This window comes from Lytechinus variegatus, chromosome 7, assembly GCF_018143015.1.
Source record: "Lytechinus variegatus isolate NC3 chromosome 7, Lvar_3.0, whole genome shotgun sequence".
Lineage (NCBI taxonomy): Eukaryota > Metazoa > Echinodermata > Echinoidea > Temnopleuroida > Toxopneustidae > Lytechinus > Lytechinus variegatus.
This window is the reverse complement of record NC_054746.1, coordinates 22,075,250-22,313,079: the sequence shown is the minus strand read 5'-3', so window position 1 is coordinate 22,313,079 and position 237,830 is coordinate 22,075,250. Positions and strand designations below refer to the sequence as shown.

Sequence of the window (237,830 nt, the reverse complement as noted above, 5' to 3'; positions counted from 1 at the left end):
CAACTATGATCAAACATACATGTACACCTTCGGAAGAACACAAAACTCATTCAATTAACAACTTACACATTCTCTGTGCAAACAACGAATGAACATAAATAATTTGTCAATAAATAATTATTTCTATCTATATGAATAACATGTACACCAAATACTAACAACGAACAAAACACTGATAAATATTCAAATGCAAGAAAATTTAGACAAAAAATAGTTACCTTTAATATATGTAATATGACCATCTCCTCCCCAATGACCCAATACTATGGCATTTTGTCACTTTTTACAGAGATCAGAAAAAAGGGCACAGTCCAAGACATACTTTACAATCAATAATCACAAATAATCATATCATGAACATAGTTTGCTCTGGACTTGCAGTTACAATTGTACAATCATTTAATACATCGGCGGATCCAGGGGGGGTGCGCAGGGTGCGCGCGCCCCCCCTAATATTTGAGGCGCCGCTCAAAATAAAGAAAATTTAAAAAAAGTAAAAGAAAGAAAAGGCACCGCTTGAAAAATTAAAAATAAAGGAAAGAAAGGGAAAAGGCGCTGCTTAAAAAAAAATTATACACTGATATAACATTAGCAACAGTAAAGGAAAGACTATCCCCAGCAAAACGTAATCATATCATCTTCCTTATTTTTTCTTTTAACTACCCTTTTCCCAACAACTTCGCCGGTAGCAGTGCGCTGCCTGCATATAACTGGCGCCAATCAAGAATAATCAGCGCCACCTTAATCTAAATCGGCGCCGGACAAGAATAATCAGCGCTATTTAGTTATAAATCGGCGCCAGTCAAGAAAAATCGGCACTGCCAGAGTCTTAACCGGCGCCGATCAAGGATAATTAGCGCCACCTAAATCTAAATCGACGCTGGACAAGAATAATCAGCACCACCTGGTTAAAAATCGGCGCCAGTCAAGAATAATCGGCGCCTCCTGGTTCTAGATCGGCGCCAGTCGATTATGGATTGCCGCTGCCTGAATCTTACGTAACGTCGGTAAAAATAATCAGTACTACTTGTTTAAATCGGCGCCGGTCAAGACAAATCGGCGCTGCCTTTGTCTTAACCGGCGCCACCTAAATTTAAATCGGCGCCGGTCAAGAATGATCAGCGTCCCCTGATTTCAATAAATAAGCGCCGGTAGAATAATGAAGAAGGGCCTATTGCTAACCAAATCTAGATCGGCGCCGCGGTCAAGAATGATCGTTTTGCCCTCCCCCAATAATTCCGCATGTGCAAAAACAATAAGATGGTAATGTTACACAGAAATCAGCAAACGAGATTGAGCTACACAACTCGTTCTTTATTAAAAATCGTGCTCAAATTATCAGATTGGAACATAAAAATTTTCAGCTCGCGCTTCGCGCTCGCATCATTTCTGTAGCAAAACCCCATACTTTTCATGATTAAATATAGGTGAATAGAATGTCCCGTTCTTAGTTCTGAACCTCAAAAGAACTCCCGCTTCGATTTGCAATAATCTTTTGTTGGATATAATCTTGTTCTTTATTAAAACGAACATTAAACTGTAATGTTTTCAGATCGAAATATCAAAATTTTAAGCTCGCGCTTCGCGCTCGCATTTTTTTAGATACCCATCTTAATCATTAGTACCAAGAATGCTTAGAATATCAAGCTTTCGATCTGGTCAGAATATAAGTAAATTTCAGCTCGCCCTCGGCACTCGCATTATCTGTGTAGTGAGATATGTATCCTCCTCATGAGTTACTACAAACAGTCCTAAACAGGCACCTTTTTCCTGTTTTCAGGTCAGTATACTTTAAAAATTTCAGCTCGCGCTTCGCGCTCGCATTAATTTGTCGGTGAAATATGTGTCTCTATCTCATGAGTCATGTATATCTATATGATATGAGTCATATATATATATATATATATATATGCATGTGTGTGTGTGTGCCGCTGTGCGTGTTTTGACAGGGTCAGGCATTACCTCTTTTTCTTTTTCAACATTTTCTTTTATGGCGCCGGTGAAGTGCAAAAATATGTGCGCCGCTCGGCAGTGCGCCCCCCCCCTTTCGCCAAAAGCTGGATCCGCCTATGTAATAGACAGTCATCAATTAACGTGAGCCTTCATTTGATGCAATGACGGTCAGTGCTTTCTGATGTGCATCTAGATGAGAACATTCAGGTGTTTTGACAATAGCGACTACCCACTTACAAAGGACTTAAGCCAGCATCTCTCCTCATCCGCCCTACTACTCAAGCTGTTTTTCAACTCATCAATCTCTTCTGGTTTACAGTCCTTTTCAGGACTACATTAAAGAAAGAATACTCTACTCTCAATCTCAACTTTCTCACCTATCCATTCCTTTTTCTCCTTCTATCCACTGTTTCTATAACACTCCACATGGTGTACCGTAAACCACATCAGCGATTATGAAGAGAATATTATTAATGGAAATCACGTATTAGTGAACTCATTAGCTAACGGATGAATGTCCATCTCTTTGTAGGTCCATGGTTAAATCACAGGGATCAATGTAATTGTCTTGGCAGCCCACCCGAACTGCCTTGCTCTCCTTGAGTGTCTGCTAATATCGGCAATGGTTCTAGGGAGATCTTTTCAACCATTCCCCTGCCCTCCTGATGTGGGCTTCTTGCCAAGGCTGCCAAAGAAGGCTACAACATGAATTTTGCTGCGATTAATTTCTACTTGCACTTGGATCAAAATGTCAATTCTTACAAACTGCATTTCAACTTTCATTTAAGGTACAGAACCCCCCCAAAAAAAAAAGTACCGGTAGGCAGGATCTTTGCTCTCGGTGAATAAGCTTGGCAAATGATTTGATGCAGCCATTCCATTGATTCATCCAATTCAGCTTGACCAACAGTTTGATTCAACTTCATTTCTTTATCCAGAAAATTACACTTCTTTCGAGTTATCGTCATGTTTTCTGCTTCCCCTTTCTTGCAGCTTGCCGCGCGGCTTGCCGCGAATGTCCAGACATCCCACGATCAAGGTCATGCAGACGAGGAGTCCTGCTGCTCCGTGTTGTAACCTTTGACCCAAGGTCATCCAACAAACTCTTGACCTCGTATCCCTTTTTGGATGAACGGGTACGCTTACGAACATGGCCATCACGTTTACCAGAGCTGAGAGACTTCTTTTGTCTTCTTTTGCCATTGTCCGTGGTGGGAATTGGAGATTCCATACAGGTTCTGAAAGCATAAAATATGTTACATACATAAGTCTATGAAAACCAACATGCACATATTATACATTTATTTTATAATGGTAATGAACATCCAGTCTTAAATGCTAAGACTCTTGAAATATCTTCCACTTATTAAACTAGCAACATGTGCTTAGGTGACTATAAAGGTCATTTCAAATGGAAATTGTTTAATGTATGAATAACAAAATACAGTGTGTCCCACAAAAAGGGAAACCAATTTCAGGGATAGATTTCACAATTATTACACATTTTTAATTTATATTTTTGGTAGAGTGGAATCTCGCATTTAATTTGAGACCAAAGGTTGAGCAAATCGTAATGTGTGGCAGAGTACAAACAATTAATATTCAGGCATATCAGAAACAATTAGCGCAGAAATTCAGAGTGATTCTGAATCCACTCCAATTTCAGAGATAAGTGACAGCAACCAATTTTTCTACGCAACCCAATTTCAACATTTAAATTTCAAATTTCATTAATGTGTGAAGTATTTGTCTCATATTTGTTATCAAAGTATAGAGAGGAATAACTGAACTTTATAATGTAAATGAAATATAATTTGATTGAATTTAAAGGAGAAAGACATGGGAATCCTAGTTTACTTTTTCTGGGATGCAATTCATATTCGAGCTTTTTATTAATTGCACGTTTGTAGACAACATATTGAATGATCTAAAAAAAATTATTATTTTATTTCAGGACATATCAGTGATTTTAGGAACCGGCTCAAACCCTATTTTCAGTCAAATTTTCAAAAAAAATTAATTTTGCATATTCTGAAAGCCTGTGATTCACTCTTATTGAAATTTCAGATCAATATTTGTAATATTTAAAGGATAAAAGCACATCTAAATTTCTTACGAACCGGCTCGTACCACTCCTCTGATTTTACGAAGCAGCCTAAACCATTCTTTGTGTACTATAAAAGATATTGCATGTACAGTATGTGGTTTGTGCTGCTAGAAAAACATGCGCACAGCATTTGAATGATTTTACCAACCAGCTCAAACCATGGTTTGTGTCACTAAAAAACAATTCGCAGGGTACGCATATTACGAAGTGACGGAAACCCTGTATTTTGGGTAAAAATAATCTTTCTGAAATGCATACCAGCACTTCATTTCAAATATTGAAAAACTTAATATTTTGGAGACCAGCCGAGGTTTGAGCTGGTTCTTAAAAATCACTGACATACAAAACGCAAAATTTAAGCTGCTTTCCATTGATGTATTATGCTTATGTAAGGGCCTATGAGCTGGTGAACAATAAAAACTTAATTGTATTTTTCACACAACTTTGGGAGGGACCCCCCATTCAAAGTATTTTCCATTAGGGTTGGATAAATTGTTGATTTACACATACCTCTGGTGATCAAGAAGCTCCCTTATCCACATCTCATCTCCGCATCTCTCACATTTCCGTACTCCCAATGCCCTTTGGATTTCAATCGAGTCTTCAGGAATCACAGGACTAAAAACAAAAACCAACAAAAAAAATCAAACCTACCCCACGAGACACTCCTTTATTGATAAGCTTCTTGTTATAGGACTTTACCAAATGAAATCACTACAGGTAAATGAAATCACTACAGGACATGGCAGCTATATTTGAAACAAGAATGCCACTGGTTTTAGATGGTCGGTTATTTTTATTCATCTTAACACTGTAATGAGTTGGTGCTGCATATCATTCACCAATACATTACCATATGATCCCTGCGGTTACACTTTGTAATTCCGAAGGTTCTTTATTCCGAAGGTTTGTAATTCCGAAACACGTAAATTGCCTATACCTCGATGTTCGTTAATCCGAAAACATAAAAAGGTTCGTTAATCCGATCATTTGTGGCGTTATTCCGAAGGTTCGATAATCCGAAAACGAAATAAGGTTCGATGTTCCGAAGGTTCGTTAATCCGAAAATGAAATAAGGTTCGTTGTTCCGAAGGTTCGTTAATCCGAAAATGAAATAAAGTTCGTTATTCAGAAGGTTAGTTAGATCGAAATCGGAATAACGTTAATCATTTAGTTTTTGGATTAACGAACCTTCGGAATTACGAACCCCACTTCGTTTTCAGACTAACGAACCTCCGGAATTACGAACCTTCGGAATAACAAACCTTCGGAATAACGAAGCTTCAGAATTACAAATGTATGCAATCCCTGCTACAGGGTATTCTTAAAAAAGTGGATTTAGGAACGTAGCTTGCCTTTATTCAGTGAGGATCAACAAAAACAATAACATTACTGGCATATGTGTGATTTTTTTATAAAGGCATTGTGGATACAAGAAATAGAATAGATACAGCTAAACCAGAGGCTACAACACAGCTCTTGTGTGAGGATAGTAACCTTCAAAATAAGTCAGTGAGCTTAGAGAAGACACTTCTTTTTCCATAATAATTGAAACAGAATTTTTCAGTGATGCAGTTCACACTCAAGAGATGACAGTTTTTTTGCATCCCCCTACCTTCTGGAGTTTTTTATTCTAATTATAGATTAGATGGATTTGCTTACCGGACATTTGGAAACGCAGAATCTTGTTGACAAGATGGACATTTTTTCATTCCCTCCCTTCTTGTTTCCTTGCTGTCATACATGCATCTTACACAGAATCTATGCTGGCATTTCCCAGTCACCATCTCCAGGCGTGGCTGCAAGCAGATGCCACATTCAATCCTGTAGATTTGAAAAAAAAAAGTAAGAGACAAACTTTGTCCTTACTTTCTTGAATTGTGGGACAATTTCAAAATATTAATAAAATATCATCATGGACTCCTCAAGGCTAATGCCCACTGCTTTTTCAATATCGCTATCTGGAACGGCTGCCTGAAGTCTAGTCTAATCTATTTTGGCTTTGATGATCTCAACGCAATTGTTCAAATTCTCAGTCAGATTAAAGTCATTCCACTGACACTGACATGCTTCATCTCCATGGACGGCATGCCATTACACTACACGTACCGTCATTTTTCCCATGATTAAGGTTCATCGAAATCACACACTTTATTTAGGGTTTTGAGCCCAAACTTATGTAAATTGGCTACAACTTAATTGCCCCATTTGGAAGTAATGAACTATTTTTTACACGAAAATCAATATATAAAAAATAAGAGAACTCAAAAAAGATGAGCAATTACTCAAAATACTGTTGCAATCTTGCCGTCTGTTCAATACAGCAGCAGTGCTGACTTTGAAAACTACTATAACTTGCACAAGATGTTCAGTGATACTTGGTTATTCTTATGTCTACGTAATATGAACTGGACCAATATACTTACATAGATATGATGGTAATTCAACAAATACCCCCAACATGGCCAAAGTTAATTGACCTTAATCATGTGACCTAAAATGCGCACAGGATGTTCAGTGATACATGTACTTGATTACTATTATGTGCAAGTTTCATGAATCAGATCCATTAACTTTCAAAGTTATGATGGTAATTCAACAGATACCCCCAATTCGGCCAAAGTTCATTGACCCTAAATGACCTTTTACCTTGGTCATGTGATGTGAAAATCATGCAGGATGTTCAGTGATACTTGGTTAACCTTATGTTCAAGTTTCATGAACTAGGTCCATACATTTTTTAAAGTTATGACATTTCAAAAACTTAACATTAAGTTAAGATTTTGATGTTGATTCCCCCAACATGGTCTAAGTTCATTGACCCTAAATGACCTTTGCCCTTGGTCATGTGACATGAAAGTCAGGTAGGATGTTCAGTAATACTTGATTAACCTTATGGCCACGTTTCATGAACTAGGTCCATATACTTTCTAAGTTATGCTGTCATTTCAAAAACTTAATCTTCGGTTAAGATTTGGTGTTGACGCTGCCGCCGGAAAAGCGGCGCCTATAGTCTCACACTGCTATGCAGGTGAGACAAAAATACTTGTATCAGCCGATAAATATCATGAATCTCACCTCAAAGCTGAATCCCGCTTCAAATGGTCTAGCATGCAGGGGCGGTATTCTGAACATTGTGTTTTCTCCATATTTTATCTTACCTCAGAGACATGACAAAATCGGTATTCTGGTGGATGTCATAACTTTTGTCACAAAATTTGTCATAAATTTTGTCTCTTCTCTTTAGCGCGCAGCAAAAATACGCGGCTTTCAATGCGCGTAATCCTTTTATACAAGCAAAAGATATGACAAAAGTTATGCCAGGGGGGTAGCAGTCATAAATTTTGTCATATCTTTTAGTACCAAATATCCCGATACCCTGCCGACTGAATGTCAAGCAAACAATTAAATTATTTTGATTGGATTGTGGTATTAGTTTCAACTCATCTTCCATGACAATTTTCAAAATTATTTTTTCATGCTCCAATTAGTTAGGCCCTACATATTTATTCCTCCCTTTGTTCTGTTTTCCTTACTTTTATACTTCTCCTCTAAAATTCTTCACAGCTCCATCTCTCTTTGTAATTAAGCGCATCAATATACGCGTACCGGTAGTTGCGCGAAGCCAGCAACTGTTTTGGGGATACGCCCTACTTGCCACGGGGCTTTCCTATTGGCTAGAAGGGCTCCAACTGGGAACTAACGATGATTTTGATTGGTTTGCTTCCGAAAAGATGGGTGGGAACTTTGAGAGATATGACAGGGAAAAGACAATGTTCAGAATACCGATTTGTGACAATCATAGCGGTGTCACATCTCGAAAAGAAATGACAAAATTTATGACAAAAGTTATGACAGAGTTACAGAATACCACCTCAGGATATTTTAGCACTGGGGTGAGATTCATGTTATTTATAGGGCAATGCAATTGCGATACGGACGCTTGTGTCGCGTAACGTGGGTGAAGAACAATAGAAAAGAAGATGGCGGCGTAAACATCGGGCAAGTCTCTTCCGTCTTTTCATATTTTTCTCATTTTTTTGATGAATTCTTGTCTAAAAATAAAATCCATAGCGTAGAAATGTTGGAAATGAAGTTGTATCCCATGTACATGATTTAGGGCTAGATCTTTTTTTTTTTAGAAAGAAAGTAGAAATCTCGGGGGGGGGGAGAAAGTTTCAGGTTTTTGGTGGTACACACAAATGTATAGAAAGGAAGACCTGGCTTCGTATGAGAGTAACCTTATATTAGTAAATGATTTTTACTCTCTAGAAGCCTCCTGGCTAGACCAAAAGCTTCGTTCTCTGTTATGTTGGTTGTTCCGCTGAACTCCGTTGGCTTCACTCACCAAATACAGAGACCGAAGTTCTAGCGCGATCTGTACAGGGGACTCAATGGCCATATGTTTATGTACTTAAGATCGGATAAAACGGGAAAGTGAATTTGCGCGACAGCCGAGGCCGAGGTAAGTCACTGTTTTTGTTCCTTTTAACTTGATTTTTCTCTGTTTTTTGGCAATTAATGCCAAGAGGCAATATTGATTTGCAATTTGATAGTGTTAATTTTCATAATTTTTATTCATTAAAGACAAAAACTGAAGAGCCCCGACGGGGGGATTTTGCAATGCAAGTCCCCTAATGGTGGCTGCACGATAGCGAGCCGTCTGTGTATGAGGAGAAATTAAAAAAAAAAATGTTTAAAAACTCCTCGAAACAGAGGGCTGCCAGCTGTCTACCTCCTGGCTAGCCATGCCCAAGGGGAAATTTGATCTAGCTAACATAGCTAACAACTTATTATTATTAAGTTAACTGTCTGTCCGCAGGTGTGAAACTGCATAGCGCCCATCCCTAGAAATAGTGTCTTTTAGAGTTTTAGTGATCCCATAGACCTTATTGCAAATAGATTCACGCAAAGGATCATGGGATCGCAAAGGGGGCAATAGCGCCGCTATTGTCCGGATGCGACCATGCGACCGCAAGCAGCAGACAATATAGTGTACGATTTCCATAGTGAATCAAAATACGATCGACGCCCGCAGCCAACATTTTGCTAACTTCCAGTAAACGCATCGTCATACATGTATTTGTTCCAGAGTCTAACATCACTTTTCTTCTTAATCATGGGTGACAGAGATAGATGTGCTGTCTATAGCTGCAAGAATTACCACAGACTTTAGGAAAACAAGTGCAATTTTGTTTCATTTTCGCGCACTGTCTGTGCGTATTTTGAGCTGTGCAGCTGTGCAAAGTGAGCTTGTATGCACGGACAGCGGGCACTCGTCCCAGGGACAGTGACGTCGGCAAGGTAGTGGAGGAAACTGGTCCCGGAATTCGATCCAAATAATAAAATGAGGATCAATAAAACAAACTCTGCAGTAGATTTGATTACTTTATTCTAGTTTTATATTTTTGTAATATCGATCGATAGTCAAGAATACATGTTTCATAAATAATTATCTCAATCATGATTTTATTTAGAGTAGGCCTACAAACCGAGCTGCGTTTCTTTCTCTCCACAGATAGGCTACATTATTATTGCATATATTAATTCAGGATCATGGTTGGACATTCTGAAGTTTTATTAGTGGCATGCTTAGACAGGCCTGGCTTAGACAAAATAATGAATTAAATAGAACAAAAATGAGAATAGATGAAAGTATGTTGAGAGAAAAATAAGTAAAAAAAAAAAAAAGAAAAAAGAAATGAGGAAGGTGATCTGAGAGAAGTGACTAAATGCGATGAAATTAATTGAAGATGTAAATGTTAAAATAAGATTTTTTAATCAAAAGAATGAATATATATCATTTATATGAATTAAATATCCATCATCTGCGAAGTTTCAGACAAAATAAAATTACAGAGAGGTTGGAGGAATATAGGGCCTATACGGGATCACTAAAATGTTTTAAATTCAGGGATTTATTTAATCTTTATCCTGCATGCCATAGGCCTATTATTTTATGTCCTTTATATATATATGTACATATATATATACACACACACACACTAGCTTGTTTTTAATATACTTTATATTTGTCTCACCCCAACCCCCCTTAACAGAGCTTGTATGATCGAACTCAAAAGCCTGGGTTGCAAAAAAGGACTATATTATATTTCCCCCAAAATAACCCGGGGGGGGGGGGGCACTCGACCAAAAAAGTGGTAGGGGTGTGCCGCGGGCGAGACAAAAAACGGGGGCCTTGGAGCGGGCTTATTGTAAAAAGGAGGGTCCTCGGAACGGGCTTCTGAACTACAATTTTGTGAAAACGGGGGTCCTTGGAACGGATCGTCAGCGTGTGAGTACGCGTGCGTATGCACCCCTATGGAACGGGCATGCGTGCATGATGCAGCTAGCGCGGCCTCCGCCGGGTGCGCTCGGGCAGAGACGATGGTCGGACAGCGCTCGGCGACCGCTTTTCACCAAAATTGCAGCAGATCAATGCAACCGGAACGGCGTAACGAAAAATATGCGAAGCTTAGGAGCGGATTTCTTTCTTCTTTTTTCTCGATAACAAAATGCTTTGCCTTGGAGCGGCTTTGTTTGTTTTTTTTTCTCAAAAAGACAAAAATGCTATGCCTTGGAACGGAAATTTGGGTGTAAAAATGGGGGTCCCCTATATGCATTATATATACTGAGTGCCCCCCCGGGCAAAATAATAAAAACTAGCTCAATTTATATGGAGATAAAATGGTCTACATTATGATTCTCATGAATATTCTTTTATGGAAAAATATGCTTTCTAATTCGGATCACCGACGTGCTCTTCTCTAAAGTCGATTGGCATTGACCCGCAATCACCGTCTCACTTTTCTCACAAAATCTTCCCAAGTTTAGCCCAAGAAAACTTCAAAAATACGAAACTTTCACTGGGCAATCATGAGACATGATACAAAGATTGTTCTATAAATCCACATTCATTTCAGTAGACTATCCCAAATAATTTAAATGCGAAGAAATCAGACTTAAAATAAAACCTGGATTTTGAGTGACACTACACAAAACATATGGCGTTGTATGGCTTCCCGTAGGCCGATTCCGCGTTTGCCCCCTTTCGCATGCCCGTGATCCTCTGCGATGACAGACGCCCTCACACGACAAACGCTATTTGCGATAAGGTCTATGGTTTGGCTTTTGCCTCCTGACATCAACTTGCTCAGCTCTGACTAGGCTTTAGGACTTGGATACTATACTACAGAGTAGGTAGTAGTAGTACTAGTAGTAGTAGTACTAGTACTAGCTGCGCGCCCCAGCCCAAGCAACCAGAACACGTCGACACTGCCAAGAACGTCGCGACCGGCGGCCCAGGCTGGGCTGCCACAGTGAGGGTGCAGCTGGCTCTTTAAATTTTAAATGGCCAGGCGGTCGGCATTACCTCCCAGCAAGACCAAACTCTCAATAATAGCATCGCCAACGTCACTTACCTGCTCTCAAAATGCTGTTGATCCTGCTCAAACATTTCTTCAGATGAAGATCTCTGGTCTTTTTGGCCAAAAACACGAGAAACTTGCTCGGAAATGAAGCAGAGGCTTGCCTCCAGAAGTCGAGACATGTGTGTAAGTAACACAACAAATACTGCACGCACAACATACACAGAATTGAAATGTACACAAAAAATGAAGATTTCGCGCGCTACACGAATCTGGCGCGCCAGTTGAAGGGTACCACGTGACGTCTGGTTGTCTGTCTCATTGGTGAATCAAATCTAGTCTGCAGACGCAGGCACAATACATTTCCCCCCTCAACAAGTGGATCTTCTGGGTCGTATGCATAGAGATGTATACTAATTATCTCTATGGTCGTATGCCGGTCGTATGCATCGAGGGGGTATTCCATCTGTCATAAGTTATCTTCTTTCTATGGTAGGGACCGCGGAAAGGGGGTGGGGATGGGGGCTCTCCCCACTTTTTCCCAAAACCGTGTACAAAAACGTAAAAAAATATGATTGTGATTTTTTCCACGGTCAGCCCCCCCCCCCCCACTTTGAAAACCGTTCCGCGGCCCCTGCAGTATGTAAACGTAATTTCAGCTCGCACAACAACAAGCTTTTGGGTCGGGAAATTTACCGCTCTCGGTGGAAAAAAATAAAGAGAATGCATCTTGATTATTTTTTTTATTATAGGCCTTTATCAGCACAAAGAGAGGGACACTCACGGAAATGGAAGAAACTCCTGTTAAAGAGGCTTCTATCCCAAGAAAAAAGGTTTATTTGAATAAAAAGAGGCAAATGAGACAAATATAATCCATCACTGAAAATTCCATCAAAATCGCATGTTGGTCTATAGCATTTTAAATTAGTCAATTTCGCTTATTTTCAGAAAACAGACGGTGGGCACATATCCTTTATAGGCCTATGTAATTATTATGGGAGCCGATGGTGACTCTCATAGAGCATATTTCAAAATAATGAATTAAAAAGAAAATTATATAGATTTGTTGGTAAACAGGGTCTCCATCTGTTCACAGTAAAACACTTGATATATATATTTTTCATTTTAACTGTTTTTTTTTTGGGGGGGGGATAAGAAATCAAACCAAGTTCAAGTTAAGGGTATAGGGTATACATAGTAGGCCTATAAAAATGTGTAATGACGGTATGAGCATGTAATATTTACGTTAATTAATTGTAAATAAGCAGTTAACTTTGAAGTTAATTCATATTAATACTGTCAGTCCTTAGTTTGAAATATCGGGTTCGTGTATATTGCGAGTCATTAAAAATTCAAATGTCTTTCGAGCATTTCAAATACCCCCGCGTTCCCCTTTCATAACATTTAATTTTTATATGTAACTACAAAACAAGCAAGGGACTGAGCGGATTCCAACATCAACAAAAATGCAGAATTTACCTGCTTTTAGGCACGCGTCGTCGTGGAGGGGTGGGAGGGTGGGGTATATAGGAGAGGCAGGCAAGAATCAATGATTCCATCAGAACTGCATGATGTTCAAAGATGTATATTACAATAAAAGGTCTATCCTCTTGTGCCCCAGATCCATTTCCCCCTCCTTTTTTGTTTTGTTGTTGTTTTTAGTATTATTTTTGTTGGCCATTGTCAATATTTTGTTTGAGGAATAAAATGTGACCTATCTCAGTCATTACATTTTCCACTTTTTTTTATTCATATTCCATCAAAAACAAATTCATTTTATATTTCAGTTTAGAGTTGTCCTTGGGGATCTTATTGCAACTTGACAAAGGAAAGGGGAACGACTTTCGGGGGAGGAGGTGGTGAAAGGATCGTTCATTCTTTTTCTGAAGTTTAATTACTTTTCTTTCATTCTCCATGCAGGAGTCTCCACCATTTTACTTTTACCCACACCCCCATCTCACACCTTCCATTCTTCTTCTCTCTCTCTCTTAAATGTTCTTATCTGTCTCCTCTTTCGTCTTCACAGTCTCTATTTAATTTCACCCCCTTTTCTACCCTTCCTCCATTTTTCTATTTCCTTCTTTTTCTCCTCTTTTCTAATTTATCTTTTCAAATTCTTCTGTCCCCGCTCCTTTTCTTCATCTGTGCTTATCAGTCTGTCTGTCTTTCTTTCTTTCCCTCCCTCTCTTCTCTCTCTCTCTCTCTCCCTCTCTCGTTCCTTCGCGCCCTCAAATCAGAATAATCAGAAGTAAAACTCGACCAACAGGCAAACTACAAAATTGTATTTACAAGAGTTTCAACTGAACCGAGGTTCCCAATCCACACAAATCTTTATTATTTACGAGATGTTTTAGACACTCGACATAAATATAGTACCAAATTATCAGATTATAGACCTATATTCGCATTTTTGAAATTGCATTTTATTCCAAGAAAATAGGAGATGGTGTCTGTTTTACAAGTTTATTGATTTAAGTTTAAGTTTACAAGTTTATTGATTTAATTCTACTCAACTATACATCGACTCTAATTGTTAAACAGAAAACAAGATAGAAACAATGCGAATTAATATCCAATACATTCAATTATGTAAATACATCATTGTAAATACTCATTTTACATTTACACACAAGAAAACGCACAACAAATCACACAAACCTTCGATCTATGATATTATTTTTGTGCTTGCAAAGTATTACGACGTTTCAAAGCTATTTAGCACTCACATGTCGCAATCGTTTTCGAAAAAAGGCGATAATGGTAAAAGCTCATTAAACGTCAAGTCCACCCCAGGAAAATGCTGACTTGAATAAATAGAGAAAAATCAAACTAGCATAGTGCTGAAAATTTCATCAAAATCGGATGTAAAAAGAGAAAGTTATGACATTATAAAGTTTGGCTATTTTTCACAAAACAGTGATATGCACAACAGTGTAGGTAGTGGATGATGTCCATCACACACTATTTCTTTTCTTTTTTACTGTTTGAATAATACAATATTGCATTTTACAGTTGACAGTAATAAAGTAAGGACCAACTTTACTGAACCATAATAATTCTACATGTTCAGGGGGGAATTAATCATTGTATCACTTGACAATGAGGAGAAAAATAGAATATTTCATGTAATAAAATACAAAAGAAATAGTGACGTCGTGGATGACGTTATACTCTCCTCATTTGCATACCAGCCAGGATGTGCACTGTTTTGTGAAATTAAGCAAAAGTTTAAAATGTCATAACTTTCTTATTTTACATCCGATTTTGATGATTTTTTTTTTAGTGTTATGCTTGTTGGGTTTTTTTTCTTTTTTTATTCAAATCATCTTCTTGATGGGGTGTGCTTGTCCTTTAACCATTGACAGATTTAGGAAAAACCATTTTATAAGGTCTCAAGAAAACAAACCTCAAGAATGATTACGAGTTGAATATTAGACAATGGGAGAAGGGAGGGCACCGTGGTACTATGACCCTGCATGTAAAGGGGCATTTTTCTCTATGAAAGACTATATATGGGTATTATCTATAGGGGAGGGGATCTTCGACAGTCTTCTTTTTGTTTGTCTTCCTTCTTCAATCACCCCTCTCATTTCGTTCTTTCGTTCTCTTGTAATTGTTTATGATCTCTGTCTTGAAGGAAAGAAACATGAGAGCGACTGCCCCAGCATGCATGCCCCAATGACATTTCCCCCTTGTAAATTTATATACAGGAATGATTTACGAGTAGACGATAAAACTATTAATACATAGTTTCTGAAACAGCTTCAACACCAGAATCCTCATCACCAAGATAAGCTTCATTATCATGGATATTGTCACTCTCTTGAAGATCATTTTGTGTCCTTTCTCTTGACTTTTTCTTTTTCTTACTAGCAGCGAGATAAACACTGCAAAATGCCTTGTGGATATATCGTCTGAAGCTTCTGCTGCTGATGATGTAGATGTAAGGACAGACCGCATGGCTACAGTAGGACAAGAAAGCGACAACGACTACGACGATTGATGGGATCGCGATGTTGTATGTCTCGAAAAATTTGACGACGAGATAAGGAATCCAGCAGATGCTGAAGGCCAGGAGTATAAGAGCTGCTGTCTTGACCAACGCCATCTCGTTCGGTCGATATCGATACGCTCGTTTCTTCCGTTTGGCATCCTTGTAACGGCGATGAGTTGCGCTTTCGTTTTCAGATGAGGAGGAGGACGAAGAAGAAGATGATGACGATGACGAAGATGATGACGATGATGAAGAAGAATCATCCTCTCTCCCACGCTTTGCCCTTTTCTTTCTCTTTTTGATTCGTTTCTTTTGTCTCTTTCTAAGTTTCTTCACCCTCTCCTCGGTCAAGGTCGGGTTCTTGATCGTTCTTGCTAGTGTCTTTTCACGGCGTTTCAGTTGGTATCCATACGACACTGGAACTGCTACTTCCTCCTTGAAGATATCCTCGTCGTCTTTCAAGCTCTTCAGTGCTCCTTTCACTGTCCTTGCAAACAAGGGAATCGACAGGGCCAACGGAAGGATGATTCCCAATACAAAGGTGAAGTAAAGATGGGAAACATTCTTCTGGTAGCCGTCGACAGAGTGTGCGCATTGTCCTTCTGTGGTGAGATAGCCATACTCTCCCCAGTTGATCAGCGGTAACATGGACAGAATGGCGTCGAAAAACCATAGTGCACTTAGAAGAATCAACGTCGGAATCACCCTAAATATTTCCTTGTGCTTGAGCGGCATCATGATCCTCACATATCTTTCCACAAAGATTATTCCAACCGTATGCCATATTTGATAGAAAGTAAATTGCGTGATAAAAGCTGAAGCAATACAGAACTCAGTACTCAACGTCCACGACCCTGACCAAGTAGCGATGATGTTGGGAATGAGTGAGAAGATGACAGCGACGACATTAGATCCGGCAATATTGGTGAAGAAATACCAAGGTCCGATTCGAACACGGATTCGTGGGGTTCGAGATAATGTTACCACGTAGATGATATGTCCGACAATGGAGAGCAAAACGATGACGATCAATCCAACCGTCTTTCCAATCCTCTCGACATCGACAGAAGACGTCGAATTAGAAACGTTATTAGACGACATATTCAATGACATACTCAAATACAAGACAACATATTCATAACTGCATACAGTCAATTGCGCAGGAACAAGGAAGTCGACCTAGTGAATTATCAAGCAAAGTACATTGTAGGCAAGGTTTTCAAGGTGTCCCAACCTCAGTTGCTAGGCATTCTTCTTGATGCCATCTAACGGTGATCAAGTTATGTAACTTGATCTTCATGGGTTAATGATTATCTCAGGGATTAAAGACTCAGAATTATTAATCTCAGTCGGCTCTGATACAATTACAAAGACTGTATACCGTACATTGAAGACCATACCTGTTTCAACTTACGGACGTCGTTTTGTTGTGCCTCGTTACGATTGTGACGTTTTGTTCGGGCAGCAATCGATCAACTCTTTACAAGTAAATCCATCAAGCGTTGCAAGAGATTGTAAAGGAGTTTGCAGTGGTAATTTGAATTTGAATAAGGCAAGGGGATGAACAAATAGACCGACCAAAATAGCATCAGGTATTACGGTCACACCGATGATTAGCCCCGGTGATTAGCTCGACCCCAAACGACACGACCTCAGTCGCTAAAAATGTAATCGATAATATTTTGGCCTGTTGGTGTGACGTACACTATTAAAAAATACTGATTTCACAGAAAAAACACAAGGTTTTGCAAAAAGCAATTAGAGAATCATTCTGTAAATAAAAAAACATGAATTTGTCTACGACTTAACAGAACAGGTCTGTTTAAAAAGTAGAAAATGGTGTTTTATTTCTAATGAAATTTGTAAGGTTCCAAACACCAAATACCAATTTCCTGTACTTTTACATGATATAATGTAATATTACGCAATCTGGTAATATTACAGGTGTTCTCGAGACTCTGCTGCAGGAACTTCTTTTAATTTAAGGATAAATTTTCTAACAGTGTACGTTGTACATCATTGTACTTTACCTTAATGAGCAGTGAAAACAAACAAAAATCATCTGTCATTTCGTAACTAGCTCTATACAGTATCAAAAATCAAAAATATCAAAAAAGTTTACACTTAGATAAAATCCTGTAAAATTATATATTTGTAATATCCTAACGATTTTTCCACATTTCAGCATTGGTACAGATCCATTTAAGCAAATGACGATATAACTGTCGAAAAATATTTCCGCTTGAGTGAGCACCACTTACTTTTGAAAAGTTGGTGAAAAAATATTTGCGCAGAACTTTGAAATAGTTATGCGAATAAAAGTAGACCTTAATCATGAAGAACACGTGGAAATTAGTTAGTAAAATTGATTTGAAGATACCGTTATACCCTTTTAAACTTGTTTCCTTGCCCAAACACTTCGAAGAGTGCATTGCGCCCCACCCCACTCCCCCACACACCGAGTCCATCGTGACGATATTTGCTTTACACTGAGCTGTGATTTACATGAAATGGCTTAGGCTTGATAATCATTGCCAAGCTTGGGAAAAGTGTGGAGAAACAAATATAAAATGAAAAATGAAATGTAAACCAACTTTAAATGATAAAAACTTAGTGAAAAATGCTGGAGATGTCTGATATAAACTTTTGTTCAGATTCAGTTATGTCCTCAGATCCAGCTGGCACAAAAAGGGTAAAGGTTGTGCTTACTAAGTGTTGAAATTTCAAATTGGGGCGGCAAAATTGTTACAAAATGCTTGAATGTATATCCCTTTTATGTCAATTGGCTAAAAGTGATAGGGAAATTTATGAGAAACGCTTCGCAGGGTATAAGTTTGATTTCGCCCTTTCCCCTTGACACAGCGTGAAAACAAGCATTTCTGCGCAAACAGATTTCTGCGAGCTTGACAAAAATGGACAGCGCTCACTCAAGTGTAACATTCTGTCAAAATTTTTTACTTTTATTGGATAGATGAGACCCAAACCCATAATTATTAGTGAAAAAATTACCCACATGTTGTATATTTGTTAATTCCCATGGCTTTTTCAAAGTGTAAACTTTTTTTATACGCACTGTATAGACCACAAATTTCGGGGTGTTAAATATGATGTCGATGCTTATCAGAGTTCAATTTTTTCAATGTTTAATTTTCTCTATAGCTATGGGTAAGATTATCTGACATAATTATGTTTTGAGAGAAATATTTAGTACATTAAAATGACGGATGAGTGCACTGGACTCTCCCTGATCAACACACTTTCCTCAAAATAACGCTCAAAAAACCACCAAAGGAAAGCAAAATCCTATAATTTTTTAAAAATACTTTCTTGGTTTGTTTTACAGTAAATTGCAATATGTACCAGTAGATTGTCATAGTCAATGATTACCCACCGCCCCCAAAAAAGAAGAAAATCATAGGAGGGTATAGACCAAGCAGGAGGGCAGACAAACCCATCTATTAACATTTTTTAGATTATCTATCAATATTTTAAAGGGGAATCCAACCGAAATAAATACTTGTTTTTAGAGGAAAAGGAAAAATCAGACAAGTTGATAGGTGAAATATATCGAACAAACAGTAAGAAAGCTATGAATTTATTAAATATTGGTAATCACTTTACCCACGAAGACTTCAAATTTGCCGCATACGTGACCCTCTCATGTACTCCAATACATTAAATGGTTAGGCCTAAAATGTCATTTTTTCCCTCTAAAGTTTTACTTCAAATAATGTTTTGTTTTCATGAGGACATAAAACAATATACTACCTGGGTTATATAGATTACTGCCTCATTGAAATCTACATAGTCTTAGTGATATCAATTTTGAAGCAGCCAGAACTTTCTTATTGCTTGTCTGATTTCTTTTATATTTTCACCATTCCGTATTTTTTTCGTATTTCCTTTCCAACACAACATTTTATGACCAAGGCTGGATTCTCATTTACACCTAGTTACGCAAACATGTCCTTTGAATGTATTTTTGTCATCATATTTATTATCATTTTCTCGAATAATCAGTGTCTTCGCTTTAATACATCTCTTTCATATATTAACAAATAGATAAGTGATTCCTATTCTAATCACTATGCTTTTATTTTAAAAAATAATTATTTTTTGAAGATCCTTTCATGTCCAGTCGCGCAACTTTTTTACCGTCCACACTTTTATGTCAAGTCTATATCGTCTAACGATGTTGGCTTTGAATTCAATTCGAGCATACCCAATACCCTCTATCAAAGTCTAGATATAGTCTTTATTTCTATAAAACAGCTGAATCACGGAATAATAGAGTCAAACAGCGGTATCACTTTATAATGAGACATATACGACATGGCAATTGATGGGCATTCCACTAATTTGGTATAGCGCCATCTATAAGTAGTGTTTGGATCATGCAAAAATAAAACAGTATACACGACTTGGTGCACGTACGCTCAGGCAACTTCTTTGTAAGCATTTTTGGCATTGCCATTCAGGTTCTTTCACTCTGCCATTTATTTTTGCAAGTGATTGAAGTTTGTACAAAAACGGAGAAAAAAAAAACTGGAAGGGAAATGATTACGATATACAACATAACGTCATCCATATTACTGTCAAATAAAATAAAACAAACCAAAACAAACGAAAGCACAACGGAGGACAGAATATTGTATAGAACTGACCTATTAATTATTTTTTTTCAATTCAATTCAATTCTTTTATTTCATTTCCATTCAAAACATAATACAAAGTAATATAAAACAATACAAATCAAGTACAATTTTACAGAAGGGCATTCTTACTACGTAAAAAAAACAACAGTATAATATAGAGCATAAATGGAAATGAGGGGGATCCACTAAAAAGCAAAGCTTGTAAAATTGTGGATTATTCGTATGATATATCAAATCTTTAATTACCTTTTATTCCATTTCGATCGAAATGGAGACTATTGATAATCAAAATGAAACATGGAAAGATCGACCTCTCCAACATCCCAATAAAAGCTGATCAGTACTGTTGATATACCGATTGGGGGCCTATATTGTAATAGTTACCACCACCTTACAGACTTTTAAAAAACTCTTTGAGGTAACGGGATGCATGAATGTCCAATCATCATCAACATGCCCATGCAGCGTCGAGGCAATTCCTTTATTCATGGAGCTACCATGGTTTATTCATGTTGATGGGGTTTTTTTTGTTTGCTCATGTTGGATGAATTCAATCGGGCACTGTTGAAAATTAATTTCATGAGACCAGATTAAAACATGGCTGACATATATAGTCAGTATGAGTATAGAAGTTACATTTTGCTTTGAGCAAACAAAACATGTTATGCTCTCCTACTAAATGGATTTACATCCATGTTGTCAGTGACTGGATTTATTTTTTAAAGAAATTTGTCTTTTACTTCAAAGTATTTTATATACATAAAAATGCCATTACAATAATTGTAAATGACGTTACTGAAAGTGTCAAAGTTTCTTATGAAAATAATCTTGTAAACGATTCAATGGAAAAAAAAGTTATATTTTGATAATCCGGTAATTAGATTAACCATGTTAACGAGACGCTTGTTACGATCAACTAGTGCCGACATACACGTATATTTGGTGTATCCTCCACTCCCTGGGGAATGTTTCTTCCTCATATGATCACAACGGTCTATATTATGACAGCTCTTCTAATTAATCAAAGGCTAATATCATGTCGTTATAAAGGTAACAGTGGAATATCAAAACGTATTTATAATGCTCTTCAATAATTATTATGTATTCATCACAATGATATTCCAAATATTGATTTAATTGAAAATGAGTATGTGCAAAGTTCCGAAACTGATACTGTGAGGTCCTGAAGCTTATGTCGTACGGATATCATAATGACTCAATTTTGAATAGCATTCAAAATATATTTATTTGTTTGAAAAGTTCGATTTAATGAGTTTCACGACAGGAAAATGGATTTTTATGCAATTCATAAGAGATGGATGAGATCAAGGAAGAATCTGAAAAGGAAGTAGAAGAAGAAAAAAGGAAAAGAAAAGAAGAAGAAGAAGAAGTAGAAAATGAAGAATTGGAGGATGAAAAGGAAAAAGGAGATGAAGAAGAAGGAGGAGGAGGATAAGAAGAGTAATAATATAATAGTAATAATAATATAATTATTTTTATAAGAATAGGAGGATGAAAAGGTAAAAGGAGGTGAAGATGAAGAAGAAGGAGGAGAAGAAAAAAAAGAAAAAGAGAAGGAGGAGTAGGAGGAGAAGAAGGAGGAGGATAAGAAGAGTAATAATATAATAGTAATAATAATATAATTATTTTTATAAGAATAGGAGGATGAAAAGGTAAAAGGAGGTAAAGAAGAAGAAGAAGGAGGAGAAGAAGAAAAAGAAAAAGAAAAAGAGTATGAGGAGAAGAAGGAGGAGGAGGAGAAGAAGGCGAAGTACAAGGAAGAAAAAGACTAATAAAGAAGAAAATGGCAAAACTGAAATGAAGAAAAAAAATGAAGACGATGATTATGGATTATTACGAGTAAATGTAGATTAAGTAGTAGTAGTAGTATATAGTAGTAGTAGTAGTAGTAGTAGAAGTAGTAGTAGTAGTAGTAGAAGTAGTAGTAGAAGTAGTAGTATAGTAGAAGTAGTAGTAGTAGTAGAATAAGTAGTAGTAGAAATAGATTCAGTAGTAATATTAGTAGTAGAAGAAGTAGTAGTAGTAGTAGCAGCAGCAGCAGCAGCAGCAGCAGTAGTAGTAGTAGTAGTAGTATAGTAGTAGTAGTATAGAAGAAGTAGTAGTAGTAGTAGTAGAGGTAGTGGTAGTAGTAGTAGTAGTAGAAGTAGTAGTATAGTAGTAGTAATAGCAGCAGCAGCAGCAGCAGTAGTAGTAGTAGCAGTAGTAGATTTATTAGTAGTATTGGTAGTAGTAGTAGTAGTAGTATAGTAGCAGTATAGTAGTATAGTAGTAAAGTAGTAATAGTAGTAGAAGTAGAAGTAGTAGAAGTAGTAGTAGTATATAGTAGTAGTAGTAGTAGTAGTAGTAGTAGTAGTAGTAGTATAGTAGTAGCAGTAGTTGTAACAACAACAGCAGCAGCAGTAGTAGTAACAGTATAGTAGTAGTAGTAGTAGTAGTATTAGTAGTAGTAGTATTAGTAGTAGTAGTAGTAGTAGTAGTAGTAGAGGTAGTGGTAGTAGTAGTAGAAGTAGTAGTAGTAGTAGTAGTAGTGGTAGAAGTATAGTGGTAGTAGTAGTAGTATTAATAGTAGTAGTAGTAGTAGTAGTAGTAGTAGTAGTAGTAGCAGTAGTAGTAGTAGTAGTAGTAGTAGTAGTAGTAGTAGTAGTAGTAGTATAGTAGCAGTATAGTAGTAGCAGTAGTTGTAACAACAGCAGCAGCAGCAGCAGTAGTAGCAGTAGTTGTAGCAACACAAGCAGCAGCAGCAACAGCAGCAGCAGCAGTAGCAGTAGTAGTAGTAGTAGCAGCAGTAGTAGCAGTTGTAGTAGAAGTAGTAGTATAGTAGTAGTAGTAGTAGTAGTAGTAGTAGTACTAATAGTAGTAGTAGAGTAGTAGTAGTACTAATAGTAGTAGTAGTAGAGTAGTAGTAGTAGTAGTAGTAGTAGTAGTAGTAGTAGTAGTAGTAGTAGTAGTAGTAGTAGTAGTAGTAGTAGTAGTAGTAGTAGTAGTATAGTAGAAGAAATAGCAGTAGCAGTAGTAGTAGTAGAAGTATAGTTGAAAATTTTGCAGAGGATCAGCAATTCAGGTAATAATATTTGAAATTCTATTATTCCAATCTTTATTTATTGTACCGTTGTTAATCCATTTCTATGATAATAGGTTTATTGCTTTAACCCTTGCCTTCAATAGAGGTTCATTCGAAAACAGTTCGTATATTTTTAGCTTATTTGCTTTAGATTTATTTATTCAGTTATTAAATTTATCAAAAAAATCTGTAATAATTTTTTTTTAATCAATATCTTTCACACAGCATGCATGATTGTATTATCTTTTACCATGTTTATTTCCCCCATTAGTGACAGTGAATTCAAACTAGAAGAAATTTGAAACAAATCTGTTCATATACAAAAAAAACTTAATTAAGAAAATATTACATTTAGGGTCAATGATGACTGCTTTTCGGGTCAATAATCTATTTAGGAAAGGGGAGGGGTCAATATTACGTCATCGCTGAAGTTTAGTGAAAGAGAAAGGAAGTCACGTTCATGCTTTAATTGTGAAATTAATATTTTAATTTGAGTTCTTTTTCCTTTTTTGGCAGAAATACTTTGATGCGGAATATTAAGCATCAGGAACTATACAATAAAGAAACACAACGATAGGAAGTTGAACAGGTGAATCTCTTGAAATGACATTGAAAGTGGAAATAGCCTGGTTGTTGTTCTTTGTCAACTTCCACTTTGGTATAATAAATGTCGTAATACGGAATGACACTCGGATATCATTTTCACTTCCACGCGGATATTTCCGCTCCTTTTTCAAATATTTCCAGGAAAACTGCTCTTTTGTACTGTTAGTGGGACCAAACATGTAACTCGATAAAAAAGTAAGGTACACAGGAAACGGTTTCATTATTAATTACTAACCTAATTCATGAAATTTGCTAAAACCTGACAAAATGCTTGTCGCCTGACCTCGTCAATAATGCCAAAAAAGAATATACGCCAACGCTGTGACTCAGCGTTTCGTTTTCCTGAAATGCTTTGTAATTTTACTTTTGTCTTTAATTTCGCGTATCAATCACCTAATATCAAACATTTAAAAGAACATAACTTATCGAAAGGTAAATATTAAAGATGAGATTGAAAAGGGCTAGTTGAAACCTAATGATTGTATCGAACTCAATAATAGCTTTGCAGAATAAAAAGGAACGCGTTCGCGAGCTATTGTGACGTCACAGATACATGTATCTCTTCCGATCCGCCCATCGGGTCGTGTGCAAAGAATTACCTTGCCGTTCCTTGAGTTATGAATGGCGTTTAAAAGGGCACGCATGTTCGATGCCTCTCTTCTTCTCCTTCTTTCTTTCTTTCTTTCTTTCTTTCTCCCTTTTTTTTTCTTTCTTTCTTTCTTAACCGATTTCCATGGAGGCATGCAGATTATGTATATAAGAACCTGTCTGTATTAATAGCAGCCACCTGTCTACAAAGGCTGCATTTTTTTTACTTTCCCTTGGATGACCACTGTAGACAGATTTCACCCTATTTCTTTTTATGTTGTTTTTGTTTTTTCCTCTTTTCCAGTATCCCTTTCCCTCATCATCTCCATTTACTGCACCCTCTTCCTTGTTCTCCCTCTCTTTCTCTCTCCCTCTCTCGGCTCTCTTTTTTTTCTTTCTCTCTATCTTTCTTTTTTTTTCTTTCTTTCTTTCGTTCTTTCTTTCATTCTTTCTTTTTTGCTTTCTTTTTTTTTCTTTCCTTCCTTCCTTCCTTTCTTTCTTTCTTTCTTTCTTTCCTTCCTTCCTTCCTTCCTTCCTTCCTTCCTTTCTTTCTTTCCTTTTTTCTTTACTTCCTTCCTTCCTTCTTTCCTTTCTTTCTTTCTTTCTTTCTTTCCTTTCTTTCCTTCGTTTTTTTCCACAGCTCCTTGTCACATTCGTTATTTTTGTCTAAATTTCATATAAGTCTGTGTGTGGGGAGGGGGTGTCTTTATACATAAACAACCGCAATCTGATATAAAATGATTTTTTTTTGTCTTTGTTATTAATATTATATAGTTTCTTTGTTATACGATGAACAGATAAAACACATGTTATCACTAGGTTGGAAACGGAGAGAATAAACGAATTGAAAGGGGGGGGGTCTAATGTCCTACATCGAAGTGTTGATGAAAGTAACATTTTGGGCCTATTTTCTGAGACTATTTAAAGATCAATATTTTCAAAAGTCTTTTTTTTTCAAGACATTGCATCTTTAAAAGCCGCATTTTCATCTGATCTTAGTCCTAAAAAGCATGCATATATATAGTGTTGACTGTTAGGGCAAAAAGTACATCCTTTATATAATATTTTAGCCTTTTTACTGTCGCAAATTTGACCCGTGGCTTTCCTAGCGAAAAAGATACCATTTCTTTCATTATTTTAGTGTTTTGACACGTACGTAGCGTGAATTATCCTGAAAAGACATAATTTTTACGTGGTCGCGCGTGGTATCCACTCGTCATTGTAAGTGCACCCCGGGCATCCCCCACTCAACTATATATTCCCAGCACGGACTTTCTAATCTCCCCCCCCCCCCCCTCTTCCGTCTCCCCTTAATTTCTCGAAACTAATTGAAATTCCTTGTTTAAATTTGTATCATTCATATATATTCCACCCTTCCCTTCTCATTTCAAACTATTCCAGAACATAATATAAATATAAACCAAATAGCTCGACATATCGAGGGGTATAACGACATCTCTGCTTGTCCCCATAGCAGAGGAGAGGATATTCTTTCTTTTTCATTCTTTAAGAATGCAGGAAAGAATCGATTGGGTCCACTATATGGGTATCACTGATCCGGACATTACCTTAATCACTTCAATTTTAAATCTTCCTTTCTCTTTAACACAACTTCCACAGGTATATTGACATGACCTTGCATGTGGGCATCAAACTGGTGGGCACGTAAACGAACACACACACCGTAGTGAGCAGCGATACATGTCATTTTATTTAGTCACGTGACTTTACTTCCGGTGGAAGAACGCGACCTATCTACATGATCTATGTGCATACATTTTTTTATGGCGGAAAAAGAATTACATAATTCACTAAGAATATTTCATGAGTAACCAACCATTGCACCATACCCATGCACGGACCCACCCTAAATACGATATCAATAAAGAATTCGAAATAGTGTAATACTATTATTATATTGAAGAATTGGAAGTGGAAAGAACCTACATTATGAAACGAAACTATTCAAGAGTTTTTCCTGGAATATGACTTATCCCTCCCAACGTTTTCCTCTGCATTCCTTACCCGTGGAGAGCATGGAGTTTCGGGAATCTGGCTTATTCCTTTCAGGCCGATAAGAAGTTTTCTACTTTCTGTATCTTCTTTAGCAGAAATCAGTTTGGAAATTATTTTTATCATCGAAGTGTGATTATTAAATTTGTGAATTCTTGCTGGAACATCTTTGAGGACTCTGGGATTGAATTGCTTGCACTTTGAACAGAAAACCAAGGCAAGTTATTATAATTTATGATTTTTTTTGTATTCTACTGTTTTTTCTTGTTTTTTTTTCAACGTTTAAATCCACTCAATAATTAACCGGAAGTGCATTATAGTCTTACATGTAAAATATCATTAACCGACAGTTACGTCTTTGTATCTTCAACAACACTGTTGCAATAAACTTGCGATCAATAATATTGCAAATATATTTTTGGTACCCAAATCAATCATATCTCTTGCAATTAATTGTAAATTTCTGGTTGATTGCTAATCTGCTTCTTGAAAAAAGGGGTGAAATCTGATTTGCTACAGTTAAAATTGATATATCAATTGTAAAACTGTAACAGAATATTTAGAATTATTATTCTCTCCCCATCTCTCCCTCTCTGACCCCACCCCACCAACTGACTCTCTCTCATATTCCCTTCGGGGGGGGGGGGGGTGGTTCCAATCTCGTAGGCCCCAACGAGTTTAAGGTTATCATTTTATACCTGGGAATAGGCGAAACATATTCGGGGTTTGGGAACATGAATGAGGAAAATATACTAAAAGTAAAACCATGCATATTTTGGGGATTTTCAACAAAAGACGCATTTCTTATAAAACCTCTTCATTTTATGAAATTATTGAAATTCAAGCCTAATTTCAGATAAACAGAAATATGCTATTTGTTGATCATCTTCTGTGTTTAAGATATCAAATTAAAGAACAGATATTGAACATTAAAAAAATGCCTGTTTTGTTTTGAAACTCAGATACAGCCCGCCAAGTGACTTTCTGGTATCGTTTCTTCGAATTGTTTTTGCTCACTCATGCGTGAATCTTTTACGCTGTATCCAGATGAAAGGGAAGGCTCCAAGCTTTACAATAATAGGTCATTTGTCTATTTTATTTGCGATTAAGCTATGATATATCATCGCTAAATCTCGATTTCGTTTTTTTCTGGGACGCACCGTATAAAAAAGAAATGAGTAATATAAAAAAACTTTGTGAAATAAATTAAATGATACAATATGAAAAAACTGATTCGAATAAATTAAATAAGAACTAATAAAATATAATTAGATGGAAACAATATCACACCACTGCAGGAGATAGATGGATGGATGGATGGATGGATGGGTGGGTGGGTGGGTGGATGGATGGATGGATAGATAGATAGATAGACAGACAGATAGATAGACAGATAGAGGTTAAGGTAAATGGATGCATGCATGTGGAATTAAATGCATCGGCCTATAATGAGAAAACGAACGTAACGAAATAAAAATGAAATGGCAAAACGTGAGGGAATTTTTAGCATAGGAATCAGTAAAAAAAACTAGATGGTATTGGATTATGGCAAACAACAACGACAACCAAGTGAACTAATATCATTGTAAATTCCGATGTTGTGAATAATTATGAAATTAATACTTCCGAATCATCACTTCGGTATTTTGTTTTCTTTTGATGTAATTATTGGCAATATTTCTCAACGACGTGCTATAACAATATAGCATCATCACCCATAAAACGAGAAATGTCTCACACTTACGCCATGGTCCATGCTTACGCAATATTTTATGAATATCGAAACACCAGTTGATACCAGTCACTTTTCTCTCCACTTTCTTTGATTGGTTCTCTGCCTGGTTTAAACTAGTTCGGTGCGTTATTATTTACTATATCCACCCCTCCGATCGCGATCGTCTAGTCTATCAAGTCAGACTGTATGACTTCACTGCAAAAACTCGGGTGTTGATTTAACACCAGCCCGGAATCTATGTTCACACCAGAGAAGTGTTGATACACCACCAGTTTGGAATCAAACCGATGGTGTTTAATACTAATTGGTGTTGTATAAACTCCTATCTGGCGTTAGACCAAAACTAAACTGGTGTTGTTTAATACTTCTCTGGTGTGGACATATAATAGATTCCGGGTAGGTGTTAAATCAACACCGGTGTTTTTGCAGTGTTTGCTTTTGGTTGATTTCAATCATATTTATATCATATCATATCATATTCCAGCTTATCATACATCAAAATATTCGTAAGGTTAATTCAAACAAAATGAAAAAATAAATCATCCACGATCTTTGGCATTTGCAAGCCTATATATTAAATGATTAAGCCAAGCTGGGTATTCATTTTGAGATTTGAATCGGTGTTTTTAAGATTTTCTCGAATTAAAGAAAAAACAACAATTTTGTTTCGGCATTTCGCACCTTCAAGCTCACAGAATGAATTTCGATTGACACAAATTACTACTGTAATCTTAAAGGGGAAGTTCGCTGAAGAAAATTTTGTTGTAATTTAATAACAGAAAAAAAAATGATAAAGAAATATTCGTGAAGGTTTGAGGAAAATCCATTAAAGATTAAGGAAGCTATTAGAATTTCTAATTTTGGATTTTTGACGTCATAAACGAGCAACTGCTCCTATTATGTTATGTAATTTTAAATGCATTAACTTCAATATTTTAATGGTTCGTGAGGACTTATTTTTATTTTTCCTTTTAGTTGATGTGGAATGAATTGTCTATTGATATACTGAAGGCACAGTAAGAACTATTCATAATTTTCTGAGAAAATAACATTTTATAATATTGCCTACCATACGATATGTAGGAAAGCTGCGCTTATATTATGACGTCACAAATCAAATGATTAAAATTCGTATAGCTTTTTTATTCCTTGATGGATTTTTCTCAAACCTTCGGCAATATTTATTTTTTTCTGTTATTTTTACAATACACTTTTTTTTTGGTCAGGATGAACTTCCCTTTTAAAGGAAAAAATGAGGTTGTCAAACATTGCACAAGGAAGAAACGCTTTCCTTTATGGACAAAATTAATGCATAATGTGTAAAACATTATTTACCAATAATGATTACGGTTAGTTACAAAATTAGACTTACAGCAAAAAATTATCTTACTCAGTAAATCAATGTCAAATCATGTTTTTGAATTCTTAGGGCAAAAACTTTGAATGAAAATGATTTTATATAAGTAAAATACAAAAGAATGAGTACGAAGACATTATCATCTCTCTCATTGAACTCTGCACCGAAACAATGAAAAACTTGAAAATGTCTTATTTTCCATCCGTTGATCTATATCTGTTGAAATCCTGATTTTATTAGTGTTAGCCATGCAGTGCATGCACACCTCATAATTTTTGCACCCTAAATGAAACTCTGGTAGCATCTAATTTTGCACCTTAAATGAAAAAAAGCATATATTACACTCATTAGACATCCTTGTGGTAGACGAGGCTCAAAGTTGAAGCCATATTTCCTCATGTGTACCCCTCTAAAGATTCTTCCCCCAAAATCGCTAAATGAGTAGGTTTTGACAATAATTTTTTCGACCGGGGGAGGGGTGCACTTCACCTGCAAAACCGGCGTAAGCATAATTCCGTGTTGTAAATTCATTCTATCATACAATAAAAGAAAAAGAAGTATAGGGTCATGTAAAGAGTCTCGTGTTCGTTTTCGTTTTGCGATGCGGTTTCGTTTCAACGACTAACGAAGTCAAAACGAGAGCGAACTTTGGACCATTTACAATTGTGTTGCGCTGAGGCGTAATATCATTGTGTAAATAATGCAGGGTGTTAGATCAGATAAGCACTGCCCCCCCCCCCCCTCCTCACTTTTCTACGTCATGTTCTAAACTACAAAAATTATATCAGGCCCGATTGTGTGATTATTCAACAATGGAAATTTTATCATCGATAATGATGTATTTTGTATCATGACGTATGGATGTGAATATCATTGCCTCATGTGTATAACCATAATCTCACCCTTAACCCAGCACTTTTTAACATTTCCGAAATAATAACTGTTATTTAAATACTCTCACAATCATGATAAAAAGGTTTACAAAATTTTTTATTACGTTAACAATATTTATATATTTTCAGACTATTTACAACCTTACTATAAATCATGAATAGACGAGACGGTATTCTATGTGATCATGGGAATGGACGCGTCTCGTGTTTTCAGCATCAATTAACACTTTAGACTATAGAGACCTTTTCAGTTTCAGAGTAAAATTCCATCCTGCATGATATCACGACAGTTTCAGTAAGATTACATTTTAGGCTTATTAAAAACTTGAAACATTACGTTATCAATTAAATATTCATCTATCTATCTATATATCTACTTGTATGTTCGTTTGTTGATTATTTATTTGTTTATTAGGGGTAAACATTTTATAATTTTTAAAAATTATTTTAATTATCATCGAAGCCTGGCCGATTTGACTTTTTTGATTCCCGAATCTACTAATCTGCATTTATGTATCATAATCGTGTAAAAATCAACTCAATACCGTAAAAATATATTCGAATAACCGTGAGTATTATACGCCTTCCCTGATATTTACTTTTCCAGTAATTTCTCTCTATTTTTATCAAATTGGTAAGTGAGAGGAGAAAAATAAAGAGAGTATAAGATAAGAAAAAGAATTAGAAAAAAGATGAGGGGGGAATAATAATAATCTTTCATGTCACAATACAAATTATTTTGCTCGCGCTTCGCGCTCGCAATGTCTCTTAGGCGATTTTATATATCTTGTTCAGTATGGAGCTTAAAATATCAAGTTTTGAGATAAATATACAAAACATATTTCAGCTCAGAAACTAAATGTTCAATACTTTGTTTGCTTTACAAATTATTTTTAAAGAGTGCTCTGTAAAAATGACAGCTTTGAGGTCTGAACTGCTAAATATCAATATTTGATTTATCAGGTAATTTTTATTATCGTGTATTCCATAAAGTTATCAAAATATCCCTTTTAGGTCTGATAATCAAAACGTATTAGCTAGCACACAACGCTCGCAATTTGATTGACGAGATATATTATCTCAATATAAATTCATGACAGTTTATCAAAAATTGCGCTCGCAATAAAAAATTGTTAAAAATATATTGAATAATGATTGAATAATGCATCCTATTCATTATTACAAAAGTGCTTGAAATGTCCAGTTTTCTCTCATGTGGCTTATTAGATTAATGAATAAGATACCGTATTAATCTAATAATCAAATTTTCCATTTATTCAGAATGGAATATCGTTCAGTTTCATCTTGCGCTTAGGAAGAGGAACAGGAAGATAGTCATCATGTTCATATGATGTCCTTAGAATGTCCCATTCTTATGTCAAAACTGAAAGTAATAATCATGAATATTATCAGCTCTTTATTAAGTGCGATCCATATCCACCTCACAATTTTCCTACAAAGTGCTTGAAATATAGAGCTTAAATATTATATTGACCCTTTTTAGATCGGAAAATCAAATATTTTAAGCTCGCGATTCGCGCTCGCTTTATTGATTGAAATTGAAACACACGCGCATGTTTATTCAGATAAGCTGCTTGTTCTATACTAAAACATCCAGTTCCAGATTGGAATATAAAAAAAATTCTGCTCGCGTTATCAATATAGGAAGATCTCCAATTACTCATCCTTTCCATGATTTACAAAACATGAAAAGAGTGTCTAAATCTTGAATATTTTCGCTTGCGCTCGCATCCATTGTTTAGTTATATACTCATCCTGTTCACGATTACAAAAACTGCTTAGAATTTCTATTCTTTAGTATCGAAATGTAAAAAAATTTCAGCTCGCGCTTCGCACTGGCATTATTTTATTGTTGAAATATGTAACGTCGTCATGGCTAACTGCACGCAGTCCATTAATAGACATACCTACGTTTTCGATTAGTTCAATACGTATATTGAAAATTTCTTTTCGCACTTCGCGCTCGCAGTTATTATTTCGTTGCATACAAAATATCTTGTTCAGGATCACAAAATTGACCAGGATGTTCAAATTTTTAGGACAACATACATAAAATGAAAATATATTAGCTCGCGATTCGCGCTCGCACTATTCAAATAAGGATAATGAGATTATATATTATGTTTATAAGAATAAAGCTAAGAAGTGACTATTAGCATACTCCTTCGAGCGGCCGATCGGGGAAGATATGGCTGAAAAATATTTCCGGGCCCCCCTATTGGCGAAGGCTGGAGCCGTGCCTGGAGGTGGTAATGTGGAGGGAAAGAGTGAGAGAGAGTGAGGGGGGGGGGGGGGGAGTAAACGGGGGTGTCAGAAGACAGTGAAAAACAGAAGGAGAGATAGGATTGTAACTGTTGCATAGCAACTTGTGTCTACCGTAATGACATGGCTAGACTCTAGCCCCATCCGCAACTATAATGAAATAAGGGTGATTCAATTGTCTGATTACCTGCATTCGAATAAAGTTTATTAAGTTTGTTCAGTCAATTACACTTCATCTCTTTTCGGCTTTCTTGCCAAGAATCTGACACCTAGAATGGTTTTTTAGATTGGAGCAACCATGAAGTCCCTCGGAAAATTGTTGGTTTGTGATCCAAAATAACGAACTGACTAATTTGCGCAGGCACGGATTCTATCATGATAGAAATTGTTTGTATCCAGTATGGCAAAGTGAGATCTTTACGGAGTGGGTATGATTGGGTTATTAACATGCGCAAAATAATTGAATTAAAGAAAACGCGATTGGCGTCTTTACTGATTAGATTGAATTTTGAATGTAATACGACAGAGCCCAAATAAATACAGCTCTGGGTAATCGGCATTACTTTTCTGACCCTGCCTTTTAACCCCCTCAACTAATCCCCCCCCACAAAAAAAATACCCTATGTCTGAGATCGTTAAATTTAATTGTAATGCTAAAAAATACGATACCGTAGAGTAGAAATGCAGCTTGATCGCTTCGCTTTCTCGCTTTACTATTGTTTTTACATTATGGACAGTTCGCAACCCGATGTTTGCCCCTTACGAATAATCGTTTGTACTGTGCGTCGTTTGCACAATGAACTCTATAATCATTTCAAAGTAATGATCGTGTGTGTGAGGGTGTGGGTGTGTGTGGACGGGTGTGTGCGTGTGTGAGGAAGGAATGCACACATGAATATTAAAAAGTGAATTTTAACAGGTGATGCATGATGAGTGTACTATTATTCTGAAATGATTAAATAAAGGAACGGATGGGAATAGAGTATGAATAACCAATAACATCTTACCCCTCCTCATTACCAAGTTTATAGTGTCTTAACACCCCTCTCCCCTTTCTTACATTTCAAGTCTATTTATTTATTTATTTTTCTGTTTTTAGGGAGATAACATTACTTTGGAACGTACATCATTTCCCCCTCTCTTTCACGTCAAAGAAAGGGTCTGTTCTGCTTTTATGTAAAGAAATTGATTTTAGGAAAAGAGAAATTCCCAAGAATTCAAAGCTTGTGATTTCTCCACCCCCACTCAACCGCGTAGCCAGGATTTCATTTTGGAGGGGGCGGTAAATGCACGCGAAGCGTGCCAACACTTACAGAGCGCGCTCCCTAGGGGGTGGGTGCAGGGAGGGGGAGTTTCCCCTCCCGCGCGAAGCGCGAAGCTTTTAGTGTTTCATAAATTAAAATGAAAAGGAGCCGTTTCTCTTGTCTCTAGTACCTCCAATTCGGTTGACTATATTGCGATTTTGAACCTTGTTTTCAAAAGTGATTGTGAACGCACAAAAGAGGTATACAATGGAGGAAATTAAAATGATGATAACTCCGCACGAAGCGCGGAAGCTAAAGTGTTTTATCAATTTTTCTTGCCATAAAAAGGGTCCCGAGAAAAGGGTATTCTCAAAGATATATTGAAACTTTCTTTGGAAAGATCAGATTTGATTACAAACAATTTAGCATCAGTGCATATTTTTAACTCGCAAAACAGAGGAGAAGATTGGTAGAGGAAGATATTCCTCCCCGCACAGAGCAATGAAACTCTGAAATTTCAAAGGGCGGACGTTTCATCAAATGTAGATATCTCTAATACCCAATCGTCTCTAATTCAATTGATTTTCTAAGATTATTGAAATTTATTACAAAGAAAATAGTGCGCATAAAGTTGAAACTTCTGTGATTTATTGAAACTATCTATCTATATAATACAGGATGATTAATTTTTTTGACTTATCCTGAAGCGCTTCATTTTGAATATAAAGAAACTTAAGTGTCATTCAAAATTTCAAACTGAGGGCGCAGGACAGGAGATGAATGTATACAGGGAAATGACATGAAGTTTAATACAATTTGATAAAAAAATATTGTACTTTTTTATTTAATACGACACGAATTCCATACCTTCCTCTTTTAAAATTAGGAACCTGTTTGCCCCCAAATTATGGTTGTTTATAGTAATGACCTGAAAAGCGGGAGAAGCTTACTTTATGGAGGTGACGGCAGAAACTGATATAAAGATTTTACCCGCTTGGAGCCGACCAGACCAGAAGTTGCGCGATCAATTGAAAAAAAAAAACTTCATATATTTACTTCGGCCTAACCTTACTCAAATTCATGCCCTAATGTATACAATTTTAACTTTTACTGGCAAGAAGCACATAGCTGAGGTGGAAAAACAGGGTTAGAGAAAAGGTGGGGGAACAATGGAGAACTTCAGTATTGTCATTTGACCGCGCGCAGCGCGGAAGCAAAATTCATATATGAATTTAGAGCAAGAAGAGTGAAGGAGTTTCTCTTTTGAGAAAAAAATAAAGAATAAAAAGAAAAAAAAAACACAAAGCTACCTTTCTTCCCTTTCCTCCCTTCCCTTTTCCTTTTCTCCTCTCTTTTTTCCCTTCTTTTTTTTTCTTTTTGGGGACGTTTTGGGGGGGGCCCCCCCCTGGCTACGCGCCTGCCCCCACTCCTTCTTTCTTTCTTTCTTTCTTTCTTTCTCACTCTCTCACTTTCTTTCTTTCTCACTCTCTCCCTTTCTCTCTTCCTTTCTCTTCCTCTTCACGTTGTTGTCTTCCTTTCTCCTCCCCCTCTGATAAAGCTCCACGCAGCGCAAATCTTGGCTCTCATTCTTAAAGTTTACAATTTCGTTGTAGGGAAAATGGAGACTTTAGTCTAGACTTGAATGTCATCTGGAGTAGGCATTTATCCCTCTCCATTATCTTTTTTATATATAACGGCGCCAATCTAAATGAATTAACGTTACTTTAACACATTTTATTCGGGACACGTTAATGATTATTTTGGAAGTTTTTCAAGTTGAGTGTACTATTGTTTAAACACATTTCGTTCCCTGCAAAATGTTGACCCTAATGAAATCATGGAAAACCTGTATTATTATGATGGAGTTTCTTTTACTTTTCTCTATATTTCTTATTTCTTTATATTTCATTTTCATTTCTCTTCATATGATGGATACATGTATGACATCAAGACTGGTTATTTGTAATTATAACTCAATATACACCTTAAGAAATTATTGTCATTATTATTCCAACGCGGAAATTCCAAAGATTTTTCACCACTAACAATGATTATATCCTATCAACCATCAATCATAATAGGCGTAAAATGCGTAGATCATTTTCAGGTATTCGGAATATGTTTTAAAATGTAAATTAATAAATCTTTATAAACCTTCTTTTATAATCAAGACAGACATTCGTAATTCCAAGCTTTCATCCTTTTTACCGATATACATGAAAATGAAATGAAAATAATAACAAGTAAGTTTCTTTAAAAAAAATGAAATAAATCGAACGACCTGCCATATAGCTGTAGAAATACGATAAAATCTGGATTAAACATGACTGAAATTTAATGTAATATAACAAATAGAAAAAAATCCAAATTGTTTTTTTTTAATGCATGACAGCAATAACGGCTCATAATGATCGTAAAATGATTAAATCGAGAATTTCTTTACCATCAAATGTATAAAAGATACAATATTTCATAAATATCATTTTAATGAAAATACAAGTGAAATATAGGCGCCATAAATAAGTTACTCTCTCGTTTGCAACATAAAGCGAAACTTTAAAATATCACGACTTTCAAAATTAATTTTTGCAAAAACCATTTTGCAATTGATTTAGCGGTCTTATTTTCCTTATACTGCAATCAGTTTTTTATTGATTTATTTCAAACTTATCCAACATAAATCATTATTTTCCCATGGATTCACGCAAATCAAACATTCCGAGGGGGGGGGGGGCTAGTGGTTGTTCAAGACGATCGAGCGGAGCGACCGAACGGATACCAGAGCGTATTTTATAATGTTTTAATTGAAATAGAAGGATACTTTGGGTACAGATCGAGGAACAATTGCAAGATTTTTTTTAAAAAATCAGTAGGGGCAAGAGCCCCCCTCCCCTCTACTGTGTATGATTGCCTACGACCATGGAGCTATCTGTTAATAGCTCTATGCGACGACCATGTGTAGCCCTGCATGGATTGAGCATCGAGCTATTACTCTATTATGTTAATAGCTCTATGGATTGAGCGTGTCGACCGGAAGTGTTAAAAACGTCAATGGCTTAGAACCTCAAAGTTAACCGTAAAACTACTTCCTTTACTCAGTTCCCCAATCTATAATCGACCCATCGCAACCCTTTTATCCTTATTTGGTATACATTTTGATCAATGAAAGGGATGTTACCTATGGGAAGAAGGTAAGTCTTACCAGGGTCTTACCCAAACTGATCATCCTGCTTGCATGGGCAAACTTCATCACTATCATAATGATCATGAGAATACCCCTGTATGCAATTCTTATAGTTTAACAACAAACAAATCTAATTTTGATTCAGTTGAATGTGCTATTGAATGACGAAGAACAAAATACACCTCTCATCATTTTATTTCAATAAAAGCACACTTGGACTTTAAGCTCTTAACATTTTATTGCTGCAATTTAAATGTTTATTTTATTACGAATTATTATTGTTGTTATATAAGATTATTTGTCCAGTGGCAAAAAACAAAACATGCTCACAAATTATTGTATCGATTCATTAAACTGTTTTTAAAGTAATATTCATTCCAGCAGCTCAATGCCAGACACCACAACAGAGACAAAACTATAATGAGAATTATTTCATTACAAAAGTGAAGATAACGAAACAATGGGTTCTGTCAGATCGGAGTAAAGAATGTCATTGTTCGAAAATATATTAGTCAATGAATAATGAAATACGTCACAATGAAATAATACTTTAAACAAAATTAACACAACCAAACAAAATAAATGAATCTATTACCAAAAAGGGTGGACATAAAATTTATTGTCCTTATAAGAATATTTTTACTTCCGTTCCATACGTCATTGATTATTCTAACCACCCTCTGAAAGAATATAATGAAGACAATTTATGCAAATATTTTACATGAATTATTATCATATTTGTATTGTGACGTACCCTGACGTAGAACAAAACTTCGAAAGACATAAAAAAGCCCTATACACAGCACCGCGACAAAATACAAACATCAGGCTTTGACGTCAAGCTATTCAAGCGAGAGATCCAGGCCTTCGAAATATCCAATTGTTTGCTATTTGTGCGATTTTGTCCTTTGTGTCTGTCTGTTATGTATCCAGGGTACTGGATTTATATCAATACAAAGTTCCCTATTCTGGTATGCTCGCGTTGCCAAGAGAATAAACGATATTTTTGGACTTTATTTAATGGCTGAATTTAGACATTTCATAATGATTTTGCTGCGAACTTTGCATGGTTCGGGTAAAGGAAATTGGGGTAAAAAATGTTAGCCTATGTCAATGTTGGGTTTAATCATGGCATGAAGCTCTTCCGGCCATTTTGAGGGATCAGTATGTTATGTTACCCCAAAAAAAGGAAAAAAAAGTGGAAATTAAATAACAAAGCCCCAATAACTTTATGCAAGGGTTTGTTTAGGGACAAGAGAAATTCATAAAAGCTCAAGAATATTGTGTAAGCGAACGGGTTGATCACTCAGGAAGATTTTTTTTAGTTTGTTTTACATCATGGTACAGAACTTCAAAGGAGTGGGCACACTGTTAGCGGATTTTCATGAAAATTGGCAATGTAAATGTTCATAAATTCCTGGCGAAATATAATCTCCGTCTTTGCCCCCCCCCCCCCACCTCCCCACCCTGCTTCATAATGGTTACGTCAATGATCATTATTTTGGTAGCACTATGTTCACATTATTTTGAATGATATCAAGTGGTATATACCGGAAGCTACGTTTTTCCTCTTCCTCTTTCCAACCAGGCAAGCACCAGCATGTGCATCATGGAAGTACATTGATGTAGTTGTTATGACCCGGGGGGCAGCTCCAAGAGAATTTATCCGGGAAGATGAAAAATATAACGGGAAAAGGGAAAGGGAGAAAAAAGAAAGAAAAAAAAAGAAAAAAAGAGAAAGTAAAAAGAAAGCCAAGAAAGAAAGAAAGGAAGGAAGAAAGAAAGAAACTCGAAAACAAGAAAGAGAGAGAAAGAAAGAAATGAAAGAAAGACAGAAAGAAAGAAAGAAAGAAAGAAAGAAGAAGAAAGAAAGAAAGAAAGGAAAAAAGAAAGAGAGAGAGAAAAAAAAAGAAAGAAAGAAAAAAGAAAGATAGGAAAAAGAAAGAGAAAGAGAGAGAGAGGGAGAACAAGGAAGAGGGTGCAATAAATGGAGATGATGAGGGAAAGGGATACTGGAAAAGAGGAAAAAACAAAAACAACATAAAAAGAAATAGGGTGAAACCTGTCTACAGTGGTCATCCAAGGGAAGTAAAAAATGCAGCCTTTCTAGACAGGTGGCTGCTATACAGCAAAAGAGAGGAGATCACTAACACAGGTTTGACTGTAAAAAGTAGAATGAATAGCAGACAAAATATTTATAAAAAAATATTGGTGATCTTTTAAGGAAAGTCCATGATGATTTAAAAAAAAAGTAATTATGTTATTACAATTTAAATGCTTTGATTTGTGACGTCATGTGCGAGTAGATTCCCCAATATTGTAGTAACAATGAAATTTAATTTTCTCAATAAGTTGAAAATGGTTTTCATTGTACCTTCATTATATCAACAGACAAATCAATCCACCCAACTCCATTGATACTTAACAATAAAAAAATTGAAATGTATGCATTTTTTCTGTTACGTGACATATGGGGAGCTGCTCGTATTATGACGTCACAAACAAACAAAACTGAAAATTGTAATGAATACGTATTAATGGATTTTCCTCAAATCTTCACCATTGTTTTTTATGCATGGCATTTATACAAAATAATTTCTTCAGGGTTAACTTCCCCTTTAATCTTGCCATTACTTTCCAAAAGTAATTTGTTCTTTGCGACGGGGTGGGGGGTTGGGGGGTATAGGGGAAAGAGAGGAGTGGTGAAATTAACCCGCCCATTTTATGATCCTGCATTCCAGTTTACTTTGCCTCATTATGGCCTTATTGTTGTAACAGGAGGCCTATGCGTTTAGGACCGAGACCGAAAATACGAATTTTATTCTGTAAATTACTGTTTCCGCTTGTTTTACTTCCTTTGCACAGTATGCACATAAAAACACACATTTTAGTTAAATAATTATTCCGGGTTGATATTGAACTTTGTATCGGAAGACACAGTACCCGGTTGAACACCGTGCCGAATCATTTAGTTTCGATGATTATAAATATTGAAAGTATGAGAAGTTTGGTGGTCATAATTAATACTCAAGCATTGCAGACACAGGGAGATTACTTCCAACGAATCCGCGTTCTGGTGAGTTAAAATCTGATGGGGGGGGAATACTTTTTTTGATAATTCAGACTATAATCATACTTGTAATAATTTGCATACCACTTTATGAAATGTACATAGCATTCATCTTGGAGTATTTTCATTTTTTCTTCAGGAATTAAAAAAAAATCAGAATATTCCCTATAATCATCTCGAGATGATTATAGAGAACTGTGCGCCCGATATGTTTTTTTTACGTGGTCATTATAAAGAGTCATCTTATTGTCTATTTGCGTATACTGTATGAGTGGGGGAAAGCAAATACATCCGCATAAGGAACTAAAGGAAGCCCTGCTTGTATACACGAGTCAATCTAGAATACTATTAGTATTACACTGAAATATTTTGGCATCCCGAGGTTGATAACTCATTCCTTATATTGTTCCGTATCACTGGCGTACAGGGGGGGGTGGCAATAAGAGCGCCCACCCGAGGAAAAAATGAGAAAAGGACAGAGACAAGGGTGAAATATTAAATTATTTTCTGAATATTCGTCAAAATCTATCACAAAATATATTTTTGAATTACAAATTTCGATTTTTTTTTTGCTCGCTTGCTTCCCTCACTCGCAACTTTTTATTTTATGCGATTTGCCATTATCTAGCTCCCTCAATTTCTCTATTTTTTTGCTCATTACGCCAATTTTTATTATCCACTGTTCTAATTTCCTTGTTTTGTTTTTTTACAATATTTAATATTTACAATAGATTATCATGATCATGAATCCAAGGTGTCATAATTATGGGCACGCCTTTACCCCCACCCTTTTAACAATGACCAACAATAATTCTGCATGCACGCATATCAATGTAATAACTCATTACGGTTATTAATCACGCAAAACACGTGGGACGACACCCACTCTCAAATGCGAAGAATGCGATGAATGGCTCATTGGGGTATCCCTCACGTTTACTGTAACATGAGTCATGAGGGGGTATGACCACGCCCATCCTTCGCTGGTGGTAGGGGAATCACCAAAGGACAATCAGAGGGTATCGACCGATGGCTCTCCTTCGTGGTTTCTCAGAAAGTCCGCCTGAATGGTTTGTTTGATAACAGCAACGTATAGTAAATCAGCATGCCGGCGCTTTCATCACCTCCCACGTACACACGCCATGCTATCAATAAGAATTTCGCCGAAAACATGTCCCCCAACGATTTCATCGAGTGGCATAATACTATGACGGGTGATACAAGGTGGAACGAACTAATCCTATCGCGTTTTGTTCTTCAGAAATGGTAATCCCATAGCAGGATTTCCTTTAGCTAGTTTTGTTTCGAAATTTCAGATCTTGCCAGCGTGAAGTGTCCAAAACATCTTGGCAAGTCAACACCAGTATTAAACGAGGATGCCTACCAGCAACAGTGCTGATTTATTTTATCTCTGTCCTCCACGTCAAACTGCAATATAGTAACTTTTGGAATATAATAATTTTGGATATACACGTTTCTGCGTGCAGTGGAATTACTTTTGGACCTTTCATAAGGTAGGCCTATATAATTATGTTAGAATGGTGTGGGGATTTATTGTTCCAAAGAATATTACAAAAAATTAGAACAGAACATCAAATTGTCACGAAAAAATAAGATAATAACGGGTTTGGGTCTAATTATGAATTATTTAATATCAGTATTCAATTCAATTAGGCCCGTGTCTTTCTTTTTTTAACTTTCTTATCAATATCGTCAGTATATATATATATATATATATATATATATATATATATATATATATATATATATATATATATATATATATATATATATATATATATATATATATATATATATATACATATATATATATATATATATATATATATACATATAAAATATATCATTATCATCGTTATCATGATTTCAGTTGATATCATTACGCTCCGTATATAATCATCATGTTTCTTATTCATATCATTCTATTATACAATTAATCATCACCATTTTTTCAAATTCTCACAATAATGTTACATTTTGATTGGTCAACGCAGGCATCTATCAAATGCAATACGCTACATAGATTTTTTTTCTTTTTTTTTCATGGAAACAATATAAATCGAAAACAAAGTACTAATTGGTAGTATAGAATCAATTAACAGTTACAAACGATGTATGGTTTTATTCATATTCTATACTCAACCCATCTCAGATAGGCGCAATGTTATTTTAATCAATTCAAATCAAATGCATTTTAAACAATTATAAAAAAAGAATGGGATAGAAAAGAAAACCGGAAGCGGTCATTCCTCTTGACCTATTATAATATTGGTCCAAATTCTTCCTATGAAATTCTTGGTAATAGGCCTTATCATCACCTCAGAGAAAACGTTGTTTTGAATAGTGAAAAAATCATAACAAAGCTAGTATACACGTGTTTTCCAATACCACTAGGTTTCTGTTATGGAAACGGCGAGTAAACAAAGTAAACCTGCAACGTCACAATCGCGAGCCACTCGCTGATTGGTCGACGGTAAGGTCACGATAAATAATGCGTACTGTGACGTCGGCCGTTGAATACCGTTCGTCATGAATATTCATGAGCTGGAATGTTCCATTTGACTCTCGATTCAGGTCTTATTTTCATAATTTATTAATTACGAATACATCCATTTACCCCGTTCTTTCGACCACCGATTGGTCGAACACGATATATTCATGAGGTCGAAGCAGCGTGTAGTGTGCAGGACTCACTCATATATTATCGACGTCGGATTTAGTGCTTGAAGTCAGCTCCTATATCAAGCACGGAGTCCTGCGAGTGTGTCCAACTCCGTGTATTTCGTATGTGTCTAAAAATAGCTCACTGCAGTCGAGAATACGCTCGCCAAGCATATAACGTGCACGACTATCGGGAACACCCCATAGATCGCTTGTACGCTCAAACTTGTGACTCATCTACTAGTCATCGCTCGATCTCGGAGAAAAAAGAGAGACCACAATTCGCAGCCGCGGAAGTTATTCGTCACTAAGGAAGTTCACTTTCGATATCTCATTCAATTCGCAGTTCTACTGATACACGAACCCGGGACTTTTGGGCTTAAGAAGACCCGAGAATTTCAAGAGAAAGATCCGAATCTGTGATGTACCCAACAGTCACCATGCCAGCCGATGATGGTTTTTTGTTGACTACTGGTACTATGGCGTCTGGTTGCATGCCCGCTACATCGGAGGTTAGTTCAGTTGTACAGTGCCATGGTGTGCATGAGGTGGTTGAAGTAGGGTGGGATGGGGGATGCGGTCAGTTAGAGAAGGAGGAGGATGGTGATGATGGCGGATGTCGCTTCCCCCTTCCCATCATGCTCTATCAATCAAGATGCGTATGTTTTGCGATTCGTGATGCTCATGGTGTCACTTTACTTCACGGTTTTACCAATTGCTATTATTTTCAGATTGTATGTGAACAGCTTGTTATTGGTCTTTATGTAGAATACATCCCGATCTTTATCTCACATGTCCGTGCATTACCGAACTTGTATCAGGTTCTTCAATAAATTATCATCTCCGCAGGGGTTATATATGTCACCAGGCTTTAAAGATACGCCTTCATGTAAAAATTAAATCGATTGGAAGCATTGAATCTTGTGATACAAATATTCTTTACTTTCTGTTAGGGTGGAAGAATAGTGGATTTTTTTCTTCATTTCATTTATTGCATTCATGATTTTAGCATAGACATGTTTTTGCATTTTCAGCTTTATTTAATTTTTTTTTTTTGGGGGGGGGTGGTGTCCGGATATTACATCTCTAATCTGTAGGAAAATGTTTATGTTTATTTATGTTTAAATGAAAAAAAATGACAGGGCATATTACTATTTCGAGAAATACCGTTGTCAGACATGCGAAGTTTGCTACTTGGCCGGTTTCCCAGGGACGTATTGCACACTGAGGTATGCAGTGCTATCCAAATCCTGTCGCGTCTGATCCCCAACAGGCCGACAGCCCGTTGTGTATGTGCAGCATAACAGGTGCATTATTAGAACGACCTCGAATTCGCCATTTTCCTTCAATACAGCGTGACCTATCTACAATGCTCTGTGAACCCTATTCAACGAAAATCTCTTTCTCAGCCATTTGTATGCACACAGTGAGCTCAGCTATGCAGCAAAGTTACACAATGGAACAAATTTACAGCGAAATAAAAGTAGGGCCACTCAGGCGTCCATAAAAGGGACTTAAGTAAACTATAATGTATCAAGGGTTTATGCCCGGGCTTTATATTTATTATTGGATTTTTCTGTTTTAAGCTAAAATATATTGGATGACAATAGCTTGAACAGATAGTCTTGTGCTATCTGTAAAACTGTAATTTAAAAATCAGTCAGGACTTACAATCACATGGATTTGGGTTTCGTAGTTGTACACGTTACAACGTACATTAGCAATGGGAAGGGAAATAAATAAATACTAAACAAACTTGTTATATCGGAAAGAATGAGTAAGAGTTTCAATGTTTTCTGCCTCGTTCCTGGCGTCACCCGTTGCAGACTCTTGGCCCCGTCACTGTCATGAACTTCCGTTCAGTTTCCTTCTCGTGAGGGGGCATCTTAACAGTCTTAAATCTACAGACCCTTTCATTTTCTTACCAAACTCGAACAATCCACCTCTCAAATAAATGCATCATTCAAAAATTGGAAAGGCATGTTTGCGATGAATCTCGAAGAGTTCTGGCAAATGCTCAACTTTACACCAATCTCTTGTAAAGCGATATGCTTGTCCCTGATGTGACTTCCGCTTGTAGAGTCTGTGTTGCTATTCTACTAACACTGACTTGGAATTCACCAAAAATCCTGAGCTTGCGGCTCACATGGTTAGTTCAGCCAACGCTCTCGAACAGGTCGTTCCTCCCCCTCGCCGGTGTGAGAGGGTACTGAGCAGGACACATCCCCAAACCGCATTGCCTTATTTTCTCCGTATTCATTTACTTCGGGATTATTTTAGAGGAATTTAAAGGATTTATACTTCCATTGTCTTTTGATTATTACTCGTTCTTCTACATTTTGGACGGATTTTCTTTGTCAGCTGAAGGCTTTTGGGCTTTGGATTAGGTGAGCTAACATGTATCACCGGGCTATTATGTACCCATCGGCCAAGCTCGTCAAGGTGGAAGCAGTGAGTGTTAAGAAACAAAACCCTGTCTCCTATCCATTCTCCAGGCTATCTTCAATATTCGAGTCTTTGTTACAATGTTCTTTCTCACAATAATATTTTATTTCAAGTGTGAAATTTTTGCCACCATCACCAAAACACCATTTGCTAATGTTGGTCTGTTTATTTTACAGGATTATACCGCCTCTGAAGACATCATGGATATCTCAAGCTATGCACCAACTATGAGCAACCAAGTCACCTCCCTGCCTAATGCCATCCCGACTTCAGTCATCACCCCAACCACCTCACTGACTGGAGGATCTTGGCTAGAACATCCCAACAACATCCACGGAGGTAGCTTCGTGCCCCCTTCTGTATCATCCCACAACGGTTACCACACCCCTGCTGTGGTGCGAGGAGGAGGTGGTATAGGGGGTCAACATCCCCACCATCCCCACCAGAGGATCGCCAGGGAGAGGGGCGATATGGACATGTACAGGATGTCCCCTTCCTCAGGCCCCCGCAGAAGGATAAGAGATGACGATGTAAGTAGGAATGTAAGTCATGCAAACCCTTTTTTATTTCTTTACCAGTACTATAACATACAATGTAAGATGATTAGATCCGGTGAGTTTTGGATTCAAATCGGTTATAATGGGATGATCTTGAGAAGGGCACTCCTTTCATGCAATATCATGGTAAATTATATTGAATCGTCTGTGTTAATGTAGAGCTATGAATACAGGGCGCAATTTGTATTGTAGGACATATACTGTGAAGCTGTGTTGTATATGGCTTAGGGGCTTAGATCTACTCTATTTCATTTGAAAAGAAACTGAAGTTTAGTCTCGCAACATGAAATTCGTTTCCTCATACTTCACTGCACCAACGTCCGCCCCCACCTAAAGAAACCTTTGTTCTCGTTTTGGTATTTCACGTCCTTTTCAAAGTATTCTCGTTAAGAGTTAGACCGACCTCTAAGCCCCATAAACTGAAACGTTTCTCGATTCAATTATACCACAATGCAAATTTATCTCTGTACTGGTTGTTTAACAACGCACTTCAAAGGAAACTCCAAAGAAGGGGGAAACCGAGAAAAGAAACATGTAATTGTGACAATATTGTGGACCCTTGTTTGAAGAGCTGTTAAAGGTTGCCGATTAATCAGCTTTTAGCAGTTATCCGACAATTAAGTGTTTGCTTACATTCGGTATGATACCCTTAATGAAATACGAGTTTTAGTGATCTAGACAAGGTGTCTCAGTCTATCTTTCTCTTTCATATTTGATAAGATTTTCGAGAGGAAAAGCCTCCTAAATAAACACGAAAATGTAAACAAGGCATGAAAAATCTTTAAAATACTTGAAGAAACCAGTCGTGAATTCATCATCATTTTGTGGTGTGAACACACGATCTATAGAAACTTCGATTTCACTTTAAGTGCAGCTGGAAATAAAAGTGTTAACTTTCTCCCTCTTCACTCATTAAATCTCAATTTCCACACTTGTAAACAACGATTAATTCTGGATAAAATGATACTTTTTCGTCATGAATATTGACTGAGGAAACTCTCCTAATTCGACTATCGTGGTTTAATTCCCCAGATCTCTCGCTTCATGCCTTTCCCCCTCAAATTTGACAAACTTCCGCAAGTTTTAATCACGAAAGAGAATGGTTGAATGAGTCATGGATTTTTTTTCTTCTTTTTTACCAGGGTAGTTGATATAGGATAGATGGAGGGGGGCAAGCCCAGACCGCGTGGCGCTATGACTCCTATATGCCTGACTCTTTGGCTAATTGAACAATTCTTATGTTAACTCACAGGTGTCTAAATCATAGTTTCCTGTGAGTACGACAGTGTTCTCTCGTTGTACAAGTGATTACAAGTATAGACCCAGTCACTGTCAATTCTACATACAATGCTCAGGGCTTGGGAAAAGTAATGCAAAGACTAAGACCCCTGTTACATCTGAAAGTTTCCTACCCGAGACCCGACCGAGTCCACTTGCAACCTTGACTGGATTATTGGTGGATTAGCTTCGCGAACGGACCGAGTCCGAAATGTGGTCTGTTTACATCACAGTGTTCATTCCCTCCCCTTTCGCCCTATCCGTACTGTTTCGAGCGGCATCCGATTGCTGACACCTTTAAAAGGCGCTCTCGATCTAGGCTCCGAATAATTCGCGCGCTAATTGAAGTTACCCGAGATTCTGAAAGAATGCTGATGATCCTAGCAGTCGTTGAAGATATGATCGACTTGAAAATGATACGTTTAAAATGCTTCTTTTCACTCAAATCAAAGACTTTATCAATCACAATTCACGTGTCGCATGCCTCAAAAACATTCGAAGAACGACGGGGCTCTGGGGAGGGGATAGCGTGCGCTATGACGTAATTTGACAGCTGGCGAACGGACCGAGATAGGTTCGAAAGCTTGTGTGCGTTTACATCTACGAATCGGTGGACTGGGGCCGGCCCGATACCTACCCGAGACTACCTCTGGATGTGGTCTCGGGTAGGTTCGCTAAAAGGTGGCCCGAGGTAGGTTTGGGATGTTTACATCTGATTTCTTTCCGACCCGAGGTAGGCCCCGGGCCGGCCCGAGGTAGGGAATCTCTCAGATGTAACAGGGGTCTAACGCAAGAATGTAAGGGTGAACGGGGAGGGTGAAGGGCACAAGGGATGTAACTCATCAATAACGTTTAGAGGAATATAGGAAGGAAAAGTGTTTCTCTCTTGCAAATTTCATTGATGTATCCCGTATGTGCGTTGGCTCATCTCCAGCAACATCACACGCGAATTCAAGCGTGTGTTTTTCGTGAATTCATCTAAAACAACTTAATGTACTTACGACGTGATTTGGATTTGAAATCATTCGCAAAGCGATTTGCTCGATGTTTATGCCAATCATTTCATATTCATCCAGATTGTTCTCTTATCCAAACAATCGGGCTCTATAGTGGAATATATCCCTGACACGATCCAGTGAACGGTGCCAAGGTCTTTCGTGATTTCAAAAACACAATGAATGTTTGCTTTGAATCCAAACAACAACTATCAAATATTTACACGCATGAAATATAAAAACAACTAACTAATCTGCGAAAGGAATCAATTGTAATACTCTCTTGAATATTTGCAAGGATAATTGTTTTATTAAAAACAAAAAGTCTTTTTTTCAAATTACCTTTTTAATAGTTTAATCTCTTATCATGCTGAGTGATATCACAACAAGGAATGTTTACAAAGGTGATAAGCATATCAATCATTAACTTGTCAAGACAGGAATACAATAGGAGTCTCGACGTCAAAGGCTCATGCATGTACATGCAAATCAACTCGGTATACACGATCCAAGTACGTCAGAATCGTAGACCTTCACGTACTGGATGTTACAGAAAAAACCCATTTTAGTTGTTGTTTATTTGCCATTCCTTGATTTATGAAACCGTGATTAAAACATGGAACGAATGAATAATCATATATCGTATTTTGTATCGTTTATAATTCAGTTAACTCCCGATGAACGTGAAAAGAGAAGGGTTCGCCGAGAGAGGAACAAACTAGCTGCTGCCAAGTGTAGACAGCGACGGGTCGATCATACCAACACATTAATCAATGTAAGTATTCCTCATCATAGCCCCCATGAAATAAAAAGCGCCATACAAAGCAACCCAAAACATTGTAATGATCAAGGATGTGTAAGGGAAACACAAATAGCAATGGTCAGAGTAATATCATTCTGACACCCATCTGTCAAATTTACTTTCCGCATGGAATGAATCGGGTTGTAAACACACTTTCAGGGGTTTAGCTGGACTATTGATGGATCGAAACATTACCTTAATAAACTGACATTTTGATGTGTGATTTAAATTTGGCAGACAATGTGATATTGATAGGGGCACTGGTCAGCCGGAAGAAGTCATTGAGAAATGTATGTGAGTGGACCGAAGAGAATAGTGAATTGTTCCACTAAAAGAGTCCATTGTCTCTTGAAAGAATGTGATATTCTTAAGCCAGGAAGTACCACTTTTGAAAAGGTTTTCACGCATGCTAAGCGGTTAATTACAACGTTCCTCTTTTTTGTTGCAACAGGAAACTGAGGACTGGGAAGAAAAGAACGCCACTCTAGAACAAGAGATCTCCAAGCTTCAGCAGCAGAAAGAACAACTGGAGTTCATCCTGGAGGCCCATAAGGCTATGTGCCGTAAGAACAAGGTTAACAAGGAGACAGCTACTACAGCCTCTTGTACCACCACTACCACCTGTCGCGCCAATACTGTGGCAAGCCTGGATACGCCCACTACCGAAGTTGTGACACCTACTAGACTCTTCAACTTCGCTGGCTTGTCCGAGGGGGTCATGGACGGCACCAATCACTCTTCATCTGGTTCGTCTTCGTGTGGACGTGAAGCCATGTCAATCAAATCAGAAAACAGCAGCAGTGGTAGTGATATGTCCAGTCCCGAGTCCGCCCGCCGAACCCTTATTCAACTCTAATAGTGTGCTATTATCATGAACTTGACGCTAATGTTTAAAAAAATAATCCATGAAGAGGAATTGATAAAATGTTAATCAGTCAGTTTCTCATTCATAACAAATTTTAATTGTAAGTTTGTTTAACAAAATCACGTAAAACGAAAAACTTCAAGATAATTATGTTTCAATTTATCATTGTCATTTGGTTGAAACTACATAGCAAAAAATACTGTTATTTCATATTATACTTATTAAACTACGTGGATGAATGAAATACATAACCCTTTTCTTTTGCAAATGATAATTATTACATGAATGTGTCACTAAAATTACTTTTACATGTTTCTCGATATTGCCGGCTGTCACCTGATTTTTGTTTGAGATCGTGTGAAAAGAAATGTAATAGGAGAGAACGTACATATTCATGAATACATGTATGTGTTTTTTGAAGTGTTACAAAAACTTTCATTCAATGCTTCCATTTTTTTACTCTTTTATTATCTCTTTTACAATAAAATTATTGGCTCAATTGTATTCATCTTGAAAGAAAAGAAAAACGAGAAAAATATAAAGTTTTCAAAACTTTTCATAATAAGTTATGAATCAGGTTTTCTTTTTTATAACGTTTGTATTCCTAGTCTATATGATGATTTGATGTAAAAAGATGGACATTTCTTGTTTTTTAGAACATGAACTTGTAGATATGTAATGCTGCCTCGTTTTAGAATGATGACATATGTTTTCCTCTACGTTACATTCTTGTCAACAATATTGAAGTATTTATATTCGCGTGCAATATAGTAGTGTTATCTTATATACCTGTTAGTTGATAACTAAACAAACGTCTGGCAATACAGTTAACGAATAGATTGGGGAGTTTCACGTGATATAATTGAACAAAAGAAAAAGCAAAATTAAAATCAATCTGGGATGTAGAATATGCTTTGTATCGTTCCTTTGAATGTGCTCTGTATAGCCTGCGAAATGAAGAAGCTGATTTTATTTTCTTATCATATTACGGAGCAAAGGGATGTCACTGTCTATATTTAGGCGGGAAAACATGAGTCACAAATTACTCATCTTCTATGCACTGCCTACGCAACTTTCTGACTTCGTTCTACATAATACCAAACATGTATTTCAATCTGATATTGAAGATAGTGAAACTTCCATAATCAAAATCAAATTCTGCGTAGAAGTTCAAATCTCTTGACTTTTCAAATTAACTTATTCAAAGTGTTAATTAAGAACTTTTTCCCGGTCAATTGTTTTTAAAATAATACATTGACCTCCATTGTGATGTTCGCCTGACGAATAATATATTACCAACTGTAATCATTTCATCATTGTTTACTCTGGACTTGCCAAACTAAAATAATAGCATTTTCGAATCTGAATTATTTTGTACATTTTCGTTTCCATGTGTAGCCACTTGACTGGTTATTTCTTCTAACAGTGATAATTAAGATCGCTTGTAAGTATTTATTTTCAGAGATATTTATTTATTTATGATTTCGAGAGAATACGGATTCTGAAAGGCTGTTATATTGTATACAGTATTCCATTATTGTTGGATATACGAAGGACTTTAAGTGAATGTTTGGAGTATGAACATACATGTATTGCAATAAGTTGATTAAGATTTATGTACAGTCGTTACGATTAATAGCTCAAATAGTATTCAAAATGATTTATTTTATTCTATTGTGAGATGTTTCAGTTCGGGTATAAGATTTACTTGGTAATGTTACACGATAGATGGTATTTCAACTTGTGATTAAGATGTAAATATGGAAAGAAATGTTGAAAATAATTGAGGAGGAAAAGAAAGAGAAAGCCAGGGAAGTAGCTGAGAATTCTGCTTGTGTGTGAGAGATGAGATATAAGCACTGCCATTTTGAAATATGTAATGATGACTATAAACACGCTATTTGTTTATTTGTGTCTAATATGAAAGGTTCTAAGATTGTAAATTAATTGTCATTTTACATACTCGTTTGCCTAGAGCGCCTACTCAAACGCATGAGAGTTCAAAAGCTTACTGAAATCGCCTTTTCGGTGTTAACTTTTTGTAAACTGTGAATTATTGACCGTTTTCTGTAAGTTCGAACAGTTGTATAAAAAGAATTGTCTGTAATTGTAGTTTGTACTCCTGTATACAGATTTGTGACGGTTTCAAGGTGTAGTAGTGTACAAATATAAAGTGCTACTGTGTGTATTTTAAATTTCCTTCGATGACTTTCTAGAATGTTATCATTTCAGTACGCAATCTTCCACCTTTTATTTAATTCCTGCATTTTTTGGTGGGCGTCACTAGAAACAATGAAGGTTTGTAGTTGATTCTTTTTTTAATTAGAAGATCCCATTTAATTGATTGGATCTAGATTTTTCTTGAGGAAAAGATGCATGTTTAACTGTCAATGTCATGGTCAACGATTTTGTAATTGAAAAATTTTGCTCTCAATAAAATCATTTTGTGCATGGTACAAATGAAAAAAAATCTCCCTGTACTTTTGTTATTTTTCGGAATGTTTGTTTCACATTAATGGGCCACCACTTCACATGTCAAGTACGTGTTTTCTGAAAAAACGCACACATTTTTCTGTTTTCCTATTAATACGTATAATATTGGGGGGTGTCTCTTGAATACGGCAGGCATAAGTTTTAATTATTTGACAGATGAATAATTACAACACGAGTAAAGTACAAAGTTTTTTTCTTTCGTTTTTTTTTATTTGGGGGATTGCGATTTTAAAGTAGTTATATCACAATGCCCTGAAAAAAATGCGTACCTGCATACAACTCTGGTTTCGAACATGATGCAAGCGGAATTGCCGAATTAAAATGAACAACCTTTCAGATTTGGAATTTCCCAGCTGTTTACATACTTTCTACAATAAGGTAAAGTTTGGTAAACACAAGTTAACCTCAGCACGAGTTTCCTTGTAACTTGCCCTGCTCACAAGACCCCACCTCTGATAATATTTGTTCGCACTAAAATGAGATATCAGCCATCAAATACATGCATTATGGCAATGTATCAAGTACGTATAAGAAAGGCAAATGTGTCCAATGTGTGTGCCAAATTCGATAGACATTGATTGAAATAAGAGGAAATGTTCTACTTGACCAGTAATATTTTGTAAAAGACCTATACTATAGTCTGCCCCTCGTGCCGAAGAAAACAACAACGTCAATTCCTATGCTGATCCTCCACGACAAATGTTTGGGGGTGGAGGCAAAAGTCGATTATTTTTGTTTATAACTTCTTAAGGAGTCTTTGTCGATCCATTTTACCCCCTCGGTCAACCATTTGTCGACGAGAATCAATTTTTCTTCATGGTTCACCCACTCGCAAAAATACAGTCTATTATAACGCCATCGAACTTCGGGGGTACAACAACTACTACTAATACGTTGCGATTTTGATACAATCCGGGGGGGGGGGGACTTACATTGACGAGTGGATACCATGCGCGACCCCCCAAAAAATCACGTAAAGAGCATGCATGTCTTTTTCAAGAAAGGGTACGTTACGTACGTAACGTAATAAGGGTGTCAAAAACACTAAAATAATGAAAAAGGGGTATCTATTTCGCTAGGAAAGCTACGTGTTTAGGGTCAAATTTGCGAGGGTATAAAAAACTAAAATGTTTTATAAAGGATATACTTTTTGCCCCAACAGTCAACACAAAAGGGTTTAGAGTACGATTTGCGTGAGGTATGTGAGGTGGGGCTGTACTAAACCCAATGATGTAGGTAAAGATAAAACCGACGTTCGTGACAATTAACAGTTAAAATATCGCTGTACTTGTTTAGGGGTTCATTTCAGGGAATATTTGCCAAGGGTATCGTTTTGTTTCCAATACTTGTTAAGGGTAGGGTTTCACACGCCAATATTTGTTAAGGGGTACATTTTCAGAATATGGAAAATAATTGTTTAGGGTGCTTTTCGAGACCCCATGGTCGCGCATGGTATCCACTCGTCATTGGAAGTGCCCCCCCCCCCGATGATACAATGCATCATCAATAAACATGATAAACTATACTGGGTAACTTTAACGATAACAATAATGAGCATGCGCACTATAAGTATCTCGAGGGGTGCATGAAGCGGATACACTTTATTTGTGAGAGTAGTCTGAATGGCGACATGAGGCTTTTTTCAGAGGGGAATTATTCGTTATATCCCCTTTCTTGTATATATTGCCATTGTTATAAGAAATAAGGAAGTTTGTCTTTAGGATACCCGATTAATTCATTGTTTAACGATTGATGTGGTTGCACAGCATGATACTACTTCAGCTGAGCATTCAAATATACTGTCAGCTCCTTGAATTGGTATATCTTTTGCAGAATAAAGTTTCAGCTGTAGATGTTTTCAAACTTTTTTTATTATTCGCTCGTACTTCTCTGTTTTAAAATGAATTTGCCCGGTTCCCCTTTTTGAGAACTATGGAATAAAATATATACACTTAAATCTATACTGAGTGTTTTAACATTTCATAAAAGTGATACATTAATCATCTTTTTCACCTCCGTCATCATCATCATAAAAATTACCTTCTAATAAAAAAGCCCAATTTTGTCATAGATTTTTGACATGATATTTGAGAAAATTTCATAGTTTACCCTTTTTTTTGTTTCCCTTTTCTTTCTTTTCTCCCCTCTTGATCGGAGTCGTTGTTATTATGGACCCATGACCCTCAAGTCCAACATCTATACACCAGTGTGCATGGGAGATAGTCCTTGAGATTGAAGTTTTTTAGGCATTACGTTAGTTTTTTTTACAATGGTACTAGGCACTTCGTCAGGACTACATCAATAATGCAAACGCGAAGCGCGAGCTTAATTTTTTGCCAAAATTACCCGAAAATAAGTCACTTTAGGGACTCTTCTCAGGTTTCAAGGTTATTTCCCTCTTATAAACCCTTTTAAATTTTAATTATCGTTTCTCGTTTCATTTAAAAGCAATAAACATGGGATAATGCAACAAAATAAATGATGGTCAATGTCATCATGCATACGACAATGAACACTACCATCAGCTTGTTCACCATCCTTATCATCATAATCAAACTTATCATTATGATTCATCATAAATACTATATAATGTTCGATCGTAAATTATTGGGGGACTCTCGCACGGGATATCCCCCACATGCCGGGGTACATGTTTTATGGGTATATATTTTTTCTGGAATTATCGGGTATAAGATTACGTCCTCACAAGTGGAACGCAAACAGGATGTTGCTGAACCACAGATCCTACTAATCACGTGACTATCAATAAAAAATATTTTACCTATCCCCCGAAAAAGAACTCTACGATTTTCTCTGAATATCATCTAAATTCCAGCTTATCAAATATTAGAAACTTCTATGGATAATACAAAAATTGGACTGTTTGAACAGTAAAGGTCAAATAGAATAATCACAGGATTCAATTTGTTTGACTCGATCAGTGTGACCCTTTCTCACCATGCTGTCACACAAATGTCATGAGCAACTATACATCAGTCATGATATCACCAAATTATAAATAGATCTGTGGTGTGATGAAAATTATAATGCACCTTTCTTGTAGTGACAGGGCCTGCTGATGGGAACGATTTTTTCCAGTAGGGATGCTGACATCAGCTGAAATCTCTCCTGAAGGTTGGGGGGGGGCACAAATGAGTATCTATTGCTCCTTTAAACATACACACACATGGAAGAGCACCCCCACACGCACACACACACGTACATATAAATAAATATATATAGGATTTGTTTTTTGATATTATTTTTATTATTATTATTATTATTTTCATTATTATTATTATTATCATCATCATCATCACCATCATCATCATTTTATTATTATCATTATGAAGAGCTGTGAGTGAATAAAGTACCGAAGTGATGAAGTCACATTTTTTTCTTTTGCATTTCAGCGTTTTTATATACCATATTTTGGGTAGAACATGATGAAAAGCACCCTTTCCAAAATTTGGTGGGAATCGGTATTTGAGGGCCTAAGATATCACTTTAGTATTATGAGCCCCATTGAAATGGCCTGGTGGGTGTTTCATAAAGATGTTCGTAAGTTAAGAGCGACTTTAAGAACGACTGGTGATCCTTTCTTGTGGTAAATGATATTCACCATTAATATTTATTGGTGATTATCTAGCGCGTAAGAAAGGTTCACCAGTCGTTCTTAAAGTCGCTCTTAACTTAAGAACAGCTTTATGAAACGGCCCCCTGGTTTCTAACATTGAAATGGCCATAGAACCAGGCCAATAACACATTGCTTTCAATGGGGCTAATTACCGGTTTATTTCCAATTCGTCTGATGCCAATTTGTCCGGTCTACTACCATTTGGTCTATCACCAGTTCGTCTACTCACCACATGGTCTACTTTCATTTAGTATAATGCAATTCCGTCTAATAACCAGTTGGTCCAATAGCCATTTAGTCCATGTACCATTTGGTCTAATTAAACTTAAGTGTTGATTGTGCAAAATGAATGAAAAAAAAATAGGTATTAGACCAACTGGTCATTGGACGAAATGGTAATAGCCGAAAGGTGATTATTCGAAGTCATGAATGGACCAAATGGTTATTGTACCAAATGGTTATTAGACAAAATGTTGATGACGGAATGGCGTTAGACTAAATGAAGGTAGACCATGTGGTGAGTGAACGAGTTGGCAGTGGACGAATTGGCAATTTACCATTGTACCAATTCCCACCAATTGGGGTTGTGGATGTACTTCATTATGTTCCACCAAATCATATGGTGTCAAAAGTACTGACATAATTTATGCAAAAATGAAAATTGATGACGTGTGTGTGTGTGTGTATTTGAGTTTTGTCAGACGTGTATCAATCAGATATGATTATTTACGTCTGGGACCGACCTTTAACGTCACCATCCGAATGACGTGACCAGGGCTCGAACCTCTGCATCAATTTGTAACTTCCCCACAGCTTGGATTACAGGCGGACGCCACAACGCCCGCCATGACGTCACGCGTCAGAAATGTAACAATAGATGGCGACATTTCACAAAACGATACTACACTGATAAATCAGACGTATACTCAATTATGTTGAAGTAAAGTGCTACAATTCGTTATCGGAATCTGTTGTGTCCCAAGCAAAACGTGCAAAGCAAGCGAAGCGAGTGGAACCTCATAGCATGACATGGGGCCAGGGGACCTGGTTAAGGGCCCCTGAAAGGGTCAAAGGGATGGAGCCCCGAAACCTCTGAAAAGTTCTCTCTTTTTTGTTTGGGGGGGGGGAAATTTTGATATAATCTTTGTATAAATGATATTCAAATTCAACACAAATTAATGACTTTATAAAATTACCTTTATATCGGCTTGCATGTGCCACAAGTGCCTCTCGAATCACTCATATTATAGTAAATCCCTATATGATAAAACCTCCCCATAATTCTTTTATAACAGTGGAAGTGAAAAAAAAAGCCCAGAGATATGGATCCCGTAGTAAAGATTTAGGGTGCCATTAGGGTGTACATCGGTTGAGTTCAACACATATGTTTAATAAAAATAAAAACCAAATTAAGGGATAAACATTATTACAATGCAGGTGCGTACGCAAGGGGGGGGGGTTCGGGGTTCAATCCCCCCTTTTCGTTTCCTTTTTTTTTCTTTTTTGCCAAAAGGTCGGTCTGGTCAAGGAGTTATCGGGCAAGAGCCTGATAACTCCTTGGTCTGGTTACGGACAGTTCCCCTACCCAATAATGTATATGACAGCAATAATGAACAGAATCTCATGTTTCCGACGAAAAACACAGAAAAATTTCCGCTCGATTCGCTCGCTCCATTTTATTATATCTTTTATTTCCGCATGTCGCCGACATGATCACGGTATCGCCATTAACAAGGCCATACATGATTATCATGATGTATACTTATGAATACAAGTGAACCAAGACAAAGACATAAGTTTTCTTACAAAATATGTTTTACCAATATGAAAACCAAAATGACGGAAAACGCTAAAATTTCGGTTAGCTCGCTCCGCTCGCTCGTAATAATTTATGAAATTCCATAAGTATCTAGTCTCCTGTTCAAGGCCGTATTATGAGTGTTACGAATAGAAGGACATGTAGCATCGACTAATACTTGATTTACTAACAAACTATTGACAAGAAATGTATGTTTTGACGGGAAAACGCGAAAATTTCGGCTCGCTCACTCCGCTCGCTCGTAATCATTTATGAAATTTCTTAAGTTTCTAGTCTCTTGATCAAGGCCATATCATGAGACTTACGAGCAGAAGGACATGTATCATCAACTAATATGTAATCATTACCAACAAGCTATTGAGAAGAATTGTATGTTTTGACGGAAAACGCAAACATTTCGGCTCGCTTGCTCCGCTCGCTCGTAATTATTCATGACATTTCTCAAGTTTCTAGTGTTCTGATCAAGGCCATATCCAGGCGCGTAGCCAGGGGGGGGGCGGTCGCCCCCCAAAAAAAAGTCCCCAAAAAGAAAAAAAAGAAGGGAAAAAAGGAGAGAAAAGGAAAAGGGAAGGAAGGAAAGGGAAGAAAGGAAGCTTTGTGTTTTTTCTATTTATTCTTTATTTTTTTCTCAAAAGAGAAACTCCTTCACTCTTCTTGCTTTAAATTCATATATGAATTTTGCTTCCGCGCTGCGCGCGGTTAAATGACAATATTGAAGTTCTCCATTGTTCCCCCACCTTTTCTCTAACCCTGTTTTTCCACCTCAGCTATGTGCTTCTTGCCAGTTAAAGTTAAAATTGTATACATTAGGGCATGAATTTGAGTAAGGTTAGGCCGAAGTAAATGTATGAAGTTATCTTTTTTTTTTCAATTGATCGCGCAACTTCTGGTCTGGTCGGCTCCGAGCGGGTAAAATCTTTATATCAGTTTCTGCCGTCACCTCCATAAAGTCAGCTTCTCCCGCTTTTCAGCTCATTACTATAAACAACCATAATTTGGGGGCAAACAGGTTCCTAATTTAAAAAGAGGAAGGTATGGAATTCGTGTCGTATTAAATAAAAAAGTACAATATTTTTTTTATCAAATTGTATTAAACTTCATGTCATTTCCCTATATACATTCATCTCCTGTCCTGTTTTGCGAAGCGCTTCAGGATAAGTCAAAAAAATTAATCATCCTTTATTATATAGATAGATAATTTCAATAAATCACAGAAGTTTCAACTTTATGCGCACTATTTTCCTTGTAATGAAGTTCAATAATCTTAGAAAATCAATTGAATTAGAGACGATTGGGTATTAGAGATATCTACATTTGATGAAACGTCCGCCCTTTGAAATTTCAGAGTTTCATTGCTCATCGCGGGGAGGAATATCTTCCTCTACCAATCTTCTCCTCTGTTTTGCGAGTTAAAATATGCACTGATGCTAAATTGTTTGTAATCAAATCTGATCTTTCCAAAGAAAGTTTCAATATATCTTTGAGAATACCCTTTTCTCGGGACCCTTTTTTGGCAAGAAAAATTGATAAATCACTTTAGCTTCCGCGCTTCGCGCGGAGTTATTATCATTTTAATTTCCTCCATTGTATACCTCTTTTGTGCGTTTACAATCACTTTTGAAAACAAGGTTCAAAATCGCAATATAGTCAACCGAATTGGAGGTACTAGAGACAAGAGAAACGGCTCCTTTTCATTTTGATTTATGAAACACTAAAAGCTTGACCAGGGCTCGAACCTCTGCATCAATTTGTTACTTCCCCACAGCTTGGATTACAGGCGCACGCCACAACGCCCGTCATGACGTCACGCGTCAGAAATGTAACAATAGATGGCGACATTTCACAAAAAGATACCACACTGATAAATCAGACGTATACTCAATTATGTTGAAGTAAAGTGCTACAATTCGTTATCGGAATCTGTTGTGTCCCAGCAAAACGTGCAAAGCAGCACCCACCCCCTAGGGAGCGCGCTTCGCGCGCTCTGTAAGTGTTGGCACGCTTCGCGTGCATTTACCGCCCCCTCCAAAATGAAATCCTGGCTACGCGGTTGGCCATATCATGAGTGCTACGATCCGAAGGACATGTAGCATCGACTATGATACCAACAAACTATTGACAAAAAGGTTATGTTTTCAACGCATAAACGAGAACATTTCTGCTCGCTCGCGGGTCATGACCGCACTGTTACATACCCATCCCCACTTAAATGTTATTGTCTTATTTGCAGCGCTGAAAAAAAAGAAAAAAAAATCATCACCTCTCCCCCCCCCCCCCCGCTCATCACTTTTTAGAGACTGGGCGGGAGATTAAAAAAAAAATCAGCTCGAAACCCCCCCCCTTTCAAAAATCCTGCGTACGCGCCTGTTACAATAACATTATCGGTTATTGCTAGGCAGTATGAAAACAATAGAGAATGAAAATGAGGGGATCCACTTAAATTGGCTGCTATATATAGCAGAGTCCTGGTACCATTATTGATGTCAAATTGGCAAAATTGCACCCATTTACCATAACCATAAGTCATTGAAATGGCCCCATTCGGTTGTTTGCATATGGAATCATTATTGCGAGTAATTGCAAATATATTTAATGATTCGCCATAGACCTCGATCAAGTAACAGACACTGGTATAACAATGTAATTTGATTTGAGATTTTAGTTTTTATTTCTATATTGATTTGTTCCAAATGATACAGTCCCATGCACAATTTCGATATCTAGATTTATAGATGCACTCGGTTATTTAGAACTGGGTTTAAATTTAAATGCAAATTTCCAGTCTCTCTTTGATTTTCTTTGATTGACCCAGAGGAACAGAAGTGTACAAAACTTTTAGAACGGATGAAATTTCCGCCGTGTTTCCGCGACATAATAATACGTTCTTTGTCCGTTCATCTGTTAAAAATCCACTGTATCCTTTTTGCATTCTCTGGGCATCCTCGCAATTCAGATCCACTGAAGCTTAACAACGGAAAGACGGAGGAAAGCTAGGTACATGCAATGTCTATACCTCGTTTTCGTATGCATCTCGTAAATAATCATGTATTGAAAACCCCGGTAACCTCTTCGGAGCTGTCATCAACTTCCATCCGTTTTCATCCGCAAGGTTCCAGATGAACAACCGTTTAACATCCGCGCTATAATTATACACTACCCACGTCTGTTCTTTTCCGTTATGTTTTCGCATTTTTTTTTCGGTAAAGGCTTGGTCCCACTGCACTTAAGGATGCAGAGAGGATGTAAGTCGAAAAGAATCTTGCCATTGGAAAACGCTGTGTATCCGTTGTGTACTCTTTGCATACGTGTTTCATTCATAGCATCCGTCCACTGCGTGATTTCATTGTTCGCCAACTTAAAAACGGATGGAGCCACCCCGAAATTTTGCTTGTCCGCTGTATCCGTTATTAGTACGTTTTGTGTCCGTCGGCCAGTGGGACCAGGCCTTAATTTTGTCCATTTCTGGAGCGGATGAAAACGGATGGAGCCACCCCGAAATTTTGCTCGTCCACTGTGTCCTTTATAAGTATGATTTGTATTCGTCGGCCAGTAGAACCAGGCCTTTACTCACATCCACTGCCACTGAAAAACGGAAAGAGTGAGAAAAGATAAGGTACATGCCCAACATCGCTAGTAGCACGGACATAGATGGTGTAAGCATATATGCATCTCGTATAAGTATTGAAAGCCGACAAAGTGCTTGGATCGGCGCTGCATCCCCTAATTTGTTCCCGCATCCGCTTTTTCCGTTATGCGTCAATCGTCGCGATCCACTTCGAAACCCTTCGGAGCTGTCATCCAATTTCATAAGCTAGGCTTCTGATGAACATCCGTTAACATCCCCGCTATAAGTCTGTTCTTCTGTTTTTCACAAATTTTCGCATTTTTTCTTCCATTTCTGTGTCCTTCATGCTAGGAGTCCACTGCGCCACCACTCGCCAGTTGGGACATGGAAGGCAGTTTGAACAACTTCACGCCACTATTATATTTTCAGAGGTACCTTCATTGGCGACACAAGGCGCTTTGCATTGGCGCGAACTGGCACCAAATGGTGCGCGCCGCCCGGTGGACTCATCGCATTACTTGCACGTGGCGCAAAGAGAATCATGTCCTATCGTACCACCGTACCATTTTTATTTCTTAAACTAAAAAAAAATGTATTTCTTGAACTCAAATTACTCAAAATCCAAACTCTGGCCAAAGCTTTTCACTGCAAACATTTCCAATCAATATCAATCACCGTTCTAAATTTGAAGCACGCCATCTTTTAATTGATATCGAAAACTGTATTAAAGAGAAGAGTGATGCATAATTCAGTCATCCATCACCGTGATCAGCAAATGACGAGACCAATGGAATTTTTTTAAGAACACACGTATATATATATACTTACATATATACATATAAAGAGAAGAGTCATCCATCACCGTGATCAGCAAATGACGAGACCAATGGAATTTTTAAAGAACACACGTATATACAGTGCGTATCAAAAAAAAGTTTACACTTTGAAAAAGCCCTGGGAATTAAAAAATATACGAGATGTGGATAATTTTTTCACATATTATGTTTGGTTTGGGTCTCATCTATCCAATAAAAGTAAAGGTTTTGACAGAATGTTACACTTGAGTGAGCACTGTCCACTTTTGTAAAACTCGCAGAAATCTGTTTGCGCAAAAATGCTCGTTTTCACGCTGTGTCAAGGGGAAAGGGCAAAATCAAACTTACCCTGCGAAACATTTCTCATACATTTCCTTTGCACTTTTAGTCCAAAGAAATAAAAAATTGACACATGCAAGCATTTTGTAACAATTTTGCCACCCAAATTGAAATTTCAACACTTAATAAGCATAACCTTTACCCTTTTTGTGCCAGCTGGATCTGAGGACATAACTAAAAATCTGAATAAAAGTTTATATCAGACATCTCCAGCATTTTTTTTTTTTTCATTTTTTATCATTTTCCCTTTAATACTTGTTTCTCCACACTTTTTCCAAGCTTAACAATGATGAACAAATGAAAATCAAGCCGAAGCAATTTCATGTAAATGACAGCTCAGTGTAAAGCAAATATCGTTGAGATAGCCTCGGTGTGTGGGGGAGTGGGATGGGGCGCAATGCTCTCTTCAAAGTGTTTTGGGCAAGGAAACAAGTTAAAAAGGGTAAAAGATGTCTTCAAATCAATTTTATTAGCTAACTTACAAGTGTTTTTCATGATTAAGGTCTACTTTTATTCGCATAACTATTTCAAAGTTCTGCGCAAATCATTTTTCATGAACTTTTCAAAAATGAGTGGTGCTCACTCAAGCGGAAATACTTTTCGACAGTTATATCGTCATTTGCTTAATTGGATCTGTACCAATGTAAAAATATGGAAAAATCCTCAGAATATTACAAATGTATAATTTTACAGGATTTTTTCCGAAGTGTAAACTTTTTTTTGATACGCACTGTATATATATATATACATATATATATATATATATATATATATATATATATATATATATATATATATATATATATATATATATGTATATACATATATATATATATATATATATATATATATATATATATGTATATATATATATATATATATATCAAAGATGAAAAGACACATTAAGGAAAATTTAATTTCCTGACTATGGCCATGGCTTACCTTATTAATGTGTATTGCGAAGGTAGAGATACATGTATGCTTCCACAAAAAAGACTGTGTTCTTTGTAGATTTCTGAAAGTAATGAAATAATGGATACACAGTAGTAACTATATCCTCCATATAATTATATAGCATAAGGTCTATGTACAATCTTACAATACGATATTGCGCTCGTATTGATTCGTGAACGATTCCAGTACATTCAAAGTATTCTTTCACCAATCACACCCAAAGCATGCAGGTTCTACACATATTCCAACAATACATATATCTACTCTCATCGCTTTGGGAGGTACATGTACGCAATGTCAGCGAGACTGTTCGGTTTGAACTCTATAAAAAAAATTCACTCTTGCTATAAATATTTCTAAATATATATTTCTAAATATATATATATATATTTCTAAATATATTTCTAAATATGGAAATCTACTTTAGGGCCCAGAATGCCTGATTTTGCCATTTTTGCTGAGCCGACAAGACCTGACCATGAGTCGCAAATTACTATTACACATGGAGCGTTTATTAAACTTGCACATGACAAGATTATTACGCTGTCTTTGCTTTCGTATTAACAGGCATGCGGTTGCTTCGCCTGTGGAGTTATTACGACTGGCATTCGTCGGAACCTATCCATTAAATCCAAAATTCTAGCAATTTGACTCATACTATACAACTGATTGATCTAGAGAGTGCAAGAATTTCAGGTGACAGACTGCATTTCACTGCAATTACTAGTATTGAACATATATATATATATATATATATATATATATATACACCCTAAATTACAGGGATTTAAAATAAGTCATGCAGCTGGACTGTAGTTTGGGACCAGTCGATTTCTGGATTTAGTTTTAGTCCTAAATTTAAATTTAAATCTCAAACGATTTAAATTTAAAACTTTCGAGATTTAAAAATGAATCTTATGGATTCAAACTAAATTCGGACTTCGATTGGTCCCTAACTACAGTCCATATGGACTTATTTTAAATCCCTGTAATTTAGAGTGTATATCAAGAAAGAGGAATATTCAATTGAAATAGCTGAAGTGATGTCTAATCAATAATAATTTCATTATCATTATGATAATGTATATATATATATATATATATATATATATATATATATATATATTGTATTTATGATAAAGTTATGATAAATCATCGCTAAATCTCGGTTTCGTTTTTTGTGGGACGCACTAAACATATATATATATATATACATATATATATATATATATATATATGATGGTGAAAGAAATAAATGAACTCAGAACAATGGTAGACGTAGCTTAAATCAGGGTCCCCCAGAGCTATCTGCCCTTTGGAAAAATTGGTGATGCCAAAAAAATTCTCAGCCGGGCGCCAAGCTTTGAATGCCGATGCCTTAACCACTAGACCACACTAGACCAGAGAGATTGGTTAGTGGCTCGGGCGACCCCGATCCGACAGACCGTTAGATAGACAGATATTAGACACCAATTAAATTTCCTTTGTGGGGTGTAGATGACAAGACCTGCCAAAGCTGTTGTACATGTATAATTTAGCATTTGTCGAATCGGATCGGGGGCGCCCTAGCCACTTATATATGCCCCACTGAATTTTATAAAAGATTTTTTTAAGGCAGATTATGTATGCGTGTGGGGTGTGTGTGCGGAAGGGGGGGGGGAACAAGACTAGTACCAATGAAATATGGGGTAAAAACATAATTTCTGAAAAAACATTATCACTTGACAGAACAATTCATTTATTTTTTTTTATTATTATTCTCGAATATTTAAACAGGGTGGACTGATCAGCATAAAAACATACAATATACGAGAAACATAGTAACAGGGCATTATGAAATAGAGAAAAAAGGAACAAATACAAAGTAAAAATACGAGAATATGTTACGAGATACAGATGGCAAGATACATAATATACATATTAATATGCAAAATATTAACATTGAAAGCTTGTCTTCCTCAGGGCTCTGTGATTATATAAAACCAAACATTTAAAAAAATGAAAGCTCGTTAAAACATAAGGCAATGTATTACACATTACTAATAAATTTAATTTTGGAATAATAAAAAGCAGAAGACATATCGCATCATTTGGTGTACATCGAGATAAAAAGGAAAAAAAATAAACAAACAAAACACGACACGTTTTAATGTCTAAATAATAAGTTGGAATAACAGAAAGACAAGATAAGAGTAGCAATCGTGATTAAGTGTGCTTTAGGAACGACACGAACAATGGAATAGTGGATGATAAGTGTATAGTATACTGATTAAAATGAACTATGTGATTTGTCTGGATGTGTTTAAGTTGGTATTTGAAAGAGTGAACAGATTTGAAAAAAAAACTTATATGGTCAGGCAGTTGGTTCCAATTGAAAGAGCCTAGAAACAGGAAAGATTTTGGGTAAAAGGTCGTACGACATTTTGGCAATCTCAAGAGCAATTTGTCAGAACTACGTGTGGTTCTCGTAGAGACATCATCGACAAATGAGAGTCTATCGTATAAAATGGCGGGCGATAATTTGTTGACGCACTATACATAAGAAAACATGGGGTTCTATGGAGAACATTGTTTAGAGAGGGCCAATTTAATTCTTTAAACACGATTTCAGAGCGTGTCATCCATGTGCGATTCGATATCAGGTACGCTGCCCTTTTATGTAACCTGTTAAGCGTCTCATAATTTCCTTCTGATCTGCCAAACCAAACATTAGAACAATAAAGGATATGGGGAATGACATATCCCCAATAAAGTTTGGAAAGTTGAGATTGATTAAAATAATGTTTATTCCTGTCAATGATTCCAAGCTTACGTTTGATAAGGTTTAACATTGAATTGGTATGTTCTTAAAGTCAAGACAATTATCGATTGTTACGCCCAAACACTTTACTTCATTTACACATTCTAGAGTACAGCCATGTATATTTATTGATATTTGTTGATTATGAGTAGTACTTAGTTTTTGTTGTGACTCTAATAGCATTACTTTTGTTTAATTATAGTTTAAGATCAGTTTGTTATTTCTTATCCATGAATAGGCCTCGTATAGTGCCTGGGTTAGATTGGTTTCGACCTCTGCTTTAGTCTTACCATATACTGAAATAGTAGTATCATCTGTGTAAATATACACTGATGCACTATAGTAACATGATTCGATAAGTCGTTGATAAATAGTGAAAACAGAACCGGAGCAAGAATTGAGCCCTGAGGGACACCTACATTAATTTCTTTTGTAGAAGACTTTTCATCACCAATAGAAATGATTTGTCTGCGGTTTTCTAAGTACGATTCAAACCATTTTAAGCACGATCGAGAGCAGCCACATGATTTAAGTGTGTTGAGGAGAAGCGAATGTTCTACTGTGTCGAAAGCACGACGTAAGTCAATGAATGCAACACCGTTCAGTCTCACACCATCTACCTGCTTCGACCAATCATCAACCATACAACGTAGTGCTGTCTCGCATGATAAAAGCCAAACTGATTAGGAGACAATATTTCTTGTTGAAGAAGATGTTTAAGAAGGCTTCAACTTACAGCTCTTTCAATGATCTTGGAGAGCACAAGTAAAATGGCTATCGGTCTATAATTCTGAACAAAATGCTTTATCACTTGATTTGGAAATTGGTTGAATTCTAGCAGTTTTCCATTCAGTTGGAAACAGTCCTTCATTTAATGATAGGTTCAAGATATAAACAAGCGTGGACAGAACGACAGGGATGGTAATTAAAAGTTTTAACAGTTTCACAGACAAGTTATCATGTCCAGTAGCTTTCTTGCACGAGAGATTATTTATAATTTTTACCACAAAGTCGTGGGTAATCAATGGTGCATTATATTCTACGTTTTCGTCTTCAGAGTTACAAACGTAAAACATTGGAAATTTCCCCGAGTATTCAAAAAAGTTTGAAAAGTTTTCCACACGACGATTCATACAGTCAACAATCTCTGTGCGCCATGAACTTAAACTTTTTGAACTTGTAGGTCAACTTCTTAGACAAATTGTGACGTCACAATATGTCAATCGCATTCAAAGTCAATATATTCGGAGTGTTAATCTACGTGTGTGAAATGCTGATTGCAGAGCAAAGTCCAAACCAGAGTAATGTGTAAATATTTAATCATTATTTTATACTAGACATGCCAGTAAAAATATCTGTCAAGAAACAAGCGTCATATTACGTCTTTGAAATCTCATGTAAACGAAAGAAGAATAGGAGGTAACGTAGATAGACTTACGTTCAATTGTAATGGAATCAAAATTAATGATTGTGTTGTCATTGTTACAGTAGCCAGGGTTGTAAAAATTAGAATAAATTATAGGTAAGAAAACTGCAAACATTACCAAGCATTACTTCAATTTGTAGATCCATCAAGAGGTTAATATTGGGCACCGATGTTCTGTCGCACCGATAACCTTGGAATTTACAATATTTTCTTGAAGTAAAATTGCTCACTAAAAAAAGCTCATTCGTCGCATTCTTAAGAATTGTGATTATTTACGATATTGTACAAGTTTCTAAAAAAAAGTGCACATGCATGGTGTGTGAATATGATCGTCGCATTTAAACTTGATGAACAAAAACATCGAAACCAGTATCAAGTTTTTCATCTTTAATAATTGATTCTTCGAAGGACTTTTGATGATGTATAGCGATCATTCATTAAACGCGACGCTATGGAGTAAGGGGAGAGTCCCTAATTATGATTGTTAAGTGCTATAAAAAAAAGTAAAAGAGGAGAAACATTTTTATTTGATTTGATTTTAATTCATTTCTGCATTCACATCAGAGTTATACAATATATACAGATTTAACAAATACGTAACAAATATTAACAATACTGTGGTCGTAAAATAAGCAATGAAATTTTAAAAAAATTAAATAATTGTTCATTTAACGAAATTATAATTTAATGGAATGCAGGAGACCGCCATCGTGAGTGATTATGCTTGATAATGATGGCGGCCTCGGGCCTCATAATATAAGAAAGTAAGTATGATAAGAGAATGCTTGATTGTGGAGCACATTACTAGTACATGTATTTTCAATTAAAAAATAAGGAATTTACCATTTGGTTGTCAAAATGCACTGGTACCCCCCCCCCTCCTCGCCTTTACTACAGAGACACTCCCTACAACGCACCGATTTCTTTGAAAATGCAAGTGAAGTCACAATGGAAAGCTGAGAGGCTTTTGTCGAAAGTTGGTGGGCGGTCGGGATAGCATCGGAATCTCTTGACAAATGATTATGACAACGACATATTTGCAATTGTTCGTCTGGTGCAAATCTTCGGATTATCTGATGTCCCAGTCCACCAAATTTCGACAAAGGCCTCTCAGCTCTCCATTGTGATTTCACTTGCATTTTGAAAGGAATCGATGCGTTGTAGAGAGTGTCTCCGTATATTAAATGCGAAAATTATATGGGACAGTGAGTTTTGATATTGTTCTCACCTTTCATATCTTACATGGTTATTTTAATTTGATTTCATTCTCGAATAAAAAATGTATTAGGTGAAGAAACGAAAAAGAAACCATCACTAACATTCAGCCAAATCGGATCGATATACATGTATTTGAATTTAACATTTTTAAGCAGTGAGGGAAAACACTGTAGAACATAGTGTGCCGCAGTTTGCTCACAGTGTGGAACACAATGTGAAATCATAGAGCTTTTAGCTCCATGGTAAAATCACCTTCACGCTCTTAAATTTGAGCATAGAGCTATTCCGTAATAGCTCTGATATTTTGAGCTTTCTAATTTTAACAGTGTGAATAATATTGTCACATAGTCCACTATTATGTGAACACACTGTGACCACACTTTGTGACACTGTGGTCTTTCTAGCAGGGTTTTAGTTGAAAATACTTGAAATATGATTGGATGTTAAAAAGTATATTTGAAATTCAGTAAAAGGAAATACAGAAGGAAGAGATAGTGATTTAACCAATAACTCATTAATATGCACCAAATACATAAGTCAAGAAATCATTTCATGGAGCAATATTAGCCATTTTCAGGAGTTTGCAATAATTACTGAAACTAAACGCGAATAAGTAATTATATTTTCGAGGGGGGTGGGGTCATTAAATTTTTTATGCACATTAACACCGTTTAAGAGACGCATTGTGATTCTTTTGACATCGTAAATTTCCTGGGCTTCATTTTTATGGTCATCCAAGCAGCCAGAATCAAATACACAGTACGTCCCACAAAAAACGAAGCCCGTTTTCAGAGAGAGACTTCATAGTTAAATATGTGTTTGCTATAAATTTTATATTTATGGTAAGAGTGGAATCTCATCTTTGAAATGAGACTAACATCTTAGCAAATCGTTTGCGGATGGCAGATTACAAGCAATATGTCAGAAGTGAGTTGCGCAGAAACTCAATCCACTCTCATCAGGGATCAGAGACACTTGATAAAGAATACAAAAGCCAATATTGTGCCGTGCGCCTGTAATCCAATCTATGTGGGGCAGTTACAAATTGATGCAGAGGTACGGGTTCGAACCCTGGTCACGTCTTTCGGATGGTGACGTTAAAGGTCGGTCCCAGACTTAAATAATCATATCTGATGGAAACAAGTCTGACAAAACTCAAATACATATACACAATGGTTAAATAAGCACTTTGGTCGATCACTAACCAATCTTGTTCAACTTTTCTGCGCTACTAAACCTGATTTTGACATCAAAATTTCAAACTCGTCTAGCTCATTAATGCGTGAAGTGTTCGTCTCATAATAGGTATCAAAATATAGGGAAATAATTGCATTGTATGGTGATGTAAATGATATATCATAATTCATTTTCATTTGAAGAAAAAAAAGACATGGGAATCCAGGTTTCCCCTTTTCTGGGACGCACTGTAAAGTGGTTTATAAAAAAAAATATGGAAAATAAAATTGGATCCAGAGAACATGCAATCATGTAGGAGATTAGTATACTACCTGACATGCCTAAGGTAAAATTTAGTATGTTGTAAATATTCAAATAATCATGCCCGAGTGCATGAATGATTTCGTCCGGTATTAATTTTTCATATCAAATCCTCTTTGAAGAATGTTACGACGTGAGCTCGTATAATACATAATCATTTTTTCTATTGTTATTAGTGTGTTATAGTTTTAAGCTTTTAATTTCATTTCAAGTTGGCCTTCTTGCGAAGCAGATAGCGTTTATTGCCCAAAGTCAATTAGGATTGAAGATAGATTTTCATCCGGGCACTTCTGGCACTATTTATGAACAATTATACATAATCGAAACTCAAACACAGTCTGTAATATTCAGTATATTATTTTTTAAGTAATAAGACAACTATTGATGTCATTAACTACATAGGATTGGAATATTGCTTTTCCTTTCAGTTTAAGTTTGTGTGTGTATACTAATTACCAAATAAATTATCTCATGTAGTTCATGATTCTTGTAATTTATTGGTTAATTTAGTTCCCATAAAAATCATTTAATGATGAAAATCATGTTTGGTTAAAATTTGTATCATGATAAATGTTATGATAAACATGATCGAGTCGCGTTGAATAATAGTATTCGTATAGACCTACAGCTTTACATTTCAACTCGTCCACTCACCACATGGTCTACTTTCAATAGTCTAATGCCATTCCGTCCATCAACATTTCGTCTAACAACCATTTACCATTTGGTCGAATCGTCACTTTGTCTAATCACCATTTCGTCTATGACCATTTCGTCTCATTACCAGTTGGTCTAATATCCATTTCATTTTCACTCATTTTGCACAATTTAACACAAGTCTTAGTCCAGTTAGACCAAATGATGGACAATGGACCAACTTGTTGTTATACGGAATGGCATTAGAATAAATCAAAGTAGACCCTGTGGTGATTGGACGATCTGATGGTAGACCATGATAGTAGACGAGTTTGCAATTAGACGAATTTATGGAAGCTTAAAAGTGCCACCGAGATGTTGAGATAATTATCTCGGGAAGTCGACATCTTGATAGCAAAAGATAAGATGACGAGATCCTGGATCTCATCATGTCGACATCTTTTAGAAGAGATGATGAGATGACAAGATCCCGGATCTCATCATGTCAACATCTTTTCGAAGAGATGTTGAGATGACAAGATCCCGGATCTCATCATGTTGACATCTTTTAGAAGAGATGATGAGATGACAAGATCCTGGATCTCATCATGTTGACATCTTTTGGAAGAGATGATGAGATGACAAGATCCTGGATCTCATCATGTTGACATCTTTTGGAAGAGATGATGAGATGACAAGATCCCGGATCTCATCATGTTGACATCTTGTAGAAGAGATGATGAGATGACAAGATCCTGGATCTCATCATGTTGACATCTTGTAGAAGAGATGATGAGATGACAAGATCCTGGATCTCATCATGTCAACATCTTTAGAAGAGATGTTGAGATGACAAGATCCTGGATCTCATCATGTCAACATCTTTAGAAGAGATGTTGAGATGACAAGATCCTGGATCTCATCATGTCAACATCTTTAGAAGAGATGTTGAGATGACAAGATCATCTCATCATCTCATCATCTCTTCTACAAGATGTCAACATGATGAGATCCAGGATCTTGTCATCTCATCATCTCTTCCAAAAGATGTCAACATGATGAGATCCAGGATCTTGTCATCTCATCATCTCTTCTACAAGATGTCAACATGATGAGATCCGGGATCTTGTCATCTCATCATCTCTACCAAAAGATGTCAACATGATGAGATCCAGGATCTTGTCATCTCATCATCTCTTCCAAAAGATGTCAACATGATGAGATCCAGGATCTTGTCATCTCATCATCTCTTCTAAAAGATGTCAACATGATGAGATCCGGGATCTTGCCATCTCAACATCTCTTCGAAAAGATGTTGACATGATGAGATCCGGGATCTTGTCATCTCATCATCTCTTCTAAAAGATGTCGACATGATGAGATCCAGGATCTCGTCATCTTATCTTTTGCTATCAAGATGTCGACTTCCCGAGATAATTATCTCAACATCTCGGTGGCACTTTTAAGCTTCCATACGAATTGGAATTCAGAAATCAAACATGCGAGCGCACATCGCGAGCTGAAACAATTTGTGTAAATCAAACAAAATAATGAAAGCTTCAGTTGATTTGCGAGCTAAAATATGGTGTGCAAATTGATTTCAGAACTGGATATATGAACTTTTATTTAATCCTTCTGAATGGGATTCATTACACAGGCAATGCGAGCGCGAAGCGCGAGGGAATTTTTTACATAAAGTCTATTTTGCAATTCTTCCCCTCACCTTTTTCTTGTTTCCTTTCGGGGTCGGGCCGGCCGATACGAGGCTGTAAATTACACATCATGGGTATAATACCCCTTTCTTACTTTTCTTTTCTGTTTTTCGTAGTTTTTTAGTCACACCTCCGAAAATAAAGAGTACACTTTTTTCTGCAGGTTGTCAAAAAATAGGGGGGGGGGTGGGCGGGGCCGACTCGGCCCCCTCCTGGATCCGCGCCTGTGTGATGTGAAATTATAATATTGGCACGCCCTTGGCACGTACCCATGCATATCAATATTATTTCAGTAAGACTGTAACAGTGTTTAAAGATAATAAGAGGATGAGTCTAGATAATATCATATCCCTGATATGAATATTCATAAGGATTCTAGATAAACGATTGGTGAATTCGCGATCATGTGACAAAGTATAATTTCAACAGGAAAGCACATCGCTGCCAAGGAAATAGCTCCATAATCATATTTTCTTCGAGCTCCGTATTTTTTCCCCATATACTTCGATATACTTTCAATTGGAGAACTGCGCATGTTAATTTATGTCCGGATCCAGATCCGTGCCCGATATCCGATATCCGCAAAATAAATGACTAAAATAAAATACAGTCTCGCTCAAATAAGTTACCGACAAAAAAAGAGTGTGGAATTGGGTCCAGTTTAAATCCATCACGGCCATTCATCTGTTCATAGAATACACTTGAATTATGATTTAGCAGCATAGGCTATCTAATTGCAGCGGCGCAGTGCAGCGGACCTCTCAGTAACTGCAGTCGGGAAGAAGCCACGCGAAGCCTACCCAGGAACTGGTTAGCATTAGGTTGACAGAGCTAGGACTTGGACTGTCAGAATTGTCTAAAATTGGTTTACACATCAGCAAGGACAAGGCCTACAAGTTAAAAAGGGGTATGAAATAAAATAACAGGCGTTTCCTTCGAAAGCACAATTATTAATCCTCGGTTGGACTGGCAATATAACTAGATCAATTTTCCCTCGGGGTAAATGATAATTGCCAGCCCAACATCGGATAAATAATTCCCACTAATAATACTTTTCAAAGCCTGATCCTTGTATAACTGTAATATACATACTCCCTACGGAGCAATTCAGAAGTAATAATAATAATGATAATAATAAGCATTAATTTATATAGCGCAGCTTTTATATGGATATATTCAGCTGCGCTTGTTCAGAGCTCTTTTTACTTATTTTGGTCTTCACAGCATATTTTCTTAACTAAAGAGATATGTTTTTAATTTTGATTTGAAGAGAGCCAAGGATGGAGAGCTTCTTATATCAGTTGGCAGGCTATTCCATAGTTTGGAGGCAGCAAGTGCAAATGCACGATCACCAAGTGTGACTTTTGTTTTGTGAAATGGGATCTGAAACAATAATTTATCTGTAGTACTTCGCAGGCTTCGACTGTGTGATGAACATATTGAGGTAGTAAGACTATAGTGATGACGGACATTTGCGTATTATTAACCCCTTGGCTGATGTTTCAATTTTGCACATGCGTACAATTTATTGTAATAATTAGTTTTCTCCCCATCTTCAAATTAGATAAACCAATAAAGGGCAGTAGTTCTTGGATGACATCCATGTAATGATAATAAGCATAATTTGTGCAATGTGCATGGATATTTTGAATTAAAGAAAATAACATGAAAATAATTTTCATTAAATCCCCCAAAATCAATTCAGCGAGCAAAGAGTTGTGGGACGCTCCGTCCGATACTCTGCATGTCGAGGTTAGGAGTTGAATCCCGAATCTCGTAGTTTGCAGTCGTTTTTTACTTATCCACAATATCCATCAAAATAAGCTAATTATTGCAAATGTGACTCAACATAATAACATGTCACGGTATGATTGGTATACTTTCATTATCACTGCCTAGTATTTTTCCAGGAGTTTCTGAATCACCACTAGTATTTAGGATCCGTGCTAGTACATTCCTCCACATTCATTCCAGAGGAAAAAATAACAGAAAGCACAACAAATTGAAAATCGGAAGTGGAATTATGCCATCTAATTCTAGGAAAATAAGCCAATACAGTTAAGCACCCTTTTTCTATTCTGCAAATATTGGTTTGGGTGCGTGAATTTTCGTTTTGGAGCGAAAGGTAAATAAAGCGGCGAAAGTTAATGATTAAAATGTGATAATTCGGTCAAATCAAAATCAAATTCTTATTCAAAATAATTTATGGAGGGGTGGGGTATGAAACGCGGCGCAGTGACTTAATCCTAATCTTGGTGCTGCCAACAGTGAAGTGGGAAAAGAAGGAGCTGGGTCTGAATAGACTATACTTTCACTCATCAGGTTACACAACGCGAACCTTATACGCTCTCTTTTTGAAAATAAAAATCCACCCTTTCTTGCCTTTTTTTTTGGGGGGGAGGTTCTCTTTTACCACCTATTCACTATTTAATAAATCATTCGGGTGGCCGTCCATGAAGAGTGATAGCAATGACTCCCGGTTACGAGGATTGGTTTATTTTGGAGTGATAAGCTGTTTGTGTGTATGTGTGTGTGTTAGGATGTGTGTGTTAGGGTGTGTGGGGGGTTGTGATTCTTTTCGTGACAGTCCTTCCCTTTCATGTTTTTGGTGGGGCTAGTTAAGTTCCTTTAATCCAGACAGATTATTCTGAATAACTAACAAACATGCTGTGAACCCCATAAAATCATGGATCCACCCTTGCCAGTATAATTTCGCGAACGGCGCCCTTCTGTTGATCATGAAAGAAATTAGAGTTGAATAGAATTAGAGTTTACAAAAAAACGAAATGTATTCATAGATCTTATACATCCTGTTCGAGTATTTACTGATTGTTTCATATTCTGATTGATATAAATCATTGTTATATAGAGTTATGATTATTGTTTAAAACGGGGTACCAATCATCATGGATGACTCTTTTCACATGCCAAACGTTCTTGTCATCGCAAAATATTCATTCACGACAATTGATGTATGATCGACCTTATCAAAATATTTCTTGGAAGATTATCTAGCATGTTCTACGTTTACCACTGCAGTCTCCTGCGTTCGTGTGTCATTAGTTTAATCGTTTCTATATTATATGCCAAGCAGTTCTACCCATGATATAAAAAGTGATAAAAACTCTGGACCTAATAACTCGTACTGTTTATCACAAGTTTACCACATTCCATGATTATGATCCTGCATATCCGACCAGGGGCCCGTTGCAGAAAGAGTTGCATTTAAACGCAAGTCAAAAAATCAATCGCAAGTCCCAAATGCGCGCTATTGATTGGTTGAAAATCAACTTGCGCGTGATTTTTAGAGTTGCGATTGATTGCAACTCTTTCTGCAACGGGCCCCTGGCGTGTAAAGTCAATAAGTAAGACATATACAGTGATGAACTGCCTTGATTGCAAAACGACCCACCCCCCAAAAAATGCAACAATATCATTGTACAAGGCTATTCTACAAAGATTAAGGAGAATGAAACCATTGAAACCGGTTAAATGAAAGAAAAAATAAGGAAACAGATCAATGAATGTTTGAGGCAAAATGAATAAAATCTTTAAAAAGGAGCATTTGAATATTGAGATCACTATTGGCATGGAGATCTCGGACCAAGATGGGTGTCGCACAAAACACATTCCCGGTAATACCTCAGTCACATTTACGTCGAGTCGAAAACAGACGTTTTATTCAATTTTATTCAAACCACATTATATAGCCATTACAAAAAATGTTAAAACGGCTGTTTTCGACTCGCCGTAGAAAAAAACGTGACTGAGGTGTTGAGAGCTGTATTTTGTTTTCAGTTAAGTCTATCACAGGACCCGGGGCCCGTTTCATAAAGAGTTATAACTGTTGTAACTTTGCCATTATGGTAACTACCATGGCAACAGGTCTCAACAGCCAATCAAAATCCAGATCACCATGGTAGTTGCCATAATGGCAACGTTCTAACAGTTGTAACTCTTTATGAAACGGGCTTAGATGTTCATTTCATGAGAGGACATGATTGTACAGGTTTTACCAAATAAATTTACATCTTGGAAGAATAATGTTTGTCCAATCATTAGAATGAGCAAAAGGAGTTACTTTGTGGTATATTTCCAGTGTCCAAAGGGTAGAGTAATTGTCCATGACTTGTGTGACATCACTCAATGGGATGATCTCCATGAAAATTATTGTGCTCAATTTTATAGAGCTAATTTTCTATTGCTTGGCCAATTTCTTTAGTTTCTTTGATCTCATTCTCTGATTGTACTGTTTTCACACAAAAACTTGTTCCAATGGTTTCATTCTCATTTGAAGGGGGAAATCCATCACAATGAAAGTTGATTCGTATGAGATGAAAATCAAACAAGCATAAAAAATATAACTGAAGAATATCATCAATATTGGGCGCAAAACCGAAAAGTTGAAATATTTTAGAATTTCGCTTATTTTTCACATGACATTATGCACAACATGGAATCTGAAAAATTTTACAATCACAATAACAAAAATGGTATTTCAGTATATATTCAAGGCGGAATTTTGTTTCACGTCACACTAAAAAAATCTTTCACAATATAGTGAGAGAAGAATATAAGGGGTGACGTCATCGATTCCGTTATTTGCAGGATGTGGATATAACGCACTGTAATTGTTTTGTGATATAAAACGGAAATTTAATGGTAGTAATAATAATAATGATAACAATAATAGTGGTGATAATAATGATGATGATAATACTAAAAATAATATTAATAATAATAATAATAATGATGATTATGATGATGATGATTATGGTGATGATGATGATAATGATGATGATGATGATGATGATAATAATAATAATAATAAAAATAATAATAATAATAGTAAATGCCATGTTTTGCTAGTTTTATGATTTCAATGAAACTTTTTTATGCTTGGAATGATTTTCTCTGTTTTATATTCAAAGCGACAATCGAGTATAGTTTAATTAAATTCAAATTTGTTTCCACATCTGATTAAAAAGACAAGTACAAATTTATATATATTAAAAAGAATGATTTTTTTACTGGAAAGTAGCATAATTATTAGTGTGGTTTGAATGTATCGAGTGGCGAGTTAGTATGGACCTAATACACAGCTCAGAATGTTGCTGCTGGCCAGAATGATGGAGTAGTTGAGGACCGTTTATTTCCAATTCGTACAATGCCAATTCGTCCAATGGCCAACTCATCTACTATCATTAATTTTGGTCTACCATCAGTTTGTCCTCTCACCAAATGATCTACTTTCATTTAGCCTTATGCCATTCCATCTAAAACTAGTTGGTCCAATAGCCATTTAGTCCATTATACCATTTGGTCTAATTGGACTAAGTGTTAAATTGTGCAAAATGAATGAAAATGAAATGGACATTAGACCAACTGGTTATGAGACGAAATGATGATTAGATCAAGTGATGATTGGACCAAAATGGTTAATGGACCAAAATTGTTAGACGAAATGTTGGACGGAATGGCATTAGACTAAATGAAAGTAGACCATGTGGTAAGTGGACGAGTTGGCAGTGGACGAATTGATAATTTTCCGTAATAATTACTATAAAAATGTCTATATTCATTTATTCTAAAGAAGATTGAACTAACCAAAAATCTGGGTGGTCTCTCATTGACTACGTGTAATAAACAATTTTAGAATGTACATTTTGATATATTTCAGAGAATGAATTAGCCTATGCTCTTATTCATACAGAGAAACTATTTTTTTCTGAATGGAAAGTACTTGTTTCGCTACTTGTTAACATAATCGGTGAGGTTTGAACTATCGAGTGGCGAACACTGGCGGATCCAGGTGGGCACAGCCGGCCCGTACCCCCCCCCCCCTTTGAGAAACAAAATCAAAATGTGTAATGTAAAATGCCGTTATAACAGAAGTGTGCCCCCCCCCCTCTTTGAAAGTGAAGACCTTTTAATGCTTAGTAATTTTTTTCTGGGACAAAATGTACATGATTTTTGGTTGAAACCTTTTATTTTTGCTTGTCAAAATTTTCCGCGGAAAATTTGCCCCCCCCCCCTTTGAAAAATCCTGGATCCACCCCTGGACCTATATTACAATAATACAATACACAGCTCAGAATTTTGCATAATGCTGGCCAGATGTGAGTAGATGGGCCTTTAGGTGGCGCTATTGATTAAGGCTTATAGTTTGTTGCCGCTATAAAGACCTTCTTTCGAACAAACTACCTTATAGGGGCGGCGATTTATCTTTCCAATTGAAGGGGATGGTCTTGCAACCTGACAATAAGTGTCAATTATTCTACATGAAAGTATGCTAGCACCCGACCAAGAAAATTCATACTTTCAAGAAGAAAATTTAGTAACATAATCGCTTTAGAATCTAATAAACTAATCGAAATGAATGATTAATGTAATCCAAGATTGATTATCTTTATTCATTTTTCATCAACGCCGACATTAATACATTCTGATCAAAATTTCATTGCAGAATAATATCATCCATTCAAATTTTCGATAGAACATTACAGTCTTCTGTTTTTACTCCTCAAAATAACAGGGAGTGTCCCCGCCCCTAATCCCCGCCCCTGATCATCGCCCCTAAAGGAAATTTGAAAAAAAAAATGAAACTAGTCTTGGAAATTACCGATCCACTAAAAGTTTTCATTCATTCATTTTTATTCAAGCATGTAATTTTTCCCCTCAGAATCACCATGTATACATGGCCTATATTGCATTCAAGCATATTTGTCTAAACAAATTCGGTGGATGCATTGTTGGACTTTAATCAAGTTCAAGTTTATTTCAATTCTACAAAACATAATACATGTCATCAATGAAGTAACAATTAATTGACAATAATTAAAATGCAGACATGAGGTGATCTATTAAAAAGCACAGCTTTTAAGACATAGATCACTATGAAACATGTACAGTGCAAAGATATAAAATACATACATATACATCATGTTTAAGCGAACAGAATTTGAGAGAAGAAAGTTTAGAGGGCAGAAGTTTAATAGAATTAAGAAAAACGGCAGGAGGTATATCGAAAAGATGAAAGTGGAGAGAGAGAGAGCCTAGAGAAGAAAAGGTGAAGAGTGAGGAAGTAATGAAATAGCTTACATAATGTACGACGTACCTAAATACACAAAAACACACACGCACATGAGCTACTAAGAAAGGTAATACTAAAACATGAGAAATCAAAACATACTTTAAAACTACATAGGATATTAATGGCAAGAAAGAGAGAAATAATTATACACAAAACACACATTCTTAAATTATTATCTACACTACTACGCATAATTACAGGAAACGATTTTTTTCCCACCGGGTGATCCCACCCCCCCCCACAAATTATGGTCTCACGCAAGGCATATTCCGATATTTTTTTTTCTTTTTCAATTATCAATTTAACTAACGAAGTATCATTTTCGGTGTTTAAGCATGCATGGATGTACTATAATTCCCTAATCCAAGAAAGAAAACACTGAAAGCAATTAATGGTGTCCGAGGTTTCTTTTTTTCCCCTTTTGTTACACATCTCTCTCGATCCCCCCCCCCCCCCCTCTCTCTCTCTCTCTCTCTCTGCCTCCCATTGATTCAATGTCAAAAACATTATCATCGTGTTCTCTTCATTTGTTTACACGATAATTGTCTTTTTGGCAGTTATTTTCCATTCAGGATCCATTGATTCTCATGGTTTCCATTGAAAAGAAAGTGATTTATTACCATTGAAAATTGATTTTCAGTTTCAGTTTTTTGAGAACACTCAAATAGGCCAATATAATAGTGGAATAATCAGCAGGAAGGGTAAAGAGCGCATGACATGTAAAATAACATCTAGATAATGTGAAGTGGAAAATTTAGTTATAACAATTTGAAATTTTGTTTCCTTTAACATTAATCTTTTAGTATCACACCATAATAAGAAAATATAGACCTATACATATATTATGTTGCTTCATGTATTTTGATATAATGTATGTTGGTATTGTCGTGTTTTTTAATCAATGCCATTATGATAACAGCAACAATGATGATGATGGTAATGGTAACTACAATAATAATATTAATAGTAATATGAAAAAATGATAATGATGATGATAATGATAATAATAACAATAATAATAATAATAATAATAATAAATGATAATAATGAATAATAAATGATAACAAGAATACTATAATGATAATAATAATAATGATGATGATGATGATGATGATTACAGTGAAAACAATATAAAACAGAAGTATTGATAGTAATGGTTTAAACAACAGTAACAGCACATTAACGATAATAACGATCAGGAGAATACCAAATTAAGGTACAATTTCCGGTGCAAATTTTGCGCAAACGATTGTCCTGATCCTTAATCTTACTCAATTATTTTGAATATACTACACGGTATGAATTATCCATTTTATATTTTGTTAGTAAATTGATAGTTTTGCTTTACTTTTTTCTCGATGCAATTGCGCTAAAATCTTCAAAGGAGAATGTATGCGTATATGAGCACGATTAGTGAATTGGGATAAAAGCGAAAGAATTCGGCCTTTGCACTGTCAATGCTCGAATCACCCAGGTCCATTGATTACACAGAATAGAACGTAGAAAGGTGACGTCAGTAGACGGTAAAGAATGGTGTAACCTGATTGGCTTGTAATGATGTCATAGACAACTGATTTATGAATGAATGTAGCGATGCCCTGGATCAATAGTAATGGTAAGAGTCACGTGGTAATCGCGATTTACAAGCTGATGATTTTGAATGCATTAGACATTTTCCCAAAAAATATATGTGTTCTAAATTATGTTTGTGATGATGCATTTGAAAATGAATTGATGCGATGATTTTAATCGAATTTCATAAACTTTCCACCAGTGACTTGTTAATTTAGCAGGTTTCACCATGGATCCACTCCACCATGGATTCACATTAGACTTTGCCTATATCCAAACATGGATCCCTGCATTGATTAACCATAACAGACTATAATCATCACGATTATGAATCGTATACATAAAACATTAATCAAGAAACAACAGTGTCTATATCCCAAATCGTGAATGATAAAACCAAAATCAAACAATTTTAATTCGTTATTTTCAAATTTACCATTGTGTGTTACACTACATCACTAAACATTCCAATATAACAATTGTGGAGAGAATATATTCATCTGATGATTCTTTTAAGGAAATAAAACGAAATTTACATTTGGGGACATTTCATAACCTTATTTTTCTCGGTTTTCTTTATTTATTGTTATTCTTTATATAAGATTTTTTTTACATCTTTGAGTGATGGTTATCATAATTTTAATGGATAGAATATAGAGTGGTTCCCATTATCTTGTCGGGGGGGGGGGGGGTGATAGAAAGAACATAGCCTAATGTCACATACTGTGATGTTTACATAATAGAGTGAATATGTGATACTATTAAAATGCTCGAGGGTGAAGATCTCCCTAAGAGGAGGATGAACAGTGCGAAGCAACCTAAAGGCTACCGGAATACTTCATTATCATGCAAGTTCGTAGGATTTATGCAGAAAGATTCGTTCATTGATTCTTCCTTGCTGAAATAGAATGAATGTTCCAGATAGTGGCCAACATAGAACCCTCACTCACCCCATCGTAACAATGTTTACACAAATATATATTTTCTGCGAATGAATGAACATCCATGAAATGAATTACAGATACATTCATTTGGAAATGTTTTTAATAGTTTGTCAAGTATGACACTTTGATTGTAATAAAGTATTACCTAGCAGACGATAAAACGAGTTATGGCCTGCTGCCAATGGCTATGTAAAAATCCAATCCCTAGCCGGGGGTAATCATGTTCCGGCCGCGCACGTACGCACACACATACGTCGAGAAAGCATTTACGATAACACGCCCAATAAATGGAAAATGACATCATGGTAAAATGACATCATCCACCAAGATTGGGCGACGGTTGGAGTCTGACTAGCGCCCTCGCCTGGTTGGGAACAGACGGTTTATATGGACGACTCGCTTGGCAACTTGGAGGACAGATAGACCGAGAGCAAACAAGCTCGACTGAACCGAGACGAGGGGAGCAGCTTTCAGTCAAATAGATTGTCTCACGTGTTTAAAGCTCAAACAATGACCTTAGCTGGGGAAGCCTACTCAGAGGGCTGAAAAATAAAACAAATTTCATTACTATAAGTTACAGCTGGAAGAGAGGACAGAACGATTTGCCGCGTTTAGTTTAGTCACATAAAACCCCGTGCATTTCGACACCTAGCAGACGATAAAGTGTCGAATCTTTCAACTATACGTTCTGTTTGTAAATCATCATGGAAATTTCAACGAATTTATGATGCTACCGGCTACATTCAATTGTAGTTGGTTATGTAGGTCTTGCATCATTAGCTGATTACATTAATTTTAGCAGAATTGGATTTGAATATTAAGCCCGGATGGCAGCTTACCCACTCATCAGGTTTTATGCACACGACTAGCCGGAGCTTCGGGTACGAGAATGAGCAACCGTGGGCCCTGGTTTTGCGGCTAGACATTGAAGTGGTCATTAAATTGACACCCCCGTATAACACAACAGCATCGAGGGAGAGATTGTCACATTGATCTCATATACCTTCCTATTCGAACAGTAAATGAACACTTAAATTTCAGAGTGTTTTGTATTTACACATTGGGAAGCTATTATCAATCAGGATTATTATAACCACGCTTCATCAACGGAACATTTTATGAGGTGAGATAGGTCAAAGAAAATTAGTAACCTTGCATTAACTGCGAGCTATATTAAAATTTTATTACCCACTTGTGTCAGTATAGACCCAGTGATGTATCAATATTGTAGTATTCAAATATTCTAATATGAATTCGGATGCATGTTTCGTCATGATATCCCATATTGATTATTAACCATGCCAGAGAATGGTAATGTATGAGCATGTTCATTGTGGTATTGATAATTCATTAAATTTAGAAATTAATGAAATTAATTAATACCATCATCTGCCTACAGATTCATAATGGGTACATTTTTATTTCGAGAACGTTACTCCTTTGAACTATGCTTCCGAATTAATTTGAATAAGACATTAACCTCTTTACGATTTGCAATATCATGTCTTCTTTAATTTACTGTTTAGAGTTGATTTGATATTATATTCTTTTAAACAGAATTATCATTATTAGTATACCACTATATGACAGTGATTTATAGGCCTGTCCATTATTTAAAATAATCACTTGATACAAAGTCGAAATTCTGGCTATGATTCTAATATGGCATATAAAATGGAAGGCCGCTCTGCACCAGCATATTATGAATACCATATAATAATTTCTTGCAATTTTATCTGCACAACGAAAGCCCGCCATTTTGAGTTTTACGAGACGAAATTTGGCTAACTTAGAAACCGTGGCCTCTATATCCATCTCGATGGTCAAAAACAATTATTATTATAAATTAACAACTACTCCAATATCTGTTCGGTCTAAGATATGGTATTTCCCATGTTTTCAGTCGTAAATCTTCCTCAAATGTACCCCTGTATGAAAACGATTCATGCTGTGCATGTGGAAATACATCGCCCCTTCACCTACATATATAGATCCCCCATCCAGCATGTACGTCGTGTCAACACAAAGCCCCTCGAGTTCTGGCTCAAATACAAAGACCGCACCGTTCGATGGTTTCATAGGGGCACACAATGATATATTTGATTATTTAGTGTGTTTTTTTCATACTGTGTGATAATATCATTTTTTCCATTGATATAACACCTTGTAAAGATGGATACCATGACCATAATTATTGTCATCCATCGTAAATAATCATCTTGTTCAGTAAAATAATTACGAAGTTCAAATGTGAACTAAGTTGTGTTAATAACATGCTTGAAAATGGACGTTCATTGCTTTATTTATAATATTTAGCTGCAAGATGCACGAACTCGTATTATTACCATCATCACTATACAGAATCAGTGAAAATAATAACAACTTTTCAATCGCAACGAATACGGTAGAGGTATGATATAATATATTATTCTCATATCATAATCTATGCATTCCTAATCCAGTACCATAATCATGATAACAAATGTAAATTATGTCTCATTCAATTGTCTGAATAATATTGTATTCACACTGATCAGGATGAGTCAAAATGATGAAGACGTTTTTCAATTTATTTATCTTGATTAGATATTTCTTGCTCTGGCATTGACTATGATCTTTCTACAACATTCATGCCAACATAATTTCTAAACATGCCCGGCGTATACAAATCTAGTTTCCAAATCAATTGAACTGTTGTTTGAGATCTCATCCATTCTGCTTTGGTCTTTAGAAACTCATTTCAATACAATTTATGTTTAATTGTAGATATTAAATCATTCAGTTGATTATATTAGTGGGGAATAAAAAGAAGGAATTAATCGTCTGATCTGCTGTTAGAATGTTATTATTAAAGCTGTCATTATTGTAATTTCTACAGTTTTTTTTATTGCTCTTTATCTTAATTCAATTTCAAAGTATTTATTGACGATAACACTAGATTAATACATTTTATAACTTTATATACATCTGTTATAAACCAACATGATCTACATTTTACAATTGTCTTGGTGGAGGGACAATTGTTCATTCAAGATTTTAAGCTATACAAGCCTTGTATACTGATTAAAGACCAATCTCCAGTTTGACTGTAATCAATTTTGCATTTGGAACAACATAATAGCTGCTTCTCTATTTTGATTAACCATTTTATTGCACCCTCATCACGTACACTTCTTATGATTTTAAAACTCAAACCAAAAATGTTTGTCGTAATGGAAACCTTTTATACAATATTCAGATAAGAATATTATTTGAGATTCGTCCAACCAAAATTATGTAGACAACATCCAGGAATATAGTGTCCATAATAATCACCGAACAAATAATTTTAGATTTGAAAGAACGGTATTATTTTTATTTGATATATTTTGTGCGTGCAAAAATAATGCTCTCGAAGAAAAAAATGAAACAATATAGCATGAAATGGTGGTAACAATGATTTTCAAAAGTTCATGACGTATATTATTGTGATCCAAAATCATATGTTTAGAAATATCTAAAATTTGAATTTTTTTCTTCCTTCCAAGAAAATCACTGAAAGTATTGAGCTTTAAGAAAGGTTTGTACTCAACACTTATCCTACCTTATTTGAACTACGGTATACTTGCATGGGGTAATTCGTTTAATTACCAACTGGATTGTTAATTCTTCAAAAACGGGTATTGCGAATAATTTGCCATTCTGACAGGTTAAGTCACACAAATATTTTATTTTTCAACAATAAAATATTAAAGGTGCATGATTTATATAATTTCTATTTAGGGTGCTTGAATTGAACTCAAATGCTCTTCCTCATGCTTTTACATCACTATTCCAAAACAATCAACATTTGCATACTTATCCTACCCGACAGTCGTCATTCTTTCACTTGCATAGGTTGAGAACAGTACTTAGGAAAAGGACGATAGTATATACTGGTCCAGTTTATTGGAATTCCTTGGATATGACACTTAAGCAACTACAAAACTATAATATTTTCAAAAATCACTTGAAAGCAAAGCTTATTCTTCGATATAATGAAACAAACTGAAATTGCTCCTTATTGGCATGCTCTATTGTATTTTTGTCCACAGAGCTTATAATCCAGAAGTTTCTTAACTTCTGTTGGATGGCAGCTGCTTACTTTATTTCTTTCGTTATTTTATTTCTTCGTTTCTTTCTTTCTTTCTTTTGTCACGTTTCTGTTTTGTTTTGTTTTTGTCGGTGTAATTTGATTGATAAAATGTTGACACGTGTATTATTATTAAGTAGTTATATCAAAAGTAATGTATAAAAAAGGGAACCTTATCTACAAGCATTCTGCTTCTAAGGTTTCCTCCACTTTTCCGTTTTATGTACTTAAACATGTATTAATATGTATTGATTAAGAATGCTTGCTATTTATACTTATATAGTCTACGTGTGTAATGGTTGCTCAGCTTAGTTATGTAAGTTATCAAAGTTTTGTAACATAACGGATTTGTGGAAATAAAACCTAAATGAAAAAAAAATGAAAGATGAAATGAGTGGTTTTGACTTATCAAAATAGGCAAGTTGTGTCGAATTATGCCTTGGCACCCAATTCATCCTGGTATCAGAATTTTTCTGCCTGTAACATTTTGATCCATTTCATTGGCATTATCGCTGTTAAGCAAAATACTATGTTCATCATTAATTCCTTTTCTGCTGAATTCATCAATCTTAATTTTCAAAAACGACAATCAGAAAATCGTGCATGAAACTCTTCACTAATCAAAATCAACTTGTTGTCGTATTGCTGCATCATGACAAGATTTTTCATGAAAAAAATGTTTACTTGTCTGGTATATTTAGTGTAGGCTTTTCACTATTACTATGATTGCATTAAGCTGTTGTATCGCCTGCTGTATATCCTAGATATGATTATGATGTAAACATTAAAATATCGTTTGTAACAAAATAATTTTAGATATTTATACTTTGTCATTCAAAGAAAATATAAAACACTGGAGACTCATCTAGGAATTAAATAACTTCACAATTCACCTTGACAAGGAAACTGGTTTTTAACTTCGTCTGTTGTGGGGTAATTTTCCATCAAAATGTGTGTAAATTTTACGTAGTGTCTATGCTGTTGTTTGAAATTCTCCCCTGACACCCTTTCCATTTGAAAAAGTGATAATGAGCTCAACCTTTTTGAGGGAAATTTCAAAATAGTTTATGATAAAAAAAATAATAATAATGTAAGCCTATCTGTTGCAGTTTTTGGTATTAGGTGTGTTCGGCTAATTAGATGGCCACAAACTTATCAACATATATACCGAGACATTTTGGTCATAACATTCTTGATGTCTTTGAATTGGCTATAATGTTTTCTGATTTTCAAAACAGGTCTCATAAAAAGTGATACAATCGATCGTAATCCTCTTGTACATTGTTTTCGGATCCAAATCCCAGGAGTACGAACATTGCTCTAATCCAACGAGATTTAATTTTTGCGAAGCTATCATCGAAAAAAAGAATAACATCCATGGTATTATCACGATAAGCATTTCCAGTAAAATTCATTATTACAGAAATTCATGTTCTAGTCTAATATATGAATAGAATTTTGATTACTTTAAGTACAATCGTGTTTAACAATTTTACTCGAACCATATTTCACTCGAATCAGTTTTAATACATTTTAAAGATAAAAAATTCTTGTCCCTGACTTGTTTTAGACTGCATGTCTTTACTGTAATGACTGTGTTCACTGAATTGATCATCAGCAAAATTTACGAATATTCTATTTGAATTGAATTTGAAAAGTATGAGGACATTGTGAGGTGAATAGTCTCTGAAATTCAAATTACCAGCAATTTTCTAGTATATTGTTATTCAGGGTCAAAGTGGGTAATCACCCTAAAACAATTTTTATTTGTATTACCAATGAAAATTCAAGGTGATTATGTCATTCACCATTAATCAATTCACCATTTAACATAATTATTTTGCTTGATTTCTTGAGGTTGCCTGCAATTTTGATTTTTATGGACGATTGATGGTCAATTATGTCACCATCTTTGCTTCTTTTTGTCTTTCCATTTTCTCCTTTCCTTCGCCTTTGATTCTTCGTTTTCGCCTCTTTTTCTTTTTCCCCCATTTTTTCTTCTTGTTCATTTTCCTTTTCTGTTTCGCTTGCCTTTTCTTCCTCTTCTTCTTTTTCTTCTTCTCCTTCTTCTAATTTCTTCTTCTTCTTTCTTTCTTTTTTATCTTCTTCTCTTCCTTTTTCTTCTTCTATTCTTTTCCTTTTCTTCGTCTTCTTTTTCTTTCTTTTTCTTCTTCTTTTTTATCTTCTCTATTTTCTTCGTAATTCAATTCGTCCTTTCTCCCGTTCTTCTTCACTTCTAGTGTCGATTGACTTGAAAATATAAAGCAAGGGCCGAACGTAGAACGACCTTTCAAAAAGTATTCAGGGATTTTAGCACTTTTCCCGATCATTCCTAACTATTCGAGGATAATACTTTATTCAAGTATCTTACTAAATATTCTAAATATTAACAAGTAATGACAACTTCCACGATGTATCCATACTTATTTCTTCCTCGTGGAGTCAACCTGTTGTTTAACAAAAATGTCTATGCCATTTTTAATATCACAGAACCTATGTATTTAGCATGTTTAGAGTAATTCATAGATAATTTTGTAAAAGAGTCGTTATGAAAGCACAAAATTTATGCTTCTTAAAATTACAAGAAAAAGCTCAATTCAAATTGAATTTTTAATGTCGATATTCTTCATCTTGTTTGATCATTTCTTCACACACAAAAAATGCATCATTAATGTTTCGAAATGATGATGCCAAGTTCTTTCACCATATACAAGGGTGTGGAGGGCTCTGCTTGCTAAACATCAAAACGAATTTGTAATGTCGCATTGTGAAATAAACAATAATCAGTTATATTTACCCAACGGTTTGGCATGAATCAACATTACACATTATTGAGCAATAATATTGTTTGACAAACAAAAACTAGAATCAAATAAAAATCATATGTACAGTCTAAAACACTGCATGAGTAAAATTTTACAAAATATTGGATAGAAAAGGGAACATTTTGCTGGGTATTTTTTTTACCCCATATTGGGCTATTTCAACGCAACATTACGTAAAAGTTACAAAAATATTGGATATCTTTTTACCCAACCAACTAGCATGTTCCCATTTTACCTTTTTTTAGATTGCATATACATAATGTTGGTAAGATAATTAGCCTAAAGCTCTGTACTCAACAAATTTTTACTTTTTTAGCCAAAACTTTGGTAAAAATTGTTTCCACTATAAGATATGAAAAAATCCCCATGTTTTTATTTTAATATGGGTTGGTTTTGACCAATAAATGTTAATATTTTAACCTATATGACCACCAAATGTGATGGATTCAAACTAATGTGGATTTTCTCTAAAATTGTATAATTAATCTTTCTAACTGTTGCAATTATTTTGAGCCTATAACAGCGCGTGTATATGGTATAGCAAGATTGATACGGTAAGCGTGTCAATTTGTCATATTCGTGATAGATATCTTTTTAATCATCAAATAAAAACTATATACTGATGAATTTTATTGATTTCATGTTAGTCCATAGCAATATTATTCGATGAATAATTTACTCTACATTCACTCTAAAAGCAGTTTACCAAATATTGGGTATAATTTAAACAAGGAACATGTTTTTTTCTTTTTTGGGGGGGTTGGGCAAAATGAAACCAAATATTGTGTACCAGTTATTTATACAATTTGTTTGAAATTTGTCCATAAAACATGCATTTTTGCATAATATTGGACAAAATCTTACCTGACAAACATACATCTTCCCTTTTTACACAATATTGAGTAAATCATGGCTCCGCGCAGTGCACTCGAGAAAGGTATCGATAGAAGCCGATCATGCCGATAGAATTTCGGTTTTATTTCTATTTTGGCTTCTTTTCCAAGGATTTTAAGAGGACTAAAGTGGCAGTTGAAAATGCTTCTCTTCATACAGCCTCATTTGTGCCATGGGTTTTGGTTTCCTTTAATCTTTTTAAGAGTGTTGATTACTAACTTACACGTTAATGTGATTGTTTGCGCTCATTTGGGTATTATGATCTAAGTTGTATTTTACACATATCCCAAATTTGATATTTCATTTCATTTCGTTTATTTCCATTTTCAACAAATACAGTTTGTTTTGTACTTTTTCACATATAAATAAGAAAAAAAATCAAGTATCCCTGTACAAAAATTATATTCAAGATTATTACATATCAGGTTGGAAATGGAGGAGACTGCTAAAAAGCGGAGCTTGTAGAGTGCAGCCTCCTAATAAATATTCTTATAGTTACATAGCATATAAAGATCAAAATAACAACTTGAGCATAAAACCAGTTAAATTGAAAAGAAATAGGGGGAATCAAAATAGAAAAGGAAATAAGAAAAAGAGTGATTACAGGTCTCCAGATCCAGCCCTAGCACTCACAAACGGACCCCGCCGATCAACAGGGAAACTAAAGAGATGGAAAAGTGTACGTCACATGAAAACCTTGTTTGATTAAATGATTTTATAGTCCTTCAAACTTGCTCATTTTTTGTACACAAATTAATAGAGATTAAATAAAATAGTATCGATCCCCCAAAATCGCAATATGAGTAAAATTTCATATCAGTAATTTTATGAAAGCTTCTGAGTAAAAAGAAGGACGTCCCGTCTATGAAAAGGGTCGTCGTGCCTTCTCACCTATGCCATGTCATGTATGCCGAATCAAAAGGCGGAGACGTCAACCGCCAGGCCGCTCTGAGAGCTCGTGCTCAGTGAGAAAGAAAAATCATTTAAGTCTCTCTATAATATCTATACATCTAGCAAATGATAGATTTTCGATTTGATGTAAAATATAAGGTAATAGATAATTCTGGAGAGGGGGGGGGGGTGACTTGACAAGGTGTGCATGATTACGGAGGTTTGACAAAAATGTAATGTTTGAATTCCCCAAATGTTCGATGTTCCAAAATGTTCATTAGTTCCATTCTAAAAGCGGGAAAATAAGAAAGTTCGTTATTGCGAAGTTACCCTGTAATCCAAAAATGAAGTAATGGTCGTATAGGTGACAAGTTATGTTCGTAACGAACTTCCGGACATTCTTGGTATATGCAATTTGCTTGTGTTTGGAATAACGAATCTTCGGAATAAGGAACTTTCTGAATAATAACGAACCTTTATAATAGCCAGTGTACAATTACGTCTACTTTTTCCTCATTATTTTCATACAACATTCATTTGCCTTTTCAACTCTCCTTTCTTCTTTATTTTGCCCTCGTTCCTCTTTTGATTTTTATTTTGGCGGTACTATCAGGGCGCTTAATGTGCGTTTTCTAAGCGTGCTGTTTTCTGTTTACACCTTAAAAAATTTTATAATGAAATGATACTGCAAGCAAAAATTATTGAAAGTATTTATGAAGCAAATAATACTGAAAATCAAACCTGGGTCCCGTAACAAAAAGCTTAGCAATAATCGTAGAACATTTTTCTACGATTGATTGCATTGACTACAATGTACAATCAATCGTAAAAATCAAGCGTATACGATCAATCGCTAGCCTTTGTGTTATACTGGGCACTGGTGTGCATATGTTTTGCCAAACATAAGTTTTTATCCATTTGAGTGGTAAGAAACAGGTATTTGGTCATGATATGGAATTACGAAATCAGAGTGAATGATCGGATGAAACAATGAAGAATCTTGATATTTATTTATTTGGAACAGAAAATCATCCTGTTTGATTAATTTTGAACATAGAAAATCAATGATTCAACCTCTTCATCTGCAAAAACAAGCATTGATATGCTCGTGTTTTGAAATTTAATTTTCATTCATGGTATTGATATGTCTCTATTATAAAACAGCCTTTAATTGCTCTTATCCTGTATAATTATGTTTAAGTAGATGAATATATAAATTATTCATTTTATTTTCATAGGATGTTCATTGTTTATTATTGACGTATCAAAATGTTGCGCAAAGTGTTGTAGTATACTCGGCTGTTGTCAAAATTCGCCAAATTGGAATGAAAATCTGTTGTTCCTTTTGTTTTAAGATATTTAAAACAATGATTGCATTGTGATTTCTCTTTTGGGGAGCTGGAAGCTGTAGCCCTCCCAGAATTCACTAAGAAGATATTTTCAAATATTTTTTATCTTAAGAACTCGCATCTATTTATTTTTGTCTCCATGGCCTCAGAAGGGAATACATCGAGAAACTAAAAATCACTAAATCTTTTACAGAATTAATTTAAAAACCCTTTTCTAGATCCTAGTGTTTAGTCAGTGCATGTGCACCTTATAAGACTTTTAGTTTTGGATTTCCTAATCTGCCTTTATTTTATTCTTTAACATTTGGTATATTTTTATTGCGCCACTGATGGAAAACAATAATGATGTTCTTTAAAGTACATGTGTACTTAGACGGAGTGGATCTTTGTCTAATTAAACTTCCTGCTTTCTTCAAAAATCATTAAACGACGCAAAACATGTTTATTCTGGGGCTTTCCCTATGTCTTTGGAGATGAATTTATAATGGAAGAGATCATTCTCAACATGATTACTTTAGCATGTTGAACATTAAAGCAGAAATTATATGTCTTAATTTTGCCTGATATTTCATGGGATATGTGGGTGTGTATAAATAAAAGTTTATTAGTAAGTTCCATATTTGGGTACATTTTCTCTCTTTTTTCGATAAAAAATATATTATTAGAACCATCGTCGTACAGATTGGGCATGCCCCCTTAAAAATCACGACCAAGATAAAATGAGAAAACTATATAAAATGACAGAAAATTATATAATCTATCACAAAATTCAAATTTCGAATTAAAAGGGTAAAAATATTTGCTCAGTCGCTTCGCCCGCTCACAGCTTTGTAAAAAAATTGTTGCCCCATATACGCCATGTCTGGTCCCGTCAAAATGTTTGGCTCGTTCTATGTAACGGATTGGAACTGCAGACACGAGCAGGATGTTAAACTCTTGAATGGCATTTCCGTTGTTTTATTGCTATGTTTATTTTTTATGGGATAATAATCCAATTCATATGTTATTCTTCGAAACAGAAATCAGAAAAAAAAATCCTTCGATAATTCGTTTTGCCCAATTGATCGTGGGCCCAGCAGCACAAGCAGCACCAGATCGACGTTTCTCTATTCCTTAAACAGTTGAACTCCAAAGATTGCATAACAGCAGCATATAGACCTTAAATTTGCAAAATGTTAGAGTGAAAAGATGCAAACAACAATTTTTGTCAATCATCAGCCAAATCACCTCGTTTTAATTTTTAGCCCCCAAAAGCTTTTTGAGTAAAAAATAATTTAAAAATATACACGAGTAGAAATTTTTACACTAAATGAATAATGAACTCAAACAATGATTTAAATTTCTCCCAAGTAATTAAATAGAATGAAGTATCATCGATTTAGTATTAAATTGTTAAACAATCCCGATATGTTTCTCTCAGCTTCTTCTCAAATCCCCTTATTTTAATCAGATTTTGTACCCCAGAAAGCGTGATTACAATGATAAGTGTTCGAATGCAAGTCTTAGTCTTGAATCAATTTTCCGATTGCTACCTAACAAGTATTCGACAAATGTAGCTAGCATGCAGTCCGGTGAAACAAATATATCGCCAAGCAAGAAGGTTTCTGTTTTTTCCTAAAATCAATCACAGCTCAAACGTTAAGTTCTCCATCAAACGATATGGAATTTTGTCTCATTATTATGAAATAAAAAAAGTATTTGATATTCATTTAGTTGCTTACATTTTAATTTCATGTTCATGAATTCAGTTAAGATTTTTTTAATGTGTATTTATAAATTTGTGAATAATGAACAAACACACAATACTTATATATTATGATACAGTTTTAAACTCATGTTGTAAGACAAAATCTAAGACAAAATGGAGTCGGGAATCTATGCATGGTGAAAATATCTTTGTTCTGAGTTCTGGCAATCAATTTAATGCTCCGAATCATAATAATGTCCAGTGCTGATGACCATGGTTTTAGCAAATAAAAAAAATCAGGAGAGGAAAAATGGGGATAAAATGAAATGGCCGGAAACCTTCAACTTCAACGAGTATATACATAGCCTAGATTTCACATTTGATACCTTTGTATTTGACCTAGTTTACTAATCAAATTTATCGATGCGGGAAACCAAAATTTATAGATCGTGAGGACGGAACATTTTTTTTATTTGAATCAATGCGATGACTAAGATAGAGACCACACTTGTTGGTAAGGGAGTGAATTTCCATTCATAAAAATGATATAAAGAAACTGTTTTATTTCGTTTTAGTTTACTTACCTATAAAACAAAAGCTGACACATTTCTGGTTATTCAAATGCAATATTATATTAAGCAGTGGACAGTGAACCCATTTAGTTTTTAATAAACTAACAGAAAATACAATTATGCGTGAACATAAAAGTATCGACTAATTGCAAAGATGTATTCAGCGGAAATGAGGCATGGAATCAGATAACAATGTCGAGTGAAGCGATGAATTATGAATAAATTATCATTATGTTCCTGCATGATTATATTTCTTGTGGTCATTTGCGGAAACTGTTTGATTTACTAATTCGGTTATTCCGAATATACAGTTTTCATCGAGTAAGTTCACAATACTAACGGCCAATTCCGGTTTCATTGAAAATTTAAGAAGTGGATCGTTTTCATTGTAGATCTCGGAAGGAGCAATTAAAAAAATTACACCATATTGTGTCATTACCATGATAAAGAATCAATTAACTATATTAGATGGATAAGTGAAAATTATAGGCCTATTATATGTGTAGGCGTGTGCTTTACAGCAAACATTGAAGCATTTTTAATGTAGGAATATTAATGATATTGACACACCATTGTGCGAGAATCATAAATTTGTTGGTAAAGTATGTACACGCCCTTTTACGCCCTTAGTGATTCATCTCGCCCCTCCTGTAAAGTGATTAGTAAATTCTTGGCTGTGATTGTATTGCCCCCCTTCTATCAGTGATTATTGATTTTTGGAAAACTACATCAAGAATATAATAGTTTTATTCATATGACTGTTATTGCAGATTTACTTCTTATACATATCTTTATATTTTGAAGAAACTTAATAAAGAGTAGTATGCGTTGGAAAGTGAATAAAAAACAAATGAACGCAGTTGTGATGGTAGTCTTTTCAAATTTGCTCACAAACACAATTGCTGACCATGCCTTGAGTAACAATATGGAAACGATTGTTTATTGTGCATTTATATATACACACGTGAGCAAGCAAGCTACTGAGCGGGGCGACTCAAAAATCCCGCGTATTTAGCTGCTGGATACAATAGGCTATACATTAAGAACATTTGCATATAGCGAGCTTATCGTTGCTACGGGCTGTTTGACGTCATCGTGTCGTCTGTGCTTCATCTGTCTAAGAGCTCTTCATAGCAACCATGTAATCTCTCATTGTGACGTCAAGCTTATCTGTTTCAGTACACCAGCAGCTTCGAGTGTGCTTGTAGTAAAACAGTTAATGTATTGTGCTGGTACAATGACTCGTTCCTTCCAATAGATGACATCATTTTTCCATTGCCGGTGCGGAAAGTTTTCAGGACAGTCAAAGCATCCTGGATGGGAGGGACATGAATGACGTCACGTTTCTCGTCTTTCTTTGGACATCGTCCAATAAAACCATGAATGAACCTGTCAAATCCGACGGTGTTGTTTACCTCTGGTTTATTTTTAGAACTGATCTCGCAAAAGCACGTGGAATTGTTGTCAGTGGTTGAATTGAAGGACTGCATAAAAATTTTCCATACTTCGACCCCTCCCGTTTGTCAAGGTATGGAAAATGACAGTCAACCTATATCATGATTATGGGTGTGATATAAATTATGATTGATAAAAATTATCTATTTATCAATGGCTTCTTGAGGCTTCGAAAGTCTTTATGACATTGCTATCTGGGGGTAGCTATAATGTATATAGCTTTATTACTGCGGTATAAGTATATATGGTCATGATGATGTATACACTGTAAAAATATTTGATAAAAATAAATGTTTACCACCACGAGGGTAATATTATGTGTCCAACCAGTTATTTGGGGCAGTATTTTACCCGATGCGAAAAACATATTGTCCAGTATAAGGTTAAAAAATAAGAAGCAATTACTTTAGTATAGGCAAAATTTTCATCACACTGGACAAAAAAATGCCCAAAAGAATTGCCCTATGTTGGCTAGACACATAATTACCCTCATGGAACACTTTTACCCAATATTTTTTAGGGTGTAGTCCGTCCACATTACATTTAACTAAGTACGTTTTATCACTGATTTCAGCATTATCTAAAATTTGTGATTTTCATTATGTCGTATCGAAATTGTTCTTTTGACATTTTCTGTGACTGTTTTAGAAGCCATTAACTAATCTAGCAAGCATGAGCTTCGATTAATAGAAAAGTGATTGGAGAGATAACTCGTATGTTCCATTAAGCTAAATTTCTGACCACAGAGTATCAGAAAAATCCATTAATTCATCCAGGGTCCTTATTATTTTTGTTTTCCCTTTTTTTTTACTATTGCTTAACCACTAAGTCGCTAGCATTCGTAACCACGGTAACGAATTGTTTTTACTTGTGAAGCTGGTATTTTTTTACTGTGAAAGATTTCTGCATTGATTTTGAAAGAGAGATCAATATGCCTAAAACATAATATGATAATAACCGACAGCTATCATGTGATTTTGATTTTTAATCTCCCTTTTATCTGCTATAACTATAGCACACATGATTTTTTTTTCTTCTAACATATGAATACATTGATCCTCCTTTATACAGCTTTGAACCTTGGACTGTAATCGCTCAGCTGGATTCGATGGGGCTGTACTCGAAATCCCATGTCGAACGCAATCCACCAAAGAAACAACACACTTTATCTATAGGTAAAACAGTGAATTAATTACCCTAAATCGGGAGCAATACAAAAGCGAGGGCGTACAAAGTCAAAACAAACAAACAAAACTTGAAATATCACATTTATATTCCGGGGGTGTGGCAACCGTTTCTACACAAATGCGGATATACCACATCCATAAGGCGTAAAAGTAAATAAGATCTTGGTTTTGTTGGTGATTTATAAAGGATTTCTTTACTATTAGATACATATTCCGGGCACACATTATCATTTTCGTAAACTTTTACCTATTTAGTGTAGGTATACATGCACATTCTCGGATATCGACAGTGTGAATCATTGTGAATTGTTTGCGGCAACTTCACGACTTATACTTTCTACACATTTTGGGGCTTGGGAGGCCATATACCCTGAAAAACTTTCACAACCAAGAAAAAAGGGAGCGAATAGGAAAGAAAATAATGAAATGTCATTATTTCCTGAATATTAGGTTTAAGTCTATCACGAAATTAGATTTTTTTGTATTAAAAAGCTCGAGATTTTTGTTCGCTCGCTCTTTTTGCTTCTCGCACCCTTTTAGAACAATTGCCCCTTTGTTATGTCTGACTCCCAATTTTTTTTTTTTTTTTTTGGGGGGGGGCTCATACACCGTTTTCCAATATTCATGAAATTTGGCTTAATAAACCATTTTTGGTTTATATTTCGATTGGTGACTATATGATTCTGCTTAAAGTCCGTATATATATAACCTACAATTTAACTGTCAAAAAATTAATTGTCGAGGAGTTATTCAATAATTATTTTCTATATTTGTTCCCTGTAGATTTAGAAGATATGATGAAAGGAAGTGGGCAATCCAGTCCACAGCGTGCTAGTATTACACCGAGCAGTATCAGTAATACCCCGCCAACCACCCCACTAACACCCGGAACTCCTTTGAGTGGCCCGGGTACGCCTATCATACCCACTGGATCGCCATCTATTGCCTCCCAGTCACCACTTGGACCTCCCACCACGCCAAGCTACCCAGGACCATATCGACATCGACTTCCATCGTTCACGGAGAGCGACTCGCAATCGTCGACCCGCGACACGCTGTCAGACGATGCCGCCTCGCCGTCGGACTCGCAAAGCGACGTCGCATCTGTAGGAAGCGGTAGTACGGCTGAATGGGTGAACTTTGACATCACCCCTCTTGTTAAGAAGGAGCTCAAGGATGCCATCATTACGAGGAGAAAGACAAGAGGGTTACCCGATGTCAGAGTCGATTTTACTCCACGACTTCCAGACAAGGTGATAATCTATATGCTAAAAAAAAAGATGTTTGAAGAAAAAATCTGTAGATGTTTGAAGAAAAAATCTGTAGTTGTGATCGGAGTGCCTTATATTATGTTTGAAATCAATCGTCCATACAATTTTTACCGTAGAATCAAGGGCAACATATCGGATGGAAATGCACCAACCAACAAGTAATCGATATTGGTTCCCCCTCCAAAAGCACACTATAGAGCGCACAGTGTTATAACATTCTACAACTTTGATATTATTTTGTTTCTCCTCTATCGTCTCATGTATTTTTAAAACACATATTGAAAAGAAATTCCCCTACTATGGGAAGACAAAAAATATAGCCAGGCGGTATATGATTACATTTTTAAAAAAATAAACGAAAACGAAATTGGTTTGGGTGTAGCGATGTCGAGGTAACCCCTACGAAAAAGAGCATTTGCTGATACGCTCTTCCATACCACGAGTGGTAAATGATAATAGAAAAACGTGCGAAACGCGAAACTACCTTGAAGTGTTTCAGGTGTTAACAACAAGAGTGACGTCATCAATACTAGCTATTATGTAACGTATTGTATTCTGTATCTCATCAAAGACAAGTGGTCTGTACAGGTCGAGTGGGATTTTCCATTTGGTGTTAAAATGTTTCGTATTGTTACTGTCAAGCTAATCATGATGACTGACAACAATAACAATAGACAGCTAGTCTGAAGGTATATACACTCTTATAAAGGTTGGGCAAAAAGGCAAAATTTTAGCCATCACTGGGCAACATAACTTATACTGTCCACACTACGATTGGTTAAAATATGTCCAAATTAGTAATAAAAACTAATAATTGGGTAACAAATTTGCGCAATTGGATAATGATTACCCAGAATATATTGATATTTCTTTACCAATATCCAAACCAAGTGGACAGTATGTTGCCCAACATTCTGTATGAAAAAAGAGAGACAGCAGGGTCGGCCTTATTGGATAAGCCCGCTAGCCATTAGGACCGTTATTCATAACGTGTATCAGTTCTTATACTCAAAGATTCGCTAATCATAAAATGGAAGTGAGGTCTCTCGTCGTAAGTACCATAAGTCATAAGGTATGATATTCATAATGCGGGATGAGGGACGTTACTCGACATGAGGCCATTTTACTCATAAGAATCGCAACTAGTCATAATAGGATAGGAGTGTCGCTAATCATAATAGAAGAAATGCCCACCTATCAATCCTGGACAATAATATTGACTGAACTTTCTGTCGACGATTAAAGAATAGTTAATTAGTGCATTGATGTGTGTTTTTAAATGGAAAACATACAGTAAGATTGAAAAAAAATTGCGAGCCCCCCCCCAAAAAAAAAGGGGGGAAATGAGGACGTATTGATGTGGGTCAAAGCGACTCGGTATACTTCTCACTTCCATGCAAGGCATAGATCATAATGCGAAACAAATTATGATAATAGAAAAATATCTTTAGATTAAGATCCTGGTTCCATGTATACGAGGATCCAGGAGACTCGAAGTGGCAGCCCACACTATTGGCGGCCCAAAAGGGAATAAGAATAAAAGGAAACAAGAAGGAATATAAATGCAAAAGAACGATAAAAGGAGGAAGAAAAGTGTATGAAATTAGGGGAGGGGACTGAATAAAGATAAAAAAGAACGAAAAAATAATGCCATTAACATATTAATAGCATACGAACGTACAAGTTCAGCGTATTTTAATCAACGACTATAGCGATCCTTAGGCGGCTCTTATATGACAAGCGGATGGATAAAAGTTTATATAACATTTTTTCTCAATTAAAAAATTATATGACCCAGACTTTTTTCCCCATACCGTTCTCTTTTATCTTTTCTTCTCTCCCCTTTTTTATTTATTTTTTACAGTACTTGAAAATCAAAGGAGGTGGTCACAACGTGCAAACAAATGGTCCCCTCCTCATAAAAAAATCTCTTGCTCAAATCCCGTAGTCTAGATCTATGTATATCCCAGGAAGAACAGAAACTTCAATTTTCTTTTAGTGGGCATATTTTTTATGTACATTATCTCATAACCTTTATTGTTGCCAGGGGCGTCGATCCATTTTTAATTTTTCAGATTGGGGGGGGGGGGCAAAATCATGAATCAACGTTCCAAAGGCGCTCGATCTCACAAAACAAACAAAACACACCCACACACGCACATAGGCCTACATATATATATATATATATATATATACATATATGGCTCATGAGAAAGAGACACATATCTCACCAACAAATTAATGCGAGCGCGAAGCGCGAGCTGAAATTTTTTATTATACTGAAAACTGGAAAAAGGTACCTGTTTAGGACTGTTTGTAGTAACTCGTGAGAAGGGTAGACCTATGCATATCTCACTACATAGATAATGCGAGTGCCGAGAGCGAGCTTAAATTAACTTATATTCTGACCCGAAACCTTGATATTCTAAGTATTTTCAGTACCAGTGATTAAGACAGGTATCTAAAAGAACAATAGATGTGCGCGCGAAGTGTGAGCTGAGAATTTTGATATTTCGATCTGAAAAAATGAGTTTAATAAACATTTTTAACAAAAGGACAAGATATATATATCCAACAAAAGATTATTGCAAATCGAAGCGGGAGTTCTTTTGAGGTTTAGAACTGAAAACGGGTCATTCTATTCACCTATTTAATCATTAAAAGTATGCGTTTTCGCTAAATAAACGATGCGAGCGCGAAGCGCGAGCTGAAATTTTTTATATTCCAATCTAAAAAGCGGACATTTTGAGCACAATCTTGAATAAAGAACGAGTTGGTATCTCGATCTCGCTTGCTGATTTCTGTGTAACATTACAATTTTATTTTATTTTTACACAGCGGAATTATGGAGGGGGGGGGGGCAAAACGATATGTTTGCCCCCAGGATCGACGCCTCTGATTGTTGCATATACTTTGTCCTGACTATATTTTTATAATTTTAGTCGAATTTTCATATTGTATTTATTCTTCAATTCTACTGCCCCTTATTTCTATGTTTTATGTAGCTAACCCCAGAAGAAGAAGAAAGACGTCGACTTCAAAAGGAAAGAAACCGTGATGCTGCCTCAAAGTGTCGTAGTAAAAAGAGGGATGCTGTGGGACGACTTGTACATGTGAGTACCGCTATACTATAGATTTCTCATAATTGCATTCGATTCAAAAGAAATAGCAAATGCTATGATCCCCCCTGTATTTTTTAAACCAACGTATCGGATTTGGCCTGGCCTTTCATAGGCGAGAAACCCAAAGGTTAATATTCAACAATATGCACCCTCCTAAAAAATAGTAAATACTAGTAGATCTAAATTCTTGAAATAACCCGTAAATGCTTATTGAATAATACAAACGAATCTGTGTTGTTCCCAAGATACTATATAAAAGAATAATTTGTATCCTCCATGGCCGAGTTATTATCCAATTGTTATTTAATGAACTATACACAACAAAAAAGTAAGTCCCCCTTTAACAAACATCCATAATTTCCGAACCGATGCGAGTTTTCAATATATTTTTACATGAGCGTGTAGGTAATTTTATAAGCTACCCTCTGAGTAAATGTCATGGACGTATTTTAAGTCATGCTTCAGTGAGCACCGCCAGAAGGCAAATCTGTCACTTTTCAAAAGTCACAAGCCAGATATCATGATTTTGATTCCACATTCTTATTAAAAATAGTCAGAAGGCCTGAAAAATGTACTTTCTAAAAGACGATACAAGGTTTTTGCTACATTTCACGGTTGAATAAACACAAGTTAAAATTTTCTATAATTGGATTTTTTTCACACATTTCTATCCATAAAAATGATCGAATATGATGACAATTATTTTTGGGAAGAGTATCTTCAACATGTTCAACAATATTCATCGTTTCACGGATCAATGAACATTTAATGAAAGCAAAAAATACGAATTTCAAATATCATAGGCAAGCATTGTTTCATTTTAGTAACTTAAATGACCTTTCCTCAACTTTTTTGTTATGTTCATGACCAATTAACATGCTTCAATGATTCAAATGCGTTTAATTAAACATTCACGCCTTGAAAGAACATGTGGAATGCGATTAGCTCTTTTTTACGTTATTGGAAATAATGCAATTGCTAGCTATGGATAATCTGTCACAAACCTCCTTGCATCGTTCATTTGATTTGATTTTTATATGAAAATCCCGATGTCTAATGCTTCAGTGAGCACACAAAATTCGAAAATTATGCAAATGAGACGTAAGTTTAAGGCCTTGGCCCCACTCTGTGCCATATCGAATGATTATTTTGGTGTGCGCGCCTTTTGGATAGTGTTAATCTCAAGCTTGTGCGAAGTTTCATTAAAAAATTGTTGGAAGAAGTAGCAAAAACTGTCCATGAAACAAACCCTCATTTCATTTTTGTTAAAATTTAGACTTCCTCTCTCATAGACATTGTTTACACTATGGGTGCATAATATTGTTTAAGAATAAGTGACCCCTTATTCAATATGGTGGAACTCTTTTTCAAGGCTGTCTTTAGCGATGTCATTTGGCAGTTATGTGGGCAGAATTTTGTGCAAAAATGAAATCGATATGTTTATTCATGGATGAGTGAGCATGCATCAAAGTATAGAAAACCACCTACGAAATTTCATATTTTAAAATTATTCCGTTCAAAAGTTACAGCAATTTTATTCAGGGGGGACTTACTTTTTTTGTTGTGTATAATTGACAACTATATAGCTTTATTGATATATTTTTATATTGACCGTGAATAATTATATTGGCTTTAACTATGAACAGTTTGAAGGAGATGGCAACGTGTAAGCTTCAGAAAAGATTAACTTACCAATGTTAACTCGTTTGTCTCACGCAATATATACATGTACATCTAGATTAATATGGTGCGTTGCAAGAAACTTAAAAATCAAGCGTAGTGGGGCTTTGCAGAGTTGAGAGTTGAGTTGCAATTGAATCCAAATCATTGCATGGACTTACAGCACATGATTGCGGGACATGATTTTAGGACTTAGATTATTTTCGGAAGTTTCTTGCAGCGCCCCATTAGCTTTCAGGTATTACATAGATCAAAACGTATAGAATATGATATTTGGCACAAAATATTCCATACCAATTTACGTAATGTATGAGAGGCATAATATATATTATAAGGAATTTGAAAACTGTAAAATTGTGTATATGTCTATTGACTTAATGTTCTCTGTTATTTTCCTCTGAAGGAAGCACAGGAACTAGAAACAGAGAATACAAAGCTTCGAGAAGAAATGAAAGCCCTTGAAACAGAAAGAAGCCAGCTACAGTTCCTCCTTGACATGCACTCCTCAAAGTGTATGATGCAGCAGGCATCACCACCGATCACCAACCCGTCATCAAACATCCAGATCACAGACTCAACTGGCGAAACGATATCAGCCCCACCTCTCATCCAGGATACGGATGAGACAACCATACACGATTTGCATGCCTTGGGCGAGGCATTGGTGATCAGAGCAAAGACGGAAGCGACAACGCCAATGACGGAATCGCCATCGTCTTACGGGTCATCATGCTTCCCTCCAACACCGTCAACAACTCATAGCCACAGTTGCACGGAACCCTCAACTCCTGCCACCCCAACGAGTGTAAACATGGATGCACCCGTATTTCCTACCCTCTCGTTAAGCTCTATTCAAGTGACCACAGTTGTAGATCATACTTTCCAGGAAACATGCACCAGTGGCTCGCCAATCGCTTCTCTTGCCAGTAGTCCCACAATGATTACCGATGCCTTCACCATGCCAGACATTGCAGATTTTCATCCGGTTGTACCTCCAACGCCTGAATTGCTAGATGACACCGACCCATTTTCCGAATCGTTCGTCAAACAATATCTTGGTGGCGATCCATTACTATCTTCAGATTTTTCCTTGCCGAACATTGCGGACAACTCTACAATCCCTGACAGTTATCTTAGTACCAAATCTGCTTCGGCAGACGTATCGATGACCGATGCAGAATGCACGGCAGAAAGCGGACAGATCTTACCTTCGACATGGAGGTCAATCAGCGGTGATGGCTACACTGAACACCAACAGCCTTTGCTGGATATTCATTTTCCTCAAGGTGAAGCGGGGGAAATAAACCTGGCTTCTTCAAGAGTGAACAATCCCACTCGTGATACATCCGAAACTCTCTCATTATCATCCTTGCTTGGAGTCTCACTGGGTGATTTAGACGGGACAATGGATGACACATCGCCTATCAGTATACCTTCAAATATAGTGCAATAGTCTTTTATGTAGCATTTTTGATAGTTTTCAGGGGTTACAAATCCTTGCCCGGGATATACTGATGATGACATCAGTTTTGAATCAAACACATGCTGTTTTGATACGTTTTAATACTAGTTGAAGTTGTATAAACACCCGTATAAACACTTATCTGTATGGTGTTAGACCGAAACCACACTGGTGTAGTTTAACAGTTCTCTAGCTGGTGTTAAATCAACACCAGTGTTTTTTGCAGTGCAAAGTAAATAGCTAATTTGCATTTTCACAAGCTTTTTTTCCATTTCTTATTTTGAAAAATTGGGACGGATAGGGAAACATTCGCGGAGGAATTCGGCTCGTTCTGACCAGCCCAAATACTCTCCAAAATGCTCACTGACTTGGCCACAACAAATTTCATTCGGGTCACATTCGGGATGTATTCAGACGACATTCGGTTGGATATAAGGGGAGGTATTCGAAGTATTCTGTGAAGGTTCGGGCCATTCGTATTATTTGGGGAGTAACGGTCCGAGCTTGGCGCATTAATTCTGTCATATTCGTTCCGATTCGTCATTCGGCACTAATCGGGCCACATTTGGTTCGATTCTGGCCACTTTTGGCTCGATTCTTGCCACTATTTGAGTGGCATTCGGCTTTACTCGGAATGGCCAAAATTGATTCGGGTCTGCGCTTAATCGGGACCCATTCGTTTGTATTCGGGGAGACGAATATGTTCCGAATCAGGCCGTTTTCGGGCAGAATCGGTTCGACTTTATTCGGGAGAAATCGGTTTTGGTGTAACCCTGGGTAAAAAAAAGGAGAGGGAGATTTGCCCCGAACGTTTTAGCAGCTGAAATATCTGATCAGTATATCTCGATCTCGCTGTACGTCGTATATTGCTTATCTATTGCATTGTGCGTATCTATGTGTCGTATTTGTAATGTTTTGCTATGTTTTCAAAAAGCATATTTGTATGTTTATTTTCATCAAATGAACTGAATGTATTATAAACTAAATAATCCATGCAGATTAAAAAAAATTATATTCAAGATTCTTTTTTTATTGTAATCAGATATATGCAAAATGCATTCGATGCCTATTAATGCTTATTAATTTGATAATAATTATAATCAGCTATGACATTTTTAATGTATTTAATAGAATATGATCAATAATACTTTGAATGAAAAAATCGATTCATACAAATTATACATGTTAACCTATAGGTTCTGTCTTTCAATAAAATGAATTTATATGACCCTGTATTTAAATGAATTCATACTATATAATTGAGGCAATAGGGCAAAAAAAAAGACAGGAGACCGAGTTTGGAAATGAAGCTGTTTCTCCGAGAGGAAAAATAAGAGGGAGAGAAGCGAGCTATGGTAAAAATCGGCAATTTTAAGTAATGTCAGAATTCGGCACGCAAAAAGTTAATGTTAGAAAACACGAAGACATTTTTTAGGGAACCCCTCCCCTTGATTAGAACGCTAGCGATACAAGTGAAAGCTGACAATTTTCAGCTCCTTAGTATCTGATTATTTCCCGAAGTTCTGAGATAACAATGATGCACCCTTTTTTCACTCCTCCGTAAATTGAACAATTACGACCTGTAATGGAAACGATATAAACACGGTTGAAATCCATATGGCATGTGTGTATATAATTGGATTATCTTATTTGGAACTCGGTATATATATTTATATATTAAATTATATACTTTCACTTCGTACTCTCATTTCAATGTGCTATTTTCCTTGAATTTGAAGTAACCTCTTTATTCTACTAAAAGGTGTAATTGTCACTAACTTCTCACAGTCTACCTCTTATCAGGAGCTTTGATCATATTTATATTTCTTTCGGTTTTCAGTTACATAATAATCGGTGAACCTGAATTTCAGGTATTCTTTCTACACGCTGTAAAGGTGCTAACACTCAGTACACATAAAACAACATCTTATGATTATTCCTTTGATATTATTGTTTGAAGTTGATATAAACAAAATAAGCCTACAAGGAATAATAAAACACTCATTAGTACAACGATTAATACTTGTATATAGTTTTGATATAACAAAGCAAGAACTAGTTTAAATATGCCATTAGTAAATGGACACTAACTAATTAACAGTAATTAGTGTTTATGATACAAATAAATGTGGCATGTTAAGAGTTAAGTAACTAAGAAGGGTTTCTAATTGAGGAAAACGCATGTTGCTCTAAGAACTGAGATTTGGAAACCTTGTGCCAATTTTGAAGCAAATTTGTTGTATTGATAAACTATTAAAGGTCAAGTCCATCTCAGAAAAATGTTGATTTGAATCAATAGAGAAAAATCAGAAAAACACAATGCTGAAGATTTCATCAAAATCGGATGTAAAATAAGTTATGACATTTAAAAGTTTCGCTTATTTTTAACAAAATAGTTATATGAACGAGCCAGTTACATCCAAATGAGAGAGTTGATGATGTCACTCACTATTTCTTTTGTTTTTTATTGTTTGAATTATACAATATTTCAATTTTTACGAATTTGACGATTAGGACCTCCTTGCCTGAAGCACAAAATGTTAAAATTATGGAATTCCATGCGTTCAGCAATGAAACTTCATTTCACATGACAATGACGAGAAAATCAAAATATTTCATATTTCAAACAATAAAAAACAAAGAAATAGCGAGTGAATGACATCATCGACTCTCTCATTTGGATGTAGCTGGCTCGTTCATATAACTGTTTTTGTGAAATGGAGCGAAACTTTGAAATGTCATAACTTTCTTATTTTACATCCGATTTTTATGAAATTTTCAGTGTTTTGCTTGTTGAATTTTTCTCTTCTTATTCAAATCAATTTTTTGTTGGGGTGGACTTGTCCTTTAAGTGTTTCAGAAGTAGGATCTAAGTTCAAGGCTTTCCTTTTAATGATGTAGGTGCTACCAGTTCCACTGTACATAAACACTTTGAGGTATCACATAAAAAAGATTAGTAATTATAGTTATAGTTTTGATATAACAAATTACAAACTAGTTTTAATGTGCCATTTGAAGGAAAAATCTGTGAGCATTTAAGCAACTACGAACGGTTTCTAATTCAGGAAAACGCATGTTGCTCTAAGAATTGAAATTTTTAAATCGAATATGATCACATTCGTATTATTTTTATCATGAAACATATTTTGTGCATAGTCTTTAAAAAGGCTGTATATGTTATTTGTGAGCCTGTGAATAAACGATCTGAAATATCAGAAACCATACAATATTTTATAGGCATGATATGTAGGATGTTTTATGCCAGCAGTGAATGCATGCAAAATAAAAAATGGGGTCCGAGAGAAAACTAGTGTTAAACATGGGAAAAGTGTATGTGAACAAATAATTTATTAAAAGGGGTGTGGGCGAGAGTTTGGGAGAGAGGGGGAAGGGGAGGAGGATTTTTTTTTTCAAAAATAAGGGTGGATTTGAAAGACTGGTCAATGGTCAAACGTATTTAGGATATGTTTTTTTTCCAAAGCTTTTTTTCTAAGACTAGCCAAACGTGTTTAGGGTATTCCCCCCCTAAGCTTTTCCCCTGGGCTTTTTCCTCCTCGTTTCTGAAAAGTGTTCAGGTTCTTATTGTGGTATTTTAACTCTTACTGCACTGGGGGTAAGCAATACCCATGAATATAGTTTTTCTATATTTGAATATATTGTTAGCAAGAAGATAAAACTTGTTTAGAGGTCATATTCTGGCGACAGCTTGTTTAGGAGCCAAAATGTGTTAATGGAGCTCGCGAAAAACTTGTTTAGGGGGTTATTTTGCACACAGAGAAAAACTCGTTTGGAAATAATTTGGCCACTCGTGTGTAAAGTTATACGTTTGACTGCCCCCCCCCCACCCCCCGGGAGAGAAAGAGCCGAGACGAGGATGAGCAAATTCAGTTTCGGTGAATACATATATATACGCCTGGTCTTTGCTGGGATGGACACACAAGCGCAAAGTAAATGCTGCCATCTTCTGGTCGATATAGGTCTACTCATTAAAATCTTGAATGTGGGGGGAACACTATAGAGATATATCTCTATGGGGAACACGGAATTCTATATTTCCGTGGGGGATATCAGTGATGGGCGGAAATCCCAGGGGGGACGCGTCCACCTACCCAAAATAGTAGGGGGACACAATATCAAATGTCCCCCTACTATCTTTGGTCTTTTAAGATGGAAAGAAATACATCATTCAAAATTGAAATAAAACATGTATTTTGGACGAGATGACCCTCCTTTTAGGGGTGATAACCTTTTTTTTCTTTTGGTTGTCAAATTTTCCAGCCCCTGGTCCCCCTACCTTTGGGGAGAGATTTCTGCCTTTGATGATGTGGATACGATTGTGCCATTCTGAGGTAAAACCTGGATGTAAAATTGCAATCTGAAATCCATCAAGCTACCTGTTGAAATTTACAGTCGCCTTTGTACAGTAAAAAATAACAAATAACAATACATAAACAAAATCTACTTATCAAATGAGAAGAGATCACTTACTCATATGAAAACATATACCTGACAATGAAAAAAAAGACACAACACCATATTGTAAATATATTTTCAAATACTTCCGAACTTGATCTTCCTCTTTATTAAGACTTCATGGATACCATATTAAGTAAATCTTATTTGTTCATGGTGATTTCTAGGATGGGAGGGGTTGACAAGTTAATAAAACCCCAAGCAAAATGAATAAAACAATTTAACAAACAAATTTTGTTAAAAAGATTATGGTAACTGGTTTGATCAGAAGAAAACATTCATGTTAAAAACATGATATATAAATTAGACACATTACTACACCATACATTCGACCTGTATTTTGCAAGATAATGGGTGAAAAATATGGCACACATTTCGTAGAAAATGGGCAACCATCCAAAAGACTACTATTTGTCATGATGAAGGGTATTTTTCATTTCTAATTTAATATCGATTCCCTTCCTCCCAAACTCCTGTTATTTTGCTGACCATTTTTTATGGCAGATTGGAGGTGTCCTTTTAAGTAACACAATATTTCCACTATTTTTCGTAAATTTATACCAGGTACATGTATATATTTTTGGTATTTATTCATTTATTTCTATAATATGGATGAATGCCTAAGTTTCTTTTCTTCTTCTTATGCATCTCTTGATGTTACTATGTCTTTCATGAACTCAAATAACATGCTACCTGCATGAGCAAATGCCATTGTGGAACCTCAACAATAGAGGGGGCTATACAAGTATCTACATTGATCAGTGGAGAGGTGGGGATGTCATGGTGGAGTGGTCTCGGGCTGTCACTTGCAAGAAACTTCCACAGCTTCACCGCAGACATAGAAGTCTAGAGTTCTACCCCCCCTGGCAGGGCACTTATACTTTAGTCCTGCATTATATACACGAAGTTTTATAATAATCAGGATAATGAAAATACTAATTATATTTTGCCATCTATCTAGAAATAATTTTATTCTGAGGTGCACTAGTGACTATTATCACCCGTATCAGACATCTGAGCTGGTCATTTACAAAACCGTATTGCCCTACATTTTCTGAATATCGGGAAGGGTAGGTATATTGTATGTATTTTCCTCGGTCTCAATGCGCGCATTTACTTTGCATGCAGAGACGACGCAAAATATAGCTTTGTATTTTCCCTAGTCTCACATCCGAGCATTTGAGGATGCGTATAAAGAGATACGCTTCATAAGGATCCGCGTACCAACAATATACATCATAATAAAGACAACGCTGGATCCGAGCGCTTGCAAGTACTTAATGGTAAAGTGCAGAGCCTGGACCCTGATATTAACATGACACAATAGAACTCTATTTTTAAAAGAAATATCCCCATTATGAGGATTTTTGCTCTAGATATCTGATTTGGATGATAATAAAAATATTGACTAGCTCTTCTTTCGGGGAACATCAAATATATTGCCCTTAAATGACCCATATTGCCCTCGTCTAGAGACTCGGGCCAAGATGATTCATTTGCTGGCAATATATTTGATGTTCCCCTCAAGGCCAGTCAATATTATATAATTATTATTAGTATTTTGTTACTACATGTATAATCATTCATTTTGATGGTGCACGCATGTGTACAGGTATTTGCACTGATTGTAACGGCATGCTTTTCTTTACTATGAAAATATCCACAAAAGTACATAGCTTCTCAAAAAATGTATATGAAAATCTGAATTAGGAGTTACAGACACCAAAGAAACAAAACAACCCTCCTTTTTTTCAATTGTGCTACTTTAATTGTATAGAGTGTATTAGGTTTTTTTTTTAATTATATACATGTATATATATTTATATTTTCTAGTATCACTAATAATCTCAATTCCACATCTTAGATTACAAGTCCAAACTGAGATACAAGTATGGACCCCAAGTTGTGTATAAACCTTGGACTAGAATACATTTTTCACATTTTCATAATTGCATTTTACTTATTTTTTTTTGCATTTTTAGTGTTTTATGAAGTTAGAATTCATCATTGACCACACTTGCTTTCTTTTTAGCATAATAAAGGTTTTTGTTTATAAAGCTATTCACAATACAAAAAAACTACACCAGAATATGAAGTAAATGAAGTGTGATTTTCAATATTTTTGTGATTTTGACATTTCAAATCATACATAGCAGTGACAATTAATGTTTATACTTTATAGCAGAAGTTTTTTACATACTGGTATACACATTTAAACTACAGCTACTGGGCAATTCCATGAAATATGTTAATGTACATCTGATCCCTTAAATGCGGGACCTTCATGAAATCTTCTGTCTCTGATTTCTGATTCTTTTGACATTCTGTAATGCTCTCAAATGACCATGACTTGGTCAGTTTATGAAGGGAAGAAAACTCGAGAAAAATGGAGGTCGATGTACAAAAAGGTGGATTATTTCATGAAAATGTCTTAATGTATACAGAATTAAAAAAACCCTTTTGGGGGGATGCTATTCATAATACAGTGGAGTGTAAATTTGTTTGTAACTGTTCGGAAAAGCTAATTTGCCCATATTCATATTGATTATCATTAGATTGATAAGCCAGAGTACCGGTACTATGAAATATGACATTTTAATTACAATTTTACAGTCTCCTTGTTCCATGACAATCAACCATTTGATCTCACTTTCACATATTATATCACATATAACAATTTGAAGGTAGTATGTCATTGTGAAACCTAATGACAAGACTACTTGTGTACTAGCCTGACACAAAAATATAAATTTATAAGCCCAGGAGTTTAGGGTTCTGTATTATGATTTAATTAATTCTTTCAAGCTTATTTTTCTCTCTGTATTTAAATGAACAGAATACAATTAAATACATGAGGAACAAAGAATACATAGCGTCAAAGACATATAAGTTTACAAGAAAAAAACAAAAGCATTAAGAGGGAAGCAGCCAAGGAGAGAATTTCCTTATAATATGGCTGAACCAATTTAATAAAAATAATTATAAAGGTTTGCAGTGGAGTGCTTATATCGAAGAACAAGTATGATTGGTTCCTGCCCTGTGTTTGGAGCCAATGCACATGCAACAATGGTCTTGATTGGCCGTTATCACCAGGCAATTGAATGCACACCTTTGTGTCTGACAGCTCAGAATAGCCAGGTTTTCATTTAGCATTACACTCAATACCACAATTTTCTACATCCCCAGGAATTGGGCATTGATATATGGGAAAAGTACAAATGGATCATACGTCTAACACAAGATGCGATGTCCAGTTCTGCAGATGGCGTTCAACATCGGCACCCAACACAAGCTGTCAGAAATGTGCAATATTTTCTGTAGTCCATTACAAGACACCATCCTCATTTCAAATACGGTGTTGTGGCAGCACAAACACCCATCACAACACTGTAGATAAAATGATCCAATCTCCTGTGCAAGCCTTAACTTACAGTGGAGCATAGTGGGATGAGTTGATGGGGTGTGTGCCTTTTACATAAAAAATCAGCCACTAAGTTCTGTTAACGGTTCTTTACCTGCTGTTCTGAATAAATATGTAGAGAGCTCCTGACGACTGCGCAAAGGTACTTTCAATGCTCTCTGTACAGTTGAGTATCGCTGTTCTGCAAGTAAAGACAATTACCAAAAATACATGACTGAATTATCCTGGTTCTGTAATATAAACAGATACAAGATCTATTAACAATCAATTGTTACTCTTTGTACACAGTTAGCCAAATAATCACAGTTGTATTTAATTTGGATTGTATCTTTAATGATATAGTACTTAGGTAATACTTGCAAGACCTGACACATCTAATATATTAAAAAAAAAATTCAAGAACTGAAAATGGAACATTTCATTGAAGAAAGACTTCGAATAGTATGTCAGGACAAAGTATTTGTAAAAAAATATATGATCATATTCTACATTAAAAACAAAAAACCTTGTGAGGCTCACTAGCTCAGTGTATCTTAAGGTGTGTTCATTGTTAAGTTTCAAATTCAAACAGCCACATAAATCAAGATTGAAAACCCAGTTAGAAAACACAGAACATAAACACGATCAGCGGCGCAATGTTCAGTGTCAAAAATACAAAGCTGTTTATATGTTGATCGTCTTTAAGTTTCCCACTTTCATTAGCGCAGCTTTATTGGAGTTTGACCCATCACAAGAAAGATCAATTTGGCACCTGCTTGTGTAGGCTTCCACTGGGAGAGCAAATTTAAAGACGTTTCAAATCTCAATCCTGTTCAATGTCGCATTCTTGATGCTGAAATCAGAGGTAATCCCATTTTCAAACGCACCTTTATCGTACTTTAAATTTTCCTCCGAATTGTGATTTGAAAGATGTTTACTTTTACGACTGGGAATGGATCAATCATGATTATTGTTGCCGTTTAAATTTTGAAACCGACATTGAACACACCTTTAGTCCCAACCGCAGGTTTCATACGTTGTTCAAGAGATATTCAATATAAATTATCTTTGATGTGCATTCACTGACCTTGTCATACTTCATCTTCATTGAGAAGCATATTGGCGATCCCATTCTTGATAGGAAACTTTCTTCCAGACTCTGGACAAACAAGATTACCCTCTACTATTTCAACCTGTCATTAAAGAAGAGAGTAGCATACAAGAGTGTTCAAAATTAAAACTGTGTTGGCACAAAATATATAGCTACTTATATGTATACTTGTACTTAAACAAAGGCATATAATGAAATGCAAGAAAGGAATATTTCTTATCACTGTAAATGTTAAAGTTCCAGGTGCAAAGTCATGCACATCAGTAAAATTATTTAACTGTGCTCTTGTTAAATGACAAACTACAATGAAAACACAATAGAAACATTTTTCAAATAGCTCACACATGTACAACATTCTATGAAAAATATTAGAAAGATCATTTCCCTCTATAAGGGAACTCAAAATGAAATAATGCGAGAAATTAGAAAAAGATTAAAAGTCTGGATTTTAATTCTTTACAGAATATTTCTGTTAAAAAATTAGAATGAATTAGAAATGATCTATGTCAGTGTTGTAATCAAATTATGGATGTTTAAAGAGTACATATGCCAGCTTGTGTTGGCCTCTTGGCCATAGCTAATTTTAGTTGCACAATTATTCCTCCAAGTTTGCTTCATATTCAGCTTTATCTGCCATTAACTAACCAGTTGGTCTAGGTTATTCAATATACCTACACCTGGTGCTATGTAAACTTACCTCTAGCAACACTCTATGAGCTTCTTTCAAGAATTCTTCATCACTCTCATAGTTTTCTATCAGTTGAGGAGGTAGGTTACCATTCACATTGAGCTGGAAAATATATTGATAACATATGCTCACTGTAGGCTAATTACATTATGCAAATTTACACAGTGAAAAGAAAGAGGCCATTGATAATACAAATATCAACAACAACAACAAAGAAAGAAAGAAATTTAAAGAAATTTCACATTAACATTTACCAAAAAAATGTGTTACAATGATAATACACCCCATTCCCAATATTTTCTAGAAGAAGTGAATAACAATATTCTATTTTCATGCAATCAACCTTCATATGGTTGCTTCTATGAAAGTTCATTGACTCAGGGACTGTTACCATTAATGGTTAATTCTTATGTATGTCACATCAGGATACATTAATGTTCTTTAATACAGTATTTGAACTGCACAAGATTTGCATCATCTTGTATTGTGTAAATCATTCCTATGAGTGGGTTATAAAACATATACTATGTTTATTAAATTCAAAATACATCATCAGGTTTTCATCATTTCATTAAGTATAAAAACATGAGTATAATACGGTAGGCCTACATCTTTTTCTGGTTGCAGAGAAAATGATTAGTGAAAAATATGAGCAATAAAAACATAATGGACATTGGACATGTTATGAAATAAAGCGACTTACGCTGCATGCTGTATCATAAAGGGCAGTCCAGTCTATTCTTGGAATCATTCTAGCGATGAAGTCTGGGTTAAATTCAACTTCCAGCGTCCTTGTATTTTCAGGCTGTAATAGCAAACATGAACACACACTGTATTACAAAGTCAAAGAGAACAGTAACAAGTACTTGCTTCTTGAGAACAGTTGCGCAGTATCAGTCACTCAGCTCAGATGAAGAAAACTCAAAAGATTTTTTCGCTGAATGCATATTATCACATTTTCATAAGTTTAATTTAGAAATTTAAATTCAATGCAACAGTATAGAGAGCATTGCATTCTACAGAAAATTAATTGTACGTCTATATTACGGTTGGCTCTTACAGTAGAGGCATCGGTCTGAAAATGAGAATCATCCCAACATTTTTTTTATTATTATTTCTCCTCACAAGAAATCTAAAAAAAAGCTCATTCACCTGCTTAATGCCAATACCAATCCAGTGTATGGCCCATTAATCATGGGGCATCGTATTACCACTATGGGATGAGAGCAATTAAATGGACAAGTCTACTCTATTCTAATAAAAAGTTGATTTGAAGAAAAGGAGAAAAATCCAACAAGCATAACTCTGAAAATTTTCATAGAAATAGAAAGTTATGTCATTTTAAAGTTTCCCTTGAATTCACAAGACAGTTATATGCACATCCTGGCCTGATCGGTATGCATAAAATGAGGGGACTGATGGCATCACCCACTCACTACATATTGTATTTCATTATATGAAATAAGAAAAATTTTCATTTTCTCATTGTCATGTCAAGCAAAGATTTATTCCTCGCTGAAGATGTGAAAAAAACAATCCCACCTGCTTGAAGTTTGAACTATTTCCTCTTCCTTTCTTTTCTTCCTTCTTTCTTCACCCTTCATTCCTTCTTGCCCCTTTTTCATTCCATGTATCTTTATTTCCTATCTTTCTTTCCTGATCCTTACTCTCTATCTCTGTTCATTTATCTGTCTTTCCTTCTTTCTTTTTTAAATTTACTTTTTTATTTACTTCATCAATTTTCTTTCCTTAAACTTTGCTTTGCTTCTTTCTCCCTTCCTCTCCTTTTTATTTTGGTTCATTCTCTAGTTCCATTTGGCATTACTTTCTTTTTTTTCATTCTCTTCTCCCTCTGTTTCATCCTTTCTTTCATTCTTTATTTTATTTTTCCCTTATTCTTTCTTTCTCTCCCTTCTTTCCTTCCTTCCTGTTTTTCTTCTTTCTTGGTTTCTTTTTCAATTTCTGAAGGAAACATTTTTCTTTCCTCCATTCTTTCTTTCTGCTTCCTCCTTTTTTCTTACCTTTTTCCTTTCTCTCCTTTATTTTTTAACTCTTTCACACATTTGTTCATTTTCCCTTTCTTTCTTTTTTCAGTTCAAAGAATGATGGAAACCTTTTTTCTCTGTTTTATTCTTTATTTCATCCTTCTTTTATTTTTTATTTTTTTACCTGCATTTTCCCTTCATTTTTTTTCTTCTCTCAATTCATCTCTTTTCTTTCTCTCCTTCATTCTTTTGTTCATCCTCCCTTCCAATTGATTATTTTTTTACAAGTCTAACACTGTGTAGCCTTCTTAATTTTTTGTTGATCTTCTTTTTTTTATTAAGACCTGCCTCGGTCGATTCGCTCGTGCAGCATGCTTTGTCGATCGTCCCAGAGCTACCTACCATGTCTCACGCAATCACAGCCTATCCCCATATACATTGTACACAATGTCTGTGATCTCACTCAGATTCACAGAAAATCTCACCCATAGCTGGTCCTTGAACTTGGCATCTCTGTCGTCCCGTATTTCACTTTGTGAAATTTGGTCACCCTGATGCAGTCTCACTTCTGTCTTTTCTGAAAATTATATTCTTATCTTAATTAAAAAAAACTTAAGACTTATCTATAATCTACATTACTAATTAGATCTATTTTAACTTATTCTTAAAGAGAAATTCTTTGCAGTAAACACTGATTTCATGAGAAAGTCTGTAAAACAAGGCTTAATTGTCAGTATATCGAGGATCGACGATCTAGATCTGGTACAGTTAAATTAACTGAACTTTGTGAAATCTTGAAATCTATGCTGAAAAATGTTCACACCGAAGATCCCCAAGCAACAACACAGATAAGCGCATGTGGGACAATGTATAATTATTGCTTAGACTTAGAGCGTCGGGTCCGACGCTCGCGCTCTACCCGAATCCTGTGATTATTTCCTGATTTCTCTGCAATTACACAATTTCTTCCAGAATCCTTTGGCACATGCGTTTTATTTATAGTATACAGACACTTTGGTGGTCATTTCATTGGATTCTGTAGGACCGTGTACGAACTCATTTTGATATCGTTACTTACAGCATTTACCTTTAGACATGTTAGACTTTTATTTTAGACTTTTATTTTAGTCTTTTAGTCTAACATGTCTAAATTTATTCTTACCTCTATTTTTAAAGGGTATCCATTTTTCACTCCTTTGACATGAGAAGTCAGCATATTATGTGTAAGTAACTTCATTATCCTAACTACTGTCGATCTCATCTAACTTCAACGACAACGATGTGAAATCTTGTAGGCCTATATCATATGGTAATGCGCGTGTAATTCAATTGCGTGCATGCATTACATTTCAATTGACATGGGGGCTGCCATATTTAAACCGTAATGCACGATGGGATACATAAACTAGTCTATACCTCAGACTTGAAAATGGGTGCCATATGCCACGGGTAGGGGGGGGGGGGGGGGGCAAACACAGAAATACTTTACTCATACATCACGATGTATATTATTTCCTTTGTTATATTGGTGTATACTTCTTTTTTTAAAGAATTTTATTTACTGTTACTTTTCGTTAATGATTGGAAAATTATTGCCATTAATTTCCATTAAAGAACAATAAAAAAGGAAAAGGGAAACAAACTGAACATAAGGGGAAAAAAATAATTAAAAAACACTTCTATACTAAATTTATGCATTTGATCAGAATGTCTCAATTGAAAAAAAACAAGCTGCAGTAAAAGGGCTTTATTTAAGCCTATAGACTTAAACCCAAATTTGTATTTCATGCAGTTAAATTGGCATAACTGATTCAAATAAAATAGAGAATCAAAAGGGGCCTAAGCTTTCGATCCTAGCAGAATCTTCTTCGGAGGCAAAATGACAAACATATAAAGCGGAACAACCATAATATAGACCACAGACATTCAACAGCAACACTGAAAACAGGGAGACAAAAGGGGTATTAGTGAGAAGAGATGACCAATCAGGTTAATGAAGGGGATGAAAGAAAAGGAGTATGCAGACACAAAGGGAAGTTAGTGTACTGTAAGTAAGGCCAAAGAAAGACCTCAAGCCTAGAGGGATTAAGATATGAGGCAGGCAACATCAAACAGGATCTGGAACAAAACAGTGATAGAGGGTGTGAGGAAGAGATGAATAACAAGAGAATTAGTGAGAGGTGGGTCAAACAGGTAACACATGCAGAAAGGCATAATAAACTGGTAAACTGGTGCATAAGAGTGGGGGAAAAAAGGGGGGAAAGAATGGAGAACAACTGGTAATGTGCAAAAGACATGAGTATGTATGTAAGAGCATTAAACAAACTAAGAGAAGAAAGTGTAAAAATAAATCTGTAAGTATGAAATTATATAAACATATCCAAAAAGGAAATGGTGAAACTGATATTGTAATCCGCTTGGTGTGAGGGGGAAAACAGAAGACTATACAGTAGAAAAAAAACACACCTGTATATTGTATGGAAGGGAAGCAATAGCCTAAAAGGGTAAAAGCAAATAAGGAAACTGATGCTGTATGAGTAAGGGGGTGTATTAAGAAAAAAAAAACATAGTAAACATGAAAATAAGCAAAATAAATAAGTGGTAAATCTAAGAGATGAAGGGAGAGAAAAAATATATATAATAATTATTATATCACCTGAAAAAAGAGAGGAAAAAATGGGGCTGAGCTTATATAAGATATGGGAGGAAAGTAGAGGCAAAAACTATGATGTAACTAATCTAAAAGAGCTGAGGGGGGAAAAATATGTGTGTATACAGATGGAAAGTGGGTAAGAAGGATTGATCAGTCGTTCCCCTCTTAGATGTTCAGGCCATGAGGTTGGATGATGCGAAGTATAGAGTATATAGTATAGAGTATATCGATTTAATGAAATTAAAGGACAAGTCCGCCCCAACAGAAAGTTGATTTGAACGAATAGAGAAAAATAAAAAAAGCATAACACTGAAAATTTCATCAAAATCGGATGTAAAATCGGAAAGTTATGGCATTTTATTTTTTTTCTAAATTTCACAAAACGGTTATATGCACATCCTGGTCGGTATGCAAATGAGGGGACTGATGACGTCATTATTTCTTTTGTATTCTATTATATGAACAATTTTAATCATTCGAATGTGAAATAAGTTTTCTTCCTCCATTTTATGGTTTAGTAATGCTGGTCCTTACTTGTCAAATCTGTAAAAGTGAAATAATTTTAACAATAAAAAACAAAAGAACTAGTGGATGAGGGACATCATCGACCTTCTCATTTGCGTGTTGCTGAGTTGTGCATAAAACTGATGTTTTGTGAAAAATAAGCAAAACTTTAAAATGTTATAACTCTGATTTTTCATCCGATTTCAACATTATTATTATTTTTTTTTTATTGATTCAAATCAACATTTTTTTCTGGGATGGACTTGTCCTTTAAGCTTTAGTTTGAAACCCATTAACCAATATGCAAATTCTTGTCTGGCGCCCTTTAGATTGACACTGGACTCAAAATACTTCGCGACTGCATGCACATTTTTTTTAAGCATTCAATTTCCAGTAATTTTGGGGAAATATGACGTTTTCTATTGGAAATCCAGTAAGAAATTTGTATTCATCACTATGCTTTTTCCAAAAAAATGTATTAAAGGACAAGTCCACCCAACAAAAATTTGATTTGAATAAAAAGAGAAGAATCCAACAAGCATAACACTAAAAATTTCATCAAAATCGGATGTAAAATAAGAAAGTTATGACATTTTAAAGTTTCGCTTCATTTCACAAAACGGTTATATGCACATCTCGGTCGATATGCAAATGAGGGAACTGATGACATCACTCACTCACTATTTCTTTTGTATTTCATTATATGAAATATTTTGATTTTCTCGTCATTGTCATGTGAAATGAAGTTTCATTCCTCCCTGAACACGTGGAATTCCATTATTTTAACATTTTGTGCTTCAGGCAAGGAGGTACTAATCGTCAAATTCGTAAAAATTGAAATATTCTATAATTCAAACAATAAAAAACAAAAGAAATAGTGAGCAGGTGACATCATCGACTCTCTCATTTGGATGTAACTGGCTCGTTCATATAACTATTTTGTTAAAAATAAGCGAAACTTTGAAATGTCATAACTTTTCTTATTTTACATCCGATTTTGATGAAATTTTGGGCATTGTGCTCGTCTGATTTTTCTATATTGATTCAAATCAAATTTTTTCTGAGGTGGACTTGACCTTTAAAAACATTAATAATACTGTAGTTTGATTGATTTACAGAAAATTGCATAGTTCCTTGGAAAAAAAAACGTTTTAAGATGATTTAAAACGTTTTATTTGTTTTTTAAATAAAAAAGTTTTTTATTACAACCCTGTTTTTCACATATTTTTGTTAGTAAAAGTTATTATGACGAAATTAAGTTTTGTGATATAGATTTTGAGATGATATTCAGAAAATGATGTCATATTGCACATCTTTCCATCGCCTTTTCTATAACTTTCTCTCTTTTATCTTGGTTGTGAAACATTCGGGGGTCCATTGCTCCAATTCACCCATCTGTACCCCAGTGTATGTGTGTGTGTGTATGTGGGGGGGGGGGGGTTCGAACCATGCCCCCAACACCCACCACAATCATGCAGATTATGATGATGATTTTGCATTGTACACCTTTATTGAATAAAACAACAGTGGTTCCACGGCCCCTGAATCGGTCAAGATGACCCACTTTTCTTTTTTTATTTTAATTTGTTATGTAAAATGCAGTGGAGGAACCATTTCCATGTGGAGCGTTGTGGCCCAGTGGATTAGTCTTCGGACTTTGAAACTGAGGGTCGTGGGTTCGAATCCCAGCCATGGCGTAATTTCCTTCGTCAAGAAATTTATCCACATTGTGCTGCACTCGACCCAGGTGAGGTGAATGGGTACCCGGTAGGATTCATTCCATGAATGCTTTAGCGCCTATATGGCCGCTCAGCTACAGCCGGGGTAATAATAATATACCAAGTATATTTTAGCGCCTTGAGCACATAATCAATGTGGATTTGGCGCTTTAGAAATATTCCACATTATTATTATTATCATTATTATGCATCATAGACTAATATTGACAAAGTGAAACTGAATTGAATTGATTCTAAGTGATATTCAAATTACATCAGGGATGTAGACAGGATTCTCCAAAGGGGAGGGGGCACATTTTCCCGAGGAAAAAAAAGGGTTTTCAACAATAAGAACATTAATTAATTTTCATTCACGAACAAATTTGACAAGCAGAAAGAAAGGTCTTCATTTTGAAAGGGGGGGGGCGTACTTCTATTTCAACGGCATTTTTACATTGCAAATTTCAATTGTGCGTCTCAAAGGGGAGGGGGCCTCGGTCCAGCTTTGAATTTGTGAATTTGTTTACTGCTTTGGATTGTGTCTGAATTACAGAGACTACAAAATTATACGACGCATATGAAAACAATGCATTCTGGGAAATCATTAAAATGTTGTTGTGCATCAAGTTCCAGTTCGACGTCTGTGTCCTACAACAAATCGGAGTAATTAAATACATTTTCCTGCTTTCTGTGATGATTCAAGGGGAAGCAGGTATGTTGGGTGCCTGTTTTTACATTTATTAAACATGTTAGTGTTATAAGTTCGGTGTATGATGTATTGAATCTGAATTAACAAGACCATTATTAAACCATTCCGAGTGCTTGGTCTCGCGAGAGACACCCGACCGCTTCATGAACTTCTCGCCTCACCCAGCCCGGGGAGCGATGGCTTGCGCGGCGTACCGTGGCCACTTTCGTGGTTCGCTCGTAGTCGTACTCAGTCTCTTATACCCCCATCTCACTAGATGGCGATTCCGCTGCGATCGTCAAAAATCGACAAAGCGTGGTATATCGTAGCTTGAACGTGGCTTGATCTTTTCAATCTTCTCCGTCGTACCTTGATCTTTTCTGAAGCGGCAAGGATCGCCACCATCTTCCTGGTCGCCACAAAATTTTGAACATGTTCAAAACTTACGTAGCGAGATCGCGGAGGTGCTAAAGCGCATCATAATCGAGTCAAGAGCGTATTACAAACGACATATTCGTAGCTGTAACGAAGCTCCAACGCACAAAGCGTAGTAGAAGCGCATTAAAAGCGGCACCGATCGCCCGTGTTTTTCAGGCCCGTTCCCAAGACAATTCTGCTACGCTGCTTCCGTTTACGAGGCGACTGCCTTGCGCTCGACACGCTTCACACCGTTTCCACCACGACGCTTTCCCTTTGGGTGGCATGTGGCACACGTTCTCAGCCCGCTGCAGGCATTCGCGTTGCGCTTTTGCTGCGCCGCTGATGACTGGCCAGCGATTGAGCAGCGACCGTCTGCGCTGCTATGAAACAACGTGCCGATGGTAGCGGATTATCACATTTTCAAAAGATTACGAGGCGACACCACGACGTTTTCAAATATACTTCCCAGAAAAAGGACCAAAAGGGAAGCTGCCCAATCTGTTATGCCGGCGGTCCAAGAGGAAGCGAACAAGAGGTTATGGTGGTGGTAGAGGAGGAGGAGGAGGAAGAGGAGGAAGAGGAGGAGGAGGAGGTATAGTAGGAGGATGAAAATCTAACTGCTGAGCCAGCTTGAAAGAGAGAAAAAAAAGACGCTCCCATGTCTTGATAACGAAATGGGTTACCTCCGCAAAAATATATATTGAATATGTTTTAAAAATAGAATGAATTCTAACTACAGTGACAGTAAACAATATTAAAATTTTAATGATTCGATCACTGATGTATTGATTGGGAAAGCACACTTTATGGGGATTCTGGCATTGTGCCCCCCCCCCTTATGAGTGCTCTCACATCAGTAGACTACTTCTTGAAAGCAAATTTGAAAGGAATTTACCTAACAATTTTGAGTGACAAACTTTTGTGGAAAAAATAAACAAAATATAAAACATTTTTATGCTCTTTTATGAAATTCTGGATGCATCCCTCATATTAACTATTAGGCTCATCGACATCTTTTGAGTGAAATTTTAATATATATTGTATATTATGACTTAAGTGACAGCCAGGATCGGACCCAGTATCTTTTTGGCCTCCTCCTTCTACTGTCCTCGTATCAGGTCCTCGTATTCAACTTCTAATTGAAGTTGTTGTATAATGCTAAGATGTATAAGTCCAACCAAATTCTGGACATCCATCTTGGTCGGAGGTTGGCAATCGACTGAAAAATGTCTCATGTGCCGCGATCAATATGCCGATTGCTTGAAATCGTTTCAAGAGCCCATCATGAACGTAACACAATCCTTCTATTCGTAGCACCACCGTACCGAGGTCCTAATTAGCGTATGGGCCTCGTTGTACGGTCGCTTTGATCGCAGAAGCAGCGCATCACATCTGCCTCAAATCGTGGCAAGAGAGTGGCAGCGTCGTACTACCAGCGTATTACCATCGCCTTCAGCGCAGGTCCGTCGCAGTGAAGTTGTAGTGCAATCGCCTCGCAGGCTAAAAATAGAATTCGAGGACGATTCTGCTACGCTTTGCGGGATTTAGACAGATCGCCATGGTCGCCATGGTCGCCATGATCGCCATCCTAGTGAGATGGGGGCCTTAGTTGTGCGATTAATGGTGGTGCCTGGTGGTGGTTCTGTTGTGTTGGCTGTTGCAATGAATTGCATGGTGTTCACTCATCCAGGTTATGATATAACCAGAGCCAGAGGTGGTATTCTGAGATACATTTTATCTCAAGAGTCGGATGAAATAAAATTATTATACCGGTACAATTACAAATAATGCATGCAGCCGAGTGCGTGAGTGGAAATGCAAAGCATGCAAGGTTTCTTTATAACTGCATGCATTATTTGTTTAACAATTTTATGTTATCCGACTCTGAGATAAAATGAATCTCAGAATACCACCTCTTAGTCTTTATGCCCACAACAAGGTAAACTTACAAGGTGTGTTACTGTAGATCCCCCACGGGTACATTACCGCCGCCGTGCACAAGATAACCACTGGCACGGCACTTGCAGTAAGTTTATTCCTCTTTTGTGAAAATTAGAAATAGATCTACATTTTGAATCAAGTAAGCTTTGGATATGAAACTTACCAAACGATGTGAAGCCAATTTCATTTCCGCTCTGTCTTTCTGGTACTTCATATCAATGATTTTTCTTGATGTCGAAACAGGCACGGAGCTAATTTGCTGGTTTTCTCTATATACACACAGAGGCGCGCAATATTATTTAATAAACTTGCCTGTTAAAATCCCTTTTTATAAATACGTTCTAGCACATTTTTAAAATTAAATTAGATGATAAGATTTAGATGAATAAATTTAGTATATTGTGAAGATTTCATGTGATGAATGAAAACGTCAAAATTCATTATGAAATGACATGCGTTGTACTATCCTCGCATGTTTGTGTGAGTGACTGTAGATAGGTGCCGCACTGTGCACGAGCCGCTGGCGGCGAGGTTAGGATATCTAACCTCGCATGCTTGTGTGAGTGAAAGACACAGAGCTTTCTCTGCATTTACTTTTACGCAAGACAGAGCAAGTGCATTATTTGTTTTATAAAATAGCAACACAGAAACACATTCTTAAAAAGTTGCAGTACTTTTGTTGGACTTCTTCTGGGACTTCTACCGCACTGGTCTGCTTGAGCGTGCAATGTCAATTTTCATTGCACACCTTTTGCACTGCAGTGACACTGACTAGGACTCCATGATGATATTTTGTATGGTTTTGTCTTGATCATTTCATCACAGAGCCTACATGTAGACAAGCATGTGAGACTGCCTGGAGAAGATAATACACAAGAAGGGAATTCCCTTCATATTTAACATAAGAAATAGCAACCATATTTTAGACTAAAATTTTATTAAATCACATACCTTTATACACCTAATAAAGGTATTAAAGGTATGACAGTTCCCCCCCAAAAAAAAAAAAACCAGACCAATGTCATGTATCCATTCGTAAACACTGCAAATACAATAGGCTTGAACTTGAACCCCTCATAAATTCATAAGCCTGAATCTCCCCACTTCGTACTTGCAACAATTCAGCCACTCTCGTGTAATGTTGTAACCAATTTTTATTGCAATTTATTGATCCAATCTGATTTTCCCCTGTTTTCTGCATTTTTCCGAACTCCAATGTTTGGAGTGGGAAAAAAATCGGATCAGAAAAACCAAAACATAACAAGACAAAAAACATGTGGCGACATGCAATGCGGCAGAGCACTATTCCTGTAAATGGAGAAGCTCCAAGCAAGTCCTGATATTGGTCGTCAAAAGATGGTAGAAAAATGACATTAACTACTTGATTTCTAATTTTTCCTGTACATATTCTTCATGGCATTTCTAACAATTTTTCCTAAAAAAACAACTGGTACCGGTACCAAAGACATCTTACATATTTTTTCACTTTTAAAAATTAAATCACATATTTCAGCAATTTGGGGGCTGACATGTGTTACTAAATGTCAGGTAATTTAAAAACCGCATACCCGAGCATCGTAAATGTAGACTCAAATTTTTCGCAAGACCTGAGGGAAAATATTCTTTGAATGACGTGGTGCAATTTTTCAAACGTAGCAGATTTATTGCAAAAAAAATTGAGGCATTACATTTTGCGATAGAATGGGTTTTAAAAATTTGATCTTTTATTACCCATTATTCCTTGAAGGTCAAGTCCACCCAGAAAAATGTTGATTTGAATAAATAGAGAAAAATCTAACAAGCACAACACTGAAAACTTCATCAAAATCGGATGTAAAATAAGAAAGAACTTTATGACATTTTAAAGTTTTGCATATTTTTCTCAAAACAGTTATAAGCACAACTCAGTGATATGCAAATGCGAGAGCCTATGGTGTCCATTGCTCACTATTTCTTTTGTTTTTAGCTCATCCGGCCCGAAGGGCCAAGATGAGCTTATGCCATAGCGTGGCGTCCGTCGTCTGTCGTCCATCCACAATTTCAAAATGCTACTACTTCGCCATTTCAAGTCCGATTGCAATTCTGTTTGCTTTATATGATAGCACTAGGTGGAGGATTCAAAACTTCTACACAGAATTTTGAAATTCATTAAATATGCTAAATTATGCGCATTTTTCAAAATTCACAAAAAATACTTCTTCTTTATTTGTTGACCGATTTTGATTTTTTTGCTTCCATCTGGTAGAGCTTCATGAGGTTCACCAAACTTCTACACAGAATTTTGAAATTTCGACCAGAACAATTTTTATGCTAATTTGTGCAAAATTAATTTATGCAAATTTTGAAAAATTCACATAAAATGCTTCTTTATTTGTTGACCAAATTTGATTTTTTTTTCTTCCATCTGGTAGAGCTTCATGAGGTTCACCAATCTTCTACACAGAATTTTGAAATTTTAACTAGAAAATTTTTTATGCTAATTTATGCATATTTTTAAAAATTCACATAGAATGCTTTTTCTTTATTTGTGGAACAATTTTTTTTCTTCAACCTGTAGAGCTTCATGAGGTTCACCAATCTTCTACACAGAATTTTGAAATTTTGATTAGAACAATTTTTATGCTAATTTATGTGAAATTGATTTCTGCATATTTTGAAAAATTCACATAAAATTCTTCTTCTTTATTTGTTGACCGATTTTGATTTTTTTTCTTTCATCTTGTAGAGCTTCATGAGGTTCACCAATCTTCTTCACAGAATTTTGAAATTTTGACTAGAACAATTTTTATGCTAATTTATGGGAAATTAATTTATTCATATTTTGAAAAATTCACATAAAATGCTTTTTCTTCTTTAATTGTTGACCGATTTTTACTTTTTTTCTTCTTCCATCTTGTAGAACTTTATGAGGTTCACCAAACTTCTACACATAATTACAAAGAAATGTTTTTTCTTCATTTGTTGATCAGTTTCAATTTTGTTTGCTTTACAGTGTTTATACATGTACCGTAATAGCTCGAGGTGGTGATACAAAATTTCAAAATAGAATTTTGAAACTCATTAAATATGCTAATTTTATTCATGTATTTTCAAAACTCACAAAAATTACTTATTTATTTGTTGATTGACTTTGGTTATTTTTGTTCCATCTGAGAGCTGACATTAGGTTCACCAAAGTTCTACACAGAGTTAAGAAACTTGACTAGATAATTATTAATACTTAATTCATATGCAATTTATTCATAGATCACAAAAAAATGCTTCTATGGCCGTGTTTATGCTTCCACTTTTGAGGCCAGAATCAGCGTTTCCAAACGTGGTTAGTTGAAAACACGGTTGCGTCCATGCTTAAATTTAAACGCTGTTTCAAAACGCCGATCGTAAACTCACAAAAAGGTGCGTTTGTAAACGTCGTTTGACCAGAATCAGGCTTTCTGGGGAAGTATAAACAGAACCACGATCGTAAACGTGTTTAAATGACGTCATTTGGTACATGCTTCCGGTGAGATGAAAATCCGCGGGCAAATACAGTGTATTGCTCCATGTTATCTCCACGTAATAACAACATTCGGAAAAAAAACTTTTCGAATAAAGGCGTGCCCAATTTGACCTCGCTTTACGATGCGAAGCCAGCTGGATATCATGATTTGCTCTGAAAAGTTAAGCATAAACAGCACTCCCAGAACCACGTTTACGATCGGCGTTTGAAATCGCTTATTCTGTCCTCGCAATGGAAGCATAAACACACCCCACGTCATTTCTTCATCAATTTCAATTCTATATCCTCAATTTATGTCACCAATATAATTCACTACAGTGTCAACTGGGCTGAAATTAAAATTGTGTTAAATTTTGTTGCGAGATGCCGGATGAGCTCCACATCATTGATGTGCTAGTTTATTGTTTGAATTATACAATATTTCAATTTATACAGAATTGACAATAATGTAAAACTTGACTGAACTGCATAATGTTAAACAATGTTAATTCCACGTGTTCAGGGAGGAATGAAACTTCATTTCACATGACAATGACGAGAAAATCAAAATATTTCATATTTCATATAATGAAATACAAAAGAAATAGTGAGTGAGTGATGTCATCAGTTGCCTCATTTGCATACCTACCGAGATGTGCATAACTGTTTTGTGAAATGAAGCGAAACTTTAAAATGTCATAACTTTCTTATTTTACATCCGATTTTGATGAAATTTTCAGTGTTGTGATTGTTGGATTTTTCTCTTTTTATTCAAATCAACTTTTTGTCAGGGTGGACTTGTCCTTTAATGGTTGGCGAATTTCCTTAGTTGTTTTTTGTTGCATTTCTACTGCAAAGATCTTTCATTTGATGTATCATTTGCAATATTTATTATTATCTTAATGTTTGAGTTTGTTTGGTTTTTGTTGTCTCGCCCACCGGAGGTGAAGGTGAGACTTAGGGATACAAATGTCCGTTGTCTGTCCGTCACAATTCTAATGACACATAACTCCACAACCGAAAGATGCTTTTCAACCAAACTTGGATGGTAGATGGACCTAGGGGACCTGCATCTTATGCTGCAGTCAGAGGTCACATGGTAAGGTCAAAGGTCATTTTCAGGTCAGCGTTAAAGTTTACATGTTAGACTCTCTTTTGACACCTTACCGCGCAACCGGAAGTTACATGTACTTTTCAACAAAACTTGGATGGCAAATGTACTTAGGCGACCTGCATGATATGCTGCAGTCGAAGGTCACATGGTAACGTCAAAGGTCATCTCTGGGTCAACATTAAAGTTTACTTGCAAGGCTTTTATGACAAGTGTTATTCCATCCCAGTCTTTTCACAATGAAGTTGCGATACAATTCTGTTGCGTGCCCTCGCAAATCACGATATTTCTGGTTATTTTCATAAGTGAGCGAGACACAAAATCGCTTTTGCCTTGTTGCATTTGTAATGCAAAGATCTTTCATTTGCAATATTTATTATTATCTTTTTATAATGTTTGAGTAATATGGCTATTTGTAGACCTATTCACTCAAAACTGCCATTTATTCTTCATCTTAAAATCTCTGTAATTGTAATACACACTTATTTTTTAAACAGTACTATCACAAGGCTGCACAGTCACACTAACTTTTTTTTCTTGGTGGCCCGATTGCGTGATTTAGCCGAGACTGCCAGGGGCACTCCACTGTTTTTTTTTTACACATAGATCTACGAATTTGTTCGTCCTGTTTGTATGCAGTGAGGAAGAAAAGTCATTGGTAGAACAGAGCCAAATCACAGCACTGCCATCCTAGAAACCTAGAAACTACTATCACTATCATTATCAGAAACCATGTACTTTGAAACTGACATGGAATCAGATTAAATACCAGTAAATGAAATGTCTGAAAGACTTTCTGACATTTCTCAAAACTGCATTGATTTGTACATGTACAGGACTATGAAATAAAGAGAAAAGAAATGTATTCCATCATGGTCCAAAAGGTGGTTTTGAATGTTTGATGAACAATGTACATTAGTTTCAATAAGAATAGAATTTGATTAGAAGTGTAAAGTTAGGCTGTGCTATTAGCTACATGTACATGTATGGATACACAAGTCTATGGAAAGTGTAACATTTCTTTGAAATTGCATTTTGAGATATTATATTAAGGTTTAACTCAAAATATCATTATACAAATTCAAAAGTTGAAATACAAAATTATTTATAAAAAAGAAATCCATTATAGAGATGAAGAAACTCTTTTTTTTTATTCCATCAAAATTGACATCTAAACCAACTAAGAAAGTTCCAGGTTAAACAAAACAAATAGTCTTTAATTTGGCAACCCCTTAAAAGAATCATGAAAATGCTTTGGCAACATTTTGGAATGTGTATTGATCACAATCCAGGTGCAAAAAATACAATTGTGGTACAATACATGTACCACTAACATGTACACAAATCTATGAGGTACTGTACATGTATGTAACACTTTAAATGTAATGTTTGTAATGCCACAATTTGGCTCTAGAGGATAGTACATGTATGCCTCATTTGTTTCTCTAAATTGAACTTTCATCAAATTAACAATATCATTAGTTATTACCTTTAAATTTGTGGGTAAATTACACATGTTCACTTTTCAGTGAATGTGTAATTGTACAGTGTATGAAAAATGTATTGTCCAAAAAATCTAATGTCTGTAATGGTGAACATTACATGTATGTGCTGTAACAACACATCACAACAAGTACTAAAATTGATTGAAACTTGCATTGTTGACAATTCATGGTCATGTACAGGTATGTTTGTGATTCTATGATTTGAGGTCAGCATTGTGTTATCTTTAACTAATGACCTTTGAAGTTGCATAAATTGTCTGTAGGGCCTATTACTGGAACTGCCCATATGCAGTATTTTTTTGTTCACGATGAAGTTATTGAAATATTACTTCTCCTGCACTTCTTTTTGTACTTAATGTCCAAATCAAGCAAAAGAATATGTTTGTGATAAATGCAATGTAATTATTATGTATTGTTATTGTTATTTTATTATTATTATTATTCAATTTGATGGTACAGATTGATTGGCTGAGTCGTTCTACCTTTGTGACCAGCCACCCCCAAACCAGCTAATCGACAGTGAAGGTTCTCTGTACAAAATATAGCCATATTTAATAGTAATTTGATCTTGAACAAGAAAAACTTAGAAAAACTATTGGTCATCTGAAAGAGTAATTCTTTTAATAATCATTCTGCGGAATTTAAAGATTTTACGGACTGTTTGTAAGATTCATTGAGATTGCACATTGTGCACATTTAATGCTTGAGTGAATCTGAGCTTCAAACAATGTTTTTATTGTCTCACCTGCATAGCAGAGTGAGACTATAGGCGCCGCTTTTCCGACGGCGGCGACGGCGGCGGCTGCGTCAACATCAAATCTTAACCTGAGGTTAAGTTTTTGAAATGACATAACTTAGAAAGTATATGGACCTAGTTCATGAAACTTGGCCATAAGGTTAATCAAGTATTACTGAACATCCTATTAGAGTTTCATGTCACATGACCAAGGTCAAAGGTCATTTAGGGTCAATGAACTTAGACCATGTTGGAGGAATCAACATCAAAATCTTAACCTGAGGTTAAGTTTTTGAAATGACGTCATAACTTAGAAAGTGTATGGACCTAGTTCATGAAACTTGGACATAAGGTTAATCAAGTATCACTGAACATCCTGCATGAGTTTTATGTCACATGACCAAGGTCAAAGGTCATTTAGGGTCAATGAACTTTGGCCGAATTGGGGGTATCTGTTGAATTACCATCATAACTTTGAAAGTTTATGGATCTGATTCATGAAACTTGGACATTAGAGTAATCAAGTATCACTGAACATCCTGTGCGCATTTCAGGTCACATGACCAAGGTCAAAGGTCAATGAACTTTGGCCGAATTGGGTGTATCTGTTGAATTACCATCATAACTTTGAAAGTTTGTGGATCTGATTCATGAAACTTGGACATAAGAGTAATCAAGTATCACTGAACATCCTGTGCGAGTTTCAGGTCATATGATCAAGGTCAAAGGTCATGTAAGGTCAATGAACTTTGGCCATGTTGGGTTTTTTTGTTGAATAACCATCATATCTCTGTAAGTTTATTGGTCTAGTTCATAAAAAGTGGACATAATAGTAACCATGTATCACTGAACATCTTGTGCGAGTTAGAGTAGTTTTCAAAGTCAGCACTGCTGCTATATTGAACTGCGTGATGCAGGTGAGACGGCCAGAGGCATTCCACTTTTTTATTTATTGAAGCTATTGCTGAGTTTCTTCTACACTGTACATTAAATTAAGTTCTTAAATGTGGGTTATACATGTACATGTATATCGTTTTAAAGCTTTTGATGTGATTTTTCAAACTCAAAATAATTTTGGGTAATTATTTTTATTGTTGGTTTTGGGGAGGCTGGTCACATTTATAGCAAGGATGTCTATTGATTTTATTATTTATTGTGTGGTATCAGCAAATTGTATTACTTTCCATGAAGTCTCTAGATTCATGCTCATCCTGGCTTTGATACACATTTGATGATGCACAGTCCACATCTGGCCAATGTAGCAATGTTAATTTCTTTCCTGTATGCAGCAACTCAGAGACCCATTATTTACATGTACATTTTCTACTTGAACTCTGCACAAACATCAAACACTAGTAGATGTAGAATTAACAGTACTAGAACTAACTATTCTCCGAGCTACAGCCTACAAGTGAGTGCAGATTTTTTTTTAGAAGGGATTGAAATTTTTAATATTACAAATGTCAAGTTGATTGTTTCATATCCAGTAACCAGGCAACACTTGAATGACCTGTATTAAAGGGGGAGGAGAGGAAGGGAGGGGTTGAATGGTATTAACCAACGTGTACATTTGCAGTATGTTGTAAGATCGACAAACAATGTTAAAAATTGCATACTTCACAAATGAAGTAAGTGCCAAAATATAAGCCCAGATTATGGATCAGCTAAATATGATAAATTTGTATGAACCTTTTGAATTGTTGCCAATGATGGAAAATTGGAATACTATTGACGAACAATGTGAGTTGATACCACCAACTTTAATTTATAGATGTTGATTGTACAGTAACAATGTATACTGGTACTATGGTACAGAATAAGTAGTCTCGACTTTTAGGCATTTACAGGTACTATGCAGCCTTTACAGATTTGTTCACTCATTTATAGCACATTTAGAAGAATCAGATTTGATTTGCATAAGTTTTTGAATGGTAAAATGTTCACCAGCAATTTACAGTTCTTGATGTACATGTGTAGATGTACATGTATGTTTGATGACATGAAACTGTAAGCCTATATGCCTGCATATCAAATCATTAATGCTCAATGTAATTATCCTTCTCCATCTATTAGTGCTATAAACTACATCTCACATCAGCAAAGTGGGCATAAATCTGTAAAAATACTGCAGATGTGTTTAAAATTATTAGAAGAGAGAAAACAAAATATGCACACTTCTTTGAAAGGGAGTTTTGAGACACCAAGTACTGTTTAATAATTCATTGATTTGCAAATTATGTAAGAATAAAAACAAATCACTACCATACTATAAATTTCATAGAAAAAATAAAATTCAAAATTCCAATCACAAACGGCCTCTTGTAAAATATTGATGTACTTGGGCTGCGTTTATGCAACCTCAACCCAGAATCATGATTTGAATCACGATTTGAATCATGATTCAAAACAGCAACATGAATCACGATCCGACAGAATCAGCGTTTATACGACCATCTTTCTAATGCTGTTTCTCCCTGAATTCGGGTCGATCCAGTGCGCATCACAGTGGGCAGTTTGACCCAGGAAGCATAGGTCAACATTTTCGCGCGTGTTTCTAAATTAACGTCGGCTGCTAGATTTTTGCTGCCGCCGGAGCTAACGCGCGATCGTTTGTGCAAGTGCAACGTTTACTCGGCTTCCGAAAAATAAATCTTTTACTTCCAGAATTCCATGTATTGTACCTCGTATAGTTTTTGTTTACTTGTATTCAATTTCTGTGAATCCCGGTAAGGGATGCTTGTGCTATCAGGCTGAGCCCAAAGCACAAGCAGAGCCCTGAGTTCGTCGTTAGTCCAAATGGAACTTGAAGACATGAATGATGAAAACAATGAACTATACAAATGACGCTACAGTACAACCCGGGGGTACAATACACAGAATGATAATTCCTATTAAATGCACGTGACAATTGGCATTTACCGGTACTAGTACACTGGCAGTACTGCTACACGAAAATTAACCTGCACGAAACACAGCGCGCGCCTTTGAGTCGAACCCGGAAGAAGCACGACACAATGACGTCATAGAATCATGATTCAAATCACGATATCGTTTATACGACCTTTTTCGTTCGTGATTCTACTCAAAACGCTCCTTTTTCCGTGTTTCATGTTTGTGATTTGAAAGATGTTTATTTCCACTTTCGACTTTATTTTAATAACGCAATCGTGATTCTGCAGAATCGTGATTTGAATCATGATTCTAATCATGATTCTAGGGTAAAAAAGTGTCGAATAAACGCACCCTTGGATAACTTGATATTCACAATTTTCATCTGCATAAAGAATGTTTCAAGGAAATCCTTGACCAAATTTAACTTCCAACTTCCTGGAAACTGGAAGTTTCATGTACATGTACATATATTCCCTATCTACTTCAGACCTGTATTGTACCATGTACACTACAGCACGATAACTTTTACTACTGAACTGTAAGGCTACAGAAAACTGTCTGGTCCAGTGCTAGAGCATTGGAAAGATCAAGAGGGGCTTGGCTCATTACCTATGCATACCAGCTAGCTGAGGCTTGGGATGGCATCATATGGTATGAGAGGCTGGCCTCCTCCTGGTATCGCATCCATCGAGATGGAGGAGGGTGATGTAGTAGTCTAGACAAAAACTCTCCATCACTGATTTAAAACATTTTCATTATATGGGATAAGTCATTGCATTTCATGTTTATTTTAATATATTGCATTATTACTGGATAAAGGATTTTAGCAACCTCATATGTATTTACTTGTATAAGGAAGTCCAGCCTGACACCAAGCTAGTTTTTGTAAAGAAGAGAAATTACAGAAACATACATGTATTAATTAAGCTTTACTTAAAATCATGCAAAGTACATTACAACATGCTAAAAACGTAGTTATGAATTAAAAATATATATTTTGTGACTTCATATGCAAGCAACATCCTCAAGTACAATACAGGTACGCTGTATGTCATGCACTACAATGTATTATATAAAGTGAAATTTATTCAAAAAATGGAATTGAATTTGTAGATATACGGTATGTGATGCTCCTCTGAAGAAAAAAAAACACAATTTCTATTCAGTCATAATGAATCAGTGATAAATAAATTACAATATATTTAGGAGCTGCTTTTTCAGTGTATTTGTCATTTAAAAATCAAAACTTAGAAACTTTGACTTGATTATTAATTCTTTCATTCCTTGCTGGAATTTGCCAAACCTTGAATGATGTGTTTCTCTCATTCTCCTTCTTTTATTAAAATCCAAGTTGATGTCAAGATGAAGCATTACTTAGTACTTGTAGAGGGTCTGTGATACAGACTGAGGAAGTCTGTTGCCTCTGCTCCGTATGACGTTGTGTGTTGTGAACCGACTGATACCTATCCATTTCTTCAAGTACCAGGGTGCATCCTCTAATGTATCAAGATGAAAATAGGGTCATTAAGAATCTAGTCATTTCAATTTCAAACTCTCCCTTGACATGATACTATAATAGAGATGTGTACACATTCATGTACAAGTAGAAATGGATGATGTGATGATGTACATGTTTACAGTATATTATTTATGATTATGCTAGTGCTTCCTATTTTATGGGTTTTTTTTTTGGAATAGGGTACAGATTGCCTTGTAAAATACCTTTTTTTAAAACCAATTTACATACATGGATATTTTTTGAAATTATATACATGTCATGTAGGCTCTTTTTTATTTTTTTATCTGACAAGACAAATACTTATACACATCAGCACAATGGTGGTCTGTTTTAGAAGATTAATATTTTTGGCAAGGGTATGTGCAGTAATGCATGTGATGCAAATTAATGCATTTTGTGTCGATCAGTTCCAGGTGTTTTTTTAAAATAATTTTTAGATGTTTCTCACTGAAAAATTTGCTAACAGTAACATTTTCATATGTTGTCCCTGCATAGCACCTTGAACAAGTTTTTTTCACTGCATTGTCACTTTGAAGTTTGAATGTGTTACAGCTACATATGTACATGTAACACATACATGTAGGAACATAATCCTACCTAAAGGCAAGCCTATGACTCAAGATAAAGACCAAGGTTATTTAAATGGCATAGACGCGAAAGAGAGCACTGATACAACGATACAGTGGAGTGAAGTCGATAGTCTGTGCCTGTCATCATGGGCTATCTAGCTGGAAGGCTGTATAGGTCGGGTCGACATACCCTGGTTCTTGCATTACTGCATACATCACTTCTCAGTAGATAACAGACCAAGGAGTCTCATCTCATCCCGTTAGCTTCACCATCAAATAGTCCAGTACTAACACCTTCATCTACATGTAGCTAGTTGTAAATAATTGTCTACTCCCTCCTTCTCGAGTCTGTGTTTGAAAATATTAAAGAAGAATCTAGAATCTATTTTTATCTTTGGAAGGGATCATTGCAAATAGAGAAGTCAATGTTTGTGGAAGTCATCACCTTTTTGTGTAACATGTAATAGTCTCCGCTTTACTTCTGTGGAATAATAGGGATATAATATTGGATTTTATATGCCATCATACCGTCAAAGTTAACCAGGATTCATTAGTCTACAGTGTTAATCTCATCTTGATCAACAGCGTTTAAGAAGGTATATTTATATGTTTTTATTGTTCAGGCATGATTTATTTTTTGTGAATCTTCGATGTAGTTTGACTTTGAATGAGCACATGTATAAATTTCTTAGCTCAATACCAATACTGAAGAGCTTCATAAGTTTGATCGCTGATGAGACATCGCATACATGTTCAGTGACAAATAGCAGTGTACTATATATACATCCAGGCCTACATGCTAGCAGTAAAACAAGCACCAGCTGAGTGATTTTATAAAAGGGAAACCTTAATTTTCTTTCTCAAAATTCCTTCTCGTAAAGAAATTTGAATTTTGGCTCTTGTTTTATAGAAGAATATAAAGCATAAATAGTCACCTCTTGATTTCAGGTGATGGGGAAAACTATCACCTTTACCAATGGTGATTATCACTGAATACTATAAACTAATTAGTGTTATCTATAAGGGATGAGTCATCACATTATTTTTTACCAGTGAGTGACCGCCAGTGATTTTTTGTTGTGGACTACAAAAACACAGTTCAGTTTCACCTAAGACTATGAATATCAACCATTTTATTTGTTGTCTAGGTCTAAAGTTATTACTACATGTACATGTATAATGTACATGTATGTATAATAGAGCAATGGGAATTAAGAGCTGGACATTTCAATTTTCTTGCATGAATTTATTGGCCCAGGACAAATTTCATTGATAACTACATGTGTCATCAAGGCTCAAGTAATGGATGGATGCTCTTTAAATACATAAATTAGATTTTTTAGGCCTTTGTTGTCGACCTGTCATTTTGTAAGGAAGTATTCCCAGCCTTGAGAATATGTAACAGGTACAGGTATGACAATTGACAAACGATCGTTATGCTTCTAAAAATAAACATGATTATTTACCAGTGTTTTTTTCAGCTACAACTACAGTTTGGTTACTTACAGTAACATCAAGAAGACCTACATGTATGTGAGGCTTAGAGAAGCCGTGTTAGGGAGTTTTTGCTCCTCGAATGCACAGCAGATTAAAGGGCATAGAAAATATATTGTCAAATGCCCAGCACTCTATGACAAAGCATTTATAACCAAGAAGTCGTTATCGATAATTGATGAATCAAAAGGGCAGTTTCAACCTGGGCTCAGGACAAACGACATACTTGCAATTTTTTGTCAGCTACGAAACTTAGGACGAAACTGCTATTCCGGTTCACCAATTTTCGACAAAGACCTCCCAGCTAATCTTTGTCACTAATTTTCGGCATATTCAATTTTGGCCTACTGTGATTTTGTCTCTTGAATCCACTGTGCGTTGTGGAGCAAAAACTCCTCTCTATCAAACGATAATAAAATTCAGTAGTACCTGTAGTGTTGGATTTAAATATATCTACTATGTAAATGTTGAGCAGTACAGTATGGTACATGGATATCATGTCCTATCTAGTAATCACAGTTAGACAGTATACCAAGAGCAGATGTACTATCAGGATAAGACAACACAGCCGTTTGGCATGCCAGCTATGTGACTCCCTATTGGAGGCCCTCTCGTTTTGCTCTTCCCATCACAAGGATTTTCTCTCTTTTTTTCGTACACTATTGTCACTCTTCACTATTTTGTCATTAGATGTAGATCTTTCTACTCTGTCCAATTTATTTATTTCTGAAGATCTCATTTAACAGCACTTTGCTCATTGGAACACCTACATGTAGGAACATCTGCTCATTACTTTTAAAACATAGGCCTACCGGTACTTTATCTCTTGCAAATGATTGATTTAGAATTATACTGAATCAACCAAATTTACTCCTGTAATTTCAGTGCTTTACATTTTTACTTTTGTCATTTTTTCTGAAAATGTTTGTCTGCAAGGATTAACCAGCAGTTATTACGGGATATTTTATGAGCTGAATATACACTGTGTTTATGCTCCCCACTCATTCACCCTTAGAATATTGACTACAATGTAGATAAGAAGCTATTAAACAAATTTTGTTATTTGCAAATTATGTATTTTATATGTACATGTAGGCCTACATTCATAATTTTTTTTATAATCATATTCTGAAATACAGCACTTATTGTACAGTGTACATAAGAAAAAAATGATTATTGTTCATTTTTTTTATCTAACTTCTGAAGCATTGTATTTGTACAAGACGAATAGCGAATATTCTTATGCAATGGTGCGAGATTTCACACAAGGTGAATTTAGAAATATGCTCTATTCAACGAGGTGCAGCCTCATTGAATAGAGTGTCTCTTTCACCGAATCGCACTCATTCCTATTCGCTACTGTATCTGTATACCATGATGTACATGTAGTGTTGTAAACCGAACCCGTTGCTAACATGCCAGTATCCATCTGATGATGGGTTTACAGGTCGGGCTGAGTTCTTTCTCCAAACCGCAGACCGGCACCATAGATAAAAAGAGAATGTCACCCCGGCCCCAGAACTCTAGAATATTGATTAAATAAGAGATTTTGGATGTAAGTTCACTCTAGCTTTAGTTGGAATATTCCCTTATGTGAGTGTGGGGATAGTTATACTTGCGTCAAGGTGAACATGAGTGAGTGAGTGCACATCACATGGTAGACCTTGATTATGTGATTCAATCCCCGGGTTCAAACCCGACAGGTCAGTGGGTCCAGGCTACAAATCATTGGATTATACGGGATGGTATGGGTTGGGTTTTCACTTGCTGATATTACAGTACGACCATGATGCGCGCAGAGCTTACAAAATGCTTCCCAAATGACCATGGAATTTATGCTTCATTGTACTGTGTGGTATCAAAAGCTTTTCCCCCAACTCACAAATTACAATTTATTTGTACATCTAGTGATATGTATAGTATGTTTTATCCAGGATGCGAATTTTATCGGAGGGTATGTGCTTCATGTAGGCATTGGATTGGACAAAAATGTGTGAGCCGAAAACTTGAAAGATGAGTAAGAAGGGATGAGAGTAATGAGAGGGAATTGAGAGAATGTATGATGGAAGGAGATGGAGATGTATCTAGGTGATACTGATTGATGTAGACATCTGTGCTAGACAACCCACTGATATGATGTGATACCAGGCTTTTAGAGATCTATACTGGGATGATATAGACGGCATCATCTTGGTATCTTCATCCCCAAAGTGATTGTGGTACAGAGAAACCAACCCCTTTGTAACAGTGTAGGCCTAATGGTATCTCACAATTTTCAGGCACAAAGAGCTTGATAAGTCATACATGAAGGTAAAAATTTGTAAACATTAATGAGATACTAGTAGTCTACATGTCTACGCACCTTCTGAACATTTTACACATATGGAATACATGTACCTCATATTTATTATCTTGTTCAAATCACAAGTCCAACAATGTGTAGGGTATGACAGTGGACTGTATACAGGTACATGTAAGTCCTATTGCCTACCAACATTTGTGAAAATACAAAATTTTTAAAAGGAAAAAGTATATATTCTGAATTATAAAGAGAAACTAGAATTTAATTCGTCATGCGGACGAATTAGGTGGTCTGTCATGATTTTTCATTCAGAGTCGGCTAATGTATAAAATGAATAATTTAGATATGATTGATAATCTTGATTCTAGACATCCTAAGAATAAATTTTGACCATTGCTCAATGTGATTATTAATGTTTCCCATAGACTTTACACGTAAGCAATTTTGAGAATTACAATTCCAATATTGCAAGTGAAAAACGGGCATGATCCCGGCATCTGATCAAAAAGTGGAGGGCACATTACCGAAAGCCCAGAATCTCAGCTATAACATATTAAAAGCTCCGGCAAACTGACAAGAAGAAATGGAGATATGGCTCACGAAATAGAGGAATGTCGAATCTAGTTTTGGGAAAAAGTCATGTCCCATAGAGATTACACGCAAAATGAGGAAAAATGACATGCCTCTTTTCATCGCTGTTTTACGCAATGATGCGTTTCTCAAAACGAATATTCATCTTACCTAAGGAGAAAGAGTACATTATAAACTACAACATATTGAAATATGGGCGAAAAATGATCTATATTCGAGAAGTTACAGCCAAATTTGCATAAATTTGATGACGTCATTTTTGAAAAAAATAAAATTTTTAGTTTGGGCGCCTATTTGATGACGTCACGATATAATTTAGGGACAATGGTGACATGAAATCAAATCTACAACTAATACTCTATCGATATATGAAAAAAAAATTGGGGGTCAACGGACTTTTTAAAGAGCTACAGTGAATTTACAATAGGCATGTTTTTGCCCATATATGGCCTATAGTGAGAGCTCGCGCGCACACGTGCTGCAAAGTTTAACGGGTGTTAATTTCGTTATTAATGGTTGTAGAAGGTTGATCAAGGTATCAAATTGCTCAGAATTTTATTAGCAATGCAATGATATTAAAGAAACGGTTTTTCTGCGTTGCGTTAAGGTGTAACGCGTGGAAACGCGCGCGCATATGTGCGCGCGCGCAAATTTTTGAAATGCTTAAAATGACCTGAAACGTACCCCAAAAAATTTATAGGTCATTTGGACGATTTTTTTACCTTTGACGCGCGCGTACGCGCGCGTCATGACCTCTACATGACCTTTGATGACATTGACATTTGACCCTTGACATGAAGTTAATGTCATGTAAATATTGTTAATTTTTGACAATTGATAATGAAGATATGATCAAATGAAGAATTTTACAAAATGGCGCGTAGATGACGTCATCATGACCAAATGACCTTGAAAAGCTTATTTTGCCGTCTCTATGATAGATTCTATGTATGACGAAAAAATCAGCCAAATTGATTCAGCCAATTCCGAGAAAAGTTGGCGACAAACATAGGTGCCAAGAATAAATAAAGAAAATTCTGACGAAAACAATAGGTGATCTGTCGTAGACAGACCACCTAATAATAATCATGGTCATATGATAAGGTCTATATGTAAAATGTGTGTCGAAAAACTGACTTGTACACTGTATTTCATGTCCATTTTAAATGTTTATTTGTAATACTTGAGTCATTAGACTCTCACTTAAATCATACGGAGCTCATACATGTACTGTATATTGTATTACATATACATGTATGTAGTCATAAATACAGCTACATGTAATTTAGGAGGCCTATGTACAGGCCTTAAAGGACAAGTCCACCCCAACAAAAACTTGATTTGAATAAAAAGAGAAAAATTCAACAAGCATAAATGTATCACTGAAAATTTCATCAAAATCGGATGTAAAATAAGAAAGTTATGGCATTTTAAAGTTTCGCTTATTTTCAACAAAACAGTTATATGAACGAGCCAGTTACATGTACATCCAAATAAGGGAGTTGATGACATCACTCACTATTTCTTTTGTATTTTATTATATGAAATATTTTTATTTTCTCGTCATTGTCATGTGAAATGAAGTTTCATTCCTCCCTGAACACGTGGAATTCCATTATTTTAATATTTTGTGCTTCAGGCAATGAGGTCCTAATCATCAAATTCGAAAAATTGAAATATTGTATAATTCAAACAATAAAAAACAAAAGAAATAATGAGTGAGTGACGTCATCGACTATCTCATTTGGATGTAACTGGCTCGTTCATATAACTTTTTTGTTGAAAATAAGCGAAACTTTGAAATGTCATAACTTCCTTATTTTACATCCGATTTTGATGAAATTTTCAGCATTGTGCTTTGCTTGTCTAATTTTTCTCTATTGATTTAAATCAACATTTTTCTGAGGTGGACTTGACCTTTAAGGCCTTACATGTAAACTTTATGATTTATGGAATTTTTACTGATTGCCTACACTACTGAATATTATCCAGTCATAACAGACCCTTTTTAATGAGCCTAACCCAACAGAGCAATATGTATTTTTGCAGTTGTTTTGACAGGCTATCAATCTGAACAGACTGTCTAAGTTGTGACACAAATGTTGCCCCCCCCCCCCATCTTGTTTACACGTCTGCCATGTCCACAGCCTCGATAGGAGACATATGGCCCTAAATTCTATGCATGCCTGTACCAAAGAGCTGTGAAACAATGTCCTGGATGGCTTCACATAAGCTCTATTAAATCTCTTCAAAGTGAAGAAAATTAAAGCAATTTAATTTCAAAATAATGATGTGCACAAAAGACCAATGTGTAGACAGCATTGCAGTGAAGGATATCATATCACTGTTCTATTTTTACATTTCATCCAGTTAGGTTAAGCAAGAGTCTGAAGTGAAAGATGATTAAATCATGATAAATGACAGTCAAAGCTGGTACTCAATTATCACCTTCAGGATTAGGGTAGTACTGAAGGTGTATAGGGAACCAGGAATTAAATCTAGCCCTGGATACTGCAAGGTTACTCTGCATTAATAGCAGTCAGGTTGTCATTGAAAAAAAAAAAATATTTCTCCTCCCTTTTTAAAGTAGAAAGTAGTTGTAAAAGAATATTTCCACAGCAATACAGGAATTATTATTCAACATATCATACAAATATAAACTCTTTCAAAGCCATATCTTATACCCTTTTTACACAGCCTAAAATTTCCTTAACCCCGTACTATAGGTGGGTCTAATTTGCCATTTAGCCCCACCTATAGTACAGGGTTAAGCTTAGCCCACTTTCTTTTTACACAGCATTTTTGCACAGTGGGCTAACCCCACCTTTAGTACGGGATTATTTGGTCCTGCAAAAAAGCAGGGTTATCCCAGCAATTGCGGTGCTAAGAGCGATAGTACGGGGTTAAGATTGCTAGCGTAAAACGAAAGTGGGCTAAGCTTAACCCCGTACTATAGATGGGGCTAAATGGCAATTTAGCCCCACCTATAGTACAGGGTTAAGGAAATTTTAGCGTGTGCAAAGAGGGTACGAGTGAAGAACTTGTACTACGAATGATCAACAAAAACCACTAGTCCGGGGTTAGCGAGTTTCGTGTGTGAAAAGCAAGCATTGCTTATCCGGGGTTAGCAATAATTTGGCATGTGTGAAAAGGAAAAAAAATAGTACGGGTTTAAGAATAGCACAGGGTTAGCGATAGTCTGGGGCTAAGAAAATCCTGTGTAAAAAGGGTATTTATGGAACATGGAAATCTGTTTGACCATGGACCCTACCACAAAGTGGTTTGACCATCTCGATGAAAAATACATGTATGGTTTGACCAAAGGGAAATTTGATAAATAAATAAAACATTTATTTTGTTTTTGATTTAACCCGGTATAAAAGAAAGAAAAAAAATCACAAAGATGTGGGTGGTTATGAATCTTACATGTATATGACTTTGACTTTAACAAGGTACTGACTTTGGAAATTGCATATAGACAGTCTCCATCATTAGCAATCTTCAAAAAGTCATTAAAAACTCATCTCTTTAATACTTTGTAGTTTTTAAAATATTACATCTTATTCATTGTAAGCGCTTTGGCCCTAATGGGAAAAGCAAGGTACAAATGATAAGTAATAATAATAATAATAATAGTGGCAAGGTTTATGAATGAAATGCTTGTGCATTTTAGTTATAGTTTTGTTTACTTTCTCTCCTAGGTGCTATGTCAGTAAACTTTCAGCAACGTTTAGAGAATCAGAATAATAAAATTCTTTAAAAGGTTACCATACAGTTTAAAAGCCAGTTAGTTATTTGGTATTGATTTGGAAGGTCGTAATCATTTGAAGCAGCAAGGTTCATTGGCCAGTTCAGTCACTTCTCGGCTGCATCAATTTTAATCAAGGTTCAAATTAAAGATGAGCATGTGTTGTCTCTTTGGATTAGTGGACGTCATAACTGATAAACGACACCTCACCTAAACCTCACTCTAGAACTCCCTCCATGAATTCTTGCCAGACAAGACGATGGGTAATTAGTCCATTGTTTACCCTATAGCTTTTTACATTTATGTCAGGTTGGGAATTACATGTTGTACATCATAACATGTACATGGAGGGGAAAATTAGTCCTAATCCATTTATTTGATATAAGGTGTCAGGTGAGTGTTGCAAAGTTGCTGTAATATTTGAACATACAGTAGGGTACATATACTGTACATGTAGGTATGAGAAAGTACTTTCGTACGTGTGTGTTTTTATTACCTTTGAAAGCTTTTACATTCTGACATAAAATACTTCGACTTGTTATACATGTAAGATGTGTTCATAAATTATTTAGTATCTTGTGGGTAAAAAACCAACATTGACATTTGCTTTTTGCTGTGTTGTGGATCTCTTGACACTTTCTCTTTTGCTACTTTCAGCACTTTGATCATTTACAAATACATACTTCTGTTTGTGAAAAAGTTTCAGGATAAGAATTTGAAGGAAACACTTGACAAACTCTCTGCCTCTTTTTCTTTATCTGTATTTTTTATTATATTATAAATTTCTGTTCATATTTTATTTGTCTTTCTATGTTTGGTAGGATGCTGAAAGAGCAGTGGGCAGAAGACCATACGTAGCAGTAACTCCCACCATCACCTGGATACCAAGCAGCGGTCACCATGGCGGAGGACCTGCTGCATCCAGGGGCCATCGTTAAAGATCGATGGAAAGTTGTAAGTATTATCATCTACAATTAAAACTAATGATAGACCGTTCTTGTAAGTTACTCAAGTTACTATAATCATATTATTGATCATCATGTAATGCCCCTATGCACTTCAATGAGGACTAGGATATTATTATTTTAGCCCTGCGGTCTTTATAGCTGTGAAAGCATTTCATGGAATAAAACCTGCCTAGTCTTCACTTACCTCACCTGGGTCGATTGTAGCACAGTGTGGATAAATCTTTTGCTCTAGAAATTTGAACCTGCGACCATCTGATTGATAGGACAGAAAAAGAACCATTAGACCATGATGACAATGATGATGGTGATGATGGTGATGTTCATGGTGATGGTGATGATTGTGATGATGATGATGATGGTGGCAGTGGTGGTTGTGGTGTTGATGATGATGAGGAGGAGGATGATGATGATGGATCATCATTATCATCATGGTGATTAGATGGTGATCAGTGTTGATGGTTAGGATAATGTTGATCAATGTCAATGGTGGTGGTGTTTATGGTGCTAGTGAATGATGGTGATAATGCTGGTGGTAGTGGTGATGATGGTGGGTAGAAGACCATACACAGCAGTAACTTCCACCGTCACTTGTTTTTTCTATATAGTCGACCCAAGTCTTATTAAGTACATTTGGGCAAGCCAACATCTTGAGCTAGGTAGGAGACGGGTACGAGAGACTTATAATTTGCATCAAAAAAGCACTTTGGATTATTCTGCTTTTGATTTACTGCACATATGCTCTCTCTCTGCAACTAGTCAACTGAACTACCAACGAAAATACTAGAAGGCCATGAAATATACTCGACATAGTATATATACATGTATATACTACATTTATTTGATCTACTTGAATCATGGAAATTTAGAACTTGAAACTCCATGCACTACATGGATTTGTGGTCCACAGTTCGAAGATAGTCACAGATTTCCCTTGGATGTGAAGATCCCTCCCAGTAATTTTGTTTATTTACTTCCCTTGAGACTGATTAGATGTTGCTAGGTAGGTCTCTGACTTGATAACACGCTTCATACCCTGCCAAAATTGAAATAAAGTCTTAATCCAGGATCAGTCTTGAAGGAAAGATTTAATTTGTTTCCTTTCTATGCTTAAAAAGGATTAGGAGATTAACATGGGTGAAGTAAAGGATTTCGGCTCGATATCATTTTGAGTCTTGATTTACAAGTTCAGGGGCCTGTTGCAGAAAGAGTTGCGTTTTGACGCAAGTCAAAATATCAAGCACAAGTCCAGAATACGGATGCTTTATTGGCTGAAAATCAAGTTGCGCTAGATTTTTTTAGTTGCATTTGATCGAAACTCTTTCTGCAACCGGCCCCAGTTGTGAAAAATTTGGACTACTTCAAGTGTTGTCCACATCTAGGCTTATGTGTTATGGATCGGTTAGAAATGGTAAAAATCAAATCCATACAAACTTTAATGACCGCACAAAATGAATTAAAAAGAGATTAAGATAGGTATTCTATCCAAATATCATCACCTGATTTGGGCCCATGTTATTTCTAGAAACTTGTGTCGAAAATTATGTTTTCATTTCATGATTATAGTTAACTGATCTACCCCTCTTGATAAACTTTTTTATGCACAGTAGTGTATCAGTTAAGAATATTGATCTACATGTAGGGAATTTCGAATATTTTTGTCTCACCTGCGAAGCAAAGTGAGACTATAGGCGCCGCTTTTCCGACGGCGACGGCGGCGGTGGCGGCGGCGGCGTCAACATCAAATCTTAACCTGAGGTTAAGTTTTTGAAATGACGTCATAACTTAGAAAGTATATGGACCTAGTTAATAAAACTTGGCCATAAGGTTAATCAAGTATTACTGAACATCCTATTAGAGTTTCATGTCACATGACCAAGGTCAAAGGTCATTTAGGGTCAATGAACTTAGACCATGTTGGAGGAATCAACATCGAAATCTTAACCTCAGGTTAAGTTTTTGAAATGTCATCATAACTTAGAAAATATATGGACCTAGTTCATGAAACTTGGACATAAGGTTAATCAAGTATCACTGAACATCCTGCATGAGTTTCACGTCACATGACCAAGGTCAAAGGTCATTTAGGGTCAATGAACTTTGGCCGAATTGGGGATATCTGTTGAATTCCCATCATAACTTTGAAAGTTTATGGATCTGATTCATGAAACTTGGACATAATAGTAATCAAGCATCACTGAAAATTTTGTGCAAGTTTCAGGTCTCATGATTAAGGTCAAAGGTCATTTAGGGTCAATGAACTTTGGCCGAATCGGGGGTATCTGTTGAATTACCATCATAACTTTGAAAGTTTATTGGTCTAGTTCATTAAACTTGGACATTAGAGTAATCAAGTATCACTGAACATCCTGTGCGCGTTTCAGGTCACATGACCAAGGTCAAAGGTCAATGAACTTTGGCCGAATTGGGTGTATCTGTTGAATTACCATCATAACTTTGAAAGTTTATGGATCTGATTCATGAAACTTGTACATAAGAGTAATCAAGTATCACTGAATATCCTGTTCGAGTTTCAGGTCACATGATCAAGGTCAAAGGTCATGTAAGGTCAATGAACTTTGGCCATGTTGGGGTTTTTTGTTGAATAACCATCATATCTCTGTAAGTTTATTGGTCTAGTTCATAAAAAGTGGACATAAGAGTAACCATGTATCACTGAACATCTTGTGCGAGTTAGAGTAGTATTCAAAGTCAGCACTGCTGCTATATTGAACCGCGTGATGCAGGTGAGACGGCCAGAGGCATTCCACTTGTTTTATTATTGTTTCCAAAGTGGAAATGGTGAACAGTAAACTCTTTAAGGAGCTCAACATGTTAGTATGTATTCTCATTGAAGTGGATACATGTATGTGTGTACAGGTAGTAATGGGAATGGTAATGAAGCAGAACGGTTAATGGCTCCTAATGGTTTCATGATTGAAGTTGAACAATATCTCCTGATACAAGTGAGTAGCCATGCATTGCAGTCAAAAGTTATGCTGCATATTATAAACTGTAGTACTCTATATAATAGCAAACCATGTACGTGTGAGTAGGAAAAGGTGAAAAGTTCAGTAAACATGTACTTCAAGTCTCTCTTGAAATGCCAATGCAGTCCATTGCATAACTTTGATTAAAAAAAGGAACATGTTTTGAAATAATTTAAGCACAACTATCTATAGAGAGCAGTTATCAAGTTCTCTTTATATTAGAGTGAGTTCATGTACAGTGTAACTAGGCTTCAGATTTATTATGTCCTTAATAATAAGAAAGGACATTTCTAAACTAGCCAAAGTACTGAGTCATACAAATTCCCCGAGATGGATATTACAATATTTTTGTAAGAACACATTCCTGATCATTGTCTCTTAGTCTTCAGTGTTCACCAATGCATAAAGTTAGGTGCTCATTTCTTGAAAGCGTTGGTAGCTTTGTGTATTGTTTAAAGGTCAAGTGGTCATCTCAAAAGGGTACTAGTTGTGAAAGTTGAATGATTTGGTGTTCTAGTTGTGTACTTGGCTTACCAGTGAGTTGGAAGTGGATTATTACACACTCATGCACAGGTTAGCAACGGGAATGTCCCAAGTTTTCTGTAGACCTCAAAATGCAAAATATTATGCACATCCTCCATAGTTTATGCTTACAAAATAATGAATAAATTATTAGTAAAGATGAGAAAATCATGGCATTTCTGAATTTGGAATGAAATACCTTGATTTATTTCATGAATTATAGATATCTTCATTTGATAAGCTATTATCTGAATTATATTGTGGGGATACAAGCTTTTTTCTGAAACTGCTTGGCAATATTTCTACCATTTATTTACCTACATGTAGCTCTATATGTATTTAAAATCCTTTTATTTCAATTGAACTTATTTCATGATCTCTTTTAGACATTGTGTTTAATATTTATCAGATTCTGCACTGAAGAAAGCAGAACACCCTTTAAAATTCTTGTCAGATATTTCTGCGAAGGATCAACAAATGTCACTCATTATCGACACAGCAGCAGTGCATGTCTGGCCCACAATAATACACTAGCATTCCATTTAGCATTGAACTGGAATAGAATGCCCCCTTGCCTTTCAAAATGAAACAGTTCACATACATTAATATGACGAATGGTCTTGTGTTTGTACATGTATGATGAAAATGTATATACTGACAGTGACAGTGATTTTCCGTATCTAAAAATTTCTTTTCCGTTTCAGGAAATCTTAAATTCCGTTTCAGCATGTCTGAAAACAGAAATTTCGTTTCCCTATAGACTTTGTGTACATGAAAAAGTGACAATTCCGTTTACTTAGAAAATCTTTACGCAATGAGTAGCGATGTCAAGATGCTTGCGTTGGTCAAAATTTGTATCTGCCACTGTACTAATAACGCTTTAAAATCAAATTTAATTGAAGAGATTCAAGTACAAAAACTATTTAAAGAAAAATAATCAACATGAATGTACATCCTCAACTTTCACATTATTAGCATTATTTTATGGTTAAATGAGATTTTATCGCACATTTGGGGACTTTTTGGACATCGTTTTGAGCAGTCAACGACTTGAATACCGATATGATATTATGACCAAACGCAGAAGGCAGCAACACACAGCTGTGTTTCTGCCTTACATGTATATGCAGATGTGAGTGTAAACTTATTTCGACACGATCGAGTGATGGAGGGGCTCGAGTGCAGTTATGATGTGTGGATTGTCATGATTGTTGTAGCGAAGTGAGATCATGTTTTTTTCTAGTTATAGGCCTATTCGTATTTCGTTAATGATTTGGGAGTAATTTCTGTGTATTTTGGAAAAGCCACTTTCTGTTTCAAAAGGCCAATTGCGTGAATTCTGTTTTATGTTGTCTGCGATCGTAGAAAATCACTGTCCCTAAATGTACTAAGTGCATGTTGAATGTTCATGTTGACATTTAGGCCCTATTCATTTAAGTTTATAGATCTATATTTGGTTGGAGAAAATTCTTTGGTCCAACAAAAAATAATAATGATAATAATAATTGGCATTTATATATATAGCGCTTTATCAATCTACGACTGTTCAAAGCGCTTCACAATTATTATTACCCGGTCACTGGATTCATAGCATTCCAAGCAGCCTGTTAGGCGCAAACTTGCTAAACCAACCACAATGACGGTTGTTTCCTACCGGTACCCAATTAGCACCTGGGTGAGAGTGGCAAAGTGTGGATTGACGCCTTGCCAAAGGGCGCTAGGCCATGGTGGGATTCGAACACACGACCCTCTGATTACAAGGCGAGAGTCAGAACCGCTACACCACGGCGCTTCCACTAAAAATGGCATTTTATTGAAATATTTGAAAGAAAAAGCTTATATTATAATTTATAATATAATTTAAATCATATACATGTGATTTTGTAAACATTACATTTCATAATAGCTGAAATTGAAATGTTTGACAGTATAGGCTAACACTTACAGAACATCTAAAAATGTTTTTAAGATAGCGTCTGCATGTATGTTCGTTGCAGCAGGCAGCTACAGTATGAAACATATGGCTTTATACTAATGGAATGACTCATTAGAATATAATATGTTGTGTGTGGAGAGCGATAGACGTGAGCAGCTTGTATAGCAATCAGATTAGGATTGGTCTTGGATTTCAATTGAACTATCCTACGCACTCTACCCTTCTCCTGCAAGGTTCCTAGTCACCTTAGACCTTTACCAATGACCAGTTTAGATATGACTGTATTCACACCCCTTAATTATGTGTTTTGGGATTTTTTCAGCTAAGATTATTTCAGTATTGGAATGATGTCCAACATTGCCGTCCGAAAGACGTGAAAGAGCTTGATGTATATAGATAAAATATCTTGCTCAAGAGCAAAGTACTGTATCAAGGTTTTGAATCCCAGACTTGCCGCCGGGCACTTTAGACCACATGGCCATGGTACCTCCAGGTTTTGAACCCCAGTCTTACATGTTTGTTACCAGGCACCTTAGACCACATGGCCACGGCACCTCCAGGTTTTGAATCCAAGACTCATGTTTGTTATCAGGCACCTTTAACCACATGGATACGGTACCTCCTGTCCAGGTTTTGAATCCGAGACTTTCATGTTTGTTACCAGGCACCTGAGACCACATGGCCATGGTACGTCCGGGTTTCGAATCTGAGACTTTCATGTTTGTTGCCAGGCACCTTAGACCACATGGCCACGTTACGTCCAGGTTTTGAATCCAAGACTTTCATGTTGCCTGGCTCCTTTACCACTTGGTCACGGCACCTTTACATAATTTCCCCACGCATGGAAATACCTTATTTCTTATTTATTCACACCTTCCTGAAGCAGAGAAAAGTATGAGCCAGCAACAAGACTGGCGTTCTTCTCGCCTCACATCAGAAGTTCACATAATTTGCCTTCACACAACTATTACAGAATTCTCAAATTCTTGTACCCCTCAAATATAGGCCTCCCTAATATCTTTTAGGGATATTACATGTATACCAGGTATTTGATGTGATCAGATGGGTATAAAAGCAATCAAAGCTTTTTATCAACATGGATTCATACTGTAATATTGATATGTGTGAGAAGATTTCCAGTTAGGTATTATAAATAAACAAAATTAGCAGACTCCCCAAGAGGTCTGAGGAACAAAACAAGTGTGAAGTGTGAAGAGTGAAGAGTTAACAAATTGATGGCAACCATCAATTTCAACCTTGTGCAGTTATCATGCATCAATAGATTTATGGTGGAAAGAACTGCAATTGATTTGGATTCAAACAAGGTCCCTTTTAAGGGGGGAACAATGTTTAGCAAATTAAGATTTCAAATTCAAATTAATTTATTTCACATCTCTAAAACAAACGATAAGTACATGTACATCGAAGGTCAAGCCACTTTCAAAACATATTGAAAAGCATGAGAAAATGAAAACACCCATTACACTGAAAATTTACACAGAAAATAAAGAATATTGTGATGTTTTATTAAAGTTTGAGTTATTTTCTTCCATCCTCCATGTTTGAAAAGAGCTACAAGTATGCACAACAAGGATAATATAAGCTGGTGTTTTTTTATTCCTATTTTATGTAGTAAGACACAAATACCCCTTTCATAAACCCAATTATGCGGCTAATAGCAGCATAATTTGGTCGTAAAATTGGAGGAGGACCAGAGTTATCCGCATTATTTTGATGCTGCTATTATCCGCATAATAGCAGCATCGGGACAAGATTTTGAGTTTATGAACGCATTTCCAAATAATGCGGATAATTGCCATGGTGCTGTCACAAGGTCACCCTTTTCCAACACAACTGCATCGGAGGGGGCGTGTCCAGTTGTCATGACGATTATTTATCCGCCTTTTTCAGGAAGGGCGCTCGTAAAAATAATGCGGCTTATTTTCAGAGTTTGTGAACGCAATTTTCATTGAATTATCCGCATTACTCTCAGGCGGCTAATTGGACGATAGGTTTATGAAAAGGGTATAAGGTTCTGAGAACTGCTCTTTCATTTGCATACTTCTTGCAACTGGGATAGTCTTGCATAACGTCCCACATGCTGAAGGACAGAGCCAAATAACCGATCATTACATGTACATCGTGATACTGCAAGAAGGTTTTGGAAGACCCGGGTCCCGTCTTACAAAGAGTTACTATTCCATACCATAATTTTTTTCTACAGGAAATATGCACAATCTCGTTAGTAAACAAAGAGAATCACACTGATCTTCGAGAGAACGATGAATGTGCGAATCTACATTGTATCTAGAAAATATTTTGAACAAATTTGCATTTTAGATGTTGACGATACTGGCCATCCATAGTTGTGATTGATCGGATTAATCATAACTCTTTGTAAGATATTGACTTTTGAGTTTTTTTTACATATGTTGCACTGAGCTCTGGCTATAGCACGAGCTAGATACATGATCATACTGGTAGACCTTAAATGACCATATTGAAATCACTTTTATTTTGTTATGAATTTATGATGAAATGTCAAAAACAATCAGCAGTGACATCAGTCTCACTTTCCTAATGTATGACTGTTTTATATTTAAACTATTAAAGTGAGCATTGACATCACTAATTGACTACGAATGAATTGCACATTTTTTTTTATTTCTCGCTGGTTGCTCTAACAGGGCCAAATACATCATGCCATCATTGATTTGAGATTACAGAATACATATTTGTTTGTGTATGATGCACAGAAAGCATTTTTATGGTACCTGTACAGTATAATCTGATTGTAAAACAACACATATGATATGCCTGAGGTATCATTTGTCTTAAGGTCCTATGGCTATTGTCTATTACCTCCATAGGCCGTCTGCACCATCCCGAGTTTTCAAATTAGCGCGCTATTTCTGATCCGGCAAATTATCCCGATCTGAAAAATCTCGAGATTGTTTGTAATGCAGACGCAATTATCGCGCTAGTTCGTAGGATTAATCTCGAGATTGCAATCCCAAGTCAACTCGGGTTTATTTGCAAAATAGCGCGCTATTTACGAATTATCGCGCTATTTCGTAGGTGCAGACGCACTCGGGTTTGGACTCGGGTTAATTTATTCATGACCTTCAGTCCATAATGCAATTCGCGTTCCATTTCCGCCTTGGTCAAAACATAAACACATCGTGATTGTACCGAACGCTTGCGAAAGTCAACTCTATCGCGAATAGCGTTCATCAATTCCCCAATCAGCAACGATGGTGTCCAGCCCCCCAGTGAATGGATTTTGGGAGAGACCAGACCGATGGGGGAGGCGCTCTCTATCGACGATGGTCATAGTCAATGACAATACTGACAGCAGTGTCGTCTTATTCCTTCGCAAAATGTGAGCAAATAGCATTTCTTTCCTCCTCCTCTCTCTCTCTCTCTCTCCCCCTCTGTCGTTGCCTCCTCCGCCATCATATTAAACGAAGAATACTTCACTCGGTTATAATTATAGCGCTGCTGAGCTGAGAGGATTGTTGCATAATAACGGTCGAATTCGGCGAAAGTGCTAGTGAAAAGAGTACATGTACTTGGTTGCATGCATATCGCGGGAAGTTATTCAAAAGCGCGGGGCCGTTGAAACTCCAAGATCGAAAGCGCGCATGCTCGGAATATTTGGCTTGTTGCCTCGCTCGAGCAAGAATCGCTCTTCGTGCGATGGTGGAGACGGGGTTTCTTGAATCTCGAGATTAATCGCGAAGAGGGCTGATCGGGCTAAAATCTCGAGATTGAGCAAACTCGGGATGGTGCAGCACCGCCTCATGTGATTGCATCTGAGGTATATATACATGTACATGTACATGTAGGTCACTTGATGGCTAACAGTATATCTCCATGGACCAATAAGCCCTATCAGCAGTGCAAACTTCTCAAACCTCATCTGTCAGTAATGGGCATTCAGATTAGTCCCTGAGAAACTTGATTCCATGTTTGTGAGCATCTTCATAATATGGGTCAATCAGAAATCAAAATTTTGTCTTTTCACCTTTTACCTGTGTAGAGTCATTGAGTGTTCAGATTGGTCCCTGAGTATTAAACATAAATGCCTTATTATACCGCCCTTTCACACAGTAAAAAATTGTAATTTGAATGATGATTCCAGTGGAAAATAAGGCTAATGACAAATTTTTAGCAAATGTGAAACCAAACTAGAATCACAAATGCTAATCACAATCACAAATTGAATACTCCTCCGGTGAATTCCAGTTTATAAGTTTCACTCAAATTATGGTACAAATTTTCTGTGTGAAAGGTCTGATGATTCTAAAGATGAATTGCAAAGTTCATGTGTGAAAAGGTCCTATATCAGCTTAGGTCAAACAGAAATCAAGTTTTGTCTCTTTTCCCTTTTACCCATCTATAGTGTACAGTCAATGAGCATTCAGATTAGCCCCTTAGAAATGTGATTCCCTGTCTGCGATGATATCTTTATGATATAGGTCAAACAGGAATCATCTTTTGTCTCTCACCTTTTATCCTTCTAGTCACTCCATATATGAAACAGTCCATTGTTTGTTATGAATACTCCCACATATTTCATCTAGTTTCTTTGTGAATCTTTACCAATTTTCTCCTTTTTTTCTTTCCTAACAGACCAAGAAAATTGGTGGTGGAGGCTTCGGTAAGAATTATTCATATTGCAACAGATTTAGTACAAGTTAATACATTCAGTAAACAGTTGTATTTGTATCTAGTACTTTGGAAGAAATTGTACAATTTCTTCCGCAGTAGCATAAAACCATTATTTGTTGTAATAAAGCAGTTTTTCGCATAGCATTACACAAGTTTGCATTATAACTTTTTCTGTGTGATTGCTTGATTACTCTTGTTTTTTTCCCCTAAACCACAAGTTTGTTCTGAAAATTTTAAATCTATGCATGGATCAATCACTATTTCTATATCATTACATAGTTAAAAGAAAATTTAATTGAAAACATGAATTTAATTGATAAGAAAATTATGATTAATATCATCTAATTTTGCCATTACACAAACTTTGTCCCGGTCTATGCTGAAAGCATTTTTTTTTGTGTGTGTGCAACATTTGGATGATCTAAGGCTTACTTCAAATTATTGGTCTTTAGCATAAGGATATGTTTTTAATTTAGAGAACTGTGCAAAAGAAAGTTGATTGCTAAATGTGGCTTTATGGGTCATCCTACATGTACATGTATCTATGTTTAAAATGAGCTTTTCTATTAATCTTTAACCCGATGTGTAGGTGAAATCTATGAAGCTCTAGACCAAGTTCTTGATGAGTGCGTAGCCATCAAGCTGGAATCTGCTCTTCAACCTAAGCAAGTGCTCAAGATGGAAGTTGCTGTCCTCAAGAAACTTCAGGGTAAGTATCCCTAAAACACTTGCTGTTTGTGAAGACACAAAAATATTAGAAGGCATGTACTGTACAACAAAGCTTAACAATCACTCCTCAAAGAAGTTTTTATGTAAGGTTGCACTGATCACAATGTACGATCAATCATTGAAATAAGTTGTAGAATCAGTCACTGAGTTTTGTCTTACAGGACCCAGGGCTCGGTAATACAAAGATCAGCTATGGATAGCAAGCATGAAAGTGTGTTTCTGATTGGTTTCTGGTCACTGTTTCAAACAAAATATGATTTTTATTGGCCATTGCCACATAGTAATTGATCATCATCCTAAAATTATGATGGTGTTTTTCACAATGACCTACATATATGCGTATGTGTAATACAGTGGTTAAAGCCACTATTTAAATCTCTGTTGACCTTTGGAATATTTTCCCAAATCAATCATTACGGCTTTAATGTTTGTTCCTAGTGACCAACTCTCATCCATAATGACTTAAGATGACCATAAAAAATCTGTAATTGCATCATTTGTCTTACCAATTAGCTTCAGGGCTAATCATACTTTGGATGGAGAATGGAAAATTTGTCCAATGATGGAAAGAGATGCAATTTGTCTATTTATCTTTAAATAACTATTGACAGTTCTGATATTGTGCTTATCTCTGCATATTGTGAGGGGTATTGTGAGGTTATAATTAGACAAAGGGGCAAGGGGTGTTAGCAGTTGCTTGCTCCTCCAGACCTTTGTATAGTCAATGACTTTCAGCTAGCCCTTTAAAGATGGCCTTGGGTAGCCAGGGATGAAATGTCACATGCATTTTACAACTAGCAGTAACATTCCAAGTGCACTTGTAAATAAGACCGTCAAATAGCTGTATGACCATGGAGATCACATGCAAACGTGTGTAATATGATCAAGAGACTCAACTGGAGCTATTTTTGTGCCCAACACCTCTGCCAAGTTTTGGAATACTTGCCAGGTCGTTACTCTACCTCTTTTCTTCCCCTTTCATCTGGAAAATGCATTCATAATTGTTCATTGCATTCCTTGTGCATTGACATTAAATATGTACAAATTTATTTTGTCCTTGCTGACATGGCATTTGAATTGTTAATGATTGAAAATTTGAATCAGTCCACAGACCTTGGGACTTCAAGGCATTTGTTGTTTGTATTGAACCTATTCAAAATTAAAGGAGAGAGATATCAGCTCCCTCATTTCAGTCACCATGAACCATTAAAAAATGGGAATTTGTAGATTATGTGTAGACTATGGCCCGTATTCTGAAGTCGGGTTTAACTTAAACTCAGGTTTAAAGTTGTGGTTTAAGTATGGATAGCCAATTGTTACATAAGTCACTCACAGTAAAGATATCATATTTCATCTCATTTGGCTCTCAAATCATTCATAATTGTCTAGGAAGTATAAATATATGATTGTCTTCACCATCAACGAATCAAGAAAGAGCACCGTAAACATAAGAAACATACAACATAATAAAAACTCTTGGCTTCCCATAATTTTAGCACAGAGTGGGACCATGGTCTAACTAAAATCTGACTTTAGCCTATATATTTATCTAGATTATGTGTATAGGCATCTTGGGGAGTGATTCTGACTCCTGCCTAGTAATGAAAGGGTCGTTGGTTCAAATCCTACTCCAGGTGTTAATTTCCTTATTCTGCAAGAAATTCATCTATATTGGGCTGCACTCAAGTGACTCAACCCAGGTGAGGTAAATGGGAACCCAATAGGAATACGTGTTAAGTGCTATCTGTACATATTATTGTAAGCAAGTAAAATCATTTTTATAATACATGACTTGCACGCATGTGACAGCTGCTGTCATGTGACATCACAAAAAAAATGTAAACCCTGATATTTTTTTTTTAGATGAAATTTGTAAATCCTTCATAAATCCATTTGAATTCCAGATTATAAAGGTGTTTCCATGTATTATGTTTGGAATTCACCCAATCTCCAGTCATTGAGATAGGTCCTCCTTAACCTACCTTTTTAATTCTAGAACTTAGACTTTCACAACATGTCCTCTACAATATTCCTGCTGATATATATTTAGAATGTGATATCATGTAATGGTGGAGGGATAACCTAATCCTATGCCAGACATCTTCCTTGCGATTATATTTGATTAAAGCTGAGATTAAGCATTTAGCTTATAGCATTTCCCTGAATGAAACATGCAGTTCTATACCATGTACGGTGAATTGGTCTGGTAAACTGCCCCAAATGTGATTAGATCCCATACCTTTCATGGCATGACGTCAATCAACCCTTCCCATAGGACCCTTAGGCAATGCAGTTTAGAGAGGACTTCAAATACCCATTATAAAGTAGAGGAGCATTTTGTTTCTCCATTGCCAAGTATATACGTTATATTAAAGCAAAGTGCTTGCTTAGAAATACTAACTCTTTGTGAACAGATCTCTTACCAGACAAAATTGAAGTAGTTTGGTGGTTTATTTACCAGCCTCAAATAAAGTACATTACAATTTCTTACCATTTGGTTTTTACGTTTTACACATAAGTAAGTTGTCATTATTGTCAAATCTGTAAAAATCGAAATATTGTATAATTCATTCATACAATAAAAAAAAGTAAGAGACTCTGTCATTTGCATATCACAGAGTTGTGCATATAACTTTTTGTGACAATGAGTGAAAATTTAAAATGTTAAATCCGATTTTGATATTGATTCAAAATTTTAAATCAACATCTATCCAGGGTAGACTTGACCTTTAAAACTATTTCTGAACAAAACTGTTTTCAAGTAATTGCCATTTCCCATTTGTACACGTAACGAGTCATTTTCTTTCCAGCTGATATGTAGTTTAAAATCTAAAATACTACCCTCTCACAGTTCATAGTCCTTACTTTTACTTAACAAGTATGTTAATTGAGACATAATTTTAACAGAGTTCAGCATAAAAAGTTTTCAAGACATGGTGAGACCAGTGTTCACACCTTGGTTTAGGTCCTACCATATCTGACAGATCATGACTGTTCAGGCCATACTATCAATGTCACATGACTAATAGAGTCAAGATTATCCTGTCAAACTTGTGAAAATGGATTCCCTGAGTCTTACTGTGCTATTGACGTGAGGACTGAAGTTCTTTGATTTGATTGATGAATTGAAGGAATGAAGGAATTCCTGGAATCTGTCAAGAATTTTGATGTACATGTAGGTAGGATATGTATACTGCTGACTCATGTGATTGAAGAGTATCATGTTTATTGCTCAGAACAGTTTAAGAAGTCATGCAGTGTGTGTAATACTACTGGATTTTGCATCATAAAAAAAAAACATTTTTACAAACATTCACTCATACCTCTAAATGTTGTTAAAGAGAAAGTGGCGGTTTTGCTTTTGTTCTTTATTTAAAAGTGCAAAATAGCTTATTTTTGTGAGATTTACATGTACATGTAGGTGATTGGTTGACAATATTTTTGCAGGGTATCGTATAAGCAGGAATTGGTCAATAGAACAGATTTTTTTTAACATGTACATGTTATAGATAAAGATGATGTACAGTAAATGTGATAATTGATCAATTCTGACCAATACCGTACATGTACGTGTAGAGTCTAGTGTGTTTGTCACAGATCTATGCCTTCTGCTTATATTTGTGTATTGACTTGTCACTCATTTTAGCTTGTGTTTACCTGAAACCCCTAATCAAATTAATTACTATTGAATCATACATACATCATAATGTTATTTAGGATCATCCTACACCATACATTTACTGTAACATATAATTCTTGATGAATAATATCTTTGGATCCCACAACCAGGGCAATTGATATCAAGAACGTGTTTCTGCATGACAATGCCCTGATACCAGACCCCTTACCAGGTGACGAAGCAGCTCCTTTAATTGAGCATTGACCACATCCAGATTCCAAACAGATGATTACTGAGAAAAGAAGATGGATGAGGTCGTGCCCACACTGAGTTGACGATGGCTGCTGTTGTCTTAGATTCTTCTATGCTATCTACTGCTGATGTTGACTCATTTCCATGAAACATCCTATGTAGAGCTATCAGGAATAAGCTTTCAACTTGGACTTGCTTGTTGTTTACAATTGCATTAGTGTGTGACGGAGTTGATATTATACACTCCTTCATGATGAAGTTGATAAATCCCATTTTATACAATGTACATTTATGTTCAAATACATTACACTGGACGTAGGTGCAGAATGTGTGTTGTATATGTAAATGTATTCCTGGGGCCCGTTTCATAAAGGATTGCATCTGTTGTAACTTTCCTATAACTTTACCATGGTAACAGGGCGCAGCAGCTGATCAGAATCAAGGTTGCCATGGTAGTTGCCATAATGGCAAAGTTACACCAGTTGTACATCTTTATGAAACGGGCCCTAGATATCCAAATGAGTTTGTTTCCAATCAAACTTTCCCTTATGGTTTTATGATCTATGTATTTACATTGTACATGTAATTGATTATATTCTTATTCAGAAATATTTAACAGAAGAGTTCTTAGGTCACTTATCCAATGATATCAGTATTTTACTTGTCAACAATAACACAATAAAGCAAATAATTTTCTTTTTCAAATAATTGTTTCATGTACAAGAAGTTCTCTATGTACATATTGTATAAGATGAGGGTTTCACCGTTTGGGTAATTCAAAAAGAAAGAAAAAAATGCACGAAATATATGACAATACTATGATGTAAACATGTATGCTAAAAAATACATTGAATGACATATTTAAAATTATTGAATATTAGTGGCAAACTTTTTATTGGGAAAATAAATGCCTGTCATGTACAGCAAATGGACCATTATGTATTAATGATGATGATGGTAGATCTAAAAAAAATAAAGAAATAAGTCATCAATAACTGTGATTTTAAATTACCCACCAACATGTATACCTGTTTGGTTTGGGTTCACCTCCCTTTCCTATATTATCAATTTATCAGATTAAAAAAACTTTGTTGTATTTCCCATCCCCGACATTTTTTTATACATCATGATTTGATAATCTTAAGTACAGTAATGATCATTAACTGTTCCTAAATATATCCCTCTTTCTACAACATATTTTCACCATCATATCCAATCACCATGTAACAATATTCTCAAAAGGGACAACGAAAATCGGATATTTGGAGAGAAAAAAATGTTTATGTTTTAAAAGTATAGAAATGTTTATTTAGTTGCTATATCAAATGTATACTGATCTATATTAAGTAGAGTTCTTTATTTGTAATTCACAACAGGGCGGGATCACATCTGCAAGTTCATAGGCTGCGGTCGCAACGATCAATTCAACTACGTTGTGATGTCCGTCCAGGGTCAGAACCTTGCAGAGCTCCGCCGTGCACAGCCCCGTGGCACCTTCTCCGTCAGCACCATGCTTAGGCTTGGACTGCAGATTCTTGAATCAATAGAAAGCATACATGAAGTAGGTTTTCTACACAGAGACATCAAACCTGTGAGTATGAACACTATGGGCCCTGTCTTACAAAGAGTTACGATTCATCCAATCAAACGTAACTCTATGGAAGTCCATCGGTGTCATAGTTTTTTCGACAAGAAATTTGCAAAAAGTTCCTTTTAAACAAAGGAGAACACGCCAAATTGTCAAGAAATCAATGAATTTATGGATATACATTCATAACTAAAAATTTTTTTGAACAAACATGCATTTGATATGTTGACTTTGCTGGCTTTCCATAGTTGCGATTGATTGGATCAATCACAGCTCTTTGTAAGACGGGCTCCTGATGTACAGTAGGTTGATATCATGATTTGTAGAAGACCATGGATGGTGTGGGGGGGGGGCAGGGTGTTCCATTATGTATATAACACAAATTTGAATTGCCCTTTCACCATAAAAAGGAATTTTATGGTGGACTTGTGTATTGCCATTTCAGTAATTTTTTTTGCCACCTCCCCCAGTTTACACATGTACTTCTGGTGCTTGTATAATCATCAATAAAATTAAGATTATAAGCCATGTTTGCCTACCGGTATGCATTTGGGCTCCGTAACACAAAAGTTTGCGATTAATAGCAAATATGAAAGAACACTTCTGATTGGTTCCTTGTCGGTATTTTGCGACAAATGCGCGTGTTACAATGGTCTTGATTGGTCAATTCATTTAGCGATTGATCACTAATCTTTGTGTTGCGGAGCCCAGGTGTGAACCATGTCTTCCTTTGCTCGATAAGGTGAAAAGAACCAAATCTTACCAATCTAAGGATGGATCTTGAAATAAGATAATATTCGTTGCCATGCAGTTTAAATGCAGTATAAATGGCTGTAAATATTGGGTCAGATGCATAAGAAGTAGCATTTGCTGGCAAGCAATTGCTTCAGGCACAAGCAATAGCTAGCCAAGCAAAAGAGCATGCTTCACCAATTACTTCATATGCATAGATAGCCCTTTGCTAGTGCTTGAACCCTCTTCTTGCCTTCATAAAGCAATTTCTAGCGTTTTGAACAATAGCAAATATCTCGCTGGTGCAAACACGACTCACAGAAAAGGCAGGACTCGAGTGCAAAGGTGTTGCACTGCAAATTACCACTTCTTTCATATAACATCTTTTCCTTAGACGTGGTGGCAAACTGACTTGTTTCTTTTTGATAGATTTATATATTTGGCTTTTGGTTTGCACTTACTAGGAAAAAACATGTACATGTAGGCTACTGTACACCTAGGGTTTTTCTCTCAGGTGTATAATCATGATGAAAAAACGTGAATGCCCTGATCAAGCAAATGCTCAAGCTGCTTTGAGCATGAAAAAAAACCCCAAGCAAGTGCTTAAATGCACAAGCGAAATCTTTGCTTTATGCATACACTCCTTAGCGATAGCCTTATCGTCAAAACAAATTGTAGCAGTCAGGTAGTGCTTGCTTAATCTTACTAGCAAAAGTATTTGCTCAGTCATTTTTATGCATACAGAATCAGGCAAAAGCCTACCAAAAGCAATGCTACATGTACTTTTATGCATCTGACCCATTATGAGCAGCAATGAGAGTTCAAAGCCAGTCAAGAAAACATATTACAGTTGTCTAGATGCCAGATCCATTATGCATAGTAGTGTAGTTAATTTTGGTTGACCAAAGAGTCTCGGTTTCATAAAGTACTGATGGTTGTCTTGGATATAAATACCTTGGATCAATTGTGACCATTTGTATCATCAGCAGCACTGAAACTGAATTTCATGCAATTGTTTGGATGATGGGGATGGAGAGAAATTAATAAAGTTAAGAGAATATTACTGGCTGTAGTAGGAAGTGTATCACTTAAAAAAGTTATACATGTTTTATAATCTTTACAGAGCAATTTTGCCATTGGTAAAGCTCCAGCTAACACAAGAAAGGTGTTTATGTTAGACTTTGGTCTGGCAAGGCAGTATACCAACTCTCAGGGTCAAGTTAGAACGGTAAGTTACCATGAACCCGCTAAAGTAATTGTTTTTTTTTTTAATGAAACTAGAAAAAGGGCTTCTGAAATATTAAATTGTATTTGATTGGTGGATGAGAAATTCATCTGTGAAAATTCTATATTTTTTATCATTTTAGTAATTTTAAACACCACTTGAAGCTCTTCCATGGATTGTAAACAATCTTTCCAAATTCAAACTAGATTTAATCTTTATCTCTAAATGCAGGAGATTTATTATATGTTAACTGAATACATGTTAAGAAGTCATTGTAATAAGTACCGTAGTCTACTTTTGTTTAAGCTGTAAGAAAATTAACCTTTTTGAAATGCTACAAAGTTTGTAGTCATGTTTTGACTGTTGAACGGAAAGCCTATTCATTGCTGTATGTAACAAATAGAAGATTTAAAGAAAGATATACCTCCTATATATCAGACTTTGCCCTGTAATCTAAAATATACAATTAATAGTACAATTTAAGTTTAATGACAAACCATATACACATGCAATTTATGATTCATTGTAAATATCAATCATATCTTTGTGTTTTTAGGGTCAATGTCTTATATAAAATTATTGTTTGTCACAAGAACAAGAACTTTATTCAGAAAACATTTTTTGTTGTAGTCATAAGATATTATTCTATCTCACAATTTTGTTTCATCACTAATTCATCATGTGATTATTTTCAATTAACCACTCAATATTTTTTGTCTCTGTCATTTTTTCCTTTCAGCCAAGGCCAGTTGCTGGGTTTCGTGGAACTGTTCGCTATGCTTCTGTCAATGCACATAGAAATAGAGTAAGTATGTTTATTCTGTAGTACATGTAGCTGAGATCTCAATGAGGGGGAAAACCCAAATTAGAAAGCAGAGTAGTATCATTTCTTCAGTACATATAAAAATATATTTTTAAAGTATTTCATACCCCCTCTTGTATCTCATATAAATCTTTATAAGTATACTCCTATAAATCATTATGAAAATGAAAATCCATAAGTTATTGTTCAAAATAGACCTGAAATGAAATACTATGAAAATTTGCTTTGCCCAATCGATCGTGGGCCCGGCAGCTGCTGTGCAGGGCCAGATTGAGGAGACTCTATCCATTTGATGGTTGAACGCCAAACAGGGTAGCAGCAACTCCTATTTTTTTACGACTTTTGGTCTGATGTGGCCGGGGTTTGAACCCCAACCTCCCAGTTGTGAGACGGATGCTCTACCAACTAAGCCAACACTCCGGTCCTGTGGGTATTTAATTGATTGTGCTATAATTATTTTTTCTTCTACTTTCATGTGTATCAATTACTGGCTTCATTTTATTCAACTAGAGCTGATACCTATTCAACTATCCTCTATTGTGTGAACTCTTTTTTTTCTTCTTTATCACAGGAGATGGGTCGTCATGATGATTTGTGGTCATTGTTTTACATGTTGGTAGAGTTTGTCATTGGTCAACTTCCATGGAGAAAAATCAAAGACAAGGTAAACCATCCCAAGCCAAATCAGAATATAACTTTTTAAGGAAGTTTTCTTGGAATAAGTCAATGCATGGGACTTCAGTGATAATTGCTGACAATCATATTATTTTTTTTGGCATATAGCAAATTCTTCATTTGATATGGGGCTTATTGCATGAAACTTGGGTCTGAAATCTTGATGATGTGAATAAATAGATTTTTAAAAAAATGCTTTTTAAGCTGAAACATTTGCATTGTTCACATGAGATGCTGCATAATGATAATTATACTTATATAGCGCTTAACACTTTAAAAAAAGTCACTACATCATCTGTTTTCTCCAATAGATATTGAACTAGTGAATTATATTGATCTTCTTTGATTTAACCTTGATTTCTTGATAATGTTTTTCTTTTCTTCCTGTTCATAGGAACAAGTAGGCTTGTTAAAAGAGAAATATGATCATCGTTTACTACTGAAGCACATGCCCATGGAGTTCAAGCAGATATTAGAACATATACAGTCCCTAGAGTATGCAGATAAACCAGATTACAAGGTAATTCATGTTGGTAGTGTTAAATAGATTTATATTTGATTGTAATCATACTGTCTGTATTGCATTTCCTTTACCTCTCTCTCTATATATGTGGGATATAATCGTTTCTAAAAACTTGTATGATATTCATAGTTCATGAACTTCATACTCTATCTTGTAAATACTAAAATATGTTTGGGGTAAATCACTGTTACTTCCTTATGCAGATCAAGGGACAGCATCGAAATGTCATATCTTTATGTTTGCTGTGGTTATCAGTGGGTAATTCCATGGAATATTTACATCTGAATCTCTGTTTAAGAGATATTCCTGAAGTGTTTTCTAATCACATGGTGTCAAATTATAATGCCTTGAGTAGTTCATACAGTAAAGTAAGAATGAGGGGAAAATGGGAGTCAGATATACCAAAAGGTTGATTATTTCTGGAATTACCTTAGTATTACTGAAAATCTGCATATTATCCCAAACGTCAAACCTACCTTAACATAAAACCAAATTCTTACTTTATTCCTCGCAAAAGCCCGATCACATTCCGATTCCTAATCCTATATCTGGGAAATTAAGACCGGTGTAATTGTTGCAAGAACGAAATAATATTGGATCATGTTTTCCAGCCATTCCATTGTCAATGTAATTGATACATATTTCTTTTCTCATTTTCATAGTGCATCCATTCCTTGTTAGACCGGTGTATGAACAGAAAGAACATCAAGGAGAATGATGCCTATGATTGGGAAAGACCACCAGTAGATGGAACGCATAACTTGCTTCCTTCTCCAACTAGTCCAGCTCGAAAGAAAGGGTAGGTTTCTATTGGAATCCTAGTTATTTTCTCGTACTCCTTTTAAAGCTATGTTGGATTTAAATCTGTTAGGTGTCTGTTAGAAGTCCTCTGGTACAGATGAAACTGTTGAACTTCTTCAATTAATTTCTTACGGTTGAACTTCTTCAGTTAATTTTTTAAGTTTTCTTTCTGAAATTTTTTGAGTTGTATTGATACCAATCACATAGTTTTCATTTGTTCATCATAGTATAAAATTTATATACTTAGGAAGTATAATGAAAACACCTGATAAGTGGATTAATGAATTGAATCATTTTCTAATATGTTTTTGTATTTTCTGTCTCCCAGTTTTGAACTTCCATCAAGTCCAGACAAAAAGGAGGAGAAAATCAGCTACCCCGAGGCAAACATCCGCCAAGCCAATGTGGAGATCAGACTGGTTGAGAGTGCACATACACAGCCAGAGAAAGTTGATGAGAGTCAGGAGAAACAAGATGAAGAGAAGGAAGTCCAGGAGGAGGAGGAAGATGAGGAAGAGGAAGAAGAGGAAGATCAAAATGAAGAAGAGGAGGAGATCAATGTTTCAGGGGTTACGCAGGAGAAAGAACTTCAAGAGAAAGTAACGACCGATGTGAAAGGAAGCGAAAAGATGTTTGCTCTAAGGAAAAGCAAACGATCGCAAGACAGAAAAAGAAGGTTACTCCATAAGCGACATAAACCCAAGATTCGAACCATGGACAGCCATGCAATCATGGAGGGTGAAGTCAGTACTTACAGAGGTGGAATGGAATTTGGTGTGAGTGAGAGGGAGCCATCAATAGAGGAAAACTTGCCAACCATGCAAAAGAGTATTACTGTCCCTGTGGAAATGATGAAGAAGGAAGAGAAAGAGGAGAAAGGAAGGCCCAGGCCAGAGCCCATTGGATCATCTGCGAAAGTTGAAACAAAAATAGATCAGTTGGTTCCCGGAAAAGGTAATGGTTTGCCTCCATCCGGACGACTTGGCAAAGATATTACACCTGTGATTCAGGTTGTGAAGAAACCTGACTTGAAAGCAGCTGTTGATATTCCAACTGGAAAAGAATCACCAAGAAAGGATTTAGGAAGTGGTTTAACAAGTAGAACTGAAAGTACTTTGAAAGGTGATGGATTACAAGCTAAACAGCAAAACTCTGCCTTTGCAAAACCATTCAAATCAATAGAACCCCTTAAAGAAGCAGAACCGGCTGCAGTAGACCAGAAAATGCTCATTAAACCAGAGACTGTATCTACCCAAAAACAGCAAGCAACAATCTTAGCCAAGAGTGAATTGAAAGAAGTTAGTCCTAAAGCAAATGCAGATGTACAAACTAAAAATGTAACACCAAGTACCGAACCTTCAAAAACTGTAGTCACTGATTCACCTCATAAACTTGTTTCTTCCACAGTTGATCATGCTAAAACTCAGCCAGCAGTGACCTCTAGTGGTGAAACTAAACCTTCAAGTGCAATTCTAAAACCAGATGGTGTAGCAGTATTGTCAAATGAACAAAAAAATGAAAAACTAAAAACACCTCTTGTTGAGGTAAAGAAAAATGAAATTCAACAAGTCCTTCAAAAGGAAAAACCTGAGCTGAAAGTGCCAAACAGCAAACAGCAAACCAAGGACAAAGATAGAGCATTATCACCTATCCTACAAAAATTATCTGGCAAAAAAGAAGACACATCGTCTCCACAGAGAAGTGTTTCTCCTAAGCCAGCAGAACCTTCAACAAACAAACAGGAAAAGGTTTCTCCACAAGATATCAAGCAACAAATGCCAAAACCAGAGGAAAAACTTTCAGTCAAACTAAATACTCGAGCTTTGTCACCTGTGCAGAAGGCTGGAACTGATGCAAAACAGGATAAGCCCACTTCGCAAGTCTCATTTTGTCTGTCTCCTGTGAAGAAAAATGCTAAGCAGGAAGACGACCGACCCATCTCACCAAAGCCAGCAAATTTGAAGGTAAAGCAACAAGAAGTGCCTCAAGAGCGGTCCACCTCTCCAAAGCCATTCAGCAGTCCTGCTTCAAAGCAAAACACTACTCAGCAGCCACAAAGCAATACAGCACAAGAACCAAAGGTGCAATCAAAAGTGGAACTAAAATCAAATACACCTTTTAAGGATAAATCCCAAACAGCTGAAAAAGTTACACCTGGTGCTGGACAAAAGACTCCTGTAGCAGCATCTGTGCAATTATTTTCTAAGCAGCTCGAGCAAAAAGCAGGTGTACAACAGAAGTCACCAGAACTAGTAGACACAGGGAAACGAAAACAAGGACAAACTGCAGTGGCTGAGAAAAAACCTTCTACAATCAAGCCACAAATAAAAGAAGTGAAAGGTAGTAAGCCTTCTGAACAAAGTGATGTCAAAGAGAAACCACCCGCACAAGATGTTCCCAAAGTATCTTCAACGGAACCTATCATCAAGAGAATAATTGCACCCCCTGGGAATCAGAAGGCACAACAAAAAACAGTTGTGCAGGAAACGATAATTGCTGCAAAAGTGCAGGAAAAGGTGGAGAAACCAGTTGTAATTGAACTGAAAAGGTTAAAACCATTATCTCCGACAAAAGATGTAACTGATGGTGGAATTTCAAAGAAATTAAATGTGTCTTCATCAGAGAGAACTCAGGAGGCTGCAGTGGTTGTACCACAGAGAACAGAGGCAAAGCAGGTGTTGCTTGAAAAACCCTGTGATGTGCCAATTAAGAAAGAAAAGGATACAAAACAAGAAGTGAAAAATGAGTTAATTGGTACCTTTGCTGGTGAGTCATCAAAGAAATCTCAACTGGACATGGTACGTAATGCCTCTGAAGAAAGGCATTTGATGGAAGAGCTTCTAATGGGCACTATTTCAGAAAAGGACTTTGAGGAGAAAGTGGAACTTGTTCAGAAGCCCCCTACAAGTGATGATAGTGATTCCAAGAAAAAGAAGCCATGGAATGAAAGACCGGACTATTCAAAGAAGAAGAAGAAGCAGTCTGAAAGCTCAGTGTCGCAAACAAGTAGTAAAGATATTAATCCAGATAAGCCCCAAGATGTTATGCAGCTCTTGATGATGGGTTGTGAGTGGGATGTGGCTGAAGAAATTCCAGGTAACTCCAGGAAGTCACAGGAGAATGAACAGAATGAAACAACAGATACTACACTGAAAGGCAGTGTGTCTAGATTTGTTAAATCAGGAAGTGATTCAACTGCAGTACAAGGGCTGGAGATGAAGAAAAAAGAACAGACTGCCAAGGTACTGCCTAACAAGGGAAATAACGGAAGGGCAATGATGAAGTCTCCATCATTTTCAACAACTATTGTCAATGAAGATGAGGATGATGTTTTCTTACCTCCAAAAGAACAGAATGTGCAAACAAACAGTAGGGATGGGCGGAATATTCAGCATAGGCCAGAACCTATTGGGGCTGAATCAAAACCATCTTTACCATTGGATATGCAGCCTAAGCCATCTCAGAAAGAAGAGGCAATCAGGAACAAACCAGTCTCAAAAGACTTAAAGAAGATAGAAACAGATATGAATAGGCAATCCTCAAAGGATAGAGAGGAAATGGAAAATATTTTGTCAGACATGACAAGTAGCATTCATGATGATGTTATGAGTCCTGAACTCAGCAAAAAGAGCAGAAGTGAAGACAAGCATGGAATCAAGATGTCTAGTGTTCCAGTGAAGGTTAAAGCTAATGAAATACAGATAAAAAATACCACTGTTGAAAACAAGCAGAAGGATAAGAAGCCTGTACAAAGGCAAAACAGTGGTGAAAAAAGCAAGAGTTCTAGTGAAACAAAGTCTGCTGGATCAAGTAAAGGCCGCAAAAGAATGAGTCCAGTTCGTGCTCGACAACTACCTGAAACTCCCAAGAAAGATCCTAACAGAGATTCTGTCCCTGGAAGTCCAAGAAGAGATGGACAAACTGCAATTTCCCCAGAACTTTCAAGTCCTCAAAGTAGGAGAGCTGTTAAACAACCAAGGAAATTACCAGAGGTGCCTAAAATCCTTCTTGAAAGTAAACTTGGACAGTTGAAACAGGATCGCTCAGCAGCAAGACCATCCACTGGAAAGTCTCAGAATGAATCACCAAAGACTCCACGCAGACACAGGGCTTCCAGAACTGATACACTAGAAGAATCTAGTGGCATGTCAGAGAGCAGTCACTCAGTACCTGTCAGAAGAGACCAAATTGGTGACAGAGGAATAGATAAGTCACCCCGTCAATCTCCAGCCACACCCAGGAGACGTATCTATGATCCATCCACTTATGCTGTCATGCAGAGTGTATCACATGAAGAAGGCGGTAACCCTGAGGTCTCTGAATGTGCAACTCGTTGGCAGGAACCAAGCATGTATATGGAGTCTTCTGCCCGTGCCCCATTGGTCCGTGAATCCTCAATTGACGCTGTCAGGACTGAGAATGACGTGCCAGCGGGAGATCACTTGTCTTCTGAATCCAAGGCAGTGGAGTTGAGTAAGAAAAGCACTCCATCACGTTTAAAACCAAGTGCAGCACTAGAGCAGAAGTGGCATAAAGGAGAGCCAAGTTCAGGCCGAAGAGGGTCATTCCCAGGTATTGGAGCAGATCAAGAAAACAAATCACAAGGGTATTCACCTCAACAACTAAGAAGATCATTGTTCAATCGAGACAGAGGAAAAGCAAGATCAGAAAGTGACCCAGCAAGAATGTTGGAGATTGCTAATGCCAGAAATGAACAACAGAAAACGGGTATTGGGAAGAATATTCTTAGCAAAACACAGGATATCATTGTTTCACTGAAAGCTAAGCTTCCCATGTTTGGAGTCAAAGAGATGAAGGGGCGTTCCCCTTCTCCAGAATCACAAGATGCCACATCTGCTCCTTCAGATGATAAAGAATCTAAAAGAACATCACCGACTACCCTTAACCCTCCTGAAGTCATGGTAACCATCCCAAAATCTCCTCCTAAGTCTCCCCAATCTCCTGCAAAAACACCTCTGTTATTTTCTGAAGATGAAATGCATTCTCCAGAAAGACCAAGCTCTCCTCATAATTCGTCAGGAGTTGGACTAGATGATGTATTCCTCAACACTGACTCTCCAAAGAAGAAGAAAGAAAAGAAAAGGGAAGGATTTCATGTTGACATTGATCAAATCGATCGTAAAGTATCGGCTGAATTTATTCCTGAAAGAAGTGATGCAAGACATGGTGCAATACCCAAAACCAAAGCCAAACTTCAGGCTGCACCTGAGGATGATATACATGAGGTTGTTCTTGGTGCACCTGCTGGTGATGCAGATTCTGCAAAAAAGCCAGTAAGAAGTGGTCCAATACGAGACCTGTCTCCCACAGCAAGGGCAGCTTTAAGAGCAAAGAGACAAAGGAGACGAACAGATCCTGGTCCTGAACATGTTTATAAATCCAAGAAGCATCACGAAGCGAGTACTTCTGAGGGAGATATTAAGAAGGATAAAGGAGAACCAGTGAAGGGAATATTGAGAAGGGAAAGTTCATCTTCTGCTCAAGATGATACAGATATCAAGGAAAAGGGAATCTTCTCTACAACAGAATCTATCCATGGACCTACAAGTACAAGGAGGCAACGCCTGAGATCTAATCTGTCGGGTGAACGTGCCTCCTCTTTGGAAGAAATGGTAGAAAGCATGACTGAGTCATATGCTGCTCAGCAGCAAGGAGGAGAGGAGCCTATGGCCAGTGACTCAGGGTTATCATCAAGGCTAGCATGGGAGGCACTGACACCCCGGCAGAGGAAACGAAGAGAAAAAATGCTTTCCAAACAGAGGAAACCTCAGGGTCCTTCCGAAAAAGTGAATGAATGCCAAACTCCTGCCAATCAGTTGAATGCATGTACAGATGGTATCCATTGCCATGGTGATTCCAGACTGACCAATGAAGACAGGGTTCCTGCTATTAGTGATGGAATGCACATGAACAGTGAGCATGATCCTCACGAAAATGACCATCACCATCATCATCATCATCATCCCCATCATCACCGTCAACAGCAACCTCAGTGCAATGGAGCTACCCATAGACTCTCCCCTCATGACCTTGCAGCCACGAGCGCATCCTTTTCCTTAGTGGAAGACATGACACCTCTTAGCACACCACGTGGAGGACCTGCTGGGGCAATGCAAGATGTCCAATGTACAAGGTTACAGAGGGATGATGGAGACTACTCGGTGTCCAGGGATGACAGTCAGTCATCGTCCATGTCTGGGGGATCATCTGGGATCAAACCTAAACCCCCTGGGAGGAGACCCGACAAGTCTGTTGTCTCAGGAAGGTCAGTCTATCACATTGCTGATCTGTAGAATAGAACAAGGTACTTTTTCTGCAATTTTTTTGTTGGTGGCGGTAGGCATATCATGGTTCAGCTCATTTGGAAGTCATTCATGTACTGACCATCTTCATCGAGTGGTTTGGGTAAAAAAAAATGCTTGCAGGTATAATTAATCTGTTAATCCCAACATACGTTTCACCTATGCCTATGCTGTTTTTATTATCCTTGCGAATCCAAAAATAAAAATTTCCAGATGTAATACCCAGTTTACAGTATCCGAAATGTTTGTTATAATATGCATATTTTTATAAGGTCATCTTATATTCAACAATTCTAAAAAGTAACTCAGTTCCTTTGGCAAGTAGGAAATATGGATTATATTCATTTCCAATATACTGAGTGACACATTATTAATTTCATAACCCACTCATTAAAATATATTTTTATTTTCTATGTGCTTTGATATTGCTCATTGATAATGATTAACCCTTGATATTGCTAGTGAATAAGGTATATAAAAAAATATACTTCATTGCATTATATCCAATTTTGATTTCTCCACTAACAGTATAAACAAATGCAAAATAAATGTGATGCATATAATATCATAATACATTGCAAAATATGTCGTCATCATCAAGAAATAAAGTAAATGTGTTTTATTGCAAAAGTATTGTTCCTAACTCACACTGATATTTCATTTTTTATGACAATGGTAAATATCTTTTGTAATATCTAGTAAAAATTGAAAAAAAGATAAGAGGAATAATTCATTTTTATTATTTTGTTCACATTATTACACTTTTATGAGTGTGTTTTACAAAATCATTTGAAAACCAACAATTAAATTTGCAGAAGTTTCAGTGTTCGCTAAATAAAAAGTACTAATAGCAACAGTCAAGTACTTATTGTGTTTTATGGATTTTTTTCAAATTGAAATTTGATGACAAAGATTATTTAAATTTGATTTATATAAATTTTGTTGCAATTAACAATTAAATCTGAAATGATATGTCCCCACCTGCTTTGCAGAATTGAGGTTTTGAATATTTCTCTCAATACACTTTCAAATTATAACTTCACACACTTTTGTTTCCTTTTCCACATTGGATAGTTTCTTCTTGGTAATTCACATGTGTTGTAGGAGGCTCTTTGCAAACATTTTAAAGCTTCTCTTGTATAGCAGATAATTACTGAAGGATAATCAAGCATGTTACAATGGATGCCAATCTTAGTGACCTCTTTGATTTTTTATTTTAGGAGGCGGAGGTACAGGATAGCTCCCTCTGAAGTCTCAACAGGCCAAACATCACCTAGAGATGATGGATGACGGACACTGGAAGAACAGTATTCACCTGTTGACTAAACGATCCTGTACAAAGACTGAGAACTCGGTAGTCAACGGGATACAGAGAATAAGATAGAGAAGGAATATTTCTTGAACATTGGATCGTATGGTATCAAGTATGGTGTCCAGTTGAATGTTCTCAGTAGACAAATGTTTTGGGGGTTGATCCATTGTTAAAACGCAATAGCTCATCATTCCAAAGTTTTTTTCGGCCAGAGCATTCCGACACCACTGACAGTGTCAGGTGTTGGTGTTAATGTTGCAAGCATATCTAAGTGTTAATCTGCTGAACTAATCTCTGAAACAGACTTTGTGTTTGGAAAACAATATTAATCATGTTCATGGAAGCTTAGTAATAAAAATGTTAATGCCAACACCTGAGTTGACTCATGTTTGGTGTTGTACCAACTTCTTGTTTTGCCTTAATGCCAACACTGGGTGACTTCAAGTCCGGTGTTGGCGTTGAAATTTGGATTGCTTCCCCTAGCTCCAAAACTTATTCAGAGATTGTAAAACTGATCCAGCTCACATTATCAACATCTCAACAAGTGATTGGCTTTTCGGGATTGAACTAACACCAACACCAAAAAGTCAAAACTAAACTTGAAGTCACCCACTGTTGTTCAACACCATACTTGAAATCATCCTTGGAAGTTGGAGCTTGGAAGTTGAAATGTGTTGATAACACCCACAAAAATTGTCATATTCAATTTTGCAAAGCACTTGAATTTTCCTTGTTATATTGTGTAAAAGTGCTGATATCTTTCAGAGGCCCTTCTACTGAAAATGTAACTTTCATTCATGACTATAAAATTTGTATTCAAAGTAGCCAATCAGTGTCTACCTCTTGGTAATCTATATCAGATCCTTAACTCTAATTGGTTGATGATGACAGGTTGCATTTGATTGCAGATAATTGCAGGCCATTCTGTCCAAGTATTCATTGAAATGAAATGCCAAATCAGATTTTTTTTTGTTAAAGAAAACACTAAGAAAATGTCAAAGTTGTCTTTTATATCTTGAGGTATCGATATGAAAAGTGAAGTAATTTCGTATCTTTCAATTAAGAAACAGCATCAGTAATTTACTTTGTTTTCTTGGAAGTATTTTATATTTAAAAATTGCCAATTATGAGTAATCACAAGATTTCTAATTCAATTGATGACTGATATCTTTATCGAATATCAAGGTTTCATGTACTTAATGATATCATTTCAACTTTCAAGCGCAATATTCTAGTCCCTTACCAATCAAGAGATATCGGTGACTGTGTAAAGGATTGCATGCCAATGACATCATTCTGTGAAGCAGTACTAGAGTAGACAATGAGCTGCATTGACTATTGAATAGTAAATGACACTAACTGTTCTCTGTGGGACATTATTGGTAAAGCCTTGCAACAGGAATACTTTCTCTTATCTATGCATGAGGACTGAAGTCGTCCAAGCGGGATAATATTTGGTTTGAGGAGTGCTGCATTGATAACTTGCCTTGAAGCACTGCCCAAGCTAATCAGCATACTTACTTGTGGATGTGGAGGAACCCACCGCCAGTTTGTATGATCGTATGGTGCTATGTACTTACCTGTAGAAGTAGACTTTGACTCTCGGAACCTTGGAAGTTGAGGCATATGATGTCATGGACCATCAAGTTTCTTCACTGTACCTTCTTCCTGCTTCAAGACTTTAATCATATCCATTGATGGTGATTGATAATGCCCCATCTTACAAAGCGTGACGATGGATCCAATCAATCATAACTCTATGGAAATCCATCAGTGTCATATTTTTTCTACTGGAAATTTGCACAATGTCTTTTGTAAACAAAGAGAAGTACAGTGAATTTTCAAGAAAACAATGAATGCATGAATACACATCATCGTTGGAAAATATTTTGAACAAACATGCATAGCAGATGTTGACGTTGCTGGCCGTCCATAGTTGTGATTGATCGGATCAATCGCAACTCTTTGTAAGACGGGGCCATGATCTCTGAAAAGGATATCCAGCAAGATTGCCATTTCTGGAAGAAAACACCCAACTTCTGTATTAGTCTTTGACTGGGTTTATTCATATTATCCAACTTAACATGTTCTCCACATGTCAAATTGATATATTGTGCCAAAACTGTACCAATACCAGCTATGATATTGGTACTATGATCTTCCCCTACTCAGGTTTTTATCTGGTCCAGTATCACAAAGGTCGATATTGATGATTAATTGTCAGTGGGATTTGATTTAACTGACAGTATTGTTGCCATGGTAAATGTCAATGAATGGCAGTTTGTCAGTGGTGACAACCCGTCATGAAACAGCACCTAAGGACCTTGTTTCGCATAGATTGTTCTCAAGATGTCAGTCAGTGACAGCTTCAGTGAAATCCTGGTTGGCCGACAAACACTGCTGATCTGTCATAGATTAACTTTTGATTGAAAACTACCTTTATGGACTTTGTCCGTGTTTGACTACGCAGAATGATTTCTTCTATGTGGTAGCAAGCTGTATTCTATGAATAAGCCCAGGCAATGGGAAATCTCTCTATGGAATCAAATTCACTTAGCATTATTTGAAGGTCTGCTTGTATTATGTGTAATGTTGGCCCAACTGAAAATATGGTGTATGTAAGTTTGGCTATCTATCCTCATCAGTTGAAACCTTTGTTGGTACTTCAGTCCATCACACACCACATGACCATCCTTAAACCTTGTTTTTAGAAAAGAGTTAAGGAAAGTGATATGAACTGTCCAACATCTGAAGGCATACAAATTTGTTGTATGAAAGTGTTGTACACTGTAAAAATGAAGTGCTAATTTAGCACTTACAGTTCTTGTATAGTGATTGCACTACGAATGCTGATTTTCTAGTTTAAATTTGAACTAGAAAATCAGCACTCTAAGTGCAGTCACTATGTAAGTGGTAAATTAGCACTTCATTTTTTACAATGTATGAATACAAACAGGTGAAATTCAGGACTCTTGAGAATCCTCTTCTAGGTATGAAAGTGAAATAAATTTGTAATCATGATAATGGAATCAAAGCAGTCTTATAGTCAGCGAGAATTCAGAGTCATATTTGATTCTAAATCAAAGGCCTGCAGTTAATTTAAATTTAGTTTTCCTACATTTATGCTCAACCTGAAGTTAATTCAATTGTCTATACTCTGATAAAGCATGCCAGTCGTAAAATCAGATCACAGGATGGTTGTCAGGTGTGTGGTGGGCTTTACACTTCATATAAAACAAGCAGGACTGTACTATACTTGTGCTCATTGTGTGTACTTTCAGATCTATCAATATGACTAGTGCTTCCTGTATAACTTGTCTTCTTTGATAAAAACAAAACAAACAGATAATGCAAAAAAATAGTGCTTAATGTCAAGCACGCCTTGTACATACAGTTTATACCTGTAGATTTTGAACTCTTGACTTGTAACTATCTTCATTATGTAACATTAACTTATTTGCACATAATTTGTAAAACACCATTTATAAGAAAGTTCTATCATTACTCGCGATATGCGGCATCATGATGTCGTTGCTCTTTTTATATTATGATATATATTTGTGTAAAGTTTGAATATTTATTGAAACGGCTCTTGTGTGTCAAAAAGGATATGCAACTCAGGCTGTTGATCAGTTGCGACCACACTCTTCTTTATCGCATGAAACCTACTCGCCTATGCTAGTTAATGAGATGCATGTTTTCTTTACTTTCAGAGTAGACAAAGAATGGAATTTACTCTCAAGCTCCATGTAATTCTATAATTTATCAGTTTCATTTAAGAGATAACTGCTAAAGCACCTTTACGTTAGAAACTTTTATTTAGCACAGAAACAGAGTTTTATAGTTCTTTTAGAAAGGAAAACAAAATCAAAATATTTTTTTTAGATAACCCTGTGTCCTATGTTACCTGTCATCTTATGTTTTTTATTGATGAATACCCCTTATATTTCTTCAGCTCAGGATCCCCCCCCCCTCATCCGAGACTCACCTGTTTGTCTAACTTAATGTTAGTGATGCATTAGCCTTTCATTATTGATAAGATTGTAAGCACTTCAAAGAAATCAACATGGGGAGATTTCATTTCTGGTATCAACAATTGGAATTAGTTTCAGATGATCTTGAGTCAATTTTATATTCACACATTAATTGCACAGGATTTTAGAATGTCTACTAGGTTGATTTGTAGGTATTTACAGTTTTATCAATTATCCTGTTGGAGTCTGAGCTTGCATATGTGTGAGCTGGGCTCTGTAGCACAAAGGTTTGCCATCAATCGCTAAATACCAATGACCAATCAAGATAATCATTGCATGCGCACTCTGTTAAAAATACTGACCGGGCACCAATCAGTGCGGGTCTTTCATAATGCAGTTCTTCGCAAACCTTTGTGTTACAAAACCCTGTAGTCTATGGAAAACATGTTAGCATGTTCATTCAATCTACAAGAGGTTATTCTCTGTCAGTGTGTAGTTTCAGCCCCTCATGTCACGTGATCAGTCGGTGTAAGAAAACATTGGTACACTACTAATAGTTTTCATAGATTAATTTTTTTTTATAATCAGAGATATTGATCTCAATATTTTCAAGATAAACAATATATTTTGATCATCTCCAATGATAAATTGCCAAAGAAATGTCAGTCTGAGATTTTTCAACAAACCTCCATACATATAGAAAAGCAATCCAATCAAATTGAGCATATTTCACATAACTTTCATTGCTATTTTTTCAATTCTCTTTGTTTTCTATTTAAATAATGTAAATGATTAAGCACTAGAACATTACAAGAACATTAAAAAATGTTATTATACTAAATCATTAAAATCCGGCTCACATTTCTCTTTGCAGTCAATCCAGCATTTTACTAGCCTGGCTTCCAAATCTATCCATACCATGAAAGTGCTCAAACAGACACCATTTTACACCATCTAACACTAGATAGGTATTAAAATAACACTGCTTTGATTCTATTAAACTTACACTGTTTCAGCACTTCTCTTTCATGGATTGATCATGTGTAATGTGTTGCATTAACACTCTGAATTTGTCAGTGTAGTGACTGATGAGTGTGCTTGCCCTTGAAATATGATTCAACTCAACAATGTTCAAATATTTTGAACAGAATTATTTTGTAAAGCACATGAGATGTACTCATTTTATCCTCTTTTTATTAAATTTTCTGTATTGATATGTAGAAATTTTGAGAATGTGCAAATATTTTTCTGTGATCTTACTTGGGGAATGTTTTTTTTTCTTCAGACAGAACTAATGTGGACTGCAAGGCTATATATATACTAATCTCTAGAATTGTAACTACAATTTCCTTGTAACGCATGCCTTTTTTTCTGAACTATTATTAGTATATGTATATTGGTATTTTTCCCTTTTTAAACATCATATGATCAACTTCAAATACTTCCCTATTACAGGTAATACAGTAGTAAACCATTAAGCATCTAAATTCAGTTTAATTTTGTTCAGCAGAAATTCCTTGGTTTATCTATTGGTAGCAAAAGAGGCATATATCTCTGTAAACCATAGTATTTGAATTAGCAGCCTACTTGGCACTCACACTATAAAAAGTCCTCTGGGGACAATGATTTTGATAATTTGTTTTCACCTATAAACTTTTAAAAAAAGAAGATGATTAATAAACAAAAGAAATAAACTTTAACAATTTTTTTGCTTTCCATATTTTAGAACAGTCTTACATGAAACATTGTTTAAATTCAACCAGAGTTTAGAAAACACGCCATTATGTTTCAGTGACACAAGTTACATAGTTTTCTTTTTTCTGCTTTTATTATACTGTTGGGCATTTTGTATTTTGTTCATTCCTTCATGTGAAGCAGTTGCCCTTTCGTCATTTTAACTTTTTTTTTTACAGTAGGAAGACACATTTTTACTCAAAAAATTAACTGAATATGTTCCCATTAGTTGTTTTATCTGACATTTTTCGTTTTCCCCCCTTTTCTCTCTATCTCCCTCTCTCTCTGTTCCGCCTCACTCATCCTCATTCACTTTAAACTTAAAGAAATTTTAATTTTTTATTAGTGCAATCCAAAGTTATGTACATGTATATCATTATTTATATTAGCTCAGCATGTTTTTTGTTTATTATTTCATGTTATATGATATGAAATAGGGTAAATTTATTCATAGAAAATATCCGTCCCCAAAACACAAGATTTCATGGTATTTATTTGTTATTTTTTTCGAGATTAAATAATAATTCTTGTCCATGTCTTATGATATAGACAAGGAAGCTCATTTCAACAAGATATTTTTGTGAAATATTTACTTGTTTATTTCGTTTACTTAAAAAAAAAATAATGTGTCTTTTGCATTAGCCATTATCAGGTCCTTACTCAGCATGGAAACTTTAGTGAGAAAGGTTTCCAATTTTACCAAAATTTTATTTCCCCATTCATAATTAAACCCTCGTGTTCATTATTATTTCATAATGATAAAATTAAAGAACCATCAGCTGCATCTCCGCGAAATTCGTTCAATGATGCACTTAATGCTCACGGTGGTTCATATTGCTTTGAAATTAATATATCAATTGTTAAACGTTACTCATCTGGTATTGATATCAATACGTATCAAACTTGCCTTTTTGTTGGTTATAAAAACGAGGTAATATGTGTATTTGAATACAGTCTACCTGTACGGATCCTTTTTTGTACTTGTAGAGGCTGTAAATAAAAATATTTTTACGAGTGATGGACAGATCCTTATACCAAACGTGTTGATGTCATCTGTTTGATTCGAATGGAAAGGGTTTGGGCAGGAGAAATAAGAGATTGGCAAAGTGTGAGAGAGAGGAAACAGGTATATGGAGGGAAGGGGGGGGGGGATGTTGATATATGAGAAACAGAAGTTTATTTAGAGAGAAAAAGACGAGTTTGGCACAACGATAGACGAAATGACTGCATAAGAACGAGATGATAATAGGTAAGATAATATATGTGTCTATGTATAACAGAAGGGTGATGATAATGGGGATGGAGAAAGGAATCGTTAGATGAAGAAAGAGATGAATAGAGAGAGGAGTAAGGACTAAAGGGGGTAGGGTCAAAAAGTATTGGAGAAATTCTAAAGTTTTTAATATAATGACCTGAAAAGGGACCTGTTATGGACTGCAGTGACTAATTAAGAGGATACATATCTCATAAATCACATAATGTAAGCGCGAGCTGATTTTTTTTTTTTTTGCTATTACGACCTGAAAACTGACATTTGATTACGGCACTGATTCAATTTCCAAAAGTTATAAACTCCAAGCGCCGTCGTAAAAAAGATTAAATAAATGTAACATTTTTTTTAATAGACGATATGAAATGTAGTATGACCTTACATTGCGATACAGAACACTTTCAAATATATAATCGATAGCCACATTTTCGACAAAGTAACATTGTCATTATCGTCTTATTATTGATGGACACATGAACAAAAAAAAGCAGTTACGTGACTATCATTCATCTGTGTCTTATCGACTTTATTTTCACAGAAAATGTCTAAAAAAAACTTTTTCATAATATATTATAACCACAAAATACACCGAGGAGCTTTTAAACAAACTTAAAGATACTTAATTTGGCACTGAGATGATCGGAAGCACTTGGATTTTACGGTTCAAATTAAATTGCAAAGTGCATCGAGTTATAGCTTTAATAAGCAAGCTAGCTCATTGACTACTCCAAATTGATTTGAAATTTGGATAACTTGGTTGTTGATATAGCTTTTAAATTACAACCTAAAACATTGTATACGCTGGCCCTAAAATTGTTCGATTTGCATATACTGGTCACATTTGTTTGACTAGTACTGTTCTATTAAAATTGATCCGGATTCGAGTGTTATTCAATTTATTATCGACAAAATATTATACCTTATTCCACGTATTGTCATCTATTTACCAAACTTATAAAACATAAAATAAGATATACATGTAATACGACTATATCAAAATAATGTGTATCAATGATTTGCAGCAGTGCTGACTTTGCTACTACTCTAACTCGCACAAGATGTTCAGTGATACATGGTTACTCTTATGTCCTCTTTTTATGAACTAGACCAATAAACTTACAGAGATATGATGGTTATTCAACAAAAAACCCCAACATGGCCAAAGTTCATTGACCTTACATGACCTTTGACCTTGATCATGTGACCTGAAACTGGAACAGGATGTTCAGTGATACTTGATTACTCTTATGTACAAGTTTCATGAATCAGATCCATAAACTTTCAAAGTTATGATGGTAATTCAACAGATACACCCAATTCGGCTAAAGTTCATTGACCTTTGACCTTGGACATGTGACCTGGAACACGCACAGGATGTTCAGTGATACTTGATTACTCTAATGTCCAAGTTTAATGAACTAGACCAATAAACTTTCAAAGTTATGATGGTAATTCAACAGATTCCCCCGATTCGGCCAAAGTTCATTGACCCTAAATGACCTTTGACCTTAATCATGAGACCTGAAACTTGCACAAAATGTTCAGTGATGCTTGATTACTATTATGTCCAAGTTTCATGAATCAGATCCATAAACTTTCAAAGTTATGATGGGAATTCAACAGATATCCCCAATTCGGCCAAAGTTCATTGACCCTAAATGACCTTTGACCTTGATCATGTGACCTGAAACTTGCACAAAATGTTCAGTGATGCTTGATTACTATTATGTCCAAGTTTCATGAATCAGATCCATAAACTTTCAAAGTTATGATGGGAATTCAACAGATATCCCCAATTCGGCCAAAGTTCATTGACCCTAAATGACCTTTGACCTTGGTCATGTGACGTGAAACTCATGCAGGATGTTCAGTGATACTTGATTAACCTTATGTCCAAGTTTCATGAACTAGGTCCATATATTTTCTAAGTTATGATGACATTTCAAAAACTTAACCTCAGGTTAAGATTTCGATGTTGATTCCTCCAACATGGTCTAAGTTCATTGACCCTAAATGACCTTTGACCTTGGTCATGTGACATGAAACTCTAATAGGATGTTCAGTAATACTTGATTTACCTTATGGCCAAGTCCATATAGGTCCATATACTTTCTAAGTTATGATGTCATTTCAAAAACTTAACATTACGAAAATGTCCCGTTTGATTCTCGACCTCACTTCGGACTGCAAACTGCGGTTTTATACCCCGATTCGCGTTTGGAAACTGTTCCAACCCCGATAAACCCATCTTGGCCAGGTAATCCCCTTGTCTCGATTTCACCACCACGGGCCAGCTAAATGAGCGTTGAGCCAAGGACGAAATGATAAACAAGGCTATGCTATTACGTAAGACTTGTCTGCCTGTAGAAGGATCTTCGGAATGAAATTATTGTATTCGATATTAATCACGTTTTCAAAGGCATATTACATTCAGACATCCAATACTAGTCCATTTTCAATTTCGAACGAAGAAAATCGACCTTGAAATAAGGAAAGTAAGCGAATAAAAATTACGGTATGCTTAGCATGCAAGGACCGCGATGCATGCATAGTTTCTGTCCGTCCAGCAAGAAAATGGGTTCACTCGCGCAATGATACAGTCTTAACGTTCGAAAAATAGAAGTAATGGCATACCAACATACAAAGTATAATAATCATGCTGCTGATATGCACAAAAATATGAAATCATTATTTTTTTTTACCCCAAAGTCTTATTCATAATTTAAATACAAACTATGCCTGTAACTATTTTTTAATCGCAAACGTATTATTGCACCATACGTGGTTCTCCGGTAAACTGCCCATGTGCGCTGCATCCATTCCACCGTTTGTTTTGGGTCGTTTATACTTTTAGTTTCCACCATTAAATGTCTAACTAATACCCTTTTCATAAACCTATCCTCCAATTAGCCGCCTAAGAGTAATGCGGATAATTCAATAAAAATTGCGTTCATAAACTCCGAAAATAAGCCGCATTATTTTTACGAGCGCCCGTCCTGAAAAAGGCGGATAATCGCCATGACAACTGGACACGCCCCCTCCGATGCGGTTGTGTTGGAGAAGGGTGACCTTGTGACCGCACCATTGCAATTATCCGCATTATTTGGAAATGCGTTCATAAACTGAAAATCTTATCCCGATGCCGCTATTATGCGGATAATAGCAGCATCAGAGTAATGCGGATAACTCTTGTCCTCCTCCAATTTTACGACCAAATTATGCTGCTATTAGCCGCCTAATTCATTTTAATTGGGTTTATGAAAGGGGTATTAGATAAGTTGTGCAAATTTTTTTTGTAAGTCTAAATGTTCATCGTTGGAGAGCGAGTTCAGGCGATTGATGAGTTGGGATGAAGGAGTGTTGGAAAGATCGATCACGTGTCTTAGTTTACAAAACCGCGTGCCCGTTGAACCCCGATCCCTTCAGTGCCCATTTTTAATATGTTCCCCTTCCTCAAGTACATCTTGTTGAATAATCACTTTAAAAAAAGTTGTTTTTTTGCCCCCCCCCCTTAGCCCCCTTTTCATAGTGAAAGTTCCTTTGCAGTGTCCTTTTTTATCTTTGATCAAGCGACCCATTTGAACATGCCCATATTTGATTGTGATAAATGTCTGTTTTATTTTCTAGTTCAAAATTTATCATTCTGCTAATATGAGGTGATTAAAATTAGCGCCCTGTCCTTTTTGTCGGGAGAAAGAGAGAGAGAGAAATAGAGATGGGGTGGAATTTCCACCCCATCTCTATTTCTCTCTATATATCTTTAACAAGGGCGCCGGAAGCGAGGGGGGGCAGGGGGCACTTGCCCCCCCCCCAAATAAATAATGTGCCCCCCTGAAAGTAGAAAAATGATAAATTTTTAAATAATTAAAGGACAAAAGTATACGATGAAGGCACTTTTATGCCCAAAAATTGTCATTTCTATTGTCAAAAATGAACAATTTTGCCCCTGACGGAGCAATGACATTATCATAGTAAGCCTGGCGTCTTTTGACGAACAGTTCCTCTGTGAAACATACCTTTGAAAAGCCCCTTTTCCATCTTATTACAGTGTGATAACGTTTAACCTTTTAATGAATACATTTCAGACTAAAACCGAATGGCAAGCTAATTTTCTTTAATATCTAAACCTACAAATTATGAAAAAGATGGATATCTTCTTAGATAAATGATTCGATTTTATATATTTCGATCCAAAAAAGTGAAAAAAAATCAAGCACGTTTTGAAATAAAAAGATGGCTGTGTATTTATGCAAAGCGCAAGCGATTTTATTATTTTTATAACATGTCCTGAAAGTTTTCTTTTTTCCCAATTATTCACCTCCCTTCCATCATTCAACTTTCTTCCCGGTCCTATCTTTCTTCTTATTTTTCGCCTCACCTTCCGCCGCTTCGCCCCTTGATCTACCTATGATGACCCCTCCCACGGCAGGAATTTTGTGTAAAAATGGAGTATAAGTCTCGTTAATAGAGTGTTTAAAAACAAATTTGGGGGATAAAGCATAGTTAAAGTTCATTGTGAAGGATTAATCATAACTCATGAAAACTATTCTTTATACTGAGTACGCAAACAATGAAAATATTCTCAGTATATTCCAAGTAAATTTGGAATAAAGGGAAAGTGAATTGGATTAACAAAGGTATGATTTTACTGGGTATGGAACATTCTCGTCTAACCGTCTATGCACTAAATTCAGAGGCGATTTTCTTTTTTCATCATTTTTATTAGTTATGAAATTGACAATGGCCATCGATGTCATCAATGTCATCACTCTTTGGCTGGTATATAGGGCTAGATGAGAGTTGGAGAATAGTTGGGCCGGTATGCCTTTTCTTTTCCTAACCAAGTTCTTAACAAAAACTATCTGTTTATATATATTTCGAAATTCGAGGATATAATTTCGATTTGAAATTATGTATTTTTTCCATAATAAAAGAGCACAAATAGTAGGGGGACATTTGATATTATGTACCCCTTTCCAAAATGGTAGGGGGACGCGTCCCCCCTGTCCCCCTGGGATTTCCGCCCATGGTGATGGGGGAGCTTTTGCATTTTCTAGAATAAAATTGAAAGATTTCGTGCACACTTTGGGTGAATTTTGCCCTCTCGATCGGTGGCCCCCGGATGCATACGGTCATGCATGTTTGTCATCTTAAAGTCTTTAAAAGGCCTATATTACATTGGTTTAAAACAATAGAGTTTGCAATAAGGCTCGTAATTTGCTGGAACTGCGACCCTGATCATGAAGAAACACCAGTCTGGGTCAGAAGGGAGGAAACAGGATCAAAAAGAACCCCAAGACTGTTTAATTCTCAAGAAATTTATTTTTGAATGCTCTTAGAAACGCAACTTTTACACTCAATTTTTACACCCTCAACCACACCCTCTCCCGCTCGATCGCTTCCGTATCTCACGCTTTCAAAAATATTGTGCCCCCTTCGGGATTTTGCCCCCCCCCCAAAAAAAAAAAAAATGAAAGTGTTCCGGCACGCCTTGGTGGAAACAAATCTGAAAGAAAACATGAAACCAAGAAAGGTATTTCAGAGGGAGGTTTACCGTATACACAGGCTATAGGCCTACAAAATAAGAACAATAATGGGAGATAAAGAAGATCACCTGCTAATAACGCATGTGAATTAGAAAACGTTTTGAATAGATATGAATATAACATTGAAATGCTATCCAAACATTGTGATTCATAATGCTGGTCTTTGTATTTTAATGTTCTATGTATAGGCCTACACCTCAGCTTTGAGAAAAGGACATTCATAGGCCTTACTACAGATATGATTGGCAAATGCACGTTCTTTAGAAGTGTAGATCAAAAGGGGGTGGATGAAGAAAATAAGTCTAGAAAGAAAAGAATTAGACAGCCAGACAGAGAGAAAGAAGGAAAGAAAGGAAGGAAGAAAATAAGTCTAGAAAGAAAAGAATTAGACAGCCAGACAGAGAGAAAGAAGGAAAGAAAGGAAGGAAGAAAGAAAGAAAGAAAGAAAGAAAGGAAGGAAGAGAGAGAGAAAGAAAGAAAGAAAAAAAGAAAGGAAGGAAGGGAGAGAGAGAAAGAAAGAAAGAAAGAAAGAAAGAAGGAAAGAAAGAAAGAAAAAACTTTCTATCAACGCGTGTATACATCCATGGCCATGCGCTCGCCGGAACACACATTGCAATCCATCGTGTGTGGCCCCCTGCTGTGACCGTAGATGCTGGGGTGAATTATCTTCGCGGACCGAGGTCAAGAAACAGGTGTTTCTATACTTAAATTTAATCTCTTGAGGGCAATAGGATTTGTATTACTGGGAGAAGATATTTGTTGATAAGGAAAAATGGGGTATACAGCCCTCAAACGAGAGATTTTCGTCATGACCTCAGGTTAAGATTTGATGTTGACGCCGCCGCCGCCGTCGTCGCCGTCGCCGTCGGAAAAGCGGCGCCTATAGTCTCACTTTGCTTCGCAGGTGAGACAAAAATCAAACTGGCATAGTGCTGAAAATTTTATCAAAATTGGATTATAAATAAGAAAGTTATGACATTTAAAATTTTCGTTTACTTGTAACAAAACAGTGATATGCACAACTAGGTGAGTAAGTCGATGATGTCCATCACTCACTATTTCTTTTGTTTTTTATTGTTTGAATTATACAATATTTCATTTGTTATAGATTTGACAATAAGGACCAACTTGCATACCAACCAGGATGTGCATATACTGTTTTGTAAAATTAAGCGAAACTTTAAAATGTCATAACTTTCTTATTTTACTTCCGATTTTGTTAAATTTTTCAGTGTTATACTTGTTGGACTTTTCTCTTTTTACTTTTTGTTGGGTGGGCTTGTCCTTTAAGAGTGACTATATAGGAACGACTGTTGATTCTTTCTTGTGGTAAATGGTATACACCAAAATGTTTATTGGTGGTGGTATAGCGCGTAAGAAAGGATCGCCAGTCGTTCGGAAAATTTCTCTTAACTTACGAACAACTTTATGAAACACCCACCCGTTGGCACAAAGTCAGATGCTAAAGTATTACCCTGTGGTATGCAGTGTCCCCTCCTGTCCCCCTTTTTCGAAGTTTAAGGTTCGAAATATATCACTTTACTTTTTCCCATGGAACCAAATTTCTACCCCCCCCACACACACATTTTCTCTTTTTTTTCCCCTTGAAACCTGTGGGGTCTATGGGCCTCAAGCCCCTTCCCATCCCGATGCATCATGTGATTTGGTAATAATATAGAGCGGTGAGTTTAGTTTGTCTCTAAATAGTCGAATAATATTTTGCCAGTATTTTTTCTTATCTTGTTAATTACAGTGAACCGATACATATTATACTGTCAGACCACGTATTTGACCTTTGATGACCCCCATAATCTGATTATCAATTCATCTTGTACATTTCAGCAACTCCATGCTGATTCTTGGATTAATAAAAACATAATGACAAATGATAATCACGTGACAATGATCCCTTTTTCACACTCATCGTTATTTAAAAAAATAGACATGATAATTATAGGCGTCATCAGAAACCCAAAAAATAAAAAAAATCGAGGATAATAAAAATATGTATTTTTGTTTCAACTTCTGTCCATTTCAGCAAAGCGACCCTTATGCATAAACATGACCATCGGAAAGGGTCTATCAGTGGCGGATCCAGAGGGGGGCGCCCCGGGCGCGCGCCCCCCCTATTTTCGCCGGATTTTTTTTTTTTTTTTTTTTGATGGTTATATTTACTGGATTGGTACAATGTAGTCAATTTCAAGGGCTAGATCTAGTCAAAACTATATTTTAACTTACGCTCATGGCCTTTGTGTTCGCACAAATGCACCTCTGTCATACTGTATTGCAATATGTAAATTCCGGAATTCCAGGGCGCGCAAGTCGATTGGTTGGAAAGTTGCACCACTTGTAATCGGGAGTTGCAGTGCAGTGACCAGTGTGAAGATGTTGGATTGGATATCATTTTTTCCCGAAATTTTGTGTTTTTTGTAACATGCGTTTGTCCGTCTTTATGGCAAATACATGTAAATTGTAAGTAACAGATCGCGAGAGAAAGTGTCAACGATGCGAATGATGTCTATCCCCGAGATTATTCTTCACTCAAAGATGAAGCCCTGTATCGGGCGCCTCGTGCGCAGCATTATCATTCTGCCTTGGTCATGTACGTTTTCACTGAAATGTATAGGTTAGACATATTTGTATTTAATGTAAACTAACTTTTACACTTTCTGGTAGATTCAGAGGCATATTATCCAGGGCGCCCCAACCATAGGCGGATCCAGGGGGGGGGGCCGAGGGGCCGGGCCCCCCCCCCCCCCCCCTATTGGCTCTGTTTTAACTGTGATCCTTCTTCACCTCACAATTTTTCCACAAAGTGCTTGCAATACAGAGCTTAAAGTGACCCCTTTTCAGATCTGAATATCATATATTTTTAGCTCGCGCTTTGCGCTCGCTTTATTGATTTTCATGGTAAAAAAAAGGTATTTAGAATACCCAAATTCTAGGTCGATATCTCAAACACACGTTTATTCAGATACGCACCTTGTTCTCCATTTAAATAATTATCCAGTTTCAGATAACAATATAAAAAATTGTCTGCTCGCGCTTTGTGCTCGCATTATTAATGTATGAAAATTTCCAATAGCTTAACCTTTTCATGATTTACAAAACATGAATAGAGTGTCCAGAATTTTTCCGCTCGCGCTTCGCGCTCGCATCAATAATGTTCAGTTTTTGTCTTATCCTTTCCACGATTACAAAAAGTGCTTGAAATTTCCATTATTCAGGTAGAAATGTCAAAAATTTCAGCTCGCGCTCTGCGCTCGCATTATTAATGTAAGGAAGATCCCCACTTCCTCATCCTTTTCATGATTTACAAAACTTGAATAGAGTGTCTCGTTCAGTAGGTCTAAATCACGAAATTTTTTGCTCACGCTTCGCGCTCGCACTAATCGTTTAGTTATATACCTATTCTGTTAAGTTACAAAAAGTGCTTAGAATTTCCATTCCTTAGGTAAAAATGTCAAAAAATTTCAGCTCGCGCTTCGCGCTCGCATTATTTGATTTTTAAAAATATGTAACGTCTTCATGGCTAACTGCAAGCAAGTCCTTAACAGTACCTTTTCCATCAGTTCATTTTTGCTCGCGCTTCACGTTCGTAATAATTATTCACTTGCATACACATCTTTTTTCAGGATTGCCCAGAATGTTCAAAACTTTTAGAAAAAAGTAAATAAGATTCCCAAAAAAAATAGCTCGCGCTTCGCGCTCGCATTATATAAATAATGATTATGGTATTATATATTTATGTTTATTCATAAGAATAAAGCTAAGAAGTGACTAATATGACTACCCCTTTAAAGATACCAAAAATCCCGGCAAATATCATATTCGAGTGGCCGATCGGGGAAAATATGGCTGAAAAAAAAATTCCGGGGCCCCCCTATTGGCGAAGGCTGGATCCGCCCCTGCCCCCAACTAAGTTTCGCCGAAGCAATCATTCCAACGAATTATCAAGGAGCAAAATTGTATATTCTCAATCACCAGTCGACCCCACTCCGCGTTTGCTGTGTATAGGCAGCTATATGTCAGCGTAAGGAGCGAAGATTTTATGTGACGGGGGGGGGGGGGGGGAGAATAAAAATACTTTCGTGCAAGCAAGTGAAGAGCCTTTGCCAAATGTATGTTTTGAATGACCGCTTATACGGTGTGTGACTGGAAACCAGCTCCTAAATGAGTCAGTATGTGTCTTTTAGTCATGAAGTTACAGTGATTTAAGTGTGCATTTTTCTTCTAAAGGTGCTCTCAAAATACGACTTTTGGACATGATTTTTTGAAAAAGTCCTTGCCGTGGGAGGGGGGTATCCCCCCTCCCACACCCTCCCCCCGCTTGGTCGCTTCGCTCCCTCGCCGCTGGCGCCCCCCCTATTTCAAAATCCTGGATCCGCCCCTGTCTATGATAATTTTCAACAAATTTATCAAGACATGAGCCCATCACCTCTCAACAATTGAACAGACAAATATAATCATCAATTCACGGACTAAAATAGTATATAAATTCTTGGTAATATACGTTATAAAAATAGTTTCAGTACAAAAAATAAGAATTTGAGTGATACGTTTGACAGAGAACCACATAACATTTAAATTTCAAAATGTTTTACATTCGCTGGTATATGTTGTAATATTAATATACAAGCTTGATGCATTTATGACATAAACAATTATTACAAATGCTGTATTTCAAATCACTTGTTTCATAAACAACAGGGATCCATTATACAGAAAGAATTGAGATCAAACACAACTTCTCAAATCAATCGCTAGTTGATTTTCAACCAATGTAAATAATGTTCATTCAGTAACCATGGTATCCGTCATTATATAAATCCAACACAACAATCATGATAGCAGATTATGTGCATTGACCTGAAAATGTTTGATAATAGTAACAGTATTTATAAAACTATTCCTGCTTCGGGTAATGCATTTAAGCCGACAAGCATAATTATTTGACTTTATATTTCAGCTGTTTGTAAGATTAAGCTTAACTTTAAAAATAACTATATCGTGTTTATGAAAAAGTCCCCATGACGAAAGTTCCAGATTACATTGTTATTTCATTTATAATTGTGGTTTTTAATAGTATGGTAATGGTAACCATATCTAAGTGACTTAATTGGTTTGGAAACATCAATCATGTTAATAATAATGAGAAACTGAACCACAAAATGCCATAATAATGCGTTGATTAGCGTACAGATGGATATTTCATTTCCATTTCGTCCGACCCCTTCATCAATATTCATCCCGATTTTGTCTATTATATATGCCTATATCTCTATCAAATTGTCACGACTTGATGATGATATAGTTCATGAACTAAGGGGAAAAAATAAGTAAAGAAAATTACCCTGCTTTACTATCAACTTAAAAATACCACATACAAGTGGATCAGTAATTCAACCATGTAAACGCGTTCCAATAGCTTTTCTTAAAATCATAATTTATCTTTGTGTTTTTATCATTGAAGACATAGCTATGAACGAGGACGCAATAGACCCTATAAATCACTACCGAGTTGTTTGATTTGAGTATCAACAAATTTAAAAGAATTACATATGTTTGAATATATATAATAAAAATATATATTCTCGTATATACCCTCGCTACCGTAATACAACTTCTTAGTAGTTACAGTTTGTACAAAAAATAGATAATAATGAATTACACAAGCAGATGATTTTATTTTCCGAATCAGCACGTCGCATTATAGCGATATCGTCTATGTTAATAACATTAGGCAAACACCATGTAGATTTGCACTTCTAAGACAATATCAAATAATACGAAGCGCCTGGATTACTGTATTGTATTTTACGCAAGTTTTGTATTTAATCTTACATTTATACCCCATCCCGAAGAAAAAAAAGGAAAAATACAAGACCATTATAAGTCAATTTTAACTTATCTACTCTCTTTAGACTATTTATGTATTTCAGAAAGTTTTACTTTTATAAGCACTATGTTTCAACAGACTCCTTTTTCAAAAGGGAATGAAGCAAGAAGAGAAGTTGCTTTAAGTATTTACAGACCCTGTATAATCACATATTAAAAATTCAATTTCAGAATCTTATTTATACAGAATAAACCATTTTTATAGAGCTGAGTTGAACATATTAAATCACGCTATTGTCCCATCTTCTGGTTATCATTAGATTTGGGTACTTTATACTAAACTTCCGATCGAAATTTTCAGCTGTAAAGGGCACAAAATCTGAAGAAAATTTGAAGAAAAGTGGAGAAAAGAAGAAGAAAAAATAGTATCAGGAACAACCACATGAGCCACTCTATGAACTAGAGGGGGCGCAATTTTATCACTTTTCCTGGGTTCCGCTATTCCGAAACGCCACTTTTTGGTATTTTATACGTCCTCTGTTGAACCATGGACCTATATGTCTATGGTTCACAGTAGGAATGATTTGTGGGGGGGGGGGATATCGTTGTCGTAAAAAATGTCTTTTATTCACGCTTTCGTGATCCACATAATTGTATTTATGCATTTAAAATGAATTTCATTGTTAACGAATCAAGAGAATCTCATCCAGAACTGTACTAATAGCGTTCAAATCGCACGATAAGGGACATACGGTCTTCGTCCTGTTCCTGTTCTGAATCGCGTAAACCCTTGAGAATAAGAGCTCTTTATATTCTAATAAAATTAATCAAATTTGATAATAACAAGACACTGTGTTTGTTAGTACTGTTGAAATATCAGTTCAAACTTCCTTGTTTGCGGCTAATATAGTTCGATATGAGACTGGCTGCATCTTTTCGTTCGATGGCTTTTACTGCTTCTTCAATGTAAGCCAATGTATAGCCCATACTTTCACAGCAGTCTAGTAGTGTTATCGTTGGACGGGAGCTCACGATAAAACGGTGCATGAGATGGTCCAAACCTAGATAGCGTGCTAACATGCTCCAGTCGTTTCCATACTCTGCCAAATCATCAAGAAGCTGACTCAGGTCTTCCTTCAACCCCTGTGGTATGGAAGAAGATTGTGTGGCTTGGCCACTCCCATCCGTGCTCGTTTCACTCGTCGTTGTCGAGGATGAGGCCTCCCCTTCCGACCCGCCCTGATATTTCTTCTGAAAGCCGCGGGGTGTGGTCCGGGAGAGTGGGGCGAGGCGCTGTCTGAGGAGGGAGGCGTGGTAGTGTCGAAGGCTCTGTTTCCTTTGCGCCTCGCGGCGTTCCGACGTGTGGCGGGCGGGAAGCGGGTAAAAGTCAAGATGCACGTAGGCATCTTCCCCTGCAATGATGGAATCCCGAGAGCCGGGAGCTGGTGTTATGAGGTGTTGAGATTGGGCCTGCCACTTGGCAATGTCGAAAGGCGTGCAGTATGCACCATGCTCCTGTCAACAAACAATGACAAATAATTGACATGCAGAACAAGATGCACTAAAAACAGAGAGCAGAAGAAAAATAATAATGTAAACAAACAGCGATCAAAATAATATCAAACCCTATCCTTTCGGGTAGGGGTGTCTCATCAGCACATCCATTTCCCTATACTGTATAACACCCATGGACTTACAGGGAGTTGCCAATATGGTCTACCAGCCACTTTTCCAACACCGTGTAGAAAAAAAAACAAAAAAATTATCATGAAAAGTTATGGTTTTGATATCTTGCATGGTCAGCCCCCCCCCCCACACACACATTTTCAAAACCGTTCCGCGGCCCTGTATTATTCTGTAAGCCCCACTCGCGTACTAACTTTACACATAACGACAGCAACAAACTGATTAGTTTTCATCCACGTACAGTCCATTAACCCTTTTCTTTTCTAGGCCTACACCCATGAATGAAAAAAAGTACGACTTAGCCGATGGATCATTAGGATTGTGTTTTGGAACAACAGAGACACCGTTAACACCTGTCAAACTAATTAATCTAATCAACCCTTCACCACTTCATGATAACTAAAGTGCTTATTTCAACATTCAGTTAAATCTAGGTATACAGTGAAATATGATTATTTTGGTCAACAGTGCGAAACTCCATGCATGAATACATATTTTATATAATGTTAAAAAAAATCTAGATATTTTGTTTTAAAGGAAAGAACGTAAACATAAAAGGGAAAGGGAAATAACATAAAATCTAAATAAAAAAAACAAACTTCAAATCATGTATGAAACGCATAGAACAATAAAAAAACAACTGCACATTACGAGATAAAAGTACAAAATATAAGTCCTGGGGCCGTTTCATAAAGCTGTTTGTAAGATAAGAACGACTGGTGAACCTTTCTTACGCGCGTAACCATCGCCAATGTATATACAATTTACCACAAGAAAGGATTACCAGTCGTTCTTAAAGTCGATCTTAACTTACGAACAGCTTTAGGAAACACCCACCAGGTATGATAAAAATGCTTCCCGAAAATTTGTTCAGGAATCGGGGGCCAAGAAGGAAAAAGATACGGGTGATAAAATAACGACAAACGAAGAAACGAAAAAAAAACAGAGTGAATGAAAATACCAATGAAATAAAGGGAACGGGGGAAGATGAAACAGAAAAGGAACTAAATAAGGAGAAAGAAGAGAGCGAGAGGGGGAGAGAGAGTAGAGAATATATACTATGATTAAAGAGAGGTGCAGATGATAAAAGAAAAGAAGCAAATTCAACATGACGAGCAATCGATCATTGGGTATGATTGTACCATGGACTACATGATTGTACTAATCACCTGCTTACATCATCATGCAATCATGCAAAACTAAGAAAGATGAAATCATTTTTCTTAAATTGATTTATTCTATACCTGGGCAAACCCATTAGTTAACCTGTAGTATGTCACTCGTCTTATTTTCTGTTCTGCATGCATGGACTTGGTAGTTGTAAAATTGCAATTAACATACATGTTTTACGAACATTGTAGTGTAGTTGTGGTGGGCTATTTTGCAGTGAACCTTTTTTTATTGATTCCGATGAATTAAACGAAGAATTTTATATGTATATTCTTATACAAGTCTCATGCATGACATAAGGGTAATCTTTGAGAGGAGCGTTGGGTCACCTGACTAAGATTAATGAAATGAAAAGCTCTTTGGGCGCTGAGTAGCCTACAACAGAAAATCGTCAGTGCCACATTCAAAAATAAAATAATAAGCCATAAGTTTAATATTCCATGTGGATTAATGTGTAATAAAATCATTTGGTCTAGTTGTAATCAGGTCTACTTTAAAAAAAAGTGGCAACATAGTAGTTGCAGTTGAAAAGGCAGCAGCAGCACTTTGCTAAACAACACAAGTTGTAAAATAAAATTATAATGGTGGTGGTGCAAGTAGTAGTAAAGTAGCAGTGGTAGAAGTAGTAGTAGTAGTAGTAGTAGTAGTAGTAGTAGTAGTAGTAGTAGTAGTAGAAGTAGTAGTAGTAGTAGAGTAGTAGTAGTAGTAGTAGAAGTAGTAGTAGTAGTAGCAGCAGTAGTAGTAGTAATAATAATAGTAGTACCACTATGATTTTCTAGTAGTAGAAGTAGTAGTAGTAGTAGTAGTAATAATAATAATAATATTAGTATAGTAGTAGTAGTAGTAGTAGTAGTAGTATAGTAGTAGTAGCAGCAGCAGTAGAATGGTATAGTAGAAGTAGTAGTAGTACACTCCAAAAACACTGAGTACAATTTGCAATATTAGGTAGAAAGGTAACATGCATGTTTGTTGGGCATTTTTTATCCCATGGGCTATTTTAACGCAATATTGCGAAAAATCTACACAACGTACATTGGGTATCTTTTTACCCAATCAACATGTATGTTCCCATTTTACCAAATATTGGGTAAACATTTTTAGAGTGTATAGTAGTAGTATAGAAGTAGTAGTAGTAGTAGTAGCAGTAGTAGTAGTAGTATTAATAATAATAGTAGTAGTATAGTAGTATTAATAATAATAGTAGTAGTAGTAGTAGTAGAGTAGTAGTAGCAGCAGCAGTAGAATGGTAGTAGAAGCAGTAGTACACTCCAAAAACACTGAGTAAAATTTGCAATATTAGGTAGAAAGGGAACATGCATGTTTGTTGGGCATTTTTTTAACCCCATGTTGGACTATTTCAACGTAACATTGCGTATTTTTTTCTTTTTTTACCCCACCAGCATGTTCCCATTTTACCCAATATTGGATAAACGATTTTTTTTTAGAGTGTATATCAGTAGTAGTAGTAGTAGTAGTGGTAGTGGTAGTAGTAGTAATAGTAGTAGTAGTAGTAGTAGTAGTAGTATAGTAGTATAGTAGTATAGCAGTAGTAGCAGTAGTAGTAATAGTAGTAGTAGTAGTAGTATAGTGGTAGCAGTAGTAGTTGTAGAAGTAGTAGTAGTAGTTCAACCATGGTAGAAGTAGTAGTAGTAGTAGTAGTAGAAGTAGTAGTAGTAGTAGTAGTAGTAGTAGTAGTAGTAGTAGTAGTAGTAGTAGTAGTAGTATTATAGCAGCAGCAGCAGAAGTAGTTAGTAGTGGTGGTGGTGGTGGTGGTGGTGTAGAAGGCACTAGTAACAGAAAAGGGTCATCATCATAATCGTCGCGTCGTCTTTGTCATCGTCATATTGCAAATGCTTACTTGCAGAATAAGTTTTTAGATCAGGGGACCGTTTCATAAAGCTGTTCATAAGTTAAGAGCGACTTTAAGAACGACTGGTGATCCTTTCTTACGCGCTAAACCATCACCAATTCAATATACCACTTACCGCAAGAAGGGATCACCAGTCGTTCTTAAAGTCGCTCTTAACTTACGAACAGCTTTATGAAACACCCACCCGGTGACATTAAGAATAGGTGCTATACATTCATTAATAGTGACCGGGTGACATGATAATTTTAGTATTATATCAAAGTTGTCAAAGTTGTTGATGATTGGACCTAATTGCAAAAACCAAATGACAATGACCAATCAATGGATTACATGCGAGACTTCGGGATACCTCCTTATGATATTTCCGGGGACAGTGGCCTGTCGTGGTATAATTGCGGGCAGTTTTACATATTCAAGCAATTTTGATATAAATTATGGCGTCTCAATTAACGTACCGTATGCGTTTCCTCCATGAGTGTTTCTACAAAAACAATGCACTGTGAAAGAATTTCGGCGTGTTAGACGAAAATTTTGTATTTGTAAAACTTCCCCGTTATTACAACCATGGTAAAACAAAGGTAGACATTTATGATTTATTAGGGTGCGTTTAAAGTATGATTTTAATATTAGAATGGTATTCGATGTTACCAACCCTTTCTCGTCGATGATTATCTCCTATCAAAAATGGAAGAAAATAAATGTTTATTTGAATTTAATTGAATTGAAATACCCTATATCATCCGTAAATTTTACCATTATTTTAATTATGATTTCGGGATAACATTATAATATCTATATAATAACGACTCGCGGCTGAAAAGGAACTATTCATTCAATAATTATATTGGTAATTAAATAATGAAACAAAATATGCACTGGGCCAAAAAAAAATCAGATACAGATGCCCCTTTTCTGGACCACCATAGACTTATAATACTAACCAACATTTTGTCCGGTTCAACGCAAAATAAACATGATATAGAGTCCATTCATACCTTGGTCACATTTGATCTACGGCGGCCGTACGGCGAGTCGACAACAGCCGTTTTATTAATTTCAATTCAAACCACCTATATGTAGTTGGTACAAAAAATGTTGAAACGGCTGTTGTCGACTCGCCGTACAGCCGCCGTAGAGCAAATGTGACCATGGTATTAATCGCGTATATAGGCCTACAGTCATGTAGAAATAATTAAAAAAAGAAATAGACAATATGCATGGTACATGCAGTTGAGTGAATGCTTCAAAGTTTCTGAAAATATGAGACACAACATGCAGGTTTGATTCAATGAATATCGCATAACAAAAAACGTAAATAAATCATATCAACAGCCAATCCTGTTATATTGATGGAGTTAAAAATTAGAAAAGGAAAAACGAGAGAAGCTGGGATAGGTTTAAATGCTCACTTTGGCCCATCACTGCGAGACATTCCTATTCGTTTTGCATGCAACAAATGGGGGCGAAAAGTTCATAATGCGATGTTTCTGAACACATCGACAACTGAATTCTGAAATTTCCATAAGATTTGCATCCGATCAGCCAGTATAGTAGGCAACGGACTGACAATATCTGCAACGCAGTGGTAACTTGAACACTCCAAGCAAACTTGATGCTTTGTCGACTGGTTACTCGAATCAGGGACAGATATTTTCTGACATCTACCCAAGGCTTGGTAACTCTGACCCCGTCGACTTCATCTCTCAGTTACGTTACTGTCGCCAGTGGACATTATGTTTCGAATTAAAGCAATATAATTGCCATAATTCAAGATAATCACCGATGCAATAATTTCTAGGGCATACATAATACAGCTTCGTTGCGCAACCCGATACTTACATCAGCTAAGAAACTGAACACTGCATTTTCCTGCCAGCTGTCTCCCCCGGTAGAATCTGTCTGTTTGAGAGTGATATTAGCCTTTCCTTGGTGAGCTGTGTTGATAAACTTAACAACCAACATGGTGAATGGAGACTGCCAGAGCTTCTTCTGGGGGACCGTCTGTAAGAAATTCGATTTGGAAGTTTGTTTCATCCAAATTCATTCACATAATTATGCAGTAAACAAAATAGCAAATATCAACTATTTGTGATTATATTTATCATGTGTTATATCATATTACTAGCATTTTTCCTTTTCAACGGGATCCTGACTTGCCTGACCTATAACGTCTTCCAGTGTATCATCTGACCATTGATTTGTTTCCCGTAACACATTAGTTTAGACTAAGGTGTTATAGACAATACACATCATAGCTTAATGATGACTATATCTAAAGTAAATATGAAGTTACGCCTGTTTGTGTCAAATCTAAACTAAAAGAACATTGGTCGATAATTCACTCACCAGCACATCTGGTTGACCATTATCTAGTTGGAGACCATCAAGGTCATGTAAGGTCAACGACAGATCACTCCCATCTCTCTGGATTGAAAATGATGTACTGACGTCACTCAATATGGCGCCGGCATTGAACTCTTTCTCTTCAATGTTCTGTTCAATTCAAGAAAGAAAATAAGAATGGATGTATTTGATGCGACGATATATATATATATATATATATTCTCCTTAAAATTGTTTCTGTTTGTGATATGATTGCCAGTGTCAAAACTCGTGTCTAAAATTATAAGATATATATATTTTAAATTCCTGTTATTTTAATATTTCCCAAATATTTCAATAGGCGAAATTTCGATGGCGTTTTGACATTTTCAAATCAAAATTGAAGGATGTTTACAGTTTGGATGAAATTTTTGTGAAAATTTACATTAAAAAGTAGGTTTTTGAAAATTCCCCCTTTCCTCACTGTTTACGACTGTGATGCCGAACTCAATGTTGACCAAATTAATCTGCAAAATTTTCTCACAACATCAAGATGAAGATTTCGATTTATAGTGATTAAAATCGATTATAATTCACCTACATTTTGAATAGAGAATCTCGGCATGCTAATGTGATTTCATGTTAAAGATAACCAACTCTATGAAGAATAGCCTCATAAAGAGGTGAGCAGGTCCAGAAAATGTTTGGAGAAATGAAAGGAATGTTTGTATTTTTTTTAATTTACCGTCCATACAGAGTCACTGCTGATATTATTGAAGAAATAGATATGCGCTGTAACGACCTCTGTATGAGCACTGGCTCGGGTGAAAATAGCCATCTGCATCGCCTTTCCAAGTATTCCTGGACCATCTAAAAGGAATGTATAGCTTCCCAGATGGATAGTGGTGAGTTGAAGACAACGTTGCTTTACACGGCATGTGATGGCCGCATTCGTCTCGGGTACCTCTCGCCAACAGTCAAGGGTTTCTTGGGGGACAGAATAGTGAAAAAAATAAGGATCAAACACGTGGATAAATATTTCGTGATTGCCAGATGTATTTTTATTGTCCTCACTGATATGACTCAGAAATACATACAGTGCCAGAGAAAATAAGTGTAAATAATGACCCCCCAAGAAAAAAAATCAAGAATATTATCTCACCGTCACTCTGAAGTGTTTTATGCCACAGAGTAACTCTGCATTTGTTCAGGTCACCGATGTTAGCACAATGAGGTATCTCTAACTGCAAAGGTTTCAAAAGCGGTCTGTGGTAGTTGAAACTCCGACATTCAACGACGTGGGCGCTGCAAGCATTGATGCCAGGTAGGTCGTTATCGTTGAACACTGGGCATTCCCGCTGATGTGGTGTCACAGAAATAAAACATTTATTCTCTTTTGGAGTGTCTATGGCTCCGTGTGGTATCCTAAGACAGAAACCAAATGCCTTCACGCATGTCCCATGACCGTCCACCTTTGTGCAAATGATCGGTACGACGTCCATTTCAATGTAGGCAACTTCCTCGTTCTCACTCTCGCTCGATGCATCAGGGAAGTCATCGTCGTCGCTTTGTACATCGCTATTTTGTCGGTCGATACGTGGGACGTAGCCAGGAAGTGTCTCCGGTGGCCTAGACAGATACAGAAGGAAAAAAGAAACATTTTTGTCCAATAATACTACCTTTCAAGCTAATTAGGAGAAAGCAACATTTTACAAGACATTTAGATTACATTGCCAGAAAGTTATCGGGGTTGGATTAACTAAAGTACATCTCACCTTGGCATGACTGGCGGTGGAACGCCGTCAGAACTCGGTCTGAAGATTGGTTGAAGATATCCTTGTGAGTCTCTGTCAGAGACATCGGAGCTTATTCTCCTAGCAGGTGAATGGGAACGGGGGCTTGGTATCGGTGGATCAAGCAATGGAACCGAAACTTGTGAGATAACTCTTTGCTTGACTTCGGGCTTCGGAACTTCGGGCTGCGGAACTGCGGGTTTTTGTATATCAACCTTAGGGACGTCGGGCAAGGAGTCCTTCGTTGATCTTGAGTTCAATTGTACCTTGGTTGGAGGAGATGGTAAAGGGTTTCTACTTGAAGGCCTAGGCGGTGGTTGCGGCCGAGCTAGAGAACAAAATGAGGATCAAGTCGAAATCTATTTGACATTGGAACAAATACACAACAGGATATAACCATGTAATTTAGAAACATTTTCAGTACTTAAACACAGATGTTTGAGGTTCTACTTCTATGGGATTGGGAGAGCTAAATATTCCACCTTCTTGAGATTCGTTCAGTTTACTGGAGCATGACTGTTTAAGTTAACTTCTGACGGACCAAGTTAAAAGATCATCTTGAGTACAGGGGGGGGGGGGGTAAAAAGAGTGATGAAGGACCTTTAGGCTGTTAAAGTAAAATAAATGTGGAAGTTCTTGGATGTAAGTTAAGAAACATGAAGCACGATACTAGTAATCAATTCCACTTGCGTATAAAATCGCGTACATACCTTGACACTTGTTTGGATTACACGCCCTAAAGAGGGCTCGATACCAGGCTTGTCTCTCTGATTCTGTATCTGCGCTGAAAGTGAACACTCTTCCAGGAGTCTTCAGAAGAAAATGAAAGCCACCCTTGGGCCATTGAGGATGATGATCACCGGTCATTATCAATGAAAAACCTTCAGTGTGGGAACCTAGTCTGACTACCTTGATAGGATTAGCGTCCTGTCAAAAGAATCCATGATAAATTTTATTTGAAGTATTGTGGTATTAGATGATCGTTGTGTTAAAAACTGTATAAACGCACCAAATCAACAATGTATTCTTCATTTTATCTTTCAAGTAAGTTTAAAAAACACAGTTCGGTTAATAGTTTTAAATGTCTATTTCATTGTGTTGTTATATTTCGCTTTTCCATGCAGTCTCAGAACACGATGAAAGGATGAAATTAACATACGAATTCTTGAAAATTCATGAAATAATCTACCTCGTGAGTAAAATGCATATGAAAATCGAATAGATAATGCATCCCACAAAAAACGAAACCGGATTTATCGATGATTTATCATAACTTAGTCACAAATACAATAGACAAATTACCTACAGTTGTAAAGCTTAGAATCTCTTCCATGGGTGTCGATCACGGGGGGGATGGGGGGGATATATCCCCCCCCCAATATTTCAAGTGGGGGGGATGGCCTGTATTATCATCCCCCCAATAATTTAGGGTAGAAAAATTATAATAATGATGATGAAAAAATGAAAAGTTTGATCATGATGATTATAGTATGCCATCAATCAATTTGTTTCCCTCGCAATTTGTGTATATTGTTATTAAATAAAAACAATCTTTTTCAGGACTATTAAACAGATGGGTGGAGGTTCAAGATGAAAAAGAATGAAATGTTCATGTATCTGATATTTTTTAACACATGACATAAAAGGACCCCAACGAAAATCAACTTTTGTTGATTGGGTGTTCCATCCCACCAGTGGTGAATAAATTAATTTAAATATCATTAACTCAAAAGGGTGGAAAAATAAACGGGAGTAAAAGGGTGGCAAGATAAATAAAGGAATGACGGTAAGCCCGATGGCGCACGAGAAGCCACACAGGTTGTAATTTGTGCTAGTCTTAATTGGTCCGAATCTGCATTTTATCATCATGCATTAAGAAGAATAAAGATATTGCCAGTCAGGTTAGATTTAAGAGAGAAGTTGTATACACAGAGGCGTCGATCCTGGGTGGGGGGGGGGGGCAGGGGGCGATCGCCCCACCAATGAAAATATTGGGGGGCAAACATATCGTTTTGCCCCCCCAATAATTCCGCATGTGCAACTAAAAAATAAAATAAGATTGTAATGCTACACTGAAATCAGCAAGCGAGATTGAGATACCAACTCGATCTTGATTTAAAATCATGCTCAAAATGTCTGCTTTTCAGATTGGAATATAAAAATTTTCAGCTCGCGCTTCGCGCTCGCATCATGTACCAAAACCCCATACTTTTCATGATTATATAGGTGAATATAATGTCCCGTTTTCAATTCTAAACCTCAAAAGAACTTTGATTTTGCAATAATCTTTTGTTGGATATATATCTTCCATTAAAATGTCCTTTTTTCCAGATCAAAATATCAAAATTTTCAGCTCGCGCTCGCATCTAGGCCTATTGTTCTTCTAGATACCCATCTTAATCATTGGTACCAAAAATGCTTAGAATATCAAGCTTTCAGGTCAGAATATAGAGAAATTTCAGCTCGCTCTCTAGTGAGATACATGTATCGACCCTCCTCATGAGTTACTACAAACAAACGTAAACAGGTACATTTTTCCTGTTTTCATGACATACTAAAAAAATTTAGCTCGCGCTTCGCGCTCGCATTGTTGGTGAAGGTGAGATATGTGTCTCTTTCTCATGAGTTATATATATATACATATATATATATATATTGTGATCGAGCGCCTTTGGATCGTTGATTCATAATTTTGCCCCCCATCTGAAAAATGGATCGACGCCCCTGTGTATACATCATGCTCAATAAACAGATCACTATGTACATGGTCCAGTCAATTTTTGTCATTTTTTCTCGGTATGAGTTTAGAATAGGCTTACTTGTAACACAAATTGAATTTTCAAAAAAATTATACAAGTATAGTACACTACAACAATGAAGGAATTTCCAAGAACACCATGCATATTAACCACTCCCAAATGTCCTAACTTGTGATTTTATATAGTGGGGGTAATGTTGAAATATCCCCATCCACAAGAACATTTGTGTCAATCATCCCCCCAACCAAGAATACCGATCGACACCCATGATCTCTTCATTCATCGGAAATTACTTTGATTATTCCTCATTCACGCATGAGTGATCAAAAACAATTTGAAGAAAGGATACCAAAAACTCATATTTGGCGGGGAGTATCTGAATTTCAAAAAGAAAATCGCATTCCTAAAACGTTCAATATCTGCTCTTTTATTTGATACCTTAATCACAGCAACTTGTTAGAAGTGAAAAAAGTTCTGTTCCCTCGAAACAATGCTTGTATTTTCACAATTTCTTGAAATAAACGTGTTTTCACCGGTTTCCCACAGAATCTATCGCACGGCCTAATGCATGGCTGATCGTCAACAAAACGGAGTGTCGAGTGACTCGGAACGCTAGCCTCTCAAACCTCTCCATTTCATGAAATTATTAAAATTCAAGCTTTATTTCAAATAAGCATAACTTTGTTATTTCTTTACCATTTTTTTGTAATTGAGTTATCAAATTAAAGAGCAGATATTGAACTTTTTAAAAATATGGTTTTCTTTTTGAAACCCAGATACAGCCTGCCAAGTGACTTTGTGGTATTCCCTCTTCAAATTGTTTTTGCTCACTCGTGCGTGAATGAGAAATAATCTAAGTAATAAAAGAGATGAAAGAGGGATTCTAAGCTTTACAATCGTAGGTCACTTGTCTATTGTATTTGTGATTAAGATATCATCAATAAATCTCGGTTTCGTTTTTTCTGGGACGTACTGTATTAACAAACATCAACAATTAACCATGTATAAACATTAGGATAAATCGTTATGTTTGGAATCCATCCCTATAAAAACGTATTTTTTCACACTTGGATGAAAATGAAACAAGTCTGTGCGAAAATGTGTGTGTGTATATATATATATATATATATATATATATATATATATAAAATCAAAATTAGTAGGAATCTAGAATAATAGTCGAGACCAAACAATTTTTGGAACCCATTACTTCCTTATTCAAATAGAAAACAAACCCAAGAGGGATTAGTATTCAGCTATTGTTGCTACTAACTATACATGACACACATGGGCGGAAATCCCAGGGGGACACGTCCCCCGACCCAAAATAGTAGGGGGAACACAATATCAAATGTCCTCCCACCCCCGCCAATCTATTTCTAGTTTGGTCTTTTATGATGGAAAGAAATACATCATTCAAAATCAAAATAAAACATGTATTTTGGACGAGATGACCATAACTTTTTTTTTTGCTTGTCAAATTTTCCAGCCCCTGGTCCCCCTAACTTTGGGAAAGAGATTTCCGCCCTTGGTGACACAATACTTACCAGCTCATTGTTGAAGTACATGAAGCTTTTACCGTAAAGGATACACCATCTTCTCCTGAAAGCCCTCCTAGCTGAACTATCAGTCTTCTGTAAAGAGCCTTCCAAGAGAATTTCATGGTTCAGATTTCGGAGAATCTGTGCAGAGTTCAAAAATAAAATTGTTTGTTACAGAGCCAATGTCTCTACTTTTTACGGGCAATGTTCATAACGTGCATTGATTGTGTCCTATAGCGATGTCAGTCTGAAACGGTTTTGTAAAATACTGGTGTCAGACTTGTGTCTGTTTTTATTCTTGTCTGGTGTCGGTATGCTTGGTGTCAGCCTAGTTAGTTTGTCAGCATGATCCTGGTCTCGTTTAAGTCCGGTGTAGGTTAAAAGACGGGCAGTCTGCAGTCGCTTTGGTGTCAATGAATTGGTGTACAGGCCTGGTATTATTCATCTTAACTCCCATTTCAAGTAAAAGCCGAATCGGCATGATCGCTACTAGCTTATCGACCTCTAGATGCTATTTTCATCTCTCCAAGAAAAGTGTCGTTATTCTTTTCATTTCTTGATTTAGGAAACATCCCTTTTAACCGAATGCTAATACAGTGTATATTCAAATCTTTCGGTAATCTTTGTTTGATATGAAACGACGGGAATGGGTCATTCTATGGTGCAGTTATCCTTTAGTTTCACTCTTTACATAATTATATTCTACTGGTTGTGGTAGAAAATACATTATCATTAATGTGAAAGGATTATTTCATTTGTTTTCTTCTATTATCTCTTTATTTTAGGTTCATTCAATTTATAGCGAATCCATTTTTTTGTTACTGATAAAACCGCAAATCGATGCAAACGTTTGATTTTTATCCATGCATGATGATTAATGAATGGTGAAATCAACGCTACATCGCCGACATTGATTGCACTTTTTGTTCGCAGCATGCTCAAAACGCGTGGTTTTAGATCTTTTTATTCTCTTAACTCATGATTTCCATTGTAAAATAATAATAGCAGTGCCTTTTTAAAGCGCCATGAGCACCGAAAGGTGGACCTGTGCGCTATATAAGTAGCCACCATTATTATTATTATTATTGTGAGAATAGTTAAACCATCTGTTAATAGCTCTATGGTTAAACGGTGGAGAATAATATTGCTGTATTCGGTGTCTGAAATACACCTCTACGTGTCAGTACGTGGACAAAGGGGAGGAAAAAAGCAACAACAAGCGTAGAAACGAAGTCAGAGGAGAAGAAGAAGTAAATAACTGCACTAGAATAATAACCCGTGATGAACAAATTTTAGATGATATTCGACAAAAATAAGATTTCATAAATTTGGAAAGGGTGAAGGAGCGCAGAGAAGCTACTCGGTTTCCAACCCCCAAATTATAGACACACAATGAATAATAACAAGCCCCAAAAAATAATTATAGGTTTTTCACTTGGTAGGACACCAAGCGTTTTGTTTGAATGTTGGTCCATAAAATATTTTAGCACAATACTTGTTTGCAGAGCTCTCGTTTCTGACTAAACCGGGTTCGTTTCGTGTTTATATTAGGTTATATTTACCTGCTGTTCATCGATAGGTTGTCTAGACTCCATTGTGGTGTTGAACCTGGCAACCCAGAACTTGACAATGCAAATAGCTTGGTACCACTCTATCATATCCTAGAGAGTGAGAGAGAGACAGAGGGGGAGAGAGGAGGGGAGGGGGGAGGGAAGAAGGGGGAGATTGGGGGTGGGGGAAAGATGGAAAAAAATTACGGGGTAAAAACGAGACAGTCTCTGTAATAGCTCCATGGTATAATGACACTTTGTCTGTACTGTGTGCATTAGGTTAGAATACAGTTGGACAATATTTGACTTCAATTCCTTGTAAATTTACACTGTTCCTTATCGGGTAATTTATCTTTTATGATCCCAAATCCATAGTTATAGAGAAAATTCACGGTGGAATTCCGACGGGGGGCTTGAGCGGGAGGGGGGAAACGATTTTGTTTTTTTACTGGGGCTGCTGATGTAAATTTGAAAAGTAAAAAAAAAGGTTTTCACTACTAAATGGAGGTCCAATTGGAAATTTGAAAAGCTAAAATAAAAAGGTTTCACTAGAAAACGAAAGTCATTTTGGTTACACCCCTCCTCTTTACACACCTTCCAGAATACCTGGGGGTGCTGCCTATGGAGAATAATACACGTACAAGTAGCACTCCAAACCCTGCCAAAGGAAAAAAAGCATCCCACGGGCCACGGGGAGGTCTAGTTGATCCAATGCCTTAACCCTATCTAGGCCGGGGTATTTTGGGAGTTCATAATTATGGCCGGGGGGGGGGGGCTGTCGACCGCGCGATCGCGCTGAAAATTGGCACGCGGGTTGCCTAGGACATAATCTACAAGATTGTATAGTAATTTATTTCATGCAAATTGCTATTAAGTGATTATGCTAATTTATGCGTAATCAGTATGCACAATCATACTTTTTTCCTCTAACTCCTTAAATAAAGCTCCAAATGTACTAATTTTTGGCATAGAAACTCATTGTGGTGTTCTTAGCAAGTATACATGAAACAAATTGTGATATCAAATCATTTTCTTATGTATTATATTGTTTTTTGCAATGTCTTATGTATTTCTCTGTTTTTTAATTGACCTTTTGTTTTTCTTTTTTTTCAATGAAATTAGTTGGGAACTATTCTGTGATCATAAGAAGTATAAAATAAATACATTTAGATCAGCAAAACTAAAAATAATCATGCATTTATGAATTTTGGTTGAAAACACAATTTGCATTGACTTTGTACACGAAATCACGTTTTTGAGCAATTATTGGTCTGACATGCACTTAGTAATGTTGCGTAATTTCGGAACCACGTACCCGGGTGACGTAAAATTGGTCTCAAAAGTTGCGCAAGACTTGAAAGTAAAAATTCAGCGAGCGGCGCGGTCAAAACATTTCGCGCGGCGAAAATATCGCGCGATTCGTTGAGGGGGGCCTCGGAGGCCCCCCCGCGGCCTAGATAGGGTTAAATGGCACAATGGCAGAGTAGTGGAAAATACGATATCCAGAATGACTATTTACTTCAGCGATGTGCCCTTACAAAGATGCTGTAATTGTGGTAATGATTATTAATCGTCATTAGGGTGTGACTGGAATGAAAGCCATCGATCTCGCCATTGTTTACCTACAGGCTGAGGAATATTCCTTTAAGTCTAGGTGAAAAAACAAAACTAACACAAGATATTTTTTTCGAGTGTATCAAATTTTGTTTCCAATACACAGATTTAATTAAAAATGTCAAAAAACTGAATTCTAGTTCACGACAGTTTCTCTGTATTTTATTAAAAACAATGTATAAGGTTCTTCAACCCTTTCATATTCTCTGCACCGCTGTTTCTCTTTCTTTCTTTCTTTCTTTCTTTCTTACCTCTCTCATCTACCCCTCTCCTATCCTCTCTTTCTTCCACGCCTGTCAGGCTACCCTCTCCAATCCACCTCTATACCTCTCTCTACCCCTCCCCCCCCCTCTCTCCCTCATCCTCTCTCTTTCTCTCTATCTCCTGCTCACTCCATAACTGTCTTGCTTCCTTCCTTGTTCGTCTTTTTAAAGTTCTATCTTTGAAGGTGACAACCTTTCACTTCTTCAAAAAAACGCTCAGGTAAATTAATGATAACACAATAGCTTCCCGTCCATTATGATTCATACACCATGTTAGTTCCATTATCTGCATTGTTAAGCTATATTGGAGTAAGGAAGCTGTAAAAAGGGTTTTATGAACGAGAAATAGAGAATTTCCTTAAATGTATTGGTACTACGTTGACCTTGGTATGATTATCACTGATGATTACGAATACTTTTCAAGTTATTCAGTGTTAATCCTGATCGTTATTCATCATGTCACATATTTTTTTATATAGTAGACTTATTCTAATAATTTGGATATTTTAGAACCACATTTAGGTATTTCTTTTAATTGTATTCAATTAACTTCACTGAAATTTGTCGATGTACTGAAAAAAAACTGGAAACCAAGAGTACTAAGTCATGATAAAAGTAATAAAATAAAAATAAAAATATGTATGTTCAAATGTTCAGAAAAAACCCTATTGTGAAATCTTGTTAAACATGCAATTGTAAAATGGTGCCGTTCCCTATATCCTAGAAAAAAAATTAGGTCCTGTATAGGTTGGTTAGGATATGAACATACCAACATACCAACATCGTTTGAATCTTATTTGTTATATGTTAAATCATGAATATTTTCTTTTTTTTTACTCTGGATGAAAGGGGTCAATGAAGTATGAATTAAAAAAAAGAAAAACATACCAACTGCTCGTTAAAACTAAATTACACTCAATTCGAAAGGAATATTTCTTAAAGGTAAGTCCACCCCAGAAAAATGATAATTTGAATAAAAAGAGACAAATCCAACGAGCAAAACGCTAAAATTTCATCAAATTCGGATGTAAAATAAGAAAGCTATGACATTTTAAATTTTCGCTTATTTTTCACAAAACAGTGATATGCACATCTCAGTGACATGCAAATGAGACAGTCCACGATGTCCATCACTCACTATTTCTTTTTTTTTTTCGAATTATACAATATTTCATTTCTTACAGATTTGACAATAAGGACTAACTTGACTGAACCATATAGTATTAAAACAATGCTAATTCCACATGTTCAGGGAGGAATTAATCTTTGTTTCATTTGACAATGAGGAGAACATTAGAATATTTCATAATAAAATACAAAAGAAATAGTTAGTGGATGACGTCATCAGTCTCCTCATTTGCATATTGACCAGGATATACATATAACTGTTTTGTGAAATTAAGCAAAACTTTAAAATATCATGATTTTCTTATTTTAAATTCGATTTTGATGAAATTTTCAGTGTTATGTTTGTTGGATTTTTCTCTTTTTATTCAAATCAACTAATGGTTGGGTTGGACTTGTCCTTTAACCAAAGAAAAGGTTCTTAGTTAAAGTCCTGAGAGCGTAGATAATCTTCACAGTTCAGAAAATATCAGTGGAAGTAAAAAAAAAAATGCGATGCTCAAATCCCCCCCCCCTCAACAACCCATGTACTTTTGTTTCAAAAGGTACACACAAAAACAAAAATGACATAAGCAAAACAAAAAACAATGCAAAGTATACCCGATCGTCTATGGGCGCCATATTCAATAAAATAAAAATGTGCTTAGCATGCCCTATTATGGTAAACAGGAAAGAAAAAAAAAGAGAAAACCAAAGATAAAATTTCGACCTAAATAGTAATAAAAAAAAATTGTCGAAACACTTCAAATTAATTCCAAAGATACGTATTTATCCAACGGAAATAACCAGTGCATTTTCCTAAAACAGTAATAACCAGCTCAGAATCAAAGGAAATGGCATATAGTTTTGATTTTGTTTGTTGTAGTTTCATTTTTGGAAGAGGGAAGTGTAATGAGATTACCATTGTAGTTATCATTACTTATCACCTGTGCCTGGGAGGCGAAAAGCGAACTGAATTACTATGACCCACAGGTCTATCCTCTCGATATGACTGATCGGGGCGTGACCCTGGGAAGTGGGGGCGCGTACCCCAAAATTCTCGGGCTTGGGGGTGCTGAGTGTATTATTCTCCATAGGTATCACAGCACCCTAAGGTATTCTGGAAGATGTGTAAAAATTGAAAATGTAACCAAAATGACACCCGTTTTGTAGTGACCTTTTTTTTTATAACTTCTTTGACAATTATGATATAAGTGGTCACCCTTCACTTCCCTATACGCCATATTTTATAATATTGGATGAAAATTAAATATTTCATATTTAAAATGATAAAATACAAATAAAATAAAGAATGTGTGATGCTATCGCCCCCTAATTGTTGCTGCATATCTCATATTTTTTAAATGTAAAGCTTTTGAATTATTTTTTTATTTGAAAGATTCTACACAATCCAATTTCTTGAGATAAATCAACTCGATGATAAACACCTGATATTTTCACTGAATATTACATCATGAGCTACTTCAATTGAATATGAATATATTTTCATTTTGGTAACTCTTTAGGTATTTCATGTAATTGTATATGATGTATAATCTGCCCTGCTTGCGTCAGTAATGTGACCATGTTATTGGCTCTCCTTTAATGTATAACATGTACATGTGTTACTTTTCACACTGTTCGTTTATTGCTTTTCATACAATAAAATTATTAAAAATATGAAAAGTCTCATACTGGATAATCTGTTGTTAATTATCGATCGAAAATGAAATACCAATAGTTGTTCTTGTAATATTAAAATAATACATGAAAGTATAATTTTCTCACTGATGAGGGTTGCTTTAAAATGAAGTAGTGATATTTTGATTATTTACGCCATTGACTAACCTAAAATTAATCAAATATTCCCAAAAGTCTATATACGGTATTAGAGAAACACCAATATCCCTTTCTTGCTGGGCGAAAGTGAAAATAGGAAACATTAACAATATAAAACTATTCTAAGAATTGTTTTTGACGAGCTTTCGACTTGGAGCGGAAAAGGGAAACGAAATAAACTGCATGGCACGCAATCAAGTATTAATTGAAACGATCATTTTATAGACAATACAGTGATGGATAATGGAAGCTGTGATAGATTACAAACCCTTTAATTATTGTTTTTGTTCATGTCAAGAGTTGGAGAATAAAATGCTTGATATGGACTGTCTTTTCACGCCGAAAGTTTGCTTGACCCGGCTTCTAAAGCCACATTCATGAGTACAGGAAAATGAGAATTTTATCGTCTAACGACACCGCTTACTTTAGTATCATCCAAAATAAATCATAGCTAAGTGCATAAATAACAATCCATTATCCTGTTAACCTGAAAATCGATTTCATTAAGTTTTCTTTTAATTAAAGTCAGTTTTGTTCACCCATGTCCTTTGCAATACACTATTGGTAGATCAATTGCCGGGGGCCGCCCCCCCCCCCGGTCACGAATGATCATCCACCGTGCAAGAGAAGGGCACTGGGACCCCGCCTCTGGATCCTACATGTCCTCAGTATAATCATTACTTCTGTTTTTTTTTTACTGGGAATTACAAGAAAGTTTGGCAACAAATGAACGCAGGTCAGTTACATATGACTTTCACTTGATGTTGGGACTTGATTTGGAATCGAAAGCATAAATTTCCATTAACGCCTTATACTGTCTAGCCAGTGTTGTTACAAGACACAAAATATCAGGTCAGCTTGACCAGGGAATTTGAACAAAAAATGATAATAATAACGCGATTCTTGTATAGCGCATACCACATTATGTCATAACGTCCCTATGCGCTTCCAAGGACTTTATTACCCCGGATTTAGCCCCGCAGCTTTTTACAGCGCGGTGGCATTTCAAGGAATAAATTCCTGCCAGGTACCCATTCACCTCACCTGGGTTGAGTGCAGCACAATGTGGATGAATTTCTTGCTGAAGGAAATTACGCCATGGCAGGGATTCGAACCCACGACCCTCTGTTTCAAAGTCAGAAGACTAATCCACTGGGCCACAACGCTCCAAATAAATCATTAAAAACATGACAAACAATGACATATTCAAATATGATTGGTACACTACATTAAAACAGTGGAATAGTGACGTAGGATGAACGGGGTTCATCAAAAATAACAATTCGTGTGACAGTCGTGACCATCTTCTATTCAGTAATTTATGACAATGACAGGAGGGGACAGGATACCTTCGTAGTCATGACATCTGAGGAGCGTTCCATCAACATTTTTTTTGTAAAATCTGACAACTTTCCTTGATTTTGATTGGCTGAGAATCATTGTTACTATGAAAACTATCGGATTAATCTAGGGACTTGTCAGATAAATCGTCAGACTTAGCCCATATACTCTCTGCATAAAAATATCATACAAAACGCGTCTGTGTTTACTTTACCCCTATACAGTACATTATTTATGTACACAACTTTGTTATCATTTGCTTTATAATTTTGGTGTATTAATTTATTACAACCATTCGTATAGGTCTCTTGTGCTTTTTTATTTGACATAAATTCTGGAAAAATACTAAACTAAACTTAACTTGATTCAACTAAATTTAATTAAAATGAACTAAATCAAACCAACCAATCCAATCTTATTTAAACCAAACTCAACTGAACTTAACTCAACAAAACTGAACTAAAATAACCAAAGAAAAACTTAACGAAACAAAATCAAACGCAACCCGATTCAAATTATCTCAGGAGAAAAAAAAATGGTTCAACTAACCTCTAGACTGAGTAAACGTAACCAACCGTTCCGAATCAAATATAACTTATAACTCAAACTAACCTAAACTCAACTCAGTTTAAGACGATTGAACTCAAATCAACTCATCTCATCTCAACTCAACTCGATGCAACTAGACTCCACTGAACTCACTCAATCAACTAAGCCAAGCGATATTTGAAATCGAAAAAAAAAATGAGGATAATTATAAAGACTCTTACCTTCTCGAGATCGGCATAAAGGTAGATCATCCTTACTTTACTCTCTTCTTCTATAATGAACTGTAAACCGTTGGGATGGCGTATCTTATCTTCTGAAGCAAGGCATACATGTACATCCTTCAGACTCACATCTCCTCGAAGATTCTGCTTCTGAAATGTGATATTTCAAGAAAAAAGAGAGATCAATGCATATTGACATACGAACTCATCGATGATTTTTTAATTGATTATTTTTAATCAGATTAGTAGGATTATAGCACAGTTTACATTTTACAAATTACTTGAATACAAATACTTGGTCAAGCAATTTAAAACAGTAGAACTTTAATTGAGATATTGTGATACAATAAATCTAGTCTGTTTAAAATTTCATGTTATCCAATAAATGAAGGCAAAAATATATTTCCTTTCGTTTTTATCACTACAATTCGAACAAACAAGTGCAGAAGCATAATTATAGGTTTAAATATTTATTAAAAAATCACTTTCAAAATCAGAATGGTCATAGCGCCAGTTGCAACTCGACCTAAGTATCGTCAAATAAAAATTTAAAAAACATAGAGAAAAAGTTCAAAAGGAAACTTACATTTGCATCCGTGTAGTAAACCAGTGATGCCCGCATACCAGACTGACTACCAATGCTGAATTCAAACCATCTCTTCTGGAACATATCATCATCCCGTCCTCGTTTCCATAGATAACCAGTCTTCTTTCCTATCTTCAGGTAAGCTGGAACACTGGTTGAGATGTTCTCTGTTCTACTTGGTAGTTTAGGGAATAGAGACTCCTTCTCCACAGCCATGAAATGACGTTTGATGTATTTAGATACCAGCCAGTGTTCCCGAAAAGCCCTTCAATAAAAAGTGGTAAAAAACAAGTTGTTACTTTCCATCTTTTATTTTTAGCTCGTGGATAATATTATTTTTTGTTACCAATTATTATTATATATATTATTATAAACATATATTATTATAAATATATATTATTGTAAATAAAATTGATTAATGCTGATTAAGTTGTTTCTCAGGACCTTGCCTCCAACAAACTTTAACGACCAAGAAAAAAAAGTGAAAAGGAAAGAAAAGAGAGAAGGGTGAAATGTGATATTACCTTCTGGATATTATGTCCAATCTATCACAAAATTGGATTTTTGTAATAAAAATATCGAAATGTTTGTTTGCTCGCTTTAAATTTTTTTTTATAAATTTTGTCACATACGCCATATCTGACCCTCTCAAATTTTTTGGTTCATTACGCTCTTAGTCCAAAATAATATTTTATATGGTTCTATAATTATAAGGTAATTTACTTTTTTTAAACCTGCGTTATCTGCCCCTCTTTTAAATGACTTTTATTTAACTGAACGTCTCTTTTTGGTCACCCTCCTTCTCAGGCCGTCTGTCACATTAGTGTCTATCACCCCCACTATACGACCCCCTCTCCCCTCTCCTCTTTCTCTCCTCCGTCCTCTCTTTCCTTCTCTCCCTCTCTTTCTCGCTCTCTCTCAGGACAAACGCCCTTGTTTGTTAGATAAAAGGGTCATCATCCATACATCGATACTTCCTGTTTTAAAATGATCAATTTCCCTTCAACAAAAACATAGGCTTATGTGTGAAATCTGAGACTGGTGTACAAGTCTATTTGGTTAATCCAACACGTTTTTTTTATTCGATATCTGTGTATATACTTCATTTACCCATGGATTACATATTAAGTTTAAGCGAAAAATAAATCTGGTGATTCCATAAGAATATCGGTTTTTGGACGCCCTTATTTTAATTTCTTTTCGCACTCTATTTACTCCGAGAGCCATCAAAATTTTCACATGAACTAGAAAACATAGATAAATCACTTCAAAACATAATATTATTTACACTCTAAATTACAAGGATTTAAAATTAAATCCATTACGGCTATGAATAGTGACCAGTCGATGTTAGGATTTAGAATTATTCCTTAAAGATTTAAATGTCAATAAATTTGGATTTGAAAATAAATCTTTAAGATTAACATTTAAATCTTCAGGGATTAATTTTAATTCCTAATATCGACTGGTCACTATTTACAACCGTAACGGATTTATAATAAATCCCTGTCATTCTAGAGCGTAATAATGAAAACATAGCGCTCAATATCGTTCATAAGAATCATTAATGGAAGTGTATAAATCCTGCGGGTTGAATTAAAGTTAAAGAAGAAACCTTGCAATAAATTCCAGAATTGAAGGAAATGACAATAATAATAATAACAACAAAATGAAAATATATTTCATGATAATGGGTTATGTATGGGTATAATGATGAAATGTAACTATACATTCTAAAAACAGAGAGTACAAATTTACTCAATGTTGGGTAAAAAGGGAACATGCATGTTTGAAGAGAAAAAAATGCATGGTTGAAGGGTAAATTTTAACGCAATATTGCGTAAAATTTACAAAATATGTCGTCTAATTCTACCCAACAAACATGCATGTTCCCATTTTACCCCATCGGGTAAACATGTTTAGAGTGTAATAAGTATGTACATTTCATATTAAGCCCATGAAAGTTAGTAATTTGGCTCAATTTTGGCAACAAACAAAATTAAAGTCATGAAGTCACGTGTGTAACCTACAATGCAAATGGTTTTCTTGTCTTATTCCCCTGATTATTACAAAGAGAGAACATATACGTTTGAAAACCAATATAAATTTACAAATCCAACATAACATCTCGTCCTGGTAACACAAAACTGAGTGATTGATCCTAATATTGATTTCACGATTGGTTGCATTGCTAAGGATGTGTGAAATCAATTACAACTATCACTCTATGATCAATCTCTGTGATTGGAGTTATAGGGTCCTAATTTCCTTATTTTCTTACTATAACCAGGAAACGTTTTATATTTGCTTTACTTCTCAAAGGCTATGTTACGACATGAAGAAATAGTACAATTTTAGAACCTTGATTTCACAACGGTGATTTACACATTCAGACATTGGCTAAAAAGAGCAATTACACAAAATTACAATACGGAAAGTTGAATAATCATTGCAGTATTTTCCATTCGTGTATATTCAATGAACGAATATTGAAAAAAAAACGGCCAATTATTGAGGTGTATTTGCGATTGTCAATTAAACTGGAATAAATGAAGTAGAAATAATACCAAACATTAGACGCACAGGGGTATTGATATTTTTAGTGATAATTGATCACTTATTTGTTTCTCTTTTAAGTAAGACTAAACAAAATAAGCGGTATGTCTATCAATATGTTTGGGAGGGGGTTGAGTTACTCCACCTCATGAGATGTCTGGGAAATTGTTTTAAAGATTACTACAATGTAAAAATATTGGGTAAAAGTTTTACCACCACGAGGGTAATTATGTGTCCAACCAATTTGGGGCAGCTCAATGCGGGAAGCATATTGCCTAGTAAGGTTAAAAATAAGCAGCAACTACTTTACAATGGGCAAAATTTTCATCACACTGGATAAACAAAAATGCCCTAAAGAAATGCAAAATGTTCGTTGGACACAGTATAATTACCCTCATGGAGCACTTTTACCCAATATTTTTTTAGAGTGAATAAGGCATAATGCAACCTCACAATCATGACATCTACTTTGATAACAGGGATCAGGAGCCAATCAAATTTAAGTTTCCCTTGTTAGTTATTAATGTCAAAGTTTCCATTCTAATATACTTTCTTCATGAAATGGGTCCAAGATAGGGAGTTGACGGGGGGGGGGGGGCTTGTGATTGGTGCAATGGAGGGGGGTGGAGGAGTTGGGGGCTATTTACCTGTTGAAGCATCTTGTTGGTTTCTGATATCCCGGTGGTGCTCGTTTTTCATAAATCTCGTTCATTTCCTTATTGCATGTCGCCTCCATTTTCTACATATAATGTTCAAAATATTATGGTTAATGAATTAAAGGATGGATAAAGATGCAGCGCTATGTTACAATTACCGATAAAAGCTAGGTACGGCTATTTTATGAAGTGGTGTGGTATTCCTTTATAATTATAGTTAAACATCTTAACTTTTAAATGAATCGATGCATATAGGGAATCTACCATATAGGGAAGGAAAAATAGGAGAGTAAATAGATTGACGGAATATATTCCAGTCACAGTCAAACATCTTCACATCGAATGTTAATGTACTCTAATAAACTGGCTGAAATTCTAACGATACCTGTATTTGCAACAAACAATCCCTTTAAGCGTGACGGTTTTATTCGATTAATCATGTACGATTGAGTACGTTTCTATTATGTCTAAAGAATGGGCAAATACATTTATCAAAAATGTAATATCCTGCAAATTGAAAATAAAGGAGAAAAACAAATCTTTTGAATTGAAAATGCGCGTGAGAGAGTCAGTTTGCGGAAGCTGAGCTGGAAATTAAGATATATATATACAGATGTATCTTATAAATATGTATTTGAAAAGCTTGCTTGCATTTAATGATAAACTACCACGGAAAAAGAAACTTTAGCTGAGGTATGAATTCTATGATAATTGTTTGTATCTTTGTAGTTTTCTCTGCAGAATAGCAGTGATCTTAATATCATTATTATTTTCTTAAAATTCCTATAAAAGTTAAATGAACTCTTCTTTTTTTATCACATATCGAATTCTTGCGTATTCATTTCCAACAGAAAAGTGGAATAACAATGATTTTGCATATATATTCATATAAAACAAGATATTGCAAGCAAACATTGCATAATATCTCTTTTCTATGAGTAAACATAACAAATCATAAGAGCAATACATTAATAATATATGTGGAAGTGGAGAGATCCACTAGAAAGCAAATCCATGTAAAGGCCCTAGAATTTGTAGACCCTTTCAATCGCTTTACACTTTTTTTTAACCAGTCACCGTCTATGCCTATCGCTCAGCAGTTTGAGTAGAAATTCACTAACCACACTCCTCTCCTTCTTATATCTTACTTTTCTTTGTTTCGTGTTTTTTATATAACTTTTTTTTTCACTTTTACAGCCTTTATCATGTTTATAGCTTTCCAATAATTGTTCGCCAGATTTGGTTTCAAACTTTCACCGATTTGCCTCTCTAATTATTATTAAAATGCTGGAACAGCTTACCGTATGGACTGGATAAATCTGGATTTAATTTTCTTATGAGAAAAGAACGAAACATACGTGTTAAAGACTTGTGGTAAGTAGACATTTGATACCGTCTGAATGTAAGACTACATAGGCGGATGGTGAGTACCAAAGTAAATAGGAGACTATTGTAAGGGGAAACCCCTTTCGTTTCCTGCTCTACATATCAGGAGGCCATTCATTGTGTTCCGTGCATATAATGAAGCAAACAGACGAATATGATATTTGTCAACAGTTTGTAATGAATAAAATACCAAGTGGTCAATGACCCTTTCCAAATAATCAAAGTGAAATTGATTTTAAGACGACTATCACAAAAAAATAATCGCTTGATTGTGTAGTCTTTATGATATAGTAAACAAAAATTGTTTTTTTGTAGAGTACCTATTGAAGGATATTTTGACTGTACATAATGTAACTGTAAATTGTATTGTTTCTTCAGCCGTGATGACATAACATAAGAGGAGGGGTGCAGTATTGAACAATATGAGGAGCAGCAGCATCACCAGTATAATTTCAAAATAAGAAATATTTGCCACAATATAACTAGTAGTAGTATTTGTTGTTGTTGTCGTAGAAGTAGTAGTAGTAGCAGTAGCAGCAGTAGCAGCAGTAGTAGTAGTAGTAGTAGAAGTAGTAGTAGCAGTAGTAGTATAGTAATAGTGTAGTATAGTAGTACTGTAATTCAGTAGTAGTAGTGGTAGTAGTAGTAGTATAACAGTAGTAATAGAAGTAGTGCACAGTAGTAGTAGTATTCGCAGTAGTAGTAGTAGTATAGTAGTAGTATAGTAGTAGCAGCAGCAGTAGTATAGTAATAGTGTAGTATAGTAGTACTGTCATTCAGTATAGTAGTAGTAGTAGTAGTAGCAGTAGTAGTAGTATAGTAGTAGTAGTAGTAGTAGTAGTTGTTGTCAGTGTACTCGCAGTAGTAGTAGTAGTAGTAGTATTTAGTAGTAGTACAGTAGTATTGGTTATAGTGGTAGTGATGGTTGTGGCAGTGTAAAAATAAGTGGTAGCAGCAGCAGAAAGTACGTAGTTGTAATTATAGTTGTAGTATTGGCAGTATAGTATAGTAAGAGTACATTACCAAGTAATAGTAGAAATACACGTAGAAGTTGCAGTAAAATTGTTATTCTTGTAGAACTTTTTTCTCAATCATTCTGCTGTACCGCTATAAATTACCAAAGGCGCCTTTTTCTCGAATATACTAAACCTGAATAAAGGAATTTTAATCATGTTTTGATAAATCAATGATAACTTACCTTTGATTCTTCTTCGGTCCATTCATGGCTACTCAGGATAGATTTGAATTCTACTTTTGTCACAGATTCGTGAAGTGATTTACATTCATCACAAACAATTATTCCAAGATCAGTCGACGCCCAAACAGGATCTAAACGGTAAGTGAAAAAAACGATGATGATAGAAATGATAGTTATTATAACAATGAGGATGATGTAAATACCGGTGTAAATAATAGTAATAATAAATAATCATAGAAACATTGCTTATAATGATAATAATAACAACAACAATAATAATAACAATAATAATAATAATAACAATAATAATAATTATATTAATAATAACAATAATGATCATCCTAATGAAAATCATAATGAAAAATAATGAGAACCAAATAACTTAGCCAATATTCCAAGACAGTAATCTTCAAAAAAAATATGTCTTGATAATTCCCTTTAATTTACAGAGAAGGAAATGAAATCATGATATTATATATCACACAACATGTTTTCATTTCTTCAACCTATTATGGTGGTGAAATTTCAAAAGAAATGAAAAGTTGTTTTCATAGAAATCAGGTCAAGTAAATATCACTTGGCGCGGGGGTGGGGTTGGTGGACCCGACTCAGAAGAGAGTGGGAGGGGTGGAGATTATTCTTTAATAAAGTTCTCTCTGCAATGTTAATTTTTCTTGTTCACCCCTCTTACTCCTCTGCATGGAATACAATCATACATAAATACACATACATATATATTGGGTAAAATCAATCATATATTTTCAAATCTGTAAATTAATCATAAAAGGAAATACAATTAAGTAGGCCTATATACTATATAATTTAGAATGCCGCATACATTTTATACATGTTTCACTGACCATGGGTAGGACTGACCAAGGCTTTCTCTTCGATTTTTGTTAAGTATAGTCAGAAAATGGGGGCATTCCCTTATTACGTAAACGATTAAGTTATGTAAGAAAAACGCTAGTTTCAACCATCAGGAATTTGCATTCATTGCATTCGTATATATATATTTCAGTAAACGTTTAAGATAGTATTTTCCAGTTTAAATGAAACTTTAAATCAAACTCAGAAAAGAACATCGTCAAAGTTTAATTCAATCATCATGTGGGGTATTGTGACGTCTAAAATGAATTCTGGCTAAACGGGGTTCTAAAGATCTCAACCAAACGTCAATAAAATGATAAGAGAGGGAGATAATAGACTTTGGCCATTATGACTTATTTCTGCCTGTCAACTCATGCACATGTGTTCCGAGTTTAGTCATCTTCTCATTATACGCTAGTCTCCTTTATGTACGTAATACCATAGAGCTAAATCTAATGGTAATACCTTGGTCATAGTTTCGTATGTATCGTTAAATGGTGGTTATCACAAGGAAAATATATATCTATCAAAAATCGATCTCCTCTATAAAATAATAGAATTATCAAAATTATATCAACTCGCATTTATTGGAAATCATACCTCCTGGTTTTTAATATATATGCTAGCTATACCTTTTAAATGTTTATTTTTTTATATATATATCATGTCCTTCATCAACCTTTTCTTGACTTACTTAATGGCTTAAAAATATGCTACCATACTGGGCTTATACACCAGGATGATTAATTTTCATACTACTACTACTTCTACTACTACTACTGCTACTACTACTAACAAATATACAAAAATAAAATCGGTATTAATTGGCAATATATGTTTAGATGCATTAGTTATTAAAACAAAGAACTTAATAATAAAGAGCCTTTGTTTCCATATGTAATTATAATATCCTAACCCTATACTCATATTACTATACCTCAGGGTATAGGTTGATGATAGACGTGTAAAATAATATCAACTTAGGCTTGTTATATTCCAGTGATAACACATGCAGTGTAATTAATAACATCCTTTTAATAAGCTCACCTGGAAAACCGCATTTTTCACAGTCACAATCACGACAGTCAGCACATTGGTCATTGCCAGCTTTTACCCGCAATGTAATCACCCAAGATTCTCGGCCTGGGGTCCTACTGTCACCCGCCATGACTTCACCCCCAATCCTACACAGGCTCCAGCTTCACCTGGGAGAACGAAATATCATATTTTATTGACAATGATACTGCTATAGAAAAATGTTTGATGTACCAATGAATTATTAATACATGAAACTTTTTCTATTATTAATATCATCAAAGGATGAACATCAAGATTTTTTATCCCACCAGTTTTCAAAATCAGTTTAACGAAAGTACAACTTTTTCATTTCTCACGTTCTTATCTTCTCTTGAGTGTGTGTGGGTGTGGGGTCCAATAAGCCCCGCAGTTCGCGCCAATGATCCATTTGAAGGATCACCAAGGATTCTATTATTATTGACAGCTAAATTAGATTTGTCACAATAGTTGCCTCAAATAAAGCATACCTGCTTTCGAATATGAGAAGAGCACAACCAACATTCATGTCAGCTCAAGCACGAAGGGAAAAATCCAATTGTATATAGTATTCCACTTATAATCAACGCCAAGTTTCTGCCGGTCCAAAAGTCACAAGCATTCGTAGAGATAACTCAAGGCATCAGCATGTAGATAAGCAAGCATTCAAAACATGTCATGTAAACAGATGATAATTCACATGCTCGCAAGTGTTTCACTGTAGATCGATGTTATGGTGCTTCTGTCTACATTAGCTATACCATAGGCGATATATTCCTGTCCGGTTCGGAAGTTCTTGCCTGGTTAGATCATGGACTTATATACTCCAAGGTTTACTCATGGTATAGACTGATTCAAAAGTGAGGCCCGCGCGAGCTCACAAACACGGAAGTGCCCGACAGAAAAGGGGTTACGAGGAGCATCAGAGCGTGCGTCAATAGAAGAAAGAGTCATATGCAATATAGAAATATCATGGGGGACAGATTAGAAATGAAACAGAGTTGAAACGACTGCAAACACAATTCTCTGATGTGTTTAATCTTTCATCTCCCTTCCTATACCATGCCCAAAGGGAGAATGACACGTGACAATGAGATGACTACATGCCTTACGTGGCATCAGGATATACGATAAAAGATAATGATAACATTTATATTGCTTTAAAATATGATGGCTTACGACTTTCAGAATCAGGATCTTGCACCCTATCCAAGCTTGCACTTGTTAAAGTATAACAAAGATTTAAAATGAAGAGAAGATGAAAAGTGGAAAGATGAAACTTGAGCCGCGACGATGGCGTCGAGTGAGTTCAAAATATGAAAGTTTTTTTCCATCGTCTAAGCCCTTCGAACCATTCACAATGACTGCTCAAAAGCCAAGGGAGTTTTTTTTCAATCCGGGAGTAACTAAAGCATGTCTAAAGCATTGGTAGGGGTTTAATAATGAAAATTGTACTGGAGTATCATTTTACCAACTAATGTAATGACTGTTTACCTTTTTTCATCTGTATGTAGGGTCTATCTATATATAAAAAAAGAAGAAATATATGATGTTATTGTTCTAGTGCTCTCTTTCTGTTAGGTTTTGTTTTACATTTTAAAAACGGCTACTTTATGTACTTTTCCTACACTCTTAAAAAGGTTTGGCAAAAAAGGCCGAAGTTTTAACCATCACTGCATGGGCAAGTGACAAATATTGCTTAAAATCTGTCCAACTTGGGTAATGAAAACTAATGGATAATAAATTTGCTCAATTGGATAATAATTGCCCAGAAAAATATATATATATATTATTTACCAACATTCATTACCCAACACGGTGGACAGTATGTTGCCCAAACTTTTAAGTGTGTACAAATGTATTGTTCACCAGCAGGTACTAGGTTTGAAGATAGTAATTTTTCCTCATTTTTAAATTTGCCCTTTTTTTTGTACTTCTCTTAGTTCTCTTTACTTTTATGTCTTACTCTCTTAAGCGCCTTGAGCATTTAATCAAAATGGAAAAGACGCTATATAAATTATATGTATTATTATCATTATTGATTGTATATTAGATGTAATAATTAAGATAGTGTTCTGTCTTTACACATTGGAACGACTTCTACTTTATGAATTACTTAAAGACCAATTACTTATTGCGCAAGCCCAATTATGTTAGGAGGGAATGGCTTATATTTTACTTTTGGAACATGGCGGATTACCACAGATTGAATTACACAATCAGTTTAATAATTCGAAAAAGGGGAATAGAAATAAAGAGACTGGTTGTATCTTTTAGACCTAATTTACATAGAATTGTTGTTGTAACAGTTTTACATTAACACCTTGTCTGTTGACATCTCAAATAATAACGCGATAATAATAATGGAGAAATTAATTTCCTTTCGATACGACAGGTTGATAGCCAATTTGGTTTCCATTGCTGCCGTTGTATAACAAATGAATATCATCACCGCAGTTGAAATGGGTAGGGATAAATTGATTAATGGATGAATTTTTATGATCAAGAAGAAATCATCGATATTTCTGTTTAAAGCTCTTACATACCCGGCCTACTGTGGTAGATTTAAAACGGGGTTTTATTTTCAAAGAAATTAATCATGATTATGTGCTCACATCTTTAAACAAATCAAGAAGGCGCAAAACCCGACTTCCCCTTTCGCTTTGTATATATAAAAGGGCTAATGATCTGTATAATGAATATAATCATTCGTGCCCAATCATTTAAAACAGGGGCAATTTTATTCACCTAACTAGACAGGCCAATGAAGATGGTTGGATCATTTTGCTCCATGAACACCAGTCCTATCTTGATAGGTCATCCTCAACTAATCATTAGCAATTGTGCTCATACCAAGGTCAAGTCCACCCCATAAAATTGTTGATTTGAATCGATAGGATAAATTCAGAAAAATAAAACAATTCAATTTTTTATCAAAATTGAGCGAAGATAATAGAATTGTGACTATTCAAATGTTGCATCATTTTGGTAAAAAAACGTTATATGCATGTCCTCATGAATATACCTTGCGCGAGATGATGATGCCACATCCACACTAATTACCCTTTTGTATTTTATCTTATGGAATTATGTTTGCTCAAATTTAGTCCTCCAAGAACATGAAGAATGTAAAAATAGAATTGACACCTGATTTAATGTGTAAGATAGTCATTGCTGAAACTTCTTTTGATACAAGCAAAGCACATTTTACACACAGTCATGTATGAAAAGTTTTAACAATTGGATTTCATGAAATGAAATTAGAAAAAAAGAAAGCGAGGGGGACAAGACCAAGGAGATATCACCTCTAACATCTCCTTGACAAGACTTAACCATCCCACCAACTACATATTCATGACGACTTTGCATTTGCATGATAACGCAACACCATGTGAATTCTGTGATCACGTGACGCCGTGAACTATTAATGGCTGGGGACTTATCAGCCCCCCCCCCCTCATCCTTGTCAATTTTCAGCACAAACTTGCAACGATTTCTTCTTCTTCAGTCGAGACTTTATTCATCTCTTCTTTTACATCTTGCTCATATTTTTAAAACCCTTTTCTTAAAGATCAGTTTTGAAATGTTGAGGTTAAATAATTTTCTTGCCGTGATGTGTCACAAATAAGAATTGTTGTCCATTCCAGACTCTGAATGCACACCATTGCTTTTTCCATGTTTCTCATAGGTTTTTATCATGTTATAAATAGATAACATATCATAAAGCTGATAGCACATCCTTAATTTATGTATAGGATAAGAGAGCCCCACGGTTTTTAATAAATGGACGAGGTCAATCCTTCTTCTCCTCCCCTTCTCCTCCGTCTTCTTACGCGGCAAAATAGCCCAATATTTTTTGGTTAAAGGACAAGTCCACCCCAACAAGAAGTTGATTCGAATAAAAAGAGAAAATCCAAAAAGAATAACACTGACAATTTCATCGAAATCGGTTGTAGAGTAAGAAAGTTAAGACATTTTAAATTTTGCTTAATTTCACAAAACAGTTATATGCACATCCTGGTCGGTATGCAAATGAGGAGACTGATGACGTCATCCACTCACTATTTCTTTTGTATTTTATTATGAAAAACTGTGAAATATTATAATTTTCTCCACACTGTCAAGTGAAACAACGATTAATTCCTCTTAGCTCTTGTGGAATTAGCATAGTTCAATACTAAATGGTTCATTCAAATTGGTCTTTATTGTCAAATATGTAAAAATGATATATAATTCACACAATAAAAACAAAATAGTGAGTGAAGGACATCAACGACTGTCTCATTTGCATGTCACTGAATTATGCATAACACTGTTTTGTGAAAAATAAGCAAAACTTTAAAATGTCATAACTCTCTTATTTTACATCCGATTTGAGATGACATTTTCAGAGTTATGCTAGTTTGATTATTCTCTATTCATTCAACTAAACGTTTTTCTGGGATGGACTTGACCTTTAAAAGAGCGAGGGAAAATCTCAACATTGCTTATTTTCATTTAGTTTGCTAACAAAAATATCCGCATCCGGATCTAAATATATTGTCAGATAGATTAATTTGATCTGTTCTGAAGTGAAAATACTATAGAGTTAGTTGTCTCGAAAAAAAAATCCCCCGACATTTTTTTATTTTAAAAGTTCTTTTCAAAAGATATGTTGATGGCAATGAAAAGAACCACTCAAAGGTTCACGATGAATAGGGTGAGCATTACCTTCAGCATGGCCAGGGTGATTTTCATTGAATTTATAGGGGGCGGGGTGGGGTAGGGGTTAGAGATTGGATAAAAAGGTAAGATCAAAGTCTATTCACTGTCTCTCTGATTCTTTCTATTTCTATATATCGCTTGGCATAAAGTATACTCGCGTACGTTTTTCTCTTGCAGCTCTCCATTCTGTATCTCCCCCTCTTTATTTACTCGCCCTTCCCTCTCCCCCCTTTCTCTCTCTCTCTCGCGCGCACACACACTCCATCCCACAAGCCCCACTCATCTGTCTCTTCCCCTTTCTGCTATCTCGCCACTCTCTGTCTCCTTCCTATTTTGCTACTGGGGATTATCTAAAGTGAGGAGAGCGGAGAGGGTCTGAACATACTGAATATTTTAATTGCTTCTTTGTAACCAAGTATACCCTTGAAGCTTTTAAATTTATCCTTTTCAAGTTCAAGACCTTCAGGAGGTTATTCAAATGACGTGGAGTTCATTCAGTCAACGAAATAATTAAAGAGAGATTATATAAGAGGGGATTTACGAGGGGGAGCCAAATGAAATGATATAGAATATTGATCGATGGGGGGGGGGCGATGGCGATGATTGTGGTGATGATGATGATGATGACGACGATGACGATGATGATAATGATGGTGGTGATTGTGGTGGTGGGGATAATTAACAAAATTATGATGCGAAATATTAATAATGAGGATAACAATAATCATGATACCAATAATTACTAAAAAAAAATAAAAATAAGAAGAATGCTGAATACGTCATGGGGAATCCCCGTAAATTCAGCGAGATCATGACATCATCGGATTTGAAGGGGTAATCAAGATATAGCCGTGATGTCCTGGAAGGCTGGAATCAAGCTCGGCCATTTCCGGTTGACATCAAGGAATTGGCCCATAAAAAACACGGATATAGAAAACCGAGTTTGCAGTGGTGGCATCAGGGTGTTGAATGGGGCGACTGACTCGTTACCACGACATTTGCTCCGGCGACAATTGCTCGGGGCTTTATCCCGGGTTAGGGTTGTAGTATGGTTTTATGTTTTATGTTTAGGGTTCGGCTTAGGATAGGGTATAGTGTTAAATCTAGGGTTGAAGTTGGTCATTTCACAAGTGTGTGAAATTTACAGCGGAGAAATTGTCGCCGGAGCAAATGTCATGGAACCGATGGCCCAAGGGACATACTGGATTTTTCTCAATAAAAAAAATGGTATAAATACTACTTAGTGACATGTCCAAGTCATATAATTTGCTTACTCTTTGCCCTTTTCTTGTTATTTAATATTTTCCTTTCATACGTATGAAATCATGGGGAATGTCACCTCTGTCGCACTACATCTGTATCCTTGCTAAATCGTTGACTAAATAAACACATAATATACATAGACATATCACCACACACATCATGTGGATCTAAAGTATTTTGTGAAAAATCTGTCATATACGTTTATCTATTAAGAAGATAAAATATGTTCACGATTGAAGCAGACTATATCAAAATGATTATAATCCGTCAACATGGATTTATCATGTACCATGCAGCTTTAACATAGTCTCATTCTACGAACACGATATTGAAATACTAAATACAGTGGTTAGTAAGGCTAGGAATAGTTTTAATAGTTTAATGAAAAGAAGAAATGTGAAATCACTCACAATGACATTAAATTATGCGCAGTTTTCTGCAAAAAAATTCCACTGTTCAATATTCCGTTAACTAGAGCATGTAGAGGGCAGCATTGTACAAAATGATTGGTGCCATATTGGCTGCTCTCCATTCCCATTTTCTTTTTGTTTTTGTTTATATATATATATATATATATATATATATATATATATGTATATATATATATATATATATATATATATATATATATATATATATATATATATATATATATATATATATGTATATATATATATATCTTTATTCAGATTGGTGTACACTTTTTAAGTATAAACATTGAGACTTATTCGTTTTGTATTGTTTTCTTGCCACTGCTGGGACGGGGCGCCTTGACTGCTTTCTTGGAACCGTTTTACAAAATATGGAGATATAAACATATCATGACCTTTTTTTCATTATAGGATAGTCTATTCACAACTTTATCAAACAAAGTCTTATATATATCAATTTTATTGTTTGCTAAGAATTTAAAAAGTCATTGTGCTTGGATTTTTTTCATCATACAATACAATTATTATACAGTATATAAACAAGTGAAAATAACTGTTTTCTCTGTTTGTATTATGGGTTGTGACAATCTTTGTTTTAAAAATGTTTATCATAATGTATAATATTTCATTTGTTATAATGCTATTATGTACTTTACTTTATTTTATATATTTTCTTTATTACCCTTAAATGTATGAAAAATGTGATATTATCTGAATAAAGGATAAAAAGCTTTAAAAAATATTCAGGGCCAAGTTGGCACAGATTATGATCAAGTATCGTTTATTGATTCGTACACTTTTATAATGTTATCTACATGAAAAATAAGCTTAGTACCTTCTTCAACAAGACCTTTGTTTCATATGCATATCTTTAATACGTAGACATACTAACTTTCTTCTGATCAATTTTATTCATAAAACTTGTTGATATCGGAATATCCATATCATGAAGTATAGATGACTTCTATTGGTCGAGAGGTACAGCTGTTTCGTCTTATAAAGCAGATGAAAAATTCCTAATGTAACGTTTATCCACAATCAACGACCAATGACTGCTGCTTCGTTTCACCATTTTTCGGCAAAGACTTCTTTGTTTTTTGTCATGACGTGAATTTTGACAATACATTTACTGTGCTCTTGATTTCTCCGTACGTTGCTAAGCGAAATCTCCCTATTAACAAGCACCATCGTAACGTAAAGCAAGAAGAAGACAGGTTACGTTTTCTTTAGAAAGTTTGCAAACATTCCCTGAGAGAATAATGAAAATAAATGCAAGAATGCAACCAAACTAACCACGAATTATAGACAGCTTTAGATTTGCAACGCAACTTCTGCGAGGATCGGCCAAAAATATACTCAAGACATGACAAGGAGTATAGCTGTTTGGCGCAACCGCATAACAATATTTTCGCAAAATAGTAGCCGCGTCACAGAAGATGCTATACCACACTGTTAGAAAATTTATCCTTAAAATAAAAGAAGTTCCTGCAGCAGAGTCTCGAGAACACCTGTAATCTTACCAGATTGCGTAATCTTACAGGAAATTGGTATTTGGTGTATGGCATCTTACAAATTTCCTTTTTGAACAGACCTGTTCTGTTAAATTGCAGAAAAAAATCATGTTTTATGAATTTACAGAATGATTCTGTAATTGCTTTCTGCAAAATCTTCTTTTATTTCTCTGTAAAATCACGGGTTTTTTAACAGTGCAGTGAGTTTTCGCATCGCAACGAACGACAGATTTAAGAACACAGAAATGCAGAAAAAAGAATGCCCGTCAAATGACAAAAACAGTAGGAAAGTCTAACGAGAAGATGCAAATATGTCGTTTGTCCAGAGTCCGGGACGAAACTGCTGTTTTGATACACCAATTGTCGACAAAGACTTCTTGGTTGTGCATTGTCATGAAGGGCATTTGACAACATATTTCTATATTCTTGAATCCGTGGTGCGTCATGGAGCGAAAAGTCTCTACTATACCAACGAACACACATTTGTGTTGCTTTGGGTTTTCATCTATTATTTATATGAAAATGTCATAAAAACAGACAGAGGGTGTTCTATATGGGCAGATGGATTATTGTCAGATTTACCTTCCTGTAATGAAAATGCTTCATTTTTGCTTGAAAACTGTATACTTCCAGGGTAGCACTCCAGCCAAAATGGCTTTTATATTGAAAATCTTGAAAAAAAGTAGTGTTGATTGCTTAAAACAAAACGACAAATAACAACAACCCTGCAGTGGCATTTGAAAATACCAGCCGAGAAATCAAAATAAATATTTCAAATGAGATACAGCACAATATTTAAACGTCCACATACCTTGAGATTAATCATTAAAAAATATATAATGAAAATATACGGGGTTTTTTTTTCTTATTTTGGATGTAAGGCCTATCTAAAATAGTTGGTTAAACTGCTCCCCCATCGATGTCGTCACCTGGGTCAATACCATATCGAACGGAGTTGTTAGAAGCGAAGGCCCATGCCATACGTTCTGAGTTAAAGCTCTTGGCCAACTGACCGGATGAACTGACCACTATTGCACCTCCTACACCACCAACTCTCTTTGACATGAATGCAATGGCCTTATCGGCTGCCTCTTTAGCAGATAAACCTGGAAAAAATGAAGTTAATTTACCTTTAATGTTATAGTTTAAGATTGGGCAATCGATGAAATGAATATGAAGATATAAGGAAACGGGCTTAAAACAAAATACAAGTAGATTTCTTGGGCATGTATGGTTTTATCAATGATGACCTCAAGTGACCTCAACCCACAAAAACAAGACAAGTTATGTTTTCCAGTAAATTTCCACTTTATTATTTTTCTTTATTTTGTATTTTGCCTTATACTTTGTAATTTTGTTATTGAAGTTTGTTTGGTACGAAATAAATTTTGAATCAATGAATCAACCAATCGATTGATAAATTATCAATAGGTCAAGTAAGTATTAATCAATCGATAACATACGAGAATACTCACTCAGGTATAAAGAGTGCATTTCAATCTCATATTCATATCATAAACAAGCTGGAATAGGGACACAATCATCATACCTCCACAGTACAAACAAACAACAATTATTATCTATATCTATCTTCTTAATGAACAGACACATGACAAGATCTATAAGTCATGCCACAAACACACATCTCCCTCACACCTTCACGTTCTCAAAAATCCACACAAAATTGAAATCATAGTACCTAAATGTTCCATATAACTGATGATAGTTCTGGCAAGAGTGACTTTCATGATATTTTCTCCATGCCCTGTGGTTGATACTGCTCCGTATGCATTATCACAATAGGCGCCACTACCTATATGTACAAACAATAATAACAAAAAGACTTTAAGAGGATTGTACATGAGATGATGAACGTGTACAATAACTGTTTTCGACGAAATTAGATTAATAAATATCCCTAATACTGGTGGTTTATATCCCTGATGTAAGAGCTAGATGTCATGAGCATTTCTAGAAAATAAGAAGTGACTTGAGCCATGGACCTAATAGGTCCATGCTTGAACTGTTGGATTTTTGCCGATGTTTTCCAATAATAGGCTTACTCCGTTACAATTTAAGAAAAAAGGTTTTGTTTTTATAGGGCCTACACTTTTCATCCAATGACCAATTTCGTATAGCAAACATTGGTAAAAATGGGAGATTATTGGATATGCAAATTCTACCATAATTGAATCGGATCTATCTGCCGAAATATTTCAATATCATGGCAAAAACGGCTGCAAACACAGCCCCAAAAGTATTTTGTACATATTCATTTCAAGACCAATGTTTGTGCTCGATCATAATTATGATCACCAACTGAAAGTAATCTAGTAGTAATTCTCGAATGTATATGACCATCAAATTGATGACGTTGTAGTTAAGAGAAGTTCTATACCATTTTAGTATTTTCCGAAAGAAAATATAAAGAGTCTAACCTATGATAGGGCTATCACCAACTCTCCCGACCTTCTTCGCCGAGATTCCCCCAGTTGAGGTAGCACACGCGACATTGCCCAACCTATCAACGGCAACACACCCGACAGTATCATGACCAGCGTCTGTCCTGTTTAATATGGATTATTCAAGAAAGAAAGAATAAATCAGTTTCTTACTTCAAAGGATTTGACTTATACGATCGCTTATAGAATGTTTGATAAGCATTTTTGCATTTCATTTTAGGCGTGCATCAAGAAACACATTAAGTCTCAAATCTCACATCCTGAAGAGAGGCAAGATGTGGCTTGGGCTCGAAAACTCGAACTGTTAGATACAACCATACCAAATTACCACTCATAATTTTCGTTACTAAATACGTGGTGATATGTGACATCAAGTTTGGCTGGTTATTACCTTGTCAGTGAGGGCCCAAGATCTCCCCTTAAAACACCCACTTTTTTGCTCTCTCGTTTCTCTCGTTTAATGAATACGCAATGAGATAGAGTTGAATGAGTATGTTTATGCATCTATAATAATGACTTCATTTTAGTTGAAATGTAATGTGATTGAACCTGGTTTTGTCTCCATACCTACTAGAGAAGAAAACATCGACAGTCTTCTTGAACTTCCGATACTCCTCCCATGTTTTCCTGGCATCTTCTGTCACCAGATCAGAGGTAGGTACTTTCTCGATCCCCATCTCATTGGCAAATTTATTAGCTCCATGTCCAACGAGAAGTGTGTGGTCTGTCTTGATAAAGAAAAGAATGCTTCCATTGTAAAAATCAGGAAATGATGATTGAAGATAATAACAATTAAGCTGAAAATGACATGTTTTCATCTTCACTTCTAAAGAGGGAAAAAGACGGGGCACAACATACCACAAGGTTTTCTCTGTGAACAAATTTGGGTCAATAAGGAGCAAATCACCATTAAACATCAGCAGCAGCAGTTATATGCAAAATGATATGAATGCATTTATCTTATTTTTCATCAACAATTATCATTATCCCCAGCATAGTCATCACCACTTTCATCATCATCATCACCACCACCACTACCAGCAACAACAACAACATCATCATCATCGTTATTATATTTCTAGAATTTAGTTCTTGATACTTGTTTTGTGACTGTAAAATAATTGTTGCATTGTCTACCTGTTCCATAACCTTTCGAGCCAATGAGATAGGATTCTTGATGTTATTAACGCAAGCAACGGCTCCACATTTCAGCTCCTTCCCTTCCATGATGATGGCATCCATTTCAACATCACCGTCGTAATTAAGAACAGACCCAGTTCCTGAAAAATAATGATAAAAAAAACAAAACCAAATGATCATCCTGATCATGGGAAAGCGCATCCAGCATTGCCCAATATAGGATGACCGAAAAGAATAATATTCATCTAACATCCCCTCCCCGTGAGTGTGGTAAAATTTGATTTCATTGTAAAAATCAGCATTGTTACAATAATAATATTAAATATAGGCTATTGTCGGACAATAGGGGAGCGTAAACTACACAAAATTTTCACGACTCAGAATAGCGAGAGAGAGGAAACGTAAAAGGGTGAAATATTGTATCCTTTTCTAAATTTCATGTCAGAATCTATCAAAAAATTAGATTTTTTTAATTAAAAAAGGTCAAAACTTAGTGCTCGCTAGCTTCGCTCTCTCACAGCAGTTCAGGGATTTCGCCCCATATGTCGTGTCTACTCCCCTCATTTTTGTTGGCTCAATACACGTCCGATTCCCCAATGCACCGGACAATATTCGACTGCATTCCGAAAACAGTGCCATGTTTAAGATGGAACTTAGCGACAGATTTCTTTTGTAGAACTGTAACTTCATTATTGAAATTAATCATAAGCAGTGGCGTATAGAAATGGTTATGGGGATATGGTCAAAAAAGTTTTACGACCAAGAAAAAAAAACAAGAAAATGATAGAAAAGAAACAAACTAGGGCAGAATATGATATCATTTTCTAAATATAATGTCAAAACCTACTACAAAAATAGATTTTTGTATAAAGAAGTAAAATATTTGCCCTATACCCATTTTAAACCCCTCAACATGTATTTGGGAACACTCTGTCCTTCGGAAAGGATGCAATGGTTGGTCCTGTGAGTATATGTTCACCCGGTGTACTGCAATTGGGATTAACGGAAAGACAAAACAAGACAAATTCACAATGGATTCCATAATGTATCTTATGTAACATGTTTATTGCACAAATACATATTGCAATAATGTATAGTATTGCTGAAATGACTGCTGTTAATGCTGCCCCCCCCCATAAAAATCATATTAGTCCTAAATACAAATTTCACGAGCGAGCGCAGCGAGAGAGCGAGAAAATACAAAGTTTAAAAGCCAAAAGCTCTGAATTAATTTACTCAGATATTGTTTTATGAAATGGAAATATTCAAACGTCCTGATTTTATAGCTCATATCACTCAAATCTTGCATTCAAAGAGGACTCACCAGCATCGAAGACAGGGTCATCTTCTAAAACCCTGACAGCTTGTTCAACTGCATCTACTGCAGTCCCTCCATCCTCTAGGACCTTATAGCCTGCCCTGACAGCCCGCTGGACACCTTGACAACTAGCCTCCGTATCGGCTTGAGGTATGGCCCACGCTCCTCCATGTACTGCGATAGCTGGAACAAAACAATTCCTCTCCATATTGTTCGTATGCATTGCTTGACAGACAATCCTTGGATGTGTAGAGAGAGTCAGACAAGAGCTGTAGCAGATATTGTTCATACCCGTCAAACGCGTATTGCCTATCGAATTGCTAATCACTGTTGCAGACGAAAAAAACAACGTAAATATTCGAGCTTGTCGAGCTATCGTCGAAGCAAAATTCCAGCAACAATGTTTACAGTATATTCAATTTTGGCAAAGATACATATGCACAAGAAAAATGACCCATGGTACAGCTCCTTGGTACAACCTGGGTGAACACGACGGGTATACTCCACGAGTATAATCTAGGTCAATGTATATTTACTACTGTGGAACACGTGTCTAGCTAACGAGGGCAAAGGTCTTACATGCGCACACTCCAGCACGTTACTATCAGCGTGAGATAATCCATGTCATATCGGAAGGCGTGAGTGACTGCTCTTTACTGTCTTTACTCCTCCTTTTTTATATAAAAAATAGCCTCATGGCACTTTTGAATGGCAAACCAAACCATAAGTAACATGAAAGAATTAAAACAAAGTAAACATAAATATGAGGACGGTCTATGCTGTATTAAAGGATGTGGTCTCGGACTAAAGATTACTTATCCATTGTGAGTCCCCGTACAACAGTTTTATTTTGACATCGATGTACTTGGCTAGGTTCAGAATTGTTCAAAGCTGTATTCACATGTTGAAAGACAACAAAAGAAGGTGAACGGCTTTGTGAATTACTGTTAAGTATTAGTCTTTACCATCCATACCTTGATTCATAGGTCGGTCTGAGAAAACCTTTAATTTACATGTCGAATGGCGCGTTATACCACGCAAGGTACTTGAGTCAGATTATAAGTTCTTGTATAGTCGTGACTTTCGGAAGGTGCCTATTATGTTCGACAACACAGAAAAATTAAGAAGGAAGAGCGAAAAGAGTAAAATAGGAAACTATTTTCTGAATTCTATGTTCGAATCCGTCACAAAGTAGGATCTTTATTTTAAAAAGGGGTATTTTTTCCTCACTCGCTTCGCTCGCAACTATTTAGAAAAATCATCGGTATACCATATCCTGTCTCTCAATGTTTTGTCTCGTTACGTCACTGCTGCCTCTGCGTATCCCAACACGGTGGCGAACTATTGGGGAAGAGGGGGGTGGAGACCACAATTTGTTGACAAAATGCAGTAGTATAGTTTTAATAAAACCATGTATTGTAAGTCTTTTTCTAAAAATCATAACTTTTTTTTCGATGACTTACATGCAAAATTTATGACAGATTATTGAAAATGTCACATTCTTGTTTGTCAGGTATTCCAAACTCGGCCCTCAGAAGGCCTACGCCAGGCATGCCAAGTGCTGCATATACAAATTGAAACAGGGTTCCAACCCGAATAAAATTGCTACAAGTTATAGGTTTCTGATCTCATTTAGAAGACAAAAACAAAAACAAACAAGCATATAGTACAGCATTGCCAGGGGCGGATCAGGGAATCCCTAAAAAAGTTTGACTATATAGAAATCAAATGTATGGTGACTTTTGATTTAATTGGGGGTGCTTGTCTGAAAATGTTTGAAGAAAAAGTTGGCCCCTGCCCCTCCAACTTTTTCATTAATTCTGGATCCTGAATACATAGGCCTTACTTTACACACCAAACTGATATCTTTCAACTTATTCTCCTTGTTCCGATTTTGATATCATACTATCTTTTTAAATCCCATCACTAAATAAATAATGTTCCATATTACTTACTCCTTCGCCTCTCTTTCTCGTTTCCCTTTTATTCTCTTTCATCCCCCCCCCCTCTTTCAAACTTTCAAGCTCTCTCCTCCACCCTCCCCTCTCCACTCTCTCCCCCTCCCCCTCTCTCTCTCTCTCTCTCATATCTTTACCTCTCTTTGATTATTAAGTACCAATAGGCATACGCAAAGATGAAAGGTAATTCATATCGCAGTATTTTGTTGTATAATTTGTTTGCTTTTAATTACTGTACGAAAAGTTTAAATTCCTTATCCCAATTAAACATTATCTGTTCGCACATGACCTTGTATGACGTTTAACGTCATAACATTGATAGGTGAATATGAGAACGTATATCTACTTTATTATCTATCAATATTCTTTGAGGGCTTTACTTTACATTAATCTACAATCTGACGATATCAGTATTAAAAATAATTCAATGGCTTTCGCAATGGTTTTAAGATTCTTTTCATTATACTGCCTTTGTCGACACTGGGGTACCCAAGGAGAGAAATTAACCTGTATTGATAATCTGTTTTCAAATTCTAATATTGAATGTCCGAGTTGTTCTTGCGATCTGTGGTCGAAAAAGAAAAGATGCATTAATTATGATTGAGTGAAAAAAGAAAATCAGCAGTGCACAAGCTGAAATTCGATAAAACTATGAGTTTTTTTACTAATGGTAAGAGTGACTTCTACTCAGTAGCAATTAGGTTGAACGGGATGACGCTTTACAATCTAGAATGTGACTAGTAACCCTAATCATTCAT

General features: G+C 36.0%; 8 protein-coding genes across 19 annotated transcripts; 3 read left to right on the top strand and 5 right to left on the bottom strand.

Moving 5' to 3' along the window:
* Positions 1-2,254: 2,254 nt before the first annotated feature.
* Positions 2,255-11,736, bottom strand: LOC121418764 (TNF receptor-associated factor 6-like). The gene is made up of 4 exons (XM_041612862.1): positions 11,482-11,736; positions 5,723-5,884; positions 4,571-4,678; positions 2,255-3,191 (listed from the first exon to the last, which is right to left on the bottom strand). The coding sequence occupies exons 1-4, from the start codon at positions 11,607-11,609 to the stop codon at positions 2,918-2,920; spliced, it is 672 nt and encodes a 223-aa protein (XP_041468796.1). The 5' UTR covers positions 11,610-11,736; the 3' UTR covers positions 2,255-2,917.
* Positions 11,737-15,166: 3,430 nt separating this feature from the next.
* On the bottom strand, positions 15,167-16,522 carry LOC121418079 (adenosine receptor A3-like). The gene is made up of 2 exons (XM_041611784.1): positions 15,758-16,522; positions 15,167-15,580 (listed from the first exon to the last, which is right to left on the bottom strand). The coding sequence occupies exons 1-2, from the start codon at positions 16,520-16,522 to the stop codon at positions 15,167-15,169; spliced, it is 1,179 nt and encodes a 392-aa protein (XP_041467718.1).
* Positions 16,523-41,515: 24,993 nt separating this feature from the next.
* LOC121418762 (fos-related antigen 1-like) lies at positions 41,516-51,619 on the top strand. 5 transcript variants are annotated; one of them, XM_041612859.1, is made up of 4 exons: positions 41,516-41,645; positions 45,435-45,800; positions 48,756-48,863; positions 49,342-51,619. In XM_041612859.1, exons 2-4 carry the CDS (start codon positions 45,459-45,461, stop codon positions 49,744-49,746), a joined length of 855 nt encoding a protein of 284 aa, XP_041468793.1. In that variant the 5' UTR covers positions 41,516-41,645; positions 45,435-45,458; the 3' UTR covers positions 49,747-51,619. The 5 variants fall into 5 exon arrangements, with proteins under 5 accessions (XP_041468793.1, XP_041468790.1, XP_041468789.1 ...); XM_041612856.1 differs by lacking the exon at positions 41,516-41,645 and adding an exon at positions 42,706-43,325 and having other exon boundaries at positions 45,435-45,788; XM_041612855.1 differs by lacking the exon at positions 41,516-41,645 and adding an exon at positions 42,708-43,325.
* A 30,930-nt stretch (positions 51,620-82,549) lies between these two features.
* LOC121418761 (transcription factor kayak-like) lies at positions 82,550-107,097 on the top strand. Its single transcript, XM_041612853.1, has 5 exons — positions 82,550-83,398; positions 97,131-97,234; positions 98,030-98,499; positions 101,523-101,630; positions 103,723-107,097. The coding sequence occupies exons 1-5, from the start codon at positions 83,394-83,396 to the stop codon at positions 104,770-104,772; spliced, it is 1,737 nt and encodes a 578-aa protein (XP_041468787.1). The 5' UTR covers positions 82,550-83,393; the 3' UTR covers positions 104,773-107,097.
* A 4,615-nt stretch (positions 107,098-111,712) lies between these two features.
* Positions 111,713-117,830, bottom strand: LOC121418760 (multifunctional methyltransferase subunit TRM112-like protein). 2 transcript variants are annotated; one of them, XM_041612852.1, is made up of 5 exons: positions 117,601-117,830; positions 115,157-115,258; positions 114,463-114,555; positions 113,742-113,847; positions 111,713-112,905 (listed from the first exon to the last, which is right to left on the bottom strand). In XM_041612852.1, exons 1-4 carry the CDS (start codon positions 117,697-117,699, stop codon positions 113,746-113,748), a joined length of 396 nt encoding a protein of 131 aa, XP_041468786.1. In that variant the 5' UTR covers positions 117,700-117,830; the 3' UTR covers positions 111,713-112,905; positions 113,742-113,745. The 2 variants fall into 2 exon arrangements, with proteins under 2 accessions (XP_041468786.1, XP_041468785.1); XM_041612851.1 differs by having other exon boundaries at positions 111,713-112,856; positions 117,601-117,829.
* Positions 117,831-121,900: 4,070 nt separating this feature from the next.
* On the top strand, positions 121,901-175,782 carry LOC121418759 (protein piccolo-like). Of its 3 annotated transcripts, none has more exons than XM_041612848.1 (12): positions 121,901-122,025; positions 145,129-145,261; positions 155,356-155,383; positions 155,984-156,103; positions 161,371-161,585; positions 163,438-163,542; positions 164,279-164,344; positions 164,934-165,026; positions 165,432-165,557; positions 166,223-166,359; positions 166,690-172,647; positions 173,905-175,782. In XM_041612848.1, exons 2-12 carry the CDS (start codon positions 145,208-145,210, stop codon positions 173,972-173,974), a joined length of 6,972 nt encoding a protein of 2,323 aa, XP_041468782.1. In that variant the 5' UTR covers positions 121,901-122,025; positions 145,129-145,207; the 3' UTR covers positions 173,975-175,782. The 3 variants fall into 3 exon arrangements, with proteins under 3 accessions (XP_041468782.1, XP_041468784.1, XP_041468783.1); XM_041612850.1 differs by having other exon boundaries at positions 166,690-172,686; XM_041612849.1 differs by lacking the exon at positions 121,901-122,025 and adding an exon at positions 136,289-136,768.
* Positions 175,783-190,918: 15,136 nt separating this feature from the next.
* On the bottom strand, positions 190,919-223,155 carry LOC121418758. Of its 4 annotated transcripts, none has more exons than XM_041612843.1 (16): positions 222,777-223,155; positions 222,280-222,437; positions 220,363-220,493; positions 217,770-217,861; positions 214,567-214,831; positions 213,981-214,130; positions 207,062-207,160; positions 205,506-205,640; positions 201,910-202,126; positions 201,182-201,527; positions 200,569-201,035; positions 200,152-200,393; positions 199,431-199,577; positions 198,924-199,085; positions 197,540-197,581; positions 190,919-193,873 (listed from the first exon to the last, which is right to left on the bottom strand). In XM_041612843.1, the coding sequence occupies exons 2-16, from the start codon at positions 222,398-222,400 to the stop codon at positions 193,235-193,237; spliced, it is 3,255 nt and encodes a 1,084-aa protein (XP_041468777.1). In that variant the 5' UTR covers positions 222,401-222,437; positions 222,777-223,155; the 3' UTR covers positions 190,919-193,234. The 4 variants fall into 4 exon arrangements, with proteins under 4 accessions (XP_041468777.1, XP_041468779.1, XP_041468780.1 ...); XM_041612847.1 differs by lacking the exon at positions 197,540-197,581 and adding an exon at positions 197,737-197,759 and having other exon boundaries at positions 193,721-193,873; XM_041612845.1 differs by lacking the exon at positions 197,540-197,581.
* A 7,916-nt stretch (positions 223,156-231,071) lies between these two features.
* LOC121417984 (isoaspartyl peptidase/L-asparaginase-like) lies at positions 231,072-235,790 on the bottom strand. Of its 2 annotated transcripts, XM_041611690.1 has the most exons (6): positions 235,121-235,787; positions 233,794-233,936; positions 233,224-233,384; positions 232,633-232,760; positions 231,894-232,007; positions 231,072-231,300 (listed from the first exon to the last, which is right to left on the bottom strand). In XM_041611690.1, the coding sequence occupies exons 1-6, from the start codon at positions 235,401-235,403 to the stop codon at positions 231,095-231,097; spliced, it is 1,035 nt and encodes a 344-aa protein (XP_041467624.1). In that variant the 5' UTR covers positions 235,404-235,787; the 3' UTR covers positions 231,072-231,094. The 2 variants fall into 2 exon arrangements, with proteins under 2 accessions (XP_041467624.1, XP_041467625.1); XM_041611691.1 differs by lacking the exon at positions 233,794-233,936 and having other exon boundaries at positions 233,224-233,380; positions 235,121-235,790.
* Between the last annotated feature and the right edge of the window lie 2,040 nt (positions 235,791-237,830).

Bases quoted from the DNA above. Each gene is read 5' to 3' on its own strand.
- LOC121418764 (XM_041612862.1), bottom strand. From the start codon at position 11,609: ATGTCTCGACTTCTGGAGGCAAGCCTCTGCTTCATTTCCGAGCAAGTT. The intron at 5,885-11,481 runs GTAAGTGACGTT...TCAAATCTACAG, and splicing joins CAACAGCATTTTGAGAGCAG to GATTGAATGTGGCATCTGCT. The intron at 3,192-4,570 runs GTATGTGTAAAT...TTATGCTTTCAG, and splicing joins GAGCTTCTTGATCACCAGAG to AACCTGTATGGAATCTCCAA.
- LOC121418079 (XM_041611784.1), bottom strand. From the start codon at position 16,522: ATGTCGTCTAATAACGTTTCTAATTCGACGTCTTCTGTCGATGTCGAG. The intron at 15,581-15,757 runs GTGAAGAAACTT...CGCCGTTACAAG, and splicing joins CGACCTTGACCGAGGAGAGG to GATGCCAAACGGAAGAAACG.
- LOC121418762 (XM_041612855.1), top strand. From the start codon at position 43,236: ATGTACCCAACAGTCACCATGCCAGCCGATGATGGTTTTTTGTTGACT. The intron at 45,801-48,755 runs GTAAGTCATGCA...TTTATAATTCAG, and splicing joins ATGACGATGTAAGTAGGAAT to TTAACTCCCGATGAACGTGA. The intron at 48,864-49,341 runs GTAAGTATTCCT...TTGTTGCAACAG, and splicing joins ATACCAACACATTAATCAAT to GAAACTGAGGACTGGGAAGA.
- LOC121418761 (XM_041612853.1), top strand. The intron at 97,235-98,029 runs GTAAAACAGTGA...TGTTCCCTGTAG, and splicing joins ACAACACACTTTATCTATAG to ATTTAGAAGATATGATGAAA. The intron at 98,500-101,522 runs GTGATAATCTAT...TGTTTTATGTAG, and splicing joins CTCCACGACTTCCAGACAAG to CTAACCCCAGAAGAAGAAGA.
- LOC121418760 (XM_041612852.1), bottom strand. From the start codon at position 117,699: ATGAGATCGACAGTAGTTAGGATAATGAAGTTACTTACACATAATATG. The intron at 114,556-115,156 runs GTAAGTCGCTTT...TATATTTTCCAG, and splicing joins TTTATGATACAGCATGCAGC to CTCAATGTGAATGGTAACCT. The intron at 113,848-114,462 runs GTAAGTTTACAT...CTTTAATGACAG, and splicing joins CTCATAGAGTGTTGCTAGAG to GTTGAAATAGTAGAGGGTAA.
- LOC121418759 (XM_041612848.1), top strand. From the start codon at position 145,208: ATGGCGGAGGACCTGCTGCATCCAGGGGCCATCGTTAAAGATCGATGG. The intron at 145,262-155,355 runs GTAAGTATTATC...CTTTCCTAACAG, and splicing joins TTAAAGATCGATGGAAAGTT to ACCAAGAAAATTGGTGGTGG. The intron at 161,586-163,437 runs GTGAGTATGAAC...TAATCTTTACAG, and splicing joins TACACAGAGACATCAAACCT to AGCAATTTTGCCATTGGTAA.
- LOC121418758 (XM_041612843.1), bottom strand. From the start codon at position 222,400: ATGGCGGGTGACAGTAGGACCCCAGGCCGAGAATCTTGGGTGATTACA. The intron at 214,832-217,769 runs GTAAATAGCCCC...TTTTTATTGAAG, and splicing joins CCAACAAGATGCTTCAACAG to GGCTTTTCGGGAACACTGGC. The intron at 202,127-205,505 runs GTAAGTATTGTG...TTCTTTTGACAG, and splicing joins TGTACTTCAACAATGAGCTG to GACGCTAATCCTATCAAGGT.
- LOC121417984 (XM_041611690.1), bottom strand. From the start codon at position 235,403: ATGAACAATATCTGCTACAGCTCTTGTCTGACTCTCTCTACACATCCA. The intron at 233,937-235,120 runs GTGAGTCCTCTT...ATTATTTTTCAG, and splicing joins TGACCCTGTCTTCGATGCTG to GAACTGGGTCTGTTCTTAAT. The intron at 232,761-233,223 runs GTATGGAGACAA...CATATTAAACAG, and splicing joins GATGTTTTCTTCTCTAGTAG to GACAGACGCTGGTCATGATA.